Source organism: Drosophila yakuba, chromosome 2L (genome assembly GCF_016746365.2).
Source record: "Drosophila yakuba strain Tai18E2 chromosome 2L, Prin_Dyak_Tai18E2_2.1, whole genome shotgun sequence".
Taxonomy (NCBI): Eukaryota; Metazoa; Arthropoda; class Insecta; order Diptera; family Drosophilidae; genus Drosophila; species Drosophila yakuba.
This window is the reverse complement of record NC_052527.2, coordinates 173,983-412,822: the sequence shown is the minus strand read 5'-3', so window position 1 is coordinate 412,822 and position 238,840 is coordinate 173,983. Positions and strand designations below refer to the sequence as shown.

Below are 238,840 nucleotides of genomic sequence, written 5' to 3'. Positions count from 1 at the left end.
AGCAGCTAATACAAGCCAATTGCCACTGTGCCCACTTAACAACCCTGCCAAGGAGGTAGCGCGAGTGAGCCAATGCAATTATGCGGAGACTTGCCAACATATATTGGTAATTAAATGGATGGGCTGAGGTTACCTCAGAGGGAGATCTTCGGGAGGAGGCCGCGTCCGAAAGTCGGCAAGGCGACGTTGACAAATGAGTTCATCAACAGCCCGAGTAGCAGTAGCTCCCAACTTCCAACTGCCAACTTCCAACTTGCAACATTCAACTTCTTTTTTCGTTTTCGGAAGGAGGATGAAGTGGCGAGTTAAGATTGTGTAGAGTGAAAAGCGATTTATTTTTCGCCATTTGTGGCTTGGTGCGGTCGTTTAATAAACAATTTAATAGCGCGCATAAATTTTTCCAGCCATCATACTTATAATAAACCCATTTGTCTTCGGAACGGCACCAGCACCCATGCCCATACAGGTAGCCCCCTGCCCCCTGCCCCCTGCCCTCGGTTCCCGAGGTGATGGTTATTAAATTATGCGGCTCAAGCGTAAAAATAAACCGTAGCAAATGAGAATGTAGGACGCACCTCCATCTCCAGCTCCATCTCCAGACCCAGACTCTCCTAACGAGGCTTAATCGCGGGAAGAGGCTCTCTTTTCCATATTCCATACTCGCAGCTCGCAGACTTTCTACCGCGAGTCGGCTTCAATTAATCAGGGGATATTCGAATAAATCAAGTGCCGTAAAGTGACACAGCGTGAGATGCACAGAGAGATGAATATTTAATTAGGAACAAATTAAAAATGCAAATAAAGTGGATCTACCATGGCGACTCCTTTTATTATTAATCGATAGACTCTCATAATTAGTTGGCCATAACAACGACGACCCGTGGAGCGGTGATCTTGGCCCTCTTCTCCGGCATTTGGGCATTATTATCGTCGTGGGGCTTCCTTAGTGGTTCTTTCTATTAGCTAATTGAAGATCGACGCTGTGGCTGTGGCTTTGGCTTTGATTGCCATCTGTTGTGGACGCGTGCTAGCGGATTTCGATCCCCCCCATCTGATTTACCCCTCTGATTTACGGGGCTACAAGAAAAACTCTTTTGGTTTATAAGCAATCGATTCTTATCGCTTCACAGGTACTAGTTCGGTGCGAGGGCAGTTAACAATTTTGTGCGGGGTATCAAATCAGTGCTCAACTGCCCCTAACAAGTCAAATCGAGCCGGAAACGAGGTCATCTCTTATTGGTAGTCACTTATTTATTTATTTCTAGCGTAAAACGACAGACAAATTGATTTTAATTGAATATGATTGACGTCCGTTTTGGGTGCGATATCTGCCTGCCCCAAGTGCCATAATCTCAAACGTTTTCAATGGTTTTGGTTTTGGTTTTGGTTAGCCCACCTAACCTAATCTCGATCAAGTAACTATCAGAGCAAACACAACATTCGTATGCTTTTTAATTAAACAGAGTTTAGATTGCCGTCTTTTCGTAGATTCGTATATTCTTGAAAAGGTCGACACGAATGCAGAACCATTTGTGTTTTAATTGCAACTTTTCAGGTGGAACGTATAATCGGCATTTATTCCATTAGTATTGCGTTTTCACGCACACGTTGCCGTTTTAAATGTTAAATTGAGATTTAATAATATTGCGATATAGCCCGACATTAGAGGTCATTCGATCGTACCTATTGCTGTACTGATGCGGAAACTTAAGTGCCATACAATAATTGCGGCATGGGTTGGCTATCATTTAATTTGCCAGTGTTTGGCGGAAAAGCCCATACGCCCGCTTCCTAAGAAGCCACTGAAGAACAACTTAATTAAGGTTCGATCGCCCGATAGAGAAGTGAAAGATCGTTTTCGGTTCACTTCAGCCAGGCAGAGCATCAAGGCATCAAGCAATTTGTATTCAGGTATCACACGGCAACAAGTCATTTCACACTTTGATCACGCTGCTGCAGCTGCAATCCAGCAACGCAGCAACGCAGCAATCCAAAAACGCAGCAACCCAAGAACCTAAGAAACCCAGCCAGGCGGACCACTGTCCTGGGCCAAAGCCTTGGAAGCCCGGCCTTAAAAGGATCTGCGACTCCGCTGTGTACAACTGTGGAATGCGCCTACTTGCATATATTAGTCGAATATCGAATGGTCAATGCGAATATCGAGTCGGTCGCTGGACTCGTCGCAGTCCGCACCTTCGCAGTAATTAACTTGTTTCAATAATTACGCATGCGCATTTGCACATGTTGCACTACTCTCCCGCCCCTGTCCTGCCCCGCCCACTTGTTGCAGCCTGCTACAAGATTTTTGCATTGCGTGTGCTACGCACGGTCTCTATAGTGCACCTCCTTTTCGTTTTGGGTATGATGTGCGAATTGTGCAGTTTGGCAAATCAAACCTAAATTAAAATATTCCACTTTATGAACACATTGCTAAGAATGGTAGGCACTCAAAGTATACTGAGAATCACACGTTAGAAATATTCATTCAAGGTGAGTTGATACGTATCCCTAGTTGATATCTTGATGTTAGGGTATTTTTCCGCTGCCTTCGCAAATGACTTCTTTGCCAAACACATTCGATTGGAATGTTTGTTTTTGGCTGCAAATTTATGCAGCAGACGTCGCTTATTAAGAATTCGTTGGCCCTGCCACAGCCTCCTGCTCAGAGGTCTCCTTTCGTTGCCGCTTCAAGATGCAGTACAAGATGCAGTTCCTATTCCTCTCCAGCGGCTGCCACATCGATGTCCGTTCGAGGTGGCAGTGGCACTTAATTATTGATAGCATTACAAACGGGGTTCACTGGGTCACGAGGTGTACACTTCAGGGGGTTTCTTAAATAAGGAACAAGGAACCCCTTGAGATCTCAATTTTCGGACTCGCACACTGCTCAACATGTCTGCTATGGACTTCGATCGTTCAGAGACTTTAGACTTGCAGAGTTCAGGAGAAATTCGATCAACTTGTACTTAGAGTCAGTTAGGTTCGAAGTTTTCCTTTGCCCTACGCACTTTTCCAATTAATTTCATTTCCGTTTCGTAGTCGCGGTCTCGAAACACATGTTTCAATCTTCAAAAGGTAGCGAAAACATAGAATCAATAATTAAGAAATGTCGAACATAAAACGAGAGGCCCGCGTCATGCAGATAAGTGATAAGAGAGTACAGTGCTGTCCCAAACCTGCGACTTATTTTCGGTGCTCGCGTGACAAATCATAATTGATTGTTCGCTTAATTGAATTGGAGTTTGATAAGGAGGAGCGTTCCTTCGGCCAGGTGATCGTAATGGGCCCCCAAAAAGATCAATGACTCACGGCCACCCATCAAAGCCCCTGGCACGTGACTCATGCCCTCATGGTCTCATGGTCTCATGGTACATCCACGAACACGGGATAGACAACACTAATAAATTGTTAATGGCTGTGTAACAGCTCAGAGTGTACGATATAGCCCGATACGACGGCTCGTAAAACCAACGAGAACCGTAACCGCAGATAGCCGGAGTTTGTCTGAGATTGCCGGAATTTGCCGGAGGGTCGAGGACCTGGGGCATTAGTCACCGGGGGAATTGGGGAACTGGGGACTCAAAGTTGGCAGTTGGGAGTTGGGAAGAGCTGCTCCTGCATAAGGACCTCTGGCTGTCAACCACAGATCAACTCATCAACATTGACAGGCGTTCGGAGATCGCATCTTTATGGCCATTGGCCTTTGCAATTGACGCGTGATTGGCATTCGATCTGTGACTGCGACATCAGCATCCACTCAACGTTCTGAGGCCCCAAGATGGCATGGGCGAAACGAGTTCCTCCGAACAGGACCAAACTTACCGATCGATGGATGGATCGATCGTCGGATCGTTTTTAAGGTGTCACCTGCTTTGTATGGCGAGTGTGCGACCACTTGACAGTCATTTAGCAATGCATATTCAATTACAACTAAGTGGTGGATGGAGTTTCGCTATTATAGCATATATAAATGGTTATAACTGCGAGTATTCCAGATCACATTTTTAGTTTTGTTCTGTGAAACATGCCAAGCCGTGTAGTTGCCGTCGCTTCTTTACCTCTTTCGCACTGTTCCCTTCATCCCGCAGTCACCCACCCCTTGGCTGGTGGTAATCAGAAACCCCAACAAACATTCAAACAATCCCAGAGGTAGCTTATTTAATTTGACTCAAAACCAACTCTTCCATTAGGCGGAGGCTTCGTTTCCAATTGCGCCAGCAACACCTGCCGCGCTCTCTTTGCCGTTTCGCTCTTTCGATGGGCAACGCCCCTTCGACGGAGTCGGCCAATCGGAGAGCTCCATTTCGAGGAGAGAGTTACCTCTTGTTGGTGTGGAGTGGGAAGTTGTTCATTGACGTGGTTTCTTGTTGCTGTTGTTGCTGCCGCTGTCTGTGCTGTTGCTTTGGTGGTGTTTGCTGGTGTTTGGTGTTGTTGTCCCCGACAGGCAATTTACATGAAATCAAAATGAAACGCATAAAGGGGACCAGAGAAGTGAGAAGTGGCCACTTGGCCGACTGTCGAATATGCTTATTTTATTAATAAGAGTGCATATGAATGTGCAGTCAAAAACTAGATAAAGCTAAAATATGAATAGAAGTTAAATACGTATTTTCTTAAATGGATGCTGATTTTAGAGTCTTGTTACCACACACTGCACTACAAAATACAACTGACTCACTACAACTGACGATTATGAGAGTCAAAACATTGTTCTTGATAAGCTGATAATAATAAGATGACCATCGTTTTCGATGTACCCCACCACTCGATTTCCCTGCCAATAGCGCATTTCCATCTTCGAGCGTTCCACTCAACTTTTGTTTACTTAAACTTTTACCATTTTGGGGTAGTGTTAAAGTGGCCGCCAGTTGCAGATGCCTGCCGCCCCAGAGTTCCCTGAGTTCACTGAGTTCCCTGGGTTCTCCCCATATCCCCAATACTCTATCCTGCAGTGGGCGGCAGGTTGAGGCCGGGATCTGGCCGCTCGTTTGATATATTTTACGGTGCCATTGGCAGAGCTGATTGTTTTTTAAATTGTTTCTGCACGCGATTCGTGTTTGTCGGGTTTATGGCTGTAATAGCCACGGCCAACATTGTTGTTATTGTTGTTATTGTTCTGTGCTGTAGAACACCGGGCATTGTTGGTGTTGGTGTTGGTGCAGCATAATTTAATTTGAACGTATATGGGACCCAAAGTGGGTAATTGAATAAGTTTCGCTGCCGCCATATCGCCAAATCGCAATTGGGTCCTTGGTCGCAACAATCGGGTTTATTTTTTCTAAATTTGATTAGCGCCACGACTCGAAGAACTATTTTGCACGTTCCCGGGAATTCGCGTGTGGAGGGGCTTAAGGGTTCTTTGGTAATTTATTTTCTGGCCAGCTTAGCAGACTGCTTGCCACTCAAATTGATATGTAAACGTGGGGGGATTTTTAATGCAGCCGAACAGTTTGCTGAGTGGAGGTAAATTTACACACTCGACTCGTGTAAGCTTCGATTTGTATTTGTTTTCCGCGAAATTTCGGAGAGCAGCACAAATCAGCGGGAGCCACGCCCTCGGATAAATTTGATTGCAATTTCTGTGGCTTGTAATCAAAATCGATTCCTCATTTTTGCACACTTTCCCTCGCCAAAATTGCCATCAATTTAGAGAGGCCTCCTCACGTCCGAATCGGAGGAAATTGTTTCTAATGTGATTAAGGTCCATTCATTTGCTGCATTATGCAGCAAAAAGGTTCGCTTAAGGTCAGACACTTGATTAGAGTAACCTTTTCGCTGGTTTTCGGATTTTGCTGGCTGTCATTGAACTTGAACCGGGGCGGAAACGAATTCGAAGCATATATTTAGCCAAAAATCGCGAATGAAATTTGCTAACTGCCCAAGAGCTGAAATCAGGGGCCTTGCCTCATTAATCATGCCGAAAATACGAACTATTGCTTAGGCGGCTTTTTAATTAATTTGATTAGCATTAACCGTTTGAATGCGAATTATGAATTAATTTACGGCAGTGTTCACCCCCCCGCCTGTCTAATTCCCTCCTTCTTCTTTTTTGGGCAAAACGAGTTCGTTGCCTAAGTCTTTCGTTTGGACTCTCTTCCTTGGCTGTCTCGCAGCATTCAAGACTTAATCATTTTGACATGATCGCCTCATTTGCATAATTTTGAATAACGTTTAATACCGGGACACGCCCCCAAAGATACCGCTTTGCGTAGGGCGTGGGTATATCTCAGCGATCGACAATTATTGATCGAACGGATCATGAATATGCAGAATGCCGCTATTAATTGGACAGCTCACAAGATTGTTAGCTTCTTGAATACGGCAATGAATGTGGACCACGCTTGGCTGCGTCTAAAACGCTTAATTACTTGCAAACACTCGTCTACACAGAATGAACACCGGCTCATTTCGCCGTATCTGAATTTTTTTTAGTGTTTTCCACTTGTCCTGTTTATACAACATGTTAAAAATAAAAGCTTTTCTGTTTTACGTTTAATTACTTAAGCTTTTTGCACGCTGTGTTTCAACTTTACTGTTCATATTCATATTTCCCTATGAACAGAATTTCTCTGATTGATTTTAATGGTTAGGAGATCTTGGTTGGCTGGTCTCATTTGCGATCATTCTACTCCCATGTAAATGCCATGGAATTCAATTAATTACCCACCAAGTCCATGTGAACCCCCTGAGAGGCGGAAGGGGAGTGGCTACCTACAGCAAAGCCCATGCCCAGTCATGCTCCGCTTGTTTGGCTTGGAGCTCTTCAGTTTTGCCGACGGTTCCACCGGATCCCATCCAGCGAACCTCTCTCCACGTCAGCCAGACGGACAAATGTTTGCACAACACACAATAATGATGACAAGCCAAATTAGCTACTAATTTTCACACACACACGAAGGCAGCAGAACCTGGAACATGGAACCTGGAAAGGGTCAGTCGGAGCGCCAGGACCTCACACAGCTGACGTTCGTTAATTTCTGGCACCGGAAGTTGGAGCGAAGGAGGTTTCCCGGGGAGACCCAGAGTTGGCTGCAAATTGCCATAAATCAGCATTTGATTATCCTTGGGCCCGCCTAATTTTACCTCTCAGCTAATTTTCTGCTTCCTCCCGCTTCTTCAGCATCGATGTCATGTGCGTGTTGGTTTGTTTTTAATTTATTAATTACTAGGCGGTCCTTCTGCACTGCCGGTTCGGAACTGAAATCTTTGGGCAGGGCTCCCGCTATTAGCGAAATCCTCTGATCTTCTTTGTGGGTGATCCACCCATTGGAGATGAGGCAAAACACACGGTTGCTGTAGGCTAAGAAACCTATTAGAAGTGCAAAATATATTGGAGTGTTCCTACAAGTTAAAGCTTTAAATATTTGTGAAGGCGAGATAAATCAATTTTTAAGTATTGTTTATTTTTGCGATGACATTGTAAATATCAAGTGGATGTATCCAAATGTCTCGCCTTCGTCAGCTTTCCTGCTAAACGGCGGCTGTCAAGCATTCCAGCCAACTGCCACTTGGCTACCCGAAAAGCCAGAGATCTTTTGGAGGAGACCAGATCCAGATCCAGAGCACCTCGGGTGGTCGGAGGACGTCACTCAAATTGAAGTCCGGCAAATGAGATTTGCCCGGCACTGGAGTGTGGAGCATGCAGAGAGGGCGAATGGAACCCATATCCGCAGCCCAATCTTCATCGTCTTCGTCTGCTAGTTGGAGTTGTTGGATTTTTAATTAAGCGTGGCCTGCACCCGAGGCTTTTCGTCGAGTAGCTCTTCTGGACACGGGAAAGTACGGCGAGCTCAGGAACAGCGAGCGTGGAACAGGTCTTGTTAGTAATTTTTAATTTGAGCTCTTCTGACAGCCAGCTGTCATATAAATTTAATTGAATTTACATTTTTATTAATTGCCAAGTCTGCCAGTGAGCGAGTGAGCCAAGTCTCGATCTCGTAGTGCTACCCGTTGGCATGAATGGGAGATGAGTTGCTAAAGCCGACTGGCTACTCATCAGAGCATCATACCATCAGCCCATCCACATCAACATACCCATCGCCATCCATATCCCCATACACATCCCCATCCACTTCCACTCTGTGAATGAATTTAATTTGAGATGATTTGTTGATGGTTTCGTTGTGGTGATTTCTTGCTGACTAATTTAATGTGATTTTTAAATTGCCAGCCGACCGAGGCTGAGTGTGTGGCCTGCGCAGGGGAATCAGAATCTCATCGGGAGATTGATTGGGCTCGTGGAGTGGGGGCAGCATTTTTACGGAATTAATGAGATGACACGCCTCTCGCTGGGATGCGAAACCCCCTCGCGATCATTATGAACTAATCTAATTTGCAAGCCCGGCGATGACAATCGAAGGCGGAAGAGCAGCCCCGATCCTTGCACCTCCATTCGCCTGGGCCACTGCGCTAACGAGGATGCTCGTCTTGCAAGACCCCCTCCAGTTTAATTCGCAAATCAAACAACCGCAGGGCAGAGATCGGAAATTCGCGCATAAGTAAATTAAAAATAAATTTATGTCCCGGCCAGTGAGGGGGTCAGGAAACGAATGTCCAGAGGGATGGAGCATGTGTTAACCGGTTTCGGGACGATCGCGAATGCAAATCCAATTAAAATTTCCCAACCGATCGATGGGCGAGGGATGGAGGGCGGATCGCATCCTGCGAATGGCGCTAAGCCGTAAACCGAAGCTGTGCGCTGATTTAAAACACTGCGGGGCGTGCTTATTGATTAAATACAAATTGCATTCATTCATCATCAGCTCTAGGGGCTGCTTGTTATTGGTGTTTTTAGTGTAGATGCTCTGGCTGGCAATTAAATTACGATTTGAGGTAGATGCTCTGCTCGTTTGGCAAATGAAATCCAATTACACAGCCCCCGAAAATAGAGAGACAAAGAAAAAGTGAAATCTCGTTTGAATCCCATCACATTTCGCGCCAAGGGCTGCCAACTTGTTTTAATGGTCTTGTGGCGTTAGTGCGACTTATTAGATATACTCATGTCATCGATTCATGTCGATTAACCATCGATAACTTTGTGTAATATTTTGTTTTGTTGTTTACCAATTATTCGTTTATGTTACGCAGTTTGTCCATGGTGAACGATATGCACATAACTAAGCTACAGCAGATTCAGTAACATCGATTACTTCTCTGCTGCTTTGAATAAAATTGCAGCACTCCCTTGGAGGCGTATTAAATTGATGAATACCAAGGACTGCGCAGAGAACAATAGTGGACTTCAGTGGCAATGCCAGGCACCAGTGACACACGACGACTGGTGGACGCCCAGGACGAGGATGACGAGATTCTGGGCACGGAGGGCAGCTTCGTTCCCGCCTTCCGTCCGCAGGACCACCAGGCGGATGAGCGATGCCTCTTGGAGCGCCATCAGGACGAAGTAGTTTTGGTGTCCAACGAACCCGCCAGTGGACGACTATTCACCTATCTCGTGTTCTACCTGCTGGGCATTGGCACCATGACCCCGTGGAACTTCTTTGTGACTGCGGAAGATGTGAGTGCTACGAGTGGAAATTTCCGCACCCGCATCCTAGTCAATTTAACTGAACTTCGGACATATAATTTTCATACAGCTGAACAACTGGGCCAAGCGCAATTCTAAGGCGTGCTGCTTATCAGCTTTGTCGTCGTCTTTTTACGACCCACACTGAGACGATAACTCTCTTTCCGATTTTCTTTGTTTTCCGCTGACTCAAGCTTTAACCGCGTCTGCTTCTCTTTCAGTACTGGAAGTACAAGTTCCGAAATGCATCGATTAATAACACAGATCTGGACGAAGAGCTCACCCCGCTGCAGAAGAGTTTCACCTGCGACTTGGCCCTCACGGCCACTATTTCCGGAACTGCCTTTCTGCTGCTAAACGCCATTTACGGACACCTTGTGTCCCTGCGCACCAAGATGTTGGGAACGCTGTGGATGATCCTCATCCTTTTCGGGGTTACAACTGGCTTTGTGGAGGTCAACACGGACACGTGGCAGGAACAGTTCTTCCTAATCACGCTCATCATTGTGGTGCTGCTAAATAGTGGGTACCTTGAACTATTCACTGAGTGCTTCTTTAATATTTATTTGATGCAGTATCTGCGGCTACAATGTCGGGAGCCCTTTACGGAGTCGCAGGACTATTTCCCTCCGAGTTCATCACCGCTGTGGTTAGCGGACAGGCTCTTGGCGGTATTCTCACCGCCCTGGCCTTCATTCTTGTGCTTGCATTCGACACGGGTCCCAACACCACAGCATTCATCTTTTTCATTGTGGGAGGAGTGCTCATCCTGCTCTGCATTGTGTGTTACGTAATCCTGGCTCGACAGCCCTTCTTTCGGTATTATCTCGAAGGTGGGGACAAGTACAAGATCATCCGCGCAGTGCCCTCGCACGACCGGAATGAAAGAGCTGAAGGTTTGCCGCTCGAGCCCATTTTGCGCCAGGTCATGTCGAAGATCTATCTGCATGCCATTTCCCTAGCGCTTCTGTACACCACGACACTGTCTGTTTATCCGGCAGTTACAGTGCTCATGCAGTCTGAGTACGGCCACAGCGAGTGGACAGGTAAACAGAAAACTTGTTCTTTTCGGTCGTGAGTTATATATATTACATATTTTTTACAGATGTTTACTATCTGCCCGTCGTCAACTACTTGATATTTAACTGCGGAGACTATTTTGGTCGTCTGTTTGCTGGCTGGCTGGAGCGACCAACAAACCAGAACACTTCGCTACTATTTATTGTAGTGCGCATGGCGTTTGTTCCGTTTTTCCTGTGCTCAAACTCCAGCGAACACAACTTTCTGCCAGTTTTGGTAAAACACGACTATTCTTTCATAGCGATGATGGTGATGTTTGCCTTGTCCAACGGATATTTCACCAACATTCTACTCATAATGGCGCCTAAAAGCGTTAAGCAGCATGAAAAGGAGCTGGCTTCGTCGATAATGGCAGCTGCTTTGAGCTGTGGCATGGCTGTAGGATCACTGCTAAGCCTTGTATTTGTTCAAATGCTTTGATTCAGCCAACAAAATAAGTCTGTCCATGGTGCCTTTGTAAGTTTCAGAATCTTAAGCTTTATAGTAATAGTTAACTTGTAATTGGGTTTTCTTCCGACTACGTTGGCGGTGTTAATTGTTTTTGTGTAACTCCAAATTTTACTCAATTTACATTTTTTTTTACCAAGTTTACCATATCGGAATGCCTAGATGTAAGGCTTAAAGTTTTCTTTATATACTAGAAATAAGAAGATTTTAAAAAATTAGAACAATTAATTTTTCTTGTTTAACGTTTATTTTGGGTTTTCTGCGGATCACAACAACAATGTGGATAGATTTTATGGGATTGCTCTTGTCATCAATCATTAACTAATGAACTCCATTTTAGCACTGTTTGTGTATTTTGACCAAAAATCTAGTCGCGAAAATCGAATCACTGATTCATTATTTAATTTGTGATATCAGTTAAAAGTTTTGATCGACAAAGAACATTTTTACGTATTTGGCGGAGTGCTTCCCAAACTGCGAAGGTGTCACTCCGAAAGTATGCAGCAGTGGATCTTATGTTGAAATCGAGAATCCACAACTCCTCAAACGTTAAAGGCGTTGTTCTAATATGCGATGCATGAAAAGTTCGGTGGACCTAGTTTTAAAGCCCACTTGTAGAACGTTTTTGTTTTTCTATGATCTCGAACAACAAATATCAATCACATTAAAATGGAAACATTACCGAGAAATCTGACTAAATACAGGAACAATTCTTTTCAATATTAGTGTATTATAATTTTTGGGTTCATTTTACTATCCTTAAGAAAACTTTATCTTAGGTTCTTGCTAACATCAAGAGTTTAGATTCGGTAAACATTTTATATGTGCCTTGGCAATATTATTGCAACAATGGGGTTCGGTTCCTCAATATTTATGTAGATTTATGTATAACGCTAGGGTAAGTCTAAACATTTATTTAACTAGATTATGTTATAGGCAACAACAAATTCGTTAGTTGCTCTGCTCGAAATATATTCAGCTCCATCCGCAATGGCCTAAATTTTCTCTGTTTTCACTTGTTTATTCATTTTTCCTTCGAAATCTTATGCTGTCCTTCGGTTTTCTGGTGTTTGACACCGATTTTGCTTTTCAATTTAAATTTCATTTTCGTATAAGTTTATGACATTATCGTTAACTTAGTTTAACAAACACACGCAAACAACGAACATCTATTAAAGCCTGTTTTTGTAGTGGGGTTTTGGGGATCTCGGGTTTCGAGGTGGGTTGGGTGGCATGCAAATGATAGTCTGCGGATAACAAAGTAACTACTACATCAAAGGTGGGGATAGCGAAAAACATCGACAGCACACAGATACGGATGCAGAGATACAGTCGATCGAGTAATGCTTACATACGTACAACACCAAAACTATTTTATTTTCTGCTGAGTTGCTACAATGTTAATGCTGCTGTATTGGATAAGTTAAGCCAATTGCACAATTACACAGAGATAGACACCGAGTGAGATAGACAATAGACAACCGGAGAAACACACACGTACATACTGTCAGCAGCTAGATACCATACTCTGGATATTGCTTGTTTGCTATGTGAATATATCGTATCTTGTGGAACATTCGTTATACGAAATCTACGAAACACGCACATCAAAAATTACAACATCAATCGGGAGTAAGGGGACCAACTGCGAGCGATACAGATTGAGGAAGATCATGAGTCGGTTCTTGAGTAAGAATTATGGGAATTACAACATTTAAGGTGGTTCTGCCGTCCAGTGAAATGTATTTTCAACATTGTTTTGATTACTCTCATAGTGTTCAGTGTTCGTTTAGATTACGTACTCATATGTATGTTGTGGGCTATGTTTGAATTTTGGATTTTGTTACAAGGCAGCTTAGGTTTATTTGAATATTTTCTTATTTCTTCGTTTGATTACCTAAGGAGTGGTGTCTGGTCTACAACATAGGTTAAGTACACTCAATAAATTTGCATATTTTATTGTTTGATTGTCTTGAGAAAGTGGTCGCATTTCGGCAGTTTCGGGGTTACCAAAATTGGTATGTTGGACCCCGCAAACTGCAGAATCGCCGTTCGTTTTTTGTTATTTTTGGTGTTGTAGGTTGTGTGCGACGCCGTCTGTGCGTGTGTGTGTATGCATTGGGGTAATTTGGTGCAAAGAAAAATAGGAGATGTAAGTGGGAAAAACAATCCGTATAGAATTTTATTGGAGCTTTGAAACGACTAGGTAAACATTAGAATATTGACTAAATCAAGAATAAATAGCAACCAACCGAAAACAAATGACTAATTGTTGGCCTAGACTTGTGCTCCGGCATCCGCTTTAGCATCTGCCTTGTGTGCGCACGAGATTCAATCCACAGTTTGTGTGAGAGCCTTAAACTAATTGTATAAATTATATCGATTAAAACTGATGTAAAGTACACACAACCACAATTAGCATTAGATAAATGGAGCACTCGGTCTCCTTCGTATAGACAAATAAATTATACTTATTTTCTGCTTCTGTTACATTTGTTTGCTTAATTAGACACTCAGAGTTTCAGCGAAGTTCGAATAGGAAGAAACCGTACGGTTTGACGGGGGTGTGATGGCTCGACCTCCATTAACACCATAGAAATACACCGTCACAGTATACAGATGGAGTACTGTAAAGTACGGATACGTCGACAATTACACTACAAGTACATCATACATGCAATAGATTTACATCTAGTTTGTTCAGTTAGAAAACGCGTTTTGCTTGGATTCCCCTTAGCAGTGGGATTTACAATGCCTAGGCTCAAGGGTCCTAAGGTCTAATCGAGGTCAGTTCCCATGAAATAGGTGTGGGAGGATAGGGACTACTCCTCCACTGCTTATATTCTACGAAGACTTTTCATTTCTATGTTTCTGCTGTAAATACTGAAGACTAACAACTGTTGAACCACAATTAATCCTAGGGATAATTTGGGCGGGGAGAAAAACCTTAACGGGCGTGGCCCATTTACGTCTTCATCTCGGCCGCTGCGGCGATGCTGTTGTGCGACCTTGCTGGCGAAATGGCCGAATGACTACCGGCAGCACCCGCGTCCAGATTTAGAGTGAGATTATTGCCTGAGAGGGCTGACGAACCGGAGCCCGAGCAGCCGTGGTGGTGCGGTCCATGGAAGAGCACCAAGAAGCCACTGCTGGAAACACAGCTTCGCGATTCGGCCTCCTTGTCGAGAATTTGACGAGCCTGGAAGTGTGTGGAAAACAAGTCGATTAATATGCTGATCGAATCGATTACATGAACTTACCTTGGAGCGGTGTTCTGCCAGGGAATTGCGCACTGAGTCGTGCTGCTTCTGGAGTTCATCCGTTCGCCGGTCGAAGGTCTGCTTCAGCCGCACGCGTTCTGCTACGCCACGTTCCACAACGGAGCTTGCCACCTCGCGTTTCATTCTGCCAGAAAAAGAACCCAAATGATTAGCAAAAGTTGAAGAGGCGAGGAAATACACAAGCCACCTGATCAGTTCATCTCGATCCCGGTGCACGGTGGCCAGATTCTTGACCTCGTTGCGGCGCGCCTCCTGCAGCTGGTGCATCACCTCTCCAGTGACCTTGTCCAGCGATGCCTTCAGCTGCTTTGTTTGACCAGTTTGCGATGTCTTTAGCACCTTCTCGGCAGCACTGTAAATAGCTTCGTGGTACTTCTCCTGCAGCTCCCGGTACTGGGACGTGTACTCCCGGCAGGCACTGCGCAGTCGCGACTCCTGTGTTCTGCCATCCAGGCTGCTGCTCCCGCCGGCTAAGTCCTCGCCGGCGTCCGCGGCTGCGCTCTCCTCGCTGCTATCGCCTAGATCCAGAGGGCAGGCGGGGATCTCTATGCCGGGCTCGCTGTGCGGAGAGAGACAATTACTAATTTCAATGGCGTCATCTGGCAGTGCCACGCCCACTGATTAACGCCCCGCCCAAACACTTACAGACTCTTGTTGCTTAGCCGTTTCACCAGCTTATTCGTGATGGCAAACTTCGGCTTCTTGCCCTCCAGCGGACTGGATTTCTGGCCAGCGATCTTGACCTTTTCCTTGTCATGCTTCTTTCGCAGCGACTCCAGCTTCTTCTCCATCTCGAGACGCTTTTCCTTGACGGACTTGTGATCCAATATCTTCTCCAGCGGCTCCGCCAACACAAGATCCACATCAAACTGCGAAGACTCCACCTGGCGGATGGAGGTGCTTACGGACTGGTCCAGGGAGTGCTGATGCTGAATTGAGGGTGCCACGATGGAGACGCTATCCTCTCCCCTTCCGCCATCGGTCCGATCCACGGTAACGTCCACACTCATTGCCGCAGCAGCCGAGATACTCGCCCTGTGCTTGGGCGAAGTCGCTAGCGATTCAACCGGACGCAGCTCCTTTTTCTGGCCACCTACTTGGACGAAAACGACTGGAGGATCAGACAGAATCGAGCAGATCGGGTGGGCAGGGGAAAAGGTTTAGAGGTTGTGCAGTTTGTGTGTCCGTCAACCGTTTTGAGTGTGGGAGTATGGGTGGTGGTGGGTAGTGGGTTGTGGGTTGGGTAGTGTTTGTGGTGTTGGTTTAACCAAATCCGAAAATCCAAAAGTACAACCGAAAGTTATATGAAACGTTACCAAAAAGAAAAGTAGAAAGAAAAGTAGGTAAATTAAAATCGCAATTCGAAGTGGGTAAGTGGAGCTACGCTTAACAGCTAGTGCAGTTTACTCACACGACTTGGACAGATCCTCGTCCGCATTGCCCAGCGCTTCGGCCTCGTCGGTCAGAACAGACAGTTGAATATCGCGCTTCTCCAGCTCACTTTGGTATTTAATAGGGTTCGCTAGCGCCTCTGCGAAATTGGAGAGATCGTCGGGCACATAATCCTTGACCACCACGCACAGGAAAAGGGATGCCAGGGCTATTGGTTGACCCACTTCGGATCGGAGATTCACATGTCGGTAGCCCGGACAGAGACCGATTACGGGCAAAACGCGGTGACCAATGAGTTTGCCACCCTCCTCATATGCGGCGATTCGAATGCTCGCCAGCTCAGGCAGAACCACCTTCTTAAACACAAACGGCTCCTCGTCGTAAAGTGGATTCATTCCATTGTCCCGGACTGTCTTGGTGCGGAACTTCTTTCTCACAGTGTCCGCTGGCAAGCCGTACATGTCCACTTCCACAAAAGTGTTCGCCCTCTTATCCGTGAGAAACTGTCCCGATAAAACCGTGATCGATACTGTGCCTGCTATGATGCCATCCACAGTGCTCTCTGCGAAGGGATCCAGTCTGCGATCTGAGCGGCGCATAAACTCCGGCTTGAGTAGATAACCGGAACGAGCGTTGTACTCGAAGATCCCCAAGTTGAGTTGCATGGCAAGATCGAGGGTTTGGAAGTTGAGTGCCACGAGCTGACATCCGGCATTCCAGAACAACTGCGGCATAAAGTTGGAGCTATCGAAGCGAGTTCCCGCCGGATAGACTCGAGATAACTGGTGCTTGTTGTAGTTCACAAACTCAATCGGTCGCTCCTTCAACAGTGTCGTTGCCTGTTTCTCATCGAACGAAGACATTTCGTAGCAGCGATTCTTTTCTAAAAGATCGGGTACAGAAAATTAATTAATTATCAGCAAAAAACAAAGGTTACTTACTTTCCGCATTTTCAAAGGAGCTAAAATGGATAGGTTGAACATAGTTGACCAAGGCTGAAATCTCTGCCCCAGCCTCCGTTTCCTTCTGAGCCTTTTCCGGCGGAGGTTCGTTGCCGCTGGGCAAATTGGGCGTGGTGTTGGGCAGGGATTCATCCTCCGAGGAGCTGTCCGAATCAGAGGATCCAGTGCTGTCTTTGGAGCTCTGGCGGATTTGCTGTGGTGGGAGATAAGAAAGATAAAAGGGTTGTTAGTTATGCGGGTGGTTAATCCTGAGGTCACCAACAGCAGTTACCCGGTTACATATTACGTATACGCAGTGTGGGACCCCATGGTGAAACTATTAAATTGCATGTCATTGCATTGCTGGTCCCAAAAGGGACCACAACGAGCCACATACGAGCAGTGAAGATGGAATATGAGACCCATTATTATATGTTAAGCTGTTGTAGCTGCCAGAGATCCTGCTTACTCTCCTTATTTTTGTGCACAGTGAAAATATATTGGTGTTCCGTATAGACACTCTTTCATGTTACAAATTTTTTATAGGACTTTCGACCAGAAGATGGATTTTCTTCAAGAAATGATATAGTCACACATCTTCCTAGATTACCAGCCACAAATACTTTTTCTTTGTGTGCAGATAATGCGAAGAAAATTGCACAGATTGTGTTCCCTTCATGGCGAGAAATGGCGAAAAGGGGAAGTATACAATGCATTGCTGGGCATTGCATAAAGTTTACGACATGAGAGCAACTAGCACATGGCGGTCTGCGGTTGCGGCTTAATCCTCCCCTTACCCATTGTCCAGCCGGAACCACGTCACTACGAAATCGATTTATAAAAGCCCCAATCCGGCGGCCAAAGGAAGTGCGCATAATGTGCGCCTGCTCGAGGACCAGAACCCTGGTGAATCCTGGCGAATCCCTAGCGGCTAATGAGGGCGAAAGGCACAGCATACCGCGCTTCCCAAAATGTAAATGTCCACCATGTGAACAACGGAAGCTTAACTTCCATTAGCTGATGCTTCCCATACGGCATTTATTATGCAGTACGGCCATTACTCCACAGCCAACAAAACAGACACAGCAAAAAATCATTAATTATAACACTGCACTATTAGCAGACAGGCAAATGAAATTAAAATGCATAAGGGTGCAACTATTTAGCCAAGTTAGTATGGCTTTGTACTCCGCCCAAGTTCCGGGGGATTCCCACGTGGCTCCAGTTTTGATTACTGCCTGCGATACTAATGGTCCGGGTGACTTTTGATTAGTGGCCATATCGTGTCGTTTTCCCTCTGTCCGGACATGGACGGACATGTCCACATCGAGGATCCACAGTGCGCAGTTCGTTGACTGTCAGTGGTCATCAGGCAACCAACCGCATACATTTCCATTGCCAGCCAAATCCACTCCATTTCATTCATTTCCATGCACACATTCATTTAGAACTTTTTGTGGAGCACACATGCACTCAGAAAAATTACGAGAGCTTGGATTTCTCAAAAGTACGATGTAGTGCGGTGTGTCAATCAGTTCGAAGCCCTACTTTTTAGCAGTGCATCAGTGGCCTTTTGCCTCTTTCCCGTACTGTCAACATGATTATTGCGTATGCAAACGCCGGACGTAAAGAGAGCAGCCCGGTGACAATCATCATCAGGAAGAACAACGGCCAACAGCCAACAGCAAACAGAAAAACAAATCAGCCGGAGTCAACAGGGGAACCGAAAAGTACTCCTTGCTATCCTTGCCATATCCGTTATCCTTTTATCTGTGTATGCGACGTGGAGTGTGCCATTAAATGCAATTATAGGCATGCTAGTGACACGCCCACGAAGACAATAATGGGTAGATACGCTGTGGCCTTTGACCTTTCATCACTGTGCTCAATGGCGTGCAACAATACTCGTACTCACTTGCAACGGCGGTGCGTGTCCACTTCCGGTTCCTGTTCCCGTGGCAACGTCCCCGTTGGCGGTGCTCCTGGTCACGCCCCCATCCTCCTGCGCGGCCGCCAGAGCGACTTGTTGCGCCGCCTTGGCATCCACTAAAAAATATACAAACAAAACTTGTAAGTGTTGTACAGACAAAAAAAACTGCCCCGACAGCTACGCATATTCGCTATAAATTGTAAGCCAATAAAACCAAAAAAAAAATATTTTATTTAGTAATTCAAGTGTAAATATGCATTTACGAACGGCCCTCCCTGTCAACGCAATAAGCCAGGCTTTTAAATTGCAGTTTCGCCCTAATGGAATATAATAAAAATATGTATAAATCAAATTACATAGACCAGAAGGAAGGGAGGGGGAGGTCTTCTAAATGGGATGCAATTGCTGCGCTGGGATCCGGGGGATAGAGAGATGACAGCTGGGAGCTGCAGCCGCTTGGCTGGGACGGGGGGAAATAATTTGCATTTATAAATTGGCTTTTTGCAATTCATGAGCTAAATGTCATCCGGCCAATGCCAGGAGGATGTGGCTCCTAAGGGGGCGACGGGCGAAACGGCGACAACTGTGCAGCTGCGCATGCAAATGAGTCCTGCAGGAACTCAAAGCTCGCAAACAGGAAGTGGAAGTGGAAGTGGTCATGCGGCAAATTTATCAACAACATTTCGTTGCGAAACTTTCAATGGGAGCCACTCGAATGCTCTACGCCAAGTTTTACTAACTGGAAGGAGGACGTGCCTCGTCCTGGGAACTGGTTACTGGTAACTTTGTCTAAATATTTGGCGTGTAGACTGCAAGCACTCAATTGGCAGGTAGTATTTATAGTGCACTTTATGACACAAACTCAATGTGGCGATGTTATCTATTAAACGCATCTTATTGGAACATCTCAACCATCTGCATCCACTGGGATGTCGAACTGTAAGAAGCCCAGCTTCCTAGCTTTTTAAGTCCCAAGTGCTGTCCGTGTGCCAGCAAACTCAAACATCCTGTTCATTAGGCGCCACCCCGCATCCCAACTCCTCGACTGTGCTCCGAATTTGATATTCCCAGCCTGCCTTGCTGGCTGCTGAACTTTTGCAGGGAACACCGAGCAGCTGCTGCGTGTGCGGAACTCATTTGCATTTTCATAGGCCAAGGGGTTGAATAGAAGTGCGGGGTGGAGGGCAGGAAGGCAGGAAGCTTCGATGCGGAAACATATGTGAGTCAGACTTAAAATCGAGAGAAAGCGAGCGGCAAACCGAACAGAGCTCAGACCACATTAGGCATAAGCCATGTGTTTGCTGCGCAGAGGGAGTTACAGTTTGGTTTAGTGGATGGCTTAGCTTAAATAACACACCTGAGTTCGCTGTAGTCAGTTTGTTGTTGGCTGCCGGCGTGCCCACCTGCGCCGGCTTTTTGTGGTGATGATGGTGATGGTGGTGGTGGTGCTTCTTCTTGTTCTTGATGATGATCTTGCGGCGCAGCATCGCCGGCGGTGGCAAGTCCATGTTCGGTTCCAGCGGATGCGAGTCCAGCGGCTTGTCGAGCAGCATATCGCCGAATATTTCGCGACAATAGTTCGCAATTTTCGCCTGTCAAAAGTGGAAAATGCGGAAATTAATGACGTGGCATACGTTTGACATTTAAGTATTCTTCAGAGCATTGTATATGCATAGCCTTATTTAGCGATCTTTTAATGGCACTTGAAAGGAATATTTATTAATCATACCTTCGATAGAAACTTGTACTACACTCGTTTTATTTTGAAGAAATACACTGTCATGTAATTCGAGTAATTCGATGCTCAACATCTTTTAATGGCACTTGAAAGGAATATTTATTAATCATACCTTCGATAGAAACTTGTACTACACTCGTTTTATTTTGAAGAAATACACTGTCATGTAATTCGAGTAATTCGATGCTCAACATGTGAAGAGCTTTACTGTCATAAGTTTCGTTTTTGGCACGTGGCACGTTTGCTACCTGGCCTTGTTACCTGGCTGTGCTCCCAGTGGGAAATTTAGTTTATATTACTACTTTTAATGGTTAAACTTCTGGCTCTGCGCCGGTACTTGGCCTCCTGTTTGGCTGCTTTTACCTTTCGGGCCGTAAAAACTTTGCCTTTGTTATTATCCGCTCGTGAGGCTTAAGCAGCCGGCAATTACCGTTCGAGTGCCTTCTGAGATTCGCCAAGTTCCGGGACTCCTGACTCCCTTCATGCTCCTTAAGTAATGTTTTCAGACTCAAGGCTCCCACACATGTGTGCCACCGCCGAGTCACTTGTTTGTCTTTCCCCGAGTGATGGATTAGGCTGATGAGTTAGGACTCGACTCGACTACTGTTGTTTTAGGACAAGTAACTTTGTGGCCTTCTGCGTTCATCAATTTAGCCTGGCCAAAGGAGAGTTTATTGCCCTCTTTTTGTTCTGTTTTTGCCTCTTGGTACTTTTGCTCCTAATTGGATCTTAGCCTTTGGTATTGGCGATGCATTTTTATGGCAGGGGATTCCAAAAATAGAGTAATGCATATTCCTAATTCTGCCTTTTTTGCCTACTTGTTGTTTTCAGATATGGAGAACGCAGCTTGTACACATAAGAAAGACTGATGGTCCTTCTACTAGATTTTTTGATATACTAAAACAGATACCAATGGTCTTCCCAAGCCTCCACTCGGTGGGTTCTCACCTGTTGCCTAGGGTTGCAGTGATTCTCAAAGCTCAATATCACAGGGTATTCGGATGTTTTAAATGCACTCTCTGCGATGGCCTCCAGCACGTCCTTGGCGAAAATCTCGGGCACGAACGTGTAGCCGTGGACAATGACCGGCTCCTCAGTGCGTCCATTCCAAAAGTCAAGCTCGACGCATCTGCAGTAAAGCGGGAAGACAGAAGACACTCAAGTTGAAAGTGGTAAAAGCAAATGACAATTTCCTACTTTTCAGTTTTATTTTCCCCTTCCCATGAGCATTACGACACCCATACCCATTTCCCACTTCCCATTTTCCTCTGTAAATCGCACGCAAAGTGCCGAATGCAATGTGACAGTCATACAAGCGGAGAATAAAAGCAAAATAACAACTTCTGCGTCAATAAATTTTGTGATGTGATGCATCGTCATGATCGTTGTCAGTTACAGGCGAAAAAGAGCAGACTCAAGTGCGAATCTGTTCACATCCCTTTTGGTTTGGATACATAAAGAAGTCCGAGCGAATAATAAAAAGGATATATTTTAGTTCAGAAATTTTATACCCTATACCTCTTGTATTTCACAGCCATTAAATTTTGTAACCAAAAATGTTCTAACAAGAAATTGAACTGCGCACAGTACCCATGCGTTGCGTTAAATGGGGGGAAACGGATTTAATGTTTTACGCTCGGGTTTTATATACGTTTTTAATGATTTTTTTCAGTGAATGCAGTTCTCTGGCGTTGAAAACTGCACCTGATGTTTTAAGTGAATGCCATCGAGAGTTGCTTTTTATGTGTGCGCTTCTCATCCGAAGGCCACCACACACGCCAGCACACACACACTCTGGGATTAAGGTCATGGTCAGCACTCGAGCAACGGCAGCTGACCACATCAATTGCGTCATCTGCATTCCGCCGAGTGACCCGCATCCGTATCACCATCCGCATCCGCAGCCGGATGAAGTCCGCACTCCACTCACCTGCATCCCGCCAGGAGGCACTGCCTGTAAATCTCCACGGACGACTTGCCAGTCAGCTGGTGGCCCGTCAAGTAGGTGTTGTGCGAGGAGTTGATGAAGTAGTGCGACATCGGCTGGTCCATGTCATCGCAGAGATCGAGCTTGCTGGGCGCCATGATGGGATTGTCGTCGCCCATTAAGTACCTGTGGGTTGTAGAAATGGGTACACGTCGGGATTACATAGTCGTCAACATGGAGAAGCTCAAACGTGGCACATAACTCGCTGAAGTGTTTGAGCAGCTGAGGATGTCGCCAGTTCCTAAGATGTTTGGCTGCTGGCTGCAGCTGCAAAATGCGAGGTTTCACGGCTGCTAAGCCACTCAGGGTAGACTAAGCTCCCCTGACAGCCATACCATTTTCTATTTCCCCGAGCGGGAAACAGCGCAACGTCATATTCATGTTCACTTGCATATGCATATTCACATGCACTCGCACTGGCACTCACACTCAAGAGGACCTTCGAGTGACGCTAACAGCCCCAACAGCTCGCACTGCGTCCGATAAGCTGTCACGCCCAGAAGGGTTGGCCCCAGTGAGTGGATTCAGTGCCTCCACACCCAGTTCGCCACCCAGCAACAAGTCAGCTCACCTCAAAAAGCCATCCAGGCTGAGTTGGCCCTTTTGCGCGTTGAACTTGTTGGGCTCATACTGCTGGATGAGCTCCTTGGCGCGGGCGGGATTCGCGTAGGGATAGAGGATCTCGTTGAGGCGGGGATCACGCTGCGTCTTGTTCAGGAACTCCACCAGTTGGGCGATGGACATGCACTTGCGCTTCGAGTTGCCGACGCTGAGGAAAAGCAGGAAAGAAACACGTTAAAGCTTTACAATGAGTAAAGGAGTTTGGCAACAGCAAAATCAACGCAATATGTATTTTTGAGCATCCAATTGCGAATTAAATCCATCTCCAAAAATAATTACTACTCTCAGGTACACTTACATGCTGTCGAAGAGGCGCTCCACCTCCGAGCGCTGCGTGAGATATTTGTACAAATTGTAAAAGTCCTCGAATTGAAATTTGGACACCGGTATGCTATCGACCTTTCCCGACGGCAAACCGGTCACGTCCAGCGCCTTCTCGACACGTTTGCGATCCTCCTTGTTTTGGGCGAAAAGTTTTATGATGCTAAAGTGGTCACGACCAGAATTTGACCAGCGGCGGAGTGGAGTGGAGCGGAGAGTTGGATGGCGGACAATGGCGTGCGGTTGGTGTTGATGAGGTTGATGAGGTTGTTGTCGTCGTCGTCGTTGTCATCATCATCGTGGGTCGCCAGTGATGCATGAGCCACGTTCCAGGAGCAGCAACAGAAGCAGGATGGGGAGCATAAAAAAGGGAAATTGCGAAATAGAAATTGGCGTAAATTTCAATTTTCAGCTCAACGTCGATGGCTACTCTCAACAAATATTTGTCAAGTGCTTCAACGCACAATGCACAAGAGCTAGCAACCCGAACCCGAACCCGAAAGTCGGCCGGGATCCAGGGATCCAGGACTCAGGACATGGAACGTTGAGGCTAGGAAGTGTAGTAGGTAGTGTAGGGCTTGTGAGTGGGATTGGCATGGGGATTGGTATTGGTTTTGGTAAGTGCCTGTTGTCAATTACTTTTTCACTGGTATGCGACCGCTCTTGTCCACCTGGAGACACAGTTTGGTGTGGGCCTTCTGCAGGAACATAATCGCCGACCCGTTGAGCTGGGCCAAGCTGTAGGCCAACTTGATGAGTCCGTCGCTCCAGAGCTGAAAAAGCGGAAAGAGTGCGTTTGCACGGATAGATTTAAAAACGTGGCTGGAACAGTGTGCTTAGTACATATATGTTACCAGTGAGTAAGGATAGGCAATTCCCAAGTGTTTTTCGTATGCAATGCTCAAGGCTTCAATCAATATCGAGATGGCTCAAAGTGGAAGAAGAGTGCCGAAAGATTTTAATTTGCAACTTTTATAGTTGATTGAATTACTCACTTCATTTGGGAAAATCAAATCTTTCAACTGCTGTTTAATTCAAAGCAAAGAGCCTAACTCAAATAGTTCGTAACATGTTGACTCGGCCTGATTGTCTCATGTGCAAAGTATTTTAGAGATACTTTGTCGGCGGCAACACGGGGCGGATGTGTGATGCAGGCTGAGATTGATTGTACAGTCAGTCGGAATGCAAACTGTTGCCCAGTTGGCCAGTGGCCATCTATTTCCATCCCTTCCAGTGCACAACCATCGCTTACTCATGTGTGTTTATGGTCAATATTGTTTATTTTGCTTGGCGAAATTCCTTTCCAAAGTTTATGAAAATTTCGACGTTTTCATAATTTGATTTGCCTTTGTTGCCAATTCTGCGGTTCAAGTTGTGTTTGTTTATTTCAGGAATGTCCGCGACGCGTGCCAAAAATAATAACCACAACAGCACGATACCAGGGCGGGGCTGCTGACCATTGATAAAATAGAACATTGATTTTGGGCAAGGTCAATCCAGGCCACTGGCAGACTTCATGAGGAATGGACAGCGGAAGGTGGACTTTGGACTACGGACAACGGACAACGGACTATGGACACGCCCTCGGAGGAAAATCAATAAATGCGCCGTTGTTGAGTGGTCCATAATAACTTTTACGCGCCTTCGACAACCCACTAAAAATAGCCGCAACCAGAAAGCGAAAAGCCATAGGTGTGTCCCGAACAAAAAATACACAAACAGAAAAAATGGGAATCGGTGTAAGGGCTAAAGAGATAAATATAATTTGCAGTTTATTGCAAGGGAAAAGCTTCGAAATCCTATTAGGTGAGCGATTTGATTTGGGAAGTAGGTCGATTCATTCATTCACTTCCTAATCTTGTGAACTGTAACAGGCCATTTAGTATATGTACTCTTGACACAATTCCCCGAATGACTCAGAACTGAGTTCGTATATGCGGCGGAATTGCACCTCCTTCGCCACTGTTAAGTTGTCATCAACTTGTCACGAGTGCTCCGTGCAAGTGGCCATGTCCACCGCCACCCTGCGAGCAGTTGGACGCGGGCCAAGTGCCAAGTGCGGAGGATTGGCGGACTTACCTGGGCAATGTCCCGGCGGGTGCAGCAGAAGTTAACGAACGTCATGTTGACGAAATCCGAGCCGTGGCACACGGTCACCGTCTTCTCCTCCAGCGTGTCCTGGGGGCCCAGCGTCACAATCTGGCGCAGCTTGTTGTCCTGCAATCGAAGGATGAGCATGACGGTCATTATTAATTACCAAATGACGAAGGGATTTCGGCATTGCGAGATGTAGTGCGGGTAGGGAGATGCGCGGAAAATGAAGTTTTATGACCCGGCGGTCGTAAATGGAATTCATATCCTTGCGCGCTAATCCTGCGAGTGCAGCAAAATTCATTTGCTCGCCTCGTAAACCAGACAAACAAAGACGATTCCCCAGCTCAACTGACCGGGGTGCCATATTTCAATTAAACGGCACAAATGGATTTACGAGCTCGGACGAACGTGCATCCGTGGATCCTTGGATCCGATGGGCGTTGGTTCCCAACCAGTCGGCGCAACTCGGCGGAACGCAGAAGCAGAGCAAAACACTTCCAGTTCCGAGCCAACTGGGTTGAATGCAAATAAGCCTGGGACACAAGTACAAGGAATAGAAAGTATTGCCTTCGCAGACTTTCCACTCAAGTAAACACTTTTCAGCAAATCATTTTGTTGCTGCGAAATGTTTATGCGAATGATTTAAGTCCCTTGGCATTCTGGGAAGGATAGAAAACAATCTTAGACATATGGAGTGACTGGCTTGCTACTTGTAAAGTTATTAAATTGTGCATTTGAGATATGTTTCCCCAGAACTCCTGCGGATCTTCCTAAAATGTCTCACTTTCCTAGCTTGTTATCTACATTGTAACACTTTCATTCCACCAGCACTGTACTCAAAAACTTATTTTTCGCCAACACAGCAGCCCTGCGCCCAAACTATTCCAGTGAGGCGGGGGTCAGAGCAGGATTATCAACGTCCTTTCGAATGCAAGACACATAGTTCGGCCCAGGACATCGGACATTGGACATTGGTGAGTTGACTGCAATACGAGAGGACTGACTTTTGGGCGGCAGGGGTTGAAGTGCTCGAAGCGGAAGCCAGAGCATGAATTGGGCATTAACTTTGTGGCCACCATGTCTTGAGGCTCTCGTATATTTGCCTCTCCCAATGCAGAGCTTCCGGGGTTGAGACTGCCCGGGGGTCAGAGTGACCTTATCAGCAGCCAGTGTCAGTGGGACCCCTTCGAAGTCCAGTCGTGCTTTCTGGTGAGCTGGCACATCGAGCGAGTAAGCTGAGGAACAAGATTGTAGCAGATCACATCAATGATTTTATTTGTCTCTCATAAACGACATTGTTAAATGGTACACCATGTAGACATTTTTAGCTGCAGCTTGTACTTAATATTACTTCATTTAAATGTGTATTAAGTAATTCAATTATTTTAGAGTCAAGCCCCGAGTTCAATTGATTGAAAGTAAGCAACCTGAATTGCAAAGTTATAAGCTTTCCCGGTCAGCAATGATTCGATGGACGATGTGAAAGGCTTTTCCTCTTAGAAAGCGTCCTCCGTAGAAGTCGCCCAGAGCCGGAGGCTATAAAGGCATCGTTTGGCGGTGATAAACGCACATTTACCTGTGCTGGGAAGGCTGCAGGTTACGCTTATCTGCCAGCGTCATGATTTGCTTTTAACTAAAAACTAATTCCGCCAAATTTGTCGCTCTGAATAATGAAAATGGCTTTCCACAGGTCTCTGTGCGCGATTTTCCCGGCACCGTGCGAAGCGTAAAGCGGAAATGACTACGGCGATTATCTTAATTGCTTCTCACGCTTCGCGCTCAGCACTCACGCGCAGTTCCCCGCCCACTCAGTGGCTCCCAATCCCACCAATCCCCCAATCCTGCGACTCCCTGGCTGCTAATCCTTTGGCTCTGCTGGAAATTTGAATTTTAAGAAAGCTCATTATGAGAAGGAGCAGGGCAGCGGGCGCGGCAGGATGTTCGTGATAATTTTAGTCAGCTGCAAACACAGTTATTGATTTTCCCCCAGGTGCTAATACACGTCTTGGAAAAACATGAAAAGGTTCCTTTTATTGGGAGACTTTGTTGATTCTAAATTAATGTTCCTTCTGTTCCATTTACTTTGATTAATCAAGAACAGTTTTGCTGTACATCTAGTACTCTACGCAGCATCTGTCAGCTGATTTGGGATAATGTTGGAGGGCACTGATCAGATAGTTGTAAGCACCAGATAGGGCACATCCAGTTTTTTAGCTTTACCAAATTTTGTACCTAGGAAACCAGAATAGGTCAAGGCTCTAAATTCAAATATCAGTCAATCCAGCTAATTCCTCTGTCGCGAATTCCAAAAGCATGAACAACAAGCGATTGATCGACTCTCGCCATGGATCTCTGAATAAGCAAACCGCGCAAACCTCTGATAATGGAGGTTCCTACAGTCGCTTTGGGTCCCTGAACTCTGATATCATCCCCACACCCTACGAGTTGATGCGACAAAGGAATTGCAAAACGGAGAAAGTCATGAAAGGGGAGCGGTATCCCAGCATTCGGCCTCCAGTGTCCAAATGCAGTTACGAGCAGAGCAAAAACTATCTTTATGAGTCTGTGGATCAGGGCGGCTGTTTTGATCCCAATACTAAGGGTCAGGACGCCCTCAGGATCTGGAAAATGAGCCCGCACAAGAGCACTCTCAAGTTCTATGGCGTGGCTGATGGACATCACCTACCGGAGGCTGATAAATTCAACAGGACTTTGACGACCAGTCTGAAACATGCAAGCGGCTCCAGGAGACCTGCTCCAAAGCCACCGGTTCCACCAGTGCCAACGAGACCGCCACACCCCGCTGCCCCGTGCCAGCCCTACATCCTCAACCGGAAGACCCTAAAGGAGGAGCTGCAGCGGATGCCCATTGCCCGCCAGAAACTCAATCCCAAGGAGGCTTTCAGTATGCTATTCTGCGACAAGCGTCCGGATCCGATGGACCCTCTGGGAGTGGAGGCTGCAACTGATAAAATGGTTAGCCTGAGAGAAGCTCTGGATATGGCGAAACCGGAGAAACCTCCAAAGCACGGTCTGCGGCGTAAGCACTGGTACTGCCCTTCCAAGTGTGGTGAGCCGGAAAACAAGTGCACTGCATTCGAATGGGCCCAGTACAAGCTGAACCCGCGACCCTATGACCAAGCCTTCCTCAAGTGGTTCCTGGATCAGAAAGTGCCACTAGAGCGAGAGCCGCACGACTACGATGAGCTGTATAAGCGGTTCCAAGGATGCTTCGAGGTGAAACCCCAACCAGATCCCGACTGCGTTGCCATGACCAAGTGTTGTCCGGATATGATCAAGGAAGCGAAAGACGAATGTGGAGTCGAAGTCGGAGTTGGTGAGGGAGGGGGAGGGGGAGGGGGAGGGGGAGGTGTAGGCGGAGGAGGACCTGGCAGTGGCAGTGGAGGCGGCGCACATAAGGAAGGAGGCGATAAGGGCGGTACTGGGGGTAAAGGCCAACCGGGTTCTGGCCACGGTCCTGAAAGTGGATCTCAGCAAGCCAAGGACAAGGAAAAAGAAAAGGGACAGACAAGTGGCGATAAGGAAAATGCAGAAAAGGATAAAGGTAAGGACACTGCTAAAGATAAAGACAAGAATAAGGAAAAGGATACGGACAAGGACGCGGGTAAGGACACGGGTGGCAACATACAAAAGGAGGACAAAGAAAAGGACAAGGATAAGGGCAAGGACAAGGATAAGAATATGGGCAAGGATAAAGACAAGGACACGGATAAGGGCAAGGACACAGATGCAGAGAAAGGCAAAGATAAAGGCAAGGATAAAGGCAAGGGCAAAGGGAAGGACAAGAACGAGGATGAGGATCAGAAACAAAAGCACAATCCAGCTGATCCTGATCAGGAGAACTCAAAGAAACCTACCAAGCCTCTCAAGCCACCAAAGCAACCGAAGCCCCCGCTCGAAAGCACAACCGATACGTCCACTCGCAACATTTCCTCCTTTGATATGAGGGATTCAGACGAAATACCGATCCGGCACGAAATTGTCGAAGCGGAAGAGGATGAAACAGCTAAAGAGGCAGTGGAACCCAAGCCGAAACCACCACCAACTGCGAAGCCGCCCAAAAAGAAGCCGCCAGGCAAGAAACCACCATTCTACAAACCCATAGAGAAACCAGAGAAGGAAAAGCCCGAGAAGGTCGAAGAGAAGGAAGACAAAGAGTCCTGTCCACCTTGTCCTCCAGTGGGCTGCGCGTGCACCATTTGCGACTGCCTCTACGGCAATAAGATTCCCATTTCCACGACGATGCAATCGATTATGGCCGAGGAGAAGGTTCGCGAAAAGAGGGAGTACCTCCGGCGGATGCGGCACCGGGAGTACATGGAGTGCACTGGTGAAAAGTCCCTAGTTCCCCAGCACAAGGTGGATTCCATCAGCTGCGATAACTGCTTCTGCCGAAACCCCAAGATAGCCGAGTACTGTGAGTGCTTGGCAGCTCTTCATCACCTGCAGCGGCTCCTTGGAAAGGAACGCCACAGGATCGTAAACAACGAGCTCATCTTCAACCTCGACGATCTCCGCCAGCGGATCACTAAGCGTATGTGCAAGTGCCTTTGAGAACTGTGTTTTGGTCAGTATAATCAGTATAGTTGGCTTGTCAGTGTAGTTTTCAAAATTTGACGATTGGATAATAAATATTCAAACTGAGATATAAACCTTGTTTCATTGGTAGAGGCGGCTCTGAAAGGCCTTTCAAAGCGAACTGCTGACATTTGAGGTGAGCCACTCTCAGTATTTTATCATGTGTTCAACAGACAACACCTAAATTTTAAAATAAGCCTGTTTTATTTTGGTTCCCAGATTGAGCTTAACCGTATTTAACCTTTAAATAATATTGGACCCGAATCGAATAAACACTCCAAGCAAAAAAAAGACGACGTTACCGCAATGATGGGCACACGGGCTACGGAGCACCGAGGATCTAGGAGGCTGCTGGCAGGTCAGAGCGTTCATGAGCCCTCTGTGTGCGAGGAACCCGACCCGCTGAACACCTATGTGGAGAAACCACTTACTATGTACCAGTGGATGCGGTGGAGCAACTGCAAGACCCATAAGCCGCACCTAGAGGAAACATACCCCTCCATTCTACCGCCGATATCCAGATGCGACGATGCCAAGACTCTGAAGTACGTCGAAGAGGCCATGGAGGCCAACAAATGCAAACACTATCCTAAGGAAGATGTGCTGGCCGTATGGAACCAAAGTCCCCAGAAGGAGTCCTTGGGCTGGTATGGCATTGGATCGCAGTACCCGTCTCCACAGGCCGTCCTCTATGACCGCGCTGTGAAGAAGAGCCTAAAGGCAGCTAGTCTTTTGCCAAAGCCGCCGAAGAAGTCGAACATAAAGCCCAAGTGGCAACTGGAGAAGAAGCCCCCCCAACCTGGCGCTTTTGTTCTCAATCGAAAATGTCTGACGGCGAAGCTCGACAGGATGCCAAACATAAGACGCCAACTGAAGTCGACCAACGTATTCTCCTGGCTGCACTGTCCCCAGCCAGCGGATCCAACTCGTCCGTTTGAGGATAGCGCCGGCTACCCAGCGATCAGCAGGGAACAGGCGATGGACATGGTGAAACCGGAAAAGCCCGCTAAGCACGGCCTCCGACGCAAGCACTGGTACTGCCCCCCGAAGTGCGGCGAGGTGGAGAACAAGTGCACCGATTACGAGTGGGCCAAGTACAAGATGGATCCCCGGCCCGACAACGAGGCCTTCCAACGCGAGATGGCCGCCCAACAGGCATTCAAGCAGCCGGAGCCCCGAAACTACGATGAACTGTACAAGTCGCTGGTGACTTGCTTCGTTCAGGACCCGGATGGAAAGAACGATCTCTGCCAGGCGCTGGAGAAGTGCTGCAGGGATCCCAAGGATCCACCTGTCCAGGGTTGTGGCGAGTTCGTGCCGGATGGCGCTGGAGGAGATGGTGAGTCGGCAGGGAATAAGGACAAGGGTGGGGACAAGGACTTGGACGTTGACAAAGACGAGAACGTTGACGTTGAAGACGAGGACAACGACAAGCAGAAGGATAAGGGAAAAAAAGATGATGGTGAAGGGGACACTGGAAATGAAGGTATAGAAGACGGTGATGATGATGGAAAAGACAAAGGGAAGGGAGGCCAGAAGGATAAGGGGAAGGGGAAGGGTGATGGCGAAGGGAACAAGGGACCTGAGAAAGATGGAGGGGATAAGAAAAAGGAAAAGCCGAACGAAGTCATTGACAAGGAAAAGGATAAAAACAAAGACAAAGGCAAAGGCAAGGACAAGAAACCCAAAGACGAGAATTCCAGAGGCTCTGAGGACCGTCCTCTAGTGCCCCGCAGTACGGATACTATTCCCGCGACAGAAGGAAGTCACCGAAGTGGCGAATCCGGCGGTCATGGTGGCGCCAGCGATGGAGAAAAGGATTTGGACAAAAACAAGAAAGATCCCAACAGGACTGACAGTACAATAGATCAGAAGCCGCCGAAGGACAAGGATAAGGGCAAGGGCAAAGGTAAGGACAAGGGCCCGAATAAAAACAAGGGCAAGGGGAATAAGAAGGACGATAAAGGTAATGACAAGGACAACACTCAGGCCATCCCGACTGACAATGACTGCCCTTGCGAGATCTGCTGTCCGCCAAAAGAAGAGGACACTCCGCTGATCAAGGAGATGCGCCGGCGGGATCGCGAGCGCCAGGTGCGTGATTATCTCCGCCAAATGCGTCACCGCCAGTACATGGAGTGCAAGGACCTCAATTACCCGAGCCCGCACCACAAGTGCGATGCCATCCAGTGCAACGACCAGTTCTGTAGCAATCCCCGCATGCAAACCCATTTCGCCAGAGTCCAGGCCGTTCGAAGCCTACAGCAGATCCTGCAGAAGCGAAATCGCAAAGGCGATGTCAAAATCTCCAATGATCTGGACTCGCTTTTAACACGGCTTTGCAATAGCCTGACCATAAGTGGAGGTCACTGCAGGTGACCCGGCCTCGACTGTGTTTTGGTGATGTTTAACGAGTCCGAGTCCGCAGTTGTAACTTGTGCTTAAGTTTTAGTGGTGTTAATGTCTTGTGCTGATTTAAAGCGATCTTAATTGCGTCCTTTAAATAAACTCGAATTCCTAGCTGAGCTCCGGACTTGTACTCAATTCATTAACGCACACAGCGAGGGCGGGTCTCTTGCTTTTAAATGTATGCTATGCTTTTCTGGCTTTTACTTAATCACACATGGGCCTGCCTGCGTGTGTGTGTGTGTGTGTTTGGGCGTGGTCAGCGCCCACCAACTCGGGCGTTTAATTAATGAATGATTCCTTGCCAAAGGGTTTTTCGTTTCGAGGAAAACGGCTTTTCCCATTAATTCTGACAACGCTGTTTCGTTGGCAACAACGCAAACTTTATCAACATTTTTGCTCCCTAAATATTCAGGTTTGAATCGTTGCTCTAGCGATAAATCCATCTCTCCTGTTATTGGTGATAAGTGTTTTCCAAGCCATATAGTTTGAAAATAGGCCAGTTCTCTGTACACAGCGGTTGGGTTCCTAGAGTGTTGTCAACATTCATTGTCCGAATTCCGCCTGTCCCGCAAAGTGCGCTTTCATTTTCCAACTTTTCCGGCGCTGTTAGTTTGCCTTGGGCAAACTGAAAGGAAAACCAAACTCATTTGCCTTTGGCCTTGGGCCTGCCGCGCTCCACAGCCACAACTGCAACTATTATCGGGGCCGCGGGCGGTGGGCTGTGGACGGTGGGCGTGGCCCTAGGAAGACCAAAATAATTTATACATGGAGAAAAAGCGGCATTGCCGCCCAAGGATTTGCCCATTGATATAATTGCCCTAATGGCTGGGACCCAGAAAAAAGAGGAACAGCGGTCGTGGGACTTTAATTTCATAATGTGCCGCGAATTGTTCAAAGGGGTTAGCGAAAGTTTAAAATGGCTTATTCCAGCTAAGCTGCTTACCCAAAATGCTGTTCAATTGCACAAAAACAGGTGGCAAACCATCTTGACTTCGTGTTGCCAAGATATATGTAAGGAAAAAGGTATTCGCAAGAAGTTTTGTTACAAAGCGGCGAGTCCACACAACAATAAATGGAAAATTGTGTTAAGCCTGAAAAAGCGTGACAACCGTGAAGTCGGAACTAACTATGGAAAACTCTTGCCAAACGCACACATCACAATGGGGATACTGATTCCTATTCCTATTTCTATTCCGATTCCGGACCCGGCACGTGACTTGGCTAGAAAATTGAGGCGGGAATTGGTTGGGCTGACCCGTTTTCCCATTCCTTAAAAATAGCTTCACACACCTGACCCAGTAATTGGCTTTCCAATGAGGCCAGCTGGCAGTGGAAAACATTTACCGACTTATTGGCCAGAGATTAATAGGCACAAGCTACAACTCAAACGAACTGCACAACTTGTCCCTAAACAAAATGTAACTATTTTAGTTGTTGGTACATTTTTTTGAGTGTCTTTTGTGTACATCGCGAGATGACGAAAAAGTAATTACATGCGCTGGCGTTATTAAAACAATCTTCACATGATCAAACAACAGACAACACATACAAAAAAAAAACCGAGGGAGGTCTTAAAACTCTTTCCCCCTTTACTCAATTCGCGAGCTTTAACCAGAAAAATATTTCTTTTTAAAATTGCATTTCAGAAGGATGCCGTTGCTGCGGTAAGTGCTGCTGCGCAAGGAAGAAGGGCGGCGAATCCTGCGAAGAATCGCCATCTGGAATTGGCTCTATAGCCAAACCCCAAGTAGCAGTGACCGAAGAAGCGACAGAGGAGTAAAAATCAAGTATACGCACCTTTGGCCGCTTGGCGTACTGTCCTGTGCGTACGTCGCGAATGGTGGCTATATCCAGGATGTCCAGCTCGTTGTTTTGGTCGACCCAGTAGAGAAAGAAGCCCTTGGCGTCGACGCGCATTGTGACCGGTGTTCCAGTGCCCGAGTCCTGAAATCAGAGAGTGAGAACCAAAAATGAAACAGGCTGAAATGAAGACCAACTCTAGTCGTTATAAATAGCGCATATGATAATCAAAACACATAGTCTTGCGATTCGGGTCCAATAAATTGTGAACGCATGATACATACTCCAGAGTTTATTGAACTGCCCCTAATGAATTTATCTCGTCCAATTTCTCAGCTGAACTGCCGCATGAGTGCAGTCGTCCGTTATTTCTGCTTATTATTTAAGTCAAATTAAATGGGCATCTGCCGGCAGCCATAAATATTTAATGCCACAGTCGCCTATTCATAAAGGAAAAAGCTGGCGAAAAGTGAACATTCCCCGGCCGCAGCTGGCGATGCCAAACAGATGCGGATTCCGAGTAACCCCCGCCGAAATTAAAATATTTTGTATTTCTTAAATATGCATGCAAATAGGCGGCCAAATCTGGCATCCAGCGAACAAGATGTCCCGAAAATTCTGCCTCACTTCTGGGTCTGCCCAAAGTCGCATAACGCGTCGAATGGCGCGGGCCAATGGAAGTCTTTTCCAGTGGATGGTGATGGGGGTAGTGGGAGCACCATCTGGGCATTGGAGTCAACGCAGACAACTTGCAACAAAGGCGCCATGAATATGTGTGCAACTAAGTGGGGCAAAGTACGACGGTCACCCCAGCTTTGCTCCAGGGAATGTGGCAACAAAGTGGATCCGCCTCGGGGTGCAGGCTTTGTTTCTTTCGGGGGGGCGATTTCACTAAAACATTCATTGACTCTTATTCATTTATTGAACGCATCACAAACAACGAATTACGAGTAAATAAAAAATAAATAAAAAAAACAACAAACTAAACTGTGACTACATTTTCTGTTTTGTATACTGTGCTAGCTGCTTTGAGTTTGAAATTGAATATACATTCAAGCACTTAGTTCGCGGGTTCTGAAGCCCAGGAATCTATCTGGCTGCTCATAAAGTTCCAATTAGGTGGTGAAATTCCTTGACCCCGTCAGCGGTCCATTAAGATTAGGGAGCGCTTGTTGTTACGGCCAAAATTGATGAGCTTTCAAATACTCGTTACGAGCATATTTAATTCGCGCAGCCACAAGTTCATTATCCTTTCGGGATAGAATTTTGGGTTTGAGTTTAATGAACCCACTAGGTGCCAAAGTGGCCTGCCTGGCCAACACTTGCCCCTTTTCGCAGACGATGCCGAGAGGTTCCTTAATAATTGAAATTGAAAACATCGACTCGGATTCGCCCCCCACCACTTGTGATATTCAATTAGGCGCATATTTTCAAGGGATTTTCAGATGGGCTGGTCCGTTGGTTGTTTAGGAAAGTCTGGGCGAGGACAAGGGTTCGACCATCGCTAATTGGAAGCCACAATCCCCACTCGAGTTGTCTTGGTTGCTTTTCCTGTTTGTCTAATTACTGTAAACTAATTGAGTTCAGATCGCGCGAAGGGGCGGCAAAAACTTCGTTAATTCAATTTCAATATGCAAAATTCAGTGGAAATCCAATAACTGCAGAAATTGTGTGCGAATTTCAGTTTCTACTCCGTGACTGCTGCTGAAAGTGACTGCCTTTTGACACGCTTCTCCAATATTAACAGCCTCCGCTGGCACGCGTATCGGTAATTGTGTATCTGAATCAGCATCTACATCAGCGTACGAGTATATGTGAGTGTATCTGAGTGTATGTGAGTGTGCCTTTAGGATAAGAACGATTACATGCATAATTGAATTGGCTTAGCTGTGGGATCTGCTCCCCGTACATATGTCAGTCTGCTGTAGGAAACGCTTAAAGCAGACCGCACATCCAGAACACCAGCTGCTTGCACTGTGAGAAATGTCTCTACCTATGCCAGCAGCCGCTTTTAAAACTATTTAATCACCTAACCAAGTCTCCAATCTACTTTTCTCAAGTTCTGGGTTTTTCGAGTGTGCTTTCCCTTTTGAAGATACATGCACATCTGTATCTAGGAAACACATCTGCTGGTGACAATTGTCATACGCTCATCTCGATTCGCTGTCAATCATGCTTAGGGAATTGAGTTCTGAAAGGGCTGTCAGGCGTCTGTAGTGAAAGGTAGAGTACTTCAGTGCATTGGGAGGATAAATGGCAGGTTAGGAATATGCTAATGCTGCCGAGGACCGCCCAACAATCAGCTCATCTCCCTGGGAGAGTACACTCCAAACTATAGACATGCGTTTAAACAGCTGCTGCTCTCCGTGCTACATGTGATAAGATACGAAGATTATAAAATATGTAGCTGCTTAGTTCCTGTTTACCTGCACTTTCTCCCCCCACCTCATCTCATATTCATCCCACTTGAGTTACCTCGGAGAAAGTTTTCCCCCCTGCCACTGCTGATGACGTTTATCCTAGCCAACTTTCAAAGAGCCTTTTCCGTGAAAAAGTCACGCACTCTTCAGGGTGTGTTACCAAATTCGCATTGAGACTCTTCGAGATCCAAATTCACCCACCTGAATAGAAAGTGCGCTTGCCACTCACCGCTTACTCAGCATATACGAGTATAGAGACTATCATAAATCATAAATCGCCAGCTGATCGGCAATCATAAATAGTAGTTCGATTACAGGCAATCAGCCGTCCACTTATCGAGCAATAAAACAAGGTTTTCTATTCACGTTAACGAGCTCTGTGATAAGATACGAAAACTCGCGCTGTTTACTGTAATGCATTGCTAGAGTATTACGCAAAGATCTCCCCGTTCAGCGCCACAAGCCTTAGTTCAGCTGGTAATAGGCGGCGATCGTCTGGTGGATCCATCCAATGTAGGCGGGCACAGAGGTGTACACCGTGGGCCGCTTGGCATAGCCGCACGGCATGTAGCTCCAGGATCCAAGGCCCACCAGTTCCGCCGGTCCAGTGATGGGCCAGTAGACCAGGGGAGTGCCTCCGTCTCCGTAGCAGGTCGTCACCTGGGAGCACACCTGCTCCGCCGTCAGAGGAGCATCCGCCGGCAGCAACTCCTTGCAGGCCGTGCTGTTGAGTAGCGGGGCGAAGGCATACTGCAGCTGCTTGGAGTACTCATCGCCATCGGCGTCGGTGAGTCCCCAGCCATAGGCGGCGGCTGTCTTGTTGCTGTAGTCGTCATTGATGTCGGGCAGGGCGATCTGCTGAACGCGAGCGCTGTACTCGAAGCTCTCGGAGACGTGGAGCAGGGCTATGTTGTCACTGCCGGCGTTTCCATTGAAGGACCGATGTGTGGTGGCAAAGTCCACGTAGCGCACTTGGGCTGCGGTCACATTGGACCGGTTGACGATTCCCGCGTAGACGGGCGTTCCCACGGCATCTCCGTTGAAGCTGCGCAGCTCGTCGACACAATGAGCGGCCGTCAGAAGCCATCGCTTGCCAATGATGGATGCTCCGCACAAGTGGGTATAGGTGCCCCTTGTCAAGGACAGGGACACCAGGTAGGGCACATTGTCCACTCCCTGCACATCGTAGCCATCTATAATCAGGGGCTGGATCTCCGCGTGAACTTGGTCCGTATCCCTCAATGTCAGGTGCTGAATGTGCGGCAGTTTTGCCGCTGCGGCCAAAGCCAAGAGGGGCAGCAGGAAAAGCGGCGATAACATCACTGATACGGTTGAGAATTTGAATCGTCTAAACCGGACGCCGAAAAGCAACTGGCCTTTTATAGTAAGAGACCAAAAAGCTTTGCCAAACAGAGAGAAAGAGAGGAAGCCCCTGGTGTGCCAGAGTAGCTCCAAGAACTAGTTCGATTATACGAATTCTGGACTAACCTTTGATACCCGGAATAAGAGATTACCTCCCTAATGTGACGCTAAACAATCACCTGTAGCGGGACAGAGATCTTAATACCCCCAATGTCCTTACATGTCCTTGTATATGCAGCATGTGAAATGTAATTGAAGTTAAGCTCCGCTTTAGGCTCCATTTTACCCATCCTTCCTATTTTACCCTCCGGGTGCTGTGGCATTTACATTTCGCAATTAACCTTTGGAGCGCGTGAGGGGAGCACAATGGAGATAGCGAAGTGCATCCTTGCATGCACTAATTGCCGGCTGCCCGGGACGAGCTGCCTCCATCCATGTGGGATTAGGGCCACATGTCCACATGTGGCGGGTGGATGTTGTCCTGAAAATGCGCACGCAAACATGCGGTCACTTCAGGTCTATGAAATGCTCTCTTAATTGGCTTTGTACGCCAATTGGGGCTGGGGAGAACCCCATCGCGAGGGTCCGTATTTATAGCATCCTTTGAGACTGGGCCGTGGCCGACCTTGCCGTGTCAACACCTCGGTTAACACATTACGCACACCCACGTGGGCGGAGGTTCCCAGGGCTTTTCCCACTCAAGGCCAATTTACTATTGAATACGCGTACGCCTATCGGCCAATCGTAATCAATTCAGACGAAATTAACTAATCGTCGAATCCGATTCATAAATCTATCTGCTAATCTATAGTGGTGGGCAAGTATAAAAGGTGCCTTTAGTCGGCTAGTCAGTATACATTCTCCGTAAATCTGCAGAATGAAACTGATCGCTGTGACTTTGCTCGTTGCCCTTGTGGCCGCCGCCCAGGGAGCCAAGCTCTCCGACAAGCTGGCCAAGATCGTGCCCAGCTTTGCCACCGGCTTCGTGATCAACGGCACGGAGGCGGAACCCCACTCCGCCCCATACATTGTCTCCTTGGGCACCAACTTCGCGAAGCACTCGCACGTCTGCGGAGGCACCCTGATCAACAAGGACTGGATTTTGACCGCTGCCCACTGCATTTCCAACCCAGTTGGCATGAGCATCATTGCCGGACTCCATACCCGTGCCGAGGTGGATGAGCTGACCCAGCAGCGACAAGTTGACTTTGGCCGCGTCCACGAGAAGTACTCTGGTGGCGTTGGACCCTACGACATTGCCCTGCTCCACGTGAACGAGTCATTCATCTTCAACGAGTGGGTGCAGGCCGCCACCCTACCCAGCCGCGAGGAAGTCCATGAGGGAGAGACCCACCTGTACGGTTGGGGACAGCCCAAGTCCTACATCATCACCCCTGCCAAGTCCCTGATGACTGTCACCACCGAAATTGTGAACTACGACGAGTGCAAGGAAGTACTGCCGGAAACCGCTCCCCTCGCTGAGACCAACATCTGCTCCTCTTCCCTGCAACAGAGCAAGTCCGCGTGCAACGGTGACTCCGGCGGCCCACTGGTCGTTGAGTACCAGAACGCCCCCTCCGAGATTATTGGCATCGTATCCTGGGGCTACATCCCCTGCGGACGGGCGAACTACCCTTCCGTTTACACCAAAGTGTCTTCCTACGTCAACTGGATCATCGACATTCAGAGCGCCTACTACAAGCTCTTCTAGATTGAAGGAAGAAACTGTTAGTCAGATCTTGCCAGGAGCGGAATCGCCTTTGATCAGAGTCATGATCAATTGTTGAATAAATGCATCCAACTAAATCGTATCTTGTGGTTTTCCGGGGATGGAGGGTTATTTCGGGTTCCTTTCTTTTCAAATTACAGAGCCACAGGATTAACTAGTAAACTGCCTTCAGTATGAGTTCAGTACGGAACAGTAAAGAAATACCTTTTAGACCTAGCTATACCTTCAATATGAACCTGGTAACAAGGAATATTATAACCCTTTAATAAAACTTGTCTATTAGTTTAAACGGATGTATAATTTATTTGCCCTTATTGGCGTACTTCCTAAAATACTAACCAAAACGCTAAACTAAAACCAGAAACTAATTCCCTCATTCTGTGCCCCTCCGATTAGTTGTGAAATAATCATAGGCAATGAAAGTCCAGTCTGTGTTTGCTTTTCCACAATTTATGGTGTCTGATTGCCCTCGAATCGATCGCTAATCGAAGCGGGATTAAAGACGGTCCCGAACACATTTGTCTCTTGATTTATGGCTTCTAAAATAAGCTCTGGAAAAGCCCAGACTTTTGGAGGCGTGTGCCATTGATAGACGATTCAGTATCGAAAGTCATGCACTCGACCAATCAAATCTAACCCGAATGGAAGCTCCCTATCATTGATATTAAAAAAGTGCTGTATAATATTGAGCAAGTAGATTGGAAAAGCTTCACAAAGTTCTAAATTTCAGATTCAACATGTTGCTAAAATAATGTTTAGAGCAACAAAGAATACAAGGATGACGAACCACAATTTGCTACTTTAGAAGTTTCATTGTTCTGAAGCATTTTTGGCGCTACTATTAATAATGTTGGATCTGGTTAGTTATAAAAAGTAATTCCTAAATAGAAAGGTATATAAATTTTAGGTTCTTAACAGAAAACTTCTTTGTATAAACATATTCTCATCTTTTATCTGCGCTCTAAATTATTATTATCAGCGCCTAGTAACTCCTAACTTCTAATCTGATACTATTTTGAACCAACACAAAGAGTACACTCAGCCAAAGTGGCCGCTATGTGAGCAAATAGAACTTTGCCATCCAGATCGGGGCCAAAAGCCAGTCATGTTGGCTGCAAGGAAGCTTCTTCTGTGCCTAGGGTGCAAGCAGACTTGAAGAGATTGGAACTCTTATCAGTCAAAGGCGCCAGTGCAGGACAAAGCGAAGTCATATCGGGGCCAAGAATATGCAGGTGAAGATCATAAATCTCTTGGGTGATAACGATAATTTGGATTGGAGTGCTTGCAGTTCGAGTTGGAGATTGAAGAGTCCTATAAAAGGCGCCGGCCAAATTGGCAGTAGAACAAACTCAACAGAGAACTCAAAATGAAACAATTCGTGGCTATATTCGCACTGGCTCTGGCTTCGGTTTCGGCCAGTTCCATCCCTCAGCCGGGATTCCCCAGCGGTCGCATCATCAACGGCTATGAAGCGGCGAAGGGAGAGGCGCCCTATATCGTGTCCTTGCAGACCACAGCCAACTCCCACTTCTGTGCAGGAACTCTGCTCGACGAGGTGACCATCATGACCGCCGCCCACTGCCTGACCTACAACCAAGGCCAGGCAGTTGCCGGTGCTCACAGCCGCACCGACCGGGAAAACGTTCAGACCAGGAAGTTCACCAGTGCCCAGTACGTGATCCACGAGAAATACAGCGGCGGTGTGGGACCCAACGACATTGGCCTGATCCTGCTCAACGCGGAGGATGCCTTTGATCTGAATGCCGTGGCCCGTGATGGCAGCAATCCGGTGGGCGCTGTAAGTCTTCCTTCGAAGACATTCCAAGGTACTACCGATGGATATCTGTATGGCTGGGGCTACGACAACACAGGAGTGCTGCCGACGAACCTCCAGAAACTGGACGCCACCATCATCGACTACAACGCATGCAAGGCAGCGTTGCCATCCAGCAACTCGCTGGCGGACACCAATGTGTGCTCCCACACCGCCGGAAAGGCCGACGGATCCTGCAACGGAGACAGTGGCGGCCCCCTGGTCGAGAAGTCCAGCAGTGGTGCAGACAAGCAGATTGGCATCGTCTCCTGGGGATACATACCCTGCTTGACCACTACCTACCCTTCTGTCTACACATCAGTGTCTTCGTTTTTGCCTTGGATCGATGAGAACCGTAGGGCGAAGTAGACAATAGCCGACATACACTTGTATATAGCCACTTAATAAACGAACATTCAAAGAAAATAAGCTACGTTTCAGTAATTCTATCCAAAAAATACCAGTAACTTAACCTAAAATCTCTTTTAACCAAATTACCACCGAATTGGTATTGGAATAGTGAAATGCAACAGATATATGTAAAAGTAACTAATAATCAATATCCCCAGACAACATGGTTCCAGTAAACAGTTAGCTACTCACATCATCCCATCGAATGAACTTCTCGCCATCTTGCAGAGCTTGTGGTACCTCCACGCTGGCGGTGGAGATGTACGTTCCTCCGGCGCTCATCATCCTCGCAAATGTTTGGGTTTGAAGTGTCGCTTACGGGCCACTGACCACTGACCCACTGATGAACCAGAAAGCTCTGGTTACTTTCTGCGTGATTCTTGGACTAGCCGCTGCTCCTCCTTTCACTGCATGCAAAAGACGCCATAGTCCTGGTCAGCATCCGAATCCTCGAAGGAGTCCGGGCACAATTAGAGCGGCGTTGTCTCTGCCCCGCGTCCGACCTCTTTGGACTGCATTCTGGGGCTTGGTTACAAGTGCTGGCAGTTTTCTGAAAAAAATTATACAGAGATGGTTAAACAATTGATTTTAGCATTAGTTCCATTTTTAGCTTTAGTCTCCTGGCAAAGGAAAATAACTTCTGCAATGCTAATAGCACGCCTATTTGGTGAACTCATTTTCGCTGATAAATTCCTATCCCAACTTTAAAGGGTTATTTCTCTCAAGCCCCATTCCCAATTGAGTCATGCCCAACTGCAGATACACCAGATAGACCAGATACCATTAACAATTTTCCAAAGCCTGACGCTTTTGTTTCGCTGCCATTGCGGTCAACCCGACTACGGGTACGAAAAAGGTCAGGAACAGAGGAACAGAGGTCCGGACTTCGGATCGCGGCCCCGTGATGGGCTTTCAATGAGCGGCGGACGGAGCTCCATTCATTGGGGCCCATTCCATTCCATTCAGATCTCTGAGGCTTTGTTTGCCTATTTTTGGGCTGCTGTCGCCAGCCATTGTGTTGCGAAATTCGCTTGTAGTTTCCTTCACCTTTGCTTTTTGTTGGGTTTCTGGTTTTTGTATTTGACTGCACTTCATTTATGCAGGAAGCCGTTTTTCGGTTAGCTAATTTGGCGCACAAACATTTTTAATTTCAATTAGCCGCCAGCGAACTCTTGACCTGAGTACTACCCAGTAGCTGTAAATAGACATCCGGCACTGTGTTCGTCACTCGAGCGATCTGAACCGAGTGGTTTCTTGTTTTCGGCATAATCCACTTAGACACAGTGAGATGGAGATGGCAGCATATCCAAACGCACGTGACTGCCGAGCTAATACTTTCGTAATTTCTTTTGGCCTTGTCATAACCAATTTGAGTCAAGCCCGAAACTAAAACTAAAACAGCAGCAGAAACAGAATCTGAAACTGTGACGGTGACTCTGACTGACTGAAATGGAATCAAGAGCACCTAATAAGAGCAAAAATGTGAGCAAAACTTTTAGCCACAGTCGCTCTGCGCCAGCCAACCAACCCCACACATGACTTTACACCGGAAAATGGAAATGAAAAAAATGCCCCACCCCAATGGGAAAACAATTGGAGCTGAAAAAAGGTAGAGAGAACTTCATGGCACTACTTTAAATCGCTTCAAATTGAAATTGAATTGCTACATACACACAGGTTTTCTTTCAGTGGCTAAGCAAAAGCTGTTTTACTCACACATGGCGAAATTTTCGCGCATAAAGGAAGTCATTTGTTTGTATTGGTTGCTTTCCCGAATAGAATTGAATTTGTAAATTTATATTGCCGTTTTCCCTCCCATTTGCTGCTTCAAATTGAGTTTGTACATCATAAATTGCGAGCTGCCAAAGGGGAAGTAATTAAGCATTTTCATTCTGTTTGTCTTCCGACTATTTTCGAATGTGTGTATGTGGCAAATGGATTTTGAGTCAATATCGAAAATTGTTATCGCAAGTAAAATGAAAAATGGGGAGACGCTGCTCGATTTTCCATTTTCCTCATTTCCATGCTACGCTCGTCTCACAGCTCTTCCATTTCTTACGTTCCTTCTTTTTACTTTGCAAATCGTTTTAAGTGTTTTATGGCAAACGGGCAAAAAATTTATTGCAGGCAATTTGCAGATGTACCTAAGAGCTGGTGGAAAAAGGTAGGTTTAGCCTGGTTTGAGTTGGCTGGCGTTCGGGGACCAATTCTGGGGATACGCAACGGAAATCACAGCGGCAAAACACAGATTTCAAGTGACTTTCCCCATTTCTTTTTTCTCCTTCTCTTTTCTAAAAGAAAGTGATACAGCGAGCCCATGAATCATGTATGCAGCGGAAACAGAACAAAACGCTTTCCTACAGGCTCCCTAGTCCAACTTTCCCGACCGCCCAGCCACCCAACCTCCCAACCATCCAAGCGTCCCTCATTCAGCTGGAAAAGCTGCATAAATCAAAACGCCAGTCAAAATATGTTTTCCTTTGCCAGCTCACAGCCAATCCAAAGGTTAAATGTTGATATATGCTGCGAACCATGAAGTACTTGTTATTGGCTTGTTTATTGCAGGCTTCCAGTCGATCTGAGCCGAATTTATGCGTCTATCGCTTGTGTTTCGACAGAGTAAAAATAGCTTGTTTTCCCAAAAGCATTTAAACATGAAAATATTTTTATAAATCACATGGCCCCTCAAACATTGTTTTGTTTTCACTAAAGTTCATGAGGCCCCCCACTAAATTTCGAGATGAAAGGTATTGCTTTTAAAAGCTATTAATTTCGAACGCCCTACGCCACTCCATACTCTTTTGTGCGGCAAGGACCAGCTTTTAAGTACCTGCACCTAAGTGACCATTTAGTGTATGGACAACTTTTCCGAATGAATGGGGCGCCCAAGTGACAGGGCTTTCTCTTGGCTTCTTCTTCTATCTGCCGTTTCCGGGAAAGGTGCGGAAGTTGCTTGTCAAACGGCAATCTTACCCAGCAACGCTCTTCGCTCTCCGCTCTGCGCACTCACACAAACACGATAATCAAATCAAGGCGCCAGCTATTTGGTTAATGTGCATGACAGCGGCGAGGGGCCGGGAAAAGCGAGGGAAGTGCGGGGAAACGCAATTGAAAAGCTGAGCGGTTCCCAAGGAAGGTAAAAATGTTAAAACTGAAGCAGGTGAGAGCTCAAAGATAAGTATTGTGGGAAACAAAAACAGGGGAGGCAACAGCGACATTTTTGTAGCATGCTTTTCGGAGCGACAGTTTTCCACTTGCTCTCTCGTTTTACCGCGCCGCGCGGAAATTGCATCTACAGCCTGTGGCACTCTGTATGTGTGTGTGGGTGTGTGTGTGTGCCGACTATAATTTCATTTGTGGTACATAAAACTTGGCCAGGCTTCATCTCTTCGGGCGAAGACGATACGAAGGCCAGAAGAGAATCACATTAAACTAATTGCTTTAGCTTGTCGTTGCTGTTGTGCCCATTGTTTCAGCTCCTGTTGTCGAGTGTTTGATTGTTAGTGCTTTTAGGCAGCGCAAATTTTATTTGCTTGTATGCCAAAATGGTTTATGCCCGCATTTGACGGCCATTAAAAATTGAAAAGGCACCGACAAACACACACCAACATACACTCACAAGTTTTGGCAGAGAAGTTCAAGGAAGCACAACAGTTCGCGCTTTTTAGAACTTATTTCTTTTTTAAATAGGTAATTTTGGCTTTTAATCTGGAAGTATGCTTTTCTGGTAAATAAAAGTTGTAAGGAATAATAAATGATTTAATGGTGATATTTAAATGAATCCCAAAGAAGCACCTCAAGCACCTTGAACCCCAGCAACAAAATAAACGGAGCAACACAAGGCAGCTAAACATTAAATATTAACTGAGGATGGGACAAGGGTCATTTTATGGTGCGAATACCTTTGCTATTTAGTTAAATTTTTCCCGTTTTCTCGACGTTTTTAATATTGAAATTTTACCTATTCGAGAAAAGGAAATAATTCTCCGTGAATAAATGATTTGATTTTTGGAGCGTTGCCGAATTGATTTCCTCCCAAATTGCTTGGCGCCAAAAGAAACATTTCCTTGCGGTGCTTTCTCTTATTTTCCTTCCATGTTTTCCTTACCATTTTTCCCGTTCGCACAGAAAATTCATCATTCGGAGTGGAGATGAGGGTTGGCTGGGTGTAAGTCAACAACTTGCCGGCCCTTCGGTGCTCAGAAGTCGCTCATATCGGTAGCATAAAGTACACAAATAAATAAAAATACAAAGCGTGGGCCGGGGGTGTGGAATGGAAAATCAACGGGGGTGTGGTTAAGCAAAAGAAAAACAAAATTAAGTTCAATGACACCCCAAAACAACAGCTCCCGGCCGTAAACTCGAGTTCCAATTTGTTTCTGGTTGTTCTTGCTGGAAACCTTCATCAACGAATTTTCCTCGGGACCCCTGAAAACCCCCCAAATACCCCTACAGCTGTGTGGGTGTTTGGGTTGTATGGGGGCGCCTCCAATTGGAAAACTTTTGTTACACTTTGTTTTTTGGCCTTTTTTTGGGAAGCAAAACTTGCGAAAAGTAAGCGTTCGGGAGCAATTTATAATTCGAATATTTCTTCATCAATTCCATTGCGCTGTGGAGTTAGTTACCCAAGCCCAATGGATAATGCCCTTTGATGGGCGAATTGTGAAAATATTGACAAAACAATTGCTTTCAATTGCACGCGAGGTAATCTTCTTTCCCCAACCCCCTTTTGGGCACCACCATCCGCCGGCCTGCGGCAGTTGTGTGTCTAAATTTTCTATTTATAACGCCGGCGATGAGTTCAATGTTTGATTGGCCTCCGCTGAAGTGTAAAATCAACCTGGGCCGAGGACGCTTTTCCACAGGCATGTGAAAATACGGAAGCTCAGACCTTAAAAGCATACTTTCAGGCACATTGCGAATCAATCGGGGTTTTAAGCTTTTGTCTAAGCTTACTCCTAGGATATGGCAGACATTCTATCCCAGCACTCGAATAATCAATAATTTGTTTTAAATTAACGATTTACAAACTGTAGTGTAATATCAGGATACTCAATTGGTAGCCCACCATTAAGGCAGGAATATTATTTCATTATCATGACTGATCGCTTGGGTTTTCCAATTCATTACCAGACTATCATCACCACCTGAACAGCAGCACTAGACCCGCCATAAATCGTCTGCCACTGCCACGGATTCCGATTACAGCTAATTGCTCGACTATCTGCTATCTGCGCGTCGGATAACCAAAATAAACACATTAATTGCTTAAGTTATGTGCATTCCGCTGGTAATTTGTTTGCTAGGCACTTCGATTATAATCGATTTGTATCTTTCTCCTCTTCTCTGCGAGTCTATAACTTTAATATCAGTCCATTCTTTTGATTGCGGCAAGGTTGGTCCGTCAGTTTTCGACAGCTTTGCATGTCAAGTGTGGTCATGCATAATCAGAATGTCCGACAGAAGCGGGATGGTGGGATTTTACATAAAGCCACCGCAAACAAAATGAATTTGTGACAGAAAATGATAATTATTAATTAAAACCGCGTTTCAGTGTCACCGCAAACAGACTCAGATATATACAAACACACCCGAAACACTTTAGCACGCACAAATTTACTTATATTTTGTTTGTACGACAAGAATTAAATTTCGGTATGGTACACAACGAATTTGGAATGCACTTTCAAATGTTGATGCCTACGAAATCGAGTATGTTCAATAAATAAAATATTCGGATTCATACTAAACATCTGAGTAAAGTCTTTGATAAGTCTATTGTTTTATATTTAACATTTTAGTGTTCGTCTTCGCGCACATTTTTGCCTCTCTTTTTCATTTTTATCGCCCTTTTATCTAGTTTGTCAACGTTATCAGGCTGCGGACAGCGCACTATCACCAGCAGCAGCGAGAGCAGAGTTAGGCACCCCCCTAAAACACACCACCCCCACCCATGTCGGCCGGATTGTCCGACGTATTAGATTTGACGCTTCATTATAATGATAGATCGCTGTGCATTGCTCTATCGTCTATCACCAAGAGCAACCAAATGGGTGCCACACAGCGAGAAAGTCGCGCGCCAATATTGTTAGTTGGGTTGGGTTACATAGGTTTAACAACAGGTTCGTTTTAAGATACATAAGTTTGGACTTAACTGAATATGTATATATTATATTCACTTACAGCCATAACTTAATACCATCAGGAAACACGACTAGGAACACTAAGTTGTAAGTGTATAGGTTTGTCAGAAGAACTCCATATTTTACGTATCCATTTCAAGCGATTTGTATAACAAAGGGATACAGAACTATTTTGGCATATCAAGGTCCTGGCCTCTGCTATGCAAGTATGCAAATAACCTTTTCTCAGTGTACGTCTAAAAGTACGATAGTTGTTTAATTTTCACAGTGACCTACGGTGCGTATGCGCGACTTTTATACAGTTTTGTATTCGCGCGTTGGCGGCTGCTAAATAATTAATGAGCAGCCTCAAGTGGTAAAGCGGATGAGGCGGGCAGAGAGTAGGAGAGGCGGAGATAAAATGGAAAACCGAGTGGAAGTGAAGCAGGAGCAGTAGCAGAAGTAGAGGCATGGCCATGGCCATGTCAGCATAATTAGCCAAACACTCACCCACGCAGGCTAATTGTCCTTTCTGGCGCTTGTGTCCTTTAATGCCTTAATTGTGTTTGAATGATTGAAACTAGCTGCCTTTGAAATGGAGGCTGGGGGGGAGCCAACGGGGCGTGGTGCAGCAATCAAGTGGGATAATTGCATATCAGTGGTGCAGCTGATGCCTCAACTTGATAAATGCCTCGAGTGGCAACTGAAACAGGACCTAACTAAACACACAAGTGGATGCTGCAAAATGGAAGCGGAAAGCAAGACAGCAAAGACACAGAGAGCTGGCAACTTAAAGCGTTTCGCTAATTGGCACCACGAGCTGATGTGATATTTGATGCGCTGCTCATTAGCTTTTTGCAGTTTCCCGCTTCGAATTCATCGCTCGGATTGGCCATAACCAGATTACAAACTCGAGGCTCCCTTTTCAATGGGTGGCCTGGTCGCTCCGAAGTTGACTTTTTGCTAATTGATATTAAATTAGACATTTTAACTTCAGTAAAGAATAATTGGGTTAGACTAAGTATGGTATTACTTACTAATTACTAAACACCGGTAATAACATAAAGTAATATGATTCTTGAGCTTGATAGGAATTGTTATGTTAAGATCTCTTATCGATCTCTGAATGACAAATTTAATTGGCAAAGTCCTACTAGCTGAGATTTTTCAGTTTTCCAAGCTATTGAAAGTCCTAAAGGCCACTTATCGCTGAGAGATCGCAAATCAAAAGCTGTCTTCGCGTGATTCACGCGCGACCCAGTGAAGCGTTATCTGCCCCGTTCTCGGATTTCTCGGACTTCCAAGCCAGCAGCATTATCTCAAAGATTTCGAGATACGCGCCACGCCACGCGCTCGCTACGAGTTCAAGTACAACCGGCAATGGCAACGCAACGGCGGCGCAAATCATTGACAAACGCCTTACGTCCCCGCGACAGATCACTAGCTTGGCTATCGACGGAGATCTTTCAAGTTTTCCAAATCGAAAGGGAAATATTTCAACTTGAAAAGGAACGAGAGCGGGGCAGCGAGGCACAACAAATAATTTGGTGTAGCTCACATAGAAATCGAGCAGTTTGCTTATAAAGAAACACGTTGGGTAGAAGAGTACGAAGGGGGCAACAGCATTTTTCGGCACAATTTTCAATTAGGCAGCCGTGAAAGAAAACGATGCTGAACACTGAACAAATAAATTGAATGGGATTGTATTTTGATTTAATTTCGTGTGTGTGGTGGTGCTGAAATCGAGAATCGTATTCCTCCGCCCTCAAAACTTCCTGATAAATCCGCAGATTGAAAAGGTTCTGTTCGGTGCGTTACCTGTGCCAAAGTTTTTGACTTTCAGATGAAAACCTTGTTGAGTGGAATTTGTATTTCGTAAGCGACGAAATTTCAATTACAGATTTTGCACCCGTTGGCAAACGAAGATAGCCTCTCCGGTGTTTATGGGATTTCGTATTGGATTTGCCCTTCTGTTTTGGTTTAGCTATAGTTTTTAACTGTTCGGCTTAGTCACAGAGCACAACGCACAGATACGGAGAAACACACACGCACTCGGCAGCTGCAGATACGGAATTCAGATGCGGATTCTGGGGACCCGGGGACCCGGAGAGGGTTTCCTCCGGACAAAAATCTCGGGCGGGTTTTCGGGCCAAAATCTTCCGCTAACACGACCGAACGCTTCGGCGAACGACGAATGTCTGCTGGGAAAATCTATGTGGAAATCTCAATGCTGCTGAAATGCAAAAACGAGAGATCTGAAGCTTCTCCGTCTCTCTGGCCGAAGGTGAGCTACTGTTCTGTTCTACTGAATGTTTTTTCGAGCATTTGCAAAATGTCAAATTGTAAATAAACGAAAAGTGCCAAGACGAACTGTTATACCAAACGGCAAAACAGAGGCGTATGCGAAGGGTGGGCTAGAGGCGTAGCATTCTGTCGGTGGGTCGAATGGAAACAGTTTCGCATGACCTACTGACCTTTGTTGCCAACTTTCCTCGCTTAGCTTTTACTTGCTACTGATAACATTACAAAATCACAAAAATGGCTGTGCTGAATGAATACGACATAAGAATACGAGTATAAAGTCTGTTACGAGTATATGAGTGTATAAAATACAAATTACTTTGCTTAAAAAGAACGGCTTTGTATAATAAAATTTATTTATTTACTACCATCGCCGCTCTGATAATTCTACAAGGACTGCAAAGGACTCAAAATTGTAGTACCATGATCTAAAGCTTAGATGTAGATTGTAATTTCTTGGTCTTGTAATTCTTTCCCATCCTGTAGTAGGCACCCCTTACAAAATGACATCCCCGCCCCTGTTTGTGCAAATTCGGGCAAGACCCGCCCACAGAAACCCCCTTGACCCATTGAATGCTGTTCGGGAAATGTTATACAAGAGCTTTTACCATGCTCCACACTCTCTCTCAGAGGGAGCGGAGAAAGTGTTTCCCGCTGAGAGCCGCTCTCCTCTCGAGAAGCTTTCTCGCTGCGCTGCCAGGTTTTGTTTTTGTTTTGGGAAAAGCGTTCGCGGCGAAATGTTCATGTTTTGATAAGAGGAGAACGGTCTCCCCCCGCCACCCCCTGTGGGAGCCTTCGTTTAGGGGGGAAGTCAAGCGGGGAATAATTTTCAAATAAACAAGCCAGGGCGGCAACAAAGAGGCTTGAAGCGACGACCGACGACTGACGACCGACAATGCCAAGCAAACGCAAACCCCCTTGGCGAACCAGAATTGATAATAGTTGCTGAATAGTTTGGCAAAACCTTCGGTGGAACGGAAGGGGGGAGGGAGGGGGGAAGGGAATGTTTACTTGGACAGCGCCGTCACATCGCATCGCCTAATCAGCGGTTGAAACGGCCAGAAAATCAAATTAAAATTGCCAATTTGGGCGTTGTTGAGTGGGCCTCGCCTCGTTTCGCCTCCATTTCAATTTCAATTTGAATTTGAATTTGAATTTGAATTTTGGTTTTGTCTGCCGCTGCTCAATGCAGCCGGGAATATTTATATATTTATTTAATTTTAATGCCCCGCCATACGCCGTACGTGAGTACAGCGGCAAATCGTCCGGACTCGGAACGCGCGCATGTGCCACAAAAAAACAGAGGAACAAAAACCGCCGAGAAGAGGGAAGCCCAGATATATGGGTACTGACTCGTCCAATACCCTCGCACCACGATTGCTCCACATCGCACAACGTGATGTTCCGCCGAAGTTTTTAGTTTAGTCATGCATCGCACTCCCTGTGAGTAAGTTAGTTAGGTAACTTTATAGAAAAACTTCTTGTGACATAACAAAAATGTATGATTAATATATTACAAATGTCACAAAACATTTTAGGTCCTAGATCTGCACTGATATCCCCCCCGAGCGGAAGTTACAGGGTATGAAAATACAAAAATATAAACTCGAAATAGGAAATCAGAGATCGGCCAAAAAGTCGGAAAATATGTCAGCGCCGCGGGGCAGCGGGAGAGATGACATCCAATATGCTGAAAAACATTGAACATTGAAGACCTGACCCACATATTTTGCTGATGGTTCTCCCCACTTTCCTTCCCCCTTACCCCTTACCCCTTCCCACTTTTCACGATTTCTGCTTTTCCCCTCCGAAAAGTGATTGACAAGGTGAGACAAATGCTTTTGTATCTGTATCTGTCTCCGTATTTGTGTATTGGGACTCCACAGAGGCGACAGTTGCAAGATGCTTCCCCCTGCTCCACGCTCTTGCTGTACGCTTGATTGATTGCGGCTCGGCTTTCCCAAGGTCACTGGGTGGACTACAAAAGATATGCAAATATTGGGTGCCGAGCGAAAGGAGCTGGGAGCGTGACTCACGTCGAATCGGGGTCCCAAACATCGCAGTGGAAGGAACAGAGGAAGGAGCTCGGGGCACAATCTATGAAGACGGCCAGAAGATCGACAAGCGGCCATAAACTCAAACTACTTATGGCAACGAGCAGTTTTCATTGCATATTTATTCGGCCATAAAATGCGAAAGAGCAGCCGCACATGGGATCACATGGCATTCCATACCCAGGCCTGGGTATGCCAATTCCCATACCCATACCAACGATCCCTAGATCCCCAACTAAATAAATTTCCAAATTGTTTATTTTCTTCCAAACAAATCAGCGCGCATTAAAAACAGCGAACAGAAAATTTTAAATCCAAATAAAACATCAGCATCCGGTGGGAATCGAGCGCTCCCAACTCACGCCGTCTTTCCACCCGTTCACCCGTTGTGCCCACTGTGCGGGGGTGGTGTGGCTGCCATTGTTGTTGTGGGTGGTGGTGGTGGTGGATTCACCTTTGAAGTGGGGATTTACAGGTGTTTTATCTGCCAGTCTGTTTGTTTACAAAGGTCATGAGTTCCCAGACGAATGTAACTAAATTAAACTCTCTGGAAAGCCAAGCCACAATAAACACGGCAGCTCTTTTGAGGCATATCAAAACGGAAAAATGAAAACTTTTCCAAAACACACGGGGATTCCCCTCCGCATGACCACATTAAAGGGCAACTATATTGCAACTTTAATAAGTTTTAATGGATAACTTCAGCAACCAGTACTGTGTGACCCATATCAAAATCGAACCGCAAGCCCGTCATTTTCTTATTCATGTTCCACTTACTCTAGAAATTTGCATAGCGTCGGAAATTTGAAAACAAAAAACATACACAATGGCATTTGGATGATAATTCGCCCATAAGCGAGTCTATCTATCAGTCTGGTGCTGTGGTTCGTTGGTGTTTCACCTTTTCTTTCCTTAGGCAATTTAATAATGAAGACTGGGAATGAAGACAAACGAACATTCTACTGATTCCGATTCCGAATAAAAATTTCGGGGAGACGCTGTTTGCCAAGTGCAACAAACGGAAAAGAGCCCGTCGAGAATTCGCATTTGATTTATTTATAAAGCCATGATGACGTCGCCATATCGGATCGAATCGAATGGAATCGGGCATAGTCTGGTTATTTTTCATTTTTCGGCTCTGTTTGTGAGCACGAGCGTCTCCCACAGAAGAAATTATAAAATATGGCGGGGGGTCGGGTTAGGGGTTAGTGTAGTGGTGGATGCTGGAGAAGGAATTTCCTGCGCTAAAACGTTTAATTTATTAATGAGATTTATTTATAGAGCGTTGAGCACTGCGCGCTGAGTGGGCAGGTGAAAGGTTGTCGATTGGTGGTGGGGTGGTGGGTTGTTTGGCCTGCTACGCGTGGCTGAAAAAGCGAGAACGGGAGGGAAGGAGGGTGGTTGGAAAGGGGTGGGGCCCCCACTGCTTTCCCTCTCTGTCCCTCATCACGATGACGCGTGGTTATTGTAATTAAAGTTATGTGCGATATGTGCTGCCACTTTTATACACTTGTATTCACCGCACACTCCCTACCCCTCACCCCTCCTCCTTCCTCCCCCACAAGTCAACCAATTTTCCTTTCGGCTTTTTAATGGCGCCTGGGTGCGGTCCACAAAAATAAGGGTGAGTGGCGGACGGGGAGGGGGAGTGGGGAGATGGGGGAGTGGGGCAATTGAAGTGGAAGAGGCGGCAAATATACGACAAGATAATGACAGCATTATGGTAGAACAACGAGCATATGGCGAGCGTGGAAAGAATTGTGGTAAGAAACAGAGTCAGAGTCAAATTATTCCTAACGACTTTGTGAAAGTTGCAGATTGTTTTTAAGCAGGACTTCAAAGTAACCATAATAGCAGTATGTGAACAAGTATGTGAACAATATTATTCATGAGACAACTAGAATCATAGTACTTGACTCACCACATTTTTTCGATATGTACATATGCATATACATATGTACATATGTATCTACAATTTAGCTTTCAACATTTTCAACGGATTATAAAAATTGGGGAGAATAAAATTTCGTTTAATGTACGATAGTCTAGCAAGTGGCATTATACACTAAGAACAGTACATACATATATGTATATGCATACATATGTATATGTACATATCTGATCAAGTTAGAATCTATGCCGATTCTCCGAAGAGAAAGAGTTTCGAACTCCTCTCCGCGGATTATCTCTTGACCCCCCCCCCCCTGCCCATGGCTCAGGGTGCCAACAGCGTCTCTCCTAACCTTTCTTAACCCCTGAGCGCCTGATAAGCAGCACTGATTAGCTTAGCACTGCGGCAAGGCAATGAGATCACTCCCACCGACCGATTAGGCCCACTCCGCTCTCTTCCCACCCTCTTGCCGGCCGCCAGAAGAGCTGACCCCGCCACCCCCCCGGGAGTCGATAGCTGAGATTACGGCATCTCAAAGCTTGGAGACGATCCAAAATCAGAGAGAAAGAGCGCGGGCACCTGCCATCGTTTTTAGTGCGTTGTTATTCAATAATTTGCTTGCCTTCTCAGCTTTTGATTCATTTGCCTGCGCACGCACACTCACGCAACTTTTTTGTTCCTTATTTGACAGGTTAATAGATTTAAACACATTTGATTACCTGAGCGGGAGAGCAACCCGAAAGCGGAGCTTTTCCGGAGCGAGCGAGAGAGCGACACTCTGTTATGAAGTAATAATGGAGAAGAAACAACCGTATTCAGATTTAATTGTTGTTGTTGTTTTGCAATAAGTTTGGTGTTCGGCGAAATTTTTGCGGGCTTTCTTATTGATGCTCTTGCTGCTTTGGTTGTTATTGTTGCTGCAGCATCACTTGGCAACGACAACAAATAGCAAAGTCACACGCTGCGCTTGTTTCCTTTTCTTTTCATTATTATTCCGCGGCACATAAGCTTTAATTTATTATCACTCCCGCTACAATCCAAAGCGATGAAACAAACGCCCCAGAGATGTGTCAACAATTCAAAACAAAAAACAAACTCGAAAGCCTAAAAACGCGACGACGAGTAAAAATGCTGCCACTGCCGCAGCGCTGCCCGAAAATCTGTTGATTAGTGTGACCGCAGGCTGCAGCCAAGGCAAATACCAAATGGGCCAGTGAGTTCAGCTGTTCCGCTCAGCTCTTTTGTAATCAAATTTGGGTAAATATTCGCAAATGCCTTTAATTTATGTTTATGGACACTTATTGGATTCGCTCACAGCTTTCAAATACATTTTTTAATGAATAATGCTTTAATAATTACCATCACATCACAATTTCGCAGCAAGAGTTGGCAGCACCGTTTAGCATTAGTTTTAAAAAGCTGCCTGATACAATTCTCAATTGAGCGGGCTTTTCAAATGAATTTTTGTTCACTGCACAACTAACCTATGAACTATTATACTAACATAAAGAGCATTTGACAAACCTACGACAAAGGTTATTGTTCTTTGAGCAGGCTTGGCTTATACGACAACATAAGTTAAAAAGTGCGTTATGTTTAACAATTCGATCTGGTTAACAATATACAAGTAAATACTAAACTTAATCAGAAATGAATCCATTTATAGCACAGGCACTAGATACAAACCCTCATTTAGGTCACCCCATGACTACTCCTCCAGAATTAAAAACCAGTCACTTATGAAGTGCATGGCTCCTACAGAAAAATCGGCGGACTCGTGATATCTGTTTTTTTCTGCGATAGCTTTTCGCCCAGCTCAGCGGATTATGGTCGATGAGAGTTCATTGAAAGCAGAAACCGAAGCGAAGTAATCAGGAAACCTGAGGTGAGGTTTCATTGCGACTTAAGAATCGTTCGATATTCTGGGAGCTGGGATATGTGAATGCGAAGTTCTGGGAGATTTGGTTTTATTTCGGTTTATTTTGTTTTTTCTCGATTTGTTATTTACGAACATTCTTTTTAGACACAAATACATATAATGTTATCTCCGAACTTTCGTCTCTTTAAAAAACTACTACAAAAAATGGTTGTTGTTGTTGTTTCCGTTATGGTTGCTGTTAGCGCTTAAGAATCTACAACATATAGCTTACAATCTACAACATATAGCATTCTAGAGCATACATACTTAATAGGTATGTATGGTTAAATACCTATATATATCTATATGTATATATATTCATATAAAAAAATACAACAAATTTGCAATTCGTTTTACATTCAGTTTCGTCGCCGTTCACTGTTATCATTTTTAATTCTTCTTGTTCTGGCCTGCGCCAAAAATGCAGACGAGAAGCAAAGATAGAAAAATTCACAAATATTTCCATTTAACATTTAGGTATGGCAAAAAGTCATCGTCTATCTATCAGTTAGCAATCATTATTGAAATCAATCAATCATGTTTAGAAGACACTCAATCTTCCACTGCTACTTGTTTTTTGTTTTTGTGTTGAGTTCTTATTTGTTTTGTATTGTTTTCGCTTTTTTTTTGTTTGAAACGCATTTTACAAACTAATTTTAAAACTTATAAATACTACAACGTACGAGATCCGCCAAAATCTCATAGAATTTAAGCAAAATGAAACACACAAATTACAAGTTAAATAAGTTAAATTAGGAATTACAGGTAAAGTATACGGCATAAAGAATACATCGAATTATTATACGTAAGAATATCTTAAAGACGCGACAGTTTTGTGTGTGTGTTTTAGTAAGTGGATCGCTCAAATTCAATAGGGGAGAATGCAAACAGAAAGGTCAACATTTTTTCAACACGCTCTCGGAGATTTTGGTGATATATAATCATATAATGGTGGCACAGGAGAACAAGGAAACAAATACTCTTTCGCAAACGGCGTTCAAACGTTTCATAAATATTTACTCAAAAACAATGCAAAGGAATTAGTTTCAGCTGGCAAGTCATTAGATATCAATTTCAAAGACAACAATTTAATCAAAGCTGATGAATAATAATTTCGTTAGGAAAGAGTATTTCTGCAAAACGCCGAATAGGTTTAGTAAGCATTAGTTTCGTATAGTTATATGCTTAATATCAGATGTGTAAAATAAAAAATAATCAGCGCTTTTCCCTATTGCAACGGATTGTTATGTATGAGCAACTTTTTGTTTTTTTTTTTCCTTTTTCTTTCCTTGTATAAATTAACAAATGTTAAAAATTTAATTATTATATTTTCGATTGCACTTTGTTTTTGCTTGTTGCTTTGTTTTTTTTTTGTTTTCTTTGTATCTGTGTGTAAAGTTCTTGAATTCATTTTTTCGTTTGTACATTTATTTTTCTTTGTTCAACTGAGTGTATATGTGTTGTGTGTGTTTGTATTTTTGTATTTTCGTATCTATAAAAATTAAGGCTTTGCTTTTGAACAAAAAAAAAATGACAAAAAATTGAAGGAAAATTAACGTTAACGTTAGCAACAATCAACTGATCACATCGAGTAAACGTACGTAGATCTTACCTAAAACTACTTTAAATCAGTTATAATATAACAACAAATATTAGAGCAAGGGGTGGGGCCCCAAAGCTGTTGCGGCTAGGCTATCAAAACCTTAACCCGATTTCGCAAACGTTTTGCAAGCGTGTGCTTCTTTGTTTCGATCCATCGATTTTAGAATATTTACATGAACACGACAAAATGTGCTGAAGAAATGCAGAAAATTTCTTCACGATCCTACCCCGCCCCTTCAGAGAACGCGCAGCGTAATAACAATATTTATAATGGATACGGGATAGGGCGTTGGTACAACAACAGATAGCTCGACTTATCAATTATCACGCGAAATGCAGTATTACAAAAAGTATGTTTATATAAAATTAATCTTACTCGTATGTTAATAAGATTAGTTTTCCAATTAGAAAATTTCGTTCTTCTACACTGAGCTTCTAGCAAGCTTTTAAACATGATCACCAAAAACGTTTTTTCTGTTTCTGTTTTTGCTTTCGTTTTTCTTTTTGTTTCTGGAGCCGTCTAATTCTGGAGGGGAAGGCGGAGGACAGTTAAACTGCCAGCGCCATCCATCACACACAAAAAATAATCATGCACAGATATATATAGCCTATATATGCTGATGTACACAATCGGCGATGGCCGAAATAATAGCATTGCCATTGTAACACTTAGTAACGCGTGTTACTTCGGCTCTCATTCTCAATTCTTAATTCTCGATATCGAAACTTGAGTCGCTTGAACAGCCAGTGTGGAAATAGCGTTGTGACAAGGAGCCCTTTTTCAGATAAAAATATTATATTGGCAGTAAGGACTAAATTACTAATCTGAATACATGCTGGGGTAATCGAAAACCACTCTATAGAAAATGTTTGACTTTTGAGTCATACTAATAATCGAATGATACTGGCATATCAGGTTCTAGCCTTGCGACAGAGTGCTATTAGGCAGTGCTATTATTTGGGCCGCAACCGCGTTTATATCTAGAGATAGAGAGAGTTAGGGCTTTAGAGCAAGCTAGAATTAGAGAGATAGATAGCTAGCCTGAGGTTGAGGGCTCGTTCAGCGGGCGATTTGATGCGCGGCTCCTACTGCGATGTGCTGAAGTTGGAGGGCGAAATGGAACTCGGCGCCGCCTCCGCCTCGAGGCTTCCAGCTCCTCCATCTACCTGGTCATGTTCACGGGACCGACTCGTGGGAATTGGCGCACTGCTGCCCACCATTGGCGGCGGCCTCAGTGTGGCGGCCTGCTCGTACTCCAGATCCATCTCCTCCTGCAGTTGGATCATCTGCACTTGCTGCGGGTTTTTCTTCCAGTACAAGACGGGCCAGCGCAATGTCGTGGTCAGCGTGTCGTTGTGCTCCTCCAGCGAGTTGTTGGCATAGTGCTCCACCAAACTCTTCAGCGTGGCATATATGTTGTAAGGGGCAGCGAATCCGAAGCCGGTATTCGTCTCGTAAACTATGCAGTGCTGCACGATGTTCTTGCAGGCAATCGACAGAGCATAGTGACCCGCATCCCTTGCTCGAATGAGGAAGGTGCCCGATGGCGCACCCTTCAGCAGCTCCTCCGCATCCCTCCGCTTGGCATCCTTCAGCAGCCAGAGGGCCTCGTTGCTGTGGGGCTGGTTGGAGACTGTGTCATAACGTTGCTGCCACTTCTCGAAACCCATCTGCAATATCATCTTCAGATCCTCGTCCTTGAGGTTGAAGCACGTTAGGCGCCTGCAGGTTAAAAGAAAGGAATGGTAAGGAATTAGTAGCGCTCAAATATGTAGCTATTTCCAAATGTTTGGCATTACAAAAGAAAATTGTCCAGTACACGGTAAGTTGAACCCATTTGGGGGCTATTTAAAGTCAGAATGCCTAACTAGTCCAGAAAGTGGCAGGGTTTCGTGAGTCAAGCAGCTCAAACTCAACACCTGTTGGATATGTAATAATATATTCCGAGATATTGAATGTTTTTAGACCTAAATAGTTCGTTTGCAAGTGAATCCCTAAGTTTCACAATTATAGAAAACTCAACAAAATACTTTTGGAGGCGTGGTGTACGTGACTTTATAGGCGTGGCTAATCTGCATTAATTTCACAATCGATGACGACGGCTTTCAATCTTATCTTCGAAGTAATCAAAATTATAAGAGGGAATCTATGTAGGGAACTGTAGGTGCTGAGATCCTGAGCTTTTGCTAAGAACTGACTTCGATTTAGAACGAAGGCGATGACTAGTCGTTAAATTCGATTCGCTCCGATATCGATGCAATTTCAACGGACGGCGAAACTCTTGATAACCAAATGCGACTGCGTGTCTCGGCCGCCGCTCGGTCTACGAAAGCCTAGACCCGCGGGTTTCCGCATCAAGATCGGCCGATCGGCAAGCCAATCAGACAATCGGGCGATCGGGCAATCAGGGGGGCTCTTTGTGGCTTGTCTATCCAAGTGACTAAGTTCCTGGGGCGCGATAAGCTTAAGCGGAGTGATATCATGGATCGTTGCTGCGATGGAACGAGATAGGACAACGCACAAAAACTTAATACACCCGCCGAAAGAGCCTTATCTTATCTGGACTGGGTCAAGAGACGGAGGGGGATGCAGAGGGAGACTCTCGGGGTGTTTTATCTCATGACGGCGGTCGCCTTATCTCTGCAAATTTAGAGACCCAAGAGCTAAGAACCTTGAGGCCAGCCAGCGATTGCAAAAAGCAGCCCTGAATTAAATACAGGCGCAATTAAGTATATAGAATTCCCTTCCTGAGAGCTTGAAAGAAGTAAAAAAAAAAAAGTCTGATAAGCGTTGCTATCTTTAGCGAGGCGCTAACCTTATCTAGAGGCCTCCCTGCCTCCTTGCCTCCGCCCACTTGCCGCTTCCCACTTCCCCAAGCTGTCACTCGCGCCGAAACACTCTAGGTGATACTCATAGAAACCCAGCGAGCTCATCCAACGATGACGTACCCCACCAAGTAAAAGGCCTGTTGCTAGGCGAAAGCCACCTCTTGCCACTCGTTTTTCGCCCTACAAGCGAACAACCGAAGATTGTGGGAAGTGCGAAGATGGGTCAAGACAAACGAACAAGTTTCCAAAATCACGAAAACATTTAAGGGGAGCATCTCCCATGTCAACTGGTTAGCTGGACTAAAATGCAAGGCTTTAGTTTGGTTCTGGCTACGCACAAAGATTTTGGGGGCCATTATTTCTTATTGTCGATTTAAGAGATTCAACAACAGATTTAACAATCTTGTATATAAACTAACTAGTGTTCCCTTCGTGGATTCAGCCTTTTTGTGGCCTTGATACATTCACATCCAGAAAAACCATTGGCATACCCACGAAGTTCCGATAAGGGTTTTCGAAATATTTGAAAGAAATTCTGCAAAGTTTTGGCTGGAATTCGAAAACTACCGCCACACAAATTGACCTTGATAAGGAAGAAATATATAAACTGCTGCGCATACAAATACAAATTGACACGATAAAGACTTTGACTTGGATAACAAAATCCAACAGTTGCCTTTTTAGAAGATTATGGGCTAATAAGAGGTATCCTAACTTTCCAGTTCGCGGGGGTTATTGTTTTCTCCCTGGATGGGTAGGGTATGTAGCTACTATTAAGTTCGAGAACTACTTTTCATTTTGCAGTAGCAAATAGCTGAAATGGTTTTCCCAAAAGAACACCGTCTGTTCGCCAAGAAATTTGCAGGCCAGGGAATGAACAGGTAAGACAGCCGGCAAGGCACGTAGACGCTTCGCTGGCGTGAAAAATTCAGGGGATGAGCGAAGCGGAGCGGGGGCGGAAGTGGCCACCGCCACAGTTAACGTTAACAGTGTTATGCCATTATTATCGGTATCGCATCGGTCAGACAAGCTGCCGACTCCCGGCCAAAATGAGTGATCGGCCGACTAAGCCGCGTGCAAAGTAAGCGAGAAGCGCTGAGCGGCGTTTGAATTGCGCCTCTTTCGGTCTGAAAACTCCAACTGAAACTGCAATCAAACAGCTGGCTAGTGAAAAACCCATAAATATACATATAAGCAGATTACATTATTCAAAGGCACTACGTTTGCTGCTTAAGAATAGTTGGAAAAACTTGAAATGGGGACTTACTCAATGTACTTGTCCTTGCGCAACTGCAGTATCTGCAGTTCCGGCTTCAGGGCGTTGATCTGTCGCTCGAGCAGCAGCTCCTCCTTCTTCTTGTTCTCCATGTACTGGTTGAGGACCTGCCCCTTGGCCTGGAGAGCATCAAGCAGGTTGAGCAGCGTCTGCTTATTGTCCTGCAGACTCCGGCGGGCGTTGGCATTGGCCGCAGCGGATGCGGCTGCGTTAGCTCCATCTCCGGCTGCTCCAGGCTCCGGGGTGGGGCCATCCGCTGGCGCCTTCATGAAGGACTCATTGAGCTTGATTTGATTGCGGAATATCTTTTCTGTGTTCCCGAATACGCTCTGGTGCAGCTTCTTCTCCTGCAGCTCCTCCCGAATCGCATTGAAGGAGTTCCGCTTCTGCTCGAGATTTTGCTCGAGGTTCTGGAGCAACTGGCAGGTCCGGATGAATTCGTTGCTCAGCAGACAGAGATCCCCGTGCGGCTGCGACTCCTCATCCTCACGGGCGCGCACAATGGGATTACTCAGCGTGATGTCCAGCGTCTTGTTGTACATGCTTAGAGAGTTCTCCTTGTAGTAGTTGATCATCTCCACCACCGAGTTGAAGAGGTCCTTCTCGATGAACCCGTACTTGCGATCCATGTGGCATATCTTAATCAGCTTCTCGCTTCCGTCCTTCATCAGGGTCAGGGTGTACTCGCCCTTCATCGAGAGCGCGTCCCGCACCAGGAAGCTGCCGTCCGGCTTTCCGTGCAGGATGCTCTTGGCTACCTCCCGCGATATCCGGCCCCAGTACCAAGGGGCCATGCGCAGCTCCTCCTCGTTGGGATCGACCAGCGATCCGGGCGCCTGTGGCCGCATCGTCGAGTAGTGGAGCGGTGATGGTTGCACTGAAAAAAAGGAATTAACAATTTTTTAAAATTAATTTAAAGGATTGGTAAAAGTTCCGTGAACAATTTCCTCACTTTGTATGTATGTTATTTTATTACTTTTATGTATAGTCGATTTTAAGGAAATACACAAAAAACAGTGGATTCTTTTTAAAACTCAGCCTATTGAAACTATTAATAATCGCACTTACTGAAATAAATTTGCTTAGTAAGACATGCTACGTTATTATCGATTAAAATATGAAAACAAATGAATAACTGGCAGTTTCTCAAGCTAATAAATTACAGCGTTAATAGTATCTACATAAAGTGATCTCATCTGATTGTCCGAATCCTAAAACGACATTGTATTAAAACGACATAGTATCAAACAACTCTAATTCGGAACATAAACAGCTGCGAAGGGAGAATCTCTAGTGAAATCGAAGACTTGGCAATGAGCCTTTATTTCTTTACTTGAGGGCCCGATTGCTTCCCAATCCATTAATAAATATTGGCCACATATTGCGCCCCACCAGAGCAGCAAAAACAACAACTATAACAACAGCTACACTGTGTAAAAACGAGGCATGTAATCGCTGGCGTCCCGGTCTCTGTCTAGCCCTCTCGCTCCCACCACCAGGCACCCCGCAAGCGCCCTCTCGCTCCAACGCACTCGGGCCTGTTGCCAAGCGCCCCCGAAACGCAAATACTTACTTTTGTGGGTCTTGTGGGGTTTTCAATGGGTCGGAATTCTTGCGCTGCGGATGCTGCAGCGGCGAAAGAATCAATGGATATGGATCTGGATTCCGGGCTGCGGACTACTCGCTCCCCGTTCGCGATATAGCTATAGCTATAGCTCACCAGCAGCGAATGGAGCACATCTTTCTATATTCTCGATTTCGCGATTCGACGGAACACTCACACTAGCAGCCGCACGCACACACGCACCAACACCAACGCACACGACGGACACTACGACACACTGTTTAAAAAAAATGGTTGGCTTTTGATTCTTATTTGCGTGATTTTTATGCACTCATTGGTTCTTCTAATTGGTGTGCACTTTTTTTAACTGTAGCTGGATCAAAACATTTCAGTACGGCGCTCTGGGACGACAAAAATTGGGGTTTAATCACAATATATCAGCACACCATTATATTCGGGTAGAAATCGTGCGGTGTTGGACAGCGCTGTTGTTGCCATGCCACTTGCTGCGAGTAAGCTGCAGGGCCTTCCTAACACTGGCGGTTTCCTGTGTTGACCAAGTCGGAACTACGTAACTGTTGGAACTAATAACGTAAACGCAGGGAACAGGGCTGCCGAAGAGTAAAATTCCAAGAAGTTTTCCGTTTTGTAATATTGCAATAACTTTTAAATTTCCTATCAAAAAGATGATTTGCTGCAAATCGTTGTTTTGTTTTTAATAAGTGAAGTTAATATTCTAAACAAATCGGCAGCCCTGGAAAAAACGTTAGAAAACGACGGCCGATGCGTAAGGCATCCAGCTTTTAGCACTTAGGCGGCAAATTCAAAATCATAGCTTACCATTCCGTGACTCATTTATTGTACAGAAACTTATTTTAGAGCTAAGCTACAGCATATTTATTGTAGTAAGAAAATAAGGACCATGACGTTTGGAGCCTACTCCACCCATCTGCGTAAATCAATTAGGCAGATGTTTATCAATGATTTTGTTTCCTCCATTTAGTTTAAATTTCTTTTAGTGGTAGTTATCGTCGTTCTGCGAATAGGCAATGCGATCTCTTAGGTAATTACGTTTAGCGTTAATTGTGGCCCGTTTCATCAAAAACGATATATTGGTTAACCAGCTTAGAGGTGCCATACATTTTGTTTAATGCGTAATGGTTGTCTCCTGAATGTTTATCAATGGGGTTTGTGTGTGAGTTAGTGAATGTATGAGGATGTTTGTGGATCTGGAGTGCCTAGTGTATCTGAATGATGCCCGACTCCAGCAGTTTCATTATCTTATCGGCGATGGCTGGATTCTGCAAGTGTCTGAAATATAAAGGTTGTTAATTAATAATTTGATCAGGATCCCTTCACGCATAAAACCCAAAAAATGCGTGTCAAATTGCGGGTTTCTTGAAATCCACCAATATTGACAAAAATGTACTTACTCTTTGACCGCATTGGGATCGTTCTGCATCTGCTCGAGGATCATACGCATAGCCGGGTCCTTTAAAATCTGTTGAATCTCCGGGTCGGACATGGCGTTCTTGAGGACCTCCTGCGGATTGCGCTGGAAGTTCATCGAGCACTGACGGTAGCCTTCGACGGCCTCTGCGTTGTTGGGGTCCAGTTCCAAGGCCTTTTGGTAAGCGGCCTGCGCCTTGGATTGTTGCTGCATGCCCTGCAGGATTTTGCCCTTGCGGATGTAGCCCTTTATGAACTTTTCATCCAGCTTGATGCAAGTGTCGCAGTCCTTGAGGCCAAGATCAAAAGCAGCCAGCTTGGTGTAGCAGGCGGCGCGGTTACTGTACAGCTTGGGATCATCCGGATTACGCTTGATGGCCTCGGTGTAGTGCTTTACAGCGGTGCTGTAGTCGCCCTTCTTGAAGAAGAGGTTGCCCTGCTCCTTCTCTTCCTCGGCCTTCTCCGGATTGATGTAGGCCATTCGCTCCTCCTCCTTGATTTTGGCCTCCACCTCGCTCAGCGAGGTCTTGATCTCAGGGGTGCGATGCTCGGACATGGCCTTCTCATAGTAAACCTTCGCCTGTTTGTAGTTCTCTAGCTTACGATAGGTGTTTCCGATGCGGGCAAATGACTTGGCTATCAGCTTGAAGTCGGCGCGGCTTTCGCGCCCCACCTCAATGCCCTTCTCGCACTGCTTAATGCACTCCTCATACTCCTTGCGCTCAAAGTGAACAGCAGCTATGTTGTTGTAGAACGTGATATCCGTGGGATCGTGTTCAATGGCAGCGTTGTAGTGTTTTAGAGCCGTTTCGAACTCCTTCTTCTTGTAGGCGGCGTTGCCCAGTTCCTTCTCCTTCTTCGCAAAGTACTTATTCTTTTGCTCCTCAGTCATGTCTTCTACCCGAGGTTCAGCGGGCTTTGGGGGCTCAGCCGGTTTCGCCGGCGGTGGCGATGGAGCCCTGCGGGTGCGCGCCTGCTGGGGATCTACGTCCATGGGTATATCACCTTGCGATTGCATAAAGTTTAGAGCCGAGGCGGTAATTTCCATGCGACCCTGCAGGAGCACAGCGTTCGTGGGATCGTACTTGAGACCTGCGCCGGTAACCGAGGTTAGTGAGGTTAGGTCGGGTGATTCATAGCATATAATCGAGCTGTGTTTCAACTTACCTTCGTTGTACGCTTCAAAAGCCTTCATGAAGTCACTTAGACCCGCAGCGGCAGCTCCTTTGCGTGAGTAACCCTTCGGCCAAGTGGGATTCAGCTGAATGGTCTTCTCCGCGTCTTCCAGCGCCTCCTGGAACTTTCCGGCCTTGGCGAATGCCGCCGAACGGTTGCTGTAGAGCACATGGTTCTGGCTGTCCAGCGCGATGGCCTCTGTGTACGCCGCCACCGCCTCGTCGAACTTCTCGGCACTGAGCGCCTGGTTGCCCTTTTCCTTGAGTTCGTTCACCTGGGAAAACCGCAAGGGTTTTGGATTGCAATTGCCGACGCCTTTTCTTTGTCTCGCCCGCTTACCTTGTCCATTTCTGATAAGGGAGAGGATGACGCTGTCCAATTACAATTTTTCCTGTATTATTGTTCAATTATTTAATGAAACACGCTGCGAAATGTGCCGTGCAAGGTGAAAATGCGAAAAATGCCGACTTTTCTAGAAGCAATCGATAGGGTTGTCAGTGCAACTGCGATTGAATTAATCTCTTAGCAGACTATGGTTTACAACTCAGCTCTTTCGCAAGCGGAGAACCGAACCATCAGTTCTTCAGGTTTTTTTGATTAAATAATTTTCTAAATTCTTTTCAGAATTTAAAAATGTGTTTGGTCAAATAAAAAAAACACCTTGTTCTTTTGAGAATTTAGTTGCTTATTGTTAAGAGAACCATGTGCTTAATATTATTGTTATATTATATTTCAATAGAATCTTTTTGAAAGATGGAATCTTCTCAAAATGTATTGTATTCTAGCCATTTATAAATTGGGAAAAAATCATAATATATTCTCTTGAATAATGTTTAATTTTATTGTTATTGAATATTTAAGTAAAATCGTATTCGAAAGATGGAATCCCCCTAAAACAAACATCTATTTTTAAAAATTTTTAAAAACATTTAAATTAAGAACAGGGGTAACAAAAATCAATGCTGACAAAAGAAACATCTAACATCGATAACATCAACTAGTCATCGATTTTTGTTGCAACTCTGGACTCGAGGCTGGCAACGCCGTGCTAAATACGACCAGACGCTGCTTTTTTCGTGCGGCTTCCGAAAATAATTGAAAATTAGCACAAAGTAAACAGGCGGCTAACGTAATTGCAGTTTGACCGCGTCGCAGAGGCAAGCGGGTAACGAAATTTCACATTTTGGCCACAGCAACTCCACAGAAAAGCCGCCAACATGGCCGAGTACTTGGCATCCATTTTTGGCACGGAAAAGGACAAGTGAGTCGCATGGCACATTTACTTTGACGTTCCAGGGGTTAATAACTAATTGGTGTTGCATTTCGCAGGGTGAACTGCTCGTTCTACTTCAAAATCGGCGCCTGCCGCCACGGCGACCGTTGCTCGCGTATCCACAACAAACCCACTTTCTCGCAGACGGTGCTGCTCCAGAATCTGTACGTGAACCCGCAAAACTCGGCCAAATCCGCGGATGGCTCCCATCTGGTGGCCAACGTCTCCGACGAGGAGATGCAAGAGCACTACGACAACTTTTTCGAGGACGTGTTCGTAGAGTGCGAGGACAAGTACGGGGAAATCGAGGAGATGAACGTGTGCGACAACCTGGGCGACCATCTGGTTGGCAACGTCTACATCAAATTCCGCAACGAGGCTGATGCGGAAAAGGCGGCAAATGATTTGAACAACCGGTGGTTCGGTGGTCGACCGGTGTACTCGGAACTATCGCCGGTCACCGATTTCCGCGAGGCCTGCTGTCGGCAGTACGAGATGGGCGAGTGTACTCGCTCCGGCTTCTGCAACTTCATGCACTTAAAGCCTATCTCGCGTGAGCTGCGAAGGTACCTCTACTCCCGCCGCCGTCGTGCCCGATCCCGTTCCCGGTCGCCTGGACGCCGTCGCGGCTCCCGCAGCAGGTCGCGGTCCCCGGGTCGAAGAGGAGGCGGCAGAGGCGACGGTGTCGGCGGAGGAAACTACTTGAACAACGAGCGGGACAACATGCGTGGCAATGATCGCGGCAACGATCGCGATCGCCGCAAAGGTGGCGGCGGCGGAGGAGGAGGAGGCGGCGGTGGAGGTGGACGGTATTAAATATTCTGGACATTTTTTCAGTACGGTGGCAATTGAGAGAGAAAGCAACGGACAAGCAGTAACGCAAAGCATCGTGTATTTTATTCTCTGCGTTGGTTTTCCACATTTTTATATCACTTTGAAGTAGATGAGATGAGGAGGAGGAAGGAAAATGATGATGGGGAGTTCCACCACCACCTATGTACAAACCCCCCGCGAAATACTTTACCGAGCGCCCATTAGAATTGTAATTTACTATACATACATTCGTAATAATAAAATTGAGTAATACTACATGTTCTCTCTGTAAACGTGGGAGCTAGAGCGTCGCCATAAGTTCCGAAAAATTGGGTCTAATGTCATAAAGTCAAGGTACGAAAAATAAAATAATCTTCATAGACATGGATATCATCCAGAAGTTACCACCTTTTGAGACCTCTTATTTCGCAAAATCATAGACAGCTACAGCTTTGTAGGATTGAATCTTCAATTTGTCTCACCAAATTACTTTAATTATATTACCCACCGGAAACGATCAACAACGTAAAAAGCGCTTTAAATACTAATCTTACATAGAGTGCTACTATTTAAATCTTTAAAAATGCAATTTAACAACGAAGTCCCTTTTTTTACCCGAGTTTCTTAGTATTTAATAGTAGGTGCATTTTAAAGGCATATTTGTAATTAGGCTATGTCAGTTGGCGGGCTTCCATCTCGATTAGTCGTTCCACTCTGGGAAACACCTTCGAAGGTCTCTCCTTGAAGATTACTCCGTGCGGGATTCGTCGATGGAGGATCGGGCGTGTCGGAGGAGTTGCTGGACGCCTGTGTGGCCTTCAGTTGCTTGGTCATGTCTATTTGTTGCTGCAGCGCGTAGGTGTTCTCGTGCTTCCTCCGCTGCTGCTGCTCAACATCCCTCAGGACACCGTCGTGGAGTCGCAGGCTGGAAGTTGGGGAACGGAGGATATATGTACATTCATTCCGGAGTATTTGGTTTACTTACCGGTCCGCCGATTGTTTATAGTGCACATAACCTATGATCGCAGTGGAAACGGAGACCGCCAGGCCCAAAGTCACTCGCGAGGCGGTGGACATGACTGAGTAGCGGTCTGCAGCTGGAGTTTTCCGCGGAAAATGCCTGCACTGGGAATTTGGCTGTCGGGTTGCGTTGTTTCTGAGTCGGTTTGGGTTACGACATGACTTTAAATTTGAAAGGAAAACACCAGCACCACACAGCTGGCTAGGGAGAGTGGCCAGTTTACGGAAACAAGGTTTTCCCCATCCAAAGTTAGAGCGCGGGAAAATCAAATTAGTTTAAATTAGTTACTTCATATTAGCACAGCACTTTTGTAGGGCAAAAGTAAATTGTAGGTGAAAAATCTCTAGTTATTGAAAAGCATATCTCTAAAAGATATAGACTAAAATATAATTTAAAGGTGATGCCCATAACACTCATTCCGGAATCTGGCATCTATATACTACGGAACTTCTGGCCTTATCAATTGCTTATTTTTAGGTTTCTAATATTTGTATCTTCTACTTTGACGCAGTGCCATGTACTCCCTGGAAATGGAACCAGATGCTTATCTCCCCGCAAAGATATCTCTTAGTTATGACTGCATTATTCCGACTCACCTGGTTACTCACTAGACAACATGTATGTTGCTCAATGGGAAGGGGGAAATTCATTCAGGTGATTGGCCATCATTAACGCATAAAAGGAGCCGAGACCCGGAGTCCGGGTTTCGTGGTCGGTGGTCGGTGTTCGGTGGTCCGGACATGCGCAGCACGCACCTGATGCGAACGACTGGAGGAGGAACGAGACCACAAAACCGAGGCAGAGACAGAAACAGAAGCAGAAGCAACAGCCAAGTACAATGGAAACGAGTACAAAAGGCAGGAGGCAACACGGCGTATGGGCAACACAACAGTGCGACTCCAGTTTTCCATACGCTCAGTTGTGCCCGCGGTCAAGGGAAAATCGCAGCCGAGCACTTCCGCCGAGCGAAGCCAAATAGAAATCAGGAAACTATAGTACTTAGCGTGCGTGTGCCGGAGACCTGGTGATTTGTTCAGAGAGTGTGGATTGGATTGGGTTGGATTGGATTGTGGAAATCAAATGAAAAGCAATCAACAATTGTTTTTAAGGGCCATTAAAACCATAAAGTTATTACCATAACCGATTTATAAACAAGCCAAAGCCACGGGGAACATCTTCCAGGGCAGCCAAGACTCTCGAGATTTCTTCGCGGAATTTCTGGCCAGGTTTCGGGGGCTTAAATATTTATGTCGGTGACGCAAATATTGATTTAAATTTGTGCGCGCTTTCAGTTGACGAACGCGAGGTGTCTTGACTCAAGTGCAAAACACCTTGACGACTATTTTAATGCGCTTCTTTTGCCACCGAGAAGCACGCAGAAAAACAAAGCAAATTCTTTATTTTAAATGTTAATTTATGCAAATTAGGAAACATTTTATTTGTATTTATAAAAGAAAAGTAAGGGGACCTAGTTTATATTTCACCATTGTTATGGACCTTAAAAGAACCAATCCACTTTCGAGCCAAATCACGAAGACGTCCCGAATTAGAACTTGCTTAGTTTTTCTGCCCGTGTAACGTGAGTCCCTGGCTTTTTCCGTGTAGGATCTGTAAAAAGTCCACAAGATGACCAAAGTTGAGCTCTACAAGTCGCGCGTCTTCGTGACAATCATACACCTGTGCGCCCTGGGCCAGTTCGCCTATGGGCTCTACTACAGCTCCTTCGAGATCCAAAGGAGCTACAAACTGAAGACGAGCCCCAATCGCCGCCTGGTCCCGGAGTCGCTGCCCCAAAAAATCAAGCTGCTGTCCTACTGGTCGCTGGTGAGTTCATTTGCGGGGTGCCCATCGAAGGCGCCAAAAAGATACGTATATGATGAATTATGGGAAATTAAAAAACAAGTCGGAAATGCGGCCAGCATCGGTTGTTTCAAGTGTTGAGCTCGAGACGAGAAAAATCAGCGTAGGAAAAATTATTTCTGTTCGCGTTTATGTGTGCCATATGTTTGTTTATTTGTTTGTCTGCTCGTTGGGGATCGAATCGCCCCTTGCCCCTCCGATTCTTTCATTCTTGCACGCTTTTTTATCGGCCAGGCGGGGTCAACAACAGTGGAATACGGAGGAGTATCCGCCAGATACGCGAGCTGTGCTCGCCGAGTTTCCACGAGTTTTTCATGAGCGCTGCACTTTTCCCTGATGGCATTGCACATACCGCATGGGCAATCGCTTTTCGGCTTTTCCTCGCCTCAAGTATTTATTTGCTCAGATGTTCGCGGTTTTCCACATTCTCGATTCCCACTGGGAGCAGTGGCCAAAAACGTATGAATCCGACGAATGCAAGATTATCTGATGAGCGCCAATGTAAATGTGCCATACGTGGCAGTTGGCTTCGATTTGGTGTTCGGTGCTTCAGACGCCTCATTTACATATCGTTAAAATTGTTAGAAAATCGATGGATTATTGCATTTTCCCGCTGCTCCTTGGCAACAGGCACAAGCAAATATTTCCGAGTGGTTGGCGTTGTGGAAAGCGAATTTCATTCTCAAATGGGTAAATAAATATGTCTTGAGTTTCGGCCCACACTCTTGGAATAGTTCTACATACTTTTAATTATCTTACATATTTTATGAATTTCTGTTTAAAGGGGTAACAAAATATCTGCACAGGATACCAAAATGTATTAAATAAGGGCATTAAAGAGAAAATTTACACTGCCTTGAAATGTTGTGCTTAAAAAATGTGATATATAAATATAATTGAGTGCACTTGTGATATATGTAATTCCAGTAAATTTATCTCATCTTGAAATTCATTCTCCACAATTGTCTTGAAGATATGACCCAGAAATGAAGATCATTTTTGCATTAATTGCAATTATTCTTGAAAATGAATGGTTTTCTTACTTATTTCTGCACCACAACTTTCCATTTCCGTGCGGCTTTCGAGGAACATTTAAGTTTGTTATTGCATGACCTTGCTTGCCCTTGATTAACGCCAAGTACTTTGATCTGGTCAGCATAAAGTGCTTTATATCTACAGATCTTTTCTTTTATGTAGTCCCTTGAAACGATCACGAGAATGTTTCGGTGCCACTACCATCCGGTTAATTATTTTTGCTGTCGATTTTTTACCTTTTTTCTGGTTTTCTGGGCATTTCATGAATCGGGTGTGCTGAAATTGTTTATATCGGCGCAATCAAAATAAAAATAAACTAACTATTTTCTGACAAACAATTGCTGAAGCGAACGTGAAATTCGTTTTTTGCCAATTTCTCTTCGATTCGCAAGAATTTATTAGTGAAATATATTTAAAGCAAGATTTATTTAGCACTCCATCTTTGGGTTTTGATGGCCTAATAGCTGTGTTTAAAATTAAAAAAATATATACATATATACAAAATCTTTGTGGAGAATATGAAACAGGAATTCCATGAAATACATGAATAAACAATGTAATTTTTGAGTTGTGTGTACGTTAGTAAGATTCCAGTCCCTACAAACTCCAGTGATGTTTCCACAAACATTGAATAGTAACTATTGTTCTTATAATCCCTAAATTACAGGGTATAAGTTGTTCCCAACTGCCTGACTTCTCTCACATCTGCTGTCCTATTTCCCCTGTTTATCCGCTGTCGTCGTTGGTTCCAATTCGGATCGTTATCCGCCCCCAATTAGGAGGCGACATCATCAAGTGGAATTCTCCGAACGTTTTAGATCTAGTTTGGAATTCACTCAGTTCCCACGATGTGGTTGCATTGGCAGTGGCTGATCTGGGCTCTTGTCTGGCTTCATGTGGCAGTGGCCACCAAGTGGTATGGTGGTGGAATGGACTTCAATGATCCCTCCTCCTGGCTAGATGATCACTTGCCATGCGCACAGGACGTGGTCGTTTTTCCGGAGTACTACCCAGCCCTGTTGCCTCTGCCCGAGAACATAGCCATTGATGGCTTGGTTTTCCCCAGAGAAGGGGCGATCCTCCTGGCGGAGGAATCTACCATTATCTTTGGTTCCGACAAGCAGCCCGCCTGTGAGAGCGAGGAGAAGAAGGCCTTTCTGAAGCCGCCAAAGTCGAGTAAATGGTTTGATCCTGGCACCTGGACGGACAAATCTAAGGAAACTTCCACATTTACACCGGAGCTGGAGAGGATTCCCTGTGATGACGAGCAGGTCATCATCAAGGGGCACGGACCTTTGGCCTTCGACCTGGAAAACGTGCAGTATCTGCGGCTGGGACAGCTCATTCTGGCTGGTTCATCCATCTCCAAGACGTACTTGGAGCAACTTATCAGCAGAGATCTGGGGCAGTTCCTCTTCCACAATGCCGAGTACGTCCAGGTGGAGTACTACAGAGGAGAGCTCTGTGGCTGCCACAAGGACTTTGAGCGCTTGCTGGAACCCGTTTGCCACAATGTCCAGGAGCAATGCGAGACGCCCCACTGCTTGTCCCCAGTGCGACCCTTGGGATCGTGTTGCCTCATCTGCGGCGCCATTCTAACCACGCCCACGATGCACTGCACCGAGGGCAATAGGAAGGAGTTTGTGACCCAGATAAGTTACCTCATTAGCCAGCAGAGTGTGAAGGATCAGATTGGCCTGCACGTGGAGTTCGTGGGCTCCCAGCAGTTTGGAAACTCCCTGCAGGCGGTAGTCACTGATCGCCTTAAATACAGTGAACGGAGCATGGAGTTCCTGCAGCAGAACCTACAAAACTGGCACAAGAAAGGAATAAAGTTGGAAGTCTCGGGTCGACCCTATAATCCGAATGTCAGCTTCTCCTCGATTGTACTCATCCTTTTCTGCATGGCACTGGTGGGTCTGGTGTCCGTGGTCATTTTGGCGCACTTTATGCCGGAAAACCCCTACCTCAACCGCATCCCACAGTGGATCCACGACCCCCGTCGCTGGAGGTGGCATCACCTGGGCTTGAGACTGCGCCGGAATCTGCTGTTCGACCGTTTTGACAACGGCGGCGCAGGAGGTGGCTCCAGTGATGGAGGTGCTTCTGGTGTGGATCGTCTGGGCATTATGGCTTACGACCCGGAAAGCGGCGAGGTGAGGGAACGAGCCTTTGACAATCCCATGTTCGAACAGGCAGGAGCTTTGGAGGTGGCTGCCAAGGAGTCGCAGGAGCAGGAGGAAATACTGGGTGTCCCCAAAATGGAGACTGGAGATCTGGACGCCGGCAGTGTGGTGGATGAGCAGGAGCTCACGGAAATCAACTTGGAAACCTGCGGGGCGGACACCGATGAGGAGACCATCTAATTAAACTCAAACTTTTCCGAAAGCTCCAATAGACCATCTTATATAATCTGACGTAAAGTTTTGAGAATAGGTGTTCAATATTACTGTCCCGCTTATTGAAGTATTTGTTATAATTACATTTACTCGGCCTACGAGTTGGAGGGGGATATTAGCTGATTATTTTTGGATATCCATTACGAACGCACAATCGATGAGTTGCGTGTATTAAAGACACAAAAAACCGAAAAGCACCTGATAATTTTACCAAGTAATTCAGTCAGCGTTGCCTTTTGTCGCGATGGCCTTGTTCCTTGACCTTCACAGGGGTGGATTGGTGGATGGGAAGTGGGTGGGGGCTGGGTGATGGGGGATGGGTCCGGGAATCGATAGTTGCATTAGTTGCGAAGATATTTCCAGAAGCCTTTGTCCCCCGGCTCATAAATGCGGCTCATGTGTATCCACATCTATTCATAGCACACTCGTGGAAAGGCGCGTTTCTCCCTCCTCTTCCCAGTTGCCCTAGGACATGAATCCGTAGATATGCACGGATACAGGGACGTGGGACGTGGAATGGAGGCCAGTTCCGATGCGGATTAAGCGACCGTTTTCGGATTTCAGTTTGGCTTCTGCCAATTCATTGTGAAGTGGAAATACTTTGTACTACGGCGATTGAGAGTGCGGCTGATAAGCACACCTTATCAGTTCCACAGCGAAAGCGAAAATACATACAGTGATCAGTCGAACTCGATGCAGTGGTATTGTGAAGAGTTCCACGATTGCTTGGGGGTGTGCTTAGTGTGTGACTACTGTGTGTCATCATGTACTCCTTGCCGGCAGTGACTGGACTGTGGCTACAGCAGAATCAGTACATATCTGGCACCAGGAGATTCAACATGGCCAAGCCCAAGTCGAAGGCAAGCAAAGCGAGCAAAGGTTCCTCCTCACCGGGTTTCAACAAGGCGGTGCAGTTGCTCCTCCATTTTACGGCCGTGCTGCAGTTCAACTATGGCGTGTACATCTTCCACACCATCGACATGCCCAACACGGTGCCCTTCGCCGGGAAATTCAAGTTCCTAACTTTTCTTTGTGCGGTAAGCCGATGCGTTCATATGGAAAATCTCCACACCGGTTAAACAAAAGCGCTGCATAACTGGTTTTGGATTTGTAATGGCCTGATGTTCGGGTTCGAACCCATACACCCAAATCTAATCGCTTGTAGTCAGTGCAGATACCTTTGTATTTTGATAAAACCCAAATGATAGAGTGATATGTGGCTTAATATAGTAGAAAAGGTCGACCAGAGTGAATAGTATTTTTAAAATTTCATGTATGGCTATCGTCAAAGAATTGACTTCAAATTGATTAGTTTTGATTGAAGGATATATTTTCAGAACATTACATCGTGAATTCATAAAGTAAAAACAATATATTCTAACTCACAGTAGTAAATGTTTTATAGGTAAAAGGTCGAAAAGAGCTTTTAAACTTCATTTTTGATTATCGTCAAAGAAGTCAATCGCAAGTCGCAAGTTATGAAGTAAAAAAAGAAATTGTCATAAGATAAATGCTCAAAATGTAAAAGCAATTCCCATCTTTATTGATTTCCTGAGCGTATTGTGTGCAAGAGAAACGCAAATATAAATCTGTTCAGCCTAGAATCGCAGTGTAAAAAGATACCCTTTCATAGAGTTCCCGCCATACCTGGCAACCCTGCCATAGATATGTGTGCATATCCGCTCACCTGGTATTGTGGCCCTGCTCCGGCTCGGGCACACTGTTCCACCGCTTGCCCCTTTTTTTGGGGTGGTTGCGACTGGCGAGCAGCAGTACTTGCGGGGCGACAGACCAGACCGGTTTGTTGTGTTTTGGTGGCTGGAGGCGTGAAAAATCAATCGAGAGCAGCTGCAGCAGGAAAATGGCATCCGTGCGAGGCAACTCCCTGTACCAGGGCGTCTACGGGGCACTGAGGACGCTGCTCCATCTGACGGCGGCCGTGCAGTTTGGCTACGGCATCTATTACGACTACAACTACGTGGAGTTCCCCACCAGCGAGCCGGAGATGCGTATCCATCATCCCTGGGGGGGCAAATTCAAATACCTTACGTTCCTGGATGCGGTAATCTCCATCTCCATCCCCACCTTCCATTAGAAACACGAACGCGGCGCGGCTTAAAGTTCACTCTGATTGTCGTGCACGCATCTATTAAGATGAATAAGATACACATAGAAAATGAGTAGGATATTAGTTGCAAAGATGGGCTTTTCGTGAGTGATGAAGGAAAGGTTACCCATATCTAGTACCGTGTATAAAATACCCAGGAGTCAGAACTCCTGAACGTTTTTTAAGATCTCATATGGAAAACTTCTGCTTACGAAGAATAGCTCTTATACCATTCCCTTCTTACCTCTAATGTCGCCAACATTTTACAGGAAATGCCTGGTGCTGCGCGTTTTCGCTAGCTGTAATTCCTTCCACTCCACTTGAGCCACCCTTCAAATCTAGCCGCATTCGCATTATCTCACACACGTCAAATGCTCTGCACTTACAGATAATTCAGGCACTGTACTACATAGTGTCGCTGGTCAACGATTTCGTGGGCACCAATGAGCTGACACCCAAGAAGCCGCCGGCGGTGCGCAGGTTCAAGGACTGGCTAATGGCTACATTGGCCTTCCCGGTGGCCATCAACGTGGGCGTGACCTTCTGGACTCTGTACGCTATCGACAGGGAGCTGGTATTCCCCAAGGTGCTGGACCCCGTGTTCCCCAGGTGAGACCCCATAAACGGGTGGAATCAAGTTGGCCTGGCCTAAGACATATTCTGCCCATCAAACTAAATAACTTTCTTCGCTTGAATTCGCGTATCTTGATCAGATTAGCATTCTAGGCATATCAAATTCAAAGCCATATCCATTTTGTAATTGTTTTTATATGCAAGCTTTTTAAGTTCGATTTATTTGCAACCAATCTTTAAATAATATATATATCCAAACCAGTATTCATACATTTTAAGAGATTAGGTCAACGGTTAACCTCTCATTTGAGTTATAAAGCATATTCATAATATGCTACTAAGAAACTGACCTTAAGATCCCATAATCTCGTTTTGAGGTTCTGGCTTTTACTTCAAAGTAATTAATTTTTTATTCACATACATTTTTAGCTACGACATAGCTTTGAAGCTGTGTACGTCATATGAATACTTAACGCAATTTCATGAGAGTAGATATTTTAATTAAGTTGCCTGTGAACACACATATGTATGTACATATGTATGTGTGTGGATAGCGTTAAAGTAGCATTAGAACTAGTCTGGAAATTCTTGATTTCACCTACTGTTTCCCAAGACACTCTTGTAATGCATTCGTTTGCCTCTTTTAGCTGGCTCAACCACGTCCTGCACACCAACATTGTGGTGTTCATCGTCCTGGAGCTGTTCATCTCGTACAGGTCGTACCCAAAACGCAGCCAAGGACTTGCAGGACTGGCCATCTTCATGGGCGCCTACCTGGTCTGGATCCACGTGGTGAAGCACTACTCGGGCGTGTGGGTGTACCCAGTGCTTGAGGTGCTGCAACTGCCGCAGCGCATATTGTTCTTCGCGGCCGTCGTGGGATTCACGCTGTCCCTCTATCTGCTGGGCGAGTTCCTCAACAACACCGTCTGGGCCAAGGAGGTGAAGCTGGCCAGGCGCAAAGCCAACTAGGAGTAGGCTGTGACCCGTTTTTGTTCGATGTAGTTGCGTTAATTAGCCACAAAATACAAGTGATGATTGACAGGTCTCGGTTATAGATTTTGCTTATATTGTTCGATCTTCTCAGCCAAAGATAGTATTTATATGTACAATCGTACTGCAGAGTGGACGCAAGAAGTCGTACAAAATATGTGAGAGAGAAATAATAAACGAAGCTTGCAACATTGACTCGATAATATATTTTCCAGTAATATGAATTGTGAGTCTTTAATCGTAATAGGGAAACCCGTTTGCTAATGATATTCATTATATTCTTATTACGAATACATTGTAACTGAGATTATAGCCGTAGTTTCAATTGAGTGTGCGCGTCTTTCGAACGTTTTTATTAGACTAACTAAAATTGCAAAAATGCCTTCTCGATTAAACCACTCATATCAGCACTCCGATTCAACGCCATCTTTGAGTACCACTGTTATTCAATTCTAGTACCATAATAAAGCGATTAAACTCTTTATCTACTGCGAAAGTTCTTTTCAGCTGGGGAAACTTCAAAAAAACTAATTTTTAAACTGTGGGAAGCGCGAAGTGGCGCTGCCATATCGATTTGGCTTTAAAAAGCTAGTTCTAGCTACTAGCTGGCCTGGATTCCAACGTGTGTCGCGCCCCAATCAGCTGTTGCTAGCTTTTATTTGTTTTGTTTTTGCTCAGCTTGCGGCGCCTTTGCGACCCAACATTCCAATATTGGCTAAAATGGGCAAGAGCAGGAAGCAGGTGCGCGAGCTCAACGCCGCCAAGGAGGCGGTCGAGGCCACTAAAGTCCAGCTGGACACTTGCAACGATGCATACACGAGCGGCGCCTTCAAATACCTGAGATTCCTCGTCCATCTGCTGGCGGCAGCACAGTTCTCGTATGGCATATACTTCCACTACTTCCGAGTACACTGGCCCACGGATTTGCTGGACGAGGATGAGCTGAAGGCGCGCTGGGGCGGCAAGTTCAAGTACCTCACCTTCCTGGACGTCATTCTGCAGGCCATCTACCACTCGCTGGCTCTGCTGAACGATCTCTTCGGCGATAACAAGGTCTCCGGAGACTCAAAGTCCATGTTGCGGTCGGCGAGGGACTACGTGTTCGCCGCCTTTGCCTTCCCCGTCGCACACAATGTGTGTCTCTCGTTTTGGGTCATCTACGTTTGGGACCGTGAGCTCATCTTTCCCTCGGCGCTGGATGCGATTTTCCCCAGGCAAGTGTCAATGCTTGCCCGCCTTCTTAAGTCTGTTTTAATTTACCTGTGCTTCTCAATCTTTGCAGCTGGCTGAACCACGTGGTGCACACGAACGTGGCCCTTCTGGCCATTATGGACCTGTTTACCTGCTTCCGCCGCTATCCGAGTCGACTGGCCGGCATCACGGGCAACGTCTCCTTCATCTTGCTCTACATCATCTGGCTGCACATCGTGCGATACTTCAGTGGCGAGTGGGTGTACCCTATTCTGGAGGTGCTGCCCGTATACCTGCGATACGTGTTCTTGGCACTGCTGGTGGGTTTCAACCTGGTTTGCTATCTGCTCGGGGAGTTCGCCAACAAGATCGTCTGGGGTCCGGAGTTTAAGCTGCTGAATCAGCAGAAAGTGAAGCAGGGCTAGGACTCGAGGATTTAAAATCGTTTATTTAGTTACACAAAAGTATGACATATTTTGTAAACTTGAAGGCACTTTTTGAGGTACGATTTGTGTGCCCAAAAGGCTTATTTATATCGTACTTAATTGTATAATCTACAGTCTAATTCTAAGTCCTGTACCCACGGCAAAGGAAAATAATGAAAATAAATTATTATCCTCTTTGGCATTTACTTTGGCGTGAGTACCAGGATTAAGGAAGCAGTTATTCACAAACGTACACAGAGATTCGAATGCTTACAAGCTAGATGGGAAGATGAATTTGTAAAATAAAGTTTTCAGCTTAGTGACTATGAGTATTCGTAATTCGTAGTTCTAGTTTCGCTCAGTCTGTTCAAGTAATTAATTAAGAAGAATCTAAATGTTTATCGCATGTAAGCTGCATACAAATTATAAGGTTTGCATGCTCTGGTTTTTGTTCTTCCTAAATTTCGTTGTAATATCATACTTGTTTGTTGTAAATATCATTTGGGTTTCCAATTCTTCTGAAGCAATAAATTCTTACAAATTGTTGAACAGTTTGAATTAACAATAATACAGGTATCGTAAAATTGATAAAGATTAAAAAGAATGGTGATCGCTAGCAGTGACAGGAGAACTTGTAAGATCCTGACTACCAACCAAATTTTTCGGTAGCTTTCATTTCTTAGAACAAGAAAAAACTTGTAAAACTTGGAACCTTAAGTAAATGCATCAATTGCTCATCTAGTCTTGCTATTTTGAAGGCAGCAACAACATTTTAAGTTTGTCCGACTCGCTCATAAACGTAGGTTCCCTTTGATGCCGATGGGAAGGACCCAATAAGCCCTGCAGCTCTGTTCCTCCGAAATCATCATTAGCTGCTTCACTTCTTTGCCTACTGGCTGCGTTCAGGAGTCGCATGGCCTGCTGCAGTTCGTCTTCTCCGTAGCTGGGCACTAGCTCGAAAGGATTAGCCTGAATGCCCACATCGCAGCTGGTTTTGCTGTTTCTGCTATGTGGTTTGCTTATGGATATTCCAGAAAACGAGCTGTTTAGAAGGCTTCCTACGTCCAAAGCTACGTCCAGTTCCTCAGAGGAGCAGCTAAGCGAGTCATTGGACCGATACCTTACGCACTCCTTCTTGAAATCCAGGTCGGCAGCAGGATTCTTGGGATGTCTCTTTTGGGACTTTCTAGACTGACTTCTTGCGGAGTTTCGGGAATGTCGATTGCAACTGGATTCGTTCGATTTTTTAATGTTTTTAAGAAAGTTTTCCAAAGCCACCTGTTTGCTATTTGGCAGTTCTTCAATCTTAACACCATCGTGATCATCCTCGCTTATTTCCTCCTGCCGTACAACCACGTTAAGATCCTGGATCTTTTGGGATGCTCGCGAATTATCCTCCTCCGAACTAGAGCTCATATCTTGATTCTGGAGGAATGGGAATATAAACTCGCCATTTTTCTGCAGGAACTCATTAAGAATAGAGGGATCCAAGCCAGCATTAGCAGTCCTTCTCTTCATGGAACTGGTGTAATTGTGTTGCTTTTTGGAGCTGTGATGAGCGAACACGCCCACTTTGTGACTAGCATTGGGATAGGTCGTTTTCTTGAGCGCAATGACCTGCGACTCCACCGAAGTACTGCTCTCCCTTCTCCTACTGCTCTTTCCAGTGGCAGCTGCTATATAATCCCTTCTCCTCTGAGTTCTCCTGTTGCTGGAAGAGCCTCCGTGTTTTCCCCTCGATCTGGATGCCACTTTCGTCTTCATTTCAGCTATTTTCACTGATACCTGCGAGTCCACCGAATTTCTCCGCGATTCAACGGAAACATGTCGAACACTCACACTTATCTCGGAATCCAATGAATTTTTTCGCGGTCCATGGCTTGACGAGTTACCTGTCGCTGCTCCCGTCAAAGCCATGCGACGTTTTACGCACTGCGGAAGGTATGCAGCCCATGTTGAGGAGATGTCATTTGTCTCAGAAGAGTTCAAATCATTCACGTCGAAGTTGAGTCCCACGGGATCGGTGTGAGTATTGTAGAGCGTTATGGAGAGCCTGCCCTTGTCCTCGAAGTCCTTGCGCTTTGCCCATGTCTGGGCAATGACCTTGTGCTTGGGCATTTTGACTTCCTCGACCACCTCCTTGCCGCACTTTCTGCAAAGGTTATAAAATCGATAGTACAGGTTATTTACATTCCGAAAGAAAGGAGGGTAATGTGGTGAAACTTACTTTCTTATATAACGCTTCCAAGTCTCAATTGAAGATGGTGTCCAGCACCAGGTGGACATAACAATGCCAGAGCTAAAGAGACACAGCAAATGCAATTGAAGGACACCGACACTTGGCCGGTTTTCGATTCGACAGGAACTCTTTTCTTCAAACACTGAAGAAATTTTGCAGCTGAACGAAAGAATTTGCGATTAAAGTTTATGCAAGGATACAAATTTATAAATGATTATTTACACTTACATTATGAACTGTCTGAAGCTCTGGGCCCATTCCTCTGCATGCCTGAACTCCGTAACGTGGCACGCAATGGCCACCAGAATGAAAACTAGAGTGAGCAGAGCACAAACTCCCATACGCATTATGATCAAATGGATCTTGTTGCTCGCCGAAGTCGACTTAATATCATTAGCAAAGTGTTTCAGTCCGAAAAGCATCACCATGCCACGGGTGATGAAGTATCCACCAATAAGGATCACTCCGCAGAGCGGCCCAAGAAGGAGTCCTGCCCTCATAGAATGATTGATATAGCCCACGAAGCAGATGCCCACAATGCTATTTCCATCCACCTCACTGAAAGCCATCGTGGTAATGGTAAGCACAAGAGGCAGTGACCAGGCCACGAGATGAAAGTAGGAACCCTTCTTATCGATGCGATCTTGGACATGACCCATGGCCCTCCAGTGCCAGGCGTAGGTAAGGAACACAAACCAAACCATTCCAGCGGTGAGAAAGTAATAGACCAGCACAAAGATCACTATGCAAGAAAGATTCTCGCCGGCCGTGGGCTCTGAGTGGCGAAGTGTTCCATCCTTACGACACACTATATCCTCTCGCGAGCCAGAAGTAAACTGAAGCAACCAGCTGCAAGGTAAATAAATGGTAGAGTAACAAATAAAAAATTGTATTTAAAACTTACCCGACGCAGGCAATTAGAAAGCAAAGATTTATATAGAACACAATCACTGCCGGATACTTGTTCGCATTCTTCCAGTCGATGAAGAAGGTGGACACCACAAAGAGGTTGGACAGAAGACACAAGCTGCCAGCCCAACCGATCAACTTGTGGATCTGCCGGTGCTCATCATCCGTATAGAGGGGATCCTTGCATCGCACGCCGCAGCCTTCGATGCCAGGATAATAGCTGGCTGACGTATCTGTCGGAACCAAAGGACTCAGGCACTGGCCAGTTCCGTTGAATTTCATTCCTCGGGCTCCGTTTGTGCATTTCGCGGGAAAGAGTGTTTCGTTGCAGCGAAGGAATTTTGGGAAGAACGTCGTGTTGTACAAAATGCGACAGGGTTCCATGGTAATGCGGCACATTTCGTAGGATGGCAGGTAGACCATGTCCTCGCCGTTGATTTTTTCGCACTTCGGCTTAAAGACGGCGCACAAAAAGGGCTGTAAAAGTGTGAAAATAGGTACGTTAAACTAATCCGGAATTTGGAAGAAATGGATTCAAAATACTATATATCATAAAGCAAGTCACATATGTTAATTAAATTGCAAAGTATCAAATTTGTGGGCTCTACTTGTTGCTAATGCATCTCCTTATCAGAAATTAATGCGACAATCTGTATTTCTATACAGACGCGACGCCACCCCTCGAATTCATTAGGTGCATTAGATGCTATTAAGATTCCTCACCTGTATGGCAGCCCAACATTTTGGCACGTGCTTCAGGGCGTAGTAGTCGTTCAGCTTCTCGTTGAGCTCCTTTTCGGTGTGGAAATCGGTGAGATCAAGGCTGCTCAGCTCGTAGGGCAGTTTGGAGCCAAAGCAGGTGTTGGTGGCGTTCGAGGTGGGGTAGCAGCGGGCACGGCGGACGCACTGGATGTGCCTGCTGTCCAGGCCATCAAACCAGGGTTTGTCGTCCCTGCCTTTTGTGGCGTACAACCGGTAATTAAGGGTCCCATTGATGGGTTCCAGTTCCACGTCCGACTGCAGCGCACTCGCTGGCGTTGTGCTGCCGAACTTGGCTAAACTGGCCGATGCGTCTGCGACCACCCACAGGCATAGGATCGCAAGCTCCAGAAACATCCTGAGGATTGTAAATGGCCAAGTTAGATTAATTGCTCCTACCATTTGGGAGGGGCGAGTCGCTCACATAATGTTTGGCATGCGCAGAAAGTTTAGGAGTCGCATCCGCTTATAAAAACATTAAATAGCAGCTGCCTGGTGTGAATTTTAATGGGCTGAATGCCCGTTCCTTGTTCGGCGGTTCGTCAGTGCATCGTGAAGGTGTTTTAGTTGCAACTTTCCGGGTTTCCTAGTTTTATTGGGCCGTGTACCAGATTGCACTGCTTTTAAAAGCGAGAAAAACACGACAGGAACCAAGGAGCAAAACAAAAATAAACGCGACTCGACGCGAAGCTGAAGCAACAAATGTGCGACCATTCAGGGCCAGCATAAATATACCTATATTATCGATAATCGAAGTGTTGTGTGTTATCGATTACTGTCGGTCGGAGCTGCAACAAGTCAATAAATATGTAAGTAAATCGTCCTTAATTTGTTAGAAAATCAACATAGAATAATAATAATAATTATTATAGCGAGCAATGCATCAGCGAACTAAAAACGGAGTTCTTCGCATCATTTTGACTGTGTGGCAATGCTGGCAGCTTGGTGTTGTATTCATGCCAAGCGCCCGACGGTCACACTAGGGGCGGCGTATCGATAACACCGCGATAGTAGCGCACCAAGCATCGATGTAGTTTTTACATCCCTATTCTGCAATATTATTTCACGGCACGGTCCAAAAACACAGATAACAGGGCTTGGTTGGAGTCGCGCAAACGCAAATAGAAGCCATGGACGTTGCCCCCGCACCGCCCGTCAGTTCCGGCGGCGATCAGAGCACCCAGCAGGCGCCGATCAGTCCCAATCAAAATCCAAACCAAGCGCCGGTCGCACTCGCAAAGGCAACAACAATCGAAAATGGTGTACAAACAGGAGGAGCGAAAAAGCCAGAGAGCTGCGGTGAGAAAGCACCCGGTTAGCGAACTTGCTCAAAGCTGGTCTGGTTTCCTGAATAACCCATTTCCTCATTTTCCCATTACCCACAGAGCCGACACATTCCACTGGGGCTGGCCAGAAGGACGAAAGGGACGAGGGCAAGCCGAAGACCGAGCTGGCTGACAAAGTATTGATTACCATATGCAGCGCCGATCGCAAGATCAAGAAGACCTTCATGTCGTTGCCCACTCGGAAGGATGTAATCGACAAAGGTAAGGAACGCCCAACGAATTGGGTATATACTCCTTCAGTAATAGATCAAGTGTACAAACCCACTTTGCCCAGTTGGAACTCATTAAGCAGTGAATTCGAAACTATTCTTTTGGATTCAAGCTTTGAGTATGATTAATTATACTTGGTCTATGAATGATTTATTGAACTAGAATATGACTTAAATAATAATTTTAAAAATCAATTTATATGTGATTTATAATAACATCTTACCTTAACACTCGGCAGCTCACAAATATGGCCTGTGCGGCAACACAATCGTCCTGGAGAGCAACGGCTGCGAGATCTGCGAGGACGACGTGCTCTTGTTCGCCGCCAAGGAGAAGATTCTGTTGATGCTCCTCGCCGAGTCGGAGGAGTATGTGGTGCTTCCTCCGCCGTCGCCGCTCAATCGATCCGAACGCGCCGGCAGCTCGGTGGATCCCAGCTTCTATGCCAACAACAGTATTGTGTCGAACCCGAACGACTCGACCGTCTCTAATGATGAGACCATGTCGCTGTCCAGCGTAACGCCATCAAGTGCAAAAAATTCTGCATTATTCAAGGAGTTCTCGATACCCTGGAGCAAGGTGCCTGTGGACATCATGAAACTACTGAAGGGAAAAGGGAGTCTGGGCAAGCGCTTGAATACACTGGCCAATGTTTTGGTGGAGGCTCTCCGTGAAATATCTGCCCACATTCCCATACGGATTTTCCGGCAGGTCGCCCAACAGGCGGCTGAAAAGTACCCTGACTCCTTACTCGAAAAAGACCGCGAGGGACAGTTTATAGCCACCACTCCACAATCGCTCATATCCAAGATGATCAACCGCAACAATGCGCTCAACAAACCCCAGAAACGCGGCGGCTCGGGAACCTTTGAGATTCACATCCCTAATAAAAAACGAAAATTCGGAGGTGGTGCTTCCAATGGCGATGCAAAAGCACTGGCTCTCAATAGGGATCTGGAGCAGAAGAAGGAGTTACTAATCTCCAGTTACCGAGGCAGTTCCCCCCTGGAACAGTCTGTCATAATCGAATACATGAAAGAGTGCTTTCCGCTGCAGCGCTCCTTTTTTAATAACAGCGAAAAGATCCCGGATATAACGGCCATTAAGGACAATTGGCCATATATTTTTGACAAGGCTGTGCTGTACCAGCACTTTGAGCTGCTTATGTCCATCGATCCGCGTGCTTTAGAGAAGCGCTTGGCAGGCGAAAAGGATCGTTTCTTCAGGTTCTTTAAGAGTTCGAAGAACAAGAAGATCAGCGCTTTGGAGGAGACCAACGCTAATTTCCTGCGTGGCATAGCGTATTATTTCAATGAGGATCCCGACTACATTTTCAAGCACCTTGAGAGCAGTTCCCTTAGTAAGGAAGCGCTGCAAAACACAAATCCTACAAACGCCCCCTGGGTGGCTCTAGTCAGTAAGTACAAAAGGGCTCATTACATCCTTACTAGTTTAATACTACATGTATTTCAATACTTTTTACAGATTCACCCATAACAACGGCCGACGGCGTGGAATCGCAAGTGGAGGCGAAGGTCTACATCGAAGGCCAGATAATGGCCACATTCGCCGCCAAAGACGAGGACCTGCCGGACATTCTGGCCCAGTTGATCTGCTACTACTATACCTTTAACATGATGTACCCTAAGGAAGCCAATCAAACACTCGAATTTATCGTCGTTTACTTTCTGCAGCACTCGCCGGAACAAGTGCGATCGGCCAAAAAATCGGTTACCACCAACGGCAAGTTTAACCACCTCATCGCCAAGCTTGCCAATGTCCATGACTGAGGCTCCCTTCGGACCAATTTTTGGCTGGAACCATGGCGCAGCGGGCGTCGCTTCAATCTCCTCTTGCTCCTCCCAACGGAGGAGGAGCCGAACTCTGTTTAGTTTATTTATTTTCGCCGACCTATTCCACATGTATTTGTACCACTATTTTTAAGATAAAGTGTGTAGTAATGTTGTGTATACATTTCTGATTTGTCACCCGACCAAGAATCTTTTATTTATTTTTGCTGATTAAGGGGTTTACTTAGTACTTCAAGCTTTTCCTTAAAATGTGTATTTATTAGTTAAAGGAGTTTTCTTGCATTACATGTAGATTGTGAAGTCAACTTAGGGGTACTAAATAAGCACAACTTATTCCATCTGACGACCTTTTTGAAACGGATTTCTCCCGTTCTGTCGCTTCTTGCGATAAGGATGTGCATTATCGCGCATCTTCTGAAACGGTTTGCTACCCTTTGCTTCGTTCGTATTAGATGATTTCACATTTTGTCTCGATTCAAACTCTTTCTGTTTATTCTTCAAATCCCCTATTGCAGATCTGAGAGATATTTTGTCCTGCGTTAATTTGATGCCCAGCGTGAGATGCTTTCTGAAAAAATTGCGGTCCTCAAAAGTCAAGTTCTCAACGGTCCTGCGAAGCTTTGGTTTTCTTTCCGTGGCGGGCTCCTCATCGTTGAAGGACTCCCATTTAGTGGCCTGCGACCGGTTTGCTTCTATGATATTCCGCCGGTGGTTCTGCTCACGCTGCTGCATGAACTTCCTGGCGTCCTTGGTGTCCACCTCCTGGTGTTCCCGTTCCGAAGAATCCATTATTATGTGGTCCTTCACATGCTGCCAAGGCGTCGAGGTGGACTGCGGCACGGGCGGTGGACATGGTTTAACATACTTCTTCGGCTTGAACTTAGTCTTGCCCCAGTTATTGGTGCTGCTTTCCAATTTTCTTGTATGTTTATTTGCATTAAAATTCATAGCGTTGTTATTTCTAACAGAACTCAATTTCGTCGATGTGACGGAATTAGAGGTGGCAATCTCAGAAACTATCGAAACTAGCTACAAGTGCTGTAGCTTATACAAACTTATTATGCTTTCATTGGTAACTTCACATTTTAGTTCCTTTATATCAGTTGTGAACTCCAACGAGTATGATTAAGTATGAACAAATACTCTGTTCAAAAAGAGAATCAAATCGGTACCAATCAACACGATCAACTTGTGCATTCAAACTCAACGTACAATACCCGAATATTTGGCAATCGTAATAAATGGCGGATTTGGCTTGAAAGCAGCCAAGACGGCAGCACCACTAACAATCGGATTTCATCGGTATCGATTTCAATCGGTTCAACACGTGCGCCGCGACTCGGCGGTTTTATAAATATTACAAATTCCCATAATGCAGAACGGCGGAGGACAATCCGGCTGGAACTTCTCAGGAGGGGACAGAAAACAGTTTGGCAATTACGGCCGCAATAATCAGCAGAGGCGCAGTGGAGGTGGCGGTGGTGGAGGTGCCGGAGGAGGAGGAAGCCAGAGCCACATTCGCCAGTCCAACGGAAACTGGCCGGACGCAGGACCAGAAGGTGGGCAGAATGGGAACTCCTTCAACAAGTTCAGAGATCCCCAGCAGCAGCTTAATAGTCAGCAGCCGAACAAAAGAGGCGGCCGAAGGAATAGAGGCGGAGGTGGTGGTGGTGGCGGCGGTGGCGGTGGTGGCGGTGGCAGGCGAGGACACCGCGGCAGGGATTCCAATAGGCGTGGTGGGCGCAACCACTCATGGCACGCTAAGGAGCAGCATGTCAGCCCGGGCGAAAGTAACATGCTGTACTACGATAACGTGGGGGACTTCACCGAAGACCCACCTCTGCCTCAATCCTCTCCTGCTCCTGCTTCTCTGAGGCAGGAGAGCCTGCCACCTGTCATTTTCCCTGCTGACGTGACGCCACCATCTGTACCTGAACCTGAACCTGAGGTGCCTGTCACGCCAGAAGAGCCGACGGTGTCGATTATCAATATCAAGAAGGAGAAGGAACTGCTGGAGCACAAGTCAAAAATAAAGCCTTTTGTCAAACGGGAGCCTAAATCTCCTAATAAGAAGAAGGCTAACTCCTCCAGATCATCAAGCAGCTCGGAAGAAGAGTCCGAACCCGAACCAGGAGAAATGGTAGTCAACACGAAGGCAGTTGCGGCACCGACCCCAAAAACGAAGGCCAGCAAAACACCTGTAGCATCAACCCCGAAACCAAAAGCTGTGAAACCTGTCTCGTCCTCCGACTCCTCAGCATCGGACACCGACACCGATGAGGTAGAGAGTCAACCGCCGGCAAAGAGTAAAAAGGCAGCGATTGAAAAGGACAACGAGGAGGATGTGGTCTGCATGGGTTCCCAGGAGCGCCAGTTTACTATCACTGATGAAGAGGAAAGCAGCGAGCTAGAAGATGAAGACGACAAGAAAGTCAAAAAACAAAAAAACAAGAGTAAAGCCATCGATGTGTGTGGCATATGCGATAAGAAGGTAAATATTTAATAGGAATACTACCCGATTTTAAAAAATATTCACTTCCAGGGCCACACCTCCTTCCAGTGCCAGATGATATGTCGTAATTGCTCCGGCAGTTATCATGGTCTCAAGAACTGTCCGAACCCGCCCAATCTAAACATTGCCATTCAGTCGTTTGTCGAGTTTGCCATGCAGCAGATGACTGCCTTTCATTGCGATCAACGGTTTGGCTTTCCTGCTGGCGCCGTCGCAGCTCCAGTTGCTTTGCCAGTGTCAGCCAAATCCAAGAAGGACAAAAAGACGGCAATAAAGAAGAGCAAGAAGACGCCGCAAAAGAGAATGAAGGTGGAGCCGAAGGATCAGGACGAGGATGATGACGACGAGGACGATGAAGAAGAAGATGCCAGCAGCGAGAGCGAAGACTCTGAGTCCAGCGACGAGCCTCAACCAGCACCTGTGTCCAAACAGAAGCGGAAACGAGGCACAAAAGCCGCCGTGGCGGCCGCAGCCAGTCTTCCTCCTCAAGTGTTCCCATTTCCCCTTCTGGGTGCACCTGGCGCCCCTTATAACTCCATGATGTATTCCTATGGAGCTCCGTTTAGTTTTCCTAAGTAGTTATAGCGTGAGTTAGTTGTAGAGGAACGTAAACTATAGATGTACCGAAGATGTGTAAGAATAAATTTCAAATCCCAATTTTTAATTTGTAATTAAGTATTTCTTTTTAATATTTAAAAAGAGCTACGCTTTGTTTTTTTTTTTTTAATGTAAAAATCTATTTGATTCAAATTAATGTAATATCGATAATAACCAGGGCTTGGGCAGCCCTAGTTATCGAAATGTATTTGCTTATCCACCCCTGGTACTGTGTTTTGCCAGCTGTTGCTTCCACGCTTTTAAATAAAAATCAAATTAATAGTGTTTACTAGCAAAAACATATGAAACGAAGTGAAAACATTTTGAGCAGAGACAAGGGTGAGTGCGTTTACTTAACTTTATTCGTTTTCCGCAAACAAACCGGAAGAGCACTGAGTTTCTTACCAAAGAACACAGGTGTCTGATTTTTAGAGATACACGCAACTTATTTATAAGAAAGCATTTTAAACCAACAAGAAAGCACAGTACATAAATTTAGGACATCCTTTCGAAATTGAATATACCTAAGTGCCTCGGAAACTTAATATACAAGTAATTTTTTAGGGCTACATCGCGCAAGAGCTAAGGTATTCCGCCTAAGATGCAATTCTGCTTCTCATGTCCGCTTGACAGGATCCTAGGGTGTGCAGAGGGCCAGGGCCTCGCGTTCCTGTTCGGTGCCGCAGGACACTGGGTGATTCTGGCCCCGGGGATCGATGCCAGGCTTGAGCATCGTCTGCTGCAGCTCCCAGATGATTTCACAGGACAGGACGCTCACGGCCAGCTTTAGCACTGACTGATAGTTGAGCGGGTTAACCGCATAGCTGAGGATGCCCCTGGCAATCTGGTCGAACAAATAGTTCCTGTCCAGCAGCAGGAGCTCCTCGCGAACCTCCATCATACGGTTTTCGAAGTGGCACTGAATCGCTGCAAAGACCAGCTTGTCCAGACCCACCAGTAGATCCCGCTTGAACTTCACCAAGTAGTTCTCTATGAACACAATCTGGTTGCGATTTAGATGCGGCAGGCGCACCTTGTCCTGTATAACCTGTTCCCCGATCTGGCTGACCACCAGTGAGGCCAATGATCCCGCCGGAGTGGGCCGACGTTCGCTGCACGGACGGATGTCCACGAACGGATGAATCTCGTAGCTGCCCACGCCAATGGTGCTGGCCACGCCGCTAAACGACACGTGGGAGGCGCGCGAGTGGTTCTTCGGCTGCTTGATCATCGACGGCGGCACTTCCATGGCTTTGTGGTCCCTGGCGAATCCAATGATCTGATAGGCTTTCTGTAAGAGGAACAAATTAGGGTTTGCCAAGTGGAACTGCAATTTAACCTTACGTAATGCACGTATTTCTTTGCATCGCAGACAAAGTCCTTAATGCGCGAGATCAGCACCTGCAAGGCGCACTCGTCCTCGCTGAGATCTTCGTTTAAGCCAGAAATGATGTAGTCCAGTATGTACTGTGCCGCCTTGTAGATGGGGTCGTCTGGTGCGAAGCTGAGGGCGGTCTGCCCCTCCATGGCAATGGCTGCATTCAAGGCGTAGCACAGGTCACTGTCTAGCAATCCCTCAAAGGTGGCCTGGTACTCATCGCAGAAGGATGGCTTCCGCTCTTGCAGTATCGACTTCTTCTTCTTCTTGCGGCGCTTCCTCTTGGGTTGACGAGCAGCGACGGCCTTTTGGGCTCTTTCCTTAATCTCGTCCTGAATGCGTTGCCACTTTTCCCTGTAATGAGCCTTGTGCCTGTCGATGAATGCCGCTCGCTCTTTTTCCACCTCCTGTAGGAGGTATTCGATCCTGCGCTGATTGGCAATTCGCTCATCGAGTCGCTTCCTCCACGACTGAATCTGGTGCTCGGTGTTCTTCACCAGCCTCTGCTTCCTCAGGATCCGCATGTTTTTGTTGAAACGATCCTTCTTGAACTGGAAGAGCTTCTTTTGCTTGATCAACAGCTTTCTCATCAGATCCTGGCACATGCTGATGTGGGCAGCTACACGCATGTTGGTGAGCATCTTGCGGTGCTCCAGCAACATATTCTGCATGGAGGCCAGGTTCTCCAAGCGTTTAAACTTCTCGTATGTGATATTCAGCAGATGGACCTTCCTTTCGTGGCGTTCCTGCTCCTGTAGTTTCTTTCTGGCGAGTACCTCCTCGGTGCATTGGTGGCGGGCTGCGAGATTCTGGTGATCCTTCTTGGTGATGGACTCCGCGTTGGCGATCAGCATTCGATCATATTGCTCCGACTCGCGCCGCTTGTATGCCTGTAAAATATAGTACAACTGCGACTTGTGCAGCTCCTGGCGATGCTGATTGAAGTCCTTCAGGTTGCAGATGACATCGTTGTCCTGCGTTATCTCACCGTTCTCCCTCAACCGCTTCAGATTGCGCTCGTTGGAGTAGAACGTCTTCAGGTTGGAGTCGTGTAGCGGATTGTACTCCGGGATGTGCTCGGTGACGGAGCACTCAAACTCCTGTTTGCCGCTCTTGAACTGAAGTAAATTTATGATATATACATATATTTTATGCTATAATGTTCTAGCTAATTTCTACTGGCTGCACTTACGTCCTGGCCGATCTTGTTTTTGGAGAATATGACCTGATTGCCGGGACACTTGAGCATTGGTAGTTTGCAGTTGAGGGGAATCAGCTCCCATCCGGGCAGACTGTTGATGGGTAGTCCAGTCTTGTAGGAGATCATCTTCAGCAGGGCCGGGTTCCCGGACACCTTATTCCGCCGCGGTAGCGACAAAATATCAATCATCTTGTCGCTTTGAACTTTATGTGCCCCAAGATGATTGTGTTTAACATTTATTCTCTGAGCGTTTCAGGAAAACTAATTTCGAGTAGTGCCTCATTAAATATAATGCAGCCGCCTACTATTGACTTTAGTCGAAAGTTTGCAACGTAGTAATAGAGATTTTATATATAATATACATATATATATATTCTTTAGCAACCAAGTGTATCCGTGCATTTCTTTCAGTTTTATGGCTATCTGAATGAGTCTGTGTTCCCATCTTAGGAGGCCTCATCGGGATCGTAGCCGTCATTACTTTGGCTCCAGCAGATTCCCGGGCGTTAGTTTGGCTTACATAAATCCCCGGCTAGCCATAATTTCTTAATATGCCGCTGTCTCCATCCGGGCTTGTGTTCCACCCGCTTTTTGCGACCGGTGACCCAGTTTCTCGTCTGTGGGTGATTTTAGATTGCGGACATCTCGGGCATAAATATTTACCAATCGTTTGGTCAGGCGCCGGCAAGTCTGCGTGGGGCTTTCCTTGAAAGAGGACACCCACCCACACCGACTCTCACTTATCGTCGTGCATCTTCCATGTAAATAAAATCACATCAAGTGCTGAAATGTACTTGCTGCAGCACGTGCTCCAAATATTCTCTCGAGTGTGCTTTCCATCTCATCTAACACCTGGGGACACCCCCTTACACTTTCCGCTCCCCCGTCGATGGTGCTGGCATCCCAAAACAGGCAAACTCTTGCGGCAAAATGAAAGGTGCGTGCCAATTGCCAGTGGTTCTCCTTGTTCCTCTGTCCCTTTTGCGTTTCAAAATAGTTACTTCCTCCTTTGTATGGGTATATGGGTCCCAAGGGATGGCTGCGTGAGTCGTTCGGATAAATAGCTAGATATTTTTTTTAATTCAAAAGTAGTGCTTTAACATTGATCGAGACCGCATTCTCTAGCTCCCTATCTAGTAGTCATTATAAACAGTAGTAATATAACAAGTGGTCGGCTGTCAAGCTATCTTATGCAAGTTATGAACAATATGTCTTGGCTTTTGACTTGCGAAGTAAATTCTTCTAAATAGTTTAAACAAAATTACTTTATACAGTTTTTGTTGCCACAATATTGAGTGTGGGTGGCCTTTAACTTAAAGCCCCTCCAATGAAAACCCACCCCCACTCATAACTTTCATCCGAATAACGGTACCGGCAAAACCGCACACAGCTGTCTCAACTCTCTCTTTCACCCTCATCTGGTTGCTTGCCACTGAGATTGAAAAGCGTCGTCGTTCAACGGGGGGCTTTCCGTTTTCAATCAGCCGAAGCTTTCGGCTCGGTGTTTGAGAGCGACTTCGAACCACAAGAGAGAGCTTGAGCTTGGAACACTAGCTTGCATCGTTACAGTTTACAAGTGTAACTCGCCAGACTCCAAAACTAATTAAAGCACATAAATTGTAGAGTTCAGTCTTAATATTTTTACAAAATTTTGTTTTAGTTAATTATTCAATTAAAATTTTTTAATCCGCATTTGCAACTGTTTTTAAACCCAGCATTCTTTGTTAGACAACAGAAATAAGCGACTCTCGGTTGCTTTAGCAATGCCAAAGGGTCGTCAAACCGTTTCGAACATGAAACGCACTCAAAAAAATATTACTTAAAAATATAAATATAGTGTTTTACATAAAACTTATGAGACTTTATGGAATTCATCCCTTTATAAAAAAAAAACACGTTTCACTAGAATTTAATGGAAGCATTAAATGTATCAGTTTGGCACTTCAAGTCGATATTTCTCTGAGTGCTGCAGCACTGTTCGTTTCAAGTCGACAAAACGAGCTTCCAAGTTGGTTACTCTGTGTAGAGTTGTTTCGTTTGGTCGCGTCGGTCGAAGGAGTCGGTTGTTCGTTTTCGTGCGCTTAAGTAACGGTAAGCGCGAATGCCATCGCCTGTTTTACTGTTATTTTAACTCGGGACGTCCATGCGTGCCTGCCCCCCTGCCTCCCTGCGCTCTCCTGTCTCTGTATATGTGTGGGAGACAAACAAATAGCAAAACGAGAAGGAAAACCGTAGCGAGAATTCCGCAAAAAGGGGGGTGGCGAACATCCTGTTTTTCTGCGCCCGCTGCCAGAGTAACCACCCCCTCTCAGGGACGACAACAACAAAGTGGACTTGAGTGTAAAAGCGAAAAAAGGAAATAAATATACGTACGAACCGTTAACTGCGCCATTTGTACTTCGCAACAACAAATGGAAGAATTGAAATCATAACTATAAAACTGTGTGTATGTGTGTGACGGAGAGCACAAAATCAACAACAAAAGCCGTAGTGAAGCGGATTGTTAATAAAAAAAGGTCGGCGCCTGTAAAAGAAAAGCCAATCAAAGGATGTAATATTAAAAGTTAGGCAAAGTGAAGAAGAGCAAATCAAAAAGAAAGACGATAAAAAAGCATTGAATTGGACTCTAAAGCAACAACTTGAAACCGTTTAACGATGCCTAATACGCGTTTATAATCCGCCATCAATCCATCAAAACATGCTGGAAAATCAGTTGGGAATTATATGAATTCCTCCCATTGTTGGATTGCATCATTCGTCGAGGGCGTGGCTTAGCATTAAATGTAATGTGCAGCTGTCAAGCAGGACCTTTCATCATTCACACATCATCATCATCATCATCCGAGCCATCTTCTCCAGGCCCAATAGCACAATGTCCACAACAGCAGCTGGACTAAAGTCGGCATCCAAAGGAGCCTACGGCGTCGGGACGGAGACGGATCACATCATAACCATCAGCACTGCCAGCTTGACGGAGTCGCACAGCGAAAATCCCGCAAAGGGAGTAGTCTCTCCGGTCAGAAAACCCCATTCCCTGGGAAGTGATCCCCATTCTACAGAAAACACTATTCTCGGTGACCAGGGGAACGGTGAGCCAAATAAGAAACCCCTCCACTTGTGCCGGCTGTCGCAGTTGGTAAGCTACCAAAGTAACATCGCTGATGTCCAGCATCGGAAGGGTAGACGCCTCCACGGATTGCAGCTGCCACTGCATCCTCTCCAGCTTTTTGGCTGGCTGGTGCTCCTTCTGTTTGGAGTGGCTAGCTACTGGGTCCTCATTCCGGCCTTTCATGCCCGCATCCAAGGACCACTCTACGGTCTGATCACCGGGCTCTATCTGGTGCACATTGCCTCTCATCTGACGGCCTTACTCACAGATCCTGCGGACAAGGAGCTGCGGCGAGTGCATCGCAACGATCGGATTGTCCCGGAGTTTGACCGGTCGAAGCACAGTCACGTGATAGAAAACGGAAGGTGCCATCTGTGCAACATCCGAACCTCCTCCAGCCGCACCAAGCACTGCTCCGTGTGCAACAAGTGCGTGGGCAAGTTTGATCACCACTGCAAGTGGCTGAACCACTGCATCGGATCGCGTAACTATGTGGCCTTTCTGATGTGCGTGGTCAGCGCTGTGGTGGCCACCCTGGTCATCGTGGCCGCCGTGGTGGCCCAAATCGTCTTCTACTACGTCCAGCCCGAGTGGTTGAGCTTTTACTGGTGCCCCACGGAGTCGAGCCACCCAATCGAAAGCGGCGACTACATAAACATCACCCTGAGCCTGGGCAACAGCACCATGATGCTAATAGAGCAGCACCCTTCGGAGGAGGACGAGCATCAGGAAACCTGGGACGAGGAGAAGGAAAATATGACCATCTCAACACTGCCCACCCTTCTGGAGAATTTTACAGCTCTCATAGAAGCAAGCACAACGCAGCCTGGGATTAGCCCCACTAATCACACCCTATCGCAGCCAGTAGTGGCCGGAATCGGATTCAACGAAACCATTTTCCTTTTTCTTCTGGGAGTTCTGGGACTGCTTGCCGCCGTGAGTGCGGGATTGCTGCTCCACCTGTGCTTCTTTCACATTTACATCTCGTTCCTGGGACTGACCACCTATGAATACATAAGGAATCACCGTCAGGCCCAGGATGCCAAGAGCAAGCAGCTCCTGGAGGGAGCTCACAGCGTAGGAGCGCCCAAAAATGGAAACGTACACTTCTCGGCTTCGTTGCCCGAGCCACATAATCCGTCCAAGTCCTTACCAGGAGGTCAGCAGCTCTACTGCTGTTCCAGTGCCCCACATCCCAGCCAGCACTCCCAGGAATCGGTTGGTCAGACGGAGCAATCCCTGCGGTTGCACTGCTGTGCCAGCTCCAGGGAGTTTCACCAGAGCGGGCAGGCCATCTACGTTTGCTCGATGCTGGAGGAGGAAGTTCCGCAAGTCCAGGTTGAGCCGGATACGCTGAGTAGCTTCCACTGTTGCTCTAGCTTTGCCGCTAGTTCCCTGCAGCGCAGGGTCAGCTTGGCCAAAGGATCGCTGATCTCAGCCGAGCCGCGTCACCTGAGACCAGCGACGTATCTGCAGTACACCGAGCAGTGTACCCTCTGCACTTTCCGTCTTAGAAGAGGATCAGGACCAGGGACAGGATCTTCAGGAGCTGTGAGCAGCGCCGGCGGAAGTAGTAGCACTCGCACACTGACCAGTCAAACAGGCGGCTCCTCCGCCTCGGCCACAGCAGCCGGAAATATCTCAAAGCATCAGCGGTGGCGCAGGAAATGGAATTGCTGCGCCGCGGTTCCCGATAGCCCCGACTTGCCCAATGACCTCCTCGCTGCCCTAACGTTCCGCGAAAGCGAGGAAGCAGCAGCAGCAGCCAAGCTAAACACCCAGGAGCTGCCTATCCAGTTTATACGCACGCTAAACGGCGGCTTGGATCAGGAGCTCCCTCTGAAGGCGACAACAGCCACTCCCACGCCACCGAGAAGTTCCCGTCTGCGCTACATGCTGCGTCTACTGGGACGCTATCGAAGGCCACGCTGTCGCCATGGGCCCCACCATGGAATCGCTGCCAAAGAGCACCACAATATCGGTGGCTCTGCCATCAAACAAAATCAAATACGTCCGCTGCAACTGCAGGCAGCCGGGCGTGGCTATGCCAATTCCACAGCCACGCCAACGCCGCCCGCAAGCTCGCCAAGCAGAAGTTCCTTGGAGAGCAGCGATCTGAGCACCAGCACGAGTCCTTCGTGCGGCAACAAGGAGCTGATGCTGCTGCCCACATCCGTGATAAGGGACGACAGCGTGACCACCTACACGCTGACCTTGCCGCCTGCCCTGCCACCGCCAACGAGGAGAAAAATGCACCAGACCTCCCAGGAGCTGGCGGAGTTGGCAGAGACCTTGGGGTTCGCCAGCAACTTGCAGCACAGTCAACATAGCAGCCAGACCAACAGTCGAACGCTGCCCAGTTTCGGGAATGTCTACCGCCGGCAGAGGCGGAAGCACTTCTTGCGGACACGATCTCCCACACTGTCGCCCATCCACGAGTCCGGCCTTTCGAATCCAACCTCGCCGCAGCCCCTGAGGCACCACCACCAGAATTTATCCAACTCGAACTCCAATCCGGCCAAAGCCATGTCCTCGCCTATTCTCAATCGCAGCTCAGGATCTGCGAACTCCTCGGCACTTCTAGTCCAGAACCTGTGCAGTTTAGCAGGCGAAACGCTGAGGAAGACCGCGTCCAACAGTTCGCTGCAGAGCCTCAGCTCCAATTCGAGCAGCACCTAGAAACGAGTGTGTGTTTCTCGTAGTTCTTAGGTTAGCTTTAGTCCCCCCTAGGCCATAGTCCCCCGCAACCCAAGCAGTTCTGTTGGAGTTGCGGAAATCAATTAATCCGCACATAAGCGTTGAAAGTCATAACTAAAATCAATTACGCACGAGGAGAGTGGGTGAGGGAGTGGATTGGGTGGTTAACTGTCGGGGCCAGTGAAGGAAATTGCCTTTGATGCGATGCGGTTTCATTGCCAAACTTAATTACCGCTTTTGGTCAAAGTTCCTTTGTTTGAGTTTTTCGATTGCATATTTGGTTTATTAAGAGTCTGGTGTGGAAAGGTAATACAACACATGGGATTTATTGCCGAGACAGAATATTAAGTGGTCTATCACGTAGCAAAGTTATTAGTTGATATCCGGATTTATTTATACAGTTTAACTTTAATAGTTACTTGCAAATGTAGGGATAGTCTTTTAAGAAGGTTAATCATAGTCCCTCGCTGCTTAGTCAAATGAAAATTGGAACATTTCTAGAACTTCCAACCTAATTTTAGTTCCAAACTTAAATCATTATTTTATGTCATCTTTAAGAAAATCAACAGACTATTCTTTTTCCATTAAAGTTGCTTCATTAACATATTTTCTCACAAACCTTAATTAGAGTTTTAGACCAGCGGTTTTTAGAAAGACATTTTATATACATATTTCTCGAAAGCTCCTGTTTGGCCAACTGAATCCCTTTTGATGACATTTGACTCAAACTAAACATGTATTTCGCATCCTTTGAATGACTTTGCAGTTGAGTTGATGAAATATGCAACAGAATGTGCTCGAGAGTTCGAGCTGGGTGACTCTACTCATTTTCCGCCCCACCCCTTTGCTGGTATTGATTTTCATTTTGGAAAACGTGCAGGCGAAGGCGTCGGCTTATTACGTATTGTATCTGCAGCTGAAGCTTCGTTCTGTATCTGAATCCGCGTAGCCGTGTATCTGCCAAACAGATGGAAAAGGGACGAGGGCGAGGACACAACTGCAGCATGTTGCCAAATTGTTACGCAAATGTTTTCATTCGATCTCAATTCAAGTGCAGAGAAAACCCCAGCCAAAAAACCGACGATGGCAATTGTCTACTTGTTCTACTTGATTTTGACGACTGTCGCTCGGCCCATTAAATATTCCGAGGCTGAATAATTAAAGCGACGCAAGTCAGGAAAACAAGACACGGGACAGGATTGAACAGGAACCCGGGAAATGGAATCGCGTCAAAAGCGGCATTGGATGAGTGCATGAGCCCATCCTCCTCAGTTGTCAGTCGGACTGCTAACTGCTAACTGCTATCAGGGCTTAAAAGCAGGGATAGACAGACAGTCGTAACGACTACGCACATGACACTCTGGGATTCAGGTGGTGCTCCTCCTCTTTATTGCGCCAGACAGTCGCATGGTTCTTGTTATTGAAACTGACAGCGGGAAAAGTCCATTTTTAACCGGCTGAAGCCGAGCAGGTGGGAGTGGCAGTGGATTCAGATAGATGGATTGCTAGGAAAAGATTCGCTTTGAGTGCAAAACGTGCGCATTGAGTTGGAGGTCGAGCTTCAGTGCGCTTAGTGTTCTTGTCTAGTGACCATTCTGGATCAATATGTTACCCTTAATCCAAACTTTCAGTTTTTTGTTCCTTTTTTGGAACCAATTTCATATACATTCGCTAATTGCCTACTTAGCTATCCAAAAATGTTGTAAATAAGTCAACAGGCAATTCTGTGTCTTCGGCACGCAATTCCCAAGTAACAAATTACTTTTATTCCACGCAAACTTAAACTTTGGTGAACTTTCTTAAACTGGCAAGCAGTGCTGTGACCTTTCAATATATTCAAGACACTAAAGTAATAGTAATAAACTGAATTTGTCCCGATATCCGAGGCGCTCTTCATAGTGTTGTTTCCAATTAACGAATTTGAGTTGTGTCCGCCTGTCGGCGGAATGCAGTCAAATAAATGGGTTGGCTCACCTGCAAATGTTGATGCCTCACGGAGGTATCCTTACATGGATTCGGGTGATGAGGGATAGAAGCTAGGAGGGTGTCATTGAGCCCGAATCCAAAGGAAGGCTCGACTTCCAGCGGCTGACATGCATTTTGCAGGTGGCTTCGGTCTATTCGTTTTCAGTGACAAGAGACAAGGGACAGACGCTTGGCAAATGACTCAAAATAACATAATGCAGCGACTGTAAGTGGATTTTCAATGCACAGACAGTTGGAGCAACAATTTTGCTATCTTTTCCATTTCCCCCGTTTATTTCCGCAAGCAAAACCCTCTGCATACTTTTCAGGGAGCTCTGTGTGTGCTTGTGTGCGAAAATTTTAAATTTGATGGCACTTGGCGATACCATTCGCCAATTCGAAACGGCTTTAAAGGGTATATGCTGGTGATATATACCGGATATTTATTTTTATAAAAATATATTCGACTTTAATTGCCTGTTCGTGTCCTGCCCCCAAGCCTCTGGCTATTACCACGCCCCCAAAAGTGGCAGCGCGGACTGCCAGGCAACACCCTCGAACTTTCGGTTCGGCTTCAGTTTGGTTTCAGTTTGGCTCCCGGTGGTGAAGTTTGTTTACGAGACATAAAGCAGAAGTATGCATATTCTCGGTAAATTGGGGGCGGGGCTGCTCCCACTTGACTGACTTTCCCTATGGCAACGAATGCAATGCTCCTGCTGCTTTGGTTGTAGTTGTCGTCCTGGTGATGGCCGTGCATCAATTATAAAACATTCTCTGCCATCCGAGTCTATGCTTTTCTGACATGCAAGCCGAAAACGTTCTTAATTTCTGGCAGACAGCAGGGAAAACACTGGAAATTAAATTGGATTTAATTAATAAGTTATTTTGTGTTAATACTTAATGATTTTCTTTGTTTACGCCATTTTACGTTATAATTAACCTGTATATAATTTTAAACCGAGATAACTTTATAAAATGCATTACTTCAAGGGCCATTTGTTCAAGTGTAAGAGCAACACCTTCCCTGAAAAGTGGCCTTACTTCTTGGTTGGCTGTAGGACAAACGAATCATGATTGATTGGGCCTGAATTGGGTGCGAAGGCTCACCAGGACAGACAGTTGCTCCTCCTCCCCCTGCTTACCATTTCCTTACTGCTATTAGCAATGGTAGTTAGGTTGGCTCCAACTCCAAGCCCACTTGGCCCACACACTCCCTTTGTTTCGCCTTGTGCCCTGGAATGACATTTTCAGCTGCTTTGCTTTTCCCTTTTCGTTGGTTCAACGAACTTCTCTCCTGGCTCCTTTTCTCTCGGCTCTTTTGTGGAATTATCAGCCAGGTGGAATATTCAGGACATAACGTGGTACATTGGTAGGACATAGGTGTATCCGACCGCTCTGCAGACCCGTCTAATATGCTTTTCAATTTGGTTAATGACTTTTTGTATCCCTTCTGGATTTCATTTCCATCTGTAACCTAAGCTTAAACAAATTATCAAAGAGAACAGACAAACAAAAACATAAAAAAGAAATGTTTATGAGACTGGAGTGGGGAAAAGAATGTACGAAAACAAATGAAAGATTGAAGAGTAAAACAATAATTATAATAATTTAGCCAGGCCAATTAAGCACGATTATGAAAAACATATATATTTTGATAAAATGTGCAGGGTGCAGGAAATAAGCGAGGATTATAGCCCCAGAAAGTACGCTATAAATGATGTGACTATGCTTTGTACCATAAACGAAAAATAAAAATTGTTCAATTGAAAATAACATGAAGTTGCTTTCATTTTGTTAGTTCTCTAAGTGCGCCGCCCCAACAAAGTTTAAAGCGCAAAAAGAGCACACTGAAAGAAGTGAAATAAAAACGACAGGCAGCAAACAAAATGTGGCAACAACAAGGTGTCTATAAAACTATCATTGGGAAGCAGGCGGCGATGGGTGGCTCATCATTGCTGATTGTCGTCGCTTAGAGGCGACTGTTGACCCCCTTTCATGGGTATTTTAAATATTTACCAGGCCAGCCGAATGGCGAATAGTTTGTATGGCTTCCAAGGGGCTTTGACTCATTTTCCCGCTTTCATCGTGCTCTTTAACTCGCACTGGCAGAGTCGCTTTGGCGCTTTTTACAGCCTTGTTTGCTCACCATTGTCCACGCTGCGTATGCGCGATTTTCTGGTTTTTGTAAGTGGCTCACTACTTTTCAAATACAAAAAATGAGAGTAAAACATGACACATATACTAACTCTAAAATTAGTCATGAAATTAATTTGTGGATATCATTCATTTCTTCGTGAGTAATTATGACCGAAAATTGACCAAAAACCCAACTTATGTTTCGAGTTTTAATATATTCCCCCTATATAATTAATCGATAACCAAAGTGGAAAAGATAGTATTGAAATCTCTTTTTTTGGTTTCTCTGCAGTGGCACTTTTGGCTTTCTGCTTTTATTATTTATGCAAATATATACTTGCACGTAAATGAACAAGGTAAGTTGTTGTGGTCTTTTTATGTTTCCTGCCCGTCTTCTGTGTCATGTGTTTGCCTCGTCAAAACAAATCAAACGCATGCCACACACGCACACACACGCCCACACACACCTTGGCACCTCCTAACCCACACAGACGCAGAGCTTAACGCGTTGGCAATAAAATGCCGGGGATTTATGGCTACGTGTCATTAGGCTTGTTTGTTTGCTCCTCACTTTGCAACAGATAAAGACAAGGAGTGTGTATCTGTAAGTGCCCAAGGATAAAACATTGTGGAGTATCTCAGTTTGCTAGCCTACGTGTGTGTGTGAGTGCGCTACACCAGCGGACAAAATAGTAGCAACAAAGCATCAATTAGTCTAGCGCACCCACTCAAGTGAGTTTCGTTTGGCATTTGTAATAGAAAGAGGGTAACTTTTATGATCGAATGTTGTATTTATGGCTCGTATCCGACATGTGTTTGAATTTCTTTAATAACTAATGTCAAATCTAGTGCTCCTCTTTCACTCGATCTTGATTTCCTTCTGAAAAGCACTCCTTTGCCATTGCCAACTTCTTGACTAGTTCGTCCAGTCTGAAAGTCAATCAACAAAATTCACGTTCAATTTGGTCTTTTGGCCTCGCTTGGCATCGTCACCGTCAGCGTCACCATCATCGTCTGGCTTGCAAATATAATTAAGTGCACAGCCACGCGGTCTAGGCTCATCCGCATCCTTCGTATACAGACCCTGTAGCATACACCATATACCACATACCTCATACCATATACCACATACCATTTACCAGACGAGGCCCACTGACAACCCTTCTATTTTGTGACTGCACATTCCTCCACAGTCGCTTCCTCTCCCACAGTCGCTTCTCATCTCAAGTTCCTATGTACAGAGAGCATATATTTTGAGCATATATTTTGCTATTTTGAAAGTCTTTCTGCCGTGCAAGCTGGATTTCGAGGCTGACAGGCAACAAGCATCATTAGTGCCCAATCAGTTGTATCATCGAAAGGGTAAAAACAAATTAAAGACCGTGCCACTCTTGAGACTGGAATAAGAGGAACTGCGTCAAGGAACCCTCAACCTGAGGTAATTGATTCGCCTAAGAATCAATTAATAAACCAATGTGCAAGGTTACGAGCCAAGATGGAATAGTAAAGGAAGCTGCCTCCTTTGTGACCGCTCCAAAGATTCAGTGCCAGCAAACATACCTCACCCTCTGTGCATATCCGAAGCTGAGGGCGCTGCATCCATAACCTGCCCCCTTTTCGGTTGTGCCTCGCAGGCGGGTAAACGCCAGCCGAAGACGCCAAATTGTCGCCACATCTCCTCGAGTCCTTGCCCCTCTATCGCCATCGCCGTGTTCTTGAAACAGTCCCACTTCGGCCTCTTACTCGGGCCTATTACGTCAGCGAAGGGATTGTGGACTCAAGGAACGAAGCTCGAGGGGCGTGCACTTGAGCGCAATTATATGTGTATCACATTTGAAGCTCCTGAATCATTAACTCTGGATTAATTATATATGTGTTATCTAGGCACCTTTTTTGTGTGACCACCAGCTGCCCTGACTTTGACCCGGCCTAGAAAGGCGAGGACTCCAAATGTGAAGGACATGCTCCTTGCTTCTTAAAGGACCTAAAAAAGTCCGCCCATTAACCCATTGCGCGTTTACTTCACAGTGACACAAAAAAGGTTTCAGTCCAAGTTTAAACTACTATTTATAGGCGAGTTAAGGTCCTATCGAAAAAAAAACAGGATACAATTATGGATCGAAGCAATATATTTCGGATTTCTTTGCTTAACCATACCTCTTTTAATTAGGTCATGTTCATATTCTACCAGGAAGTTTTTAACCACTTTTCATCACTTCAAACACATTAAAAGAAAAATTCCAGGAACGATTTTTACATCATTTTCGCAGTTCTTGCCATGCTGCTGCTCCTTAAATTTAGTTGTGTGTTTTAAATATTGTTGCGTTTTGTGGCTGCACGCTAAGAGAGTTTTTATTTTCCAATTTGATTGCCATCACGCCACAGGGAGTTCCCACTTGCATGTCGAATGAGGCGGAGGTTTTCCACAGGACCCTGAGAAGCCTGAGCTCAAATCGACCACACCGAACAGAGTCCCCGTCCATTTTTGCAACCCACTCTTGACCACTTGAAATTTCACTGCACTGCTGAGCACGGAAATCGAAGGAAAGTAGCAGCAGTTCGAGAAGCCGAAGTTTTATTGCCCTCACTCAATGCACATATACAAATTAAATACTTCACTTGACTCGGATCCAATAGATCAAATGAACAAACCACGGCTAAGTAAATAAAGAGTTATTTTTGAATATACAAGTAACTCCTCTTGCAACATTGAAAATGCCATGCGTAGAGTGTATAAGCATGTCAGCTGCTTCGTATTTGCCATAGAGGTTTTCTATTCTTTCGCTAATTCTCGTGAAAAACCAAGTGTGTGTGTGTCTGCGTGTGGAAATGAGGTCATATTTTGGAGCTGCCATCATCATTTCGAGTGAGCTTGTCTCCATGCCCCCTGACCCTTTTAGCTTTTCCTTTTCCTTTTGCTTGTCGCGGTTCGAATTTTCGAGCAGATAAAGTGTAAGATTCACATAATGGACTGACTGCGAGATTATGAATGTTCCGATCCAGAGCATGAGTAAACACCAAAGGTTTACCAGAACCACTTTTCTCGCAGTGTAAGCGAACGTAGATGGAGCCTCGAAAAAACAAAACCACAGGGAAGAATTAGGTGGAGATGATGGCAAAGTTGAAATGGCAAACTCAGCAGGTCACCCACTCCCCACTTTTCCATCCTGAACAATTTTTGTTGGTTGAAAGGATTAAACGCCTCGTTGAATGGCAAGCCAGTTAATTCACATTCACATTTCTGCGCAATACCCATTTCTTATCGAGCTCCCTTCGTTTGCAGTCTGGAGTGGCACTCGGCACTCGATTTTATCATGGAAGGCGTTGAAGGGGGCCACTGGGGGCATCGGCACTTTTATCATAGCCCAGCTGATATTCAATCTTCATCAGTGGCAGAAAAGGAGTTAGAATCTTTCGATCCGTGCCCAGGATTTCATACTTGGCGTGTCCTTTCCTAAACCATTGCATTTTTTATGGCGTCTGACCAAGGCTAACACCGAATAAATCCACCACCTTTGCCCATTGCGAATTTGTTGGTAGGGCCATAGCTTCCATGCAATGTGCGGCTTGGAGTCGTGTCCGCGGGCTGATGGTGGCTATGGTCGGGTGAGCCGGCACCTGGTTCTGGGGTATCCAGTGAAAGCCGAGACTGCTCTGGCTCTTGGACCGCCTTAATTGGTGCGGAAATTATTAATTATCTCTGCCCCGGCGCCGCGGAAATCGAAAGCTTTGAACGGCGATTGCCAGTGTCGGCGGCTGATTCAATTGGTCGCTCCCGAACCCGGCAGATGCAAAACAAAGTGCCACTGTCTGCGGTCCCCGCAATTGCACATTTCGCTATGTAAGTTGCCCCGCTGGACGTGGATTAGATGGAATTGCAATATACTTTGGCACCCAGTGCAAAAAAGACTACTGTCCAATATCATTGCTCAATAGATACATTCAGTATCGTTCTATCACGAATATACGAATTGTTAGCTGAAAGTATTTGGCGAAGACTAGATTTGGAATGGAGCATATTTCAAAGCAAGTGCCTCTCTATGGAAATAAATAATAAAAGGGAAATGTAATTTTCCGCCCTCCCATGCGGACTTGTTCATGTTGCAGTTGGGTTGATCGACGCCTTCCGCTGACGGAAAAGTTCCTAATTGCCAGAGCACAGAGCCCAGAGCTGCGGCTGCTCGTTCCCTTCCTGCTGCTGGAGGACCCCGTGGACGTCTCATTTGGTAGCTGCGTTGTAATTTGGGCGTAATTATAACGAAGCCAGCAGCCACGCCCCTTTTTTGGGGCCTGCACTTTAGTTCGGTTCGCTTCTTATGCAATTTTCTTTCGGGGGCCGCAAAGTTTCCCAGTTTCCCGCCCATTGAAGCTTTAATTACTTGCAGACATTGCCTTGAAATGGCTCCGTGCATTGTCAGCGAAAAAAGCTGAGCAACAGGAAAAGTCGGAGAGAAAAGTCCTGGCAGAAGTAAGGCCAGAATACCATATAGATGGGAATCGGCATTCGCCATTGATAAAACTGTATGCCGTTTCCGGTCAGTAAACTTTCAATGCAAAAAGTTTGTCTTCTTCACTGAGCTCGTCGACTATTCTGCCAGTAAACTTACAATCGGGCCAAGTTAAGCAACTTATTGTGCAACGATAGCCGGAGATACAGAGATACTTGTTTTCGGGTGCACAAAGAAGCAGGTGCGTTTCGTCACCAACAGACTGCCAAGCTGGTAGTCACATGGTTACTTCACTCTACCTCTGCCCTGCTTAATGAGAGTAGGATTATGCAAAGTAATCTAAAATTAATGGAAATTCAGAGCCTTACGACCTCATGCTGCACCTTCTTAGGTATCTGGAACTTCTGTTTCTTGTGGGGCACACATGCAATGCAACGCAATCCGAAAATTCCGATAAACTGCTTCAGAGAAGGGCTTAAACTTTTCAGTTTTGAGTTGCATGCACAACTTGAATAACTCAATTAGTGCACATTGTTGTAAGTTGTATGTTGTGTGTTAAGGCTGTAGTAATTGTTGCTTGCAATTGTTGCTTTTGTTGATGTGCATTGACTTAGAGCGCAATTTTCACGCTTCTTTGCCTGGGCCAAGCCCAAAATCGAAAGCGAAACGGAAAGGCATTAAAGAAAAGCCGCTGGAGTCGTTGAAGAAATTTAATTGGAGCAAACGCAAGCAGTCAGCAGGCGTTGCATTTGCAATTGCAGTTGCAGATGCAATGAAAGTGAAATTACAAATGGGTGCAAAAAACGAGACTTAAAGAGTATTTTCCAACTTATCAGATGGTTCATGCATTAGTCCCATTCTGGGAAGATCTAAAAACAACATTTTATCTAATTTTACAAAGTATAAAGTCAGCGAGGGAATTAGTAGGCTTTGGGAGACCTTTCGTCCTGTGTGAGCTCAGTGCAAATTAGTTTGGCTTTGCCCAACTGTGCGTAGCTTTTCCCAGTCGCTCGGCCGGCCGCTCCCATTCGCCGCGAATGCGTCGCTAATTAGCTGCTGCTGGTTGGGAAAATGCGTGGGTGCCTTGGGAAATTCAGCCCTCTGCTGACCGGTGAGCAACGAACCACAATATTAGACTGCATTGCTGGGTGTTTGTCAACCCGTCGGCAGGATGACTAATGTCGTTTGGCCACAGGGTGAATTTTCTCATCGACTTGCCAAGTTCCGAACAATCCTAGAGCTAATCCATTTCACCTTTTTTCCAGATTTCATTTGAACTCGCCATGGTAAACGAGGACGACGCCGCGGCCCAAAGTCCTGGCAAGCCCAAAGGCTACAACTTCTACCGCTCCTGCTTGGGATCGCCGCGCTATGTAGTGGCGCCCATGGTGGACCAGAGCGAGCTGGCCTGGCGAATGCTGTGCCGGCGGTATGGCGCCGAGCTCTGCTACTCGCCCATGTACCATGCGAACCTCTTTGCCACAGATCCCAAGTATCGCAAGGATGCTCTGCAGACGTGTCCCGAGGACAGGCCACTGATCATCCAGTTCTGCGGCAACGATGCTCAGCAAATCCTGGATGCAGCCCTCCTGGCGCAAGACCATTGCGATGCGGTGGACATCAACTTGGGCTGTCCCCAGGCCATTGCCAAGAGGGGTCACTACGGGTCCTTTCTGCAGGACGAGTGGGAGCTGCTGACAGAGATTGGTGTGTAGAAACGGCTCCGCTTTCCTGATTGCACATGGAACTAATGCTATTTCACTCTAGTGAGTACGCTGCACGCACAACTAGCCATTCCTGTGACCTGCAAGATTCGCATCTTCGAGGACCTCGAGAAGACCATTAGGTATGCCAAGATGCTGGAGGCCGCCGGCTGCCAGCTCCTCACTGTCCACGGCAGGACGAGAGAGCAGAAGGGTCCACTGACCGGGGTGGCCGATTGGAACTACATTAAGAGTGTGCGGCAGCACGTCAAGATTCCAATGCTGGCCAACGGAAACATCCTGGGCCTGGAGGACGTACACCGTTGCCTGGCCGAAACGGGAGTCGATGGCGTAATGAGCGCCGAGGGCAATCTGCACAATCCGGCCATCTTCCAAGGAGTCTCACCGCCCGTCTGGCAAATGGCCCATGAGTACTTGGAGCTCGTTCAGCTCTATCCGTGCCCGAGTTCCTTCATACGAGGACATCTCTTCAAGCTCTTCCACCACATGTAAGGCTCTGCCCTACCGAAACTAAGTGCCTTCGTTTTTAAAGTGCCTATTTCCTTTTGTAGTATGAATATCCGGCAGAACTCCGAGCTACGGCAATACCTGGCCACGGCAAACCAGCTAGTGCAATTCCAAAACGTCGTGCAACAGGTGCGGGAGAAATACGAACCGTTCCACAAGGGCCACGTGCCATACGAGCCCGAGCAAGTGGCTGCCGGATCAGAGGAAGACGTAAGTTACTTGCAGGGATCTTTGTAATACAGTGGAATGTTTGATAAGTCACAAATATCTCCGACAGCTGCCACTTTCTCCCTGGCTGTGTCAACCCTACATACGCGCCTCACCCGAGTCCCATCGCCAGAAGATTGCCGAAAAGGTGCGCGAGGCTGAGGATCCCAACAGAGCCAAGCGGCAGTACTTCGACAAGGACGGCAAGGAGATCTCCCGCAAGCGGATGAAGAAACTGCGCAGGCGCCAGCGAAGACCCAACAAAACGGATGCCCAGATCCAGCATCGGCACGAAAGGCGCCTGGAATACTGCTCAGAATGCGCCAATCCCCAGGGATCCAAGTGCGAGTTCCAGCTGTGCCGCGTGTGCTGCAAGGACAGGTGCTACAACAACGACCGCGACTGTCCTGGCCACGGCATCCTGATCAAATCCCGCCGAGCCAAGGCCAAGCTATTCGAGGATGGCCAAGCGGTGCAGGATGAGCACGACGTGTCCAGAAACTCGGACGACGACCTGACGATAGCCCCCGCCGATGCGCGGGAGCCGCTCTGACCTTAAAGATTCACTTTAGGAAACACCTAACTTGTTTTTGTTTCATGACTGCGAATAAAAATGAATAAATAAATAGCTTGTTTCAAGAACCGCCTCTGTTGTTGTTAGAAATTTGCGTGTTTATTCTTACAATTGATCACGAAACGTTTGACCACAACGTTTGTATAGGCCAATTTGTGGGGTAACCACATCATATTTGTGTTTATAAAGTTTTCTGTTTAAAAAAGATCAGAATAAAACAGCCTCTAAATTAGTGTGACCGCGTTTGTCTTGATTTTATCACTTAACTGTTACGCCCGCGTTGCTTTGCTTTGGCGAGAGCTGGCCACTCTAATCACCGGTTGCACGCTGTTGGCCACAAAAATCAAAACAAATCCGAAAATGGAGCAAACAAAACCGTTCTACGATTTTTGCGTTCCATACAGCAAGGATGACTCGGTAATGCGGGCCCTGCTCAACGAGCTGGTGGAAAGTGAGTAGCCACTAAGAAACGACTTCACACAAGTTTTCCAAAACATGCGATAAACTCATTGCAGCGGGCTACAAAACAGTGGCCATTGACCAGAGTTTCGACCACAGCAAGAAGGAGGCCGGCAAGCGGGGGAGCGAGATGTTTCCGGAGCCCCACAAGGTAGAGCATCTGCGTAGGGAGTTCCATGATAAGCTGAGGATCCTGCAGAGAATCACCATTCTCTACGTGGACGTCAATGTGGCCCATGCAATGGTAGGAACACTTGATGATGGATGAAAGCAAGCTAATTTCTATTTGTTGCTTTAGAGTGTCTCCCAAAATCTGCGGAAGTTCAATCTAATCGCTGGCCAGCCGAAAACAGATGCCGCCCTGACAGTAAGTCGCTTAAGTTCCACCTACAATCTTAATTTAACGAGTTCAATCCAAGCACTGCTGCACCGCCTTCAATGGGGACTTGATAACCTTTGATCCTGCGGCTGGTTCACGACTCTTGGTGAACCGAAAAGCATACCAGGTGGCAGTGCGTCGGGGCATGTTCTTCGAAATTAAATACGCGCCATCCATCGCCGATTCGAATTACAGGAAGGATATGATAAAGATTGCCCAGAACTACTGCACCAAGGGAAAATCCAAGAACATTATCTTCAGCAGTGGTGCGGCGCACGAATTCCAGCTCCGAGGTCCCTACGATGTTGCCAATTTGTAAGGTGTAGCTAACTGGATTCCCATTGAGTTAAAAGCTAATCGGTAATTCCTTTTTTAAGGTCCTTTATCTTCGGCCTCTCAGAGGACCAAGGAAAAAATGCCGTGGATCGGCATTGCCGGCAACTTTTTCTGAAGGCGGAGTCGCGGCGTCTGGGGAAAACCATTATGTTTGTCAAGGGCAACGGACCCATAGTATTTTCGGATACCTCGGAGGACGAGCAAAGCACAGAAGACGACGAAATGATGGGTCTAGAAAGCCAAATTGGAGAAGCGGATGCACTTGAAGTCAAGGATGGAACTGAGCATGTTATTAAACGATTAAAAGTGGCGTAGCCCAAAATTAAAAGAAATCATCCTGCTTAATATGTTTTTTTTGTGATTTCGCTCCGAATACCGAAACCGGCTGACGTAACGTAATGGGTTTGGGTCTAGGCTACTACGTGCCTTGCGTCCAGGAAAATGTTTTCGACATTTTTACCTAAGCTACATAAGAATGTCTAATTGTATACAATGGTTAAATCAATCGGTGACAGGCAAGCTTTTTGTACAAGGCTTAATTACTTTTTTTTTATATTTAAGATTTCCGTTTGTTGACATTGGTACGTCGTTACTGATGTTAGTAGCGATACTGAAAATATAATATCGATGCTTGCGAACATCCATCGATTGGCAGTTATCCGGGATTTCTGGCAACATCGATTTTCGTCCCAGCTCTAGCGTACAACAACAAAACAAAATGGAGGTCTTTGATGTGTGTGTCGCGTTGTCTTAAAATTTGCTGCTAGAATTTTGCGTTAAACGGTAATTAAAAGTGCAAATTAATTGAAAAAAATTGCGGAAAATTGCTTGCCAGGGTGCCGGCATCTTGAAAAGCACCAAATTCAAACGGAATTGAGCGTATATTAAGCGAAATTAGCATTTGAAAAGTGCTCGAAACCAAGACACTTGAAAGGAAAAAATGTGCAAAGAGGAGAGCGGAGAGTAAGACAGAGAAAGCAAAAAGAGCAAGAAGACAAGCGACGAGACGAAAAGAAAAGAAAAACGGCAAAGCAAAAGAAATGTATTTCGCGAGACGACGAAGAAAAGCTGAAAAGCAGCCAACGTCCAATATCAATTGTTTTTTCCCCCGCAGTTCCAAGTGCATTTCTCTATGCGCCTGTGTTCGTGTATGTGTATGTGCGATTAATTAATGGCGAAATTTCCGAAGAACATCGAAAATCAAATGCAAAAATGTGAGCGGCGACCGTCTAATACAATTAAAAATGGACATCATCGGGGAGTTTGTGTGTGTGTGTGCGATGCTGGTTTGCGTTTTCGCCTTCATCATGTTGTTTGAGTGTAATTATCACGTTGATTATTGCCTGCTCTTTTGATTTCTTTTCTCCTGCTTCCGTTCGCCATATTCTTTACCCACGCTTTTTACCGAAAAAAAAGTGTTGCTGTTTTAACTAGGACTTTTTTCGCATAACGCGCGAGCATACATTTTGTGTATGTATTTGTGCCCCGTTGCGCTGCAGTGTTGCCAACATTATTCGGGAGATGCAGCGCCGCACATTTTGCACCTGTGCAGGAGACAATCTGCGTTATCCTCTCCCCACCCTCACTCCACGCCCCGTCGGCGCATTTATCCATCTGCCATAATAGCCACTGCTACAGTTGCTCTGCCAACGTCGCAGTTGACGTTCTCGCTGCTCTTTTCATAGTTTGTTATTATTGCGATGGGACACACCGAAGTGAAAATCATATACGCAAATTAATTGTCGTTTTTATTTTTTACCTAATTTATTGTGAAAAATATCAAGAACAAGGAACACTATTTGAAAATCTAGAAAAACGAACGGCAGGTTTCTTTGCAGATAACATGTGTGCTGTAGTCTACAAATTTGTATCATCCCACAAAACAATTACAAACTCGACTACATTTAACTTTTTTTCGTGTTGGTTTGTTGGACCAAGCTGCACTGTAGCTGGCATCAATATTTCGATATTGATAGTCTAAAGTAGCACTCACATAGATACAGTGCACATATGCAACGGTATCCCCATTTGCGGCTCTTCCTCTTTGATTGGTTTTTGCTCTGCTTCGGTCGCTGTGTCAACTCATCTGTCTGCCTCCATTTTTCCTCGCTCCACTCGCTCACTTCTGACTCGACACACACATTCACAGTTGCCAGTGCTTGGACACACGTTTTTCTAGCCGGGCCACTCTGCCTCTCCCACTTCCTCTCTCTCCTGTTTTCAATCTGTTGGTCTGCTCTTACACACACACACCGCCGCTACAACGCGCAATTGATGAGAGAGCGCAAAATTCATGCGCTTGTCGCCGCTCTGGACGCGTCGCGTCGTCTGTTGTGTGTCTCTTCTTCTTCCACTCGGCGGCTGTAACAATTTTTTCCCATTTTTCCATTCCATCTTCGCTTTTTCTTTTTTTTATTTACTTGTGCAATTACCAAGACGCAGAGATTTTTCCCCTCATTTCCAGCAATATCTATCGATTTCTTTGTTTCTTTTCGGCTGTAAAAAACTACTTTTAATTGTAATTACCGCGCTATTGTGTGAGTGAATGAGTGAGATGGGATCGGGTCGCGGGAAGAAGAAGCAACAGACTCGCAATTGCAACCGTTGCGCTTTTGTAGTTTTCGCCATTGCGTCTTCTTCTTGCAACGGCAATTGTGCTACAATTATTATTTCGCATGTGTATCTACACTTGAATTAGCATTGTTGTGCTTCTTGTTGCCCTTTTATTCGCCGTCATCTGTCATTTCGTTGCGCTTAACTATCGATAACTTGCGTCCGAAATGATTGCGTGACCAAAAACCAAACCGAAAAATAAATATCAAAAGAAAACGGGACAAAAAAAACTAGAGAGAGCAACGTGAACCGTACAAATGAACTGTAAATTGTGAGAACCTGCGATAATAAACAAGATAAAGTCAAATGGATTAGCAGCACAAAATAAGTGAAAAACGGTGAGTAATACTATTTTCAAATAAATTATTAATCTAAGTACACCTCTCCAAACGAAGTCGTGAAAGTGCGAGCGATTTACAACAATGGGCAGGCAGAAAATGCTTTTTAGAAATAATTATGTATCTTTAACCGAAAACAGATACACACTTACACTCAGCGAGACACGCAGCACAGACATATAAACGAATTGAGCGAAAAGTCACAAACACAAATGCCAGCGAAATAATTTCAATCAACTCTTTTCGGCGAAGAAGAAAAAGCAGCGAAAAAACGTCACACGCCTGTTTTCTCCCTTTACACCTCGCCTCTCGCCGTCTCCTTCCCTCCCCCACTCGTTAATATGCGAATAAAGCTAAAGTTGGGGCGAGTGGGCAGTTCCACTCATTGCTTACAGTTGTTCTTGTTTTCGTTCGGGCTTCGGCGAAAAAAATAACTTACGTGACGTGCAAATGAGAAGAACAACAGGGGCAGAAATCTGAAGCAAACTATAGTAAAGCTTTCCTATCTCGAACTGGGCTACAAGCAAAATAGATTGTAGGATATGAATAGGTTTTACAAAATCAAATTATAAATAAAATATGTAAAAAAGTATTGTGCAATTACAAAAAATGAATAACATGTGCATGTTGACCCTAGAAATCTTTTACTGTTATCAGAAGGATAATCTCTCGGTAGCAGAATCAGTAGCTATGATTTTAGTAAGGTTCAGTTCAGGCTTTTGAGGTACGCCTGTATCCAATCAAAATGAGCGACGAGCGCAACAAGAAGAGTGATGACGGGCGAGAGAACCGAACGATGGACGGAAAACCGGGCAGAGTCAGCGACAGAGACCAGCGACCATATAATATCATCCATCCCAAAACACCGAATCAAAACCGACCAAACAACGTCAGGCAGCAACAACAAGGCGAACATATGAACGACGACGACCCCAACTCACAAATACAGCACACCCAGGCCAACAAGCACACACAGATGCAGATACAGATACACATGTACAAACAAAAGGCATCACGATATGCGAATGTGAATAAAATAGCAGGAACAACTATGCGGCGAATTTGCACGAATCATGCGAATCTCCAACTCACGCACACTCAGGCACATATGCATAATACGTGTTTTGTACTTGTCGCCGTAATGTTGTCGCCGTCATTCGCCGTCTTTTCTTTGCTTCGCTTTGTTTCGCGAGTTTTCCCTTGCCATCTTTCACATCTGATGACCACCCAACAGCCATTGCAAGGGGAAATTTCTTGCCCGACTCCAAATTATTTTATTCTTCAAAGTTCACAAGAAGACTAATAGTTAACATGAGTGCCACAATATAGAAAACTTAAAACTTTTGCTAAATGTATTAAGTTGAAACATATCAGCCGTTTGTGGTTTTTTTGGTCCTGATAATAAGGTATTCCAAACTAGCACTTGAATTATAGTCTATGGTTAGAACCTTTTTATATACATCTAATTTATATATGTACGAATTTCCATTCCTAATATGAAACTAAGCTCATATAAGCTATAAATTATTTATACCGTAACTTATCAAATGTGTACATAGCTTTTTTTTTTAGACTTTTTTAATCTATTCAGTATTATGTGCCCTGCCTTCTCGGCTTATTCGCACTTTTTGTTTTGACTGGCTCATCGCAATCTCTGTTGCCCACTCTCTTTCTATACGAAACAGTCGCTCTGTCGCTTTGTCTCTCAGTCGCCTTTCCTTTTTGTTTGTCTTTCATGCTTTTCGTCGTCGGCTACGACGCCGACAGCGCTGCCGCCAAAGGCCGGCACACGGCCCCCCACTCAACCGTCTGCCCCCTTCCCATCTACTACCGCAGCACGTGATATACTTGCATTGCTTTTGGCTTGCTCTTTATCGTACGCTATGCTTTGCTTTTGCGTTTTTGTTTTTTCTCTGCCGACAAAATTTTTGCTCGTTTCACTTGTTGGGTTGTTTTTTTTCTCTCGTTTCTCTTTGTCGTGTGTTTTCGCCGCTCGCTCGATTTCAGCCGGCACACCGCTCTTGAGAGAGCGGCTCTCAACTCTCGCTCTTTCGGGCCTCTCCGTTTTATTGTTGCTAGATTGACAATGGGCGGCTCTATATCCATTCGATCCGGTTTAGGTCCAGGTGCAAATTTTATAAAACTGTTTTAACTCGATAATCGGGTCAGGACTTGTGTCCTACATGTGTGTGTGCTCGGCTTCCTTTAGCTCTCTTGTTTTCGTATTCTAGCGGGAAACATAGCGTCGGTTTTGCACTTCAGCTCTTACCGTCTGACACTTACCAAAACTATTCTCATCGTCACAGTTCCTCATTGCGTGTCACAGCATTCATCGATTAGGTCATAAAGATTTCCTCAGGGGTCATACAATATGATATTTGATTTGAAAAATAATCATTTAAACATTAGGACTATAAAAATCATAATTTACTTTATAGCACATGCTTATCAGTCAGCTGCTATGACAGCTGTTCAATTTATTTTTATACCAAAAATTTAGATAAGCGGAATTGAAGGCATGGCATATGGATAAAGTTCTTGGCCTCGATGCTGCAACTATCGCATTCCACTCATCTCTAACGCCAAATGCGCCTGCCATAAATGTTCCGTTACACATTCAAAAGGCGGTGACGTGTTTGTAATTTTTGCCCAACGAACTTTTGTGGGCTGTTTGTTGTTGTTGTGTGTACCTTTCGCTTGTTGCAGAGTCAGTTTTGGCGGATGGCTCTCAGCAGCAGAGCAAAGCTCTTTGGCTTTTCGGAAAACTGTGTGTGGCTTTCTGCTATTGCGCTTCTTCTTTGGCTACAGCTGCCGCTGTTACTTTACCTATTTTATTACCATTTTTGTGTACGTGTGTGTGAGTGCGCGTTTTGCTGCTGCGCCCATCTGTCTTTGCTCTGCTTATGCTTTGCCAGCGCCCCCCATCTACCCTACTTCTCTTTGCTTCAGCCGCTCTTTGGCTCTGTTTGGACCGCGCTAAGTGACGGACTTGGCTGCCGCTGTTGAATGTGGCTTTTCTTACAAAAACCAACTGTACTTTTTAGTTACTGTTAGCGCGGACCCAGCCACTTGACTTGATTGTTATTAAAGCCAGATTCATTCGTTCACATACGTTTGTATCTTCGTACATGCATACATTTCTACCACATACGTTCATATATGCATCCACCCATCTCGTTGCGAGTTTCTATTATGTGTCGACACTTTGCAAAAAAATTAAGTGAAATGAAAATGGCATTTCGTATTTCATGTGTTGATAAAGAGTACATTATGAACAATAATACTATGTTTTGACTAATTATACAGTTTAATACAAACATTGACCTTGAGAAATTTTGTATGTGTTTTAACATGTTCGTTATTGGGCTGAGAAAAAAGCGGAATTTACCAATACCCTTACCTACCCTGCACTGCTGCACTCTCTTAGGACTGTGGGTCATTTGAAAAGTTAAAGCTACATTTGAAAAGTTGAAGATAAAAGAGCAGGCAAAGTCGGCCTAAAGACGAAGCAAGAGCACAAAGCAACTGTTAAAATTGTGAGTTAACTAAATACATTTGCCCACGACAAAAGGTGAACGAACCCTCTCCCCGTTTTTTGTGTTTTATTGTTGCTATTGCAAAATGTAAACTTGTATAGCTATTCATTCAGTTTTATTTGACTCGATTTGTGATTTGCTTTGTGAGAAATAATAGTTACATATTTGAACAGCGGCTTAAATCATTCAAGACATGTTTAGTAGAGTAGCGCTCGTACTAAATCCAATTAATTTATTTTAAGACTATTGCACAAAATTGAGGCGTACCAATTCCTTCTTTACTTTTTAACGAGGATTGCAACCGACGAAAAACACTTTTTTAACGGCGAAAAAAGTGTGACTTAAGTGAACTCTTTTGGGGGCGATTTTCATGGCTCATAACTCGGGGGAAGGCAATAGCAAAAGCAGAAGAAGCAGAGACAGACCCGGCCCAAACCCAAAGCTAATCCGCCGTTCTGATGGTGGTGGTGTTTTGCCGTGATGTGCTGTGTTGTTGGTTTGTCGGATTGGATTGGATCGGATTGTTGGTGGTGTAGTCGTCGTCGGGTCACAAAAATGGGGCTCGCGTCTTTGTCGTTGGACACACTGAAATTTGCTTGTCTATTATCACCTTTAATCGATTTTTCGCTTATTTAAAACAAACGTACAGTTGTGCGCAGAGACACAAAGCGACATAGACGCAGACATGAACATAAACACAGACAGTGTGCCGTAGGAGAGAGGCCGGAGAGAGGCAATAAGTAAAGTATAATTTCACAATTTTTCAGATGTCTGCTTTGCTTACCCAAACGCGGACTGTGCTACACACATCCATCCATACATACATATGTATATTACTATTGCTTTTAGTTTATTGTTTTTGCAATTACTCTGCCCGATTTGTTTGTGTAACAACGGCCACGCCAAAAAATGGGAAGAAGCGGGCAAGAAGTAAAAACTAAAGCGAAAGAAGGAAAAAAATGCGACACACACACCACACTTACCACTCACTCACTGATACTGATAGATATCTGCCAGATATACACTATACAGTAAAGTCGCGCCGCACACCAACCACACAACTACCATGGAGCTGAACGGGCCTGTGCCTGTGTCTCTGTCTCTGTGTCTGTGTACATACCACTCACCTAATAATAATGGCAAGAGCTGAAACTAAATAAATAAATAGCTGAAATTGCAAAAGCAAAATGTAATTGATTACGGCAAAGTCAAAGCACCCGGAGGGCACCAACGCAAATTCGCACTGCTACAAAAACTGACGAGCTTCTACATATTTACTGCCTGGATTTACTGGCAGGATTATTACAATTTGTGGCTACGATAAGACAAATGTGAAATACAAATGAATCATTTTTTAATACAAGATGGACCGAAACTGTTGGTGTTTTTAGATTTTTGTCCCAACTAGTTCCCATTTATTTCATAGGGTGTAGAGGCTACGACGGCGACTGGTTAAATGATTGTCCAATAAGCGCGAACAACTCACGGCAAACCCACAAATGGGGGGGCAGTAAAATAGTTGGTTTTGGGGGTAGGGGGGTGGATGGCGTTAAGCCCACCGCTTAGCCCATGTCAGCCACTCCACATAAGTTTCGCCGATGATGTGCGGCGTTCGAGTGTGTGAGTGTGTGTGTTGACTAACTGCTGTAGCCCGAGCCCCTCCCTCTGCCCTCATCTTTCGCACTCGTATTTATAACAGTACACTGAACACCGAATTTCGGTTGTCTTTCTGTCTGTCAGTCTGCCCGTCTGTGTGTGTAAGTGCATGTCTCTATGTACTCTCCGTAGTAGTTTTGTCTCTATATCTTTCCACTTTCCATTTGCACACACATAAAACAGACACCACACCTTGCCACCCCAGCACTTCTCTGCCACTCCCCCTTTTCGCCGCCCATTTGCATATCTTTGGTCTCTCGCAGCATCCAACAATAACAACCAGTCAGTCAACCCACCCGCATTTTTTCCTTTCCTCTCTGCGGATTTTCCACTGCTACTTTAGATTTTCGTCTATAAGCAGCCGCTGAGACAATGCGAAAAATCGATAGAGTTGCCATTGTTTTTCTCACTTTTGCCGCACCAGATTTTCACCAAAGACCCATACCCGCACTCCACCCACAACTCTCCCTATAAGAAGTGAACCATTTATTTAGTAAGCACTTTGTTTTTAACATTTAACTTAGCAAAATCAAAATATTAATTGTACAATCACCATCTGACAAAATTGCTCAACATTTTAGGGGGTTAAACTGTACGTTATATGTGCCCTTTTGTAAATTCATAAGCGTATAGCTTTTCCCCTTAAAAGTTGAAGCAACAGCAACAAATAGTGTATTTCATTCATAGATTATAAATTTACCCGATTTACTTCAAGTGCTAATTTCCATAACACTTTTTCTCTTCTCTTTACAGATCCATATCCTTTAATACTACTTATGTTACTCGAACTAAAATGAAAGATCTCTAAAAATACGCTCAAAACTGAAATGCACTCCCCTTCGTTGACAAATTACCGTTTTTCGTGAAATCCTTAGAGAAGTTGATCATATCATAACTAATTCGAAATCTTTCTGAAATGTTTTTTTCAGCTGTGAGCGAATGTGTTTCACTGCGAATATGTCAAAGGTCGGCCATGAAGTGCGCGAAACACGAAACACGAATGACTTTTACCCTATAAAAGCAACAACAAGACGTTAAATTGCACACCAGTTGTAATTAAGTTTAGTAGTTAGAACCCACAACCAACTAATATATAATCATACTCGATAAGGCGTGAGACCAGACTCACGGGGTATAAGGTGGGCATTGGGGAACGAACATCCGCACCCCTGAGAAGTGAAACTTCTCCGCACTTGTCTGGCTCTCAGTCATCGACTACCTACCTATAGGCATTCGACATTTTGACAACGGCCACGCGCAGAAAGCAGCATCAAAATTAAGCCAATTGACGACCAAATCTGCAACGCAGCGGCGTCGTCGCGTCCTTCGACGCGTAACGGACATTTCTGTGTGCGCTGCGTTTAAAAAATCTGATGGATGGAAATGCACAAAATATGTTTCACGGAAATCATCAAGGGTGAGTGTTTTGTGAATCCTCGTGTTCGTGTGAACCCTATGTTTCGGAAAATGAAGAATTTGTTACCAAGGGATATACACTATCATTTGTTGGCGAGTTGAAATCCAAAATTTTTCTATATCCACCTTTTTTTTCTGATCCCACAGAGATCCCTATTACCGTTACGATGCGGCAGCCGCCGCAGCAGCCGCAGCCGCGGCGAACCCGCGTGCAATGGGACCGCCTGGCGGCTATCCGCCGCGCCACCGCCCCCCACATCCGTTACAGCAGCAGCCCCAATACCCATCGTACCAGCCAACGGCGGAGAATCTCTACGGGCTGGGGGCCGCCGATCACCAGGCGGCCATGGGGCTCGGCGTTGGAGTGGGAGTTGGTGCCGGAATGGGCGATCTAAGCGGTTGGGGAGCGGCGCCTTCGGTTCCTGGCCAGGCAGCGGCTTATCCCGGAGCCGGACTGGGCGCCTATGGTCATCCGCAAGCGGCTCCACCAGCGCAGCAACAGCGTCAGAGCAACGCCAGCGCATACCGTCAACATATGCCCGCCTATGGACAACAGGAGCAGCAGAAACTGGCTTCATACGGCGCGCAACAGAGCATGATGGCGGGATACGGTTCGCTGGCGCCCCAGCAGCAACAGCAGCAGCAACCGCCCACACCACAGCAGCAGCAGCAAGCACAGCAGGTGCAACAGCAGGCGCAGCAACAGCAACAACAGCAGCAGCAGCAGAGTCAGCAGCAGGCTCGACTGCCGCAGCATTATCCGCAAACTCCTGGTCAGCATCCGTTGTATCCTGGAGTGGGAGCACCCACCGTCCAGGCGGGACAACCTCCCACGCCCCAGGCATATACTCATAGTCCGTACGGAAGTCCCATGCAACACCAACCGAGCAGAGGAGCTCCCCAGCATGTGGGCTACGGGCATACAGGACTGGATCAGGCTTCTGCTTACGGACAGCATGTGCCGGGAGGAGCGCCACCGGGTCACCATTTGACGGCGCAGCAGCAGCAGGCTGCGCAGCAATTGGGTGCCCACCAGCAGCAACAGCTGCAATCGCAGCAGCAACAGCAGCAGCAACCTCACGTTTCGCTAATGCAGCAGCAGCAGTTGCCGGGTGCTGGATTGCCGCCACCGCACATGGGAATGCCTCCTAGTTACGGAAGCCACCATCAACAGCAACAGCAGCAACAACAGACCCAGCAGCAACAGCAGCAGGCAGCGCCGCCTTACATGTCCAGCAGCAAGCATCAACAGGCGGCTGCCCAGCTGAATTCCTCGCCCCAGTATCGTGCACCTTTCCCTCAGCTTTCGCCACAAATGTCGCCACGTCCTCCGACAATGTCGCCACATCCGCAAATGTCTCCGCGACCAGTTGGCGTGTCGCCGGCGAAACCACCGCCCCCTCAACAGCAGCAGCAACAAACGCAAGCGCAGCAGCCGCAACAGGTTGTAAGCAATCAGCCCAGCCAGCACAGCATTCAAGGCATGGTAGGCTTGCCTTCGCCGCGCCCACAGCCGCCCACAAGTGGAGCAGGTGGAGCGGGAGCGAAGGGTCCTGCGCCAGTTGCTGCCCCCGTAAACACATTACAGGCCCTCGAACAAATGGTGATGCCGTCACAGGCTCTCGGGCTACCACCCATGGACTACCCATCGGCATACAGGAGTGCTGTGGGTCCTAGGATGCCAGCTTCCCCTCAGCAGCAACAGCAACAGCAACAACATCAGCAATGGGGTGCGGCCCATGGAGCACAGCACTTGGCGGCCCTGCAGCAGCAGCAGGCCCAACAGCAACAACAACAGCAGGTACAACAGCAGCAACAAGCACCTCCGCAGCAGCAGCAGGCGGCAATGTTGCAGGCGCAGCAGCAACATCACCAGCAGCAGTTAAGTATGTATGGTCAGACGATGGGACAGCAACAGCAGACACAAACCGCGCAGCAACAAGTTGTGCCACCGGTGACTTCACAACCGCCAGTGGTGGCCGCCTCTCAGCAGCAGCAACAACACCAGCAGCAGTCACTCAATGATCAATTGCAGCATTCGATCAACGATATTGTTGGGGGTGGGAACAGTAGTGGAGCAACAGGAGGTGCTCAGAATCAGCACCAGCAGCAACCCCAACTGGCGGCCATGTCTTCGCCGTTGCATCAGCAAAACCTGCCCAACATGCACCATTTAATCCAACCTACCATGGAGCCAACACAGCCGACGCAGCAGCAACAGCAAACGACACAACAACAGCAGCAGCAACCACAGCAACAGCAACCGCAGGCGACTTTAACATCGCCGCACCACCAGCAAATGCAGCATCAGTCCCCCATACACCAGCAGCAACAGCAACAGTCACCGCATCACCAGCCACATCTACCTAGCTACAATCAGTCGCAGCAGCAATTCGATCCCTTTGCTAACATACTAGGAGACAATCAACCACCTGCATCCCAACAGACAATGTCGCCCGCTCATGTAAGTTCGCCGGTACCCGCGCAAATGCAACAGCAGCAGCAACATCAGACCCAACAGCAGCCATCCCAACAAGTACCACAAAGCCAGCAACAACAGGTGTCGCAGCCACAACAGCAAACGCAGCAGCAACAACCCTCGACCCCATCACATCACCTGAGCAGCATCCTCAATGAAACAGCAAACTCGAATGATTCCTCCACTTTGGCAGTGGCTGCCAATGACAGCAACAACAGCAGTAGCAATAGTAGCACCAATAGCATTGTCAACAACCAGCCCACATCGGTGCACGACAGCAATTCGCAGAGCAGCATTAACAGCAGCAGCAACAACCAGCAACAGTTGCTCATGGACAACACGAATTCACACGGAGGAAATTCGGAATCGGCCCAGAATGTTGGAGTGGATGTTGGTCTTTTTGATAACAACTCGATGTCCTCAACGTCAGCAGCAGTTGCTGCCGTGGCCTCCAATGCAGCTTCTGCAGCAGCAGCACTTTTGGACAGCAATTCTCAGTCGTCGAATGCGGAGTTTGAGAAGAATCAAAGCGAAGGTGAAGGACTCGGCGTTGTAGAAGGAGTTATTGCCAATGAAACTGAGATTCCACAGGATGAGAACAGCGTTTCCAAAACTCAAGACATAACTCTAAGCACGGAATTGCCAGCAATCCAAGACGATCTACAAGATAAGCCCACCGCTGAGATAGAACAAACTCAACTGGGACAATCTTTAGGTGATTTGACTACATCTTTGTTGGAGGAACCTAAATTGGTGGAAGAATCCGGTGAGGATAAATCTCAATCGGCAACTGGAGTTGCACCTCCAGCAGATCCTGCTACCCCTGTTACACAACCGTCTCAGCAACAGATGCCTCCCATTGGGATGCCCATGCATCCTATCGCCCCCGGGTATGAAGGCCAGACTCAGGGACAAGGTCACATGCCGCCCATGATGCCTCCGTATGGAGGAGCGCCAGGGATGTATCCACCTTATCCCATGCTGCATCAACAAGAAATTGCTGCACTGCAGCAGCAGATACAGGAACTGTATTGCATGCCTCCCGGGCACGAGCATCAACACCAAGATAAGTTAATGCGAATGCAGGAGCGATTAAATCTTCTCACGCAGCACGAGATAAACGATCAGTGTGCTGGCGGTCCGCAGTGCTTACTGTTCCAAAACGTTCCGCCCATGTATGGACCACCAGGGAATCCTCTGCTCAACCAGCAAATGGTAGAGAGCCCTCAAGTATCCAGCACCACTGGAAGAGGACGAGGCAAGGGAGCCAACAAGCCACGCAAGCCTCGCGCCAAGAAGGGTGAAAAAGGTCAGGTGGGTCAGCAGCAAGACCTGATGGATACCAGCGGGAATGTGGCAATGGGAGCAGCAAACGCCGTTTCCAGTATCCCAACGACACAATTACCCGTATCTGAGGATTGCGTGACTCAAGGAGCGGGAGATACCAGTGTGGTCGGTATGCTGGAGTATAGTGAAGGGATGGGTGATCTTTCTCAAGATGTGCACTCAGCCAATGAACTCGATACCTCGACTGATGGCAGTGGTAAGAAGAAGAAGCCCCGCAAGCCTAGAACACCTAAGGATCCAAATAAACCTCCACGAGATAGGACGCCGAAAGCAAAAAAGCCCAAGGATCCTAATGATTCAAACTCTACTGAGACACCAGTAGCGGGTAAAAAGCGAGCTAGTGTTAGCAAACGCAGGAAACAGTACGGAGACGATGGAGCTGAGCAAACGGGAGAGGGTAGCGAAGTGGAAGACAACAAGCCATTGGTGCCAAAAGCAGGATCCGCTGATGGTGAAGCAGAAACAACTTCGGGAGGAACTGGAGTGGATGGAGAATCTCCAGACTACGATGACATTCCCGTCTCTAAAATTCCGCGTGCCGCCAATGAAGATGAAAAGGAAGCCGAGGCCGGCGATGAAACAGTAGACTCTGTTCCAGACTCGGCTGGTGATCCTGCATCTACACCGAGCAGAAGAGATCGCAAACGATCCACTGCAAGGAGTCGACGCAATGCAAACTCTGAGGAGGGAGGCAGTGCTCGCAAGAACCGTGGTTCTCTCTCCGCCAAGGCACTTAAGAAGCGAAGGAATAGGGGTCGCATTGTACCTGAATCCGATGGCGAAGATGACACCCTGGACAGAACTCCGCCTCCATCGCCGCCACCAGACTCTGAATTGGATTCCAACAAGCGAAGATCTTCAAGAAACACTCAGAGAAAGAAATACATCGATGATGTTATGCTAAGGTTCTCCGATGACGAAAACTCTCTGTTAGTGGCATCTCCTGTAAAGAAGGATAAGAAGCCAACTGCTAATGCAAGCAATTCCAATGCAGGAAGTGATGTGGAAAAAACGGAACCTCAATCTGGTGCCGAGGGAGACGCTGGCCAGGAGGCAGGTGAAGAGAAATCTAATCTACCGCTGGATGAAAGCAGTCAATTGGAAGCCAGTTCGAGTACTTCTGCAGCAGCGGAGAAGGAGCGACAGACCTCTACAGATGCTGCAAGTGCATCCATGTCTTCCAAACCCAATTACGTGTACATAAACACAGGCGATGAAGACAGCATGGTGGTTCAATTAGTTTTGGCCATGCGAATGGGAAAGCGGGAACTTATTCCGGACAAACCCAAAGAAAAAGCACCCGAACCTAAAAAAGATGAAGAGAAATCTGATGAAGCAACACCTGATAAACTTGAGGGAGATGAAAAACCCAAGGCTGAGGATGAACCCAAGAAAGATTCAATAGGCACCGAGGGAAAGCAATCAGAATCCTCCGAAATGGAAGTGGACAGTAAGGAAGCAGAGCCTGATGCTTCTAAGAAATCTGATGAAGACTATAAGAACGAGGACAAAATGGAAGTAGATGATGAAGCTGAAAAATCAGATAAAGAAAGTAAACCAGAAGAACAATCAGAAACAGTGAAACCTGAGGAAAAATCTGAAGCCACTGAGGAAGACAAATCCTCCACTGTTTCAACAGGTGACCAAGACAAGGAAGCTGAGACTGTCCAGGAGAAAATGGATGTTGATGAAAAGGAAGATGATGAAAAGTTACCTCCATCGAAAGCAGAGGAATCTGACGAGAAATCCATTGATGACACCAAACCCGAAGAGGGTACTACAGAAAAGGATAAGGAAAGTTTAGAAAGTGAAGGCGAAAAGGAGAGCGTCAAGGAGGGAGAAGAATCCGTTACGGAGAAGGAAGAGAAATCAGAAGCTGATACGGAAAATAAACCAGAGCCCGTCTTTATCGATGTGGAGGAGTACTTTGTGAAATATCGCAATTTCAGTTACTTACATTGCGAGTGGAGAACGGAAGAGGAACTACTAAAGGGTGATCGTCGCGTAGCTGCCAAGATTCGTCGCTTTCAGCAAAAGCAGTCTCAGCAGTTAAATATATTTGAGAATATCGAAGACGAGCCCTTCAACCAGGACTTTACTGAAGTGGATAGAGTGTTGGACATGTCAGTTCATACAGACGAAACCAGTGGAGAGACTACGAAGCACTACCTGGTCAAGTGGAAGTCACTTCCCTATGAGGATTGCACTTGGGAGCTTGAAGAAGATGTAGATAACGACAAAATAGAGCAGTACCTGCGCTTTAACAAAATCCCTCAAAGGAGCGAGTGGAAGTCTAAGAAACGTCCGCATCCAGAATTGTGGAAAAAGCTGGAGAAGACCCCCGTCTATAAGGGAGGAAATAGCCTGAGACCCTATCAACTTGAGGGTCTTAACTGGTTAAAGTTTTCTTGGTACAACACCCACAACTGCATCCTCGCTGACGAAATGGGTCTTGGAAAAACTATTCAAAGTTTGACATTTGTGCACTCTGTATATGAGTACGGAATCAGAGGACCTTTCTTGGTAATAGCTCCTCTTTCTACAATTCCAAACTGGCAACGAGAGTTCGAGGGCTGGACCGATATGAATGTGGTTGTTTATCACGGCTCGGTGACAAGCAAACAAATGATACAGGACTATGAATATTACTATAAGACAGAAAGTGGAAAGGTATTGAAGGAACCCATTAAGTTTAACGTTTTGATTACCACTTTTGAGATGATTGTGACGGACTACATGGACTTAAAAGCGTTTAACTGGCGCCTTTGTGTGATTGATGAAGCACATCGTCTTAAGAATAGAAATTGCAAGCTCCTTGAAGGTCTGCGGCAGCTGAATTTGGAACACCGAGTATTGCTCTCGGGAACTCCCCTACAAAACAACATCAGCGAGCTGTTCTCGCTGTTAAACTTCCTGGAACCCTCGCAGTTCTCCTCACAGGAAGAGTTCATGTCTGAGTTTGGAAGTCTGCGCACTGAAGAAGAGGTCAATAAACTGCAAGCTTTACTAAAACCAATGATGCTACGTCGTCTAAAAGACGATGTGGAGAAAAGTTTGGCGCCCAAGGAAGAAACCATTATCGAAGTGGAGCTAACTAACATACAAAAGAAATACTATCGAGGTATTCTGGAACAAAACTTTAGTTTCCTGAAAAAGGGGACCACTTCTGCTAATATCCCAAACCTTATGAACACCATGATGGAGTTGAGGAAGTGCTGCATACACCCTTATCTCTTGAATGGAGCGGAGGAACAAATCCAATATGATTTCAAGTCACAGCATGGCGAAGATCCTGAGTCCTATTATAAAAATCTGATTCTCTCAGCTGGTAAAATGGTTTTGATTGATAAATTGCTACCCAAACTGAAAGCAAACGGCCATCGCGTTCTTATATTCAGTCAGATGGTACGTTGTTTGGATATCCTTGAAGATTATCTGGTGTACAGAAAGTACCCCTTTGAGCGAATCGATGGGCGCATTCGCGGTAATCTCCGCCAGGAGGCCATCGATCGTTACTCCAAGCCAGGCTCCGATCGTTTTGTATTTCTTCTCTGCACCAAAGCTGGAGGATTGGGCATTAATTTAACAGCTGCCGATACTGTCATAATTTACGATTCAGATTGGAATCCACAAAACGATTTGCAGGCTCAGGCCCGATGCCATCGTATTGGCCAAAGAAAGATGGTAAAGATTTACCGATTGCTCTGCAGGAATACCTATGAGCGTGAAATGTTCGACAAGGCCTCAATGAAACTAGGATTGGACAAGGCTGTATTGCAGTCGATGAACACCCAAGGATCTAAGGATGGCAATAACAAGCAGCTGTCCAAAAAGGAAATCGAAGATCTCTTAAAAAAGGGTGCTTACGGGGCCGTCATGGATGACGACAATGCTGGTGACAAGTTTTGCGAAGAGGACATCGATTCAATCCTCAAGCGACGCACTCAAGTCATCACAATGGAATCGGAGAAGGGTTCGACCTTCTCGAAGGCTTCATTTGCTGCCTCCGGTAACCGGTCGGATATTACCATAGATGATCCTGACTTTTGGACCAAGTGGGCCAAAAAGGTTGACATTGATCCCGATGCTTGCGAACGAGATGAAACGGAGGATTTGGTTTTGTCCGAGCCCAGAAGACGCACCCAAATCAAACGCTACGGCCACGAGGATGTGATGGAAATCAATTCCGAGGAATCTTCCAATGAGAATAGCGACGAAGAGGGAGGAATAGGTAAGGCTGAAAAATATAGCATTCTTATGCAAACCATTTTAATCATTTGAATCCAATTAGGTCTCCGTTCCCGTCGCCGCAAGGAGAAACGAGATCGTGCTCGCGAAAAGAAGGGCAACGATGAATACATTCCACGAGAACGGGATGCCTTGGCTGCTTTGGGCTTGGAGGAAATTCAATACGGTAACTGGGCCAAGTCCGAGTGCTTCAAAGTGGAGAAGGGACTGCTTTCCTTTGGGTAAGTGCAACAAGTTAAAACGCCACAAGTTAATTCTCTTCCAGCCGATTTCGCCGACGTATGGCATTGTTTAGCTTCATGTTGAGGATGTAGATCTTCCGCTGCAGCATCTTTTCCTCCTTTTCAAGGACGTGGGCTTCTTCCTTTCGCTCGATATACTCGCTTACACTGGGGGCCTCGTAGTCCTGGAGCTGTGCTTTCAACTCATCCAGAGTCACGTAGTCTTTGGTGTTGTGCATTTGAACTGCGGCCACCTCCTTTTCCAGTTTCTGAATGGCTCGCGTGACTTCATCCGTTCTATTCAGAACAGAGCGCATTTCAGTTTCCAAGTTCATCATAGCCTGTTTTTCCTCCGTCATGGCCAAGGACGTTTTTCCTGTGACTCCTTTGAGTCCCGCCATGTGGATGTTTTTTTCTTCCAACTGATTCACCAGCTCGGTTCTCTTTATAATAAGCTTTTCAAAATCTACAGCCGTCAGGATACCACTCAGGTCTGACTTGGTTATGAGATCCGCCCGATGCTGCTGACAAGTTTCTTGAAGCGATACTATGGTTAGCTTCATCGTTCCCAGCAAAGCGCGTGCATTCTTAAACCAATTCGTGGTGAACTTGCGCAATTTCCGTTCAATCTGCCGCTCGGTTGCAGACTCCAGAAAGGCCACATCGTTCTCATCTCGTAAAAAGTGAAGCATAAAGTTGTTCTCCGTCTCAATGGTTTCCTCACTTCGAAAGCGCAGCTCTTCTATCTTGGCTCTTAACTGTTTCACTTCGGTCATGGCTATAAAATAAATGGTAAGAGTTTTGACAGCGAGGTCTAAAATGCAACTAAATCACCATTTCTTTCAATATCTGCGACCCGCTTCTCCACCTCAGCAGCTCTTTTCTCTGCCATTTCAGCTTTGGCCTTAAAGTTGAGTTTGTAGTCCATTCCACGTCGCTTTTCTGGAGCAGATATGCCACTTATGGATACTAGCTGATTCACCGACATGGGTATCGAGCGCTTGGAGCTCGAGTGCCGGCTATTTACGCCATGACTTCCCTGCGCCGATCCTCGCTTTGTTTGCAACTTTCTAAGAATGGAAGTACGGCGCTGCCTCAATCCCAACAACAACTTGGGATCGTTCTTCTCGAGAAATTCGACCATTATGTGGTTCTCCAGCCTTAAAGTAGCCACATCATTATGCACTTGCTCTATGGTGTGGAGCATGTCGATGGCGTCCAAACTGGACAATCGCATTTGACGCTCTTCTTCCGTAAAGTGGCGAAAATCCTCCAGATAGAACTTGTAAATAATAGCCACGACGTCCAAGTCCTGCGGCGCCGCATATTCGAATACGTGAAGTTTGCTTGGATGCGATTTCACGGAGCGTCTGCTCTGCGTATCGGTTTTAATGCTGTGTGCTGACGTGCTCATCGTGAGACCTCTAATGCTATGGAATAATTTGAAGTTCCCTTGTTTGTTTGAAATGTATATATTTTGAACGGTTTTGTAGTTATAAAAGAAAAGTAAATAATAACTAGATTGGTAACATACATCAGCTTTAATCTATTTCTGTTCCTTCGTTATATTTTACAATCAGAAAATAACTCATTGGTAAAACTTTTTGTTCTTGCAGCTGGGGCCGGTGGTCGGAACTTTTGGAGCTAGGCCAATTCAAACGAGGTTGGCGTGATGTAGACGTCGAGGATTGTGCTCGCATCATTGTAAGTGAAATACGCCAAACTCAAACCAAAAAAATATACTTAGGTGAACAAAAAATGATGACCAACCATGCTAATATTGAGAAAACTATAGGTTTTCGCTGAGTAAAAACTAACTTCTCAACCTGCTGAACCCATAAGAATGTCTGAAAGTTTATACAATGCCATCTAGAAATACAATAACATTAATTATGTTCTGTTCCCGCAGCTCCTTTACTGCCTGCAGGTCTACAAGGGAGACGAGAAGATCAAGACGTTCATCTGGGACTTGATAACACCAACGGAGGACGGAGAGGTGCAGAAGATTAGCAGGGATCATAGTGGCCTACACAACTTGGTGCCACGAGGTAGGAATGCCAAAGGTATGGTAAAAGATACATTTACGCACACTCCAACTTCTGCACGGACGTAGAGAGTTATAAAAAGCAATACAAAGAAATTTAAACGAAACGATCTACCAGAAAAAATTAGCAAACACGTTTTGTACAAAAATTCCTTTACGCTATCTGTACTGGGCTCTGGATTTCCTACATCATTTTAATTGCGATCTTCCACTTATTTGTATCCGTAAATGTCAGATACTGAAAGTAAGAAAAAAACTTAATTTGTGTACTGTCTAATGGCCTCTTCTGTGCTTCCTCCGTAATAACTTACTTTAATATCGGGTCAAATTACCCAACAAAGACTTTAAACAGGACCAGAATAGAGACTTATATTATTGACCCAAGTACGCGACGCGACGAAGAGAAGTGTGTGTATGTTTTGTTGCCATGCAAATGTATGCCTTTTACTATATCAAACCTTTTACTTTTATGTACATTATAAATAACATTTTACTCACATACCCATTAAAATTCATATTAACAGTGTATATTGTAAATAAATTATCCTAAACTATTTTCTTTGGAGCTTTACTAATTATTTATTATTTGCTATTATTGAGATCCTAGATGTGTTAGCCAAAATGTAACTTCCTAAGAAAAATACATAATATCTCAAGTTTAAAAGAATTTAATTTTTAATATCTGTTTTTTTTTTAAAGTCATAAATACGAGTCGAAGGTGTTTTATAGCTCATCTCACTTTTATATATAGGCAATGTAATAAATTATAGCCAATTGTATTAAGTACTCCCTGTAAATTCATTTGCATCTTACTTTCACGCTACTCAGGACTTAGTTGCCCTTGAGATTAGTAAATATTTCAGTCTGAAGGCGGCTAAGAGAAGTATGAACATACTAATGTGTTGAAATTATTTTCGCTTGACAGGCCGCAACGGTGGAAAGTCAAACAAGGAATCCACGGGAATGTCTACTCCCGCTCCGGGCTCCGCATCCGGAAGCAATAGTGGAAACACGACTCCGGCTCACAAGTCCAGTGCACTGGATGGGTCCGATAAGGATGGCGGCGGCATAAATGCCAGCGCCGTGGCCGCGGCGGTCACCAGCATTCACGATCCAAATCACTGGAGCAAGAAGGAAAAGTACGATGCTGATGCGTACTTGGAAGGCGCCTACAAAAAGCATTTGGGCAGACACGCCAATAAGTGAGTCGTGTGGAATCGAACTTGTTATAAGCTATTCCCAAATTTGAGATGGACTTTTACTAACAAATTATTTTGCTCTCTTTTTCCTTTATTTTCATACATTTTGTTTATTTATCGTGAATATTTGCAGAGTTTTGCTGCGCGTGCGGATGCTCTATTATATTCAACATGAAGTCATAGGCGACTTCGTTCAGCAGATAAAGGACAACACGCCTATCAGGTAGGCGTGGCACTCGGAGTCACCTGCTAAACACTTGGCATTCATTAATCATTTTGTTTGTTTGTTGTTGTTGTTGTTGTTGATTGAATGATTGACTGACTGATTACCAAAAAGTGTTCATTATTTTTTACTTAGTTTAACCTTTTGTTATGGATACTTTATAACATTTCAACTAATGCCAATTTGTTTTTTTAATTATTGTAAACTTTTTTTTTGTATAAAACTTTGTGTCTGCTGATTAAAGCAATAATCAGCTGGCTTATGAAAGTTCAGGTGGAATGCAATTTCTCATTTTTTCGCTATGTATCTATCTCTATACTGCAACTCTCTTCGTATTTTCGATTGCTTGTCCCTAAAAATGTAAACACTGTACATCTATATACACGGTTCTGCTCATTTGTAACCACAACATTTAAATTCTGTATTTTGCCAACTAATCTTCGGCGTTCGAATCTTCTTCTATCGCTGTGTTTTGTGTTTCTTCGATTCGTTTAACCAACCTTAAAAATACCTAATTGACTTCATTGCGATATCTATACGTATATTATATATAACCACCAAAAACTGCAGCAGTACGAAAGCCAAGCAGCAGTTGTCACTGAATCTGAATTTGGAAAGGTAATATCCCCATATATTCCTCAACCACCGATATCGATCGCCATCGCTCGTCGCCCTCGCTTGCACGCACGCTGTATTCCGCTTTTAAGAAAAAAGCTGGCGAATAGGGAAATTCACGCTACTCAACATCTTTATTAACCTCCATACGTGCAGTCGTCCTCATTATAAAAAAAAAAAAAAAAAAAAAAAAAAACTGCCAAGTTTACATGCAATTCACTGTTAATTTATATTTTTTAATGCGAATACCAAATTCAAAAAACAACGCAATCAAGAAGCTCGACTAACCTTTTAAATTTTTCTTTGTATGATTCTGCATTTCGTAGTGGTAAATCTGTAGTACAAATTGGCAATTAACAATGTTCAAATTTTAACTTTATTTCCCTTGATGGTATCTCATTTTTTTATTTTTGTTTTATTTAACATCACACCAAAAATTGTTAAATCGAAAAAATTGAATTTTTACTAAACAACGCATTTCTTTTTTCGCGCATCTCTCAACTCCCCCAATCCACCAAACACATTTGAATGTTATCGAATGTACTCATCGACCGATACGATCATATGTAGCGAACTCCCCATTCGCCCGCCGCCAACGCCAGATCAAGTGCCATCTTCATGGTGGAATCCCATTTGTTGTGATAAGAGCTTGTTGGTGGGAACCTACAAGCATGGCTGTGAAATGTATCGTCAAATGCGCGCCGATCCCAATCTGTGCTTTGTCACCCATGTGGGCGCCGGTGCGGCCGGTGACGATCTCGCTGTCACGAATTTGCCGATGTAAGTCTTCAAATCGAACAAAAAATCAATTCTAAATTAATTCGGTGTGTTCCAAGGAATCTCTATCTTAACGCGTACTTCCACATCCACGTTAGATTAATATTCATGATAACTAATTACCGCTTTAACAGCGAAAGCTTCGGAAAAATATTTGATAAATAATATAGAGGTTTTTTTGAACACGCCGGATAAAAGAAAAAACAAATGAAAAGTGTTATTACCCATACATAAACGCCATTAAGTAATTCACATACATCATCACACAAAAGTACTAAACTGAAAAAAAGACACGTTAAAACAGATGACAATCTGGATACTAGAAGGAGCAGGCAGGATATGCTTTAACTCATTTGCATTCCCATTCCCCACGTGCACATGCATTCATCTGAAAATCTTGGTATTGAAATGCGCTTACAATATTTTTTTCAGCTATTAGCTAATATAATTATACATTGAAGATTAAAGTTTGGAAAGATTAGACAGTGCTAGATGTCTAATGGGGGGTCATAAATCATGATAATTATTTTGTTGAACTTTTAAAACCTTCATATAGGGTAGATTTAATCCTAATTATTCAAATCAAATTAAAAAACAAAGTATTTTCAAATCCAGTTAAAATAATTGTACTTGTGGATCGAATTCCCGCCGTGTAAGTTCATTATAGGGTATAAAAGAAAAAGTCTCAGATAGAATAGCTTACGGGGCTTCCATTAACGCGCACATTGAATGCATTGATCCATTGACATTGCGCTGAATGTGTGTGTGTGCGTGTGTTTTGTGAATTTTCTCTCAGTGTAGTATACACGTTTTAACTGCGTTGGGCATGGCCTGCATCCGATATAATATCTGTGCATTCCAGTAAACCGCTACTAACTTTCAAACCTATTTTCTGGAACCACAGAAACGAGGACGATGCAAATTCGAAGCACGATGATGGCGACGAGGTGGACGACGACGGCACTACTACGACCAAAGACTCTGACTCTACCAAACTCACCGGGGGCGATAACAAGGACTCGCTTCTCGACCCGGAGCGCCCCAGTTCGTCTGGTAAGAGCAGCAGTGAAAATGGCAACGGCGGCAACGACAAAACGGAAAGCGAAAAAGATGCTACATCCGTTACCGAATCCTCATCCAAATCCGAAGTCTTGCCGGGCAAGGGCAGCGATCTCGATGTGCCGGTCGCCCAGCAGAACGCATCATCAGCAACTCCTAAATCGGCCAATCAGACATCAGATCCCAAAATGAATAAAAATGACGCGCAAGTCTCAGCCTCTGTTTCCTGCGATCCGGTCGACTCTAGTTCGGCGGAGGTGTCAGGAAAAGTTCAGGGAACGGGGGCCAAGACTGGCGATGCCGGCGAATTGGACATCGAATCGGAGAACAAAGAAAAAGAAAACGAAAAGGAAACCAAGGAGTCAACTGCTGATGCTCCTGCTGCGGAAGCCAAAAAAGATGGCGCTGCCATTGCCCGAGCTGAAGGCGATAAAACGGAATCATGCACTAACAATGCTACCACAAACATCTCCACCACCACCACCACTACTACTACTACCATTACCAATACCACCACCACCAATAATCCATCATCCAAAGCGGCTAACTCTAACAACACCACCGACCATGCTAACTCCAACTCACATTTAGGCTTGGACGAGGAGGAGAGCGTCGCCGGCAGCTATCCGCCAACCGTGGCAGCCGTCGAGGACGCCACTACTATGTGGCCATCTATGCAGGACCTCAACACGCGTCTCCGCCGTGTGATCACCGCCTATCAAAGGAATTACAAGAAGGAGGAACTCAAACTGCAACAGAAGGCCAAGGTAAGTCCAATGCCCTTTATCACTTACCAACCCTTTTCATCCTATCATCTCCTCACTCTCTTCGTTGCCACTGCATTATTTTCCCGTTACTCGCAGAGTAAAAGGGTATCCTAAATTCGTTGAAAAGTATCGAACCTGCAAGGTTCGTCTGTCTTTCCGTGTTACGCACTCCCACTACCTGATTAACAGGTATCTGATAGTCGAGAACTCGACTATAACGTTCTCTTTAAATTAAATCCATTAATTAATGATTATGAAAAATATGAAACTGTCTGTTGCCTAACCCAAATGACAATTAAATGATGTTTAATTTTTTGTTCTACGTTTTATGATTATGTTGTAGTGTCCAATGTTAGAAATATGTAGTTTTGTTGCTTAGCTGTTGGCTGTAGTTAGTTGCGAACCGTGCACCGTAGTTAGCGTACAGAACGGACAGTGGACACAGACTTGGACAAAGCAACGGTTCCAGAATGCAACCGAATTCGAACCATCCAAAGCATCAAAAGCTAAAAATACAAGAAATTAATTAACTAAAGCAGCCAACAGCTGATTAACAACACTATATAAAACACTGACAGAGGATTGCACTTAATTTCTTTACCATCAAGATCATCTCAATAAATCATTCTCAGCCACTACCCTGTCTCCGTGACATGTTTTCTGATCCTTTTGCTGAACTCGCAACCTTACCAACTCCACCAACTCTCTCTCTGTGATTGTCACATTTGTCCCACAGCTCCAGGCATTGGTTTCATCGACACCCCCACTGTCGGTGCCCACAACTCCCACCCTTCAGTCTATGCAAATGCAACTGCAGAGCGGCTCCGGCGGCAGTGGCTCCGGACTAGGATCCTCTGGTCAGCACGATGCCAGTGGCCGGAATCTTCAGGCGTTGATGCAATCGCAGGGGGCCAGCACATCCGCAGCAGCGGCCGCCGCCGCCTCAGGTGCTGGAGGATCCTGTAGTGGATCCGGCCAGGTGGGCATGGGCGGAGCGGGAGTCATGCCAGCTATGCCAACCGCCGCCGACATAAGCCTGATGCTTAGCATACTCAACACCACAGATGTCAACCAGCTGGCCAACTTGGACATCAATAAATTGGCCATGTACCTGGTCAGCATGAACAATGTACGTTAGTGATGAGTACCTCCTCTCTATATAAAAAAAATTATATATTATAACCCCCTACACTACCATTCCGAACAATCATCCCGTTGCCCTTTTAAGCAACCCCCACTCAAGAGCCCAGTATTCAATCAATCCTCAACTGCCACTCGGTGGAAGGTGGGCGAAGCAAAAACAGAAAAGCCACCCTTGAGGCTCTAATAGACCATGAACACTTTAATAAACTCCCTCAATCCGAAACCAAAATGGAAAAAAACACTGACAAAAAGCACGCCACTACACAAAACTCTACTAAAGCTCACACTTACTTGCATATCCTAACTAACCTGCATGAGTTCTAAACTATCAAACTAGTATAAAAAAACCAAACATTTTGTCTAACCCATTATTAAGTACTTGCGTTATATGTTTAAGGGATATATGTTGCGGTACTGTCGTAATCGAAGAATTTTGTTTTTGATTTTTAAGGTAATTACTATTAAGAAATGATTCGATAATCAGTGCGCACTCTGCGGCAGTGGTTCCTAACAGTAGAGCCACGTTTTTACGAAGAACGTTTCTCTAAATTTTGATGTAGATTCCCATTTTTCCCATTGTCCACATACTCACTTTGAAAAAGCCAAAAGAAAATAGCACATGAAATCTGCCTAAGGGACGAAGTCAATACCCATTCCGCAGTTTTGGAGGAGAACATTTTGTTAACTCGCCGTGCGGCTATGTATCCTTCCTTTTATGTGTGTGTGTGCGTGTGTGTGTATGCGTGTGTGTGTGCGTGGTCTTACCGAACGAAGAGTCAAAAGCGAGCGACAACAAAGCGCAAAAGAGACAGCGACAGAGCTGAGAAACGACAGCAAATACACTTATGCCTAATTTATGCAAAATAAAAGAAATACATACACTCCAATTTGAACCCGAAATGCGGTGCACACGATGCTCAGATGGTCGGTCCTCTCGTTGGATCCCCTGTCCTCTTTTCTCATCGCATTTTATCTCATCTCGCGAATGGGAATGGGCATGCGAATGAGCGACCAAAACGGAGGAAATGTCAAACCACTTTGCACACCCGGCGGCAGAAACAAAAACAGCAACACACCGAACTCCTTCTCAAATCCACTGTCTAGTACAAAACCGTTGCTTTCGATTCCTTGCCTCTGCCTCGCCTTCTGCTGCCCCTTGAGGTGGCAGCAACAACAACAGCAACAGCAGATACACGGCAACACAGTGGAGCCCGCAACGTGTTGGCCACAAGGGATGGGGCGATATATGGGAAATGGCAAAGCGCCAAAGTCAAGTGTACGAGCTGACTCTTCGATTCGCAGCAATCGCACTGTAATGACAGCCGATAGAGATGCGCCAAATGCGAACGGATTTTGGTATTTCAAATTCACTTATTTATGAATATCCAAGTAGTTCCAAGCTCTACTTGAATATACTGTGCTTCAATGCAACCGATTATATACATATGCCAAGATGTGTGCAAATTGTAGAAGACCAGACTCGGGGCGAAATACCGCTTACAACTGGTCATCGCTGAATGGGCGACGCTGCCCCATTATCAAAAGGCAGGGAGGCGGCGGTAAAGGCACCGCGCCATCAATCAAACCTACAACAACAACATAAGCACCAGGAGCCAAACATTCCGTTGAAGGAGGGGGATGGAGGAAGCGGCGGCAGCAAGAAGAGCAAAGCCAAGTGGTTGTTGCTGCCGTTACCGATGTTGTTGTATCGACGAACTGGAGTTCTTTGGTGACGATGGTAGCTGCGGCTGCCGCGACGTAAGCAGCGGCGTTGGTGGACGACTTGGTTTTATTGCTGCTCTTGTTGTTGTTGTTGTTGGACATTCGATATCATCGGGTGGTTTTGGTCTTGGTTTTGGTTTTGCTGCCTAGCTACGTTGGCTGTACTTGCGCTGCCGCCGCCTCGCTGTATTGTATGTATTAGTTTTCCATGCGAGAGTGCCTCACTCTCTATCTCTGTCCCGCTCCCTAGATGTCTGCAATGTGTGTTGTGTTTGTAATTTTACATTTTCTAGATTTATCCAATGTATAATTTTTTCCTTTCGTGTGCGCCCACCCAAATGTCTGGGGGTGGCTGGTGCTGCTGCTGCTTCCGCTCCTTTCGTTCCTGCTGCTCCTCCTGACACCACTGATTCTGATTCGGCTACTGCTCTCACGGACTGAATTATTGAGCGCAAAAAGGAGACGGGGATAATGGTGACCTGTTCCTCTTACGGTTTCCGGTTCTCTTCTTTCGCATACCGCGAGAATTCGATAAAGCCGCCTAATTGTGCTCATTTGGGCTCCCAGTCCTCTCCTCCCCTTTGCACGTTGTGCTGCTGCTTTTGCTTAAACCCTTTTTGCTTGGTTTTGTTGATTCCTTTTTGCAGTTACAACGTAACGTGCATTTGGAACACCTAACATAGAGAAGTCGCTGGCTATCCTCCTGTGCGTGTGACTCTATTGGTGTGGGTTTGCCATTCTTTTTGTTTCCATCTTCGGTCCCACCTTCGACTTGCTTGGATGCTTTTGTTGCTGACCGCTGTCGTTGCTCTTTTTTTAGTGGCATTGCTGTTGGTGCTGCCATTCGATTTATTATTTTATTAGCATTTCGCTGCCACTTCAGCGTGCACAGTGGAGCAAATCTAAACTTTTCTGAGGGCTAGGATGATAGATACGTATAATTTTGAGAGGCAATGGTTCTTTTTACCAGGCTGGCATTTTCATGTAATATTTTTCTTTGGAATTTTTTTTTTAAATTCGTTTTGCTCTTGGACACACCACTGTGCACGTGCTTCTCACATGTTGCTGCTGGATTCCATTGTTGCTCTTTCCCGGCAGTGACTGCATTTTGAGGATGCAGCTGCCGCGCCGGCGCATTTTTCACCTTACACCTGTCAGTCATAAACCATTTGAAGAAGTCGATGTCTAACCAATATACCGAACGGTCAGTCAAGTTTAAATCTCATTGAGAGCCGACTCGTCTACCTGTCATCACCCTGCTTACTTTCTTCCCCTTTCCCCTTGAGTTTAGTCAAATTTAGATAGAGAAGAGTGGCCTGCTGCCCTCCTCGCTGATCTTGCTCAAGAATTGAGTTGGTGTGAGTGAGTGCATTGTCGAAGAAATATATATATATATATATATACGTCTCTGTCGCATATCGATTGTGCGATTGTAGCCGCCCTGCTCACTCATGCATGCACATATGCATTTCGGTGTGTGCGATATCCACTCACGGGCTCACTCACTCACTCATGTGGTATCTGCATCTGTATCTTGCGGATTGATTAATAATCTCGTTTCGTTTTTGCTCTGGCTACGTGCTTATCGCACTTTGGCCCTGTTTCCATCTTCCATGCTGGCTTTCTGACTACCTATTGCTCTCTCTCCCTGTCTCCTTCTGGTATAGTGTGTTGGTGTCGCATGTAGATACCCCAAAGGTCGAAATAATTAAACAATGCAAAATGCCAATCCGAATTTCTATCATGCGTTAAAATTTTTACTGATATTGATATCCTTAGATATGGATATATATGTAACTCAAAGATTGGACCTCCATACCGATAAGGTATTAAGTGTAATTCCTGAAGGATTATTGCTTTACTTTTGGACCCCTTTGAACCTGCTTTTCGAACTAATCCATTTTATGGTTTTACTTCTCCTTCTTGCTTTGCGCTGTTGTTGCGCTCCGTGTTATTATTTTATTTTATCCCTTTTTTCGTCGTGTCCTGCGTCCGTCCGTCATTACCCCGTTCATCTTCCACCCATTTGGCTGCCTCGCTCTTTCGCTTTTTCATGCCGTTCTCTATGTGTCGTCAACAGTTTTTGTGGTACATTTGTTTCATTGCCTTGGCTTTTTTTTTACCTCCGATTCTGCCGTGTGTTGTGTGCTCTCCCCGCTCCATGACTTGAGTTTAGGTGCGAGTGAGTGTGTGGCAGGCTGCTGCCTTGCTTCTTTGCTTACATTACACAGTTGACACAATGTGCCCACTGTGGCCACTCTTCTTCAACTCGTCCATCCAGTGCACGCTCACAGTCACAATCGCATCTAGGTTGCTTCTGCCCGCGCCCTCTCTTGAGTCGGACTCTCGCGAAGCCGAAGTCGATGCTCTCTCTCTTTTTCTCTCTCGCTCTCCCCCATTGCAAGTGACGCTCATTCACCTCTGAGTCGGCAGTCGGTCTCAGTTTTTAGCCCACCTCATTCATATTCACATTCACCCAAAACGGCGTTTGACTTAATCTCACGATTGTTTGGTTTCCTACTCTCCCGCGCTCCCTCTCTTCTGAGTCTCTCTTGCTGGTTGATTCGCATTCGATTTTAGCCGCTGCCATCGCCGTTGTTTGCCTACCTATGTGTGTGTGTGAGGAGTGTGTCTTGTATTTTAGTCCGCAATGCGCTCCGCTCATTATTTGTTTGAGCGCCGCGGTGTAAAGTTGTAAAAAGTCCAAGTGCTCGTGGAAACTCGAAGCAAGACGGGAAACGAAACGCGATAAATCGCGAGAAAGAGAGTGCGCTAGAGAAAGAGGGAGTGATAATCAAACGAAATGGAATAATGTAATTGCAGAGGCAGCAACAACAACGCAAATAGTTGTCATTGAGGCGCAATGAATGATAATTAGTGCTTTATTGAAATCAATAATCATGACGAAAGCCTAAGGCGAATTTGCCAATATATTCTTGATTACCAGTGAGACTGTGATATTACCGTGTGTCCAAAAATGGAGGTTATTAAACCCATGGACTTCAGCAGCTTCTCGGCGTTCTGCGAGCATCTCAACAAATCTTCACAAATCGCAGCAGCAACTGCAACGACGATACCAACAACATTAAACAATGGAAAAGGCATTTATTTGGAGGTAAATGCAGCAAATACAAATATTTCGATGCGAAATTACAAACATGGAAATGATGCATCTCCTAATTAAAATGAGAATGCAAAAATGCAGAGAGAATATGCAAAGAATGTGTGCATGCAGTAAGACAAGAAAAAGTAAACGAGACTTAGGAAGAGTGGGACAGGTCGAGGAGGAGGAAGAGGGGGATCAGTTGGCCCTCTCGCTCTCAATTCGCTCTGTAGCGAGTGGAAATACAAAACAATAAATTTAAGCCTTAAGGTTTCATAAGTACAAAAAGCGACGCCGTCGTCGTTGCCCCCCCCTTGGAAAAGGGTTTGAGTTGGGAAGTTGTTTCGTTGAGTTGGATGTAATTGTGGTTGTGAGGGGGTAAGGTATTATTATCGCCAAAGCAGGTCCATACTAAATCGTTGCAAAATATAATGACTGATTAATTCTAATTCGCTATTCAATTGAATGTGGGTTTAAGAATTAAAAACATTTGCATAAGAACTATGAACCTAATTGATTTCTTAAGAAAGTAAGGGCACCATTTTTGATTTTGACCACCACTGTGTGCTACGGTTTTATCTATTTGTTGTCTGCCCTAACGGCGCTCTTTTAAATTCATTTTTACGCGGCTGCTTACTGCTCCCCTTTCTCTATCTTATTCACCCTCTTGCTATTTACCTACCGCCTCCAAGCGCAGCGGTCCTCGCTGTATAGCCTGTGTCGTCGTATTCGTAGCCATCGGTTCTACTAATAATCATAATCAATCGCTCAAGTCGCCTCGCACTTGTGTGTAAATGCGACGGCGGTAGCCGAGGAAAAGAGTGATAGGAGAAGGAGTGAGTGCGAGCGAGCGAGAGAGCGAGAGCCAAATGGATAGTATGCAAGAAGGGAAGAAAGAAGAGGCCTCGAGTCGCTGTCGTTTTATCTTCTTTTGTCGTTTGTTTTTGTTTGTCCCCTTTTCGGATTTCGTTATGCCATCGTTCGTAGCCTGCAAGCGGCGGTGTGGTAGAAGGGGTGGGAGGACTAGCTAGGACTAGTATAAACAGAGACATGGAATCACAAGGATACACGGTATACAGAGTTGCCAGCCTGCGCGCCACTTGGCATCATTTTGTATTTATTTGGATTCACTCCAGGCGTACAATTATGTAATCTCTGGTAGGTTTTCAGTTAGCTTATGCATTTATACGTACTTATATGTCAATTTCTTATTATATGAACTAAGGGACTTTTTACTCCGATTTTGTGACCGATTTAAAGATAGAAACTACTGCAAATAAATATCCACTTTTTATATTATTTCAATTTAAACTTCAAAACTATGGAATAAACTGCATACATAGTAGACGTAAATCCAATGGATGTGTATTGACCCACTAGGTCCCGTGCAATTTTGTGTATTTGCTTGGCTTTTGCTCCTGTTTCAAGCCTTAGCTGCAGTGTGAACCCCGCTATTATTTTCATTTTAAACCGACGCACCAAACAGGGCATAAAGTAAATGTGGGTGGATGGAAGGTGTATAAGCAGTGTATGAACTTCTTCGGCTGAGGCGCGTGCAATTGGTCTCACAGGATTCATTTGTTTGTCTCCATTTCTGACTCAAATCCCCCCTGCATGCCCATTCCTTTTGGGCGCCATTGCTTGGTGCGGCGTGCTGTTGTGCCGTGTCTCCTTTTCCACGTTCTTCTCTATTGCTGTCGCCATTTGGCCTCTGTCCTCCGGCCGAAGCGTTATTAGGGGTGTAAAATGGATTTTTTACTTTTATTATTATGATTTTATTGTTTTTCCAGTTTTGGTCTCCTCTCTCTTTGGGCCTTTGTGTCGCTCTTATTTTCTAAATGCGCGTGCCATTCGCATTTTGTCTTTCCCTTTTTGCTTTTCGCAAATTGTGTGTAATTCGAAAGCCAGGAGCCTGCTATACGGTGATGATTATAGTGATGAGGGAAGGTGTCGTAACGTGGCCACCCCACAACACCACCACCACAGACGCGATGGGTGATCCCAACCCCTGGGGAAGCAGTGAAGGGTGGTGCTCTGGCAAAGGGTCGTTCCTGGTGGACTGTTTAAATATTTTTCAAGCCAATTTGGAAAGTATTCGTAATGAATTTGCATTTGCGAAATGTACACATCACATATTGAGTGTTACATTTCAAGAGCTAAAATATAAAAATATGTTTTCTTCTTATTTCGTTTTACAAACTTTAATTATTAATTCCAAAATACATAGTTTCCGCCGGAATTAGTACTAATTGCATTTAATTTTCATGATAATGAGCATCGCACATTTTAGCCTAAGAAATCAGGCATCAGTTCAATTTATTGAGTCATGTCTTAGTTAAAAAGTAATTCACAATAATATTAATGTTACGTCAACATGTTAAAAAGGAGTTTTGTTTTTATAAAACAAAGCTATAACAAGAGTCTCGACTGTTGGATATCCGTTAGTCGGCTACTAAAAGTGCGACAGAGATGGAGATACGCATGTAGCAAAGCTACTGCGTTACTGCTTCAGCAAGCAGTAAATATCTTTTTAGGTAATTAGTAGTAAAGTTTTAATACCTTTCTAATGGTCCGATTTAAAACATTTTTTGGTACGTACGTAAAGGGGTATTAATCAGCTAATCAATATATTTTGTAGACATTGACGAACAATAAGCCATTGGAACATAAACATTTGCGTTATGGGTGCTTGTGAGTGTTATAGGAGACGTACTAAGTTTCGATACTCGCGGTACCTACAATGCTATTGTGTTCTTGACGCTTGGAAAGCCTATATTTTATGGGAATTTAAAAGGGGATTTAAATAGATTTTATCATAAAGCCGTAATGATTCTATGCTCTTTATAAAACTAACCAAGTTTTTGCAAGATCACATCTAGTGGTGTTTGAAGGAAATTATTAATTATTATTATTTTATATTTTCGGCAATCCTTACAGAAAATGGAGCGGCAGGGAAAGATGGAACTCGCGGCGAAGGAGCGCGAGTCCCAACGTCTTCAGCTCATCCCAAAGAAATGGAACCGCCGCGAAGAATACGAATTTCTTAGAGTTCTCACTGGTTATGGTGTCGACCTGCACCTCTCCACACCAATGGGTTCCTCTAATGGAAGTTCCCATTCGCCCGACTGGACCAAGTTCAAGCAGATGGCTCACCTAGAGAGAAAGAGTGATGAAACACTGACCGACTACTATAAGGTATTTGTGGCAATGTGCAAACGACAGGCGGGCTTGAAGCTCCTTGAATCGGAGCGCGGACTAGAAGGCATTATCGAAGAAATCGAGAAGGAGCACGCCAAGCTTATACTGGATCGCCTGGAAGTACTTGCCAAGTTGCGAGAAGTGGCTCGTAATCCCATGCTCGAGGAGCGCCTAAAACTCTGCACCAAGAATGCGGATACCCCCGATTGGTGGGAGCCTGGTCGACACGACAAGGAATTGATCACCGCCGTCCTCAAGCACGGACTTTATCGCTCCGAAACCTTTATCTTCAATGATCCAAACTTCAGTTTTGGAGAGTCTGAGAAGCGTTTCATTCGGGAACTAGAAGCTCAGATTCAGCGTACTATCAAACTGGAGGCTTTTAATGCTGAAAAGGCCGAAAAGTTAGCGGCAGCTGAGAAAGCTGCTGCAACGGAAAAAGCTGCTGCAACTGAAAAGGCGGGAGCAGAAAAGGCAGCTTCCGTTAAGAATGAAGTCATAGACCTAGATGATGAGCTCATGACTAATGACAGTGTCATCAAGAAAGAGTCGCCAGCTTCTCCCATAAAGGATGAAGTAAAAGCTGAAGAGAGTCCTGAAAAGAAGGATACTGCTGATATTCCCGAAGATAAAGCTTCAGATTCTCATGGGAGTACGAAGGTAGAGGATAAAGGTGAGTCGAATGCAGAAACTACGGAAAAAGACGCACTAGACGAAACTACAAAGTTGGATAAGGATAAATCTAGCCCTGAATCATGTGCTCCAGAAATTGAAGAAAGCAAACCTAGCGAAGAAAAAATGCAAGTGGAGGAATCGCCCGTTGCCGAAAATGGTCAGGAGAAGGAAGGTTCGCCTGAGAAATGCAGTGATACAGAGGATAAGAAATCTTCAGAAGAAAAGCCAAGTTCCCCTGGAGCCCCTGATGTTAAAGTGTCAGAAATGGAGACAGATGATGTCGCCTCTAATACAGAAGAAAAATGTTCTGGGGAATTGAAACCGCCCGAAAAGGAATCTGAAGACAAGGTTGTTGAAAAGTCTGATGAAGAGAAGGGTGAAAAAACAAATGAAAAGTCTGAGGAACAGAAAGAGGAAAAAGAAAAGGTGCAAAAACCACTCATAGAATCGGAGGCCGCTGATAAATCTGAAACTGTCGTTGAACCCGAAGTAGCTGTGCCCAAAAAACCCACTGCCGACCAAGACATTCTCGACCTGGTGGCTGGTCCTTCAGATCCCGATGATGACGAGGTGATGAAGGAAAAAGAGAAAGCAGTAGAAGAGGAATGCAAGAAGCAGGCAGCAGAGCTTAAAGCACGCTTCCCGGATCTGGAAGTGATTCAACCCGCCACTGTCAAGCAGCAAAAGTTGGATAAGCCCAAGCTTGAAATGTGCATGATCCGCTGGTTCAAGGATTTCGCCTTAGAGCGCCGTATTGCGCACATTGTGGCTTGCGTGGAGTCAGGAAATTGGCCTGTGGATAGCAAATACAGTGCCTTTGCATCCTGCAAGGGGGCAACTGATCTAAGCATTGCTCTCCACGAATCCATTCCCCACTTGAGCAGTTTGGACCGTCGCTCCACAACACCCGATGTCATTACCATAACGACGGACCAAGGTGTCACAAAGCACTTGCAGACCTCCCACATGCAGCAGGTGGCCAGTTCGGCGTCCGCTGCATCCGTCTCCTCGGGAGCTCCCCAGGTCACCCAATCAAAACCCTCCTCTTCCAACAGCTTACCTGGCTTGGATGCCAAAAGCATCAATGCTGCGGTGGCAGCGGCCGTTGCGGCAGCTGCAGCAGGTGGAAATGCCACCTCCCTATCGTCTTTGCTTCCGGGAATGTCTCTGAGTGCAGCCAGTGGCTCTTCAGCCGGTGCAGTGAGCGGATTGAGCGTTCCAAGTGCCGGCTCTGGAGGGGGAAAGAAGCGCAAGCGACACATAGCCATCGACGTAGAGACGGAAAGGGCTAAGCTTCATGCTCTGCTTAACAGCTCGACAAGTAAGTCTATTTCAAACTATATAACTGTACATCAATTAACCTTACCTCAACTCTAGTGGCACCGAAGGACTGGGAGAGTGAGATTGCAAACATGGAGGCCTTGAGCGGCTCCTCTGGCCGTGGTCGAGGTGGTAATTCTTCAGCTTTAAGTGGCATGCAGCCGCCTCCAGCTCATCAGCATGCTTCGCTCTCGCGACAATCCTCGGGACAGTTCAGCAAGCCAGCTGTCCCCGCCCTGAAGACTCCTCCTCCCTCAATGGGTGCACCAATGGACCTTTCATCAAGGTGGGTTTTTTTTAAAATAGTTCATTAGGTTTCCCATTGAACTTACATATTTTAAAAATGTTTCCAACAGCCTACCGAAAATGAATATGACTGAGATGCTTAAGTCGGCTTCCAGTGCGGGAGCCATCGATTTGAGTGAGGTTCAGGACTTCTCTATGCCTTCTAAAAAATCCAGTGTGCATAGTGCTTTAAGTTCCGCATTTCCCTCGATGGGAAGCAAGAGCAAATTAGACGACACGCTTAACAAATTGATGAAGAAGAACAATTGCGTAAGATTAAAATTTACTTAAATTACTCCTACATTGTTTGATGCAACTTAACCCTTTGTTTTGTTTCATTATAGACCATTGAAGAGCCTGTTATTGGTAAGGAGAAAAAGCGAAAGAAATTGGACGAGATCGTGCTCGGCCTATCGGCGGCTAAAGAGCAAAAGACCTTCCCTGACCCATCGCTGCCGTCATCAAAGAAACCGCAGATCCCGCCAAGCGTATCAGTGACGCCAGCAAACCTTCAATCCTCGTCCAACCAGCAGTCAAACCAGAAACCCTTTACTATCACTGTTACCACAGTGCCCGGAAGTGAGTTTGAGTCTCTGCGCTTTTACTTTTACACCAGCTGAAAATTGGCACCCATCTAATTGGATTTTCAACTAATCGAATGTATCTGTCTTTTTCAGAATCAAAGGGCGGCTCGTCCAACAGCGGATCCGGCGCCGGAGGAAGCTCGTCGGCCAGCGGCGGAGGAGCCGGCGGCAGCGGCTTGAGCGCCCTGCAGAATATGGCAATGGGAGGTCTGTCATCCAAAGACAGTCTCAATGCCCTGTTGGCACAGACAATGGCCACCGACCCTCAGACGTTTCTTAAGCAGCAGCAGAAGATGATGCAGTTCCTGCCCCCCGCTCAACGGAAAGCTTATGAAAACATGCTAGCGGAGATGGAACAGGCCATGAAGATCAGTTCAAAGTTTTCGACAAACTCACCACACGACGTCAAGGTCAACAAGTGGCTTTCAGACATGGCAACTCCACTGGGCGACCAGCTCAGCATTGATTACGTGGGAGGTGGCGGGGCAGGTGCCTCCGGAAGTGGCAATAGTCGGCGCTCGAACCGCCAGCAAGGAAACTCACAACAATCCTCAAGTGCAGCCCAACTGCAAAAGCAACAGCAACAACAACAACAGCAGCAGCAACAACAGCAACATTCGATGCCCGGCCCTCAGAATTTGACAGGAGAGGAGCCCGTACCAGTGATCAATAAGCAGACTGGCAAACGCTTGGGAGGCAACAAAGCGCCGCAGCTGAAGAGACTGATGCAATGGTGAGTGTTCGAAAAGAATGTTATGTTTAGCTTTAACACCATTATCAATAAATTAATCTCTGATATAATAACCTTTTTTATACTTTAGGCTTACGGAGAACCCCAATTACGAAGTGGATCCAAAGTGGCTGGAGCAGATGCAAAATCCCATGTCTGCACCTTCTCCAAAGCCGTCATCAATGGAGAGCAGCTACGGCTCTTCGGCAGTGAAATCGCATGGAGGTCGCCCGTCATCTAATTCGAGTAACACCTCATCATCGTCCCATACCCAGCAACATCAGCAAACGTCTGCAGCTCAATCGCCAGCGGGAGGGAACTCAGGCAGCTCCAAGAAAACATCCCGCCAAACAGCGGCATCACAACTGGATCAAGCTGCGTTACAATTTAACTCCTTAGCCGGTCTAAATCCCAGTCTTTTGGCTAATCTTCCTGGACTGGGCGCATTTGACCCCAAGAATCCTCTGGCTGCATTTGATCCAAAGAATCCGTTGCTATCCATGTCATTTGGAGGAATGCCCGGAATGGGAAATATTCCTGGATTAGGTAACCTGAACAACATGAACCTTTTCGCCAGTTTGGCTGGAATGGGAGGATTGGGTAATCTGGCGGGTATGGATACTCAGTCGCTGGCTGCGCTCATGGCTGCTGCCGGGCCAACTCTTGGCGGATTAGGTGGTGCATCCGGAGGAGCGGGCTCCGGCAAGAGCCAGGCGCAGTCGCAATCATCCGCCACTTCGTCCTCCTCTTCGGCTAGTAAAAAGAAGCAGCAGCAACAGCAACAACAGGCGCAAAACGAAGCTGCTCAATTGGCAGCTGCTATCAGCGCTAGCACTGGAGGCTCTGGCGCATCAGGTGGAAAGAACGCAGCGGCTTCTGCATCACAATTGGCGGCAGGATTTCCATTCCTATTTCCGAATCCGTCACTGCTGTATCCACCCATGGGACTAGGTGGTCTGAATCCGTATTCCCTAGGATCCAGTGGACTTGGTTCTGCATACGATCAATTGGCTCAGCAGTATAACCTGCTAAATGGGGCCACTTCATCCGCCTCAAATACGAGCTCTACGCAGTCTAAGTCGCATCAGTCACAATCGAAATCCAGTCAGTCCAGGAATACCGCAGCATCTGCCAACTCAGCAGCGAGTCTGATGAATGCAATGGCCAGCATGGGTGGTGGAGCTAGTACAGTAACCACGCCTTCTACTTCAACATCAGGATCCGGACGTGGCAGGCAATCGAGCAGCAGAAATCAATCCCAAACCACACCCACAGCAGCAGACATGGCCCAACTCAGTAGTCTACTTATGCCAGGAGCGGATCCACATCTCCTCGAGTCGCTGAGCCGTATGAGCAACATGGATTTGGCACAGGCAACGCGACTGATGAGCTCCCTCGGAATGCCGCCTCTTCCAGGAACCCCGAGCTCTTCTGGTGGGGGTAACACATCTTCAAGCAAGAGAAGCAGCCAAGCCGCAAGTGAAGCCAACGCTCAGGCTAAGGAACAGCAGAAATGGTTTGAAAGTCTAGCCCGCGGAGCTCTGCCAACTGACTTAGCCGCGCTCCAAGCTTTCTCGCAAGGCAAAATGCCGTCAACATCCGGATCAAATACGGGCACATCCACTTCCTCCAGTAAGAGCTCGAAAGCAGCTGCGGCTGCGGCTGCTGCGGCAGCTCAATTGCCACAAATTCCTAGTGACTTCTCTCAGGCCTTTTTGGCTGAAATGGCTGCACAGGCAATGGCGGCTGCTGGCGGATCCCTACCTCTGAGTGGTCCTGGATCATTAGCTAGTTTGGCTGGCTTAACTGGTGGCTCGGCTGGAGGCGGTGGTGGTTCTTCTGCCTCAGGAAGCACTAGCCACTCTTCATCAAAACGACAGCGTGAGCAGGATGCCTTTAAGCAACAGATGGACTATTATACCAAGACCTTAGGTCTGGGATCAGGAATCTCGCTGATACCTACTTCCTCATCGGGAGGATCATCTGCATCCTCAAGTTCGGCAAACGCAGCAGCGGCTGCCTATGCTGCAGCATTAGACGCGGAGCAACAGCATCAACAACAGCAAAAGGCTCTTTCCAAACGATCACGTGGCGATATACACCCCACAAAGGAGGAACTGGCTGCTGCTGCCCTTACTGCAGGGTTACCCCTTAATCTTGGAGCCAGCATGAGTAGCATAGAAAAGAGTCTAAGAGGCGGAAGCAGCTCCAGTAGCAGTTCGACGCCAGCACCTATGTCTGCGGAACAGGATAAAGTAACGTTGACTCCCCTTAATGCCTCTGGAGGTGGGTCAGGCTCTTCTTCCAGTTCAGCAGCTGCTGCGGGACTGGCAGCTAATCTGCCCAGTCAAACTACAATAACCATAGCTCCTCCCATTAGCAGTGGAGCCAGCACTAGCAGCGAGCGTTCTGAGCGCTCCGAGTCGCGCATTTCGCTAACCATAACAAATGCAGCGGATGCAGCGAAACTACCACCGCCCTACGAAGAAGCCGATGAGCTAATTATACAACCCATACTCAAAAAGCCTTCGGCTGCCAATCCAGGCAGTAGTCATGGCGGCAGCGTAGACGATCTGGATACAGCGGACAATGCTTCAGCTGCTAATCTGAGTGGTTCATCGTCCAGTTCTGCGGCAGCTGCAGCGGCGGCTGCAGCCGCGGCTGAAGAGAATCGACGATCCTCCAACCGATTGAAGCGTCCGAGGTCTGGCAACGAACAAGGATCTGGTTCCGTGGAAGGACAACCGCCTGAGAAGCGACGGGAGTTGCGATCCACTCGTCATACACGCTCTTCGGCAGATGCCAGTACGCTTAATCTTTCCACTGGCAGCGAATCGGGAGCGGAGGAACGGAACGAATGAGTATTGCGCAGATCCGAGCGCCAGCGCTAGCAGAATGACACGGCCCATCCTAAGGGCCGGAGAAAATCACGTAGAGGAGGAGCCAACACGGCCCATACATACAAGTCACCGGAGCAGAAAATCAACGACAGAAAGATGATGAGAAACCAGCTGCAGATGCGGATGCAAACAAGATCGAGGCGAAAATTAAATGCTAAGTTAACTGTTACCACTAGATCCCTTAAGCTTAAAGTTGTGTAAAGTATAAGAACCTTATATAATCTATATATAGAGATTAGGAGCCAATTTAGAGAGAATGGATTTGGGTTTGTCTCAACGCTATACAGTTCGACACTGCTGCAACTCCGTCTGAACTGGAGGGCAGAGGACCGTACCCATGGCTTACTCAAGTTTCATTTGCTGCTTATATGGTCCTTGTTAAGTCAATATTTTCCCTTTCTTTGGCTGCTTAATTATTCATATAATTACGAACATAATTAAAAAGCGCTTATAATTTAATTGTAACAAGAGAAACAAAGTGCGGTTGCACAACGATGATTTTCCGTTTAAATTATTGCTAACACATATAATTAATAAGCGACAGAAAAATGTTTAAACGAAAACACTATACATACATAACAAGTAGAGACACATATACTTGGGTTTCCTGCGCTGTCCTGATACATGCAAAGTCTCTATATATGATACTGATACCTGTACATAATTTATAATCTTACAATGACTCGCATTGCTTAACTGTTTTTAATATAGTAAGGCACCATGTATTCTCATACTAAACCATTTTTCACACTTTCACCCCCAATATGTTGTATACTGCACTCTCTATTCTCTGTGTGTGTCCCCCGAAAGCTGCGTGTAATTTTGAACATTTTAATTTTGTAATTAGTAAATGTAAAAGAAATGGAATGCAAATGGGAAGTCTCTATCTTTCCATCGTATATTTTAAACTCTTGTAATTGTAATTTGTATGTTTTATTATGCACTTGTGTGTCCCCTGAACCACAACAAGCAACATGCAAGTCTTGGCGCGTAACTATCAGGTGGGAAGTGTTTATTGAAAAATAGAATTTTTTAATTAAATCAATTTTATTGTAATTGAGAAGCCGAGAATATGAATCTTGCACGCTTGATGAGCAGCAATGCTATATTTAGGTCATTTTGTATAATTATTCAGTTGAGTAAATGGGAGTATTATGGGACGAATTTGGTCCGCACTTTACGAGAACCATTTATTTTGAGACGTTAACAAGACACACAAAAAAGAAGAAAGCAAAACAAACAACCAACATATATTGCATACTTAATTTTTAAGTACAACTCGTAATTAAAATTATTATATAACTGCAGAACAACAAACAAAAGCAACATCAACCAGAAGAAGCAACAACAGCAAGTAACACCCAAGCATCAACTATTGATATTGATGATAAATAAATATATAAAAAAATAAATTTTAAAAATTACATCAACGTGCGAGTTTTTACTGGATAAATAAAGAAGCAGAAATAACTTCGGATTAGGTCGGCTTAGTTTGTATCTAGATTGAATCTAGAAATACCATAATACCAGAAATACCATCCTAAGTTCTAGGACTTTCATATGGAAAGGGAATTTTGTTACGAATGCAACGAGGTATGGCATTCCCCTTATTAAAAATGCGAAAATATGTTAAAATTTAATTTTGGTGTGCGAAACGAAAAACTGGCCGATTTAGCAGAGAAAATAATATCCGGGCGGCTGGAATTTTCAAGAAATCGAAGAGATTCCCGATTTTTAGTACTAGGCGAACAAAAATCCTAGTAGGTAGCCAACGATCCCTTTTTTTTGTCTAAAATAGAGATGCCCGCGTGTAACAGACTTTTTGTCACGCTCCCAACAACCACATGGAATTCTTTAATTATGTCGTGATTGTCGTGCTAATCTCGTGAGAAACGCGTGAAGCACCAAGTGCACAAAGTGATTGCCCATCTCTGAACTGTGTTCAGTTGGAAAGTAACGGCTTTTCTCCTTAGACCTTTTAGCTTATTGGTCAACGGGCGCCTGAAAGCTTGCAAGGGACGGCCATATCAAGGAAATATCAGATAGTTGTCTCGTTCTATACATGCTGGCATCTGCCGCCACCTGCTGGATTTCTGTTCGCCTGGTGAGCGAAACGAGAAACTGACCGATTTAGCAGCGAAAATAATATCCGGGCGGCTGGAATTTTCAAGAAATCGAAGAGATTCCCGATTTTTAGTACTAGGCGAACAAAAATCCTAGTAGGTAGCCAACGATCCCTTTTTTTTGTCTAAAATAGAGATGCCCGCGTGTAACAGACTTTTTGTCACGCTCCCAACAACCACATGGAATTCTTTAATTATGTCGTGATTGTCGTGCTAATCTCGTGAGAAACGCGTGAAGCACCAAGTGCACAAAGTGATTGCCCATCTCTGAACTGTGTTCAGTTAGAAAGTAACGGCTTTTCTCCTTAGACCTTTTAGCTTATTGGTCAACGGGCGCCTGAAAGCTTGCAAGGGACGGCCATATCAAGGAAATATCAGATAGTTGTCTCGTTCTATACATGCTGGCATCTGCCGCCACCTGCTGGATTTCTGTTCGCCTGGTGAGCGAAACGAAAAACTGGCCGATTTAGCAGAGAAAATAATATCCGGGCGGCTGGAATTTTCAAGAAATCGAAGAGATTCCCGATTTTTAGTACTAGGCGAACAAAAATCCTAGTAGGTAGCCAACGATCCCTTTTTTTGTCTAAAATAGAGATGCCCGCGTGTAACAGAGTTTTTGTCACGCTCCCAACAACCACATGGAATTCTTTAATTATGTCGTGATTGTCGTGCTAATCTCGTGAGAAACGCGTGAAGCACCAAGTGCACAAAGTGATTGCCCATCTCTGAACTGTGTTCAGTTGGAAAGTAACGGCTTTTCTCCTTAGACCTTTTAGCTTATTGGTCAACGGGCGCCTGAAAGCTTGCAAGGGACGGCCATATCAAGGAAATATCAGATAGTTGTCTCGTTCTATACATGCTGGCATCTGCCGCCACCTGCTGGATTTCTGTTCGCCTGGTGAGCGAAACGAGAAACTGACCGATTTAGCAGCGAAAATAATATCCGGGCGGCTGGAATTTTCAAGAAATCGAAGAGATTCCCGATTTTAAGTACTAGGCGAACAAAAATCCTAGTAGGTAGCCAACGATCCCTTTTTTTGTCTAAAATAGAGATGCCCTCGTGTAACAGATTTTTGGTCACGCTCCCAACAACCACATGGAATTCTTTAATTATGTCGTGATTGTCGTGCTAATCTCGTGAGAAACGCGTGAAGCACCAAGTGCACAATGTGACTGCGCATCTCTGATCTGCGTTCCGTTGCAAAGTAACGGGGTTTCTCCTTAGAAGGCGCTTGAAAGCATGAAAGGGATGGCCATCATGGAAATATAAGCTAGTTGTCTCGTTCAATACCTGCTGGCATCTGCCGCCACCTGCTGAGATTTCTGTTCGGCTGGTGTGCGGAACGTAAAACTGGTCGATTTAGCAGCGAAATATCCGGGCGGCTGGAATTTTCAAGAAATCGAAGAGATTCCCGATTTTAAGTACTAGGCGAACAAAAATCCTAGTAGGTAGCCAACGATCCCTTTTTTTGTCTAAAATAGAGATGCCCTCGTGTAACAGATTTTTGATCACGCTCCCAACAACCACATGGAATTCTTTAATTATGTCGTGATTGTCGTGCTAATCTCGTGAGAAACGCGTGAAGCACCAAGTGCACAATGTGACTGCGCATCTCTGATCTGCGTTCCGTTGCAAAGTAACGGGTTTTCTCCTTAGAAGGCGATTGAAAGCATGAAAGGGATGGCCATCATGGAAATATAAGCTAGTTGTCTCGTTCTATACCTGATGGCATCTGCCGCCACCTGCTGAGATTTCTGTTCGCCTGGTGTGCGGAACGTAAAACTGGTCGATTTAGCAGCGAAAATAATATCCGGGTGGCGGCTGAAACCTAAGAGATTCGCGAACAATTAGCAATTATCATAGCAATCCCTATCACTCCTTTTTTGATTTTCAAAAAATAAAATTTGAACAAATTTTCGCATTTTTGATAATCATCACCAAAATTTGCAAAAAATGGCAAACACATAGTTTACTAAAGACTGGGGAAAAAAGGGTGGTAGAGTAAAAATTAAGTAAAAATTTTGTACTGCCAATTAGCTATGTTAATTATACCTATCACAACCATCATTAAAATTTGCGAAAAATTGCAAAAAATTAGCATTTCCTTTCGTCCTGGACATTAAGAGTTTCCAGCTCACTGTCGGCGGGAGACTTCTCTGCACTGCCCCCACGACTCTGTCCGTTCGAGGATCTGGCACTATTCGTACTGCCACTTAGCCCAATAATTTGATAATTGTCCGGTGAAGTCTGCCGATCGCCGGAGATCAATGCTCACGGCCTCGATTTGGGTGAGCGCTGGAACGGAGGCTGTACGTAGTCGGGAATGTTGCCCAGGAATCCGGCCAGCTTTCACGCAGCAAATGGCTGGCCTTGATCTGGCCAATGTCGAGTTCTGCAAACGTCTTTTTCAATTTCTGGTTCTCGGTTGTCAGGATGGCATATATAATTCAAAACTTCTAAGATGTATTCCTCAAAAAAAGCATATAAAAAAAATGTTCTTTGTGTGAATTTTGGTGTTGTATTTATTTTTTTTTGCTATGCACTTGTAATTTTGTAATCTATTTGTATAGGGATGTATATTCTTAGTAATTGACTAAACTTAAAAAAAGACAACAAAAGCAAGTCAAAATCCAATAAAGCAAACAAGGGGATACCCAAATGTTTTGAGTTCACAGGCACGAGAACGAAATTCTTTATATATTTAAAGGTGATCGAATATGGGATGAGGGTGGAGTTTTTGAGGTGAGGAAAGGAACTTACAATAATTACAAAAGAGTACAAATGTATAATATACAATATATAAATCAGTGTATCCGCTTGGCCCGTCTCGCTTAGTTCGATGCGATAGTAAACTTTAAGTCTTATAGTCTATGATAACACTGCCCCAAGGTTTTGTTTTACCAAAATATGATTTTTTACGGATGCTCTTGGGTGACCGTGTTTAACACGGGTAAACAGTCATATGCTGGATTGATCTTTTTTGTAACAGTGAATTTATAAGAGCCACAATTTTGACCCATATTTGGCACCCGCAAATACAATCTAGTTAACCAACGATCCTGAAGGGCAGAGTAATTTGCGCATACTTTTCTGGAGGCTTTTGGCTTTTTGCTTTTTCCAGGTGTCCATCGATTTCAATTCATTTGAATTAGTGGAACTGAAGGAAGAGGGAGCGCTCGCAGGCCTCTTCAAGCAAAACTTGCTGCCGAACCTTCTCTTCGGGAGTGAGTTCTTTCACCAATTCGTCGAAGCCGTCGTCCGAGTAAGCAGGTTCTTCGTCTGCCATGCCCCCATCAATCTCTTCACCGGTGGCTGCTGGCAGAAGTGGCTCGCCTATGATGCTACGTATGTCATTGGGCAACGTTTCTGAGGCCTTGAGCTGCAGGTAAATACCCTCAGCAACCTGCAAGGTTTTTTGAACATCTATATTTCCAGACAGTTCGTTCACATGCTTCAGGATTTCTGTGAACTCATACTGGCTCTCGATAATCACTCTCGTCTCCTGATCGAGGATAGCCACCGAGAAGAGTAGGTGGAAGTTGGGACAGGGGAGCCGAGTCCACAGACATTCCCATAGCTTCAAAACGTCCTCGTTGTTTAGCTCCCGCTTGTACCAAACCAAGAGCCATCTGAAGCAGAAGTACATGTTGTCCGAGTCGTGGGATCTCATGTAGTTAAATAGGGGGGCATTGGCAAATTCAATTAGGCGACGAATCTGGGCGAACTGTGTCTTCATACCCGCCTGGTCGATGTCAAAGTTGGTGAACACCAGCTCCATGAAGCCTACAAAGCACCAGAATGCGTCCACCTCGTTCACCTGGATCTCCAAAATGGGCGCAAGCAGATCGGACATTCCCTGAACGTAACCAAGATCAAAGTTGTACATCACGTAAGTCATAAGGACACCCTGGAGAAGGGTTAGATTGGGATTATCCTCTCCAGCAAAGAATTGCAGAGAACGATCTGTGCGTTTCACATCCTTTTCAATCTGGCACTTGCGCTCCCGGTAGCCACAGAAGTTCGCTTCCTGGGCCGTAGTCATAGCCAGCCACTGGGCCTTCATGTTGTAGTACTCAATAGACTTTTGCTTACGGCGCTCGATCCGCTCCACATGAGTATCAGACCAAAGGTAGTAGTTGAGAAGGAACTTCCATACATCTGACCGCAGGCTCTGGACGACGCCGCCGCGGAAGATGATCTCCTTGATTCGTGCGCTATCGGAAATTCGCCCGTCTGGCGTCTGAAACTCCAGCCACTGAGTCTCGCTTAGGGGAAGACCTGCCAAGTTTAGTTACTGTTAGTTCATTCCAAAGCGTGTTTATCTCAAAAAAAAAATGGAGTCAAGATTTCTCTTTTAATATCGACCCACCTCTCTCCACCCGCTGGCGATCAGGCAAGTTGTTAACTATTTTTTCGTCCTGGGCATTAAGAGTTTCCAGCTCACTGTCAGCGGGAGACTTCTCTGCACTGCCCCCACGACTCTGTCCGTTCGAGGAACTGGCACTATTCGTGCTGCCACTTAGCCCAATAATTTGATAATTGTCCGGTGAAGTCTGCCGATCGCCGGAGATCAGTGCACCCGGCCTCGATTTGGGTGAGCGCTGGAACGGAGGCTGTACGTAGTCGGGAATGTTGCCGAGGAATCCGGCCAGCTTGTTGGGCAGCCAGCTTTCACGTGGCAAATGGCTGGCCTTGATCTGGCCAATGTCAAGTTCTGCAAACGTCTTTTTCAATTTCTGGTTCTCGGTTGTCAGGATGGCATATTCCTCGCCGCCGCTCCGACTGGTCTCGGCGTTCTCGATAAGGTGCTGATCGCGCATCGAGCGCACAAACAGGTCTGCGTTTCCGTGCTGGAAAAAGAACTCACTGTGCAAGCCATTGGCCCCTTTCCGCATAAAGCGGATCGTCTGTCCGCGATGGCGCACCTCTACGGACGACAAGTCTTCCAGTTGAGCGCGCATGATTCGCGAACGGGTGCTCGCCCCACCGCTCGGTTCGATGGGCCTAGTGTTGAAGGCACGGCACTCGGAGGTGGTGCGTGTTCGCCCGGAAATCCTGTCTACCAGCGCCCAGTCGCCCTGGTCCTGGCTGTCGTCCGCGATCATGATGCTGTCATTGGGCTGCCACTCCAGCAACAGCCTCCTGCGGGGCAGTTCCGCGGAGGATCGCGAATACTCCACCAGGGAAAGAGAGCCGCTGGTGTTCAGATCAGCGATGTGCTCCGCACTGGCTTTCTTTAGCAGCACGCCGTCGTGGGTGAAGAGGATCTTTGGATCGGAACACGGAAGAACGGGGAACGTAATGCCACCAGGAAACCATGAGTCAGGTGAAAAGCGAGACACTTACGTTTCCCGTTCCCTGCAGCGGCAGATTCTGCACGTCCTCCTCCACAGATGACAACTGCGATTCGCTCAAAACGCCCAGCTGCACTTGTTGGCAGCGGTCATATCGCACCGATTCGTCCATGGCTGCCGGCGATTAGGTCTTCCTGCGTTGTATTTCCACTTAGCCTGCGCTATTACGTTTCAGATATAAACAATTGTCCAACGGAAGGTGCTAAATTTTACATGACAGCGTTTTGTTTGGGGTATTTTATCAGCGGAGTAAAGATGGCCACATTCCAGGGCTCTAGTCTACCGATGTGGCAGGCTTAGTTTTCAAACTGTCTGGCAACCACACTAGTACGGGGGCACTTTGAAATAATTGTGAACTCCAATTGGAATTGAAAACTGCTACTAGTTAACACTTAATAGCGTTTATGTTCTATAGATTGAGCGATTTAGGCGAATAGAAATTTTAAGAATTTCTAGACTTCCTAAAAACATTGTATGTTTTTCTTAGCTTTCTAGCCTGCAGTTTCCTTCATTCCCTTTTCAGCAGTGCATCACCAAACGGAGTTCATTTTCCCTTTGATCACCTGTCGTGTTCAGCACATTTTAAATTCGTAACTTTTGTACACACATTGGGGCAAGTCTAAGAACGTCTCGACCACCGACCTCGCATAACCACACCATAGCAGTTCCAATCGAGAGTGAAAGTAATTTGCAGAACAACAGAGCACGATTAATTTCGTTTCTCTCGACTCTCTTTGATTTCACCGAGAACTGAGATAATTTTAAAATAAGCAAACATATCTAGTTGTACTTTGTAAATAGGCTAAATGATCTACGTTGCCTCTTTGGGGTGTTTTGAAAACTTTTCTCAGAGTTTAGTTTGCCCGAGAACGTCGTACAAAGCACAAGCACTTGACAATTTTAAAATTCTGAAATATAATGAAACCTAATCAGAAAATATAAGCCAAATACAGGTGGGTGAAAAACATGGCAGAGCTAAACAAGAATAAAATAGTTTACATTTTTAATGCGTCAGAAACATATATGCATATTTGAATCTAAATTCAGTGGTGTGGAAAAACAAGTCAACGTCAAGTTCCAGTTATATAATTAATGTTAACAAAATTGCCTAAGAGTGTCAACAAATGCGATGCATCACCTAACTATATGAACTTTTCCCAAAAGTTTCCAGTCGTCAAAATTGTAAAAACACTTTACATCTTCGTTTATATTAGTTTTGTCATAAAACATCATTATTTTGAGAATTTGTCAACGAATTCGAACAACATGAAGCACTATCTTAATACGCGCAGTTGTGAGACGAGAAAAAAAGTCCCTTAACAGTTTTCTACTTATGTTACGAGAAGTAAATACTCTCTTTCTTGCTTTGATATCACCTTCTGGCTCTCGAACTCTCCTGCTAGAAGATTGGGCAAACCAAAATATTTATTTCGTTATTTTGAGAGAAAAAAAATATTCACAGAGCCAAAAAACATGAAAATCGGTGCGCCAGAAATAGCGCCACCCACTGAAAGTTTTAAAAACTAAATTGACTTACAGAGTATTTTTAAAAGAGATAGCGATGAGCCATTGGGTGCCAGTTTTCTAAATCACTTTCCTTGTTTTCAGAACCTCATGGACAAGTCAACGCGGCCTAAACGAAATCGTCGTCACAGCAGGTAAGATTAAAAAAAAAATGATTTGCTATTTTTGTTACTCATTTTGCGCGCTTTTTCAGACGAGCCTGGCCGCCGGAGGATGAGCTGCACCCAGCAACCCGAGCCACAAAGAGGTTATTTACTCCCGACATCAAGAGGATGCTAAAGGACTGGTTAATTCGTCGCCGGGAGAATCCATATCCCAGCAGGGAGGAGAAAAAACAGCTTGCTGCAGAGACTGGGCTCACGTACACTCAGATTTGCAATTGGTTCGCAAACTGGCGAAGAAAGCTTAAGAACTCGGAGCGAGAGAAAGCCAAGAAATCCTGGGGTCACCTTATCAAAAATTACAACCACAATGCCCGGGGTAATGTGGAACAATTTAGCATCTCGTCGGAGGACAGTATTTGGGAAGAGGAGATGCACTCGTGTCCCGCGGAGGATGACGATGGAGACGATAATGACGAGTTTTCAAGCCACAGCACTGGTAGTGATGGCAATGCCAATAACGAATCTTCATCCCCATACAAGCCGATTGTGATTGTAGAATCTGCAGGATTGTCCGAGCGGATACCCATTTTATCAGAAGCACAACCAGGGGGCAGGGCCAAGTACAAGCACCAGATGATGGAAAAGTATCTGCGGGATAGTTCCACGGCAAAAACGACCAGTCAACAGGGCACACAACTGAACAAGTGGCTGGAAAGTGCAGCAAAGTTCACACCGGACAGGAACAATTATCACATCGAGTGGAATACGAGCAGGTAACATAGTTCGAAGCTGCCATGGTTAAATGTGATAATAAAACGATTCAATTTAGGCAGAAAGCTGGCATTAACGGCAATTGTGGACAAACGATCTTTACCACAGATGTGCCTGAGCCTGCTCGTGGTGATCACTGGATGCTTCATCATAAGGACGAATTGGAAGCGGCAGAGGCCTTGGCCAACCTCGCCTTTAACTGCAGGCAACGCTGGCACCATATCTAAAGACTGAGGACTCCGGAACTGACGCCATCATTCCAGCAGAAGTTTCAGGCCCCGTTGGAAAGTGCAATCTAGTCAAATGGGCTTCTTCTGGTTTTCATTATTAAACTTTGCAGTACAATAATCTCACGTTACCAGGATTTTGTTCAACTTTTAGCGACACTCATTTAATTTATGTGATAAATTAAGACGATCATATTTATGTGAACTGAAAACCAGATTGCGCCGAGAGTTAACAATTACTACAGCTAGTTTAGAGTGAAAAACAATTATATAATTTTCGTTTCTTGTTATTTAACAAACTTGACTCATTTGGACTTCTACGTAGACTCTGGCGTTTCCTCCTTATCCTGGTTTTTTGCGTGGACATTAAGTACGCGCACAAAACTGTTTTGATGCGCCTGCAGTTGCTGAATAAGGTTGCCAGGTGCTTGATTAAGAGTCTGGACAAGTTGTGCCTGGGCCGCTTGCAGGCCGGGCATCTGGGCGTAGTCGACAAGCTGGTTCCTACTCAGTATGGTCTCCTCCACGATGCCTCCCAGCAGGACCATTTGCGGTACCCTTCGTACGATTCGCAGCATTGCGGCAGTCTTTTGCGGATCCGGTGAGAAGACGATGCAATTATTGGAGTGAAACAGGGGCACAATCGCTTCGTATCGAGTGTTTTTTACCGCCTGTTCGATGATTTTGCTGCCGTAGGACTTGAGGTGCAGGTTCTGCTTGTGCAGCTGAACGCGCACGCGGAATATGTCATCGGCTGTTATAGAATTAAGGTGAAAGAAGGCCACCAGCCGAGAGTGATCCAGCCAATTGCGCACCTCGCGTGCGATGATCTCGTTGTATGGATTCTCCTGCTGCTGCTGCGTGCGCTCCGCACGCGTTTTGAAGCAGCTCTTAGCCTTTGGGGCCTCCGGATATTTCGGTTGGGTGACTGCGACTACCCGAGCACGCTCGTAGTGCGGCGCTTTCGGGCGCTGTATGTTGATCTTACCCCTAAAGCGGAGGAATTGTAGTGCCGGAGTACTGGTCTTGGCCAGGGGAAGACCTAAAATTATTTAAAATCAGTAAAAGGCCGAACATACATGTTACAGAGTTACACAACAATAGTCTGAGCCAGGCTAAGCCAATAAATTAAACCTTTAAAAACCGTGCAACTTACTCCTTTGTATCAGGCTTGTCATGCTGTATAACTGTTTTAAAGTTAACAATCTCTAAAACTAGGAACTTCTTATTTAACTTTATTTTTACTACAACGATGTTTACTCGTTGTTATCGATAGCTATAGGTATTTGTGTCCATCGATGTTTCGCCGGTTGGCGTTGCCACCTCGTCAGACCTTGCCTCGGTCGCAATATTTTTAAGTTAGGAAAAGGTATTAGAATAAATTTGAATTGAATAGTGCAACGATCGTCGCCAATTTCGTTAGAAGTCTCGGAAAAGTTTCGGGAGGAGAATAAAACTTGATTTTTAGCATTTGCTCCCGATTTTAACCGATTCCACACAGCTTTTACCTTGGTATAAATAAACTCGAAAAAGACCTACAACGATTGCATAGGTATAGAATTTATTTAATTACAGTTATAACATTAACATCTATATATATATATATATGTATATATATAATGCATATATGTATGTATAAGTTGTATTTCGCTATGTGGTTCGATTTGGATTTACGGCCCGAGAAACCTATAGAACCTATAGAATCTGGGAGCGGAGAAAATAAAAACAAACCAAGTGTATGAAATAAGTGTAATTTAATCGTTTTCTTCAAAGTAACTTAGGAAATAACTAAAAAGTCTCTTAAATCATACAACTTATACATTAACATATTTTTAACAGCGCTTTCTATGTTTCATCTTGAAAACGTGTTCATTTTATTTTCTGAATTATTCTCTTTTTAACTTCTTTTGTTTATCTGTTTCTGGGTGACCTGTTGTAGATCTGATCTCTCGTGTTCTTGTATCGTTAATTATGTTATATAATGTACAGATTTCCTTTTAGTTTAGTTTTAAAACATACAACTAAATACACGCTAAACACTAATTAAACTGTATTTACATTTTATACTTGTTAGAGCCTAAATAATTTAAATATGTTACAGATGTATTTTTTAATTTTTTGTTTTTTTCACTCGTATGTTCTGCTTTCTATATTATTCCGGTTACATAATTTACAAGTCGTGTGACAACTTACGTTTAAAGTTAGGGAGTGTTCAGAGAGGGTACTATATAGGTTTTTGTATTATTTTGTGAGTGGTATGTTTACGTGTTGGTTTTTTGTAGGGTGTCAGAATAATGGTATAAACATAATGGAGGATCCTGAAACTACCCAACATTGTACAAAGTTTCGCTCACAAAAACTAAAAAGTGGGAGGAGACCGGAACACCTACATTCAGATTTATACCAGTGAGTTGTAGTTAGGTTTGTGGCAGTGGTGAAGGTGTTAAAAAAATGTAATGGAAAAACAAAAGTTTGCCGTCTTTCGTAAACAGAAGACCTGCAGCGTCAAATCGGAAACTATTGGTAGTTTTACTAGAAGAGAAGAAACAAACTCTGGTGCAGAGTGAAATAAACACGAAGTGAAACGTGTCTAAGCTCTAAAGTAGTGGGCTTAACATATTAATTATAATAAAATACGCGTCTAGATAAATAATCGTAGTATAATGTATGTGTGTGTATGTTATCGTAGGAAAAGCCTCTGGGCGCATCTCTAAACCTAATTGTGCTTTAACAGCATGGGCGACAGTCCGGACTTATCTGAAGTTCTTTGGGTCTATGCTAGGCCCCGTATGCTAGTTTTATATTCAGGCATTCCATAGAGCCAAGGAACCGATCTGTCAAAAATAAAATGGTCGGTTGTTCGAAGGCGGAAACTTTGTATAACGAGGTGTAGTTACTTTTCTATCGAAGTAGTCGAAAGTTATTCACCAATAAAAACTTAATCGTGTTAGGATTAGGATCGAATATTAATATTATGTACGGGTAGTAGTATGCATAGTACAGTAAACAGTTAATATGTTGTAAGCTTTCTGTAACATTTCTTTCAATTTGTATGTGTAGGTTTGTTTTTGTGTTTGTTTCTTCCTTTTTAAATAAGCAAAAATAAAACTTTCTTTCTTGAGATCAAACTTAACGATACTTTGCAAGCTTTTTCTTAAAGGTTTTTAATTACGGAGAGTTATATAATTAATTTAGACAAATATTTTGCTTTCAAAGTGTCGGAATTTAAAGGGTTTTCTTTCATTTTGTTTGAGTCTCTTGCGGATCTCTTTACATTTATATGTGATCTTGGCCTCAATGTATTTTTGCATTCTTGCATTTATTTATTCAAACTTTAGTTTGCATGTTTCTTCTTGTTTAAGTTGTTTTTGTTGTGTTTTGTTTTCCTTTGCTTTTTTAAACTTTTGCTTGTTTAATCGCTATTTAAAATTACTTAAAATACTAGAAGAGCGTAACATGTTTTTGTTGGTTTCTTTTTCTGGTTCCTCATTTGTTGTTGTACAATCCTGTGAAGTTTAACGTCCGGGTATATTCTATGGTTCAAAGTCCGTTGGTTTTGTATTTTCAGTGGTTTAGACAGTGGCGATGACAATCAGGAGATGTGCCAGCTCGGATACGCGATTCTTAAGATCAGGAGCGGCGCGCTCTAGGTTTTCATTAGCGAAATCGCATGACGGAAATATGTGTACCACGAAGGCCGCTTGCTCACTTCCTGGAATGGGTATGTTCACAATGCCGGCAGCCATTTTCTGTTGTAAATAGGTAATGAAACCGGTCTGGAGGTTCCTTGAATGCTGCAGTACATCGGCGTGATCTCTTCCGCAGGGCAAAGCCAACAGCATGCAATGCTCCTTGTCAACCTGGGTGTTTTAAATGAATGATCTTAGTGATGTTCCAACTTTTAAATTCATATACCATGCAAAGCTACATGTATAATTTGTATATACATACCTGCATCTTTTTGGCGACTCCCTCCAGTTGTGTCTGCTCCAGTCGCATTCTTTGCGCAATCCTCAGCAACGGTGTATTGGTCTCCACCAAACTGGGAAGTGACACTCTTGCCACATCGGGGTTTCCATGCACAAAGTGCATTTGGACGGCGGCCTGATCTGTTTTAAGGGCCAGTAAGCCCTGCCACATTACCGGATAGCGCTGCAGCAGAGTAACCAGCGAATCACCTGGTGGGGGCGCCATCGCTGGTGATGCTTGCTGGGCGGCCATTTCCATGCCTGCAGGCAAAGCAGGTGGCAGATGATCCTGCTGTTGTTTAACTGCGATTGCAAAGTTAGAATATTCGTTAAAAATATTTTATTAAATTTTTTCACGGTCAGTAGATACTTACCGACAGCTGCTATCATTGACATGCGGTCCATCTCATCCAGCTGCATATCCATTGCCTTGCCTGAGTGATGGTGGTTTCCGGGCTGCACGCTGCCATCCCGTCCGATAAACGGACTTCCAGAGGAAACTGCAGGCATTTGTTGTGGCACCACCACACTAATGGTTGCAGTTGGGCGATGGGCCGGCGGTGGTTCCAGTTGCAAGCCACCACTCTCGTACATGCCCCTGGATGCAATTTCGCTGAAATGGGCGGGGGGAATCCGCGTATTGTGTACGTATACCTGTGCCATTTGCGGAGAGTCTGGAAGAAACAATGGTTACAGGTTGTTAGGAGATTTAGGGAGTCACTAGGCATAAAACTATGAGAACTTACCAGCTGCTGTGCGATCCTGGGGACTTTGCAAACTGTGGGGAACTGCAATAGTCCTTGGAGGGCCACTACCAGGGCGTCGTAACTCTAGCGGCGGACTGCTGCCCATCTTGTCATCGTAGTCGCCACCTCGCATTAAATGATGCTGGTAGAGCATGAAATCCCTAGATGCAGCCACTCCTCGATACGTGGAATCGTTCTGAAAAACAAGCAGTGGCCGAAAAATGTTTGTAAGCAAATGCTTTAACTGCAGTACTCAAAATAATATGACTACACGAAGATCTTAGTTTGGTTACGCTACATGAAAGCTCCGCAAGTAAAACTTGTGTATTACCGGTGTTATGGGCGAAGCCTGCTGATGAGCTGGAGGCGGACTCTGGGTTCGCCGTCCACTGACGTAAGCACCCAGGTCATGCTGCATCCAAAGTTAGCAATTCGATTGTAAAATAATTTTAGGGTTAGTAATAAACTCAATTTTGATTTTTAATGGTTAGCCATAGTTAAGTTTAAGTAAGGAGAAATCATGAAGACTTTTGTAGTTCCCTTAAGTTAAGAGTATCATGCATTGTTACTTACCAGACTGGCGTCGAAGGGTGGAACTCCGGAAATGCCGGGCGGTAAAACCAAAGGAGATACTCTCGGCTGGCTCTGCGGACTTATGTTTGGGATGGCTGTGCGCATGCCTGTAAAGATTTTAAAGTTAGCTATGACCGTAAGGAACTATATGAGCTAGCTGCAACTTACCAGCTCCTGGTACGACGGAGTTGACCTGCTGCTGAGCTGATTTCAAGACCGCAGCTGATACCGGTGGTGGACTGCCCACACTTCCTGGCATGATCTGTCCAGACTGCAGGCCGTGCAATACGGGATTTGGCTTTCCGGGCGGCGGTGAAGGGTTTAATTGATGCTGCTGGGGGTGCAGATGGGCTGGTAGTTTCTGCTGCAGTAGCATGCCAGGATGGGTAGGCATAATTATTCCGTGAGGAGGCATTTGCACCTGAGCCCCCTTTTGCTGATTGCTTTGCTTATACAAGTGCTGCTGTTGCTGCTGCTGAACGGCTGACAAAGTTGGAGTCAAAACAGCGGGTGCATAGCTGTAGTTCGGCTTAGTCAACTGCAGGTGAGGTCCTGTTGATGAAGTAGGTGGTAGCTGCTGTGGTTGCGGCTGAGGCACCACCGACGCCTTCGAGCTGACCACATGCAATATTTGCGGTGGGGCTGCTGATGCCGCGTGCTTGATCACCACCGTTTGCTGCTGCTGCTGCGGACTTACGGCAGCTCCTGGCCCCAATTGTTGCTGCTGGCTAGGAACTCTTGGAGAGTGCGGCGAGTGCGCTGTTGGCGGCGGCACGTTGACCTGAAGATGTTGTTGCTGCTGCAGGTGACGTGCAATGATCTGAGGCTGTACTAGTTGTTGGTTTCCAGCAGCATCTGTGAGCAGCATGTGCCCGGAATGCGGTGGTTGCTGTGGTGGTTGAGCTACTGCTTGCTTTGTGGGTGTCATTTGCTGCTGCATATTCTTTTCCCTATTCAGCACGTGAGCTTTAAGTGGTTGAGGTGGCCTGACAGTACTATGCTGAGCATGCTGCAGCACAGTGGGCAGAGGATTCTGCTGCAGAATGATGGGTTGTTTTGGAGGAGCCACCAGCGGCGGTTGTTGCTGCTGAATAACCTGCGGGGGGTTTCCCTTCACCAGAACACTTACAGGCTTGTTCAGCAAAGCGGCTGCTGCCGCCGTTTCGAGCTGAACTGATTTTCCTAGAGCCGTAATGGGATTCTGAAGTCCAGATGGAATCAAAGTAGTATTTATCTGTGAATTAGCTTGCTGTTGTGGTGGCTGCTGTGAATGTTGCGGATGTTGTTGCTGCTGCTGCTGTTGTAGCTGCGGGGGAGGAGCTGCTTGACCGTCTTTATTGCTGCTGTTGGCAGGTGCAGCAGCGGTAGCTGCAGGAAGATTACCCTCCTTGCCCTGGGGCATGCCAGCGGTGATAACTCCCGTGACGGGGTCAACTAGTGCCTTGCTGACCGCATCCGCTACCCCACCGGTTATCTTTTGAGTAGCAGGAGCGGCTGTCTGATGCATTGGCAGTCCCCCGCTCGGAATGGATGAGTTGATAGCCTGGTAGGATTCAATCTCCGCTGCCGCAATAGCTTTCTTTTTGGGATGTTGAGGCATTGTAGGTTTGACGGGGACAATGGCTGGCACAGGAACGGTAACCGGGACAGCAACACTAACAGGCGCTGGTGTAGAAACTGGTGCTACAACTGGAACCGGTTCCACTTCTTTAGTATCCAATTGGGGCATATGCGGCTCCACACCAGCCCCTTCTGATGGTGGCAAAATACTGGATGACGTGGCGCCAACCGTTGCATTAGACCTAGCAACTTCCTCAACCAAGCTTACAGTTTGTTCACCGATTGTTTTTCTGTCCTTTGAACGCCTTGGGCGCCCCACTGCAACGATCTGAACCACATCAGCCTTTTTGGCCTGAGCATTTCTGCCAGAACGGCGTGGTGGAGTTTGAGCGCCTTTCGGCAAATGTGGTCCTGTTCCAGTTGGCGTGTTGGTATTTCGCACCACATCCTCAATGATATCGTCTACAGTGCTGCGATCCTCCTTTTCTTGTAGGCGTCGAGACTTGCGCGTGTTACAAGACTCGGAGTTGTCTCCTCCAATTGCATCAATATTTGATGAAACTTCCGGTTGCTGCTGTTGTTGCTGCTGCTGCATTGTTTGCTCCATTTCAACAACATTCTTAATCGAGGGTTGCGTTTTATTGATGGTAAGGATAAGTCGTGGTCGTTGGTCCTCCGCAATCGGAGCCACAGAAGAGATTGTCTTGGTCTTGGGCTCTTCACCACCATCTTCATGAAACTCGTAGATATCCTGACCAGTTCCTAATTGACTTGCGACTTGGTTTTGTCCTTGCGCCTGAGTCAGGGCTTGATTCCTGGCTTTCTTCTCTGCAGCTGTCAGCACAGAGCTGGTAGGAATAGGTGCTGGCAGTGCAGTCGTAGGTGTAGCCGACGGCGCCATTTCCATTCCTTTTCGCTGCAAATCGAGTTGCTGCTGTTGAAGTTGCTGTTGCTGCAAGAGTAGATTCCTTGGAGGGCGTCCCTTCCTGCCTCTGGTTACAGGAGCTGTTACTGGTTTTCGTAGCCTGGTGTGCACCCCATTGTCACCTGGTGTCACTACCAATGAATCCACTCCAGGCGGCGCAGCTGTCACAGAGTTTAGGGGGAATCCTCCCACTTTCTTCGCTCCTCTTGGTTGGCGTCCTCTCTTGGCGCTACCTCCCCTTCCTGGAGGTCTTCCAACAGTGGGTATAGCTGGTTTTGTAGGCGGCAATTGTCTGGTCTCCGTCTCGTCCTCTGTATCATGATCGTTTGAGCTGTTCACACTCATAGAAGTAGTTGGAAGAGGGGTCTCCTGGGCCACAGAATGATTTGCAGGCTGCGGATTCGGAATAGGAGCCGGTGCAGTTCCCTGCATTTCGCCTGTTCGTTTCCCATCCTTACTAGCCAATGGAGTGTCTATTTTTTTTATTACACTGTCTATATTTACCTCCTTAGCTGACCAGTAATCGCTGTCCACTTCCTTGGAATCCTGCTCGATCAACTCATCTTGCTTGGGCTGCGAAATCTTAATCACATTCTCCTCCGTTAACAGGGAGCCAGCCGTATTCGCCGGGATTACCGCCAAACCTGTGGTAGGAGTGGGTGTGCGAATCACCGATACACTTTCCGATGACTTCAGGGCTGACATAGCCTGTGCTGGTTCTACATGACCAGGTGGCGCGATATCCTTGCCCTGGTTTTGAGGATAGTGTATGGCATTCCCTTGGGCTTGTGGTGGTGGAACTTGATTTTGTGCAACAATATGTTGTTGGACAATTAATTTCGGTGCACTTTGTATTACATTAAGAGGCGTTTGCAGAGGAAGATTTGCTCCTGGCGACGACTGATGCTTCTGATGTGCATGAACTGACGACGCTTGCTGGTGTGGCAACTGTGGCTGTTGGTTTGGCTGTGCATGAGGTCCAACTCTTGTTAATATGGCGGGAGGCTGGGCTCCCTGATTAACAGGAACCAAAGTATTCGGCTTGCAAGGTGAACTGTGGGGCAATTGTTGAGAATGTTGCTGCTGAGGTACACTTCGCGCAGGAAGCTGCGAGCTATGTTGTTGGGATGCAAATATAGACGGAGAGACTCCCAGGTGCCCAACTCCTTGAGGCGACTTTTGCTGTTGCTGGGGACCGTGCATTTGCTGTAGCTTGTGTATTTGCTGCAATTGCTGTTGTTGTTGGCTCAACTGCTGCTGAGATGGATGTTGCTGTTGGGATAGGTGTTGTTGTGGTGCCTGGTTTTGCTGTTGAACCTGGTGTTGCTGTTGGGCCTGTTGTTGCGGTTGTGCCTGGTGAATCTGTTGATTAAACTGCGGCGGAACTGGATGTTGTTTCTGAGTCGGATGTTGTTGGGCATGGAGTTGTTGATTCATATGTTGCTGGGTTGGATGTTGTGGCTGGGTCTGGTGTTGCTGCTGTGCTTGTTGGTGGTGCTGAGCTTGATGCTGCTGTTGCATTTGATGTTGCTGGGCTGATGATAATTGTTGCGCCTGACCGTGAAGTTGTTGCTGCTGCATGTGTTGCTGTTGCTGGCGTTGTAGCATCTGCTGATGCATAAACTGCTGCATGTGCTGCTGGTGCTGATGTGCAGTCATCTTGGCCATCACCTGAGGCGAATGTTGTTGCTGCTGGTTCTGATGGGCATTTACATGCATGTTCTTGTGCGGCGGAAGGCTGCCCAAGGGAGGCGAACTAGCCACCTGCGATTGGGTTGCCTGTTGAGGCTGTACGGTAACCACTTTACTTATGATCGTCGGATGATGTGGCACCTGTATCGGTGGCATTTTCTGCAGCGGAATAGTCATTAGCTGCGGTGTCGACTGCACCTCAGCCACAGATTTTGGAGAGGGTTGTTGTGGTGCCTGCTGTTGTTGTTGCTGCTGGCTTCTGGGCTGGTAACTGTTTATTTTGCTGGTGGTAGGCGAATTGCTGCTGGACAACACTCGAGTCGTGGGGCTTGCCAATGGACTAATGCTGTTGCTTTGCGGGCTGGTTATTAGCGCATGCTGCTGCTGTGCCTGCTGAACCTGTTGCTGAGGTGGTGGCTGGCTTACCATAGGACGCCCAACAGGACTCAGTTGACCCACCAGGCGGTTTTGCGCTACACCACGACCTGGTGAATGAAGCGGACTGTGTGGAGATGGGGCTCGAATGCCAACCATATAAGTTCCAGGTTGCTGAGGATGATGTGACTGCTGAGGAGACAACACCATTTGGGGCACCACAAAGTGAGGCGTTTGTTCTGGTATAGATATTGTTGGCGGTTGCATAATCAAGGATTGCGTCCGGATGGTTTGCTGTGGTGTTATCGGACCCTGCTTGGGAGTTGAAGCCTGCGGCATGGTATTCTGACTTGCAGTTGGACTTCCAAATGATATGGATCCAGATGCTGAAGCTGTATTAGACGCAGTACTCGAGTTTGAGCAACTGCTCATCACATTGGACAGATCCAAATTGATGACGGAATTTGGATGTACGCCGCTTCCCGCTGAGTGCGGTGCAGGCAAGACGGTCTGCACAGGCTGAACCAAAGGCTGTTGGAGTTTGCTGATGGTTGGTGGTTCAATCTTAACTGGAGAAGAGGATAAGCCTGCGGGCACTGTTTTTGGCGGATCCAAAAGTGGCAACTTAGTGATCACGGAAGGTTGCGGTGCGGACTCCTCGTTGTGCTTCGATTTAGACTCTACGATAGGTGTGTTTATATCTGGAGTTTCTCTGAGAGTAGGACTGCTGTGGTTAATGGATTTTTCCGGCGACGATGAGCTCTGAACAGTTTCATCAATCTTTAGACTAGGGCCACTACTATCCGCTTCATCGGGATTCTCTTCTGTGTCCGTATCGATCTGCAGATCCCTTTCTGACTGCGGAGTATCAGCTTTTATGTCCATCATATCCTCGTGTTTTAAGCTTTGCACTGCCTTGTTGAGTTCTTCCGGATCCAAGACCTCAGCGACAGGTTCTGATTCAATTTCTGGCTCAGGATCGGCGTCGGGCTCAGCCTCTCGTTCGGGCTCCATTTCCGGTTCCTCCAGAATGGACGCAGGCTCTCCAGCTGCTTCAATCGCTTTTGCGGCTAAAGCAGCCTCTTCATCGGGTTCTGCTATGACTAAAGTTGGTGTTTCTAATTCGTTTACAGAGTTCATCTCATCCATGCCATCGAGTGAGTAATCCGTCGTAGAGGATGTTCCAAAACTTTCCCCCAACAGAGCGGATACCGCACTCTCAGTCTCCTCCTGAGAGATGGTCACACGCGACTTACTTTCCTCCAACTTATCCAAAGGTTTTGTCGCGCGTGGAGGAGATGCCACTGGAATTTTAGGCTCATCTGTCATGGTATCGAGCAAAGATGTTGAATTTAATTCTACGGAAATGGATTGCACAGCCGATTCACTAATCCTATCATCAAGCTGACCATCGAAACCGGGAATGAAGCTTTCCTTCTTCTTGCTTTGAGCGGAAGCACTAGTAGGCGAATTTTCTAGACCAGGCGCTGCAGCTACTGCTGCACTGGCTCCCGCTGCTGTTGAGGATGTCGGAGTGGTGGCCAAAGCAGAAGAGGTACTCACTGTACCACTGCTTACAGGTGTTTCTGCAGACTGAGTGGAGAGCATGGAACTGTTGGCTATAGTTGGAGTTTTGGGTATGGGACTAATTAGGCGGGGTTTCTCTCGCGAAGGAGTGAGAGCATCGTTTCCACGACTCGAGGGCGTTGTAGGTTTCGCTTTCGGGGTGTGCAACAAATCATCGTCATCGTCGCCAATTAGGCATGGTAAACTTGGAGATGGCTTACAGACGGGTGGCGATGAGACATGCTTGGCGTCCAATTGCAGGTCTGCATGCTTGCTGGCAGCTTGAACGTTGACAGTAAGCTTTCCAGGAGTAGGAGGTGCGGATGAAGTGGGAGCCACATTTGGCAGAGATTCCCTTCGCTGTTGTTGCAGCAGCTTTTCTTGCTTTTCCTCCTTAGACCGCTTCTTCTTCTTTTTCTTGTCTTTACTCTTGTGCTGCTCCTGCTGCTCCGGTTTCACACCCTGTTTCGTCATCTCCACTGAGTTGTTGTCTTCGTTGTCAGAGAATCTGAATACATCCGCCATATCGGACCTATACGTGGTGGCCGTTGAAGGAGTGGCTTCTTCTGAAATCGGTTTGGTATCAAAGTCGATCATAAGTTGAGCCTCTAGAGCCCTTCCTGCTTCATCCATATCTACGCTGTTGTCATCATCCACCTTAGTTTCAACCTTGGAAGATTTCTGGTGAGTTTGATTTTGCTGTTCTCGCTGGGATTTTTCTCGCCTCTTTTTCTCGCGCTTCTCTCTCCGATGTCTTTCCCTATCCGCATGAGAAGATGAGCTGCTGCCTCCCGACAGGCGACTTCTCTCCAGCTGCTGCTGTTGTTCACTCTCGTGCACAGGTAATTGAATGTGTGGTTCCTCATTCTTGCTGTTGGGTGTGGAGGGTTCTTGTTTGTACGTTTGCAGAGCAGCGGAGACAATTGGACCAGTAGTAGACACGCAACTGGGTATAATGTCTTTACTTGCTTCTGCTTGCTCGGGGAACTGCGTTTCCTCTTCATCGGAAATGATGCCAAATATGAACTCCATCTTATCCTCTCCTCTTTTTGAAGTTGGGACTGTCAAAGGCGCTGATGTTGGAGTGGCAGGCAGAGAAGGTGAAGTAGAAGGATGGGCTCCTCCTGTGTTGTATATTTTGGTAGTTGAGGAACTATCCAGGCTCTTCGATTTCTTCGACTTTTTAAGTCGATGACGCTCTTCTTTTGATAGTTTTTCTGAACTTGTATCATTGGGGGTAGGCGAATTGGGTACAGTGGATTCAGTCATATTCCTAAGCTTCTCCCGTTTTTTCTCCTTCCTTTCCTTGTGCTTTCTCCTTTCGCTGGCTGAAATATCCATCGGTAGCGAAGCACACTCAGTTTTTAGGTCATCAAAACTATCGAACTTTGTCTTGCATTCGGAGGAGGAATGAACATCAAATATGGAAGGTGTTAACGGGGCCACCACCAAAGGTGTTTGAGTTGACGAAGTATCCGCTGTGGAAGAGGATTTCAAACGTTTCTTGCTCTTTTTGTGTTTTTTGCGAGTTTCGGGAGAGTACTCTTTAAGCTTTTCGGTGTAGGTGTAAGCAGAAGAACTATAGAAATCTCCAAGCTCTTTCTTGATCTCCCGTTCCGTCTTCAATTTGCGCTCCTCTATTGAGGAATTGGAATCATGCCGAGACTTGAACTTCTGATCTTCGTCAGAAAGCTGCTCTCGCTTGATTTCCTGAGCAGGAGTTGAAGGATGCTCTTGTTTAATAGCCAAATCAGGAGCCGGCTGGGACTGTGACTCAGAATCGGATGCAATCCTAGTGGAGTTAGAGTTCCTCTTTCCAAAATGGCTATGCTTCATCACATTCCTTCTAATTTCGTCTTCGGAGCTATCATCACCATCACAAAGTCTCCTCAAATTCTGTTGCATCTGACGTACTCTGTTAGCATCAGCTAGGGAGTTTGCTTCCTGTTGATCCTGATCTCCGTGCTCTGCATCCGAATCGGAGGAAATTCGCCGTTGGTGGGTCTCCTCATCGTCATCATCATCGCTGCTAGACAGTCCAGGATAACGACCATGGAAACTGCTACTACCACTATTTCGATGCTGTCGATCTTCGAACTCAGTGTCCGAGTCCCCATCATAACTGGTGGAGCGCTTCTTTTTGGCACGAGATTGCTTTAGCTGCGAGAACTTCGCCTTGATCTTTTTCTCCTCTGCCTGGCGTTGCATATTCTTGCAGCTCCTGGCTTTTACTTTGTCGTACATAGAGACATTTGGACAATCATCCGGGATATCGAAGATGGAATGCTTCTTGGAGGCATCATCTGTGTCGTCGGAGTCTGCGGAGCTCAACATCATCAGTTTTGCGCGAAGCGATTTAGACGAAGAATGATGACCTTCGTCAGATCCCCGTGATGACTTCCGCTCCACACTCCGCCGGTGGTGTTGGTGGTGGAGTTTTCCGCTTGAAGTATTAGTTGCTGCTGAACTGAGCTCACCAGCGGATCCACTTCCCGCAGCAGAGATTCTCCTGTGAGGATTATGATTATGCTGCAGTGGGGTGTGCTCTTCATCTGTATTCGTGGATTCCGCCACCGACTGCCGCTTTTTCTCCCGATGGTGATGATGATCTCGTTTACTCTTATGCCTAGAAGATGAACTATTCGCATGACTACTAGAATGCTCCCTCTCCTTTTCCCTTTTGGGTTGATGTGGCTGCTGCTCCTCCTCACTTGTATTTATGTGCTGCTTGGTTTGGGAAATGGAATCTACCACCACTTCAATGGAGGAGTTGGTTTCTATGGAGCTGACACTGCCCTTTTGATGATGTTTATCCCGTCTATGGTGATGTTTTGAGGACGAGGTGGAACTACCACCACAACCGTGGGTCCTTGAAATGTGTGAACTACTATTTTTGTCTTCTTTGGAACTACTGCTCTTGTGTTCCTTTGAGTCTCGGCGATCGTTTAATCTTTGATTACTGCTGTGAACCGAGATGTTCTGGGAGTTCTCCATTCTTATGCGCTTTACATAATCCTCATGATGAACTTGATGACTCGATCCTCCGCAAACTCCACCACCTCCAGCACTGTGGTTGCTTTCCTGCGAGCTGAGACGTCTCTTATGCAGGCGCACTGGGGAATTTCTAGACAGCTTCCTTGAGCGTTCCTTTGAGGTGCTGTCTGAAGGGGTTGATGGGGATGCACTAGGAGTTCCTGGAGCAATGGTGTCCATGGCATTTTCCTTGTTGTGCTGGCAGTCGCTTGCGGCGAGGCTACTTACCTCGCCGGCGATATCCATTTTGCTCTTTTGGTACGATGATAGCTCACGCATTCTTCCCACACGACTTTCTTGCTCAACTTCCATAGCTCGGCGAGATTGTTCCTTCTCTCGATGCTCTTTTTCGCGTTGATCTTTTTCGCGGTGAAGCTCCTTTTCCCTTTGCTCCTTCTCACGCATCTCCTTTTCCCTCAACTCTTTCTCCCGCAGTTCCTTCTCCCGATTGTCTCTTTCTCTCTGTTCTTTTTCGCGCAGATCTTTTTCGCGGATCTCCTTTTCTCTCTGTTCCTTGTCACGCTGCTCTTTTTCTCTAAGCTCTCGCTCTTCCCTTTCCTTCTTTTCGCGATCCTCTTGGGCCTTCTTCTCCCGTTCTCTTTCTTTTTCCTCTTCTTTAGCTTTTCGGTCTTCTTTCTCTCTTTCCTCCTGCAGAGCCTTACGTTCCTTTTCCTCCCGCTCAACCTGTTTACGCAGATCCTTTTCTCGCTTGTCTTTTTCCTGACGCTCCTTTTTCTCTCTCTCGTGGCGCTGGTTCTTTTCAGCTTTGTCCGTCGTCTCATCGGCCTCACTGGAGTCGTCTTCAATGCGGGGAGTAGCTGACTTGGAGGATTGGGAGGTAGACGAGTTCTTTCGCTTTTCAGAGGACGATGCATTTTTATCAGGCTTCTTGTTTTTCTTGTCACTTTCCGATCTATTGTTGTGCTTGCTGTGCACTTTGTCGTGGCTGCTGCTGATCTTCTTAGAGCTGGAACTCGATGATTGGGATGTGGAGGTGCCACTTCTTTTTGTCTGCTCTTCCTCACCAAAGGTCGGCTGTTGTGGCTTTTGTACGTGTATCGCTGTTGAGGCTAAGGAACTGTTACCGTTGGACGTTGTTGATGAAGTAGGTGCAGATGTGTCCACCGAAGCTGTTGCCAATTCCAAGGAAGAGCTGCTTGTGGTGCCTACGTTTGTACTACCCGGCACTGAAGCAGATTTCTGAAGCTGAACTCTCGCTGGCGATGACTGAGGTCCATCTGGCACGCTAAGGCTCTTAGTAAGATTGTTGCCAGAACTCTGGCCAGCTAATCTAGAGGGTTTTCCCATTTCTGGAAGAGGTGGAGGTGCAGGCTGTACAGCTGGAGGAGGCGCAGCGGTGTTCGGCAAAGGCGGGTGACTGGGAAACGGATACTGCAATCCTTTTGTGGGTCCCGAGTTGGCAGCTGGTGAGGATGAGGAGACAGCAGTTCCCCCACTCAGTCCCGCACTTGTTGTCCCTGGTGCTGCGGGTTTGGTAAGTTGACCCAGGCTTGCGGTGGTTACTCCTCCCACCGAAGGCGAGGGCGATGGGCTGTTGTAGGGAGACATCGAAGCTTGAGGCGAGTTCATGGGTGATAAACTACTTAGTCTTTGCAGTAATCCGGCCGATTTGCTACCTGTCGAGTTGCCCAGTCCAGCACTACAGCTTCCAATTATTGGAGTGGTCTTGGTCGCCGCGAGATTGGGCAAAGCAGGTGAGGTGTTTCCGCTGCATGGCCCTCCAGGATGTCGGGATACATTTGCTGCCAGTGAAGATCCAGCAGCGATATTGGAACTCGATCCCAATGCAAAATCAGAGCTGGTTGGATCGTACCATTGGTTTTTATTTAGTCGTTGAAAATCGTCATCGAAAACGCTTTTCTTGGCCAGCACAGATTTGACAATTTCCGAGGGCTGCAGCTCATCAATATCCAAGAACTTGTGCCGTGAATTGCTTGCTGAACTGGATACTGTTCCACTTGAACTGTTGCTATTTCCGGATCCCGAGCTTGTCTGATGAGAACTTAGACCAGTACCCAAATTCATGTGCATAGAGAGCTGCCATGAAGGCGTGGCACTAGTGGGTGTATGACCGGAAATATGTTCTCTACTGCTTCCCCCAGACCATCGCTCATAGTTCTCCTCAAAGTTGCGGAGTCTTTCATCCAGTGAAGGACTTCCTCCAGCATTTTGGCCAGGTACATCCGAATCGCTGGAGTTTGAACTTAGTGACCGTGGACGTGCTGGACTAGCCATCAAGCATGTGTTGGAAGATGAGGATCCGTGCAGTTGCTGCGACTGTTGTTGGTGATTATGCTGTTGGTTTTGGTGGTGTGAAGAGGAACGCCAATATCGCGAGGATGGGCTGGGTAGGAATGTGGATCCAGAACAGGAGCCCATTCCCTGACTGGTGTTAAGACTAGAGTTGTTAAGGGAGCATGCCGAGAAGGAAGCAGCTCCTACGCCCCCCAACCCTCCGGAGGATCCTCCTCCCAGTTGCTGCGGCACATAGCTGTTTCCAGCTCCTCCTCCACTGCCCCTGCACTGCTGTTGTTGGAAGAAAAGCACCCCGAACTTTGGAAGAGGGAGCCACATCACATCCCTGATTCTCTCTCGAACTCTTTCTCTGGGCGGAGGCAATCGACGTGGCTCTGTGGGCAGCACTTCAGGTCGCTCATCACACAGCGGCGTACCAGGGCGAGATCCATCCGCGCTTTCGCCACCGCTAGCTTCGTGTGAGTGATGGGAATGTAGCTGATGTCCCCTGCCCCTAGAGACATGATGATGGTAGTCATCCGCAGGAGTCAGACCACTTATTCCACCCAAACCAGATCCACTAGCACTATTAGTTGTTGAGGATGAGCTGGGCTGTTGCATAGTAGTGGTCACTCGTCTTCTCTTTGCAGCCAGCGAGGCATTCAACATGTGCTGCTGATCCATGCTGCTGGCTCCAACGATTCCGTGCCGGAAAGCCGAGGAACTAGAGAGCGCTGACAATGCTCCCACATCGATGGACGGGCGCCGGCAACTGAGCATCATGGATGGGGGAGCCGAGGGCAGGTGGCCAGGGAACTTAATGCTTGGAGAACCACTTGGGGTCTCGGAGACCCTCCGGATCTCGCTTTTGCGGTTTAGAGGATCGTGTATCACATCACAGTTGGACAGGGAGAGAGGGCTTGCCTTATTAATGCTGCTGTGCTCGCCAGAGGACTCCACCTAAATTAAGAAAAAAAAAAAAAAAACAAATAAGGAGTTGTTTTTGGATTTTAAAGGAAAGGGTATTAAAACTGTTCCTGTTTTATCAGCGGCTTATCACATTTTTCTTGTAAACTAACTAAGATGCCCAGCCATTTAAAACGTGGAACAAGTCGTATCCTTGTTAAAACTTGTACTTACCCCACTGGCATTGGAATGATGGTGGTGATGATGGTAATCCATTTTGATGCGCTTACGCGGACTGACCACGCCCTCATCACCACTGGACGGGCATTCCTCAACTTGTTCTGTCGATTGGAAACGTTGATTGTGCACGGAGTGCAAGTCTTTGGGTGTCTTACCGCAACGTCTCCTGCTGAGAATGCTGCTACCGGATCCAGAAAACCCTTCAGCTCCACCGGCAGTTTGATTGTTGTTTAACGTTCCATCGATGGATTCTCCAACGGCTCCTGTAAGCCCAGTAAAACAATTTACAGCTGAACCTTGTCGAGGGGTTACTGGGGAATCACAGCGGACATCTTCAAACTGCGTGGAACTTCCAGCACCTCCAGCCATCTCCTCGGAGCTACGAAACCGGAGGCGACCCACTTCATTGAAGTCGCAGTCGACGGTTTGACGCGCGTTACGAACCAATCGGTGCCTTTGGGCCAGAGCGGCCGCAGACATAGGCATTGAACTTAAAGAGGAGCTAACCGCTGAAGGCATGGATGTGGTTGATGGCACTGTGCCGGAGGAGTTGACATTACAGCTCACTATAGCGGACGCCAAGCTGGGAGCTGGCATTGCACTGCAGGCATTAGTACCAATGTTTGAAGTTGTGATGGTGCTGGTGCTTTGGTTATTTGAATTGCTCGCGCTGGACGCTCCACTGCTTGTTCCTCCTGGCGTGTTAATGGGAGAGCAGTCATCGTTTGAGTTGTTCTGATGGCGGCTAAAGGACGATGCGCGGGATCGAGATTGCAAAGAAGAGGTGCTTGACTCATAGCGACTAAAGCGCGAGTTGGAACCTAGACGAGAGTATTGCATAAATAAGGTGCTGAACTTAATTAAATTGGCTAAATATTATATTTACCCGAACTTTGTTGCTGCTGCTTCTCTTGTTTATCGTAAAATGCGTCCTGACACTCTCTAGATGCAAAATCCACTTGAAGCTTTCTGCCCCGTAAGATCGTTCCACGCATGTCCTTTACCGCGGCTTGGGCGTTCTGCACTTGGTCGTACAGAACCAAAGCTAACTGCCTGCTCCTGTCGATGCTTACTTTAGTAACTGTCCCAAACCGAGTGAACTGCGACTGAAGAAACGACTCGGACACTTTTTCGCCCACGCCATCGATCCAGACGCAATTGGTGGGCATGGATTTTCCGAAACCCAACTTTATTCGGTTGCTGCCCAAGTGCTCACCGTCCATTTTTCGCATTGCTTTTACGACCGAGACAATGTCTGAATACTGACAGAAGGCATAGGCATTCAGACCCTGCTTCTTGATATCGATCTCGATAATCTCGCCAAACCCCTCAAAATGACCACGAAGCTCGCCGGCAGTAATGTCCTTCTCTAGATTCCCGATAAAGAGTGTCCTTGTCGACTTGGGATGATACTCATCGAGCTCGGCTTCGTAGGGCCTAAACTCGTTGTCCTCGACATCATAGCCCTGGTACGGTTCCACTTCAATTTTACAGCCGAAAAAGTGTTTGTCATGTGAGACCTCCAACGCTTTTTCAACGTCATCGGGCTTCTTAAAGCAAACCAAAGCATAGCGTTCAGAATTCTGTCCCACAACCTTTACCCACGTAACCTTGCCGTGCTTTTTGTACTCATGAAATAGACCATCCTTGAGAGATGTGTCTGAGGAACGGGCGGGCAGATTGCGGACTCGTATCGCTAGCGGCCGGTTGTCTTCGGAATGCACGACAGGATTGGCCGTCAGACAGGAGGATCCGCTGGAACTAGAGCTACTGCTTGAAGATGAACTGGAGCCACATCCTCCTCCGACGCCTGCACTGCTGACGGTTCCAGCGGTGCCACTGGGATTTGAAGAGTTGCCTGCAGGAGTAAAGCAAAGACAGTCAATAAGAAATCTTTATAATACTTTCCGTTTGATCGCAATTTAGATACTCACTGCTTACTGCGACAGACTGAAGGGTGCGACCGCTGCGTCCCTCTGCCATCGCACAATTGCCCGAAGACTGGACGGGACTGGACGCGTGCGAGTGGGATGAGGAGTGCGATGAGGAGGAGGAGCTGTGCGAACTGCTGTAGCTACTCGGTGAGCGCGAGTGCGAGCGACTGGAGGAGGTGGTGCTGCGTCCGTGCAGGTTGTGTCGCGTCCGGATCGGATGCGTTGGCACCCCATTATCCACGGCGGCGGCCAAAACAGCGGCCACATTTAGAATGTCACCGCTGGCTGTACCGGAACCGGAATTGGAACCTACTCCCGCTTCTGCTCCAGATCCTAACCCCACCGATCCTGCTGCTCCAGATGCTATCGTGGGCATTGTTGGAGTCGCCGTGGTTATTGTATTATTTAAACTATTACTACTAAAACTATTGTTTGTGATTGTACTTGTCGTAGTCAAAGGAGTAGCTCCTCCAGCTCGTCCTGGTGATTCCGAACCAGAGCGTTCTCCTCCGCTTCCCGCTGCTTCTGCCCCCTTAAGTAGCTTATTGAGTTTGCTGCTGTGCAGAAGCATATTTCGTGAGGTGGCGGTGTTCAGTGAGTCATCCACAGCACTTCCCGCATAGGCCACGCTTCGATGCACTGCCGTGGTCTGCGATTGCGACTGGATCTGTAGCTGTCCTTGAGCGGTGGAGGGACAAGATCCGGCTCCTACTACTGGACTGCTGCTGTAGTGCGGGTGTTGAGGATTCTGAAGATGCGGATGCTGGTGGTGATGATGGTTGATCGGTGAGCTGCTCATTGTGAAGCCCACGGCTGCTGAGGCGCCGGCATTGCCACTGCCACCAGAACTTTTCAATTGGGCCGTCGTTGCAGCAGTGGCGGCTTCGTACCATGACTGTGGTGGAGCCACCCGCGCGCTCTGATGGTTCTGGTGGATATTCTGGGTGCTGCTGCGGTCGCCTAGCGCCTGCGGTACTCCCCCAGGTCCTGAGCCTACCAAACCTCCAGTCCCAGTTCCAGCTGCTCCCGATCCAGATCCTCCAGCTCCAGCTGTGCAGGCTGCTGTTGTCGTCGTCGTGTTGCTGCTGTTGATGGCGCCGCCTTGAACGTTGGCCGAACCATTCCTGTACGGGCGATCTCGGTTGCGCGATCTCTCGGAAGACCCTCCTGCCGCCGATGCGAAGACTGACGCGGAGGCGCTCACGGACGAGGGACTGGAGTTTGAGTTGGCCAATGAAGTTGAGTTGTTCGCTTGGTACTGAGAGACTAAGCGGCTGCTGGTGCGGTCGTAGTAATTCCTTTCGAAGCTGTTTGTCGGTGGTTCCTCTGTAGACCTAAAATAACGTAGAACCATGGAATTTAAACTTTTAGTAACACATACACATGAATATATTTGTTCAGTGACCCATAAAGTAAAGTCTAAAATATGTTTTAGCTTTATGGCATACGGCCGAGATCTTAGTTTTTAATATTGGTTTATTTTCCAAATATATAGCACTTTATTTTATCACCTTTATAAAAACATATATGCATCTACATATAGTACATATGTATAAGTGTACATATATATGTACAATAGATATATTGAATTAGGGTTGCCATGTTAATCGATCACAGTTATTTCAACCACTTTGTTTTGCTTTTAATGAGCTATGTCCATCGCATTATTAATGTTCATGATGCTTGCCAGAATATTAACCCACCTTGGCATATTATTTATCGGTTCTCGCTGGGAAAATCGTTGTCGTTGCAAAATTTACTACATTGGCAGTCGCGGTTTAAGAACTCAGCCCCAGAACCGGGCGCCCCAACACTTAGTGCTAGCATCGGGAATCGAGAATGTACCGAATGTATAACTTTTTTTTCGCTTGTTCGTTTCCGATTTCTTCGTACTACTGATAAATCGGCACTAAGAAAAATTCCACTTTGTCAAATAAATAAACGGGCGCCAAATAAACTGACGTGCGACTCAATCCGCCAACTTCTGCCTTTATTTGTCTGCGTCTGTTTACGCGGCTACACACACGAACAAATATCTCACACACAGATGCGTTTGCACACACGTACACTGCTACGAAGAAGTACAAACACAGAAGCAAAAAAAGCCGGGACCGGGAGAGCCACGTTTTTCCTTTAATGTTTTATTTAAAAACCAACCGGTTCTTAGTGTTAAATATTTTATTACTCCGTCACTCTAGCACAGTTTAAGGCTTGCCTTACGTTATTTGTCCTTGCGACTTGCTCTTCATTTAATAAATAGTTCGTCGCCTCAGCTCATTTCGCTCACTGACCACCGATTTCATTTTGTGCCGATATTCGCGTTTAGCGCTGCCAGACTGTCTGGTACTACCGTAACGTAAGACACTCTGGCGTACGTAACCCCTTACGTAAATCATGTAAAAATCGTGTCAATTTCCTGAGTTTACATTTTTCCTGACCCATTTAGTGTATTTATCATTTGTAGTTTTAAATAATATTAAATTTAGTTTGCCTGCAGTTTATAATTATTTACGTTTTACGTTTAGTTGTATTTATGAATAACAAAAACTCCTCCAAATTTTGAGTCAAAAAATGAAATCCCCCAGAGCCTTTAAAACAACTATTCATAACTTGGAAGCCAGTTATTTGACCATTTTATCTGATAAATACATAATTTCCATTTTTCATAGCGTTAAAAACAAACTTCATACTAATACTTCACACCGAATAAGACTCGGAAAAGGCCAGGTAAAATGGTAAAACTTCTACCTGAAATTACGAGTTACAATGCCATTAAAGGCGCAAAAACCAACCCCCATTATAATTAATGCGCAAAAGGCTCGTTTCATTCCATAAAAAGACTATTGAATGGACAATGAGTTGAGTACATCTTGTATGTCCTAAAACATTAAATTTCCTACTAAAACTAATACAGTGCTAAAAAGCAATCGCATCTTTAATAGTACTACTTTTGACGGCTTTAAAAAAAAAACCTTGTGTGAGACTTTTTAAAGTATCTATTAGATACTCAAGATTATACGTAATCGAATTTACTTAGATAGATAGATAAATGGATAATTTGTAAAGTGGAACAACAGATATCTTTTTGAGATCCACGAATTATACTACAGAGCGAATACTTTAATAACATAGGAATGCATTTAACAGATCAACTTTTTGTATAATTACGATTGCTATTATTATGAATATTCTTTGACAATTATTTATTATTGTCGTGAACCTTTTGATGTATAGAATAAAAACAAACTCTTTGGAAAAGACCAGATAGCTACAGATACTTAATAATCGTAATCCAAAGTTACCCAGGCCAGCTCATATTTCTAGCGTATGCAATGCTCAAGCTGATGAATTTGAGCCATCTTAGCTAGCTTAGTTAGCTTATTTTGCTGATCTCAAGCCCTCAGAAGTTGGAGGAATGCATTTTTTAAAGCCGCATTAAGCGCTTAAAGCAGCAGCACTTAGAATATGGCCAAACGGAACGCATCATGCAGCAAAAGAAACTGTTTACCGCGTATACATACATATGTACTGAGTAAATGCACGGGGATGGAGTGGTGCTAGTGGTGGTGGTGGAGCTCAATGCTGCAGTTTTCAGCCCTCTGCTCAGGTCACAGCATTTGGAGAGCAGAGACAGAGGCAGAGGCAGGGCAGAGAATTCGACTGCAGCAGCATAGGACGTGGCAGACAAAGTGGCTGTGGTGCACATAGCTCGGGGCCTAACTCAGCCCGGTGGCACTGCCGTGTGGTACAGTCCTTACTAGATTTATGCTAAATTCTTATATAAAATAACTTATATTTTGAGATTTGTTCCGATGAGAAAATGCTCCGAAAAGACATCTACCTTACGAAGGCAAACGCAGTTTGGAGGCGAAGCAGGGTAGGGTATATGGTGAGTGGAGGAGAATGATTGTCCGGCATGCGCAGTGGAGGCCATCGGAAAAATCAATTCAGCTAAAAGAGCGCCCGTTTCAAGGAATTGCAGGGCCACACCAACCAAAACAACGACAACCAAAACGAGCACAACAACAACGCTAGTAAAAACAACATTACTGCGCAACATTTGTTGCGCCCAGGAGAAAACGGGAGGGGTTGGAGCTTGCGGTCAGTCGAAGATGCGCCGTCGCCCAAAACCACCCATTGAACAACAACAACCTCGAAGGTGGGTGGACATTTTTGGGCGTCTGTAAATTGCATTACTGCCATGCTTGCAGCGCTACTGTGGCTGCGGCCGTGCTTATGTAATACATGTCCAAGAAGATGACTGCGCAGTAAATGGCCGAGTGGTCGGTGAAGAGAAACCTACCTAAATAGCGGTGTACTCTATGGTGTTATACGAATGTTGATACTTTAAACGAAAAGTTCAAATACAAACCAAACAGCTGAAGACTGTATTAACAGTGAATTACCACTTTACCCTTTGTCAAAAAAATAGTTTTAGATTTGCTTAGTAAGTTGCTTTGTAAGCTTATGGTATACTATGAAGTACAGCATTAAAAAGGCTCTTACATAATAAATGCATAATTATGTTTATATTTAGCATATCAGTGTACCATCGCTAGGCTGGATATCCACCCCACAATCTCCCAGTCATTATCCTGGCAAAAGTTTCTCACCGAACGTCCTTGTTTGAGGTTATTTATGTGTATATTCGGCTTTCCTGGCACATAAGAGAAAGAAGCCACGTATGTACGTAGCCTGCAGGATTTTCCCGCATTCCTTACACACTCACACCACCATTTACATAAGAGTTGAAATTTCTGTAACCCTTTTTAAGCCTTCTTTTCAATCATTGCCGGACGACGGTCCCCTGCCATTTCCCCACTGACTGCAGTCAAAGTTATTTGAACCGGAGAACATTCTCTACACTCGACTCCCTCAGGGCGTGAAATTTATCAACATCAGGGAATTGGCTGTAGGAACAGAAGGAGCAGGCAGGAGTAGAAGTTACAGAAGCATCAGTGGTTCCCTGTAGCATGCAAAAGTGAAGGACACGGGAATGACAGGACGCAGGAGCACGGTATTTTGTTAAAGGAATTAGATAAACATTTCAAAGGAAGAGGAGACATAAGAACTCAAAAATGAAAACGGATTTTTAAAATTTGATGGAACCTAAAACTTATTTTCTTATATATGTAAACTATTCTATATCGCCCATGTGGTCTATGCAAAGGTCATAACTAAAGCCAACAAAGAATTAATAAATGTTAAATTGAAACATTTAAATAACCTCATATCTTTATCTAAATATCGCAGTAGAATTGCAACTTTTCAAACTTACATCTGCAGGGAAAAATAAAATTCGAATTAAAAAGAAGAATGCAGTTTTCATTGCGACTGCTGAACCGAACCATTGGAACCGAGAAAACGGGATACCCTATACCCATTAGAAGTATTGTTTAGAATAATTAAGACACCTCTCCAGCAAATTAAATTATTATTAAATTATTAGTTACTTCAACTGGCGACTTCAATTAAAGTAGATACTTCCAGTGAATTGGTGTGACGTGTGTGTGAGGTCTGCGACAAACTCAGAGGGCAAAGTTGAATAAAAGTTGAAGTAAGGAAAGGCGAGGAAAACCAGGGGAAGTTCTGAAAAATTCGCGGTTCTGCCCACCCAAGCCACAGTGATGCAACCGGAAGCAGCAAAAAAGTGGGTGGCAAAATGGTAGAGGCTACAAAGAACAAAAACAACAACAACAAGCAGTAGCACAGCTAGGAGCACAGATTAACTTTCCTCCTAGGCCGGTTCAAAACCATTGAATGAAACTTATGCAAGGCGAGCGCCTTAGCTGGGAGAGAAAACTAGGGGAAAATCCGGAAAAGGGCAGAGAATTCAGCATTGTAATGCGCCTGCGCGCTCTAAATTCCAGTACATAATCTGGACGGAAAATGCTACAGACTACGTTACATACTTGGAATACATATATAAAAGGCCAGGACATTGGTTATCTTTCATATCCTGGCAGCCACCCACAGCCGCAGGGCCCTATAAACAACAACAGGATAAATTGCCACAATAAAATAACTAAAAGATTAAAGCAAAAAAATGAAAGACAACATCAGAAGCTAGAAAAAATAACAGCCTTCCTAACTTAGGGGCTAGGATTGCCTGAAAACGGGGTCGTGGAAATGGAAAATGAAAGCTATATTAAAGACACCTACGACGCCATGTTGAGTTATACAGGAAGTGCCTCTGCCGCTCCTTTTCGAAGCCTTTCTGCCCTCTTTTTCCACGTCACACAACCTCTGGAGCCTATGCCGGCAATAAGAACTTCCAGTGCACTTTGCTGTTCCACATGCATTCACGATGCTACCGATGAAATGGTTATAAGCACTACCACTACCAGGGATTTTATAAATATATCAATGACTATTGTTTCTATTACGCCTATTACGTAAAATGTGTTGTCTAATATACCTTCATCAAATGTTTCAAGATGCTAAAGACCACCATGGAATTAATTATAACTTGTTTAGTAAAACGAAGCCAAGTAGAAGAAGGAAGATGAGCTAGTCGTTGGGTTAATCCTTAGCATACATCCCAAATTAATCAAAATACCACATATAAGTAAATTGTGTAAACTATTGCCATATTATTTGATGAAAACAAGGGAGAACGCGTTCCCCGACTATCAGATACTCGTTACTCAGCAAGAGCGAGTGGGAAGTAGAAATTTCAAAATTCTTGGCATATCGAAAAAAGAAAAGAAAAATATGAATAATAATACAATTAATGAAATGATTAAGACATATAACAAATTGAAATACATACAAATATTTAAAAGTTTGGGCAGTTGTGCACAGTTTGTTGGCGTTAGAGTGGGCGTGGCCTCGTTATGCAAGTTTAATCTGCATGTTTCCCAAGATCTCAACGTTCATACAGACGGACAGAAGAACCAATATGGCTAGATCGACTCGGCTACTGATCCTGATTAATAATATTTATTCTTTAGTTCAAGCTACCTGGTAAATATTTTTCAATAAATCTGATAAAATCATTTACTCTACGAGTTACTGGTATAATACAATATACTTAACAAACATAGAACCATTTTGATAATTCATAAAATTTTGTTGTTGATTTCTTTCTTTGAACCAAGTAAGAATTTAATTCTTTTTTCCCACAACTACCAAATGACGAATTTACAAACTGTAAACCGATTAACTCACTAAACTAACTAAATGAACTTAACTGTGACTTTTGATTACTCTTCACTCAAATTAAATCAAAGATTCGAGTTTCCCTAGCACCAGCAGAGCTCGGTATTTCCTGCCACCATTTATATTCGTTCTGGATGGTCTTAACTTGTTTGGATGCATTTAAATTAATTCGATTTGGCGAAATGGAGTCCAATGGCGACAAAATCGCAAACTTTGTTTGCAAAACCATTCAAGGCGACAGTGCAATGCAATTACATTCACGGAGATGCAAATACACATCCACTGGATACGGATACAAACGCACATTGCGAATGGGATACATAATCACCTCCTTTGGGGGGCTGACAATTTAATTAAAATTGATTTTCCGATCAATATTTTCCAGGGAAATTCACAGTTGCAATCGACGCGGCTGTATATGTGTTCTGTATCTAAACTTGCAGGCGTTCTGGTTATATGAGTCATATATACATACACTGCAAAATACAGAAATGGGGGTGTGCGGTGTATATATTTAACAGTGTGTAAAATTTAATTGTGTGTTCCTCTCAGTCTCTCCTTTGTATACAACTGAAATTTAATAAGCAATATTTATATTCTTGTCGTCTATACTTCTTTTCCAGCTACCCATATCCGCGACCCATGAAGCACTTCCAGATAAAGATTGATTATAGCTGAAGTTTTCTTGGTTTTCGGTCATTTTTTACTTTTGACTCCTTATATTTAATGTTTACTGCCATTTATTTCAATGCATTGAAAGGATTTTGGGACACACCCAAAGTATTCCAATGCAGCAGCCACAGCCATGGTATCCTTATAATGGCAGGATGATAATTTAAAGGGGAGGTATGGGGGGTGGGTTAAGATCCAGGGTCCGTTTACCATAGTCACGAGAGTCTTGGGCAAACGAATTTGTCTTTATTCCACAATGGTGGTTGTGGCAAATGGATTCTGGAAATGCAATCAGTAATGAGGAGCTCGGAAAATTGCTTAGAATAGAAAGCTACATCTGCTAATGCAAGGCTCATATTTTAAAAATATAACTTGGAAAACGAAATTAGTTGGTAATGATTTTGTATATGTTTATGTATGTAAGTGAAATTTATGATAATATTACAGTTTAAAATTGTATTAAAAGCATTTCGGAGTTTTATTTCAGACATTCAAGTCATCTTGTTTGAACATTTGCATACAAGACCCTGCTAAGGCATCCTCTGCTCTCTTGAAAAAACTTTACCAAGCCAAAGGGTCGAATTTAAAACTGATGTCTCGTTTTATATTTTCGTGATTGCTGTTCTTGCTTTGCTAACTCAGCCATCATAAAAGCAGATGGAATGCAGCAGGACCTTAAAAAACATACCAAAGCCAAAAATACCTTAAAATGGCGGGTCAGTATTACTTAATTATTTTAATTGCATTTTTCTCTGACACATATGTTTATTTTAATTGAAAAGATTGAACAAGTAATAAATAAATCGAATGCGCAATCCGGAAAATAGGGGCGTATGTACAACTTTATGTAACTTTGCAATGGCATGAAACACAAATACACAATAACATTTTCTGGTGCAACAACGGTAAATGATTCTCTTGCTGTGCCGCTGTACTTCATTTGTTTATACATAAATCGACTTTAAAGCAAGGGAAATGCAAAATATTAGTGGGCACACTATATGCACTCCCACTGCAGAGTTCGTTTAAAAGTATGTAACATGTCGGCTTCTGTATATATTGTCTGTATATATCATCAAGATCATACAACCAAGTAGATCTAGTCATTTTCTTTGCACACCTTTGAATAATGTTTAGATTTCATTCATTTTCGTTCTTATTCCTAGAGTGTATGTTCTTTGTACTCCTAATTGGACTACAACTAGCATAGTTAAGAAGCTGGGCGTGGCACTTAGTCTGATTGGCACTTATGCACTGGCACACCACTTCATTGTAACACATATTCGCATAAAAGCGCACTAGCTATATACGAAATTTGAGAATCGCGGAGGAAGGCGATGAAAATATACTAAAAAGGAAAGATTAAATACCATAGCTGTATTGGAAATTTGAGAATCGCGGAGGACGGCGCCAAAAAAATATACTGAAGATGGAAGTTTAAATAAAAGAAAGGCGCTAAAATATACTGACGAGAAGTTTAGATGACGTATTTTAAAATCTATAATAATACTAATAATAATAAATATTGTCGAATTCTTTATGGTATAAATGCATACCCTAACTGATGTAATCCTGTCTTCTGTGGGTGCCCGCCCGATGTCATATCTAATATAATATAATTGTATATTAAAGTATGCCATTTGCATGCCCGTATTTTTGGGCCCCGTTAAAATTATAAATACCTGAACTGCTTAGAATGAATTTTATTAATTTGTTACTTGCCACGTAGCTGTTGCTGTTATTGTTTTTCGAATTGGTTGTATATGCATTTTTCTTTGGTTTGCTAAGTTCTACACAGCACGTTTTATTACTTTGTAACAGTACTACAAATTGAACGTATTTTCACAGATAAACAATTATTTATATTCTAATAAAAAGTAGTATAATTTATGACCCTTTAATTTTTAATTAATATTAAAACAAATCCATTACTAAAAGCGGTGATAATAAAACAAATTTAAATCTCGAAAAAAGCTATTGACCTAACTGAAAACTGCCATCATTTTTTTTTCTTCTTTTGCTTCTTATTTTCTGTTTTTTGTCTTCTGTTTAGCCCCGAGCCACGAATACAACTTAAAGACGAGTCGCCAAGTCGTTAAAAAACCTTGAACAGCTCTATTAATTTTTGTTAGCCCCTATGCATTATTTGCTTATTTGTTTAAGCCGGCGTATACATATCTGTGTACCGAATTCGATATTATTTGTCCAGATTTATTGACAGTTTAGAGAGTGGGTCTCTTTTTGGGCTTGGCCATAACAGCATGTTTGTATTTCATTTCCTTGTTATGACCGGTTTTCGAAAATCTATTATAATCGCTAAGTGGGTCACACAACACCGATGGATATTTAAAATGCTATCGGTTCACAGACTTCCGAACGGTAATGCGTATATACTTTTTCAGCTGTCATTAGTTGTTCAACTCAAGTGCATCAGCACGCAGCAAGGAATCAATTGTGGACAGCTTTCCATAGTAAACAAATTGGCAAATGCGTAACCGAAAGAGAGGGTGACGGGGCATATTACAGTACGTTGCACTAAGTTGACAAGAAGTACCCTTTATTTATTGTTTGATTTAAATATATATAATAATTATCGCATCACTGAAGAAAATAAAATGTGAAAAAAGCTGGTTGTAAGGGTCAACTTTGTAAGAAAGACGCTGATCATTGAACCGAGCGGCAGACTTTCAGACTATCAGATATTTAAACGAAATAGTTCACTGACTTGTAAACTTACATTACTATCAACATTACTGTCGTCACTCAATGGCTGCCTCAATAATCCAGGACTTGAGGCAGGCAGTGTCGCTTTAAGGATACGCACCTATAAATAAATAAAATCAAATATAAATTAGAATTTTGTATATTTCAAACAATACTTAAAGATATTTTACAATTTTATAAATCATTGCAATGCTTTTCCATAGAGAATTTTATCGATTCTTCTACATTTATCAAGCAAAACGGTAGCACCTCTCTCCCCATTTGCCAAAAGTACAAAAGTTCAAGTCGCTTAGACGATGCCAAAAACTGGCAAAAGCCAAAAGGTAAAAATACATTATTTGTAAGTGCATGTTACTATTTTTAGGGACAAGAGAAGAGACGAAGCTCACACACACACAGAAGACAATAAGTAACTAAATCGAATAATAGCCACAACATTAAATACCGTTAGCCAACAAAATTCTCTTGAACTCATGTTAATGCAAAAATCTCTCACATTTTAGTCAGTTGTGTAATTGAACAAAGAGAACTATTTTTACATTTTTTATATATGACTATTTTAGGACAATTGCGTCGCCAACTTTCTGTAAATTCTTAACTTTTTAAGCAATAATAAATAAGATTTTAATAAGTTTGACATTTGGGTGATTTACAAATTTGTTCTAATTTTGCATTTATATTTTCCGGAAAATGGTTAAAGCTTTAAACTGTTTCGTGCATATTAGGGCATATTTATTTTTGCTGGGGGCTCAGACATACACAAGAAACTTTAATGACACTGACGCAGAGTTTTGTTTCGTTCGCCAAAAATATCAAGAGAGAAACTGAGAAGACGAAAAAGCAGGCGGGTAAAAAGAAAATAGACTATTGTGTATTGTATATACAATAAGTCTTGAATTTTGTATTGTTTGTGATTATATAAAATGGAGATTTTACACCCCAAACCCCCTTCTTGTATCCCGCTTTATGTGTCGAAACTTTGGCTGCTATTTATTTCTCTTCGCTGTAATCTGTTTTTTATGCGCTTTAATTTGTTTTCTTTTCTCGCATTTTTTCGTTTCTTGTTATTTGCCAAAAGTTTATTGATCTCTTGCTGACATTGGAGTCACACAAATGCCGAGCAGACAAAAGAGATACATAGAAACACACAGAAAGTAAGCGGGAGATATTATAAATGCACGTACATATACATATGTTTAATGTGTGTTTGTAGGTACAAATTTATACACAAATATACGCCTGGAAACTTTGAACGACTTACTTCGAGTTGTAAAGAGTCTTTAGTGAGTCTTTAATTTAAAAAAAACGTGTCCAAAATTCCAAGGGCAAATTGCTAAAAATACCGAAGAGGAAACACTCTTTTTAAATCATCGGGGCCGTGAAAGCTTTCATATGACACAAGAATTACAAACGAAGTAAGAAAAACAAACTGTAGGTAGGCGACATTTGGGCAACATTGAGCAAATTAAAAGACATTAAAAAAATGTCGTCTGCTGAATAGAGAATGAAAAATGAAAATGTAAGAATGCTTTACACGAATGTTGTGTTTCAAAATAGATAATGGATTTAAAAAAAAATTAAGAAAACGTTGTTTGTGGTCTTGCGGTAAATAATGTCAATGAAAATATAGTTATTTCTGACAGACAGAATCAGATAGGTTAGCAATTATTTTTTAGCAAACTCAATATCAACAACCGGCATCCTTTTGGGGCGTATAACAAAAACAATTTGCCTCAGATAAAATTAAAGTTTTTTTTAACTAAAAACGATGACTATGACCAGAATAGAATTGAGTTTGACTTAAAATCTGGGGTCTTTTTTAAGTATGCAACACAAGCTCTTACCCAAAAAAGTAAATTACGTAAGACCACCAAATTCCCAAGTTTTATTTATTTTTCTTGGCAATTTTTATCGAAATTCTAACTAAATGTTAAAATCATTCGCAATTCCACCAGCTTGGTAACCGGTACCTAAAAGTCCAGGAACTTGACTACAGCCTTTCCTGGGTTTTGTTTATTTGTCATTGCAGACGCGACACATACAATTAACCACTAAACATAACTGAAGACAATGACGAGTATACGAATATTGCAGCCATGAAAGAAGAGAATAAAAAGCTTTTGCCGGATTTTTGGTTTGTGTTATTTAGTAGGAGGGGCCAACAAACCCAATCTAGAACGTGGGTGGTGGAACTGAACATTAAACCCAATTTCACCAATATACTGCACTCGGCATACAAAGAAAAAACGAAGAAATGCACTGCAGCTTGGGTCCGCACGCGACTTTAAAAGTACTCACGCGTGCAAATTACATAAGCCAGCACAGAAATTATAAGCTAAAATCATAGAGTATTCGAATTAAACTTCATATAACTAAAATGGAAGAATAATTGCCATTTAAATATCAATCCCAATATTAAAGGACCTACCCATTCTGTGTAGGCCATGAAGGCGAGTGGCAGATGAAAACACCTCAGAAAATGTAAAACTTTTTAGGGATCCCACATTTAGCAAAAGTTGGTGAACGCATCGCACAGATACCATTACGAATTTAGGTACTGCCATAGGCTCCAGATACAAAGTGATCATTTTCCCGACAGCTATTTTAATTCACTTAATATGAATTTAACAAGACCAAATGGAAGTCAAAGGAAATAATGTGTGTCTGATAAGAAGGTACTTCAGGAAAAAATCTGAAAAAAACAATACGAGATGAAACTTAAAGTTTTTCGGGCTCGTTTCAAGTGGCGTGCGGAGCTGACCTAAGGACTTATCTGTCATAAAGGGCTCATGTTCCCCCTCAACGATCGGGAACTAAGTGGATCGGTAAAACAGAAACAAATTTAATCTAGCGATTCTTCAAGATACCGAGCAGACCCAAAAGGTAGGTACAAAAACCTTTTAAAATATAATAAAACCAAAAACAAGAGGATAAGGAGTCAGGAGGAAAAAAATATGAAATGAAACCGCAGTGCTTAAGTAGTCGAATACCATAAACCACACGATCTGTGTGGGAAGCTAAAAAAACAGAAAAACGCAGAGTTGAGTTCCTCGACTATCAGATACCCGTTATTCAGCAAGTCAGAGTGCAAAGGACATTTAGTTGGCATATAGCTAGAAATTGACAACAGAAATACTGAATTTAAATTTATTTAGAATATATACTTATTTCTTAACACAAACATCTGACAAAATATGTAAAACGAACCTCCCCTGCAATGGTTTGAAATACGCGTATATGAACGAATATATTCGCCTGAGAAAACTCTAACAACATAAACTGGTTTACATAGTCAACCAGGAGCAGCCAGCAAAAATTAAAGATAACTCAGTTGATACCCCTTTTCGAGACTATATAATATATAATAACAACTAATGATTTGAGCAAGGAATCATAAATTAAACGATCGAATTAATGTCAATTAAATTTTTATTTTAGTAAAATAAACCAATATTCCAAAGTATAAAATGCGCCAATTTAAAATTAAATCTACAAGAATATATGTTTAATACATCCAAAATTAAATAAACCATCATAATGTTAAACAATGTATAAAGTATTAAGATCTAAGACCATTGTGCTTGTAAATTTACCAATCAAATGGTTAGTTTAACTCGAATTAAAAATGTAAACAAAAGCTTTACGTATGCGAGAATAATATTTTATTTGCCTATATTCGAGTAATTTTCTGGTCTTATATGCCCTTTTCTCCAAACTTACCCGCGGGCATCACGACGAGACTTACATTATGTTTTGTGTTTTTTTGTGAGTTGGCAGCACCTACGTGAGCCGCTAACCGGTTTCAAGACTCAAAGGTAACTTGAATAACATTTAAACTTACTGCTGGTTTCTTTATATTTTTCTGTCTGTGTTTCCTTGGTTTTTTTTTCAACGCACAACAGGTACATTCGTTGTTGTTGGTAGCTAACAGTCAGAGCTGGAGGTACACGTATGGTATATACGGTGGCGGTCTGTTTATATGGAGATTTCCTCAGTCTGTTCTTCTGTCATTCTTTCCGCCTGTGTTTGCCTTGGTCTTTTGTGGCTCCTCGAAATGTATATACTTGTATATACATATTTCTGATTCGCTATATAAATATATACACGTATATGTATATGGGCTTTGTATGGATAGCACGAAGAAAGAACTCAGCTTAAAAGTGTTTAGCATTGCCTTGTCGAGTGTCTTGAAAGCAAGTATATAAACGAGCATTTACTAGACATATTTCATATGTACTCTATAATAGAGATTCCTTGCCATCCTAATTGACCCTTTTATAAATAGACATAAAAATAAAACTGTGCAGACTGATTTTCCTAGGAACAATACTTGGTCTAAGAAGAAGAATTTCGAAATTTCGTCCTCGCACTCCCACTAGCTCTGTAAGGGTATATAAAAGACGGGGAAGTCGTCTATTGCGTACCCTTTTGTTTTCGCAATATAATCAATAGGTTATATTCCACACGGTTGCTATGTATGGAAAATAGCATTAAGTTGGCAGAAATCGTCAAAAATAAAAACAACGGCTTGTCAAAGCTATTATTATTTCCTAGCCCTTGTGCAATGTGAAGCAATTACTATTTGATGCTCACTGATATTTACATTTTTTAATTATTTGTGTACCTGTACAAGTTTAGAGGCCCGAATTAACAATGCAAATCCGGTGCTAGGCACGACTTAGAACCGAAGAATACGAAATAGAATGGACAACCAGAATATCAAAATATAACAATAAAAAACAAAAACAAATAAAAAAAAATCCCCCGAAAGCTGAAATGATTAATTACGAGAGATAACTGGAAATTACCCGGCAGGGGTTAGAGGTTGATTTTACTTTAATTCTCCATCAATTCATAACAACTCATATACATATTTAAAGTATAAGTAAGATAATACTCCTTAAATTCTCATAATTTGTTAATTCAAAATGACATCTAAGTATTTAATTGGAATGCAAATTGCTAATCACACTAAAGGTCACTAGGTAACCTTATCCAAATTTCTTTCACCCCATATCAGTCAATAAAGTCCTGAAACCGCTGAATAATCTAATATTCCTTGACTACACGACTAATCGCATTCTTTAAACAGACTTTTATTTTATTTGAACTTCTATTTCCTAAACTATTAACATTCCCTATATGAACACATGCAGCAGTGTTTTTCCCACTCTTGGAAGAACTCGGCTACAGTTAACGTAGTACGTTACTCACATGTTTAAATTCCTTATCAGCAGAACTCTTATCTAATCGTCGGAGGGGATTGCATTTGTTCATCATATATAAAGTATATACAGGCCTATATAAACGCGTAAGCTTTTATGAGCTGATAAAAAGTACGACTCGGACATTTAATATGATTTGATAAGTTCTTTGTTAACCGATTTAATTGAAAAATAGATAAAGTGCGATAAGCTGCGCAGGTATAACAATGCAAGTCTTAAAATATTACTTAAGCTGTTCAAATGTATTTGAATTTATTTTTTCTAACTCATTTTTAAATGAATATTACATTATTGTTAACCAAAGATTTGACTAAGTAGTAGTATATAAAACCCACAAAAAAACATTTGTAATATAAAAATGGAAATGTTAGAAATGATCTTGTTAAGTTCTCTGATAAGATACGACAATAGATTCATGTTCACCACTCTGAACGTGCGAGGAGTTAAATAAAATTTTCCCAAATGTAAATGCAGAACTGTGGCCCTGTCATAAAGATCTATAGTGGCATTATTATTTGCTGCTTTATCAGAATGACACACATACCGCGTTGTATTTTGTATTTTCAAGCCCAGAACCTACGGAGGAAACGAAGGGAACACCCACAATTGTACAATGAGATACTACTAAAAAGGACTAAAAAAACAAACGAAAATTTAGCTTATTTATGATTTTATTTTGTTGCCAGAATTGATTCAACATATGGGCCATCTTGAGAGATTATTTAGTTTTTTCATATATTCAATAGCAATGTGGAATTTGCCATTACTTAATGTAAACAAAGAAATAATCTATTTGTACAACACCTAAACTAAAAACAAACAGACGAAACTTTAACGTTAAAGCGAAAAAATCAACGAATATTATCGACTTTTATCATGTTTTAAAGATAAAGATATGAACTGCATTTCGCCCATTTTTTTTTTATTTCAACATAATTACTTCGACCAAAACTTAAAGAAAGGCGTTGTACCCATGCTTATGGTTTTCCTATTTACCATTTGTACCAAGTACCTATTGTTAATACGGCTGCGACAAGCCAAAGTAAGGGATATCTAAACCCACAGATAGTGTTAGTACATATATGTGCGCAGCCTCAAGAATTTGCACTGTTAGGCAGAGGAAAAAACAATAAATCGACCCCATTTGCAGCGGCCAAAGCGACCACAACGACAATGAGGAGACATTTAAAGGCAGTTGCAACCACTTTGACTGACAGCTGCAATTTGAGATCGAGAAAAACGAGAAAAACACAGGAAAAGCTCTGAGAAACTCAGAAGTGCAGCGCAGAAATCTTGCAGAAGAAGCGAACGCTGACAGTTCGCGAACTCGGTTTCAGACGGCAAGTTGGATTCTTCAATTCTTCAGTCCGAGACAAAAATTCAAAGATACGCCAGCTGCAGCAATAGCAATAAAAGTAATGAAAACTAGTTGCAACTAGTGCAAACATTCAAACGGGTTTAACTCTGCCTCAACAGCTGCATGTCTGAAGTGGGTGTTCTTCGTTTGTCGCTCCTCTTCCCATCGACTTAGGTAAATTTTAAGCTGTTTGAAGGAAAAATACAAGTCGGAGTTTAGGCGACTTTAATCTTGAAAAAATCATTTATGACATGACAACCAATCACCTGCATAAAAATAACAATAACAAGAGCGAACGCTATACGACTATCAAAGTGAGGGGGAGAAATTAAAATTCTTTTGCCAACCCATAGAAAATAAGAAGTAAAATAGTAAAAAAGAAAAATTGTCTTTTCAAGATAAGCAACGAAACTAGAAAAGGTTAAGTTTGCGAGCCTTTGGTGTCAGTATCAATTCACCGACAATCATATAAATTACAAATGTAAAAATTGTATTTGAGAAAAGCACCTAAGGTAGTATCCGGGTGCTTTTGGAGGTGTTCTAGAAGAAGAAGGGTCGGCGAACTGGCTCACTGACTGAATCTAAAGCGAAGACGACCATTTCCGGGTGTCCAAGTCGGTATTCAGCTTCCCGTCATAGTCGCTGGAAATCGAGTGAAATGACGTGGAACCTACCCCTTTGCAGAAGCCATTACAGAGTGGTCTATGTTCGGTGTATTTATAAGCTTCAAAATAAGTAGCTGTAAGATAACCAAAAAAATACAATGTGAAACTTTATGATACAAAACGAAACCGGCATAGCCCTGCAAAACCCAGCATAAATCAAACGAGGAAGGCCCAGAGAAGAGTTGAAATACAGCGACCTGGAACAACAAATGGTTTCATTTATGGAATTCAGTTCCAGTAAAAAGGGGGAAAAGTGCTTTGCCAGAGTTTGCATATTTGCATTCGAGCATTCTTTTTGGCTTCGCATAATGCACAGCTGCTTGTTGTTCTCATTTACCGCTTCCCTTTCCTGCCTTTTCCTCCCTTCATTCCCCACTGCTTTCATCCACATATTCCACTACGCCGATATTACGTTGGGCGTATTTTGAATGTCAAAGTTATTTGCTGCTGAATAATAATCAGGGGCAAGCTAGAAGGGTTCTTTGAATGCAACAGAACAACTTTAGTTTCGTTTTCCTCTCGGTGAGGTGAGGTGATTCCAGAATTTGCAAAACAAAGAGCGACCAAAGCTCAAGGTCCAAAGACCGCTTGATGAGAGCGAGAAGTAAAATAAAATAGAAAATGGAAAATCGAGAACGGAAAAAGCTTTGTCATCGAACCATGAAGTTTGCCCGCCGCAGAAAGCCAGAGAACAATCATTCAACAATACATATGATTGTATCTCGTATCTCTCGCATTATTCTGGACAATTTCTGCTATTATCTTTGGAAGTAGCTCGGCTCTTTCTTTGTGCTAGCCCCAGTCAGACAGATGGAGGGATTTGGCAGACATATGTATATTTAGACGGGAAGAGTGCTGGGCTGGGCTAAACGAATGAGTTTGAAAGCGAAAGGCCGTTGCAATAGCAGGGAGCGAATTCAACATTGGACAAGACAAAAGAAACAGGAATACAAATTGCAATTGGAAACAAAAAATTAAGGATATTATAATTTTATATAATTAAATTACAATCAAGAAAACAGTTCATCTATAGCTTTTACGTCTTTCTACCTGTTACATACTGCTCAACAAATCGAGTAAAGCCTTTTACTCTGCGTATATAACCTGTATAATTAACATATCCGGGTGAAGACAATGACCTCCCATTTCTATTTTTCTGAAATGCAATGAAAGACTGACTTCTCGTTGGCCAAACCGAAGTAATACGGAACAAGACAAGTCATGAGAGTTGAAACGCCCTCTCACAAACTAATCAAAATCAATTAGCAGAGTAGCGCTACATAAATTACAGCAGAATATTTCGGTTGGACTAGTAAGTAGTGTCTCCCTCCCAATTTTTTGTTTCAGTTACAATAAATCGGCCTCTTCTAAGTTTTTTAATTGGGTTTGGGCTATGCCGTACCATTAGCGACTTTTATTAATTGATTTTCATTATTTTTAATATTATTAAAAGAATAATGGGGGGCGCATAAGGCAGATGGAAAAAATCTAAGTAATTGAAATTATTGTCAAATATTGCAATTGCACTTGAGGAACCTTCCCTATGACAAAAAAAATAAATAATAATAAATAATTGGATTTTGGTATTATCGGTGAAATCTATCAACAAAAAAGTAGAAGATAGATTTCTATTTATCAATTTATCAAATGTGCGGGCAGTGGGTGAGAGGAAGTGTCCTCTCTTTCTTGTCCAATTGATTAAAAACGTATTTTATTGCTAATCAGGCACGGACTTTGAATTGTACAAGTGTGTGAATATCTGTGTGTGCATGACTCATTTGCAATTAAACGGCAAAAGCGAGAGAGCCAAAAGCAGAATGAACGAGAGAGAGCACATTTTAAGTGCCGCAAAAATGCCAGCATAAAAATAAAGCAGTCGCTGTTATAAAGGCAGAAGAAGAGGCACAAGACGGCGACAATAACAAGAAGAGGAAAACCTACAAAGGCAGCGACCACAAAGGCAAAGATACAAAAATCCATACTCAGATACATTTACGAAACTACACCACACTACCACACAACCACACAAACAGAAACTGGCTCGCTCGCTCGCACACATCCACACATCACATGCATACTGCGACGTCGACGTTGGCTGCAGCAGAGTCAGAGACTGATGTTTACACAACGTGCGGTATATTTGCAAGATACTCGTCGAACAACAAAAAAAACAGCAGCAAATGCTGCTTGTATTTTTTCTTTCCTTTTTTCGACTCTAATTGAAAACAAGCAGAGTGTGTGTGTGTATAGAAAAAACAAGAAAAACAAGCACATCGAGCGTCTACAGCTGGCTCTGGGGTATTATTGTATCTGTAGATGCGAAATTGCAAACCCCACCAACAGACAACGTTGCCAAACTTCAGCGTATTGCTTTTTCGTTTTTTCCTTTTTGTTTTCTCTGCAGCTTTGTAGCCGCGTAGCCATAGTTTGCGTACATGGTGTGTATCTGTGCCTTTGCGGCGCAGCGTTCTCTCGCCTAACGATGAAAATTGCTGCAACAATGTCGCTTAATTTTCATGCGGCCAGGCCAGCAGTGTTATTATGTATGCACCTGATCGGGCCTTTATGATAGGCCTCAGAAAGTCGAAAAACCGGTTAGCTTCGTCACCCAGCCCCCTCCTCGTCAGCATCATCAGCTTCAACAACCATAGTCCCAACCCAAGTCCAGGCCCCAACTGGTTATTACTAAACAGGTAGAAGAACTCCAAAACCAAGCCAAACAGAACCCGAGCCGCCTTCATCATCCTTCTCCAATTTCCTTACTCGATACTCGATATCACGTATGGCTGTTTTAACAGATGCGACCACAAGTTTATTAAGCTTTGCTACGATTTTAGCAAATCGCAATTTCTGGAAATCTATATATGGTTCAATGGATTAGTGTAAGAACAGACATTTAACCAACTGGTTCGGAAACAGAGAAGTATATTGTTATTTCTACCACAAGTCCAAGATGGGTTACACTTACATACATATGTATGTAAATTGTTGACATCTTCTCTTCTGTATGAAAGCCATAATTCTGTAGTCTCCTCTTTGCCAGCTCTTTTGGAATAATAATCGATTCTTGCTGTGCATTCTTTGTGCTGGACTCTGTGCCTCGTCGCTCGGTCTCACGAACACAGGGCCAAACAATCTCATACAATCGCCCCTTGACGATAATCTTTTGTGTCTGCCTGTCCGGTTCTTTAGCACCTTTTGTCAACGAGAAGTTCGGCAACGCTGCGCACTGGAGAGGCGGAGATACTGAGATTTGGCTCCATCTCCACTTCTCTGGCTTCTGCTCCAGAGTTTAGTTCACCTCATGTGCGAAATTATTTGGGAATTTTCTAATTTCCCATACAAAAGCTTCGCCGTCACACGCCTTCCCGCCTCTAGACCCCCCTCCTTTTCCCCTTTCGAGCGACTTCGTCACGTTCCCTTGTGATATCTCAATCCTCGCATTGCATGACTCTCGTTCGGTTTTTGCTATTTTTGTTATTGTCGTTTGGTATTACGACACTGCTCAAAAAACAATGAAATGTGCAGTGCCAGGCATAAGTAAGTAAAACAATAGCGTCGAAACAGCGGAATATCTTCAACTATAAGCAAATGCATATGTTATTGCCCAACTGGCTGGATCCCGACATTATAATCAATCCACTCGCCAAATTATTTCTTACCTCCCTAAACGTAAACCAGTAGGGCAATATCGGTTTTAAAACGAAAACAAAATAACAAAATTCGGGTGCAACCAGCATGCGTCTTTCCTAAATTGCTTTATTTAAGGAAAAATAAAAGCATTTCAAGATTAAATTTATATTATCCTATAATCAAGGGGTCCTCATCAAGAAAAATATAATAGGATGCGTCAGCTTGTGTCATATAATTCTAGTTTAGTTCGGATGAGTAACCAGATTTAAAAAGAAACCCAAAATCGGACCATGACTAAACCTTTGAATAAATATGAAGTACGAGAGTACAATAGTATAAACTTATTGAGAATAGTAAATAACATATACATAATAGATTTTTTAATTATGTTTCTCTAATGAACTACTACAAAGAGAAGCCATCTATAAGACTTATAGGACGCTAGTTTCTTTCTGTTTCACTATCTAATCTATATTTTTGACTTTGAGATTCCCCTCTCTCAATGCCAAAAAGAACAAAAAGCGGGCAACACAAACTAAATATTTTCTCATGCCGCACAAAAACAACAAAGAAAGCCAATTTAACAAGAGCAACAATTGTAACTGTAACATGACATTGAAGCAAGTCAAAAACACTAAAAAGCAATACATACACACATACATATGCACAGAATTTCGTCTATATAAAATCGTACGTAGATCATTATTATTTTTGTTGTTTTTGCTGTCCTTCCATAGCGTGCTAAAAAGCCAAGCACGAAATTCAATTTAATAAAGCAATATTAGTCGACGTTGACGGGGTTACATGGACGGGACGACAGACAATATTAGGAATAGAGATAGTTTTTAATGCTATAATCGATGCCTTTACATTTTAAAATGATTTCTCAAATGGAATATCAAATTTAACCAGATGTGACAGACCGCCTAAAAAAAACACAATCTTCAACGCCCTAGAAAAAATTTAAATATAAAGCTTATCTCGCCTCTCTTTCTAATATTCGGCAGCTGCAAATGAAAAATTGCGCATTTTGCTCAGTGCACAGTACTCAAGAAACCAAATTGGAAAAGAGTAGATATAAAAGTTCCTAATTGAGGGCTGCAGCTGAAATATAATTTCATTTTATGCTGCTTGCAGTGTCTCTTGTGGTTGCTAGTTGCTGGTGGCTCACTTATTTGCTTAGGCCACTGGGTTCATTGTCAATGTCAAAAAACAATGACTGTTTTTAACCCGCGACGATTCCACGATTTCTGTTGGTAATTACCGCAAAACTATTAAATGGAGCTTTGCCCTCTGTCGTCGTCTATCCTTCATGCGGGCCCAATGCATCAGCAACCGCCCTGAAAATCAGCAAACACAAATGTGTTGGTCTAGTCTTGCTTTGAAAAATGTTAAATTTTGGCTGTGCCTAATGAAGCAATTAAGTTATTTGACTTTTGCACTCAAGGAAAATATAAAGAATAGAGAATAGAGGAACGCAAAACTCGTTTGACTCACAAAAGAAATAAAGAAAACATAAAACACAGGCAACCGAAATCCGGCAGAACTTAACACATTGCTCAGAAAAGTTCTTCTGTTTAGGCCCCAAAAACACGCAAATAAAGCAAAACAAAATTATGAAATGAAAAAGTATTACGCAATAAACGCAGGTGGAAAGGAGGTATGTGTGTATACCTGTGAAAGACTGTCCTCCCTTGAATATTTTCAATTCATCAATCAACTTTCAGTTCTTGTGGGTAGCAACCAAATTCATTTAATAAAAACCAAATAAAAATTGAAGTGAACAAATGCATTGTCAAAACTGAAATATTCATTTCGCAATTGTATGCGAAACATAAAAGCATAAATTCAAAGAAAGATCTGGGGATCTGTGGGGTTTAATCAGATCTGCAGCGCTATTGCCACATACCATATCACCTCCCCCTCCCTTTCCATTATGCTAGAATCGGTTCCTGATTCGCTTACCTCATGGGTGTACTCGTAGTCACTCACATACACCCATGCCAAGTGGAACCCACTCAGGTGAGATACTAAGATAGAAAAGCAACATTGCGACAAGTCAAGGTAAAAAGTTACGCATTATTTTTCGGGCATGGCCAGCCATTAGCGGTTGTGCCTCACGCATTGCCAGGTTTGAGGTAAATCAAGGGGAGGGGCAAGGGGTAGCGTTCTGACACGCAGCCAGCTCAAGAATTCATATCACACAGACTTTTATATCCCAACTCAATGATAAGAGCTGGCTCGCGTGGACAGCAGCGAATACCAGTAGCTGTTACTGGCCTACGCTGGCATCATCTATCTTAGAGATATTATTTACATACATATATATGTATACAGTTTTCGATGTGGTTTGTTTTTGGGTTTATATTTTTAGAGGATTACGACTATTTAATAAATACTATTATTGTATCTTTCGTTTAAGTCAATTGACTGAAAGTTCGGCAAGTACATATACCACATCATATCTTGTTTTTAGACTTACCTTTTCAATTTTTGATTATTATTATTATTGTTATTATTGTTGTTATTGTTGTTGTTATTAATAATGGTGCTGCTATCCACAACGAACTGTTGTTGCTGCTGTTGATGCTGTTGTTGTTGTTGTTGCGGAGTAGTAGTTTCGGCTAATTTTCCAAAACAAATGTTACGGCTATTGTCGCGTACCATGTTTCGACAACGGAACATTCGCAGCAGAATCTTCTTCTATTTAGGAGGAGCATTGCGTCGTATGCCGCGAATGGAGGGGCATCATTTTAAATGGGCGCCCTCCTTCCCATTAAACATTATGCACTCTTTTTATATATTCCAGTGTGGGGATTGTTACGATACTCGGCTTGCTTGATTTAAGAACTTTGATGGATATCTTTCTTTTATTTTCTTTGGTAAGATTTCCGCTTTACTTGCACATTTTTAACACTGTATAACGAAATGGGGATTATAAAAGATACAGGGAATTGGTGGATTAGATCCAGCTGGCACTCATTTTTATTTAACACTGCACGTGCACTTTATATGGGAGCTTTTACTTTGTGATTACATTATTTGACTTTTTTTAATCCAATTCACTTTTCCACTAATTTGGTATCCACTAATGCCAATTTGCCTTAATTTACCAACTAAAAATACGCTTTTAATTTAATTCAACTAGAGCAATTTAAATTTATTGAAATTTCAATGGACCCAAGATGTGTTCTCCTCTTTTGCCTCAATTTAAGCGAGGAATACGGCATGTACTAAATATACATATATACAAAGATAAACTTCTTGTATAGGGCCATTTCCTCTGCAACAATACGAATGCGAGAAGGTGGAAAATGCGAGCAGCGACGTCAGCAGCGCGTTATTATAATCCCCCATCCCCCGTAAAGAGGGTTGGTGGTACAGCATGTTAAAATTCCATGCACTAAAGAAGCATGGAAACTACAAGAACAACACAAACTCGACGCTGAAGCTGAAGTTTGGCAACGTTGCCGCCAAGCGCCATTTCGCTTGCTCTCGCTCTGCCTCGCTGCGGCTTTCGTGAAATGCGGCAACGTCGCTTTGTTTGCTTATAATTGACGTTTGCCGTCTGACGTGGTTGCCAGAGCGAGATAGCCAGCTGTTGTTGCTGCTTCAGCGCACAAAGTACATAGGGTGTTTGGTTTTGTGTGTGCGCGCTATATACTCGTGTACATAAAGAATTTATAGCTGGTACTTTTTCTCGTACATGGAAAACGAGAAACTCGCTGTGTATTTATAAATGGCTATGTGGTCATGTGGTGCGCTTCTTTCGCTTTGTTATTGCACGTTCTTCCATAATTCGTGTAGTTTTGTAGCTCTAAATCTCCTACGTATTTTCTTTTGGGGCGCAGCAGTAAATCACCCATACATCTGTCATTTTCGTTGTTGGTGTGCGTGAGCGAGAAGCTCTATCGTTGAGTGCCTTATGTGCATCTCGCTCTGATGCACGGAATAGGACCCATCGTTGCCGTGAAAGTTTCTTCGCTGCCACCGTCGCTGTTACCGCGCTGCTCAAACAAACTTGGGTTCGCAGTGCTACACGATTTCAGTCGCTTCGCAGAACTGGTGGGGTGCGGCTCGCAAAAAGTCTATACTATAAGGACCCCCACTCAAAAATCCCAGCTAATTTGCTAATTGGGCAACTAGGATACAAAAAGATCTTTCCGATATATATCCAAATGCTTGTCGTTATTTTGTTTTGTTTTTTGGTTCGCCATTTTGGTGTACATCTCTTTCAATCATCATCCCCTCTAGAGGAGGAAAAAACCCATTAAAGTCAGGCGATTCAACTAGAACTCATGAATATTGTCAGCAGCAGCAAAGAGAAACCAGTTTTAGTATGTATTTAGTAGTATCTGCTTTTCGTGTTGTGGCTACGTGACCACACACCAACAGCATTTACTAGAAAGAGAGCGCTAACTTTGTAGTTTTCCTCTCCCCAATCTCACACACAAACGGGGTGCTCTGTGCGCACGCACACAAAACGGGTTAAGTAAGAAACAAAAAAAAAAAAACCGCTGTACTACATTGCTTTGTCCCGCTCACACAGCAGCTGAATCGATTTTTCAAACGACACGACAATTCCTCTTCTCCACTCCTCTCCTATCTGTTGTCTCACTCTGACTCGCGCGGCAACGGCTGCCCCCTCTCCTTTGCTCCCTTGCGTTGTTCGTTTTTGTAGTTTGGAGTCCGCGCACACACGCAGTATTTATATTTATATATACGGGTTATATATAGTCGCCATGTTACTTTTTCGAACGTTGGGGGAGCTGTCAGCCTGGATTTTTCGCTACAAATTTCCAACGTCTCTCACTGCCGCTGCTTCTGCCGACGTCGCCATCCCAGCCCGTTGCACGTCATCCGTTTCAGTATGTATGTGTGCTTTGAATTTCTGATGAAATTCTTTGCTTTCGAGTTAATTGCTGCCCGCCGTCGGCAGCAAAAAGCCTCTGCCTCGGTCACTGCTTCTGCCGGCGTCGCTACCGCCGAGCTCACATTTTTTGTTGTGCCAATTTTCTTTGTACTGGTGTTCTACCAATTGCTTTAGACCGCCCGAAAAAGAGGAAGACGTTTCTGCTCTAAACTGAAAATTTTCTGGGAGTATTGGACGATTTTAAAAGACAATTCTAACCTGACTTTTGTCCGAAATCAACTAATCCCTAGTTATATATTTAGGTCCACTCAAGCTGGTCTTTTATGCTCTTGCCGAGAAGAAATTATAAAAATGTATAACAAGAAGCCTATGAAAAACTCTGAAAACATGTTTTATTTTGATTATTCCAAAGGATTTTTAGTTGATAAATTATGGCATTTTTTATATACGGCCTTATTTTCCTTTTATTAGACATTTAGTTAAGCACTTCTTTAATCACATACCCAAATTGTAAAATACGTGGGATTTTATTGGGCAATCACATTAATTTCGTGAATGGATTATTTGCTCCATTTAAGTTGATTTTTAACCATTGATGTCGATCCATTCTTACCATTTGCGTTGAGAACTGAAACGAAATACAGATAAATATGATAAAATGAATTAGAACTGCTAATATCTTTCCATGGATTTAAATTCATATGCAAAGATCCAATGCAAAATGTTACTTAAAAAAATATGTTTTCTAGCTTGGTTATACAAATATAATAAACATGCTGTTTTAATTGCATTCCCTTGATATATTTAATTTATTTACAAATAAATAATTTTTCAATACTTACACCATTGGGGCTGCTTTCCTTGGCTGATCATGTAATCCTTTTTCGCTGCCTCAGTAGTTTTATTATTGTAAACCCGATTTGGACTTTATTCGAAACTGACGCATTTTACACGTTGTATTTCGAGGCAAAAGGTTTTGGTGAGCTATTTCGATAATTTCCAAAAAAGGTATCGACGCGACCGTTGAGTTTTGCCTTTCTGCGTGTCGAACCGAAATAACCGAACCGAGTCCAAATGTACCGATTTGATTTTATTTAACACTCGGTGTATTTTAATTAATTCACTCTGGGTTATGAGGTGACTTTTTCATTCGGCAAAAGGCATCACAAAAATTGAATGGGAAACAATAAAAAAATTGAATTTTTATAATTCAGTAGGCTTCCTTGTTGATCAATTTACTTTTGCCTGTTTTTGCTTGTATTTTATTGTATTTCGATTAACGCTTACGATATTCCTCTCGCCGATGTTGTTGTTGCTGATGTTGTTGCTGCATCTGCCTTCGTATTGGTGAATTAATGCATTTTCGCACACAAAAACACTCGCGCACACACACACTCAGATATATAGCAGCCGCTGCTCACACACACACTAAGAAGGGGGAAGGGGTGGAGACACTTGCCTTTTTCAGATAATAACAATTTATTTTCGCTGTGTGTGTTTTGGCGGCGTTTTGTTTAATCGCCCGCCGCCGTTGTTGTTGTACTGCTTTTTTTTTGTAGCTCGCTGCTAACGACGCGCGCGGTCCGTTCACTCCAAAAATATTCAAAACAATGTGACCGTAAGTGATGCGCTTAGTGTGGCCGACGCAATGTGGTCGCAAGATGGTCGGTTGAAAATCCAGAAAACTTAATTTAATACCAAAAATATACTAAACTTTTAGCTTTGTCCAGCACCCAAACCATTAACATACGTCGGTCAACAGAATTATGTTAAGTGTCTGCCCTACATTTGCTTCCATTTAATGTTAGCATTTTTAGATACCCGATATACTAAATAAACAGATGCCTCACAATGTAATATGCTCTAGCTCTATTTCTCGTTTTACTTATGAAAAGTTCAATCACATATCAAAGACTAGCGAGATATAGCTTTAAACTTAAAGCATAGGGTAGCTAAGGAGGCAGCTCTAGCTGCGTTGGTTATCGTTATCGCGGTCAGCAGCTTGTTTTGTTTTGCTTACACGACACACAAATAAATAAAAGGGAAATATGAGTAATTTAAAATCGGACCTGGACGAGTACTTGCTACTGCAGAGTGATCAGAAGAAACCCAGCTTCAACGTTAAGTTGCCACAGCTGAAAGTTCCATTTTTCTCCAGTTCCGACCCAGAAGCAAATAGTTTTCTTAAAGATACGGACTCATGTTTTCCAAAATTGGTGGGTCTATCAATCGTCGGTGTGTTCAGAATGTGTCGATTGCTAACTTGAAATTCTTCCCTCAACTCTCTTCCAGTCTCGCCTGCAGCGAATCGTGGGTTTCGTGGCCTGCCTAGGAATGGGAGCACTGTGCATGACCCTCTCCACAATCTATATTCCCGTCCTGATACTGAAGGCCAGAAAGTTCGCCCTGCTCTACACCCTGGGCAGCCTCTTCTTCATCTTGAGCTTCTGCTTTCTCTCCGGATTTGGGTCCTTTTTGAAGCAGATGTTTTCGAAACCAAGACTGCTCACCTCGCTGTCGTATAGTTCCTGTTTGATCCTAACTTTATACTGCGCCTTGGTGGCCAAGAGCACCGCATTCACGGTCCTCTTCGCAGTGGCCCAAATAATCGCGTTGCTCTTTATGGTCCTGGGCACAGTTCCTGGCGGAGCTACGGGGCTCAAGTTCTTCGGACAACTCTTCAAGAGCACCGTTTCCGCTTCATCAAGTGTTCTGCCTGTATAAAGGTAGGGTCAAGCTCCACCACCGCAGCAATGAAAAGTAACTTATTAACCCATTGATGAATCTAAAATAAATCTTATTTGTGATACCACGCGCCTCTCGACTTTACGGTAGCTACTGTGTACATCATTTACTCGCAGGTCTGCCATTTAAAATTTACTTATTACTATCAGCAACCATCTGCCACGTTCGAGTTGTTCTTTCTATATGCCTACGTTTGTACGGACAAAACTGGTGTGTTAAGCAAATTTCGTCTAAACAATTTATACTTTATTGACGTTAGCGACTCCTGCCTAGCGACTTCAGATGATTTGTGCATAAGAAATCATCTAATCCCCAATCTATTTAAAAAGTATCGTGAGTTAAATTAAGTGTTGTTTTCGCTCTTGTCTATTTCAAATTGGTCAATCATCGATCTCTCCCAGATACAAGGTCTTATCGCTGGATCCCGAAAGAATTAGAGGCTCTTTGGGGCTGAAGTCCACGGCATTAACACTGCCATTGTGTCCGGGCAGTTTGTACAGTATTCTCCTCGTATTTACATCCCAGATATAGACATGGCGATCGGCGGAACCCGATGTTATTTTATCGCTTCCCGGCGACCAAGCGCAGCGCAGCAGGTTCTTCTCAAAATTGTGCTGATGTCCCTGGAAAACCTTCACACATCTTTCTCCAGGTGCATAAGGTCTCACGTCCCAGACCCTCAAGGTGTTGTCCATGGCATTTGTCAAGACAAAGTCTCCTTCGGGGGACAGGGACATTCCGGTAATCGTATCCGAATGCCCGCGCAAATGGTGCAGGACGGCCTGTTTTCGTATGTCCCAGATTTTGACTTCGTTGTCGATCCCGCCGCTAATTACTTGTTCGCCAGTGTCACCAAAACAAACCGCTGTGACTTGAAAAGGCGATTCCAAAGTGTGCGCGGGGTGCTTCTTCCTGGCATCCCAGATCTTTATGGTGCGATCATCGCTGCCCGAGCAGAGAAGCTGCTGACCCCTACGCGAGCCCTGAACGCTGTTCACGAAGTTGCCATGCCCCTTGAACCGTCGTTGCCGCTGTCCCGTGGCTATGTCCCAAATAGCAAGCGTTTTATCGGTGGAGCAGGTGAAGATGTGCGATCCATCCGGCGTAAAGTGGGCTTCCATAACAGCTCCACTGTGTCCCGACATGGCCATCACATTCTCGCAGTCGTCGTACACTTGCCAGATGTCTGAAAACCACATTAGTTGCTTTACGTGCTCTTGCTATTGTCACCGATGTTCAAGCACTACAGATTCATTTGTGCCCAATAATGGGGTATTATAGGCTCACAAATCGTGGACCTTCACGGAACCATTGAACAATTTAAAGGGATTGCTTGGTATTTGGCGACTATCAGACAATTTTACTCACATATTTGCCTATCAAACCCAGATGAAAGCAGCAACTCCCCCTCGGGATGGAATTCCGCTGTGAAAATCTCTCCCTCATGTCCTTCCAACTGCATAATGGGCGCCTGCAGGTTTGATGTGCGCCTCACTCCCTAAACATTATTATAATAAGTATAATTGAAGTAAAACCAAATTCACTGAGATGTTTAGTATGCTTCTTCTTGCTAGCACGCTTACCGATTCAAGGAGCGCTTTGTCCCTGTTTGTGTAGGCCACCAGATCATTTTTGCTACGCTTGGCCTCTTGGGCCAAAACCACGCTATTATTGGGTCTCTTAGTACCCATTATTAAGAATTTATTTGCAAAAACTGAAGCCTTATAAAGTTTTTTCGGTTGCTCAAACAATATGGCTGTGTGACCAGAGTACGGAAAGTAATGTAGCCGACATAACTGTTGGCGGTAAAATTTAGCTATTTCTGAACAGATGTGGCTACTTTTAGTGAGAACAGGTGGAAGTGGAAGTTGGCAACTCTGGCAAAAATACCGAAAAATTTTTACCAGAATTATGTTTCTCTTTTTATTTTTACACAATTTGCGGATTTACAATGTGGAACTAACCAAGAAAACAGGGTCTCCGTCTAATAGGCATCTACGCGTGGAGGATCCGCAAAGAATTCCTGTCCCTTACGCTCTCCCTTGAGCCACTGCTTATAGCGCTCGTTTCGCATGGCCTGAAAGAGGTTTTTTAAGCAATATAGGCTTAATTACAGATCGTTAGGAAATTGCAGCTAAAGGAAAACCCACATGGAAGCGCATCAGTTGCTTCTGCATGCCGACGCACTCCTGGAAGTCGGAGATCAGGTCGGCGCACTCCCGCTTTCCACGCTCCAAGCCATAGGCCTCGAAGCACTCCATCATCTTCATCTCGAATTTTCCGCATTTGTCGTAAGTCTGGTGGTTAATGAGGCACCCGGTCAGATCGGTTAGGGGCAGGCGTAGAAAGGGAGTAAGCGACATTTTGTCTGTGGAGTGAAATACACACAAATTCAGTTCGATTTGGATGCACCACTGTTGTTCACTGTGACGTAACAATAAACAAAGTGTTTGAGCCTTGCAGCCAAGCAGCGTTCTCTGGCTATCAACAACTTCTTTCTGTATTCCCTTCAATGCTTCGTGGGGTTTATCCTGATCACACACCTTAAATTGTTGGCAATACCCAAGGAATTGTCTTATATCGCCTTAATTTCAGCACAAAAACAAAACTGTTATCGATTTCCGATATCGGGTAGCGTTTTTCGAGACTCGACAGCTGATAGTGTTGTCTAGCGCGCGAACCGCTTCCACGTTTTGTTTATAAATTGAATTTTCCGACAAGCCATGAAAAACCAGGATTTGGTGGAATACCTAAGGTCCTGCGGGGTGTGCGAAATCTGCCAGCTGCGTTACCTGAAGGCCAGAGGCGCGGAGTACAGAAACATCAACGAGACTTTGCAAAAGGTGAGAGAGCTGTTTACTTTGAATTTGTTGACAACTAATTGATGTCCGACTTGTCCGTTTAAATGTACAGTTGGATGTGAAACTGAATGAATACGTGAAAAACGAGGAGCTTGTAGTATCCGCAGAGAATCAACCTGCTAAAAGGGCCCGTCTGGGCGTTTGTTCCACGTGCCTGGGCCTATTCTCAAAAGACTTTCAGAATGAGCTGCTCAGCAGCATTTTGGCATCGGATTTCGCGAAGTACGACTGCCAGAAAATCGTTTTGGCCATTTGCTTACCGATGTCGCTGCAGCTGAGACAGCTGGCCATGTGGTTTGCCTTGCGGAGAAGGTTTGGAGCATCTATAGAGGAAAGCAATCCCCCAGACGTGCCCATAAAGGAGGCTGTCAAGCTGATCCTACACCCGATAATCTGTGAAAAGCTGGACAAGGGCTACGATGCCAACGGCCTGATGATCAATATAGACCTCACGCACAATCTGGAGGACGAGGAGGTGGAGAAACTGGTGAAGTTAAACAAGGAAGCCTTTCCCGCCAAGGCTTCGCATCAAAAGCGCATTGAAATCTCGAGGGGCTTACTAGAGAAACAGTATCAGCCCTCCAAAGTAAAGGCGGAAACCTTTGAGAAATATTTTCAGATACCCTGCTCGAACGTGGAGGAATCCATAAAACTTATTTCTATAGATCTGCAAGGACCTGTGGTTTGCGTAGCTGGCAGATATCGGAAGCTGAGCCGGGAACTTTCACACACTCCCTGGATTTTGAATGGCAAGAGGCTAATGGAGGAGAGTATCGAGGAAATTATAATCAGGGATGTCGGTCCCCACTTCACAGAGAAGCTGGGTAAGATCACCTTCATGTCGAGTGGTAGAGAAGACGTCGATGTGCGATGTCTGGGGAAAGGAAGGCCTTTTGTTCTGGAAATTCCAAATGCCATAAGGAGTTGCCTAAGCAAAGATGAGGCCTTTGCGATGGAACGGGCAGTGGATGCATCTGGTATGGTGTCCATACATAACCTCCAAGTCGTGCCCAGGGAAGAACTGACCCACATAAAGACGGGAGAGGAGCAGAAGAAGAAATTCTATCGCGCTCTTTGCGCCCTGCAAGAACCAGTATCAGTGAAGATTCTGGAACAACTGCAAATATCAACGAGCTTTGACATACAGCAGAAAACCCCCATACGAGTTCTTCATCGTCGTCCTCTGCACACGCGTCCGAGGACCATTTACAGTGTCAACGCCAGAGTGCAACGTGGAAATCCAAAGGCCTTGATCATCGATATTGTCACTCAAGCGGGGACATACATCAAGGAGCTGGTTCATGGCGAATTTGGCAGGACCACGCCTTCATTGTCCTCGATCATAGGCAAACCCATCGATATCCAAGCGCTAGATGTGGTGGGAATCGATTTGGATTGGCCCAATGAAGTGGATAACTCCATACAAGAGGAATAGCGATATCATTATTATTAGGTACAATTCCATTTAAATGTTATATGTTAAACACATAAATTGCAAAAGCTGGAGGAGAACAAACAACAGAATATAATGACGAATTTTTAAAGAAATTAGTAAATAAGGTTGGTTATGGGACTTTCAGTGCAAAATCATCATAGGCGAGATTACGTAGTATATGGACAGCCCGATTCCCTGTCTGTCCAATCTTGTTCAGTATTATTTCGTGACTTTGAATCCCGATCCTTAAAATATTGGTAGCAGAGAAGGACAAAGCTGACATGCGCAGTGAACGTACTTTGGAGCCAAGTTGCGTGTTCTCACTAGAGGCAAGTTCCACCATTGGCTACAAAAGTATGAAGCAAGCGGACAAATTCGGCATTCGTTGCTAGCGAGTTGCACTGGTTTGTTATGGTCAAGTCAAGTGGAGTGGATACAAATCGAAAGTGACCGAAAACAGTGTCCAGGTCGTTTGCAGCCGTATGCAAGCGTGCGTGACAATAAAGGCATAAGCCCGTGTGCGCCACCGGGACGCAGTTAGTTAGATAATTGCATTTAAAAGGAGAGGCCCAGTATGTTCTTCCGGCGCGTTTTGGACAGCGCCAGAAATCTTTCGCCTCCTAAATCGACCCCGGAAAGTCCGACAGTGCAATATTACAGCGAGGACAGTGAGAGTGTCGCATATGTGAGTGGTGCCGTCGACAGTGAAGTCAAGGACAGCAATAACAACCAGTCAGCAGTCGGAGCGGGTGCTCCAGTGCCTGCCATAATGAAAATTCAGCGCCGAGCGGAAGCCCCAATCGGTGCAGTGCAGCTAACACCGCTGTGGGAGCACATACTCCGCACCCGCCGCCTGCCGGAAACGATTTTCCCCAGCGCCATGTACGCGGAGTTTCATGAGCGCCTGCAGGACCCGGAGTGGCAGGTAAGGCAGCACGCCCTGCGAGTCCTTGTCGACGTCCTGGTGGTGATGCAAGACGAGGCCGATGGCCACATGGAGCGGGAGCAGCTCATTGGCCTGCTGGTCGAAAACCTTGGTCACCAGGCTCCCACCGTGCGCAAAGGAGCTCTCGACTGCTTGCGTGTCTACCTCGCCGAAACCGCAATCCCGGAGACGATTATGCTAGCCATCCTAGATGCAGGCCTGACGAAGCAGGCGCCTGCGGACTCGGAGCACATGGGTCGTCTCAGCTGCGGCGTCCTGCTGTCCGTGCCTGCCCTTCTGCAATCAACCATGCACACGGCGCAGAGACACCGCATTGTGCACAGCAGTCTGGAGCGAGTGGCCGCACACATGGATCAAGTGGTGCACCAGGAAATCACCCTGAAAGTCTTGAGCAAGATCAGAGAGCTCTTGGGAGCTCACGAGTTCGAAGCCATCATGAGCGATGTGGGTCGTGGCGACACGCTGACTAAGTACTATCAACTGTGCCAGGTTTACGGGGTCTCTGGAAAACCGAAGACAGGCGGCGAGGGGAAAACGGGCGCCTGGCGCGCTTTACCACGTGAGCAGGGATGGAGGAACAGCAGTGCCGTACAGAACCCGGACACCGCGCTCCAAGCACAGTCTGCAGAAAACTGCTCGGACATGGGGAAGGTCATTATGGAAACAGAAATCAAGATCAACGACGACACAGTTACCATGCGGATCCTGGAGGCGGACACCGAGACCGAAGAGTCCGACAGTCCAACCAGGATTTTCTCAAATGAAGAAGATGGGACGGACTTGATTTGCCACCCCCTTTCGTCCAGTGGCAACAGACACCAAGAGTCCAATTTAGGGGCGGGGATCGTGAAAGTTATAAGTGATTCGGAGTTGGACGAGCCGCTCATTAAGGCGGGCAGTGTTTCCGAGCCGGGTACTCCCTCTCGGGGATTAAAGCGAGTGACCTTCGGGGGTGAGATCGTTAAGATGCGAACTCCTGACAGCGACGCAGCCTCCTCTACGAACAATTCCCGAAGTCCCACCCAGACCAATCAGAGTGCCACTGCTTCGACCTCGGAAGATGTAGCGACCTCCCACCTGGCCTCATCGGAGGAGAAGGTCTCCCTCCCAAGACCCGCCAGCGACAAGCGGACGACGGCACTCGTGGTGGAGATCCCTTTGGACAATACCAAGCCATTGCCTCAAGTCCGCTCATTTTGCCCGCACCCACCCCGGCATCAGAACAATGCGGCCAGTGAGCCGCCTTCGAGCAGTCCCTGCAATCGACAGGAGAACGAAGCACGACCGTCGCCATCGCCTAGCTCTCCCGGGTTTCGCAGCCGCAGCGCCAGTCCAACGGGAAGCAACAGCATCAGCCCCAAAGTGCCGCACAAGCAAATCGAGGTACTGCACAATTTGCAGCGGGATCCGTCGCCGCGTTCCCAGCGCCGCTCGGAAGACATGGATGGATGTGGAAATGGGAATGGGGATGGTAAAACCCTTCCTGCAGCAGGAAATCCCCCTTCCTCACCCACACAGCCGCTCACTAGGCGAACAAGATCGGCCTCAACGATGTCTCCGGTGTCACCAGCCACGCCCAAGTCCTGGGAGGATCTGGACATTGTCAACTTGAAGACGCTCATGGAGTTGCGATCTGGGGTATGTTCCTAAAGCTAAAGCGTGGTGACCAAGTCCAAGTAATTGCATTAAAATTAGTGGCCGACATTTAGCAATCCCCGTGTAATTGCACCCCTCCACCCAAGTCTCCAGCATGGTCTACTTTGTGCGACCGAAAATAAAGCAATGAAATCACTCCACACGCCACGCCAACGCGGGTTCCGGGTCGCCCGGCTCTTTGGGCTCTTTGAGCTGGTAACTGGGTCAGTAGGATATGTACAATTTCATATGCGTTCATAATTCTGCCTTCATAATGGCAGCCGCCCGGCTTTATTGCGGACGAGACACGCATCACTCCCCCCCGTCGGTTTGCTATAACTGCTGCTATTATATCGCTCCTTACTAATGAAAATTTCAGCGATAAGCGACCACTACCACTCTCCCTCGCCCTCGGCACTCATATCGGTGATGGTGATGGTGATGGGGACGGTGACTATAGGTAGAAGCCGGCTTCCATCGGGCCACTGTACCAATGACCTATTAATTTCACTACGTTCATGTACTAGAAGTTGAGGAGAAAGGGTTGGAAATATTTGTTACACGTCGAACAAGTTGTTCAAATCTTTGCAGAAGTTATTCAAAGTGACCAGGAAAGTGCTTTTTGTTTGCTGTCATCCGTGGCACGTGCATTTCTGACTGGTAATCCAACCAGTTGTTCGGAATTAAGCAGAATTGGTTAAAGTTACTAATAAAGTTTTCCATGTTCTCCATGCCGGAAAACGTTAGTTGAAGGATTTAATGCAATGTAGTGCCAAAAATGAATGGCGAAGTTATGCAAAAAAGTGAAAATGGAGAACATTGCTGGAAAAGTGCGTCAGCAAAATAATCCGTGATTTCACAATACCAAGGGCTGGCAATTGCTGGTTTTGCTGGCACTTTCTGGCTCAGATGTACCTCTTATCAGGACCAACTTTTTGAGTGGTGCACAAAAAACTTTGGGATTCCGGTGGCAGTTGCATGTTGTGCGACTGGGCGTTGCATTGGATTGGGATGGATGGCTTTGCTGGGGAGCTGCGGCCGAACGGCACAGCGAAGAGTTCCTCGCCAGTGCCGCTGCTGGCTGGTCAATCATTTAAGTGCACGCGATTTTCATGGCACCAGAAGCAGGCCCAGAAACAAGAGCGGCAACCATAACGAACTCCCAGCTTGCAGCTCGTATGCGACGATAAAGTGGCAAGACTACCATTACGGGACCAAGTTTGATGAAGACGCTGGTCTTGGGGGAGAGGAAAGGTGAAGGAGCAGAGCGTGTCTGCAACTGGGTCACTTCAAGCACAAAAATATAAATAACATTAACGAATCATAGCGCGTGCTGAATATAAGCAGGATGGTCCGTCGCCGTTGACCGCTAGCCTTTGGGACTTTCCTCGCTTGGACAATTTCACAACTATAACTATAATCGTCAGTTGTACCGTAGAAGGGTGTGCTAGGCTCCTTAGAAAATGTAAAAGGGTATATAAGAGGCTATCAGGATCCCCTGCCTTATTAAATACTGATATTTATGAAAGCTGTTTTTTATTTAAAATGCTTTCTATTTCTGCTAAAAAGTGCACAATGGGTCACTGCAAGATCGAGTCACTTAAATATCTGGAGTAGGTACATAAGAACGCGTACTTCACAAAATAAAGTTCATCAAATGACGTATGACACTTGCAGTAGTCGTTGTTATAAGTTCTCCACACTCAGTTCTTATATCTAATTTCTGCGGCATTCATTTTCGAATTTGCCAAATTAGCACAAATGGGCCATAAAACACTAGGCACGCCAAAATGTACTTACCGATTATTCACTTCTTTGTTCACTTTTTTATTATTGTATTCACTTCTCTGTAGGATTGGCGCAATCGGCTAATGGGCATCGCCCAACTGGAGCTGGCCCTAAGCTCGTCGAGCAACTTGGCCTTGGTCCAACCGTATCTGGATAGTCTTCTTCGCACCCTCCTCTCATCGGAGCGGCACTTCGAGGTTGCCGAGCTGAAGCGGGAGCTGCTGGTTAACCTGATCTCCCGCCTGCCGTTGGACAACTTGGAGGAGCGCACACCACAAATCTTGTCGGGACTCTGTCGCCAGGGCAACGCTGGAGCCAACCGGGTGTGCAAAGCACTGATGCAGCGCCTTCCCGCGGGAACCATAGTGGCTAAGCTGACCTCTCCAGAGTTCCTCCATGCGAAGAGTTCAAAGGTTTATTATTCTGCCTTCCAGGAACCAAGTTATTGAAACTTCATTATTTGCAGTTCCGGGACCACGCTCTTCAAATGTCCATTTTTGCTCTCATGACCTTCCCGGGCACCTGCTTCGACATCAGCCTGTTGACGACCCAGGCCGTCTACTCCCTCCTCAACCGCAAGCGACGTGTGCGGCAGGCGGCTCTGGAGGTGCTAGCGGTCCTGGCCGATATCTCGTCCATCAAGGAGGTCCTAGCCATTGTTCTGGAGACGACCGACGGCGTGGAGCTTGGACCCATGGTGCTGGAGGCGACTAGTGTGCGGTTATCGCGCCTACAGCTACCCATTGTTACACCCGACAGCGGCGTGCTCTTCGTCTTCAACCAGACTGATCAACCAGGAGCCAGGCGTTTTGGCGCTGATGTGGACTGGATCCATCAGGGTGAGGGCTCCGCCTCTCCCAACACAATTAAGAGGCGTCGCATGCGGGCTGCCAGCAGTCAGCGCGATGTACTTGGGGGCGCGGAAGCCAAGCACAAGAATGATCCATTCCCTAGGTACGAAAGGTTCCCACTTTAAGTGGGAGTATTCCCATCCACATGAACATCATATCACAAAGTAGCATTCTTGCGTTAGGAAGGCATTCCATTTGAACAATATTTGAAACATAGAAATAGAATTAAGATTTTAAATTCACCCCAAACTCTAGAACTCTAGAACAAAACACCTAAATAAAACGCATATCCGCAGTTTCAGCCAGGTAAACGAGAGTCTGCATCGCCATTCCTTCCACTCTCCCCCGGAAACGTTGGACTTGGCTAGCCCAATTAATGTTAGTCTCATTCTTTTTGGTTTTTATAATAATACTAAACTTACTTCTCCTTAGGACTTTTCGCAGAGATTAAGTTTTGGGGCTAAGACTAATGCTGGTAGGTCTCCTGTGCACTGTACTTTCAAGAATATTCCGAAACACTAACCACTACACACGTAGGAAATCAATCGTTTATTGAACGCCGCTTCTTGGCCAAGGCGTGCTCTGATACTTCCATGGACGGCCGAAGCACAGACAGCACCACCACCACCTGCAGCAGTGGAAGCGCCACAGACAGCTTCATCCAGCTCACTTCCCGCACCGGCGGTCGCCTTGCCGGACCCAACTCGAGGTTTGCCCTGTCATCCACCAACAGTTTGATGGAGCAGTTTGATAGAGCCTACTTGCAGATTCCCCACAATGAACCAGCATACGGACTTTGTGAACAACTTTATGCGCAGCATGCAGCGCAGCTCCAAGTCCTACTCCGTGGAGGGACCCGCCTACCCGAAGGTCAGCTACTCGATCCCAAAGGCCCAGCAGATGCTCCGCAAGAAGTTCCTGCACAAGGATTCCTTCACAAAGCTGGAGGACGAACCACCGGGTCAAGGTAAGTATCACTTCCGTAGTGGGTCCGCTAGTGGGTTTTCCATACATACTAATTTTACAGGCTTCGAAAGTAGCAAATTCAACGAATCCCAGAGGAGGAAATCAACCGGCATTCCCACAGACCACTTGGAATCACTGGAGCCCAAGTGCGCCGACGCCACGAAGTCAGTGTAAGAGTCCTCTCTATATCTTATTTGGGGGCCGGCATCGGAAACTATTCATTCAGTCGCCACAATGATTTACCCCTCCCTGAGTGCGAATGTTAACCTAAATTTTGAATCACCCCACTCAGATCCATGCATATATTTGAGCACAGGGCGGGGGGTGAAAGGTAAAGGGGACAACTCACTTTAGCGAATTTAGTGGTTTCTCTGGCCAGCACACGCACCCTGCTGACAAAATTGTGGCATTAAAGGTGTCGAGTTCTTTAACCTAAATAATTCAAATGCGCAGTGGAAACCGCGTTGGTGAAATCTAGGTATGTGGCGGGGACATTGGTCAACGTCACTGGCGACGAACCTTCAAGTGACCACTGGCAACTCGACACGAAATGATTTTCTTAGGCGTATGTCTCAGTTCTTCCCTGGGTGAATTGAATGCCCGACTGGTTAAGCAATATGGATTAGCAAGACCAATTAGAACCTCTATAATTCAGACAAGTCTCAAAGTTTGAAAAGTCTAGAAAAGATTGCCAGCAAAGGTAGCTGCTTTTCAGACCGTAACTTTTTGGCCACCCAATCTATTTTACCTAGTACACTCACAGTTCTCTCGGGGATATGGCAACTTGTTGTATGAAGGACTTCGGGGCTTTCCGAAACGAAGGCGCCCGAAGATGGCAAGGAGGTCCTTGTCTAGAAGTCGTAGGACCTGTGGCCAGTTTGCTTAGAACTTTGTTCCCGGTGAGCGCCAGACCATCCAACGACCTTTCCGTGGCTGACTTGGCACCCAGTGGGTGGCCAGGTGTTTTGACCACTTGGAGGGTGTTCGTGTGATTGCTTGGAAAACGCAATGTCCTGTATTCGTTTGCAACTTTGGCTTTGTTGTGGGTTCCCGGTATGGAAATTCATTTGAAATGACCAAAAGGACTGGCGACGAGCATTGCAAACAGTCAGCAAAGTCGGGTTGTTTCACGCGGTCGCCTATTGCGGTTAGTTCGAGTATGTGTGGTTTCCAGTAGAAAATCGCCAGGATAATTATCCAATTGGCCAGCGCAGAAAAATGCTTAATGCGTTTTCCTGTGGCGAGCAGCCATCTGATCTATTGCGTAGAACACGTATCCTATTCCACTCGGTCAAAGAGTGCATCTGCCCCAGAGTCTCGGAGATACACTCCACATTACGTGGGGCTTTTTCTGGACACAGTGCGGTCTGCGGCATATGCTGCACTGACACGGCGCTGGAGTCCAGAAAATCGATGCAAATTGATACGGAAAGCCAGCTCGCCGCTGATAAGCACTCTTTTGCCGTGTTTCAAGCACCGGAAGATGGCGAAAAAGAAAAGGGTTTTGCTCAATATGTCGAGTTGTGAGTCGTTGAAACTTCAAGGAAGTTTTACTAGCCATTTATTTATTTCATTGCCCAAACAGGAGTTCCGACACAGCAGTAAATGGTATGACGAATGGCTCCCCCATTTCCGCAAGTTCCACCAGCTACTCGCAAAAGTCAACCGCCTCGGCCAAGTCGAGCGTTAGCCAAAACGAGATGGGGAAGCGACCATTCTCCTCCACTGGCGTTTGGAACGACGGGAAGGTGGAAGTGCTGAGCAGGGAGCAGAATCCCATCGAGGCCTTCGGGGAATTGGTGGTGGACGGCATTGAGGTCCAGGCGGAAACAGAACCTACTGCCTCTGAGGAACTGCACAAGCTTAATGGAAGCCTGAATAGCCTGCACAGCAAAACGGAGAGCATCAAAACTCAGCTGGAGGACACTACGCCGCAGCTTTCGAGGGCTCAGTCAGCGAAGTCGCTGCTCATCGAGGAGGACATTGAGAGCAGCAACAGTTTCGTCGTGGTTGAAGAAGTGCAGAACGAGCTGGAGTCAATCCCAGGGCAGAACAAGGAGGTGGTTCCATTGCAGGAAGAGCTAGCAACACCGGCAAAAGCTACAAAGTCTGAAAATCATACTTTTGGTCCCAAGATTGTTCCCATTCACGACGAAATAGTGATCCATTCACGTAGCATTTCACTGGACTCTCTTTATGGGGCGCGGCCAGCTTCAAAGCAGGGATCTATGGACACAAGCACGAGCACTGCGGACAACACCTCACAAAATGGTTCTCAAGTGGGAAATATTAGTGTCCCCGTGAAAGCTCAACACACGCCGCTTAAGCACAAGTCCAAAACTTCTTATTTCCTGCGGGCACAACGGCGAGTCTCACCTGCAAAGCAGGCCATCAAAATGTCGCAGGCAGAGCTCTTCCCGCAGAATATGGTGCGGTTTGATAGACCTCGTGAGGCTCTGCTCAAAACCTTTGACCAGTTGGACTCCAGCAATTGGGAAGTGAACATGACCGGCTTGAAAAGCATGGTTCGCTTGATCCGCTACCATGCCGACACATTGGACAATCAGATGCACATGACCTGCATCCAGCTCACCCGCTCAGTCCGAAACCTGCGCTCCCAAGTAGCTCGAGCTTCCTGCCAAGCGGCTGCGGAGTTGTTTTCGCTTAAGTCCACCAGCCTTCAGCAGGAGTGCGACGACTTGGTATGTGCCCTTCTGCACCGCACCGCCGACACGAACAGGTTTCTCCGCGCCGACGCCACTCGAGCCCTGGAGTCGATGGTGGACCATGCTCAGCCGCAGAAGATTCTTAACATCCTGGCGACGAAAGGAGCCCAGCACCAGAACGCCCTGGTGCGCACGACATCAGCAAAGCTGCTCTTCAGACTAGCCGAGCGACTTGGCAGTGACCGGATCTACGCAATGGGACGCGAGAGCCGCGACAAGTTTTTTGTGGTGGGGGCGAATCTCCTGCTCGAAGGCAGTCTAGAGACCCGCAGTTATGCAAAGTCCTTGTTCCGGGCTCTATCCGAGCATCATAATTATCAGCGGCTGCTTTTGGAGGTGATACCGCCACGCACCTACAGAAATGTGGAAAAGACGCTTAGGAGCATCACACGTTGATCATGGCAGATCAGGATCTGTACAGCATAGGTTTAGTATTCAAAGCCACTGGAAGCTTACAGGACTAGGACGTTCGCAATAATTTAGATTCAAGTATTAGGAGTAATTATAGTATACAGTACACTAATAAAACATTGGTACACCACAGAGTAAACTGCTTCATTTGTTACATAATTTGCTAATATCCAGCCTATTAAACTATTAAACATGGTAACTATTGTTTTGTTTTGAACAACTAAAGATGGAATTGGGTTCCATTTACAATATTTGATTCGGCAAAACTTTAAAAATACTTTTATTACAAGGTTTTTTTTAGTTTTTCTATAGATTGTTCTTAGGCTACTGATAAACACTAAATTGCAGGGAAATTCTAAAGCAATCTCCGTTTGTTGTTGTGGCGTTGGTCCGACCTTCTGCTGCCTCCCTGCATGTGCTGGTGGTGTTGCTGTGGCTTTGGCCGGTTGCGTTCCACGACAGAGCTGTCGCTCCGGCGGCGTTGATCGCCGTTGTGTCCAAATGGATTCCGGTCGTACGGCTTGGCGTCATGCAAACTGTGGCGGGCGTGGCGCAGAGGTGATGGCTGCGGCGGAGCCTCCATCATGAACGGATTGCGCAGACGACTCTGGTTGAAGGCAGGTAGTTGCTGCTGCTTGCCGCCCTGCTGCTTGATGGTCACTTTCTTTTGGAACAGCTCCAGGCCCTGGTACAAGTCCAGTGCAAAGGGCACCGCACACAGGCGTTGGTATGTGACGAACCCGAAGTTCCGTTGACGCCCGTTGTTGTCCGTCGGTATCCGCACTCCTTCGATGGGGCCGGCTTGCAGGAACACCTCGTACAGGATCTCCTCCGTCACGCGCTCGTCGAGATTGCCGCAGAACAAGGTGCGTTGCTCCTCGTCCTCCTCCTCGTCGTCGTCATCCTCCAGTAGCTCCACAGCCTGGTCGCCGTCTTCAGGGGGTAGAAAGGGGTAAATGGGATGCTGTTGGTGCTGGCCAGGTGCAACTCCGTATCCAAAACCATTCATGCGCGGTTGCGGCATCGTCATGACCGCCGCACCGCCATACATCTGCTGCATTAGCAGCTGCAAGTCCATTTAGCTTCGACAAGTAAACACAACAAAATCAAGAGTGGTGATGCCAGAAAATAAAATCCAGATACACCTACGGCACCAGTGCTGTAAAGCGAATAAATGCGAGCTGCCCATGAACCATTTTCTAGTGGGGAGTTCCGATTCTTTGAACTCTTCCGTTAATGAGGTGAATAAATGTGAGCTGCAAAGAACTAGTTCACAGTGGGGAGTTCCGAGTCTTAAAAATCTTCCGTTGATGAGGTGAAACTCAAATTTGCTTTCCGCGGTTCATATTCATTGCTGATAACAAAGACATTTTAATTAGGCGTCCCGCCGGCTGATGTTCCCGATTGCCGTCGACGCCACCGCCGCCTCTTCTTATTGAGCTTCTGCAGCTTGTAGTACTAGCTTTGCACAATTCACCTATCAACGCGGCGATATAAATCAAAGCATTTATTTACTCAGGGGACCCTGGATGCGAGCGCAAACACTGCGTCACAAAATGAATTGAGAGGCGAGAACTCGCGACGGATCGACCAACGTGTACTTTTGATCTTATAAAGTAAAATGTTTCAGCTTGTTAGTTCTGCGGAGAAGGAAACTTACGCATTATTAAGCAACTAAACCGATAACTGTCAAAGATATTTATATTCTTAGGATTAAACGTGTTGTTTTTACTTAAAATATACTGCAATTAGCTTAACCCCTTAACAATCTTTAATTTGTCAATTGTATATTTTAAACTAGAATTTTTGGTAGGAAAAAAAGGGGATCGGGACATTGTTTAATGAAGAGAAGCTTTCAAGCTCATCGAGTGAGTACGGAGCACGTACTATGAGCGTTATCACTGCCACTTGAGCTAATATTTCGCATAGCGTAGCAATTTTACAAATAAACTAACCACCACATAGAACGCTATGCATGTGGACTTAATACCTATCAAATTGTGCACAGCAGAAGGTAGAAAAGCACGTATACGAGGAATCGTAGAACTTATTCAGTCGCTTGATACGCGTGGAGCAGTACAATCCGCTCAAGAAATGGGAGAAGTTCCGGAAATCAAGAACTTTCAACAGGTGATCGAGCCTCACTTGCCGGAAGGCTGTACTCTGGACTCGTACTCCAGTAGTTACCTGACCAAGCCCGGGGACAACTATGGCAGCATTATGCTATCTGTCCAAGCGAAAGTGCGTAGTGCAGACGGTGCTGTCACGGATTTGCCGGTGATAGCCAAGCTGCCGCCCCTCACCAACGACCTTTACTGGCAGATCTTCCAGCCCGAGCGAACCTGCATTACGGAGAACGCGGTGTATCAGTACCTGTCGCCGGAGCTGGACAAGTTGCAGCTGGAGTCGGGCATCCTGCCTGCACATCTTTTCGACGGCTTCCCGCGATACTACGGTTCCCGCATATCGCTGGATACGCGATCTGCAAAAGTGGATCGAGATGCCGTTCTGATCCAGGAGAATGTTACCAAGCACGGCTACCGACCAGGCAACAGACACAGGGCGTACAGTCTCGCAGAAACGGTGCTCATTCTGCACTACTTGGCCCGGTACCACGCCCTGCCCATCGCCTTGCGCCTGAAGAAACCGCAGGTGTACGAGGAGTATGTGCGACCCTACTTCAAGAAGTTCGATATGAACTCAAATATTGATAAGGCCGAGACGGAAATAATGGACAGTGAAATTCTGAAGGACATAAAGTCGGTGACGAGCGACGAACGAGAGGTGAATCGCGTCAAGGAGCTGCTGAAAATGTTCCAGGACTTTCAGGCTGGCAGCGATGTGGACGACGGCCCATTTACTACCCTCGTGCACGGAGACCTGTGGATCAACAATATGATGCTAAAATACGGTATGCGGAATCGTTTCCTAAATCGAGACAGACTATATTAATGCTTTACGAGTTTTATCAGGGGAGGAAGGCACTCCACTCAAAGTGAAAATTGTTGACTTTCAAATCGCGCAGTACGGGTCGTTGGTGCATGATATCATCTTTCTGCTGTTTTCAAGTGTGGACGTAAACGTTCTCGAGGATAATTTCTACAATTTCCTGACCATTTACTACAACGCCTTCATTCAGACCTTGCGCAGCGTGAACGTGGACACCAGCAACTACTCATACGAATTGTAAGAAAAGTTTCCGCTGCCATTGAGATACTTTGCTTTCATCCAATTAATTGCAGGTTTCTCGAAGAGGTCCAGCAAACTGCACACTTGCAACTGCCTCACGCGATCTTTATGATGAAGGTTATACTAGCTGATAACAGTACGATTCCCGAAGACTATAAAGACGTGGACTTTTCGGTGCTGACAAAGAACACCGGAGCTAAAACTATTGTGACGAAATTCGCGGCTATCTTGCGTCTAGGAAAGAAGTTTAATATTTTTTACTGATCTGTTTTTGCCTGTCACGAATAAAAAATCTTCCCATAAAAGGCTGTTCACCTTTATATTATTATTGCTATGTACACATGTTTGTTATCAGGCATCGAATTATCGCCTTGTTTGTGCGCACACTAAATTAAGTAAGTTTCAGCTTTCCGGAAGATTACAGTCTTCAGTTGGAGGACGAACTTTCGCATGCTGAAGAACATGGCTACGGACAAGTTGCCCGATATCCGCGAGCTTAGTAAAGTGGTTGAACCCCACTTTTCAGGGGCCCGCCTCCTTAACTATCAGACGAGCAAGCTGACGAAACCGGGCGATAACTACGGAAGCGTTCTTCTGGCAATTCATGCCCAGCTGCAGAAATCCAATGGCGAGCAGTTTGAGGAGCAGCTGGTGGCTAAAGTGCCCCCTTCCGACCCCAAGTACTGGCAGTTTTTCCAGCCTGAGCGGACTCGCCTCGCAGAGAACGCTGTTTACAAGATTCTGGCCCCTGCCCTGGCTGTCCTTCAAGATGAAGCCGGCGTTCCTTCCGAGAGCCACTTTAAAGGATTCCCCCGCTTCTATGGCTGTCGCGAGTCCCTCGATTCCTACTCCTCGAAGGTGGACCATAATGCCGTGTTAGTGCTGGAGAACTTGCGCAGCAGTGGCTACGTCTCCGGCCAGAGGCTAAAAGCTTTCGATATGGCCCATACGCTGCTAGCCCTTGAGTATATGGCCGAGTTCCACGCCCTTCCTCTGGCTCTGCGAACTCTCAAGCCAGAGGTGTTCCGGGAACAGGTCCAGCCCTTCTTCAAGAAGTTCGACTGGCATGCTAAAGCGCCCGAGTGGAAGTCCGTAATGAAGGCAGAGACTCTGGAGGACATCCGTCGAGCCACCAACAACGATTCCAGACTGGTAGCCCGTATGAAAGAGTTGTCCGACCAATTCTTTGAATTCTTAGCTGCCGCTCCAGACAGACCCGATGGGCCATTTACCAGCATTATACACTGTGACTTCTGGATAAACAATTTGATGTTTCGTTACGGTAAGTATCACTAACATTAGTGATCTCCTCAAAACATAATAACATCGAAGAATATGTCTTTAAATAATTTATACATTTAGAGAGAGCAGAAAAAAAAATCTATTTTTTAGAATATCAAAAATTCTAACTGATAAGAAACAAGTACTATACCTTGAAATCTTCAGGGCCTTCAGGAACACCCACCGCGCTGAAAATTATCGACTTTCAGACGGCACAGTACGATTCAGTGGTGCATGACATAATCTCGTTCTTGCTATCAAGCGTTGATACGGCTATCTTGGAGATAGAGTTCGAACACATGTTGGAAGCCTACTATGAGGCCTTTGAGTGTTGTCTGCGCCGTGTGGGAGTAGATTTGGAGGTTCACACTTTCGAGGCGTAAGATGCACTATCAATCCTATGGTGATTGAAAACTATCTGATCGAATTTTCGCAGGTTCCGCCAGGAAGTGAAGCGGGTGGCGTACATACAAGTTCCCCACGTAATCTTCATGACGCGCTTCATATTGGCTGACAGCCCAGTGGTCGATGATGCGGAGACTGAGGAAATCCCCACGCTTACGGACGTGCTGAAGAACACGGGATCGGAGCGTATTAGCCGCAAGTTAAGCCAAATTCTGAACTTGGCCCAGAAGTTTGACATATTGTACTAGCCCAATAAACTGATGCGAAAATTGGAATGGAAATGGAAATATGTAATTGACTAATGGCAATTTGATGGAGAGCTCTAATTATTTAAATATTATGACAGCTGGCTTTATTTGTTGAACGTGGGTATAGTAGTAGTCAGTTTTGCAAATCATGCGAGCGACCTGGGGAACGATCATAAGCATCTCGGCTGGGGTGCTCCTGCTGAAGCTCACTGAGATCAGGACCAAGGAGGTCGGTATTCAAGGAAGGTCTCCAATGTCTCAAACTAATCCGAACTAACCGAATAGAGCTGTTATTATGTGGCCTTCACCTATGCGAATTGGACGGATGACCGACCCCGGTTTATTGTCAACATGACCTTCTCGAACCAGACTGGCATCGGCTCAATAACCACCATCAACGAGGAGATTGCCTCACCGGTGTCCCGCATCCTTATCCTTCAGCACTCCGGCCGGCAAAAGCCTCGCACCGTTTACAACGCTTCCACCAAGCTGTGCGACCTGCAGAATGTCTTCAATTCAGTACCGCTGTTTAAGCCAGCCAAGGACAACATGCTCAAGCAAAGTAACTACACGCTGAGCTGTCCTCTGGTCAAAGGCACATACGCCATGCACAACATGCGCGTTAGCCCCAAGAACCCACTTCTGAGCCTCCTCTACCAACCGAAGCACACTTTCTCCGTGAGTGGCGGCTTGTTTGAGGAACTTTCACGGGGCCGCCGGCTCAGGGCGCTGTCCACCTATTTCATGACTGGAAAGGTTGTGAAAAAGTCCTGTGGATCCAATGAATAAGGAACAAGCAAGAAAGCTTCGTTTGGCAAGCGGAATTTATATACCCTTGCAGTAATGATATATTAAAGAGGTGTGTACCGAATATGGACTTTCTATAATCAAAGCAACTAAACTATGATTTGTATGTGTAGCGGGCCAAAAAATATAAGACACTTAAAATACCTTTTTGAAGATAGCAACTGAGAATACAGATAGATATATCAATGGACATCGACTCATTTGTTGATCAACAGTATATATGTACATATATACTTTCCTTCACATAAAGAACTTCTGACTGAAGTCAATATACCTTCTTCAAGGGTATACCAAATGAGTCTAATCTACTTCGCTCCAGCCCGTTAGTATGCCACAAAAGCTGCACCAGTTAGTAAAGTAGGCTACACCAATACATTTTTTATATGTAGCTTCACGTATGTTACATTTTAACAGTTATGAGTTTATGGCTATTATATTTCGGGCTCTTAGAATATTTTAAACCTCGTTTTATATTAATTGCTTGCATTACTTTACTTCCCTTTCTGAACTGTAATGCATTTGTAAAAGGGAAACTACTTACAATAAATTAATTCAAAAAGTGTATCATAAGTACTTCCTTAAATTAAGCTTTCCAAATTAATTATCCGTTCAAAACAGGCACGGCCAATATGGGGATACTTTTGTTGACAAGGTTTTACTAGGACTTCCCGAATAATTTCGGACTCGCTAATGGCCAATAAATTGAGTAAAGGGAGATGGACGGCGGTTGAACGAACTCTAATTGCCTGCACGGCATGAAACAAGCAGTTGTTCTATGTATATGTAAGAATAAAATAAGTTCACTTAAATTGCCTGAATAATATGCAATGGAAACATATACGAGTATGTACAGTTGAATTTATCATTTAAGTCCAATGAAGTCTGGGTAAACAACGCCCAGTAAAATTCTGCCGGCTTATCAAAAAGCGCTTATCAAACGACTTTCACAAAACAAAGTCACCTCTCTTTTTTTTATTGAACTATGTTATTTCTGCGACTCATCCATCCAAACCAAATATAGCTAATGGATTCTAATCTCATTTATCAACTAAAAGCGGGTCACTTCACAGATAACTTAGAAACATAATCGCGTTCTAACAAAAACCAATTAACAATTAAATGAAATTAAAGCAATGCGCATGAGTGTTTGCCACAGAAGAAGACCTTTGGATGAGCATATGTCCGTCATCGGTTTGACTGCGGTGATTACCCCAAGAATCGGGCGACTGAACTTTGCCTGATGCGATGCAAAAGCGCCAAAAACGCACGGAACAGATCGCAGATCACTTGGTAGACGCGTGTGGGGCGATGACGCAAATAATGCGGATCGCGTGTGCCGGCAGACAGAGTGTTCTAAAAAAAAACTAGAGAAAATCTAGAAGGAAACGCTAGAAGAGGCATAAAATTGGGCGAGGAAATCTTCCGCGACTCTCTGGAAAACTAAGACAGAGCACGTAGTCCGACCCTGCCGTTGGGTGATTCAGTTCCAGACATCTATACGCTCTGCAGATTAAATATAGGCACTTATCACGACCAGAACATTGCGAATGGCGTGAGCAGTGGGAAATTAGATAAATAGGGCAGATAAAAGACGGCACTTGTTGGCTGCCTGTGTTTGCCAAGACCCCCACCGTATCGACACGCGCCATAGATAAACTGGGGAATCGGTCGCAAATCTTTTGAAGACCTCAAAATGACGCTACGTGACCGATTGTTGGACATCGGTCACAGGACATAGTCAAGATTATATGTAGCTGCTCACACCTGACAGGTTTTATAATTTCCAGAGTGCGGCCACATATTTTGATCGCGCAATCATTTATGATTTCGCGCACTAAAAGTAGCGCCATAAAACGTAATCTCAACAAGCAGTTGGGGCGGTCCCCAATCAACAGCACATAAAAATAAACAGCACCCCCAGCAACGCATACTTCACCGGCAGCTCCCCACCAGATTTTTTTCAGTTTTTCTAGCTTTTTATTGCCGCTGTTACGCTTGCGTCCTGCAATCAGTCAGTAAATCCGCTCCTATCAGTAGTTTTCGCCATAACGTGACCCAGTTTTAGGCTCTGAAAGTTGCTATTCGCGATTTGCAACACACAGGAGTTGTTCAGTAGAAGACTTTACTGTGACAGGTCACTCGGGAATCACGCTCCGCAATCGTGCCCCACTTTTGGGTAATTTCAATGTATTTATTTGCTGAAAAACGCAGGGGTGTGCGTCAAAAGATTCCTCCTCTTTATATGGGGGGATATGATCAATTAAGCTTTAAAAACATTTGCCTTCTATCAGCGACATTATTTTCTTTTCGCAACCGCCAATATGATTTATTGCCCTGTGATAACGCTGCCCAGGCGGAGGCATTTTATTGACCGAGTCAGAAGTAAAAGTTGGAGGAGATAATGGCAACCGCTGGTCAGCCTTCTGCAGCCGGAAGATCAAATTCGAGCCCTGACTGTCTTATCAGTTGGCTCGGACTTTAATCTATGAACTTAAGAAGGTGCGGAGAGTATGCGTAGCTTATATCTCCTCTATCTGGAGTTAAAATTTAATAGTGTGCTTTGATCACTTGATTCAAATACAAGGCGCGGTGTTCTTTATTAAACCAATATTTCGTTATCAATAGTTTCGAAATCAAGTGTCCAGCTTATCATTCCGTTTTATGCAAATCGCCTGGTTTTGGGCAGCATAACTGGCTCTTAACAGACCTGCATTGTAAGATGTTGACATCTTTGAACGTGTTTCATGCATACCAATGAACCTGCTTCAATTTATTAATGATCTGGTTTATGGGCGGCGGTGCGGAACTCTTGTGTTCTGCTGGCATAACAGGCTGGTGCCTTGTTTCGAATGTTTATTCGATTTAAAAATATATATTATACTATCTACATTGTGGCCTCATATGGTGTGCTATGCAATGGAAAACGGGTATATTAGATATTCGACTTGAATTGGGCACAGGAATGCGTTCGAACTTTTAAGATGAGCTATACAAGCTTATAGATGGGTCCGACTGCGGATGATCCCGTGTCCCATTGGTTCATACGGCTGGCTGGCTTGGTCGAACTATCTCTGTGTATTTAACATTGTTTTGAATAAACCGGATGGCCTTATCTGTCCCTCTTGACCTTATTACATTTGCATACCTCGTAATCCGTAATCCGCTCCCAGCAGAGCCGAACAAACACCGCTAACTGCACCTCAGAATGTCAACAATCGCGAGTACGACCATGCCAATGCAGTAACAAAAATCGCTCTCAATTTTAGAAGCTCAGAAACATATAAAAAAAATATATATATATATATTTTTTAAAAACATTTTGTTATTATATGTAGTAGTGCAGTCAGTATCCCGTTTTAAAATTCTTTTAATTCCATTAAAACAAGAGTTATTTTGTAAATTTAAGTATACATTCATCTCTCAAAACGAAAGAGTACATTTTGCCAGTGTGGGGAGCTGTTCATAAATACAGGTATGTGAAAGGCAGTAGGACTCAGCAAGCACCCTTTGAAGCGATTGAGCTCGCCACTCTGCTCAATCATTATTTGATTGTAGGAAAATGCAGTGCCCTGTCATCGCCAGAGTGCAATACCCCTGCCCTATCAGCTGACGCAGTATATTGCCATTGGGAAAATATGGGAGCATTGTCTCCTTCGTAGCCATATCTTACATTCAAGCGTATATATAGATATAAACATTTATATATATATTTGTTGGGGTAAAGAAGGGCTGAGCGAAAAACATACATTTTGAACGGAAACCCCAAGAAATGGTCTTCGGAAACTTTCAGTGTCAGGCAGCTGTTTGTGGTGGAAAACTTTCCATTAAAAACAAGGTCTTGCCTTAGCTCGTTTTCGTGCCCCATGTCACATGTATTTACAAACAAGCTGTTCTATATTTTAAAACTTTGATTTTCGCAGTCATTGCAACAACAATCGTTTGAAAGCTCGCCAGAAATGAGAAAATAAAATAGTCTCTAGTAATTTGTTTTGCTTTGTACGCAGCTCTGCTTTTACTCAAAATGTATTTACGTATCTCAATGGAATTCTTAATTTTCACGGTGCTAGTAGTATATAGACATTTATATAATAACAACATATATGTACATAAGTACAAAGATGTAAAATGCTAGCGAGCAAAGTGAAGCGACAGATCCGTCAAGTGTTATACATATGTACCAATATATATTATATAAATTTATTTAGATTTTTGTATTCAACAACTTCTAATCAACAATTAGTATTTATAAACTAATTCTACACTTAAATGTGTGTTCGTGCGCATGGATATGAATGAGTAATATGCAAATCGTCCGAATTCACTGATATTTTTTTCTTTGATGTAACATTTAGAAACCCTTACTGGTTATTCAACAAGTGCGTTCAAAAAGTTAAGGGCCACAAATGGCGTTGGCCGAATTCAACGTTTAAACAGAACATATTTTTTTGATCTACAGGTAACGAGTTAACGTAGGGTACAATGTTGTTTATTATTTAGATTAAAGCAATGGTAAGATATACATAGTTTGTAAGATATATGGCAAAGTGTTATTGAGGCCCCATCGCTTTCAGGTAAAATGTTTCCTTTAGCTGTTTTTCTTGCCACCCACCCACATCTTAAATTCTAAGCGCACGCTCTCGTGCCTCTGTCTCCTGTCTTTTTTGCACAAGCAAGCCAAATTTTGCTTCAGTTCAATGTGAATATAGCCAAATGATCGGATACGCTTCACAGTTCAATAAAACATAATGTACAAAAGATTGAACGCCCGTTACGGCGATCACTGCTTACTCGTTGAGCAGACAGGTGCGGATAATGGCGTTGCACACGGCGTAGGGATCACAGTTGGAGCTTGGCCGCCGGTCCTCCAGGTATCCTTTGCCGGCCGTCGCCACACCACGCGGCACTCGCACACTCACGGCACGGTTGGCCACGCCCCAGGAGAACTTATCGATGCTGGAAGTCTCCAGACGTCCCACGAGTCGCCGCTCATTGTCTTTGCCTTCCTTGGGGTCATATGCCTTGATGTGCCGCTCGTGGCGCTTGCTCAGCTTCTCGATGGCCTCCTCGATGGCCTTGATTCCGCCCTCGGCACGCATCTCCTTGGTGGAAAAGTTGGTATGTGCGCCAGCTCCGTTCCACTGGCCCTCCATCGGCTTGGGGTCGAAGGTGACCACGACGCCATACTCCTCAGCAATGCGCTGCAAAATATATCGCGACACCCACAAATCGTCACAGGCCTTGATCCCGGATGGTCCAATTTGGAACTCCCACTGGGCGGGCATCACCTCGGCATTGGTGCCGGCGAAGTCGATCCCAGCGTACAGGCAGGCCACGACGTGGGCCTCTACAAGATCGCGGGCGTAGACGCGGTCAGCTCCCACGCCGCAGTAGTAAGGTCCTTGTGGGGCTGGGAAACCGTTCTCCGGCCAGCCGAAGGGACGTCCGTCCACGTCTAGCAAAGTGTATTCCTGCTCGATTCCGAACCAGGGCTCCTCATCGCCAATTTGGTCAACTGCTGCCTGGAACGCAGCACGCTTGTTGGAGGGCGTCGGCTTGCCGTCGGCGCTGTAGGTGTCGCACAGGACGATTATGTCGTTCTTGCCCGGCTTGAAGGGATCGCGGTATATGGCGCGTGGCTTGAGCGTGGTGTCCGAGTTCTCGCCATGGGCTTGGTAGGTGGAACTGCCGTCGTACTGCCAGTCCGGCAAGTCGTTCACGGAACTGGGTACCTTGTCCAAGACGCGATCCTTGAGGCGAATGTTCTCGCCGGTGCCATCGATCCACAGGTAAGTGGCCTGCACCCGATTGGCAGGTGTTTCCAGGTTGCGGTACCGCTGCAGAATGCTCTTGTCCAGGACCGTGTTGGGGGAGTTGGCCAAGAACTTGGTGCGGGTCGCGTTGCCAGTACGCAGCAGACGCAGCTGCTGCGTTGCGGGAGCCACCAGCTCCTTCTTCAGGAAGAGTCCGGCCACGCGGAGTGCCATGTTGATACTTGGACTGCAGTCGGCGAGAAGGACAAAAGGACACGCTTAGTTATGTATTGCAGGCGAGTGTGAGGATGTGCGCAGCAACATGGGGGCTGGTGGCATGCTGGCTCACCCTGCTCTCCTCATGTATTTGATTTTCTGGGGTGGTTGGGAAAGCGGCTACTTTTCCAGTCAGGCTGCACTCTTCCGCACAACTTACCGTGTACTGCTTGTTTTTCCACTTCCACTTTACAGTTATATGATTGGGATTGGCTAAGCAGTCGCTGGCTGGACAGGTCTTTTGGCGATTTTTGGATTACGGGACTTTCGGTTTTTAGTTTTTGGTTTTCGCTTCTGTTTCTGTTTTTGTCAGTGGCTGCGGAGCGACTGTTGAGGACACCCGACCAATTCGATGTTTGGAAGGCTTGTGAGCACAGTTAGCGCGACAACATTCACTTTTTTTTCGTTTCAATTCACTCGTTCACTCGTTTCGTTGCGGGCCTCGGGTTTTCTTTATCGCGTTTGCGACGCCGACGCACAGGCAAAGGCCTCCCAGAGCTCAGAGCCCAGAGCTCAGAGAGCAGCAGCAGCCAAAACTGGCAGTATACGGGCACCCAAGAAGCACCAGCCGGAGAGACCTGCGCGGCGACCCTCAGTGTTTGTGTTTCAAGGCTACTCGGGTGGCCGAAAGCCCCGTTACTGGGCCCACACTATCGCCTTAAGCTTATTGATGCGTTTCGCGCACTTGTAGCCAGCTTGCAGTAGCGCCAAATGAGAAACCAAAACCAAATATAATAGTTTGCTATGAATAATTCCCATCGTAGAACACCTGCCCATTAAGCTGCTTAGCAAACATGAGATATTAAGAATTCACAAATTAAGTTCAATATTTTTGATGAATTCATGTTATGCCTTAAATGAATGTTTTCCAAATGTTTTTTTCAGCAAATGTGTCAGGTTTTATTCCGCTTGTATATGCTTGCATATAGCTGCGAGGCCTGTACGCAGTATGCAGATGCATTGCAACAGCACAACTCTTTCCAACACTCTCTCGTCTCTCGCAATCTCTCCGAAAAAACCTCCACCACTTTGCTCTCTGACTGATTGTTTTGAATACACGCCTGGTGCAAAGTTCAGTATGTACAATTAAATACAGCGGATGCAAGGAGCAACGTATCAGCTGTGTCTTTATTTGTGTGTAGCGTTTAAAAAACTTTGCCGGCGGACAGCATTTAAAAACCCTAAACGTAATCAATATAGATTGGTTTGTGAAATGTAAATCCGGGACCAAATATTCCTATTTCAGAATAACTGACATACTTAAACGTCGTATGTTAAAAAAATATATCTAACTGAAATTAAAATAACAAAAATAAGAGTATGATTAATATTCGCTTAGCGTAACAGGTACATATACAGTAAAGCCAGCCTACTTTTAGGCTGTTTATGTATAGCTCTGAATATTTTCCTTTACATGCAATGTAAATTTTGTTCTAAATGTCCGGATTTCTATGGGGCACCTCAGATTGGAAAATATTTAGCTCACCATTTTCACGGACGACAACTAATCTTCTTCCCAAGCAACAATTGGCAATCGGCGGAAAAGCAAGCTTTTTTGGACGGCTCACATTGGGCGAGCTTCAGGTGGCCATAACAAAGAAAACAAGGAAAACAGAAGAAACTTTTATGTGCCAATGTGTGAGTGCCATTTCCACCATAGCGGCGACTAACTCACATATAGCCGTTTACGCTTTTCCAGTTACGTGGCATCGTTTCCACTGGTTGGCCGGCTTCAGATATCTTTCGCAAGACACTACGAACGTTTCCCTCCAGCAGAGTGTGTATTTAAGCCCGATGTGGAACGGACCAAACACCAAATCGCTAATTCTTATATTCGGATTGGGGTTCGACTGCCTATTGGCGTTATAGCCCGCGATTTGGTTTTTTTTGCCAAGGCAACTTGTTGCTACGAAGTGAGGTTTTCAGTAGCTGTTGCGTTACGGCACCATGAACAAGTATAGTTGGAATCTGTTTTTGGAAAACAATAATCTGTAAGTAGCTGAATCAGGCGGGTCTCAAGCAAAATGCATCGCTTTAAGTTTGCACATCTAATATAAGCCGCGTTTATAAAACAATTCAACAAGTGGCAGAACAACCGGTTTGCAATTCCTGCCAATTGTTGACATCTCCGTGACTTGAATAGCCCCAAGCTTTGAAATTTCCGAACCTATAGTAGTCATCGGAAAACTGCCAGTGGAAATTCATAAATTTAACATATCTTAAAGCGCTGGCATAACTTTAATGCAGAATGCTGGATTTAAACCCAGGAACCGAACTAGGGAAAATAACTGAAATTGGGGTATGCACTAGGAAAATACCTGTTGCTGGTCGATTTATTGCGTTTTACTTGCCCTCAATAAATACAAAAAACCGGTTTCACTGAACTTTAATGTAATACCGTCTCGTTTACAACCCAAGTGCAATCCGTTAATCCCAATCAGATTGGGCAAAACACAGACCACTTGCGATTTATTGTCGCAATTGGAAAATCGTACTCGCAAGTCAACCAGCTTCTGTTGTGTTTACACGGTTACAACATCTATACATCTTACTCTTGCGCTAAGAAATGCCCCAAAACTGTTTCTGGAGCCAAGTTGTAAGGACCTCCCACACCCCCGCAAATGTTGCGCTAAAAATGACCTCATGCCTCATTAAATGTGGGGAAAAGCAAAATGTAGGTAAACTTTAGCAAAAGCAAACCATTAAAAATGCTTAATAGAGCTCCCTTAAACGAAGTATGAAACCTATTAACTTATTTTTACGTAAAACACCAAATGACAAAGTACAACCCCTTATCGGCTCATTGGAGACTCCTATCAGCTATAGATTGGCACCCGTAGATAAGCCCCTGCTATAACTCA

At 45.1% G+C, this 238,840-nt stretch overlaps 38 protein-coding genes and 2 long non-coding RNA genes across 79 annotated transcripts; 24 read left to right on the top strand and 16 right to left on the bottom strand.

Annotated features, from left to right (window-relative positions):
- Nucleotides 1–9,020: 9,020 nt before the first annotated feature.
- LOC6526295 (equilibrative nucleoside transporter 1) lies at nucleotides 9,021–11,278 on the top strand. Of its 2 annotated transcripts, XM_015197860.3 has the most exons (5): nucleotides 9,021–9,097; nucleotides 9,178–9,514; nucleotides 9,745–10,045; nucleotides 10,099–10,569; nucleotides 10,629–11,278. In XM_015197860.3, the coding sequence occupies exons 2-5, from the start codon at nucleotides 9,251–9,253 to the stop codon at nucleotides 11,021–11,023; spliced, it is 1,431 nt and encodes a 476-aa protein (XP_015053346.1). In that variant the 5' UTR covers nucleotides 9,021–9,097; nucleotides 9,178–9,250; the 3' UTR covers nucleotides 11,024–11,278. The 2 variants fall into 2 exon arrangements, with proteins under 2 accessions (XP_015053346.1, XP_002087417.1); XM_002087381.4 differs by having other exon boundaries at nucleotides 9,042–9,514.
- A 1,925-nt stretch (nucleotides 11,279–13,203) lies between these two features.
- LOC6526290 (1-phosphatidylinositol 4,5-bisphosphate phosphodiesterase classes I and II) lies at nucleotides 13,204–55,339 on the bottom strand. 7 transcript variants are annotated; one of them, XM_015197890.3, is made up of 17 exons: nucleotides 54,986–55,339; nucleotides 42,091–42,448; nucleotides 34,161–34,307; nucleotides 25,341–25,478; nucleotides 23,901–24,034; nucleotides 23,239–23,424; nucleotides 22,891–23,088; nucleotides 22,263–22,445; nucleotides 21,281–21,461; nucleotides 19,952–20,186; nucleotides 18,580–18,710; nucleotides 16,665–16,878; nucleotides 15,743–16,606; nucleotides 14,977–15,442; nucleotides 14,519–14,911; nucleotides 14,311–14,455; nucleotides 13,204–14,249 (listed from the first exon to the last, which is right to left on the bottom strand). In XM_015197890.3, the coding sequence occupies exons 2-17, from the start codon at nucleotides 42,181–42,183 to the stop codon at nucleotides 14,016–14,018; spliced, it is 3,942 nt and encodes a 1,313-aa protein (XP_015053376.1). In that variant the 5' UTR covers nucleotides 42,184–42,448; nucleotides 54,986–55,339; the 3' UTR covers nucleotides 13,204–14,015. The 7 variants fall into 7 exon arrangements, with proteins under 7 accessions (XP_015053376.1, XP_002087412.1, XP_039227038.1 ...); XM_002087376.3 differs by lacking the exon at nucleotides 54,986–55,339 and adding an exon at nucleotides 49,839–50,186; XM_039371104.1 differs by lacking the exon at nucleotides 54,986–55,339 and adding an exon at nucleotides 49,839–50,186 and having other exon boundaries at nucleotides 14,519–14,890.
- Nucleotides 27,511–30,020, top strand: LOC6526294. The gene has a single exon (XM_002087380.3). It carries the CDS (start codon nucleotides 27,669–27,671, stop codon nucleotides 29,928–29,930), a length of 2,262 nt encoding a protein of 753 aa, XP_002087416.1. The 5' UTR covers nucleotides 27,511–27,668; the 3' UTR covers nucleotides 29,931–30,020.
- Nucleotides 30,110–34,446, top strand: LOC6526293. Of its 2 annotated transcripts, XM_002087379.3 has the most exons (2): nucleotides 30,110–31,293; nucleotides 34,010–34,446. In XM_002087379.3, the coding sequence occupies exons 1-2, from the start codon at nucleotides 30,261–30,263 to the stop codon at nucleotides 34,141–34,143; spliced, it is 1,167 nt and encodes a 388-aa protein (XP_002087415.1). In that variant the 5' UTR covers nucleotides 30,110–30,260; the 3' UTR covers nucleotides 34,144–34,446. The 2 variants fall into 2 exon arrangements, with proteins under 2 accessions (XP_002087415.1, XP_015053347.1); XM_015197861.2 differs by lacking the exon at nucleotides 34,010–34,446 and having other exon boundaries at nucleotides 30,110–32,479.
- LOC26534812 (trypsin) lies at nucleotides 36,938–37,943 on the bottom strand. The gene has a single exon (XM_015199067.3). The coding sequence runs from the start codon at nucleotides 37,901–37,903 to the stop codon at nucleotides 37,049–37,051; it is 855 nt and encodes a 284-aa protein (XP_015054553.1). The 5' UTR covers nucleotides 37,904–37,943; the 3' UTR covers nucleotides 36,938–37,048.
- Nucleotides 38,796–39,751, top strand: LOC6526292 (lectizyme). The gene has a single exon (XM_002087378.4). It carries the CDS (start codon nucleotides 38,823–38,825, stop codon nucleotides 39,654–39,656), a length of 834 nt encoding a protein of 277 aa, XP_002087414.1. The 5' UTR covers nucleotides 38,796–38,822; the 3' UTR covers nucleotides 39,657–39,751.
- Nucleotides 41,015–41,913, top strand: LOC6526291 (lectizyme). Its single transcript, XM_002087377.4, has one exon. It carries the CDS (start codon nucleotides 41,041–41,043, stop codon nucleotides 41,854–41,856), a length of 816 nt encoding a protein of 271 aa, XP_002087413.1. The 5' UTR covers nucleotides 41,015–41,040; the 3' UTR covers nucleotides 41,857–41,913.
- LOC120320705 lies at nucleotides 50,272–52,688 on the top strand. Its single transcript, XR_005560226.1, has 2 exons — nucleotides 50,272–52,147; nucleotides 52,208–52,688. It is a non-coding gene; the product is annotated as an uncharacterized LOC120320705 (long non-coding RNA).
- A 1,185-nt stretch (nucleotides 55,340–56,524) lies between the features above and the next one.
- LOC6526289 (phosphatidylinositol 3-kinase regulatory subunit gamma) lies at nucleotides 56,525–63,976 on the bottom strand. Its single transcript, XM_002087375.4, has 3 exons — nucleotides 63,465–63,976; nucleotides 61,883–62,768; nucleotides 56,525–59,509 (listed from the first exon to the last, which is right to left on the bottom strand). Coding segments are annotated over exons 1-3 (1,524 nt in total). The 5' UTR covers nucleotides 63,466–63,976; the 3' UTR covers nucleotides 56,525–58,872.
- A 315-nt stretch (nucleotides 63,977–64,291) lies between these two features.
- LOC6526288 (stress-induced-phosphoprotein 1) lies at nucleotides 64,292–66,578 on the bottom strand. The gene is made up of 4 exons (XM_002087374.3): nucleotides 66,420–66,578; nucleotides 66,072–66,354; nucleotides 64,889–65,996; nucleotides 64,292–64,766 (listed from the first exon to the last, which is right to left on the bottom strand). Exons 1-4 carry the CDS (start codon nucleotides 66,426–66,428, stop codon nucleotides 64,694–64,696), a joined length of 1,473 nt encoding a protein of 490 aa, XP_002087410.1. The 5' UTR covers nucleotides 66,429–66,578; the 3' UTR covers nucleotides 64,292–64,693.
- Nucleotides 66,579–67,098: 520 nt separating this feature from the next.
- On the top strand, nucleotides 67,099–68,442 carry LOC6526287 (splicing factor U2af 38 kDa subunit). Its single transcript, XM_002087373.4, has 2 exons — nucleotides 67,099–67,341; nucleotides 67,410–68,442. Exons 1-2 carry the CDS (start codon nucleotides 67,298–67,300, stop codon nucleotides 68,167–68,169), a joined length of 804 nt encoding a protein of 267 aa, XP_002087409.1. The 5' UTR covers nucleotides 67,099–67,297; the 3' UTR covers nucleotides 68,170–68,442.
- A 179-nt stretch (nucleotides 68,443–68,621) lies between these two features.
- LOC6526286 (protein PET117 homolog, mitochondrial) lies at nucleotides 68,622–69,395 on the bottom strand. Its single transcript, XM_002087372.3, has 2 exons — nucleotides 69,152–69,395; nucleotides 68,622–69,091 (listed from the first exon to the last, which is right to left on the bottom strand). Exons 1-2 carry the CDS (start codon nucleotides 69,241–69,243, stop codon nucleotides 68,833–68,835), a joined length of 351 nt encoding a protein of 116 aa, XP_002087408.1. The 5' UTR covers nucleotides 69,244–69,395; the 3' UTR covers nucleotides 68,622–68,832.
- A 648-nt stretch (nucleotides 69,396–70,043) lies between these two features.
- On the top strand, nucleotides 70,044–78,638 carry LOC6526282 (androgen-induced gene 1 protein). 4 transcript variants are annotated; one of them, XM_015197862.2, is made up of 4 exons: nucleotides 70,044–70,191; nucleotides 70,793–71,011; nucleotides 76,977–77,197; nucleotides 77,809–78,638. In XM_015197862.2, the coding sequence occupies exons 2-4, from the start codon at nucleotides 70,814–70,816 to the stop codon at nucleotides 78,131–78,133; spliced, it is 744 nt and encodes a 247-aa protein (XP_015053348.1). In that variant the 5' UTR covers nucleotides 70,044–70,191; nucleotides 70,793–70,813; the 3' UTR covers nucleotides 78,134–78,638. The 4 variants fall into 4 exon arrangements, with proteins under 4 accessions (XP_015053348.1, XP_039227144.1, XP_015053349.2 ...); XM_039371210.2 differs by having other exon boundaries at nucleotides 70,080–70,211; XM_015197863.2 differs by lacking the exons at nucleotides 70,044–70,191; nucleotides 70,793–71,011 and adding an exon at nucleotides 75,306–75,518.
- Nucleotides 72,562–74,675, top strand: LOC6526284 (protein amnionless). The gene has a single exon (XM_002087370.3). It carries the CDS (start codon nucleotides 72,931–72,933, stop codon nucleotides 74,446–74,448), a length of 1,518 nt encoding a protein of 505 aa, XP_002087406.1. The 5' UTR covers nucleotides 72,562–72,930; the 3' UTR covers nucleotides 74,449–74,675.
- A 170-nt stretch (nucleotides 78,639–78,808) lies between the features above and the next one.
- Nucleotides 78,809–80,338, top strand: LOC6526281 (androgen-induced gene 1 protein). Its single transcript, XM_002087367.4, has 2 exons — nucleotides 78,809–79,368; nucleotides 79,437–80,338. The coding sequence occupies exons 1-2, from the start codon at nucleotides 78,875–78,877 to the stop codon at nucleotides 79,768–79,770; spliced, it is 828 nt and encodes a 275-aa protein (XP_002087403.1). The 5' UTR covers nucleotides 78,809–78,874; the 3' UTR covers nucleotides 79,771–80,338.
- LOC6526280 (protein smoothened) lies at nucleotides 79,774–84,243 on the bottom strand. The gene is made up of 6 exons (XM_002087366.3): nucleotides 84,102–84,243; nucleotides 83,642–84,035; nucleotides 82,914–83,395; nucleotides 82,238–82,858; nucleotides 81,998–82,168; nucleotides 79,774–81,922 (listed from the first exon to the last, which is right to left on the bottom strand). The coding sequence occupies exons 1-6, from the start codon at nucleotides 84,137–84,139 to the stop codon at nucleotides 80,518–80,520; spliced, it is 3,111 nt and encodes a 1,036-aa protein (XP_002087402.1). The 5' UTR covers nucleotides 84,140–84,243; the 3' UTR covers nucleotides 79,774–80,517.
- A 152-nt stretch (nucleotides 84,244–84,395) lies between these two features.
- Nucleotides 84,396–87,226, top strand: LOC6526279. Of its 2 annotated transcripts, none has more exons than XM_002087365.3 (5): nucleotides 84,396–84,486; nucleotides 84,550–84,976; nucleotides 85,063–85,224; nucleotides 85,472–86,650; nucleotides 86,719–87,226. In XM_002087365.3, exons 2-5 carry the CDS (start codon nucleotides 84,808–84,810, stop codon nucleotides 87,021–87,023), a joined length of 1,815 nt encoding a protein of 604 aa, XP_002087401.1. In that variant the 5' UTR covers nucleotides 84,396–84,486; nucleotides 84,550–84,807; the 3' UTR covers nucleotides 87,024–87,226. The 2 variants fall into 2 exon arrangements, with proteins under 2 accessions (XP_002087401.1, XP_015053350.1); XM_015197864.2 differs by having other exon boundaries at nucleotides 84,550–84,991.
- Nucleotides 87,227–87,281: 55 nt separating this feature from the next.
- LOC6526278 lies at nucleotides 87,282–88,054 on the bottom strand. The gene has a single exon (XM_002087364.4). It carries the CDS (start codon nucleotides 87,990–87,992, stop codon nucleotides 87,375–87,377), a length of 618 nt encoding a protein of 205 aa, XP_002087400.1. The 5' UTR covers nucleotides 87,993–88,054; the 3' UTR covers nucleotides 87,282–87,374.
- Nucleotides 88,055–88,351: 297 nt separating this feature from the next.
- On the top strand, nucleotides 88,352–90,213 carry LOC6526277 (protein mushroom body miniature). The gene is made up of 2 exons (XM_002087363.4): nucleotides 88,352–89,535; nucleotides 89,587–90,213. Exons 1-2 carry the CDS (start codon nucleotides 88,417–88,419, stop codon nucleotides 90,133–90,135), a joined length of 1,668 nt encoding a protein of 555 aa, XP_002087399.1. The 5' UTR covers nucleotides 88,352–88,416; the 3' UTR covers nucleotides 90,136–90,213.
- Nucleotides 90,214–90,348: 135 nt separating this feature from the next.
- LOC6526274 (tRNA-dihydrouridine(16/17) synthase [NAD(P)(+)]-like) lies at nucleotides 90,349–110,189 on the top strand. 2 transcript variants are annotated; one of them, XM_015197866.2, is made up of 5 exons: nucleotides 90,349–90,492; nucleotides 108,353–108,794; nucleotides 108,855–109,299; nucleotides 109,363–109,528; nucleotides 109,596–110,189. In XM_015197866.2, the coding sequence occupies exons 2-5, from the start codon at nucleotides 108,371–108,373 to the stop codon at nucleotides 110,076–110,078; spliced, it is 1,518 nt and encodes a 505-aa protein (XP_015053352.1). In that variant the 5' UTR covers nucleotides 90,349–90,492; nucleotides 108,353–108,370; the 3' UTR covers nucleotides 110,079–110,189. The 2 variants fall into 2 exon arrangements, with proteins under 2 accessions (XP_015053352.1, XP_002087396.1); XM_002087360.4 differs by lacking the exon at nucleotides 90,349–90,492 and adding an exon at nucleotides 108,038–108,198.
- LOC6526276 lies at nucleotides 90,579–93,032 on the bottom strand. Its single transcript, XM_002087362.4, has 3 exons — nucleotides 92,724–93,032; nucleotides 91,498–92,649; nucleotides 90,579–91,444 (listed from the first exon to the last, which is right to left on the bottom strand). Exons 1-3 carry the CDS (start codon nucleotides 92,919–92,921, stop codon nucleotides 90,791–90,793), a joined length of 2,004 nt encoding a protein of 667 aa, XP_002087398.1. The 5' UTR covers nucleotides 92,922–93,032; the 3' UTR covers nucleotides 90,579–90,790.
- On the top strand, nucleotides 94,758–102,276 carry LOC6526275. The gene has a single exon (XM_002087361.4). The coding sequence runs from the start codon at nucleotides 95,605–95,607 to the stop codon at nucleotides 98,518–98,520; it is 2,916 nt and encodes a 971-aa protein (XP_002087397.1). The 5' UTR covers nucleotides 94,758–95,604; the 3' UTR covers nucleotides 98,521–102,276.
- Nucleotides 110,190–110,373: 184 nt separating the features above from the next.
- Nucleotides 110,374–111,605, top strand: LOC6526273 (ribonuclease P protein subunit p30). Of its 2 annotated transcripts, none has more exons than XM_039371208.2 (5): nucleotides 110,374–110,550; nucleotides 110,615–110,802; nucleotides 110,857–110,925; nucleotides 110,978–111,257; nucleotides 111,315–111,427. In XM_039371208.2, the coding sequence occupies exons 1-4, from the start codon at nucleotides 110,460–110,462 to the stop codon at nucleotides 111,254–111,256; spliced, it is 627 nt and encodes a 208-aa protein (XP_039227142.1). In that variant the 5' UTR covers nucleotides 110,374–110,459; the 3' UTR covers nucleotide 111,257; nucleotides 111,315–111,427. The 2 variants fall into 2 exon arrangements, with proteins under 2 accessions (XP_039227142.1, XP_002087395.1); XM_002087359.4 differs by having other exon boundaries at nucleotides 110,376–110,550; nucleotides 110,978–111,252; nucleotides 111,315–111,605.
- A 332-nt stretch (nucleotides 111,606–111,937) lies between these two features.
- Nucleotides 111,938–152,895, top strand: LOC6526271 (mucin-19). Of its 12 annotated transcripts, XM_043206764.1 has the most exons (19): nucleotides 111,939–112,056; nucleotides 120,346–120,833; nucleotides 120,980–128,889; nucleotides 128,950–129,127; nucleotides 130,744–130,831; nucleotides 131,037–131,190; nucleotides 132,097–132,373; nucleotides 132,504–132,593; nucleotides 133,164–133,211; nucleotides 133,779–133,988; nucleotides 134,890–135,038; nucleotides 135,636–135,811; nucleotides 136,548–136,940; nucleotides 144,717–146,973; nucleotides 147,030–147,258; nucleotides 147,329–147,527; nucleotides 147,602–147,836; nucleotides 147,935–148,574; nucleotides 148,663–152,895. In XM_043206764.1, exons 2-19 carry the CDS (start codon nucleotides 120,790–120,792, stop codon nucleotides 151,430–151,432), a joined length of 16,047 nt encoding a protein of 5,348 aa, XP_043062699.1. In that variant the 5' UTR covers nucleotides 111,939–112,056; nucleotides 120,346–120,789; the 3' UTR covers nucleotides 151,433–152,895. The 12 variants fall into 12 exon arrangements, with proteins under 12 accessions (XP_039226614.1, XP_039226613.1, XP_039226615.1 ...); XM_039370680.1 differs by having other exon boundaries at nucleotides 111,938–112,056; nucleotides 131,037–131,175; nucleotides 134,890–135,811; XM_039370679.1 differs by having other exon boundaries at nucleotides 111,938–112,056; nucleotides 134,890–135,811.
- On the bottom strand, nucleotides 128,906–130,637 carry LOC6526272. The gene is made up of 2 exons (XM_002087358.4): nucleotides 129,962–130,637; nucleotides 128,906–129,905 (listed from the first exon to the last, which is right to left on the bottom strand). The coding sequence occupies exons 1-2, from the start codon at nucleotides 130,539–130,541 to the stop codon at nucleotides 129,157–129,159; spliced, it is 1,329 nt and encodes a 442-aa protein (XP_002087394.1). The 5' UTR covers nucleotides 130,542–130,637; the 3' UTR covers nucleotides 128,906–129,156.
- A 3,361-nt stretch (nucleotides 152,896–156,256) lies between the features above and the next one.
- LOC6526270 lies at nucleotides 156,257–159,189 on the bottom strand. Of its 2 annotated transcripts, none has more exons than XM_002087356.4 (3): nucleotides 158,942–159,183; nucleotides 157,965–158,862; nucleotides 156,257–157,873 (listed from the first exon to the last, which is right to left on the bottom strand). In XM_002087356.4, the coding sequence occupies exons 1-3, from the start codon at nucleotides 159,059–159,061 to the stop codon at nucleotides 156,744–156,746; spliced, it is 2,148 nt and encodes a 715-aa protein (XP_002087392.1). In that variant the 5' UTR covers nucleotides 159,062–159,183; the 3' UTR covers nucleotides 156,257–156,743. The 2 variants fall into 2 exon arrangements, with proteins under 2 accessions (XP_002087392.1, XP_039226625.1); XM_039370691.1 differs by having other exon boundaries at nucleotides 157,663–157,889; nucleotides 158,942–159,189.
- A 606-nt stretch (nucleotides 159,190–159,795) lies between these two features.
- Nucleotides 159,796–161,870, top strand: LOC6526269 (homeobox protein Mohawk). 4 transcript variants are annotated; one of them, XM_039370692.2, is made up of 5 exons: nucleotides 160,028–160,131; nucleotides 160,558–160,607; nucleotides 160,667–161,073; nucleotides 161,143–161,350; nucleotides 161,407–161,870. In XM_039370692.2, the coding sequence occupies exons 1-5, from the start codon at nucleotides 160,042–160,044 to the stop codon at nucleotides 161,573–161,575; spliced, it is 924 nt and encodes a 307-aa protein (XP_039226626.1). In that variant the 5' UTR covers nucleotides 160,028–160,041; the 3' UTR covers nucleotides 161,576–161,870. The 4 variants fall into 4 exon arrangements, with proteins under 4 accessions (XP_002087391.1, XP_039226626.1, XP_015053354.1 ...); XM_015197868.3 differs by having other exon boundaries at nucleotides 161,134–161,350; XM_002087355.4 differs by lacking the exon at nucleotides 160,028–160,131 and adding an exon at nucleotides 159,796–159,902 and having other exon boundaries at nucleotides 160,667–161,350.
- On the bottom strand, nucleotides 161,825–162,890 carry LOC6526268 (39S ribosomal protein L10, mitochondrial). Its single transcript, XM_002087354.3, has 2 exons — nucleotides 162,732–162,890; nucleotides 161,825–162,617 (listed from the first exon to the last, which is right to left on the bottom strand). Exons 1-2 carry the CDS (start codon nucleotides 162,751–162,753, stop codon nucleotides 161,893–161,895), a joined length of 747 nt encoding a protein of 248 aa, XP_002087390.1. The 5' UTR covers nucleotides 162,754–162,890; the 3' UTR covers nucleotides 161,825–161,892.
- A 420-nt stretch (nucleotides 162,891–163,310) lies between these two features.
- On the bottom strand, nucleotides 163,311–209,274 carry LOC6526267 (protein split ends). Of its 8 annotated transcripts, XM_039370672.2 has the most exons (14): nucleotides 208,502–209,274; nucleotides 208,273–208,287; nucleotides 205,269–205,702; nucleotides 181,350–182,683; nucleotides 180,302–181,273; nucleotides 179,571–180,236; nucleotides 179,410–179,516; nucleotides 167,031–179,229; nucleotides 166,863–166,969; nucleotides 166,621–166,701; nucleotides 166,290–166,485; nucleotides 165,918–166,217; nucleotides 165,527–165,846; nucleotides 163,311–165,435 (listed from the first exon to the last, which is right to left on the bottom strand). In XM_039370672.2, exons 3-14 carry the CDS (start codon nucleotides 205,469–205,471, stop codon nucleotides 165,148–165,150), a joined length of 16,773 nt encoding a protein of 5,590 aa, XP_039226606.1. In that variant the 5' UTR covers nucleotides 205,472–205,702; nucleotides 208,273–208,287; nucleotides 208,502–209,274; the 3' UTR covers nucleotides 163,311–165,147. The 8 variants fall into 8 exon arrangements, with proteins under 8 accessions (XP_039226606.1, XP_039226605.1, XP_039226608.1 ...); XM_039370671.2 differs by having other exon boundaries at nucleotides 179,410–180,236; XM_039370674.2 differs by lacking the exon at nucleotides 166,621–166,701.
- On the top strand, nucleotides 183,682–190,074 carry LOC120320590. Its single transcript, XR_005560120.1, has 2 exons — nucleotides 183,682–185,094; nucleotides 185,152–190,074. It is a non-coding gene; the product is annotated as an uncharacterized LOC120320590 (long non-coding RNA).
- A 309-nt stretch (nucleotides 209,275–209,583) lies between the features above and the next one.
- On the top strand, nucleotides 209,584–210,471 carry LOC6526266 (vesicle transport protein SFT2C). The gene is made up of 2 exons (XM_002087352.4): nucleotides 209,584–209,875; nucleotides 209,952–210,471. Exons 1-2 carry the CDS (start codon nucleotides 209,708–209,710, stop codon nucleotides 210,381–210,383), a joined length of 600 nt encoding a protein of 199 aa, XP_002087388.1. The 5' UTR covers nucleotides 209,584–209,707; the 3' UTR covers nucleotides 210,384–210,471.
- A 157-nt stretch (nucleotides 210,472–210,628) lies between these two features.
- On the bottom strand, nucleotides 210,629–212,191 carry LOC6526265 (U5 small nuclear ribonucleoprotein 40 kDa protein). The gene is made up of 3 exons (XM_002087351.3): nucleotides 211,988–212,191; nucleotides 211,773–211,902; nucleotides 210,629–211,590 (listed from the first exon to the last, which is right to left on the bottom strand). Exons 1-3 carry the CDS (start codon nucleotides 212,093–212,095, stop codon nucleotides 210,785–210,787), a joined length of 1,044 nt encoding a protein of 347 aa, XP_002087387.1. The 5' UTR covers nucleotides 212,096–212,191; the 3' UTR covers nucleotides 210,629–210,784.
- Nucleotides 212,192–212,301: 110 nt separating this feature from the next.
- Nucleotides 212,302–213,277, bottom strand: LOC6526264 (NADH dehydrogenase [ubiquinone] iron-sulfur protein 5). 2 transcript variants are annotated; one of them, XM_015197886.2, is made up of 3 exons: nucleotides 212,841–213,277; nucleotides 212,555–212,772; nucleotides 212,302–212,481 (listed from the first exon to the last, which is right to left on the bottom strand). In XM_015197886.2, the coding sequence occupies exons 2-3, from the start codon at nucleotides 212,765–212,767 to the stop codon at nucleotides 212,389–212,391; spliced, it is 306 nt and encodes a 101-aa protein (XP_015053372.1). In that variant the 5' UTR covers nucleotides 212,768–212,772; nucleotides 212,841–213,277; the 3' UTR covers nucleotides 212,302–212,388. The 2 variants fall into 2 exon arrangements, with proteins under 2 accessions (XP_015053372.1, XP_002087386.1); XM_002087350.3 differs by having other exon boundaries at nucleotides 212,948–213,100.
- Nucleotides 213,113–214,813, top strand: LOC6526263 (putative tRNA pseudouridine synthase Pus10). The gene is made up of 2 exons (XM_002087349.4): nucleotides 213,113–213,247; nucleotides 213,318–214,813. Exons 1-2 carry the CDS (start codon nucleotides 213,128–213,130, stop codon nucleotides 214,698–214,700), a joined length of 1,503 nt encoding a protein of 500 aa, XP_002087385.1. The 5' UTR covers nucleotides 213,113–213,127; the 3' UTR covers nucleotides 214,701–214,813.
- Nucleotides 214,814–214,944: 131 nt separating this feature from the next.
- On the top strand, nucleotides 214,945–224,222 carry LOC6526261. Of its 3 annotated transcripts, none has more exons than XM_039370689.1 (9): nucleotides 214,945–217,284; nucleotides 219,135–219,482; nucleotides 219,536–220,023; nucleotides 220,217–220,298; nucleotides 220,353–220,395; nucleotides 220,458–220,629; nucleotides 220,688–220,887; nucleotides 220,948–221,050; nucleotides 222,472–224,222. In XM_039370689.1, the coding sequence occupies exons 1-9, from the start codon at nucleotides 215,275–215,277 to the stop codon at nucleotides 224,006–224,008; spliced, it is 4,983 nt and encodes a 1,660-aa protein (XP_039226623.1). In that variant the 5' UTR covers nucleotides 214,945–215,274; the 3' UTR covers nucleotides 224,009–224,222. The 3 variants fall into 3 exon arrangements, with proteins under 3 accessions (XP_039226623.1, XP_002087383.2, XP_039226624.1); XM_002087347.3 differs by having other exon boundaries at nucleotides 220,948–221,056; XM_039370690.1 differs by lacking the exons at nucleotides 220,217–220,298; nucleotides 220,688–220,887; nucleotides 220,948–221,050; nucleotides 222,472–224,222 and having other exon boundaries at nucleotides 220,458–220,599.
- LOC6526260 (RNA-binding protein 7) lies at nucleotides 224,143–225,171 on the bottom strand. Its single transcript, XM_002087346.4, has one exon. It carries the CDS (start codon nucleotides 225,099–225,101, stop codon nucleotides 224,379–224,381), a length of 723 nt encoding a protein of 240 aa, XP_002087382.1. The 5' UTR covers nucleotides 225,102–225,171; the 3' UTR covers nucleotides 224,143–224,378.
- Nucleotides 225,172–226,062: 891 nt separating this feature from the next.
- Nucleotides 226,063–227,517, top strand: LOC6526259. The gene is made up of 3 exons (XM_002087345.4): nucleotides 226,063–226,934; nucleotides 226,996–227,209; nucleotides 227,266–227,517. The coding sequence occupies exons 1-3, from the start codon at nucleotides 226,118–226,120 to the stop codon at nucleotides 227,474–227,476; spliced, it is 1,242 nt and encodes a 413-aa protein (XP_002087381.3). The 5' UTR covers nucleotides 226,063–226,117; the 3' UTR covers nucleotides 227,477–227,517.
- A 122-nt stretch (nucleotides 227,518–227,639) lies between these two features.
- LOC6526258 lies at nucleotides 227,640–229,179 on the top strand. The gene is made up of 3 exons (XM_002087344.4): nucleotides 227,640–228,494; nucleotides 228,659–228,872; nucleotides 228,930–229,179. Exons 1-3 carry the CDS (start codon nucleotides 227,663–227,665, stop codon nucleotides 229,144–229,146), a joined length of 1,263 nt encoding a protein of 420 aa, XP_002087380.2. The 5' UTR covers nucleotides 227,640–227,662; the 3' UTR covers nucleotides 229,147–229,179.
- Nucleotides 229,180–229,182: 3 nt separating this feature from the next.
- On the top strand, nucleotides 229,183–230,139 carry LOC6526257. Its single transcript, XM_002087343.4, has 2 exons — nucleotides 229,183–229,375; nucleotides 229,432–230,139. Exons 1-2 carry the CDS (start codon nucleotides 229,295–229,297, stop codon nucleotides 229,933–229,935), a joined length of 585 nt encoding a protein of 194 aa, XP_002087379.1. The 5' UTR covers nucleotides 229,183–229,294; the 3' UTR covers nucleotides 229,936–230,139.
- A 3,797-nt stretch (nucleotides 230,140–233,936) lies between these two features.
- Nucleotides 233,937–236,364, bottom strand: LOC6526256 (glutamine synthetase 1, mitochondrial). Its single transcript, XM_002087342.4, has 2 exons — nucleotides 236,140–236,364; nucleotides 233,937–235,950 (listed from the first exon to the last, which is right to left on the bottom strand). The coding sequence occupies exon 2, from the start codon at nucleotides 235,935–235,937 to the stop codon at nucleotides 234,738–234,740; it is 1,200 nt and encodes a 399-aa protein (XP_002087378.1). The 5' UTR covers nucleotides 235,938–235,950; nucleotides 236,140–236,364; the 3' UTR covers nucleotides 233,937–234,737.
- Between the last annotated feature and the right edge of the window lie 2,476 nt (nucleotides 236,365–238,840).

What these genes read in the sequence shown, in the direction of transcription:
- LOC26534812 (XM_015199067.3), bottom strand. Translation starts at nt 37,903, where the DNA reads ATGTTATCGCCGCTTTTCCTGCTGCCCCTCTTGGCTTTGGCCGCAGCG.
- LOC6526292 (XM_002087378.4), top strand. Translation starts at nt 38,823, where the DNA reads ATGAAACTGATCGCTGTGACTTTGCTCGTTGCCCTTGTGGCCGCCGCC.
- LOC6526261 (XM_002087347.3), top strand. Translation starts at nt 215,275, where the DNA reads ATGTTCTTCCGGCGCGTTTTGGACAGCGCCAGAAATCTTTCGCCTCCT. An exon ending in CTTGCCGGACCCAACTCGAG is followed by an intron (nt 220,630 to 220,687) that starts GTTTGCCCTGTC and finishes GCCTACTTGCAG; the next exon opens with ATTCCCCACAATGAACCAGC. An exon ending in GCCGACGCCACGAAGTCAGT is followed by an intron (nt 221,057 to 222,471) that starts GTAAGAGTCCTC and finishes TTGCCCAAACAG; the next exon opens with GAGTTCCGACACAGCAGTAA.
- LOC6526284 (XM_002087370.3), top strand. Translation starts at nt 72,931, where the DNA reads ATGTGGTTGCATTGGCAGTGGCTGATCTGGGCTCTTGTCTGGCTTCAT.
- LOC6526272 (XM_002087358.4), bottom strand. Translation starts at nt 130,541, where the DNA reads ATGAGCACGTCAGCACACAGCATTAAAACCGATACGCAGAGCAGACGC. An exon ending in CGCAGATATTGAAAGAAATG is followed by an intron (nt 129,906 to 129,961) that starts GTGATTTAGTTG and finishes TTTATTTTATAG; the next exon opens with CCATGACCGAAGTGAAACAG.
- LOC6526276 (XM_002087362.4), bottom strand. Translation starts at nt 92,921, where the DNA reads ATGATTGATATTTTGTCGCTACCGCGGCGGAATAAGGTGTCCGGGAAC. An exon ending in AAAACAAGATCGGCCAGGAC is followed by an intron (nt 92,650 to 92,723) that starts GTAAGTGCAGCC and finishes AATTTACTTCAG; the next exon opens with TTCAAGAGCGGCAAACAGGA. An exon ending in CAAAGAAATACGTGCATTAC is followed by an intron (nt 91,445 to 91,497) that starts GTAAGGTTAAAT and finishes TTCCTCTTACAG; the next exon opens with AAAGCCTATCAGATCATTGG.
- LOC6526277 (XM_002087363.4), top strand. Translation starts at nt 88,417, where the DNA reads ATGCAGAACGGCGGAGGACAATCCGGCTGGAACTTCTCAGGAGGGGAC. An exon ending in GTGGCATATGCGATAAGAAG is followed by an intron (nt 89,536 to 89,586) that starts GTAAATATTTAA and finishes ATTCACTTCCAG; the next exon opens with GGCCACACCTCCTTCCAGTG.
- LOC6526270 (XM_002087356.4), bottom strand. Translation starts at nt 159,061, where the DNA reads ATGGACGAATCGGTGCGATATGACCGCTGCCAACAAGTGCAGCTGGGC. An exon ending in CGCTGCAGGGAACGGGAAAC is followed by an intron (nt 158,863 to 158,941) that starts GTAAGTGTCTCG and finishes TCCGATCCAAAG; the next exon opens with ATCCTCTTCACCCACGACGG. An exon ending in TCGCCAGCGGGTGGAGAGAG is followed by an intron (nt 157,874 to 157,964) that starts GTGGGTCGATAT and finishes TAAACTTGGCAG; the next exon opens with GTCTTCCCCTAAGCGAGACT.
- LOC6526278 (XM_002087364.4), bottom strand. Translation starts at nt 87,992, where the DNA reads ATGAATTTTAATGCAAATAAACATACAAGAAAATTGGAAAGCAGCACC.
- LOC6526294 (XM_002087380.3), top strand. Translation starts at nt 27,669, where the DNA reads ATGAACAACAAGCGATTGATCGACTCTCGCCATGGATCTCTGAATAAG.
- LOC6526279 (XM_015197864.2), top strand. Translation starts at nt 84,808, where the DNA reads ATGGACGTTGCCCCCGCACCGCCCGTCAGTTCCGGCGGCGATCAGAGC. An exon ending in CTGCGGTGAGAAAGCACCCG is followed by an intron (nt 84,992 to 85,062) that starts GTTAGCGAACTT and finishes CATTACCCACAG; the next exon opens with AGCCGACACATTCCACTGGG. An exon ending in GAAGGATGTAATCGACAAAG is followed by an intron (nt 85,225 to 85,471) that starts GTAAGGAACGCC and finishes AACACTCGGCAG; the next exon opens with CTCACAAATATGGCCTGTGC.
- LOC6526268 (XM_002087354.3), bottom strand. Translation starts at nt 162,753, where the DNA reads ATGACAAGCCTGATACAAAGGA. An exon ending in GACAAGCCTGATACAAAGGA is followed by an intron (nt 162,618 to 162,731) that starts GTAAGTTGCACG and finishes AAATAATTTTAG; the next exon opens with GTCTTCCCCTGGCCAAGACC.
- LOC6526282 (XM_002087368.4), top strand. Translation starts at nt 76,343, where the DNA reads ATGGCATCCGTGCGAGGCAACTCCCTGTACCAGGGCGTCTACGGGGCA. An exon ending in ACCTTACGTTCCTGGATGCG is followed by an intron (nt 76,544 to 76,976) that starts GTAATCTCCATC and finishes CTGCACTTACAG; the next exon opens with ATAATTCAGGCACTGTACTA. An exon ending in CTGGACCCCGTGTTCCCCAG is followed by an intron (nt 77,198 to 77,808) that starts GTGAGACCCCAT and finishes TGCCTCTTTTAG; the next exon opens with CTGGCTCAACCACGTCCTGC.
- LOC6526265 (XM_002087351.3), bottom strand. Translation starts at nt 212,095, where the DNA reads ATGGGTACTAAGAGACCCAATAATAGCGTGGTTTTGGCCCAAGAGGCC. An exon ending in ACAAAGCGCTCCTTGAATCG is followed by an intron (nt 211,903 to 211,987) that starts GTAAGCGTGCTA and finishes AATAATGTTTAG; the next exon opens with GGAGTGAGGCGCACATCAAA. An exon ending in TGGGTTTGATAGGCAAATAT is followed by an intron (nt 211,591 to 211,772) that starts GTGAGTAAAATT and finishes TGTGGTTTTCAG; the next exon opens with ACATCTGGCAAGTGTACGAC.
- LOC6526257 (XM_002087343.4), top strand. Translation starts at nt 229,295, where the DNA reads ATGCGAGCGACCTGGGGAACGATCATAAGCATCTCGGCTGGGGTGCTC. An exon ending in CTGAGATCAGGACCAAGGAG is followed by an intron (nt 229,376 to 229,431) that starts GTCGGTATTCAA and finishes CTAACCGAATAG; the next exon opens with AGCTGTTATTATGTGGCCTT.
- LOC6526256 (XM_002087342.4), bottom strand. Translation starts at nt 235,937, where the DNA reads ATGGCACTCCGCGTGGCCGGACTCTTCCTGAAGAAGGAGCTGGTGGCT.
- LOC6526264 (XM_015197886.2), bottom strand. Translation starts at nt 212,767, where the DNA reads ATGTCGCTTACTCCCTTTCTACGCCTGCCCCTAACCGATCTGACCGGG. An exon ending in AGCAACTGATGCGCTTCCAT is followed by an intron (nt 212,482 to 212,554) that starts GTGGGTTTTCCT and finishes AACCTCTTTCAG; the next exon opens with GCCATGCGAAACGAGCGCTA.
- LOC6526273 (XM_002087359.4), top strand. Translation starts at nt 110,460, where the DNA reads ATGGAGCAAACAAAACCGTTCTACGATTTTTGCGTTCCATACAGCAAG. An exon ending in TCAATGTGGCCCATGCAATG is followed by an intron (nt 110,803 to 110,856) that starts GTAGGAACACTT and finishes TTGTTGCTTTAG; the next exon opens with AGTGTCTCCCAAAATCTGCG. An exon ending in CCCTACGATGTTGCCAATTT is followed by an intron (nt 111,253 to 111,314) that starts GTAAGGTGTAGC and finishes TCCTTTTTTAAG; the next exon opens with GTCCTTTATCTTCGGCCTCT.
- LOC6526289 (XM_002087375.4), bottom strand. An exon ending in CGCAAGGACAAGTACATTGA is followed by an intron (nt 59,510 to 61,882) that starts GTAAGTCCCCAT and finishes TTTAACCTGCAG; the next exon opens with GCGCCTAACGTGCTTCAACC.
- LOC6526274 (XM_015197866.2), top strand. Translation starts at nt 108,371, where the DNA reads ATGGTAAACGAGGACGACGCCGCGGCCCAAAGTCCTGGCAAGCCCAAA. An exon ending in GGAGCTGCTGACAGAGATTG is followed by an intron (nt 108,795 to 108,854) that starts GTGTGTAGAAAC and finishes ATTTCACTCTAG; the next exon opens with TGAGTACGCTGCACGCACAA. An exon ending in CTGCCGGATCAGAGGAAGAC is followed by an intron (nt 109,529 to 109,595) that starts GTAAGTTACTTG and finishes TATCTCCGACAG; the next exon opens with CTGCCACTTTCTCCCTGGCT.
- LOC6526286 (XM_002087372.3), bottom strand. Translation starts at nt 69,243, where the DNA reads ATGTCCACCGCCTCGCGAGTGACTTTGGGCCTGGCGGTCTCCGTTTCC. An exon ending in TATAAACAATCGGCGGACCG is followed by an intron (nt 69,092 to 69,151) that starts GTAAGTAAACCA and finishes CCCAACTTCCAG; the next exon opens with CCTGCGACTCCACGACGGTG.
- LOC6526281 (XM_002087367.4), top strand. Translation starts at nt 78,875, where the DNA reads ATGGGCAAGAGCAGGAAGCAGGTGCGCGAGCTCAACGCCGCCAAGGAG. An exon ending in CTGGATGCGATTTTCCCCAG is followed by an intron (nt 79,369 to 79,436) that starts GCAAGTGTCAAT and finishes CAATCTTTGCAG; the next exon opens with CTGGCTGAACCACGTGGTGC.
- LOC6526295 (XM_015197860.3), top strand. Translation starts at nt 9,251, where the DNA reads ATGCCAGGCACCAGTGACACACGACGACTGGTGGACGCCCAGGACGAG. An exon ending in TCTTTGTGACTGCGGAAGAT is followed by an intron (nt 9,515 to 9,744) that starts GTGAGTGCTACG and finishes CTTCTCTTTCAG; the next exon opens with TACTGGAAGTACAAGTTCCG. An exon ending in CGGCCACAGCGAGTGGACAG is followed by an intron (nt 10,570 to 10,628) that starts GTAAACAGAAAA and finishes TATTTTTTACAG; the next exon opens with ATGTTTACTATCTGCCCGTC.
- LOC6526288 (XM_002087374.3), bottom strand. An exon ending in TTTTGAAGCGTACAACGAAG is followed by an intron (nt 65,997 to 66,071) that starts GTAAGTTGAAAC and finishes TTACCGGCGCAG; the next exon opens with GTCTCAAGTACGATCCCACG. An exon ending in GATCCCAATGCGGTCAAAGA is followed by an intron (nt 64,767 to 64,888) that starts GTAAGTACATTT and finishes TTTATATTTCAG; the next exon opens with ACACTTGCAGAATCCAGCCA.
- LOC6526258 (XM_002087344.4), top strand. Translation starts at nt 227,663, where the DNA reads ATGCTGAAGAACATGGCTACGGACAAGTTGCCCGATATCCGCGAGCTT. An exon ending in CAATTTGATGTTTCGTTACG is followed by an intron (nt 228,495 to 228,658) that starts GTAAGTATCACT and finishes TGAAATCTTCAG; the next exon opens with GGCCTTCAGGAACACCCACC. An exon ending in GAGGTTCACACTTTCGAGGC is followed by an intron (nt 228,873 to 228,929) that starts GTAAGATGCACT and finishes GAATTTTCGCAG; the next exon opens with GTTCCGCCAGGAAGTGAAGC.
- LOC6526280 (XM_002087366.3), bottom strand. Translation starts at nt 84,139, where the DNA reads ATGCGACTCCTAAACTTTCTGCGCATGCCAAACATTAT. An exon ending in AATGTTGGGCTGCCATACAG is followed by an intron (nt 83,396 to 83,641) that starts GTGAGGAATCTT and finishes ACACTTTTACAG; the next exon opens with CCCTTTTTGTGCGCCGTCTT. An exon ending in TGGAAGCGTTATATAAGAAA is followed by an intron (nt 81,923 to 81,997) that starts GTAAGTTTCACC and finishes TAACCTTTGCAG; the next exon opens with AAAGTGCGGCAAGGAGGTGG.
- LOC6526263 (XM_002087349.4), top strand. Translation starts at nt 213,128, where the DNA reads ATGAAAAACCAGGATTTGGTGGAATACCTAAGGTCCTGCGGGGTGTGC. An exon ending in TCAACGAGACTTTGCAAAAG is followed by an intron (nt 213,248 to 213,317) that starts GTGAGAGAGCTG and finishes TTAAATGTACAG; the next exon opens with TTGGATGTGAAACTGAATGA.
- LOC6526293 (XM_015197861.2), top strand. Translation starts at nt 30,261, where the DNA reads ATGATGGGCACACGGGCTACGGAGCACCGAGGATCTAGGAGGCTGCTG.
- LOC6526266 (XM_002087352.4), top strand. Translation starts at nt 209,708, where the DNA reads ATGAGTAATTTAAAATCGGACCTGGACGAGTACTTGCTACTGCAGAGT. An exon ending in ACTCATGTTTTCCAAAATTG is followed by an intron (nt 209,876 to 209,951) that starts GTGGGTCTATCA and finishes ACTCTCTTCCAG; the next exon opens with TCTCGCCTGCAGCGAATCGT.
- LOC6526259 (XM_002087345.4), top strand. Translation starts at nt 226,118, where the DNA reads ATGGGAGAAGTTCCGGAAATCAAGAACTTTCAACAGGTGATCGAGCCT. An exon ending in CAATATGATGCTAAAATACG is followed by an intron (nt 226,935 to 226,995) that starts GTATGCGGAATC and finishes GAGTTTTATCAG; the next exon opens with GGGAGGAAGGCACTCCACTC. An exon ending in AGCAACTACTCATACGAATT is followed by an intron (nt 227,210 to 227,265) that starts GTAAGAAAAGTT and finishes AATTAATTGCAG; the next exon opens with GTTTCTCGAAGAGGTCCAGC.
- LOC6526260 (XM_002087346.4), bottom strand. Translation starts at nt 225,101, where the DNA reads ATGGACTTGCAGCTGCTAATGCAGCAGATGTATGGCGGTGCGGCGGTC.
- LOC6526291 (XM_002087377.4), top strand. Translation starts at nt 41,041, where the DNA reads ATGAAACAATTCGTGGCTATATTCGCACTGGCTCTGGCTTCGGTTTCG.
- LOC6526269 (XM_015197870.3), top strand. Translation starts at nt 160,042, where the DNA reads ATGTTAACAAAATTGCCTAAGAGTGTCAACAAATGCGATGCATCACCT. An exon ending in CGAAATCGTCGTCACAGCAG is followed by an intron (nt 160,608 to 160,666) that starts GTAAGATTAAAA and finishes GCGCTTTTTCAG; the next exon opens with ACGAGCCTGGCCGCCGGAGG. An exon ending in ATCGAGTGGAATACGAGCAG is followed by an intron (nt 161,351 to 161,406) that starts GTAACATAGTTC and finishes GATTCAATTTAG; the next exon opens with GCAGAAAGCTGGCATTAACG.
- LOC6526287 (XM_002087373.4), top strand. Translation starts at nt 67,298, where the DNA reads ATGGCCGAGTACTTGGCATCCATTTTTGGCACGGAAAAGGACAA. An exon ending in TTTGGCACGGAAAAGGACAA is followed by an intron (nt 67,342 to 67,409) that starts GTGAGTCGCATG and finishes TGCATTTCGCAG; the next exon opens with GGTGAACTGCTCGTTCTACT.
- LOC6526267 (XM_039370671.2), bottom strand. Translation starts at nt 205,471, where the DNA reads ATGTTCCGTTGTCGAAACATGGTACGCGACAATAGCCGTAACATTTGT. An exon ending in GCAGCAGCAACAAAGTTCGG is followed by an intron (nt 180,237 to 180,301) that starts GTAAATATAATA and finishes ACTCTCGTCTAG; the next exon opens with GTTCCAACTCGCGCTTTAGT. An exon ending in GAGTCGCCAAAAAGATGCAG is followed by an intron (nt 165,436 to 165,526) that starts GTATGTATATAC and finishes TAAAACACCCAG; the next exon opens with GTTGACAAGGAGCATTGCAT.
- LOC6526290 (XM_015197890.3), bottom strand. Translation starts at nt 42,183, where the DNA reads ATGATGAGCGCCGGAGGAACGTACATCTCCACCGCCAGCGTGGAGGTA. An exon ending in CCCGCCGGGACATTGCCCAG is followed by an intron (nt 24,035 to 25,340) that starts GTAAGTCCGCCA and finishes CCGCTTTTTCAG; the next exon opens with CTCTGGAGCGACGGACTCAT. An exon ending in CTCCTTTGAAAATGCGGAAA is followed by an intron (nt 16,607 to 16,664) that starts GTAAGTAACCTT and finishes CCGATCTTTTAG; the next exon opens with AAAAGAATCGCTGCTACGAA.
- LOC6526275 (XM_002087361.4), top strand. Translation starts at nt 95,605, where the DNA reads ATGTCCACAACAGCAGCTGGACTAAAGTCGGCATCCAAAGGAGCCTAC.
- LOC6526271 (XM_039370679.1), top strand. Translation starts at nt 120,790, where the DNA reads ATGGATGGAAATGCACAAAATATGTTTCACGGAAATCATCAAGG. An exon ending in TTGGGCAGACACGCCAATAA is followed by an intron (nt 132,374 to 132,503) that starts GTGAGTCGTGTG and finishes GAATATTTGCAG; the next exon opens with AGTTTTGCTGCGCGTGCGGA. An exon ending in ACCTGGTCAGCATGAACAAT is followed by an intron (nt 136,941 to 144,716) that starts GTACGTTAGTGA and finishes CAATCCTTACAG; the next exon opens with AAAATGGAGCGGCAGGGAAA.